Below are 288358 nucleotides of genomic sequence, written 5' to 3' on the forward strand. Positions count from 1 at the left end.
CTTTGATGGAAGAGCTGCAGGACCTCTGGAAAGGTGTAAAATCATATGATGCCAATAGTCCAGACAAGTTTGATCTCCGTGCTGCAATCTTATGGTGTATTCATGATTATCTGGCACTGCACACATTGTAAGGGAGGGCCACAGCTGGTTACCAGGCATGTGTGCATTGTGACAAAGAGAATTGCTCCAAGAAATTAAGGAACAAAATCTGCTTTATTGGGCACCGCCGTTGGCTACCTCTGTACCATCCTTGGAGAAATAGCAAAGAATACAATGGTGCTACTGAAAGGCGTGAGAAGCCAGCGGAATTCACTCCAGAAGAGCTGAAGGAACAGCTTGATAGGGTTGGAGATGTGATACCAGGCAAGCTTCAGAAGAAAAGGAAACGTGAGGACGGTCAGTGTTGGAGCCGTAGGTCATGTTTGTGGGACTTGCCATACTGGGAAGATCTAAAGCTGAGGCATAATCTCGATGTAATGCACATCGAGAAAAACATCTGTGACAATCTGATTGGTACTTTCATGAACATACAAGGCAAGACAAAGGACACTGTGAATTCAAGGCTTGATTTGGAAGATATGGGCATAAGAGGTGACTTGCATTTGCAGCCTATTTCAGCTGACTCTTTTGAGATGCCACAGGCGTGGTATACAATGAGTAAACAAGAAAAAATTGCATTTTTTGAATTCATAAAAGCTGTGAGGTTTCCAGATGGGTACGCGTCTAACATATCCAAGTGTGTGGCTGCTGATAAGTGCAAGCTTCAAGGGCTGAAGACCCATGACTGTCATATATTGCTTCAAAGGATCTTACCGGCTGGCCTGCGAGGAACAATCCATGAAGACATATATGAAGCGGTTGTTGAGCTTGGAAATTTCTTGAGAGCTGTCTTTGCAAAACATCAAGAGAGACGTTCTGGACAGACTTGAAAAGGAAATCGTAGTTATTCTTTGCAAACTTGAGAAGATCTTCCCCCCATCTTTCTTCGACGTGATGGTGCATTTGGCCATCCATTTACCAAAAGAGGCAAGGCTTAGAGGCCCAGTGCATTACGGTTGGATGTACCCAGTCGAAAGAAGGTTGCTAACATGGAAGCGTTATGTCCGGAACAATGCCAGGCCGGAGGGATCGATTGCCAAAGCATATATTTTTGATGAGTGCCTGACATTTTGCTCGAGATACTTCGACGATGTTGAAACAAGATTCAACCGTCCAAGCAGAAATCCGGAGCGGGATGATTCACATATTGGTGATGTGTCTGTTTTCAAACACGGTGCGAAATTTATTGGAGCCTCTCAATATGTGTATGCAGGTGAGGACTATGACAACATGGTGTGGTATGTGCTCCGAAGTTGCCCTGAGGTTGATCCATACATCGAGTACGTTTCTCTTCATCCCCATATATAGATAGGTTATTGCAGCCTCTCCAAATAATAATTAGGATCTATTTTCTGTTGCCATTCCAGCCTGTGCAAACAAGAGTTGAACCAACGAGGTGGTCAGATCAATGTTGATAGATGGCTTGCCAAGAACTTTTCTAGATGGTTTCAGACTCATGTGAGATCTTTAGCTGGTTTATTTCTGAAGATTGGAAAAGTTCATGATATAATTGTGCTGTGTGTGTTACTCACCCCCTGGTTGATTTTTTGCAGATTGGAAAAAATGCGAAATGATGTCTGTCCTGATCTCTATGCTTTGGCATGCAAACCAGATTTTAGAGTGAGACTATATTCGGCATGTGTTGTTGACAGTGTTCGGTACCATACTGTTGACCGCGAGAAGAACAGAAAGACACAAAATAGTGGAATCGTTTGTGAGGAAGATCATGATGGCAACATCATTGACTTCTTTGGTCAGCTCAAATCCATCATCAGATTGCAATACAACTCCAGCGGTGGCGTCCATCGGTCAGTTGTCCTCTTCCGGTGTGACTGGTTTGACCTTGGTGGTAGGAAACCCGGGCTCGACGATGATGGACACTTCAAAAGTGTTAACACAGAAAAGTTTTGGTATAAAAATGATCCTTTCCTTCTGACATCACAAGCAACCAAGGTCTTTTATGTGCCAGACACCAAGTAGAAAGGAAAATGGCAAGTTGTGCAGAAATTTCACCATAGACATCTATGGAGTGTAAAAGAAAATGAACAGGGACCCGGTGTTGCTGTACTATCATATCAAGATGAAGATTCCAGTCAAGTTCCTGTGCAAGAAAAAGAAGGCACTGCACGGAGTAGGACGAGAAGTGACCAGGAACGTGTGCTACTTGAAAAAGTCATTGTGGACAAACTGAAGAAACAGAGCAAAGAGGTTGTGCCCAAAGAAATCGAGGAGGTTGATCAGACAATGTACCAATATTACAGCGATGATGATGATGATGGAGGAAATAGGACTAGGAATCGTCCAGTTTCTGAAGAAGATGAATAGCAGTTTGAATCTGTAGTTTGTGTAATGGATGAATAGTAGTTTGAATCTATAGTTTGTGTAATGTCAGTTTGAATCTGTAGGACTACGAATCGTCCAGTTTGAATCTGTAGGACTAGGAACCGTCCAGTTTCCCAGAATTTATGTTGAATATGTCAGCTTTTTGTTCCCAGAATTTGTGCCCAATTTTTTGGGGACTCCATGCCCAATTTTTAGGGGAATCCATGCCCAATTTTTTCAATACATGGCTGACGCCGGCGACCATATATGGGCGGCGCCGCCGTGCAAAAGGAGTTGCTACACATTTTCAACAGAACTCATTTTCAACTGAACAGAATTGCACACATACATAGACATGGTTCAAATTCAGGAACTAAACATTGTGGCATGAACAGACAAATGGTTGGAATTACAACACAATAACTCTAGCATATACTCTAGCTTCTTCTCCTCCTGACCAACAGATCACTGAATTCACCCTAATTTCAGTTCCTACACATCACCCAGGTACAACAGATGACAAAAGCTACAGATAACACCCAAACCATGAAGCCTCTCATTTTCTTTGGTTCAGGGTTGCTCTGTTTCCTTGCAGCAAGCAGAAACTTTTCTTCCTGGAGCCTCTCAATTTCTACCTGGAGCCTCTCAATTTCTTCATCTCGATCCCAAACAGCATCACGCAGATCACGAACTAATTCTTTGTGATGTTCATCCAGCGGATCATCAATCCACGTAAACACTCTACACCCTATTCCACCAGCAATCTGACAGATGAAGAACAAAAGAGGATAAATAAGCCATAGTAGAAAAGAAAATTCATAAGACGGCGGGCTCCAGGAAATTCAGAATGGGGGGGGGGTGCTCGAAGACTAACCGAGCGAATTTTGCAGTTCCGGTATCTTCTCCCAGGATTTGGATCACTCCAAGAAATCCATTGCGGCATCTTCTTGCCACAGTCACAGACGTCGGCGGGCTCATAATCGAATGGCCGCTGCCGATACGGGATGGGCGTGCCCGGCCGCCGGCGGCGACGCGACGATGCTCCTGACCTAGAAGAACTGCCCGAGCAGGCTGGGAACCCTAGATGCGCCGCCATGCGAGCTGTCGGAGGAGGAACCTGGTCGGAGGGATTTTGGTCGAGGAGGAGCGGATTGACCGCACCTGTTTTGAAGAAAACTGATTAGTCTATCATGTCTATATACATGGACAACCATACTTGTGTCAACAACACTATTGTAGCAAAGCGGTAGGGAGTGGTAGTGTTGCAGCGCCAGGTCGAGGGTTCAAGTCCTCGCAAGCGCAATTTTTTGCCAGTTATTTCCATCGGGAGTGCAATTTTTGGCAGTTATTTAGGGACCAAATAGTCAATTATAAGAAATTTATAGATACGGAGAATCAGAGACAAAAAACTTAAAATATCGCTGAATACTAAGAAGAAAGAAACAGAGAGACCCTCCTCCTTTATCCGGGCTTGGGACCGGCTACCGAGAATATGGTAGGCGGAGTTACCCCCCCCCCCCCCCCAAAACCCAAATCAAAAAAATATCAGAAATATAGTCTGCATAATAGATATTGCGACATATATAGTCAAACAAGCGGCCAGGGTAGCAAAAATGACATAAACACACAATGGACACACACAAATTGTAGACTAAAACAATTATATCATATGATAAAGATTATATCATATGATATCAACTCAAACTTCAATACCACCACGACCGCCCTGGTTGAAAAGAAGGAGAACAACATTCCCAGATTCAAAGTTATACTCCTTAGCAAACTCCGACCAGCGGGAATCGAACTTCAGCCTTCCATCAGTAGTAGTGTAGTATGCACCCTTAGGGTGGTAGCCATAGTCATCAACAAAAAAACATGCCTCGCCGCTTTCAGAGATATTCAAGGACCTAACAACTTCCATCGGTATACGCTGAATAATAAAAATTAAATTATATATGGAAAGGATATATATAAAGGATAACTAAGATCACATAAAGAAAAGCAGAATTATACCAGTCCATTGCCCTTCAAATCAGTATTCATCAAGGTGTGCACAAAAACAACACCAAGACCAAGACCACGCTCACGGAGAAGTTATTCCTTCTTCAATGTTTGAGCAGTAGTAAGCATAACACCTTTAGTGTGGACAACTGCAGTTGGAATTTCTGCATACAAATTAATAAAAGAATCAAAAAAAGAGGAGATATAACATCAGTTGTATTACAAAAATGGGAAACACATGGTAAAGGAGAAAACAGAATTACCATCGACACGATGCTTTTCAGTGCCATCAGGACCTTCTGCAAAAATCCCAAACAGTTCAGGAGCAGTATCAAACCCAAACATGATACAGTCGCCAACTTTTAGGTCGTAGTCACGAAGAAATTTTTGGTATCCACTTCCAAAAACACGTGTCTTCGAACTGCCTTTCTTAACATGAAACTTGTACTTCACTTCATCCGATGTAGCGACAAAAAAGATATTACCAACAAGGTTGTTGAACTGCCTCCTCACAAAACAAGGCATAGTCTGAACAAAAATGCCGAAAATAAGGATATAGTCTATAATTTGTCAACAAAAAAGATACAGACTAAAAAAGGATATATACCATGAACTCATAAAATATGCTTCCAAGATAACAACGAAATGAACTGAGAGTCTCCCGCCTCTCCTGACAATGGTTGCCCATCGAACCACAAACAAAACAGTTCATCCTGCGTATATTTAGCAATTAACAAAGCTAGAAAAAAATACAGGTAGGTAGGGCATATTCATAGAAATCTATCCATAGATCTGAAACCATACACATATATCCATAGATCTGAACAAACAAGATTATTCAGAAGACAAAAAGGATTTTGAACAAACAGAGAAAAAGGAGATGAAGTAGTGACATGTAAAAACATATTTTCCTACCTCTTAAAACAAACAAGAATCTTCAGAGAGAAAAGAGTTTTTTAGCACAAAAGAGAGAAAGAAGATGAAGGAGACTTGTTTCACCGGAGGGCAAAAGGCAAAACCAACCAGGGGCATTATAAATACAATAAGTACTAGTAACTGCCTACAACCTATTTAATGAGGCTGTTGGTAGGTGGTGGTTGCTATCCTGCAAGTTCAAAATTCAAACACAAAGTATCTCATGCAAAAAATGGACCCACTGCTATTATGTAATCTCTGTCAAGAAGTTCGCACTGAATGGGCTAGAAAAATGAATTTCTCATCCACTTTACATGGCTGACGCCGGCGACCATATATGGGCGGTGCCGCCGTGCATGGCTGACGCCGTCGACCATATATGGGCGGCGTCGCCGTGCAAAAGGAGTTGCTACACATTGTTCTATCATGTCTATATTGTCAACAACACTATTGTAGCAAAGCGGTAAGGAGTGGTAGTGCGGCAGCGCCAGGTCGAGGGTTCGAGTCCCCACAAGCGCAATTTTTGCCAGTTATTTCCAACCCCGGATGGGCCGTCGGGCCAGCAATTCAACCACCGGATGGGCCGTCGTGCCAGCAATTCAACCACCAGTAGGCCAGCAGCCTAGTAGAGGACAGCCCAAAAGAGGATGATATCACCAGCAGCCCATTAAAATGGTGGACGCAACAGAGAAAAAAATAACAAGACGCCTTGGTCCCACAGGTATCAGTTGGTCCTACATGTCAGTTAGTTCAAGCCAGTTGCTTCTAGTGACACGTGTGAGGCGCGTGGGACCCGAAAAGGGACACATAGGCAAAATGGATGACATGGCAGCCAAACACATCCCATTGTATTGAGCCAAAGGCCAATGACGTTATTGATTTGTCGCAATCGGCGGTGGAAAACATCGTAGGCCACTTAATTTTTCTAATGACGTTTTGACCTAAATTGCCAATGAAGTTTTTGCCCAATAACGTCACGATTTTCTAGGGTTTTGCCCCCCCCCCCCCCCCCGAGTGGCCAAGGACGGTCAAAGCTAGGAACGTCATAAAGCTATGACATTTTGATTTCCAGTCATAAAAAAACGTCATATTATGGCAGATTTCTTGTAGTGACCATTGTACAGGCGGCATAAAGGTACCCCTTTGTGACACTTGGTTGAAACATATGTAATGCAATGATAATCCATGGAAATCCAAGCTAATTAGGACAAGGTGCGGGCACTATTGGTATTCGATGCATGAGGCTTGCAACTTATAAGAGGTCTTATGCATAACACATATGAATTATTACTACCGTTGACAAAATTGTTTCCATGTTTTCAAAATAAAAAGCTCTAGCACATGAGTAATCCATGCTTCCCTCTGCGAAGTGCCTTTCTTTTACTTTATGTTGAGTCAGTTTACCTACTTCTTTCTATCTTAGAAGCAAACACTTGTGTCAACTGTGTGCATTGATTCTTACATATATGTTTACCTATTGCACTTGTTATACTGCTTTATGTTGACAATTATCCATGAGATATACATGTTACAAGTTGAAAGCAATTGCTGAAACTTAATCATCCTTTGTGTTGCTTCAAAACCTTCTATTAAGAATCTATTGCTTGATGAGTTAACTCTTATGCAAGACTTATTGATACTTGTCTTGAAAGTACTATTCATGAAAAGTCTTTGCTATATGATTCAGTTGTTTAGTCATTATCTTTACTATTGCTTCGAATCACTTCATTCATTTCATATGATTTACAATAGTGTTGATCAAGATTATGATCATAGCATGTCACTTCAGAAATTATCCTTGTTATCGTTTACCTACTCGAGGGCGAGTAGGAACTAAGCTTGGGGATGCTTGATAAGTCTCAAACGTATCTATAATTTTTAAATTCCATGCTAGTTATATGACAATACTCACATGTTTTATATACACTTTATATCATTTTGATGCATTTTCCGGCACTAACCTATTAACAAGATGCCGAAGCGCCAATTCCTGTTTTCTGCTGTTTTTGGTTTCAGAAATCCTACACAGGAAATATTCTCGGAATTGGACGAAACAAAAGCCCACGGTCTTATTTTGCACGGAGCTTTCCAGAACACCGAAGAGGAGACGGAGAGGGGCCAAGGTGGCCCCACACCCTAGGGCGGCGCGGCCAGGAAGGGGGGCGCGCCGGCCTATGGGGTGGGCCCCTCGGGCGCCTCCCGACTCTGCCCCTTCGCCTATAAATTCCCTCCATCGCGAAAACCCTATTACCGAGAGCCACGATACGAGAAAAGTTACTGTGACGCCGCGGCCGCCAATCCCATCTCGGGGGATTCAGGATATCGCCTCCGGCACCCTGCCGGAGAGGGGAATCATCACCGGAGGGCTCTACATCACCATGCTCGCCTCCGGACTGATGCGTGAGTAGTTCATCCTTGGACTATGGGTCCATATAAGTAGCTAGATGGTTGTCTTCTCCTCTTGTGCTATCATGTTTAGATCTTGTGAGCTGCCTATCATGATCAAGATCATCTATTTGTAATGCTACATGTTGTGTTTGTTGGGATCCGATGAATATTGAATACTATGTCAAGTTGATTATCAATCCATCATATATGTGTTGTTTATGTTCTTGCATGCTCTCCGTTGCTAGTAGAGGCTCTGGCCAAGTTGATACTTGTGACTCCAAGAGGGAGTATTTATGCTCGATAGTGGGTTCATGCCTCCATTGAATCTGGGACAGTGACAGAAAGTTCTAAGGTTGTGGATGTGTTGTTGCCACTAGGGATAAAACATCGATGCTTTGTCTAAGGATATTTGTGTTGATTACATTACGCGCAGTACTTAATGCAATTGTCTGTTGTTTGCAACTTAATACTGGAAGGGGTGCGGATGCTAACCCGAAGGTGGACTTTTTAGGCATAGATGCATGCTGGATAGCGGTCTATGTTCTTTGTCGTAATGCCCTAATTAAATCTCATAGTAGTCATCATGATATATGTATGTGCATTGTTATGACCTCTCTATTTGTCAATTGCCCAACTGTAATTTGTTCACCCAACATGCTATTTATCTTATTGGAGAGACACCACTAGTGAACTGTGGACCCCGGTCCATTCTTTTACATCTGAAATACAATCTACTTCAATCTCTGTTCTCTGTTGTTCTTCGCAAACAAACATCATTCTCCACACCATACGTTTAATCCTTTGTTTACAGCAAGCCGGTGAGATTGACAACCTCACTGTTAAGTTGGGGCAAAGTATTTTGATTGTGTTGTGCAGGTTCCACGTTGGCGCTGGAATCCCTGGTGTTGCGCCGCACTACACTCCTCCACCAACAACCTTCACGTGGCCTTCATCTCCTACTGGTTCGATAACCTTGGTTTCTTACTGAGGGAAAACTTGCTGCTGTACGCACCACACCTTCCTCTTGGGGTTCCCAACAGACGTGTGCTTCACGCGCCATAATAGCACAAGAGGAGAAGACAACCATCTAGCTACTGCTATGGACCCATAGTCCAAGGATGAACTACTCACGCATCAGTCCGGAGGCGGGCATGGTGATGTAGAGCCCTCCGGTGATGATTCCCCTCTCCGGCAGGGTGCCGGAGGCGTTCTTCAGAATCCCCTGAGATGGGATTGATGGCGGCGGCATCTCAGTAACTTTTCTCGTATCGTGGCTCTCGGTACTAGGGTTTTCGCAACGGAAGGAATAAATAGGCGAAGGGGCAGAGTCGGGGGGCGCCCAAGGGGCCCACTCCATAGGCCGGCGCGGCCAGGGGCCCCATCGCGCCGCCTTGTGGGGTGGCCGCCTCGTGGCCCCTCTTCGTCTCCTCTTCGGTGTTCTGGAAGGCTCCGTGGAAAATAAGACCGTGGGCTTTTGTTTCGTCCAATTCCGAGAATATTTCCTATGTAGGATTTCTAAAACCAAAAACAGCAGAAAACAGGAACTGGCGCTTCGGCATCTTGTTAATAGGTTAGTGCCGGAAAATGCATCAAAATGATGTAAAGCGTATATAAAACATGTGAGTATTGTCATAAAACTAGCATGGAACATAAGAAATTATTGATACGTTTGAGACGTATCAAGCATCCCCAAGCTTAGTTCCTACTCGCCCTCGAGTAGGTAAACGATAACAAGGATAATTTCTGAAGTGACATGCTACTATCATAATCTTGATCAATACTATTGTAAAGCATATGAGATGAATGAAGTGATTCGAAGCAATGGTCTATAATTTGTTAACAAATAGATAATGACTAAACAACTGAATCATATAGCAAAGACTTTTCATGAATAGTACTTTCAAGACAAGCATCAATAAGTCTTGCATAAGAGTTAACTCATAAAGCAATAGATTCTTAATAGAAGGTTTTGAAGCAACACAAAGGATGATTAAAGTTTCAGCAATTACTTTCAACTTGTAACATGTATATCTCATGGATAGTTGTCAACATAAAGTAATATAACAAGTGCAATAAGTAAACATGTAAGAATCAATGCACACAGTTGACACAAGTGTTTGCTTCTAAGATAGAAAGAAGTAGGTAAACTGACTCAACATAAAGTAAAAGAAAGGCCCTTCGCAGAGGGAAGCATGGATTACTCATGTGCTAGAGCTTTTTATTTTGAAAACATGGAAACAATTTTGTCAACGGTAGTAATAATTCATATGTGTTATGCATAAAACCTCCTATAAGTTGCAAGCCTCATGCATCGAATACCAATAGTGCCCGCACCTTGTCCTAATTAGCTCGGACTTCCATGGATTATCATTGCATTACATATGTTTCAACCAAGTGTCACAAAGGGGTACCTCTATGCCACCTGTACAAAGGTCCAAGGAGATAGATCGCATTTGATTTCTCAATTTTGATAGATCTCAACTTGAGGACATCCATACCGGGACAACATAGAAAACAGATAATGGACTCCTCTTTTATGCTTTAAGCATTCAACAACAGATAATGTTCTCATAAGAGATTTGAGGATTAATGTCCAAGCTGAAACTTCCACCATGATACATGGCTTTGGTTGGCGGCCCAATGTTCTTCTCTAACAATATGCATACTCAAACCATTTAATCATGAGAAATCTCTCTTACTTCAGACAAGACGAACATGCATAGCAACTCACATGATATTCAACAAAGGTGTAACAGGTTGATGGCGTCCCCAGAAACATGGTTACCGCTCAACAAGCAACTTATAAGAACTAAGATACATAAGCGACATATTCATTACCACAATATTTTTAGGCCACTTTCCCATGAGCTATGTATTGCAAAGACAAGGAATGAAATTTTTAAAGGTAGCACGCAAGCAATTTACTTTGGAATGGCAGAAAAATACCACATAGTAGGTAGTTATGGTGGACACAAATGGCATAAGTTTTGGCTCAAGGTTTTGGATGCACGAGAAGCATTCCCTCTTAGTACAAGGCTTAGGCTAGCAAGGTTGTTTGAACCAAACACAAGTATAAACCGGTACAGCAAAACTTACATAAGAACATATTGCAAGCATTATAAGACTCTACACTGTCTTCCTTGTTGTTCAAACACTTTTACCAGAAAATATCTAGACTTTAGAGAGACCAATCATGCAAACCAAATTTAAACAAGCTCTACGGTAGTTCTCCACTAATAGGTTTAAACTACATGATGCAAAAGCTTAAACATGATCTACTTGAGAGCTCAAAACAATTGCCAAGTATCAAATTATTCAAGACAATATACTATTTACCACATGAAGCAGTTTTTGTTTCCAACCAAATAGCAATAAATGAAGCGACTCTCAGCTTTCTCCATGAACATTAAAAACGAAGAACACAAGTGTTCAAATGAAAGAGCAAAGCGTGTCCTTCTCCAACACAATGAATGCTAGGATCCGATTTTATTCAAACATAAACGAAAATAAAAACAAACAGACGCTCCAAGTAATGAACATAAGATGTGACGGAATAAAAATATAGTTTCACTAGAGGTGACCTGCTAAGTTGTTGATGAAGAAGGGGATGCCTTGGGCATCCCCAAGCTTAGATGCTTGAGTCTTCTTCAAATATGCAGGGATGAACCATGGGGGTATCCCCAAGCTTATACTTTTCACTCTTCTTGATCATATCATATCATCCTCCTCTCTTGATCCTTGAAAACTTCCTTCACACCAAACTCAAAACAATCTCATTAGAGGGTTAGTGCATAATCAAAAATTCACATGTTTAGCAAGGACACAATCATTCTTAACACTTCTGGACATTACCCAAGGCTACTGAAAGTTAATGGAACAAAGAAATCCACTCAACACAGGAAAAGAGGCAATGCGAAATAAAAGGCAGAATCTGTCAAAACAGAACAGTCCGTAAAGACGAATTTTTTCGAGGCACTTAACAGGCTCATATGAAAATGCTCAAATTGAATGAAAGTTGCGTACATATCTGAGGATCACGCATGAATTTTTTCATCATTCTATGAGTTTCCTAAAGAGAGATCTACTCAAATTCGTGACAGGTAAAAATCTGTTTCTGCGCAGGAATCCAAATCTAGTATCAATTTTACTATCAAAGACTTTACTTGGCACAACAATCAAATAAACATGATAAGGAGAGGTTGCTAGAGTAGTAACAACTTCCAAGACACAACAAAACAGTAGCAAAATAAAAAAAAAACATGGGTTATCTCCCAAGAAGTGCTTTTCTTTAACGCCTTTCAGCTAGGCGCAGAAAGTGCAAATCAAGTAATATCAAGAGAAGAAGCATCAACATCATCTTTGTTCTAATAATAGAATCAAAAGGCAACTTCATTCTCTTTCTAGGGAAGTGTTCCATACCTTTCTTAAGAGGGAATTGATATTTAATATTTCCTTCTTTCATATCAATAATAGCACCAACAGTTCGAAGAAAGGGACTTCCCAAAATAATAGGACAAGATGCATTGCATTCAATATCCAAGACAACAAAATCAACGGGGACAAGGTTATTTTTAACCGTAATGTGAACATTGTCAATCCTCCCCAAAGGTTTCTTTATTGAATTATCAGCAAGATTAACATCCAAATAACAATATTTCAATGGTGGCAAGTCAAGCATATCATAGAGTTTCTTAGGCATAACAGAAATACTTGCACCAAGATCACATAAAGCATTACAATCAAAATCATTGACCTTCATTTTAATGATGGGCTCCCAACCATCTTCTAACTTCTTAGGAATAGAAGCTTCAAGTTTTAATTCCTCTTCTCTAGCTTTAATGAGAGCATTTGTAATATGTTTTGTAAAGGCCAAGTTTATAGCACTAGCATTAGGACTTCTAGAAAGTTTTTGCAAAAACTTAATAACTTTAGAGATATGGCAATTATCAAAATCAAAACCATTATGATCTAAAGCAATGGGATCATTGTCCCCAATACTCTGAAAAATTTCAGCACTTTTATCACAAACAGTTTCAGCAGTTTCAGGCAATTTTGCATGCTTTGTATTAGGAGTAGAAACATTGCCAACACCAATTATTCTACCATTGATAGTGGGAGGTTTAGCAACATGTGAAGCATCAAAATTACTAGTGGTGGTAATAGTCCAAACTTTAGCTACCTTATTCTCTTTAGCAAGTTTTTCTTCTCTTTCCCACCTAGCATGCAATTCAGCCATCATTCTAATATTGTCATTAATTCGAACTTGGATAGCGTTTGCTGTAGCAAATGACTTAATATCTTTATCTTCATTAGGCATAACTTTCAATTTTAGAAGATCAACATCAGCAGCAAGACTATCAACCTTAGAAGCAAGAACATCAATTTTACCAAGCTTTTCTTCAACAGATTTATTAAAAGCAGTTTGTGTACTAATAAATTCTTTAAGCACGACTTCAAGACCAGAGGGTGTACTCCTACTATTGTTGTAAGAATTACCATAAGAATTACCATAACCATTACCATTATTAGAAGGATATGGCCTATAGTTATTACCAAAAATTTTCCTATAAGCATTGTTGTTGAAATTATTACTTTTAATGAAGTTCACATCAACATGCTCTTCTTGAGCAACCAATGAAGCTAAAGGAACATTATTAGGATCAACATTAGATCTACCATTTACAAGCATAGACATAATAACATCAATCTTATCACTCAAGGAGGAGGTTTCTTCAACAGAATTTACCTTCTTACCTTGAGGAGTCCTTTCAGTATGCCATTCAGAGTAGTTGATCATCATATCATCAAGAAGCTTTGTTGCAGCACCCAAAGTGATGGACATAAAAGTACCTCCAGCAGCTGAATCCAATAGGTTCCTTGAAGAAAAATTTAATCCTGCATAGAAGGTTTGGATGATCATCCAAGTAGTTAGTCCATGGGTAGGGCAATTCTTTACCAAAGATTTCATTCTTTCCCATGCTTGGGCAACATGTTCATTATCCAATTGCTTAAAATTCATAATGCTACTTCTCAAAGATATAATTTTAGCAGGAGGATAATATCTTCCACTGAAAGCATCTTTACATTTAGTCCATGAATCAATACTATTCTTAGGCAAAGATAGCAACCAATCTTTAGCTCATCCTCTTAAGGAGAAAGGAAACAATTTCAGTTTTATAATATCCCCATCTACATCCTTATACTTTTGCATTTCACAAAGTTCAACAAAATTATTAAGATGGGCAACATCAGCATCAGTACTAACACCAGAAAATTGCTCTCCCATAACAAGATTTAGTAAAGCAGGTTTAATTTCATAAAATTCTACTGTAGTGGCAGGTGGAGCAATAGGAGTGCATATGAAATCATTATTATTGGTGCTAGTGAAATCACACAACTTAGTGTTCTCAGGAGTATTCATTTTAACAATAATAAAACAAACCGAATTAAATAGAGTAAAACAAGTAACTAATTTTTGTGTGTTTTTGATATAAAGAAAGCAAACAAGACAGAAAATAAAATAAAGCAAGACAATAAACAAAGTAAAGAGATTGGATGTGAGAGACTCCCCTTGCAGCGTGTCTTGATCTCCCCGGCAACGGCGCCAGAAAATATGCTTGATAACGCGTGAAGCACACATCCGTTGGGAACCCCAAGAGGAAGGTGTGATGCGTACAACAGCAAGTTTTCCCTCAGTAAGAAACCAAGGTTATCGAACCAGTAGGAGATGAAGGCCACGTGAAGGTTGTTGGTGAAGGAGTGTAGTGCGGCGCAACACCAGGGATTCCGGCGCCAACGTGGAACCTGCACAACACAATCAAAATACTTTGCCCCAACTTAACAGTGAGGTTGTCAATCTCACCGGCTTGTTGTAAACAAAGGATTAAACGTATGGTGTGGAGAATTATGTTTGTTTGCAAAGAACAACAGAGAACAATGATTGCAGTAGATTGTATTTCAGATGTAAAAGAATGGACCGGGGTCCACAGTTCACTAGTGGTGTCTCTCCAATAAGATAAATAGCATGTTGGGTGAACAAATTACAGTTGGGCAATTGACAAATAGAGAGGACATAACAATTCACATACATATCATGATGACTACTATGAGATTTACTTAGGGCATTACGACAAAGAACATAGTCCGCTATCCAGCATGCATCTATGCCTAAAAAGTCCACCTTCGGGTTAGCATCCACACCCCTTCCAGTATTAAGTTGCAAACAACAGACAATTGCATTAAGTACTGTGCGTAATGTAATCAATACAAATATCCTTAGACAAAGCATTGATGTTTTATCCCTAGTGGCAACAGCATATCCACAACCTTAGAACTTTCTGTCACTGTCCCAGATTCAATGGAGGCATGAACCCACTATCGAGCATAAATACTCCCTCTTGGAGTCACAAGTATTAACTTGGCCAGAGCCTCTACTAGCAACAGAGAGCATGCAAGAACATAAATAACATATATGATAGATCGATAATCAACTTGACATAGTATTCCATATCCATCGGATCCCAACAAACGCAACATGTAGCATTACAAATAGATGATCTTGATCATGATAGGCAGCACACAAGATCTAAACATGATAGCACAAGAGGAGAAGACAACCATCTAGCTACTTCTATGGACCCATAGTCCAAGGATGAACTACACACGCATCAGTCCGGAGGCGGGCATGGAGATGTAGAGCCCTCCGGTGATGATTCCCCTCTCCGGCAGGGTGCCGGAGGCGATCTTCAGAATCCCCCGAGATGGGATTGACGGCGGCGGCGTCTCAGTAACTTTTCTCGTATCGTGGCTCTCGGTACTAGGGTTTTCACGACGGAAGGAATAAATAGGCGAAGGGGCAGCGTCGGGGGCGCCCGAGGGGCCCACCCCATAGGCCGGCGTGGCCAGGGGCCCCACCGCGCCGCCTTGTGGGGTGGCCGCCTCGTGGCCCCTCTTTGTCTCCTCTTCGGTGTTCTGGAAGGCTCCATGGAAAATAAGACCGTGGGATTTTGTTTCGTCCAATTCCGAGAATATTTCCTGTGTAGGATTTCTGAAACCAAAAACAGCAGAAAACAGGAACTGGCGCTTCGGCATCTTGTTAATAGGTTAGTGCCGGAAAATGCATCAAAATGATGTAAAACTAGCATGTAACATAAGAAATTATAGATACGTTTGAGATGTATCAGTCGTCATCTTCGTTGCTGCCCTCTTCGTCCTCGTCCTCGTCGTCCTCCACCCCTCCCCTCCCCCTCCTCCTCCTCCTCAGCATCGGCGCCCTCAAATTCGAGCGGGCCCCTAATGACCCACAAGTATAGGGGTGTATCATAGTACTTTCGATAAATAATAGTGTCGAACCCAACGAGCAGCAGAAGGTGTTGACAAGCAGTTTCGATGAAGGATTCACTGTAAATGCTCACAGACAAGTTTTCAGGGGGTTTTGATATAGCAGATAAGTAAAATACAAGTAAGTAAAATGCGTGAATAATATTGCAGCAAGTGGCCCAATCCTTTTTAGCACAAAGGACAAGCCGGTTTGTTTACTTATGATGACCAAACGTTCTTGAGGACACACGGGAATTTAGTCTAGTGCTTTCGCTTCATATAGTAGATTAATCTTCATTGTTTTGATAAGTGTTGTGTGGGTGAACCTATGCTAATGCACCGCCCTTCCTAGGACTAATACATACTTGTGATTAAACCCCTTGCAAGCATCCGCAAATACAAGAAAGTAATTAAGATAAATCTAACCACAACCTTAAAATCTAAGATCCTGCTATCCCTCATGCATCGATATACCAACGGGGGTTCAGGTTGCTGTCACTCCGGCAACCCCACAATTAGCAAACGAATACAAGATGCATTCCCCTAGGCCCATAAAGGTGAAGTATCATGTAGTCGATGTTCACATGACACCACTAGAAGAATAACACCACAACTTAAATACCAAACCATTAAATATTACTCAACATAGTTCACTACTAACATTTAGACTTCACCCATGTCCTCAAGAACTAAACGAACTACTCACAAGACATCATATGGAACATGATCAGAGGTGATATGATGATGAATAACAATCTGAACATAAACCTTGGTTCAATGGTTTCACTCAATAGCATCAATAACAAGGAGTAATCAACACCGGGAGAGTTTCCCCTATGAAATAATCAAGATTCAACCCTAGATGTTACAGCGGAGACGAGGTGCAGCGGTGGAGATGATGGTGTCAGCGGTGGAGATGATGATGATGATGATCCCAATGAAGTCCAGCTCGATGACGGTGATGATGGCGACGATTTCCCCCTCCGGGAGGGAATTTCCCCGGCAGATTTTAGCCTGCCGGAGAGCTCTTTTCTCTCTGGTGTTTTTCCGCCCCGCAGAGGCGGCTGTGTCTCTCCTCGATGTTCCCCCGCACCTTAGGGTTTTCTGGAGATGAAGTACGTGAAAGGGAGATGGCCGAGGGGGGTCATGGGCCCCCTCCCCACATGGCGGCGCGCCAGGCCTGGTGGCCGCGCCGGCCTATGGGGGGGCCCATGGTGGCCCTCCTCGGCCTCCCCTTCTGGCTGGCTCCGTCATTTGGAAAAATAGGAGCTTTGGTATATTTTCCGTCAATTGTTGATCTTCAGAAATATTGTATCCTGACGGTGCTTTTTCCAGCAAAATCCTGACTCCGGTGAGTGATTCTCCAATAATCATGAAACATGCAAAATAGGTGAAATAACATAAGTATCATTTCTAAATATGAAATATATCAATGAATAACAGTAAATTATGATATAAAATAGTGATGCAAAATGGACGTATCAACTCCCCCAAGCTTCGACCTCGCTTGTCCCCAAGCGAAACTGAACTCAGTAAACAAGTCCACATGTTTATGGAGTGAAGAGTCGATAAATGAAATAGGGACAAGAAGCATCACATTTATTAACTCACACAAGACATTCTAGTAAACAACTTCATCATATAACTCAACTTGAGACAAGTAAAGGAAAATCACAAATAAAGGTACATAGGAAATCATAATTGGTGATGGCAAACTTCGTTCTTGGTCAAAGAACAATTAACAGATTGTACTTATTTTTCGAGCATAGATAACCTTCAAAGTCATATTCATTCAGATAAAATTTGTACTAAACAAGGAAGAATAAAAGACATGATTAAATAGATCACAATATAAATGGTTGGATCACAACAACTCAATTGCTTGCTTGAGATAGAGGGAAATAGGTTTACTGACTCAACATAAAAGTAAAAGATAGGCCCTTCGCAGAGGCAAGCAGGGATTAAATCACGTGCTAGAGCTTTTCAAGTTTTGAAATCATATAGAGAGCATAAAAGTAGAGTTTTGAGAGGTGTTTGTTGTTGTCAACGAATGGTAGTGGGCGCTCTAACCCCCTTGCCAAACAGACTTCAAAGAGCGGCTCCCATGAAGGACGTTATCTCTACCAGCAAGGTAGATCATCCCTCTTCTCCTTTGTTTACACATGTACTTTAGTTTTATTTATGGACGACACTCCTCCCAACCTTTGCTCTCATAAACCATGGCTAACCGAATCCTCGGGTGCCTTCCAACATTTCACATACCATGGAGGAGTGTCTATTTTTAAAATTAAGTTGCTTACTGATGAATCAGGGCAAAACATGTGAAGTGAATTATTAATGAAAGTTAATTAATTGAGGCTGGGAACCCCGTTGCCAGCTCTTTTTGCAAAATCATTGGATAAGCGGATGTGCCACTAGTCCATTGGTGAAAGTCTGCCCAACAAGATTGAAAGATAAAACACCACATACTTCCTCATGAGCTATAAAACATTGACACAAATAAGAAGTAATAACTTTTGATTTATTTAAAGGTAGCACATGAAATATTTACTTGGAGTGGCGCTAAATACCACATAATAGGTAGTTATGGTGGACACAAATGGCAGGGGTTTGGTTTAAGGCTTTGGATGCACGAGAAGCATTCCCTCTCAAGATCTGTGTCTTTGGCTAGCAAGGTTGGTTAGCAAGCATAAGAGTTGAGGGAAACAAACAAATATACATGTGATAGAAACAATCATGCATCTTCCTTGTAAGCACAAACAATTTTAACTTCAGAATACTAAGCTCATTAGCTAACAAGAAAGATAGATAATGAAATAATATATCTACATGTACTTCCCTCTTTTCTACTTAAGTCTCAAAGTAATGTTGTTGTTGACCAATGCTAAGTTTGCCAAAACCAAATAGATTTACTTGATGCTCCCAAAGTGATGCCAATACTAACAACAAGATCAATCATATAACAGAAATTGCAAACTAAAATAAGGTGTGCAAAATGTAAATGATAAAACTTCTCATTAATATTCCATAACGATAACTCACACCAAGGGATACATAGATAACCAACTAAAAGAGAGATACTTCCACTCTGCAACCATCTTTTATGATAACTTCCCTACTCATGATATGACACTACTTGACAGTAAAAAGGTAAAGATAGTGATGATGTGATACCGCGGCACTCCCCCCAAGCTTGGAACAAACCAAGGGGGTGCCAATACCAGTGATGAATTACTCCTTCGGTGGTGATGGTGGAACGACCCTGATGGGAGTGAGGAACCGCTCTAGCATTCTGCGAAGTCGGTTATTCTCCTCCTGAAGTATCTCCACTTCCCTTCTTAGAACACGGTATTGATCACAAAACTCATCGGTAACACGTAAAGCTTCCTCCACAGCAGGGAAAGAGTCGAGGCTAGGGGCAGGTGGTAAGGGTCCCTGCAGGTTATGAGAAAAAGAACGTCGAGTGTTAACCGATCCCACCAAGATTGGCTTACTCCCAACAGCTTGTCGCTCTCTTTTTATCGATGACATCTTCTTCACTTCTTCCTTGACACTCTCATCCCTCTCTTTCCACTCGGGATCTTAAATATCTTCCTCCAAAAGCCCCTTGCCCTTGTTGTTGGAGACCATGGTGCTTCTAGATCAAAACAGATCCTGGCAGAAAACAGCTCGAAACAAAACACGACGAGAAAACGATATATGGACCTCGGGGGATCCGGGGGATTATATAGCAAAAAAATTCATGACAAAAGGAAAGCACCAGGTCGAACCCGAGTGGGAGAGGGACTCCGAGGAGCCGTCCCCATATGGCGGCGTGGCCAGGGTGGGGCCCGTGCCACCACGTGGGGACGCGCCCTCGTGCGTCTCCCCCGCTCCGATTCGATCTCGTAATTTTTCATATTTTCTAAAAATAGCAAAAACATTGTTCGGAAAGTTAAACGCGGACTTTTTACTACCAAAACTGTTACCTATTCAAAGTCGAACTCTGCAGAACTATCAATTTGATCTTTGATGAAAGTCTCCGGAGTCACCACTCGAATAACATCAACATCTTCATTATAAGAATCTCCAGAAATATAATGCTAGCTTGAGTCTTTGTCCATTTGCCACTTGTGTGGCATCACCTTTCAGCGAAGCAATTTTTATTGCCCCTGAACGATACACCTCCACAATGACATATGGTCCTTCCCATTTTGAGAGTAATTTCCCTGTAAAAAATCTGAGACGAGACCGATACAATAGGACTTTATCTCCAACATTAAATTCTCTTTTAATAATTCTTCTATCATGCCATTTCTTAACTTTCTCCTTAAAAAGTTTAGCATTTTCATAAGCTTCACTTCTCCACTCATCTAAAGAACTCAATTGTAGCAACCTTTTCTTACCGACAAGTTTAAAATCTTTATTAAGTTCTCTTACAGCCCAATAAGCTTTGTGCTCTAGTTCTAAAGGTAGATGACAAGCTTTTCCATAAACCATTTTATAAGGAGACATACCCATAGGATTTTTATAAGCAGTTCTATAAGCCCACAACGCTTCCTTCAACTTACTAGCCCAATTTTTCCTAGATTTATTAACAGTCTTTTGCAAGATAGATTTAATTTCTCTATTTGATAATTCTACTTGCCCACTAGTTTGAGGATGATAAGCGGAAGCAATCCTATGATTAATACCATATTTAGCAAGAGTTTTTCTAAAACCACCATGAATAAAATGAGAACCTCCATCAGTCATAAGATATCTAGGTACTCCAAACCTAGGAAAAAGAACATCTAAAAGCATTCTTAAAGAGGTCTCACCATCAACACTTTTTGTGGGTATGGCTTCCACCCATTTAGTAACATAATCAACAGCAACAAGTATATGAGTATTACCTTCTGAAGAAGGGAAAGGACCCATGAAGTCAAATCCCCAACAATCAAATGGTTCAATAACAAGAGTATAATTCATAGGCATTTCATTGCGCCTAGAGATATTACCAACTCTTTGACATTCATCACAAGATAAAATAAACTTCCTTGCATCTTTAAAGAGAGTTGGCCAATAAAAACCTGACTGTAGAACCTTTTGTGCAGTTCTATCTCCGGCGTGATGTCGTCCATAAACACTAACATGACACTTACTCAATATCTCCTTTTATTCATATTCGGGGACACATCTTCGCATAATACCATCCACTCCTTCTTTATATAAGTATGGGTCATCCCAAAAATACTGCCTCAAATCATAAAAGAATCTCCTCCTTTGCTGAGCTGAAAAGGTTGGAGGCAAGTACTTCGAAATGATAAAGTTAGCATAATCAGCATACCAAGGACTATCTCCCGAGCTCACCTTTATTGCAGCCAATTGTTCATTTGGAAAACTATCATTAACAGGAACAGGATCATAAGCAATATTTTCCAATCTAGATAAATTGTCAGCAACAGGATTATCAGCACCTTTCCTATCTACAATATGTAAATCAAATTCTTGCAAAAGAAGCACCCATCTAATAAGCCTTGGCTTAGCATCTTTCTTTTCCATAAGATACCTAATTGCAGCATGATCAGTATGAATTGTGACTTTTGAATCAAAAATATAAGGTCTAAATTTATCACAAGCAAAAACTACAGCTAATAATTCTTTTTCAGTTGTAGCATAATTTTCTTTGAGCAGCATCAAGAGTCTTACTAGCATAATGAATAACATTCAATTTTTTATCTACTCGCTGTCCAAGAACAGCACCTACAGCAAAATCACTAGCATCACACATAATTTCAAAAGGTAAATTCCAATCAGGAGGTTCAACTACAGGAGCTGTTGTTAAGGCTTTCTTTAGAGTTTCAAAAGCTTCCTTACAATCATCATCAAAAACAAAAGGTACATCTTTTTGAAGAAGATTAGTAAGAGGCTTTGAAATTTTGGAGAAATCTTTAATAAATCTCCTATAAAAACCGGCATGACCAAGAACACTACGAATACCTTTAACATCCCTAGGATAGGGCATCTTCCCAATTGCTTCAACTTTAGCTCTATCAACTTCAATACCTCTCTCAGAAATTTTATGTCCCAATACAATTCCTTCATTAACCATAAAGTGGCATTTCTCCCAATTAAGAACAAGGTTAGTTTCTTCACATCTCTGCAAAACTTTATCAAGATTTCGCAAACAATTATCAAAAGAATTCCCATAGACAGAAAAATCGTCCATGAATACCTCTACAATCTTTTCACAAAAGCCATGAAAAATAGCAGACATGCATCTTTGAAAAGTAGCAGGAGCATTACATAAACCAAAAGGCATACGCATATAAGCATAAGTTCCATAGGGACAAGTGAAAGTGCTTTTCTCTTGATCTTTAGTTCTAACAACAATTTGTGAAAACCCAGAATAACCATCAAGAAAGCAGAAATGAGTATTTTTAGATAACCTTTCTAGCATTTGATCAATAAAAGGTAAAGGGTAATGATCTTTCTTAGTAACTTTATTAACTTTTCAAAAATCAATGCACATTCTATACCCTACAACTACTCTTTGAGGGATGAGCTCATCATTATCATTAGGTACAACAGTTATTCCTCCTTTCTTAGGAACACAATGCACATGACTAACCCATCTACTATCAGCAATAGGATATATAATACCAGCTTCAAGAAGTTTCAACACCTCATTCCTTACCACATCCTTCATCTTAGGAATTAGACGATGCTGATGTTCAACAACAGGCTTTGCATCATCTTCCATGTTGATGGCATGTTGGCAAATAGAGGGAGAAATCCCTTTCAAATCATCAAGAGTGTAGCCAATAGCTCCTCGGTGTTTCTTCAATATCTCCAATAATCTTTCTTCGTCAAAATCTGAAAGCTTAGCACTAATAATAACAGGATATGTTTTCTTATCATCAATATAAGCATACTGAAGATTATCAGGCAATGGTTTCAAATCAAAAAAAGGATCTTCCTTTGGCGGTGGTGTTGTACCTAGATCTTCAACCGGTAAGTCATGTTTAAGAATAGGTTGACGAAGGAAAATTTCATCAAGCTCATTCCTTTCTTCCCTAAAGACTTCACTCTCATGATCCTCCAAATGTTGCTGCAAAGGATTATTAGGAGCAAGAGCAATAGATGCAAGCTGCTCAACTCCAAAATCATCATTAGGCAATTCAGCTTCATAAGGAACCTTGGCAAATTCAGAGAAATTAAACTCATAAGATTCACCAGCAAATTTAGTCACAATTTTATCTTTCTTGCAATCTATAATAGCTCCAAAAGTATTTAGAAAAGGTCTACCAAAAATGATAGGACAAGTCTTACTAGCAGCAGAACCAAGTATCAAAAAGTCAGCAGGATATTTAATTTTACCACATAGAACTTCCACATCTCGAACAATACCAATAGGAGAGATAGTTTCTCTATTAGCTAGCCGAATAACCACATCAATATCTTCAAGTTCACAAGAACCAATTTCATGCATGATTTCCTTGTAAAGCTCATAAGGAATGGCACTAGTACTTGCACCAATATCGCATAAACCATAATAACAATGTTCACCAATTCTAACAGAGAGCATAGGAACACTGGCTTTCCTAGACTTACTAGGATGTGAAACAATATTAGAAGCATCCTCACAGAAAATGATGTGACCATCTTCTACATTTTCAGTCACAAGGTCTTTAACTATTGCAACAGCGGGTTCAACATTTATTTGCTCCTTAGGTTCTACAGGTTTCTTTGCACTTTTGTTAACCACACTAGTTATAACAGAATACTCCTTCATTTTTGCAGGAAAAGGAATTTTTTCAATATAAGCTTCAGGAAGAATGTGATCAATAGTTTTAACTTCAATACATTTACCTATAGGTGAATCAGTTTTATCTTTGTAAGGTTCATGATACTTATCAAAATTCTTCCTAGGCAATTCAAAATGAGAGTCAAAAGCTTTATAAAAATTTGCAACAACTTGAGAGTCAAGACCATAAGTAGCACTCATATTACGAAATTTATCAGTATCCATAAAAGTTTCAATGCATTCATAATCATAATTTATACTTGACTCTATACCTTTGTCGTTCTCCCATCCTTCAGTATTCTCCTGAATCCGATCAAGAAGGTCCCATTTAAACTCTTCTTTGTTGCGTGTGAATGATCCAGAACAAGTAGTATCCAGCAAGGTTTTATCTTGAAAAGAAAGTCTTGCATAGAAATTATCAATGATGATATTACCAGGAAGCTCATGAATGGGGCATTTGAGCATTAAAGACTTCAACCTCCCCCATGCTTGGGCAATACTCTCTCCATCATGAGGCCAGAAATTATATATGCGGTTTCGGTCTTTGTGAATTTCACTTGGAGGATAAAACTTAGAATAAAATAGAGGCACAATATCCTTCCAATCAAGGGAATTCCCATTCTTCAGTAATTTATACCAATGCACCGCTTTACCAGACAGTGATATAGAGAATAGTTTCTTCCTAACTTCGTCCATAGAAATACCTGCACACTTGAATAACCCGCATAATTCATGTAAAAACAGTAAATGATCTCCAGGATGGACAGTTCCATCCCCTTCATAGCGGTTATCCACAACACGTTCAATAATTTTCATAGGTATTTTATATGAAATCTCTTTCTCACCTGGCGCCTCATCCACTATCTTTGCATTAGTAGTAGATTTTCCAAATAGGAATTCAAGAGAAGATCTCTCCATAATGAATTATAGCAGCAGGCAGAAAATAAAAATAGCACGTACAGTAAAACATTTCCTTACCAATTCCACTTACCAATAGCGCTTCACTCCCCGGCAACGGCGCCAGAAAATAGTCTTGATGACCCACAAGTATAGGGGGTGTATCGTAGTACTTTCGATAAATAAGAGTGTTGAACCCAACGAGGAGCAGAAGGTGTTGACAAGCAGTTTCGATGAAGGATTAACTGTAAATGCTCACAAACAAGTTTTCAGGGGGTTTTGATATAGCAGATAAGTAAAATACAAGTAAGTAAAATGCGGGAATAATAATTGCAGCAAGTGGCCCAATCCTTTTTAGCACAAAGGACAAGCCGGTTTGTTTACTTATGATGACCAAACGTTCTTGAGGACACACGGGAATTTAGTCTAGTGCTTTCACTTCATATAGTTGATTAATCTTCATTGTTTTGATAAGTGTTGTGTGGGTGAACCTATGCTAATGCACCGCCCTTCCTAGGACTAATACATACTTGTGATTAAACCCCTTGCAAGCATCCGCAGATACAAGAATGTAATTAAGATAAATCTAACCACAGCCTTAAACTCTGAGATCCTGCTATCCCTCATGCATCGATATACCAATGGGGGTTCAGGTTGCTGTCACTCCGGCAACCCCACAATTAGCAAACGAATACAAGATGCATTCCCCTAGGCCCATAAAGGTGAAGTATCATGTAGTCGACGTTCACATGACACCACTAGAAGAATAACACCACAACTTAAATATCAAACCATTAAATATTACTCAACATAGTTCACTACTAACATTTAGACTTCACCCATGTCCTCAAGAACTAAACGAACTACTCACAAGACATCATATGGAACATGATCAGATGTGATATGATTATGAATAACAATCTGAACATAAACCTTGGTTCAATGGTTTCACTCAATAGCATCAATAACAAGGAGTAATCAACACCGGGAGAGTTTCCCCTATGAAATAATCAAGATTCAACCCTAGATGTTACAACGGAGACGAGGTGCAGCGGTGGAGATGATGATGATGATGATGATGATGATCCCAATGAAGTCCAGCTCGATGACGGTGACGATGGCGACGATTTCCCCCTCCGGGAGGGAATTTCCCCGGCAGATTTCAGCCTGCCGGAGAGCTCTTTTCTCTCTGGTGTTTTTCCGCCCCGCAGAGGCGGCTATGTCTCTCCTCGATGTTCCCCCGCACCTTAGGGTTTTCTGGAGATGAAGTACGCGAAAGGGAGATGGCCGAGGGGGGTCGTGGGCCCCCTCCCCACATGGCGGCGCGCCAGGCCTGGTGGCCGCGCCGGCCTATGGGGGGGCCATGGTGGCCCTCCTCGGCCTCCCCTTCTGGCTGGCTCCGTCATTTGGAAAAATAGGAGCTTCGGTATATTTTCCGTCAATTTTTGATCTTCAGAAATATTGTATCCTGACGGTGCTTTTTCCAGCAGAATCCTGACTCCGGTGAGTGATTCTCCAATAATCATGAAACATGCAAAATAGGTGAAAAACATAAGTATCATCTCTAAATATGAAATATATCAATGAATAACAGTAAATTATGATATAAAATAGTGATGCAAAATGGACGTATCAGCCCCTACGGCCAGTGAACGGGGCGCCGTCCGCACCGGGTCTTGGCTAGCGCTGGGGCGCTTGCTCGTACGCCGGGGAGTAGAAGATGGCGTTGGGGTTGAAGCCTCCATGCGGCAGCGTATCCTGGTCGTGCGGCAACAAGTTTGGCGTGACGCACCCGGGAGTGGCGGAGGGGCTGTCGTTGTAGAACCCGAATTTCGATGAAGACACCACTCCCGGAATGTATACCGGCGCCGACGTACTCCATGGGCTCGTGTTGGTGGCAGCGTTACACCCGGCCAGCGCGTGCTGGTGCGCGTGCGCCGCCAACGCCTTCTTCTCCAGCTGTGCCACCCTTCGTCCCTTCCGCTCCGCCGTCGACCTCTTCCGGCGTAGACAATCTTGATGCCACTGATCTTCAGTCAAGCCTTCTGGCTTCTTCTTCGGAGCCGGCGACTTCCGCAGCTTCGCGAAGGGCGCCTTCGCCCCTTTCGTCTCATTGCCCGGCGGCTTCTTGGCCGCTTTCTTGGCCATTTTTTGGGGCTTTCGGCGGCGCCATGGATGGGGAGAGGGTAGCTGTAACAGACCAACTTTGCAAAGTTAATAATCTTGGTTTGTTCATGTGCATGGCATGCATTTGCATTTAATTTGAGAAAATTTTACACTAAAATGTGTTGAAACAAATGTTGCAAAAATTTATAGTTTTGCTCTACTAAAATTTTTGGTGCAAAAGTCCCTCAAAGTTTGGGTCAAAATACCCAAAAACTATCAAAATCCCTTCTGTTTTAAAGTTTTCAGAAAAATCCCCGAAACCCAGGGGGGTATGGGCAAAAACGCCCTTGTCTTCTTCCCCAGGCAGGCAGGGCCAGAGCTGCCTGGCGCCCGCGCTGCCGTCGATGGCGCCGGCGGCCTGGATCCTCCTCGCCGCCCCCGAGCGCCTATAAAGGCCGCCGCCGACCAGGGGAGAACCCCCATTTTGCCTCCCCCGCCTTCTTCCCCCTTTTCTCTGCGAGCCCGAGCCAAACCCTCACCACGGCCGCTCGCCGTCGCCGCCGCTACGCTTCGCCCCGAGCTCCGCCGACGAGCCAGGGAGCTCCACCTCGACTCCCTCGACCTTCTCCACTAAGCGGCTGCCGCCGGGGAGCCCCCTACCGCGCCAATCGGGCGACCTCTGCCGCGCCGGCCACCGCCTCCCGTCGGCGACTCCGACCTCCCCTCGCCTCGCCGTCAAGCCTCCCGTGCTCGCGGTGAGCTCCTGAGCCGTGTGGTGCTCTCCTCCTCCCCGATTCCTTCCTCCTCCAGCCCCGCACCGTGAGCCTGCCCCGGCCTCCGCCGCTCGTCGCCGGTGGCCTAGCTCCGGCGACCAATCGCGGGCGGCGCCGCCACCCAACGGTTCCTCGCGTCGCCCCGCTTCTTTTCCCCCCCTCGCTCGCCCTCAATCGCGGCCAGAACGGCCGATTGAGCTCAGCCCGAGCTCAATTTTGAGCTCATGGCGCCGCTGACGTCAGCATGACGTCAGCGTGATGTCATTAATAGCTTTTCCTATTTTCTGTTTTATTTTCTGTATTTCTTAAATAGAAAATAATATGAAAGGTGGACCCCATCTGTCAGATTTTTAATAATTTTATAAATATTTGGAAAATAATAATATTATGACATGTGGGTCCAACTTTATTATTATTTATATAATTTTTAGAAAATGATTTAAAATGATTAAATCTTGTGAAATTCATAAGTAATTCATTTTAAATCAGAAAAATATGTATAATATATCAAAATTCTCAGAAAAATGAGATCTACAATTTGGTAGCAAAATCATGCATTGTTAAACAACTTTGAACCCTAGTTGTTTTAGAAGAACCTAATCAACCCTCTGAGGTTTCCGGAACTGCTAACCCTAGTTCGCCGAAACCCAATTAAATTGATGATGTCTTAGGGTTATTTCAATACCTAATTAACATGTCATATCATCATACTTGTATGCGCATTGCATCAATGCCATGTGTTGATTGTTATTCCTCTCTTTATAGTATTTGCTTCTTCGCGATCGATAGAGCACGTGCCCGAGACGATGAAGATCAACAACGACGCAGATCAATAATTGTCCGTCGGCGAACAAGTCAAGTATGGAATCCTCGAAGATCCATATTGGTTTGTCAGGGACAAAGGCAAGCCCTAGCCTGGTTCATATATGTTTTTGAAATGCTATTACTTCTGGTTCCTACATATTGCACACGATTCAACTGTCTTTTATCGATAGGTAGAGTTATCCTATCTATTGCATGTTCCACCCTTGTAGCCTCAAATACCCTGATCCACTGCTCCTAGCATAACTAGGTTTGGCATGTGTGCATCGCTAGAGCCTTTATATCTTTATGCTTAGCCATGCTTAGTTTGTTACGCTGCAACTCCGGTCTTCGGACTGGAGCCTTACAATGAAATGAAACTAGCATGATAGGTTGACGTGGTAAGTATGGAGATGATGATAAACATGATTAAAGGCTCAGACGAGAGGCCACATTGGGATGTGGTGGGTTGTTTCGTTTCTGCCGACCCTAGGAACCGAGTTCTCGCCTCTTGAACCAAGACTGAGCGTACAACCACACGAGGCCCTATTATGGTACCCTCTCGACTCACTAACTTGCCTAGTAGATTCCATGAGTCACATAGTTTGCGCGTTATCTGGACATATGCATTGCATTCTGCTTTGGGGGAAAAGGTACATAACAGGTAGGTAAGCGTGGCCGTGGTGGCTGGGGGTTGCGGCCCCTGGGGAAACCCACCTCGCCTCACATCGTTAAGGACCGACTTCGGGACTTGACCCGTTACGGCGGAACAATCCTTAGCGCGTGACTCATGGTCTCGGCGACAGCAAGGTAAAGGTCGTGGTCAACCACTCTCTGCCGGCTTTCCAAGGAAGAGAGCTAATGTTCTGGCACTAAGAATCGGTTGGCACGTGTGGGTAAAGTTGTGCACCCCTGCAGGGTTAAATCTTTTCGAAAAGCCGTGTCCACGGTTACGGACGACTTGGGAACGGACGTGGAGATCATAGAGAACTTTAACCTAATCGTAAAATTTGGCAATCAATGTGTGCTTACGGACACCTTCTTCGGGTGTTGAGGGGGTGATCCGAGGATAGTGGTTCGAGATGATGAAGTTTGGTGGATACAAGATGATGATCAATAGAGATAGAGTTGTCGCTCTCTTATCCCCTTTCAAAGGTTCTGAGTAGTCGAGCTTCTCTTCTCTCTTGTCTTACAAAGGAAAATTGGCTTTACGCAAAAGAAGATCTACCAGAAAGCCCGCATACCCGCTTTGCTAAAAGGTTGTACTAAGTCTTGCTGAGTCCCTGTACTCAGCTTTGCATGCTTTTGTTTCAGAAGAAGTCGCTCCAACAGATGGTGGTTTCTAGTCGACATCGACGAGTAGCTTGGGGTTCCCAGGTGGCAGCCTGGAATCTATGGGCTGGGACGTCGCCGTTATGCCCCTGGCCTCTTAGGCCTTTTGCTATCTTGCTATGTCTAATAGCATAACTTTGCTTCCGTTGATTGATGAATGACAGGTCAGTGACCTCTGCTTGTAATACTTTGGTTCTTCGCTCAGTTATGAGCTTGTATTACCTCTTTGAGTCGTAGAGTCACTGTTGTGTTACCGATTCTCTCACTGTAGTCTCTCGAGCTCTAGGTTAGGCTTATGTCAGACGAAGATCTGGTATTTGTCAAACCCTGATCCCGGGGGTGCCACAGGTTTTGGTATCAGAGCAGGACTGCCTGTAGGAAACCCTTTCTACTGGTCGATGTTGAGTCTAGTGTTTGTGAAAACTATTTGAAAGCTAAAAGTATTTGCGAAAATCTGAATAGGCTTCTTTTTACTCCTTATCTGGTATCGCTCTAATTCTAAGGTGCCTTACCTTGTGTTAATTTGAAAGTTTTTCTGTCTCTTCTGGTCTTTCAAACTTAGGTCCCTCAAGGGCAAGTCGTTTCTAAACAAGTTGACCTAGTGTAGAGTTCTCTAGAGTTGTGTGTGTTCTTTGCTTCCTCTTTGTTTTGTTTTGTTTTAATAGAGAGATCTCCTTCCATCATGATCTTTCTAGTTTGTGGGTTCCACAAAATTCTGTTCTAGGCCTCGAGGTTTCCTTTCGCCTTGTATGCCTCCTTCTTATTTTCTTGGGTACTTCGGAAGCTAATTATGGCTTCTAGATGCTACATCGTGATTACTAAATCGCAGTGTCCTTTGTGTCACTCATCTAGTAGTTACTCCTTTCTCGGGTTTTAACCCTTGGACTTGAACCGAAGGTCCCCGATTGTGCTGGATTCTATATGAATCTTAGTTCATGAAGCTGGCCTTTAACCCAAGATCCATGCCATTGAACACTGGTGTTAATGTTCAAACTTTACATCGAGATTGCTAAATCCAAATCAAGCTAGCCTTCAAGATTGTGGTTATTGTCGTGTTGAACTGCGGCAATAAAGATCTTTCCCTTCCACTAGCTATCGCAGAAGTTCTTTCATCGAATCAAATGGATCACAACAAGAGTGCTCTTTGTGAGTCTCTCATCTATGTCCGTAACTCTACCATACCTCATTTTGCCATGATTTTCCCAAGAGTGTTACCTTGTGCATCTACATCTCAGGAATTTTGATCCTGATCGTGTTCTTCTTCTTTAGTTGCTTTCCGACCCTGTCTGCTAGTTAGCAGCCCAGTTGTAAATGTGCATTGGTGTTCTCCAGTGTATATTACTCTTGTGGTTCGTCAACACATTCCACTTCAGTATGTCAGGAGAAACAAACTCCAGTACTTCGTCCGTTGCTAAGACTTGGTCAAAGTGTTCAATCCGCAGATTAAGAAGTCTCGTTAGCTTTTGTTCTGTTCTACCTTAGAGTATCACCCTCTTCTATATCATGTGGTCGTGTTGTGTATCATGGCCTTATTGATGAAGTGATTCTCTTGCACATCTTTACTCGCCCTTCCTCCGAGCTGTCTGTGCTTGGGAATGTTGGGGTTTGCGCATTGATGTGGCCATCTGAGATTCTTAGCAATTCTCATTGCTTCGAAATCCAAGGACATTTGTGTCATTCTTAGCATGATTGGTTCCCCAACTATTAAGCGAAGTTTGATTGTGTTGCCAAGTCCATTCGTTCAGGCGCACATCTTCGGTCAAAGAGTTAGGTTTATGCTGAAGCTCTCAAGACCATATCGTTTGCTTTGTAAAGCAAGTTCCCCTCTTGAATTCAGTGATATACCGGTGGTTCGTGATATTCTGGATGTCTTTCTAGGAGTATCACCATGTTGTTACATGACCGTGTTGTCGATTTCATGAGTACGTTGGTTCGTTCAACTACTCCTTCTCCAAGAACCGTGCTGGATAACCCTGGACTAGTTGGTTGAGCTTAATCAACAACTTGGAGAGTTGAAAGACAAAAGGTCTATCCAACTTTGTTCCTTCATAAAGGGATGTCTAGTGTTGTCTGTGTTGAAGTCGGAAAGTATCTCCTCGATGGATATGCTATCTTCCCCATATTTGATTTGAGTTTGGGCTACCGTCAAATCAAACTCAGTTCCAAGTACTATTTTGATGATGTTTATACTCATGGTGTCTCGTCTGAGTATACCTTCATATCCTTTGGTCTGATCAATATTTCTGCCGAGTCTATATAGAATATGAGTCCGTCATTGGAGTATCTTGATAAGTTTGTTATTGAGCCCATCAATGACATTCTTATTTCCTCCAAGTTTAAAAGATTCATAATGGACAAGTGACAGTAATGTTGAAAAGTTTTGAGAACCATCTTTGTGTTATCACGAAGTATGTGTTCTGGATGCTGGAAGTAACCGTCTCTGGTTCACGTGCATTTGCTGAAAGATGTCGCTGTGGATCCGAGTTGAGTTTCCTTTGTTTTCCTCGGGAATCATCACAAGTCGATCATGCCTGTGCGGAATATTCTTGAGATGGAAGGTTGTCACCTCCATTGGCTCGAAAATTTCCTCTATGCACACTAAGCCACTGACTGGTTTGTTCAAGAAAGACAAGAAGCTTAAGAACTTCAAAATCTTCTTTTATGTCCCCAGGACTCACTTGTGTTACATTGCAAGTTCATGTGCACGCAATTGCCTTTGCAGTCGCAACCACATGTATTACACAATCTAGCTCAATCCTTTGGAGCTTGACATTGTGGTCCATGTCTTGAGAATCTAGCAACTTTACCTTGGTGGTAACTGTTGCAAATCTTACATCCAAACATTCTGAGTCCGAAAGTATCTTTACACCTAACCTAAGCTGAATCTCAAGCGGCAATGATGGTTGGTGTTTCTCAAGGATTTTTGGGATAGGTCTCTTTGTAACTCCGACAAGATTGATGTCGTGGTTAAAACAATTAGTCGGAAGGCCTAATGTCATAATCTCTTGAATCATCAAGAATAACCACTCTCCATAAGGATCTTGTGCGACTTATTCTAGGAGTTGCCCTTATGATGTCTTTTCAATTCCGAAGTTTGACCTCCGCTTGACGACCTATTGAAGTCTAGTCAATAGCATAATATTGGTGTCTAGAACATCAAGGAAAACATTGCAAACTGAATTGGTAAATGTCCCTTGGTCAATCCCTCGAAATCATTTCTCCGGTGAAAACAACTTCGTTCGGAGAAATTTCACTCACCGCTGATCCTTGGCACCACCCTAGACAGTACCCTTCTCTTTCCTTTGGTTAGTACCTGAAGTTCCAATCAATTTGCACGTTGTGTGAATTCGTCAGTCATCTAGGCCCCAGCCTTTTGAGTAAACAACAATCGTTTCATGTACCCATACCAGAAAAGTTACTATGATTCTTAAATCCAAAGTTGCTATGGTTGGATAATCATTTGTGTTTCCATGAGTCACCCTCTCTAAGAGTGCCTCGCCATGGTATCAAAGGCAGTTTAACTCCTCGCTACCTTATCCTTCGTGTTCTTATCAAGCGTGGAGCAATTGTCTACCAAAATTTGAAACTTCTTTCGTCTCCTCCGTTACCTTGACGTGTTTCATGTTTGTCCGCTCATGAGTGGTTTCGGAACACTCCTTCCATGAGTTGACCATGAGATACTCGATCTTCGTGAAGATCCATCATTCCAGAGTTATTCCCTCTTTCCTTTAGGTGCAGGAGCAACAACCTCAAGGGAAGAAAATGAAGCGCTTCATTTTGGTGTTGTGGGTCCACTTCATTCATGATGTCATGGATCAACTTCTTCGACAAAGAAGATCAGCGTGGAATCGACAAGCTCGTTGAAGACCGTTATAGCCCTTGTTCCCTTCTCTTTTCCTACCTTAGGAATCTCGGGGACGAGATTCTTGTAAGGGGGGTAGAGTTGTAACAGACCAACTTTGCAAAGTTAATAATCTTGGTTTGTTCATGTGCATGGCATGCATTTGCATTTAATTTGAGAAAATTTTACACTAAAATGTGTTGAAACAAATGTTGCAAAAATTTATAGTTTTGCTCTACTAAAATTTTTGGTGCAAAAGTCCCTCAAAGTTTGGGTCAAAATACCCAAAAACTATCAAAATCCCTTCTGTTTTAAAGTTTTCAGAAAAATCCCCGAAACCCAGGGGGTATGGGCAAAAACGCCCTTGTCTTCTTCCCCAGGCAGGCAGGGCCAGAGCTGCCTGGCGCCCGCGCTGCCGTCGATGGCGCCGGCGGCCTGGATCCTCCTCGCCGCCCCCGAGCGCCTATAAAGGCCGCCGCCGACCAGGGGAGAACCCCCATTTTGCCTCCCCCGCCTTCTTCCCCCTTTTCTCTGCGAGCCCGAGCCAAACCCTCACCACGGCCGCTCGCCGTCGCCGCCGCTACGCTTCGCCCCGAGCTCCGCCGACGAGCCAGGGAGCTCCACCTCGACTCCCTCGACCTTCTCCACTAAGCGGCTGCCGCCGGGGAGCCCCCTACCGCGCCAATCGGGCGACCTCTGCCGCGCCGGCCACCGCGTCCCGTCGGCGACTCCGACCTCCCCTCGCCTCGCCGTCAAGCCTCCCGTGCTCGCGGTGAGCTCCTGAGCCGTGTGGTGCTCTCCTCCTCCCCGATTCCTTCCTCCTCCAGCCCCGCACCGTGAGCCTGCCCCGGCCTCCGCCGCTCGTCGCCGGTGGCCTAGCTCCGGCGACCAATCGCGGCGCGCGCCGCCACCCAACGGTTCCTCGCGTCGCCCCGCTTCTTTTCCCCCCCTCGCTCGCCCTCAATCGCGGCCAGAACGGCCGATTGAGCTCAGCCCGAGCTCAATTTTGAGCTCATGGCGCCGCTGACGTCAGCATGACGTCAGCGTGATGTCATTAATAGCTTTTCCTATTTTCTGTTTTATTTTCTGTATTTCTTAAATAGAAAATAATATGAAAGGTGGACCCCATCTGTCAGATTTTTAATAATTTCATAAATATTTGGAAAATAATAATATTATGACATGTGGGTCCAACTTTATTATTATTTATATAATTTTTAGAAAATGATTTAAAATGATTAAATCTTGTGAAATTCATAAGTAATTCATTTTAAATCAGAAAAATATGTATAATATATCAAAATTCTCAGAAAAATGAGATCTACAATTTGGTAGCAAAATCATGCATTGTTAAACAACTTTGAACCCTAGTTGTTTTAGAAGAACCTAATCAACCCTCTGAGGTTTAGAATCGCTAACCCTAGTTCGCCGAAACCCAATTAAATTGATGATGTCTTAGGGTTATTTCAATACCTAATTAACATGTCATATCATCATACTTGTATGCGCATTGCATCGATGCCATGTGTTGATTGTTATTCCTCTCTTTATAGTATTTGCTTCTTCGCGATCGATAGAGCACGTGCCCGAGACGATGAAGATCAACAACGACGCAGATCAATAATTGTCCGTCGGCGAACAAGTCAAGTATGGAATCCTCGAAGATCCATATTGGTTTGTCAGGGACAAAGGCAAGCCCTAGCCTGGTTCATATATGTTTTTGAAATGCTATTACTTCTGGTTCCTACATATTGCACACGATTCAACTGTCTTTTATCGATAGGTAGAGTTATCCTATCTATTGCATGTTCCACCCTTGTAGCCTCAAATACCCTGATCCACTGCTCCTAGCATAACTAGGTTTGGCATGTGTGCATCGCTAGAGCCTTTATATCTTTATGCTTAGCCATGCTTAGTTTGTTACGCTGCAACTCCGGTCTTCGGACTGGAGCCTTACAATGAAATGAAACTAGCATGACAGGTTGACGTGGTAAGTATGGAGATGATGATAAACATGATTAAAGGCTCAGACGAGAGGCCACATTGGGATGTGGTGGGTTGTTTCGTTTCTGCCGACCCTAGGAACCGAGTTCTCGCCTCTTGAACCAAGACTGAGCGTACAACCACACGAGGCCCTATTATGGTACCCTCTCGACTCACTAACTTGCCTAGTAGATTCCATGAGTCACATAGTTTGCGCGTTATCTGGACATATGCATTGCATTCTGCTTTGGGGGAAAAGGTACATAACAGGTAGGTAAGCGTGGCCGTGGTGGCTGGGGGTTGCGGCCCCTGGGGAAACCCACCTCGCCTCACATCGTTAAGGACCGACTTCGGGACTTGACCCGTTACGGCGGAACAATCCTTAGCGCGTGACTCATGGTCTCGGCGACAAAGAAGGTAAAGGTCGTGGTCAACCACTCTGCCGGCTTTCCAAGGAAGAGAGCTAATGTTCTGGCACTAAGAATCGGTTGGCACGTGTGGGTAAAGTTGTGCACCCCTGCAGGGTTAAATCTTTTCGAAAAGCCGTGTCCACGGTTACGGACGACTTGGGAACGGACGTGGAGATCATAGAGAACTTTAACCTAGTCGTAAAACTTGGCAATCAATGTGTGCTTACGGACACCTTCTTCGGGTGTTGAGGGGGTGATCCGAGGATAGTGGTTCGAGATGATGAAGTTTGGTGGATACAAGATGATGATCAATAGAGATAGAGTTGTCGCTCTCTTATCCCCTTTCAAAGGTTCTGAGTAGTCGAGCTTCTCTTCTCTCTTGTCTTACAAAGGAAAATTGGCTTTACGCAAAAGAAGATCTACCAGAAAGCCCGCATACCCGCTTTGCTAAAAGGTTGTACTAAGTCTTGCTGAGTCCCTGTACTCAGCTTTGCATGCTTTTGTTTCAGAAGAAGTCGCTCCAACAGATGGTGGTTTCTAGTCGACATCGACGAGTAGCTTGGGGTTCCCAGGTGGCAGCCTGGAATCTATGGGCTGGGACGTCGCCGTTATGCCCCTGGCCTCTTAGGCCTTTTGCTATCTTGCTATGTCTAATAGCATAACTTTGCTTCCGTTGATTGATGAATGACAGGTCAGTGACCTCTGCTTGTAATACTTTGGTTCTTCGCTCAGTTATGAGCTTGTATTACCTCTTTGAGTCGTAGAGTCACTGTTGTGTTACCGATTCTCTCACTGTAGTCTCTCGAGCTCTAGGTTAGGCTTATGTCAGACGAAGATCTGGTATTTGTCAAACCCTGATCCCGGGGGTGCCACAGTAGCGGCGGCGGGAGGAACATAGTAGTGACGGCGGGAAGGAGAAAGGAATCAATGGGATAGGAGGTAAAATGTGTTGGGAGGACAGAAATGCGCGGCGGGAGAGGCGCGATGTGGCGGGAGAGGCGCGATTTGGCGGGAGAGGGGGACGAATTTTTCCTGTGCCACTGACATGTCGGTCCCGCGTCTCCTTGCCTCGCTTTTCATTGTGTCCGGCGTGCCCGGAGTGTCCCCTGTGTAGCGGGGACGGGCTCGGGGCACCAGACACCGTATTGGGCCGCGCCGGACAAAAAGAGGCTTTGGGGCACGCGACTGGGAAGGTTTTTTTTCCGGCACGTCCCAAATCTCTTTGGGTGACGCTTTGGGGGACGCGGCTGGAGATGCTCTAAGAGCTAGCATTCCCCAAAACCACAAACCCCAAATCGGTGTATCCAGGCCACCTCAAACGTGTTTTAGGGACCGAAAAAACGGCTCACAACCTAGACACCGCAAATAGAGCCCCAAAACAATATATTCCATTCAGACACATAGTCAGATTTGTTTTCCTCCTTTCTTCCCGAAACTCTTCCTCAACCTATGCCCATCTCAATCTGCTGAGCCCGCCCGCCCCCACCTGCCGCCGGCCGCGCCCAAGCCTCGCTGCCCCGCTCCAAGCCACGCCCGTGCCCGCCCAAGCGTCGCCTCCCCGCGCCCAGGCCACGCCCGCGCCCCGCTCGCTCTAGGCCGCGCACGCACCGGCCCCAGGCTCGCTCTACCCGGCCCAGGCCGTGCCCGCCCCAGCCTTGCCTGCGGCCGCGCCACCTGTTCCCATGCGCTACCGGCCGGCCGACCGCCCCCGCGCCCAACATCACTACGCCAAGCAACACCAAGCCCGCCCACTCCCGCCGGCCTCCCGCTCCGGATTCCAGCGAATTTTAGCCCGACTCTAGCGAATTTTGGTAGACTCCAGCGTCGTACGGGCTGAAATTTCCTTGGCGCCAACATGAGAATTGGGATGGGGTTCGCTCTCGGAAGGCCTTGCGGACGCGGGGGAACGGAAGCGGCGGTGAGATTGCTCGTCGGCGGGAGCGGATGCGGTGGAGAGATGGATGGGGTTCGACCCCCATCCGCGGCTGCCGAATGCGATATTTAGCGGCCAGCAACGGTTTTGGCCTGCTGCCTTGAAAAATTATCCATGCCAGACCACCTATGCGTTGTCTGGCTTGGCCAAAAAAAAACGGTTGAAAACCCCATATTGGGTACACTAACTAAAGACCAACCTTTGCAAAGGGAAAAATCATCCCACGCAACACACCAGCGATCGCCACTTGTCACGAGCGTGTTGCTCCCGCGCGCGAGCGAACGAGCACGCCTTTGTTTCTCGGCTCCGGGCGCGTACGCGTACAGATTCCTTTGTTGGCTCCGCGCACGTACGCATCATCGTCCCGCGCGAGTACATCTGCCGCACCGCAGCATGCACCCATAGGCCATAGCTAGCTACCTACCTGCTTTAGCACTTGCATGCAATGGAATCAATTGGCACTATGATTTTTTACAGTACATATAAAAACCGACTACTCGAAATACGAGTACAGTTACATATAACACAGGGGTACAAATACGTGCAACGTACTAGTACAGTTACGTGTAACACACGAGTACAATCACGCACATGAACGAGTGCAGGTACAGTCGCGCACACGAGACAGGTACAGTCGCGCACACGAGACAGGTACAGTCGCGCACACGAACGAGTACAGGTACAGTCGCTCACACGAGATATGTACAGTCGCGCACACGAGTAAGTACAGTCGCCTACACGAGCGAGTAAAAGTATAGTCGTTCACATAAGACAGGTACAGTCACGCACACGAACGAGTACAGGTACAGTCGCTCACACGAGTAAGTACAGTCGCCTACACGAGCGAGTACAGGTACAGTCGTCCACATAAGACAGGTACAGTCGCGCACACGAATGAGTACAGGTACAGTTGCTCACACGAGTAAAGGAAAAATGCACTAAATACCTTCAAAACAGAAGTGCTAATCAGTTCATGCACGAGTACGGTTAGATACACAACACGAGTACAACCATAGTAGTATAGGAAGTACGAAAAAAAAGTATCTCGAAACTTATCAACATGGGATCTACTTTTGAAGATCTCGACGAGAGGATCTCAAAAGTGAAAATGGTTCGTCATTTGGACTTACGGTTCTCAAGATATTTCATTTAAAAAAACGAATCTATGGAAAAAAGGGAAAAACTGTCACAACCCAGCTTTTCTCTCTCCTTGCTCATCCCCACCTTGCTTCCCCTTGCGACACGTGACGAGCAGGGAGTCTACTTCCCAGGGATTTTCTGGTACCACAGCGCGCCACTTGTCGCATGCGGAGCGAGTTGTTTTCCCTTCGCAAAGATCGGCCTTTTTTTAACGATTTTGCCCTATATTAGCTTAACTTATTATATACAGGCTAATATAGGGTATCGTGTAGAGATGCTCTAAGCGGCCCGGGCCGATATGGGGATCTGGTAGAGATGCTCTAAGCGGCCTTGCCGCTATTGCCTGAGACCACGCGCGGAAGCAAAAGAAAAAGAGGCCCACCAAACTATTACTCGGGCTGAGAGGCCCATTGCAATTTTTCTTTGGTGATTTACACAGAAATAACCCTTTTCTGAAACTATAGCACAGACTGACCCTCCGGCCGAACTATTTCACCCATCTAACCCTTTTGTGTGGCGCCCCTCACATCGGCGCCACGCCTCACTGCGTGGCGCCCGTGCCGGCGGCGCCACTCTCCAGCCGACGCGGCGTCCTCGACGCTGAGCTATGCGCCGATCCGACGTGGCAGGATGTGTGGCGCCGCTCCCATCGGTGCCACACATGCACTTATAATTGTCCAGAACCTACTGTAAGACAATTCTCCTGGGACTTAGCCGTTTTGGCGAGGCTGTTTGTGTGGCACCGATGCCACGGGCGCCACACAAACAGTGTGGCGCCGATGCCACCGGCGCCACACAAACAGCCTCGCCAAAACGGCTAAGGACCAAGCGTCCGGAGCCCCTGGATGTTTTCGACATATAATCAACATGTGTGGCGCCAACGCCATGGGCGTCACACAGTGAGGTGTGGCGCCGGCGTGAGGGGTGCCACACGTTGACTTGTGTTAAAAAACATGAAAAATCTTGCCTTATTTAAACAGTTTTCAACACAACAATAGCAATTTCATACATATAGAACATACACATAGCACACATCATAGATCACATCGTAGCACATAGATTCAAACAACACGTAGCAATAGAGACATGGTTCGAAATGACATAGGGTTCAGAACACGATACTTATGATGATAGAGTTCACAACACTAGCAAATGCATCTATCCTCTGCGACGTCCCCTCCTCACGGGCTGCTTCCGGTCGACCAACCTTTTCGTCCGCTGCCGTGGCTCTTGTTGCTGTTGCTCCTCCTGCTCCTGCTGCTCCTCCTCCTCTGAAGATAACGGCTCATCGTTCCTCATCCTCTTCAAAGATGATCTCCGCGGCGGCGCCTCATCCTCCTCAATGACAACCTTATTTCCTCGGTTGACATAATCGTCCGGAGTGTATCGTTTTGGAGCCTTACCCCTTGGCTTCAACTGGTAAGCAGACCGTGTGGCTTGCTTCTTGCCTCGACTAATGCTTTGACAAACATGAACGCATGAGATTACAAAAGTTGAAATTAGTAAGCACATGTTTGACAACAACAAAATAGTCCATACCTCCGCCTCTTCAGAAGAGGATGTAGCAATTTCGCCGTCGCGGCAACCTAGCAAGTTGGCTAACCGAAGCATCTTTTGTGCAGTGTTCTGCGTCATGGAAGTCATGGTTACAAAGCCACCCAAACATAATAGCTCACATTCAAAGTTGGTGATCGTACCTTAATGAAATGCCGCAACGGTCCGATAGGCTTTTCATCTCTATGGCTCTGATCCCAAATAACCTCGCACTCCTCAGCTGTTTTTTGGATCTCGGGCCGCTGTGACAAACATATTATACACAATTTAAGCGAGCACATGCCAATGTAGATGATGTACTAGCTAATGAGAGAATACATTACCACGAAGTTCATCTCGGAAGCAATAGAAGTCGATCTCCCTTTGCGAGCATAGATATCGTGCTGGCTTTGCGCAACCTCATCGAACTCGATGGGGTCGTCCAAGATGTCGTCATCATACGCGGGGTTCACTAACTCGATACACGTGCTTTGATGAAACCATTGGAGATAGTTTTTGAAAGCGGCCAAGTCGTGAGGGACAATCTCCACATGGCCAGCATTCCGTATCGCTTCCAAACAGTGTTGGAACGCTGTGACGTGGCCTCTATGATGGATAGGCCAATTTGTGATCTTCCTCTGCCGCTGCCTATCGAGCCTGCAAGAATCAAGAAGTTAGATTCTATCTCTTCAATCAACAAGCTTCCATCGCATGATTCAAGAAATTTACCTATGAAGCGCGTGGTGCGTGTCTTGCCACTGAGGTGGGCACTCCTGATACAGCCCAAACTGTCTCATCACTCTGTGCGGCTGGTGGTATTATTCAACAAGCCACATACATATGAGTGGGCAGCGCATACGCCAGAAACGCGCCTCCTCAAGGCACTTGGGGTTGAGGTCAGCCATCCCCGCGCCAATATGGTAGTAGGTACCATATGGCTCCCAATCCACCTGCAGCATACAAATATTTCAGAATTTACAACATGCCAGTAGAATTTATGAACTCGGATTGCAAATGAGTGATCGATTAAAATTGGTTACCTGCTCAGGGGTAAGAGTGTCCAACTCCTCAATGTAGTGCCTGTACATGATCTTTGGATCCCTCGTCATCTCCGAGACATTGTCCCAAAGGTATGCCCAAGTGGGCTCCCGATCAGGGTTGTTCCGGTGATGAGGCCATGGCCTCTCGTTGAGTATCTGATGACCCACAAGTATAGGGGATCGCAACAGTCTTCGAGGGAAGTAAAACCCAATTTATTGATTCGACACAAGGGGAGACAAAGAATATTTGTAAGTCTTAACAGCGGAGTTGTCAATTCAGCTGCACCTGGAAATAGACTTGCTCGCAAGAGTTTATCAGTAGCAACAGTTTTATAGCAGTAGCAGTAGTGAAATATCAGCAGCAGTGTAACAAAGACAGCAGTAGTGATTATAGTAAACAACAGGATTAAAATACGGTAGGCACAGGGATGGATGAACGGGCGCTGCATGGATAAGACAACTCATGTAACAATCAAGGTAGGGCATTGGCAGATAGTAATAAAACAGTATCCAAGTACTAAACAACCATAGGCATGTGTTCCATATATAGTCGTACGTGCTCGCAATGAGAAACTTGCACAACATCTTTTGTCCTACCAGCCGGTGACAGCCGGGCCTCTAGGGAATCTACTTGTAATTAAGGTACTCCTTTTAATAGAGCACCGGAGCAAAGCATTAACACTCTGTGAACACATGTGATCCTCATATCACCGCCTTCCCCTCCGGTTATCCCAATTTCTGTCACTTTGGGGCCTCGGGTTCCGGACAGCAACATGTGTATACAACTTGCAGGTATGATCATAAAACAATGAATATCATCATGAAACAATAACATGTTCATATCTGAAATCATGGCACTCGGGCCCTAGTGACAAGCATTAAGCATAACAAGTTGCAACAATATCATAAAAGTACCAATTACGGATACTAGGCACTATGCCCTAACAATCTTATGCTATTACATGACCAATCTCATCCAATCCCTACCATCCCCTTCAGCCTACAGCGGGGGAATTACTCACACATGGATGGGGGGAAGCATGGCTGGTTGATGGAGAGGCGTCGGTGGTGATGATGGCGATGATCTCCTCCAATTCCCCGTCCCGGCGGAGTGCCAGAACGGAGTTTCTGGCCCTGAGATGGAGTTTCGCGATGGCGGCGGAGTTCTGGATGTCTTCTGGCAATTTCGTCTAACCCCCGTGCGTTTTTAGGTCGAAACCCTTAAGTAGTCGAAAGGGGGGCGTCGGAGGCTGGCCGAGGCGCCGCCACCATAGGCCGGCGTGGCCCAGGGGCCCACCGTACCGCCTTGTGGGGTGGGCGCCTCGTGGCCCCCCTCCTTCTAGTCTTCTGGCTCCGTCCATCTTCTGTGAAAATAGGCCCGTTGGAATTAATCCCGGGGATTTTCCTTAAAGTTGAGTTTCTGCACAAAAACAAGACACCAGGGCAATTCTGCTGAAAACAGCGTTAGTCTGTGTTAGTTGTATCCAAAATACACAAATTAGAGGCAAAACAATAGCAAAAGTGTTTGGGAAAGTAGATACGTTTTGGACGTATCAACTCCCCCCAAGCTTAGCTTATTGCTTGTCCTCAAGCAATTCAGTTAACAACTAAGTGCGATAAAAGAACTTTCACGAACACATTTGTGCATATGATGTAAATATTCTCATGATATGGACAAGTACTTAGGCAATTCATAATAAGATACATGCAAATAAAGTCATCTAATAGTTATGTCAATCATGAAAAAGGTACCAACAAATTAATAATAAGCATCATGAATCATGTCTATCAGCAAGACTGCAATGTTCATAAAAGGATATGATAAAGTGGTATCTCGCTTGCCTGTATTTGTACAGCCAAACATAAATGCCCAGGCACCTCTGAATTTCATAGAAAGACTAGAATTAAAGATTATCAGAGATAAAAGCATCAAAGTTATACCACAGCTGATCATATTTTGGGACAAGCATATTATACTAAGAATGACAGTTGTGCTCTCAAGAAAGTACTCAAAGAAAGGATGGTGACTTAGCATAAAAGTAAAATATTGACCCTTCGCAGAGGGAAGCAGGGATTAACATGTGCTAGAGCTTTTCACTTTTAAAACAGAAGTAAAATTGTTTTGAGAGGTGTTTGTTGTTGTCAACGAATGATAGTGGGTACTCTAACTACCTCGTCAACCAGACTTTCAAGAGCGGCTCCCATGAAGGACGTTATCTCTACCAGCAAGGCAGATCATCCCTCTTCTCTTTTGTTTACACATGTATTTTAGTTTCATTATGGATGACACTCCCCCCAACCTTTGCTTACACAAGCCATGGCTAATCGAATCCTCGGGTGCCTTCCAACATTCACATACCATGGAGGAGTGTCTATTTGCAAATTAAGTTGCTTACTGATAACTCAGGGCAAAACATGTGAAGAGAATTATTGATGAAAGTTAATTAATTGGGGCTGGGAACCCCGTTTCCAGCTCTTTTTGCAAAATTATTGGATAAGCGGATGTGCCACTAGTCCATTGGTGAAAGTCTGTCAGGAGTAAATGACAAGGTTGAAAGATAAAACACCACATACTTCCTCATGAGCTATAAAACATTAACACAAATTGAGAAGTACTTTGAAGGTTTAAAGGTAGCACATGAGAATTTACTTGGAATGGTTTGAAATGCCATGCATAGGTATTTATGATGGACACTTTGGAATAACTTGGTTTTCAGGGGTTTTGAAGCACAAGCAGCGTTCCCGCTCAGTACAAGTGAAGGCTAGCAATAGACTGGGAAGCGACAATCAAGAGAGCAATAACTGTCATAATCATGCTTGCGACAAAATAAAATTAACGGAGGCATAAGAGTGATACAAGAACTCTGAAGCAAAGTAAATCGTCGAGGCTTAATTGACTTTTTGTTTAGTCATATGCATGTGTGAGCATGTGCCAAGTCAATTCAAACGAGTTATCCAGAGGAGGATACCACAATGTCATACCTATCTATGAATAAAACAATGCAAGCAAATATTTATGACATGCTACTCATATTAATAAATTGGAGCTAAACATGAGAGATCATGAACTACTAGACTTTCATTAAATGACATATACCTCACATGAACCAACTAAGCATGCTCACATGGATGAGTATATGTAAAAAATGAAAACAAATAGAGTTCATACCAGCCTCTCACCACAGTCGAGTTGTCGTACATCGTCATTCTTGCCTTTCACTAGTGTAGCTTGAATAATATGAAGTGAAAACCAAGCTCCAACCACCGGAGACCGCTGAACTCCATAATAAACTTTACAAAACCGAAGAAGAACAACAAATATTTTTGGTGTTTTCGAATTGGTAACAAGAACAAAAGGAAACAAGCAAACAAAGCAAAATCTTTTTGGGTTTTCTCATAGCAAACCAACGATAGCAAATAAAGCAAAATAGGAACAAGAAACCAAAATAAACAAATGGTAAAGAGAAACAACAGAAATATTTTTGGTCTTTTTGTGTTTTAGGAAAGAAACAAAGCAAAAACAAGAAAATGAAAACTAAAAGAGTCACATAAACACAAAGTAGCAGAAATTCATCAAACTTGACAGCAGTACAGTAATCTATTTTTACGAAAATCTTCCGCTGCTCAACTCGAAAAGTGCTCAACTAATGAAAGTTAGATAATAACCTGGGAAACATGCACAAAAATTGGCTTCGCAAAATAACGTTCTGGCTGTTTTTGGGATTTTTTTTGGTATCAGTCCAGAATCTGTTTTCAAACAGCACTTCCCCAAATATCATCTCCCTCTTATTAGAAACCACCTTAAGAAGCTAAACAAGTATGTACAAGTATCTGGCAATTGTAATATGCAATGAATGAGTGATGCCGGTATACCTCCCCCCAAGCTTAGGCTTTTGGCCTAAGTGGAGATCAACCCCAGCGAGGGTCAGGGTTCCACGCCGGTGGATCGTACATGGTGTGGTCATAATAAGGTCCCTGTGCAGAAGAAAAGGGTGAAGGCTCCACATGACCAAAATGTTGATGTGAAGAGCTCGCTGCATCGGATGACAAGTCGAGGCGTTCCTCGACCTCCTCCGTGCCATCCCCTGCATGATGGCCATCCCCCTCTATGTATGCATTTAGTTCATCTTCCGTGACCGACCAATTTTTCCTGGAATCAAGGTTAAACAAAGCAGGTGCAGGCAATCCTACTAGCCTTTCAGTTTTTTTAGTTGTTCTCCAATTTTTCTTGTAAAGTGTTATCTTATAAGACAGGTTACTCAAATTAGACCAATCAGAAACAAAGTCATGTTTTATCATGGAAACAATATCAAGTTTCTCTATGGAGAGCTGAACATCAAGAGGGTGAGGTTCTACACCATGCATAGCTAGCAAACGAGAAGCAATGAGACCTCCACAAATTCCTCCTTTATCACGGTTAGTAGCAAGTCTAAATGCAATCAAAGCACCCAAATTATAAGTTCTATCAATTTGCAATGCAGCAGCTAAGAAAACCAAGGCATGGATAGATAACTTACTTGCATTCTTTCTAGCAAGAACACACTTGGTGATAAAGTAAGAAAAATAGCGAATAGATGGGAGTTGAATACTACGAATTTTACCACTCTCATCTGAGAAACTTCTCCCTTGATAGATCGTCTCGTAAAGTTTCAAGAGTTGCGATGGAAACCCCCTAATCTTCTCACATGATCCCCATTGTGGCACTTTAATAGCTGTACAAAAATCATCAAAGGGCAAGTTGATAGTTTTATTGTAGATTTTATATTGAACCATGGGGTTAGCTATGTTGGGACCAATGGAATTCAAAATCCTGCACCACTGACATGGTTACTTTTGCATATTGGTAAGGTTCACCAACAACAAAATCTTCTAACCCTGCATTGGAAATTAGATTTTGAACATCCTGAAAAATTCCTGCGCTTCTCATGAAATCGGTGCAGGCGTAGTAGGAGGGGAATACCCCTCTTCACGGTGAACTCTCATAACTTCATGCACCTCCAATTCAGGTTGGTTGAGTTGGTGTCTATTCTACTCCATTTTCTGAAATTTTTCAACAATCATTATAAAAATTGATTTTGAGACATATAATTGAGGGAAACTACTATAGGAACTTGATGGAGTACTAAACATGCATCAGAACTATTTTTTACAACTTAGAACAAGCATGCAAGCTCACTTAACATGTTACCTACAGCAGCAAAATACTCAAGATATACTCAACCATACAAAATTCTATTTGGATAATCGGAGGAGTCACATACCAGAGAGCAAATGTGCCAAATTTCAGATAGAAATCTGGGCTGAGGAAAGAGATCGAAGAATCCTGAGCTCTTGAGCAAAAACACGAGTGAGAGAAAGTTGGTACGAGTTTTTTCGGGAGAGAGAGTAGAATGGGAGGAAGAGATGACTTAGTGGGGCAAGGAGGGGCCCACACCACAGGGTGGCGCGCCCCTCCTCCTTGGCCGCGTCGGCTCATGGGGGGCAGCCCTGGGGTGCCCCACTGGTCAGCCCCAGGCACTCCCAGGTTGCTCTTCGAAAAATAAGACCAACGGTATAATTTTTGTAAATTTTTGAAAACTTTGAAAAACGCACATTTTTGGGTGTTAAAATTATTATTACACGGCAGAAAAAGATTTTTCAAACCTCTAAACAACTAAAGCATCTTGCAAAACAAGTAGTGCTACAGCAAGTAAAACAAGTAGAGAAAGAAAGAAATGTTGTTTAGCTCTTCTATGCATATAAAATGTACTTGTTAACAAAGTTGACCAAGTCTTGCCACCAAATAATTTTTACATGACATAAGAAGAAATAAACCTCAAATCAATCATGTTACCTTATATTGTATTGCTATGGATCCAATCAAAAGAGTTTGATATTCTTCTTTAGGCTCATATATTGGACAATCAATATCTCCCACTTTGATAGATCTCAAATTAGAAATTGTATTAACTCCATATACTTTATCAATCCTCTTGGGAAAATAAACAGTATGTTCCTTGTCATCAACATTGAAAGTAACTTTTTCTTTATTGCAATCAATAACAGCCCTTGCAGTGTTAAGAAAAGGTCTTCCAAGAATAATAGACATATTATCATCTTCAGGCATTTCCAACACAACAAAATCAGTTAATATTAAGCAATTTTGAGTAACTTGAACATGAACATCCTCACATACACCAACAGGAACAGCAGTAGATTTATCAGCCATTTGCAAAGATATATCAGTTGGTATCAATTTATCTAAATCAAGTCTCTTGTAAAGAGAAAAAGGCATAACACTAACTCCTGCTCCCAAATCACATAGAGCAGTTCTAACATAATTATTCTTGATGGAACAAGGAATAGTCGGTATACCTGGGTCACCCAGCTTCTTTGGAACTTTGCCATTGAAAGAGTAATTAGCAAGCATAGTGGAAATCTCCTCATTAGGAATTTTCCTTTTGTTAGAGACAATATCTTTCATATACTTTGAATAAGGAGGCAATTTAATAGCATCAGTCAAAGGGATTTGCAAGAACAAAGGTTTCATCCAATCACAAAATTTGTTAAAGTGTTCTTCTTCCTTTGATTTTAGTTTCTTAGCAGGAAAAGGCATTTGCTTTTGAACCCAAGGTTCTCTTTCATTACCATGTTTCTTAGCAATAAAATCTTCTTTAGTATACTTTTTATTTTTAGCATGCTTTTCAGTTTCATCTTCAACCTCTTCTTTATCAGAAGCATCATTCTTATCATTATCTTTATCATGTTCATTACCACTTTTAGTTTCAGCATCAGAAATAGAAATACTATTAGGATCATTAACATGCTCAGAGGATTCTACAACAGTTTTTCTTAGAAGGAGCACTAATTTCTTTAGTTCGTTGAGAATCTTGTTCAACTCTCTTGGGATGCCCCTCAGGATATAGAGGATCCTGAGTAGAAACACCACCTCTAGTTGTTACTTCATAAGCATGTTTTTCTTTAGAACTATTTTTTAACAAGTAATTTTGCACTTTAGTGAGTTGATCAATTTGAGTTTGAACCATGTGAAAATGTTTAACAAGCATCTTAACATCATTGGAGGTTCTCTCCACAATATCATGCAATTCACTAATAGCTCGAGAATTTTCCATTAAATCACTACTAGGAAAAGGCCTAGCCGTAAGACTGCCATCAGTGGCGCACCATGGCTGCCGTGCGCCACTACTACTTAGCAGTGGCGCACCACAAAATGGTGGGCCACTGTTACAAAAGTAGTAGTGGCGCACCTTGATTCTGGTGCGCCATAAGTAAGTGGTGACAGGAGGCCAGCTCCTCCCCCAACCTAGTAGTGGCGCACGTCTACGGGGTGCGCCACTGCTACATTTCTTACCTATGGCGCACGTTGGTGAGGTGCGCCACTGCTAGGAGGTGTCCAGAGCCCGTTTAGAGATGATAGGCTTAGCAATGGCGCACTGCTGTGGTGCGCCACTGCTACATAGGTTACCTATGGCGCATGTCATTAGGTGCGCCACTGCTAGGGGTTGGCCAGAGCCCCTTTAGAGATGAGAGACGTAGCAGTGGCGCACCATTTAGTAGTGCGCCATTGCTATGTTACCCTAGCAGTGGCGCACGGCTATGTGGTGCGCCACTGCTAACCTGGGACCATTTCCTGCTTTTCACCCTCCACTCACATGTGCCACCCACTTTCCCCAAACACTCTTGCACCACCACCTCCCACCAAATCTGGATCTGGTCGTGTTGCCCCTCCTTCCCACCTCATTTTCACCTCTTCATTCACCAAAATTAAGTTGGTAAACTTAATTTTCTTCATAGGTAAGTAATGGTGAAGCTTTCTTAGCTCAATACCTACTCAATCTCAACTTTTTACCTCATCCAACACTCTAGGTCTCGCCGTATCGGTAACTTTGTTGGTTTTATGCTTTGTGTGTGACCGGTTCCGATCGTCTTGCACACACACGTGTGTGTGCACATATGTTATGCGAAGCTCATGTGTTGTGCGCATGCGCGAAAAGCTTGTCGCGATCACGTGCATGTGTGTTGTTGTATGCGAAGCCTCCACATGTGTTGTATATGCAAAGCCTCCGATCCACACATGTGTTGCATGTGTTTGTTTGCAGGGATTTGAAATGCGATGGAGTTGCCAATATTTTGCCGAAACGTTGATTCATTTCCGTTTCGGCGAATAGTGGGCATACTCGCATATACATATGTCCTATTTTTAGGGAAGGTCATGCCAAAATTTTCTTTTGGTATGCTAAGATATCCATTTTCTCTATACCCGCAGCGACCATGGTCCGCATGATGAGCGAAGGCGTTGTGGCTAGGTTTTGAAAGCCGCGACAGCCGAGATGATTAGAAATAACCAAAAGGAGATAAGATGTCCGTGTCGAAGATGCAAGCTGACGAGCCTTATGGACCCTAAAGCCGATATGGTGCGGGACCACCTTCTCATGCGTGGTTTCATGGATGGCTATCGGTGGGAAGGCGACGAAGATGATTATGAATTTGTCCATGGGATTTCAACAAGAAATAAGGAAGGAGGTGATCAGGATGTAGAAGATCTCGGGCATGATCAGGATGTAGAAGATCCCGGAGATGATCATGATCACAATGTGGGAGATCCTGGACCTGATGATGAGGAAGATCAAGATGGAGGTCATCATGACGATCATGAAGATGAAGACGATGGACCATCGTCGATGGACTGGGTGCAGGACCCTTATCTTCAAGAGCTGCTTCTCAAGCTGCACGAGTAACGCAAGAGCTGCCGCCCGAGAGAAAGCCAAGATGGATCAACCGGAGGTAGACGCGGTTACTCCATTGTATGAAGGATGCAGGCCGGAGGATACCCGCCTTGAAAGTAACGCTCATGGCACTGGAGATGAAGGTAAAGCACAAAATGACCGACAAATCCTTCAACGACAACATGTCATTACGGCAGGAACGTCTTCCCAAAGGTAACACGTGTCCGACTAGTATCGAGGAGGCCAAGAAACTCGTGTGTCCTCTGGATTTACCGCATGTGAAATATCATGTGTGCTTGAACGATTGCATCATTTATCGGAACGAGCACGCGGCGTGTACCATATGTCCGGTGTGCGGCGTCAGTCGGTACAAGAAGGGGAAGAAAGCTCCTCGGAAGGTGGTGTGGTACTTTCCGATCACTCCTCGTCTGCAGCGGTATTTCGCGGATCCTAAGCAAGCAAAGCTAATGCGCTGGCACGCGAAGATGAGGAAGGTAGAAGATGACGCAGATGATCCGGACAAAAAGGAAAAGGACAGGATGTTGAGACACCCTTCGGATGCTAGCCAGTGGAATGCGTTGAACCTCGAGTACCCAGAATTTGGGGACGATCCTAGGAACATAAGGCTGGGCGCGAGCACCGATGGAGTCAATCAGTTTGGCAGCGAGCAGCACGCATAGCACCTGGCCCGTGTTTGTGTGGATGTACAACCTCCCCCCTGGTTGTGCATGAAGAGGAAGTACATTCAAATGAGTATGCTAATTGAAGGGCCGAAACAACCAGGGAACGACATCAATCTGTATATGGGGCTTCTGAAAGAGGAGCTAGCCACGCTATGGGACACGCCTGCCAATACGTGGGACGCCGCCGCGGAAGAATATTTCCCTATGAGAGCCGCACTGCTCACGACGGTGCACGACTTTCTCAGTTACGGATATGTCGCGGGGCAGGTGGTCCACGGATTCAATGCATGCGTCGTGTGCATGGACGACACAACGTACCGCCAGCTAGATAGAGATCCCGGGTCCTCGAAACGGTGTTCATGGGACATCGAAGGTGGCTTCGCGAGGACGACGCATGGAGGAAACGCAAGGATCTGTTCGATGTTGAAGACGAACCACGATCTTGGCGAGTTACGAGAAGCGTCGAGCAAATAGACTTGCTATTGAAAAATTGGAAAGAGTGCCCACCGCCGGAACGAAGCGAAAGGCGCCAGAGCCGCTGCTTAAGGTATGGAAGACGAGGTCTGTTTTCTGGGACTTGCCGTACTGGAAGATCCTCCGTGTGCCGCACAGCCTTGATGTCATGCACATCACGAAGAACGTGTGCGAGAGTCTGCTTGGTACCCTCCTCAACATGCCAGAGAAGACCAAAGATGGGCCGAAAGCAAGGTACGACTTGCAATCAATTGGGATCAGGGAGGAGCTTCACGCGGGATGCCCTAATGATGATGATGATGATGACGATGACGATGATGAGGCGGAGGACACGCAAAGTCGTCGCAAGGGCAAAAATGCCAAAAAGATTGAATATTACTGCCCCCCGCGTGCTTCACTCTAAGTCAGAAGGAGATCGAGCAGTTTTTCGACTGTCTCCTAGGAGTAAAACTTCCCTACGGTTACGCGGGGAAGATAAGCAGGTACCTAGACACAACGAAGCAGAGGTTCAGCGGGATGAAGTCTCACGACCGTCACGTGGCCGATGACGCAGATACTTCCGGTTGCAATCCGTGGGATCATGGACGCGCACGTCCGTGAAATGCTTTTTGGCCTATGCAACTTTTTCGACGTCATCTCTCGGAAGTCTGTTGGCGTGAGGCAACTTAGAAGGCTACAGGAAGAGATCGTGGTGATACTGTGCGAGCTTGAGATGTACTTCCCGCCCGCTTTCTTCGACGTTATGGTGCATCTGCTGGTACATATCGTGGAGGATATCATCCAACTGGGGCCGATGTTCCTGCACAGCATGATGCCATTCGAAAGGATGAATGGTGTCATCAAAGGGTACGTTCGCAACAGGTCACGTCCAGACGGAAGCATAGCCAAGGGCTTTCTGACCGAAGAGTGCATCTCCTTCTGCACGAGTTATCTAGAAATCGAGAACCCCGTTGGCCTGCCCGTAAACAGGCATCTCGGGAAGCTCGCTGGATGGGGTCACCGCGACGGTAGCCGCGAAATGCATGTCGACTTCAAGGGTCGAATCGCCGACTTTGAAAGAGCAAACCTAGTCGCGCTACAACACATAGACGTGGTCGATCCTTGGGTGGTAGAGCACAAAACCTTCATCGCAAAGACGTACAGTGATCAGGGCCAACAGAGGACAGACGAAGATATAATCAAAGAGCACAACTCAACCTTCACGCGGTGGTTCAAGGACAAGATGCTGACGTACCCTATAGACGAGGATTCTTCTGCGGAAGAAAAACTCATATTCGCCTTGTCACAGGGCGCCGAACACAACCTGATGACATTTCAGGCGTACGATATCAACGGCTACACATTCTACACCGAGGAAAAGGACATGAAGAGCGATTATCAGAACTCCGGGTAACGATGGAGTCCTACACCGGTGACGTCAAGCAGAGATACTACGGAAAGATCGAGGAGATCTGGGAGCTGAGCTACGCCGGAGAGAATGTGCCGATGTTCCGTGTCGTGGGCCAAGAACGTCATAAAAGAAGACCGGCATTTCACCACCATGGTTATACCCGAAGCCAAATCCAAGACAGCGGGCGCAAAGGTCACCGCAAAATATGAGCCATGGGTACTAGCTTCCCAAGTGGACCAATGCTTCTTCATTACCGACCCGCAAAAGCCCAGCCGTGTTGTCGTGAGGAGAGGCAAAAGGAGCATCATCGGAATGGATGGAGCCGCCAACGAGCTAGACTTTGACCAAGACGGCGATCCGAAGATGGAAGATGACGACGACGATGATGAAGAACCATACACAACAAGAAGAAGCAGGACCACCCTACCTAAAGGCCGTCCATTCAAGAGAAGAAGTCTAGGAGTTCCGGGGCTAAATTATTCAACCGCGAGAAAGAAGGGCAAGAAGATTGTGAAAAGATAATTATGTATCATTTTTTTTTGAGATCAATTATGTATCATTTTCTTGTATGAATAATGGATGTCATATTGTTAATCTACACATTGTACCGATCAAAATAGACATATAATTTATATTTTTGGATATTCTACATAATTATAATTATTTATGCCTTTTATGTTGGTGTATTATGCTATTTATTATAGTATTAAATCAATTTAAAAAAAGGGAAAAAAAATTGGGGCCGCCAGGGTTCGAACCTGGCCGGCCAGGGTTAACCAAACAGGGGATGAGATAGCTAGCCATCATGCGGTACGGTGCGGATCTTGTCAACACTACGAGCCATATTCTTTTTGACCCTATCCTAAAGTCGTAGTGGCGCACCCGTAGTGGTGCGCCATTACTAAGCATCACTGTGGCGCACCCCTAGCAGTGCGCCATTGCTTAGGGGGGGGTCGGGGACTTAGCCATCCCGACCATCTCTTCTTCTCCCCATCCCCATTCCCCATTCCCCAATCCATCCTCCCCGACCCCCCGACGACGGCGGCCTCCTCTCCGACGCCACCTCCCTGGCGACACGAGCGACGCCCTCCTCGCCATGAGCGACGGCGACACGAGCGACGGCGGCCTCCTCTCCTCGCCACCCCGGCCCGACCAGATCCCACCCCTCCCGACCGCAGTCATCGGGCGACGGAGAGGCTCCCCTCCCGGCGGCGACAGGTACCTCCTCCCTCTTCCCTGCATCTCCCTCCGCCCGCCGTCTTCTTTTTCGGGGAGGTACACCCCTTCCCCCTGGCCGCCCCTTCCCTGCCATGACCCAACCCTAACCCTAGAAAAATTAGGCTTAGTGGAATGATGGAGTTAGGATTAGGACTGTAGGTGTTGAATGAAATGTAAAAACGAATAGCAAAACACTGTTAACAGTGTTAGCATCAGCAGTAGGTGTTCATTTTGATGCTAACAGTGTTCATTTTGACTGTAGGCTTAGTGGAATTTAGTTCTAACTGCTGATGCTAACAGTGTTCATTTTGATGGTTTTAGTAAGTACAAGTTAGGCATTTTGACAGTGCTCTTGTTTAATTGTTTGTCTCTTCCAGATTGGATCACGGTTAAATTTTGTGAAAAAACTAACATACTTTTTTGTTTTGAAACTACTATGAATTACTGTGTGTTATTTATGTACATTGGGTATGATGTATGTAGAGAGTGAGAGAGAGTTATTGTAACAAGTGTAAAAAAAATCAGTAATCATGATGCATATGTGTTTGCTAGCTTGCTACTGCTAGTTGCTATGTGCCCATTGGCAAACCTTCAAAATGCCAAGTGGTTTGTGATCATGATGAATGTATCATGATGCATATGTGTTTGCTAGCTTGCTACTGCTAGTTGCTATGTGCTTGCTACTTGCTAGTTGCTAGGTTGTTAGTTGCTAGGTACCTCCTCTGCTGCTGCTCGGTGCTCCCCCTCGAGCCGGTGCTACTCCTGTTGCTGCTTGCTGCTTGGTGGTGCTGCTTGGTGGTGCTGCTGCTTGATGCTGCTGTTAGGTGCTGCTGCTGTTAGGTGCTGCTGCTGATAGGCTGTTAGGTGCTGAACTGAAATTCATATTAGGCTGTTAGTTGATCTGTCTACGAAAAAAAATGTTCCTTGTTAGCATGGTGAGGTGCTGCTAGGTGAGGTGCTGCTAGGTGCATTGGCTTAATTTGAAGGAAAAACATATAGATAAATGGCTATGTGCACCGACCAGTGAGCATTTCCTTCATAAAAAAATAAAGAGCTACCCTTTTAGAGTGAAATAGGCCAAATCTAAACTAACTTGTTAGCAGTTTCATTTAGTTTAGGTGGCAGTAGCAAATTTAGGTTTAGGAAATTTAGGTTTAGGTGGCAGTAGCAAATTTAGGTTTAGGAAATTTAGGTTTAGGTGGCAGTAGCTTAGGTTCATCCACTGCTGCTGCTACCTAGTTGCTCCTCAGTAGCTTAGGTTCATCCACTGTGCTATGTGCTTGCTTGTTGCTGCTCCTATGTGCTTGCTTGTTGCTGCTGCTATTTTGGGAAGTCTATGGTTTTCCCTTACAACATACTACTGCTGATTTAACTGCAAAAGAATTAGTAATGAAGAAGAAGCATGGCACTATATTGATGCTCACAATGTTCATTTTGATGTTTACAGCACTAGTTGTTGCACGCCGCGCCGCCCTGACCTCCACGCGCACCTTGGAGCAGCAGCTGGAGAAGCACGCCGCGCCGCCTCGACCGCCGACGCCTTGCAGAGGACCGCCGCCGCAGTTGCAGACAGGTAGCTTGTTGTTGATGCATGCTGCTAGCTAGTTGCTGCTGCTAGCTGTTGATGCATGCTGCTAGCTGCTGCTGCTACTAGCTGCTGCTAGCTTGCTGCTGCTTGCTGTTGATGCATGCTGCTAGCTGCTGCTGCTACTAGCTGCTACTAGCTGTTGTTGCTGCTGCTGCTAGCTGCTGCTACTTGCTGTTGATGCTGCTGGTGTATATGGTGTCATATTCTTGTGCATGTGCCATGGTGCTCAGCTGGTGTATATGAGGAACAATTGTGCATGTGTCATGGTGCTGAGCTGGTGTATATGGTGACATATTCTTGTGCAGGGATCGACAGAGTTGCCCATTATCGCCGAAATGTTGATTCATTTCCGTTTCGGCGAAAATGGGGCACTCATATGTACATAAATTAGCATAGGTCATGCCCAATTTTGTTAGTGGAATGGATCGTAATATGGTTCAAAAATGTAAACATGTAGGATGGCCGGTCCCGGTGGCCGGCGAGGCGGTCGAGGCCGCGGTCCTGGGCGCCCCCGGGGCCGGGGAAGGGGCCGCCGCGGTGGAGCAGCAAGGGCCCCACGGTCACCGTCACCTGCATCCTCCTCGTCTTCGGATGAGGAACGCTGCTTCGAGTTCCTCCTCCGCATCAACGACGACCCACTCGGCATCAAGAGGCTACCGGACAAGTTCGCCGAGTTCGTCGACGGCATCGAGCCGGCGCACTTGCAGCTATGGGAGGCAGGCTGCAACTTCTGCCGCTGGTCCGTGGAGGTCATGTTCGACGGGCAGGGCAAGATGTACCTGCACACGGGGTGGGACAAGTTCGCCCGTGACCTCCACCTCGAGCCCGGCTGCCAGCTCACCTTCCTGTACGAGGGGGACGGCGAGATGATCGTCAAGGTGTTCGACGACACCGCCTGCCGTGTGCACTACCCCCACACCGGCGAATCCGGCTCGGACACCGATAGTTAGAACTTAGTGTTGTCAACTCTATCTTCGTTGCTTCGTGTTGTTTGAATTCTATATTAAATTGTATGAAGCTACGATGTTAGGTATGATGATGTTATGTCCAAATATCAATCTCTTGTGCATCCTACCTTGCCATTCCATTTGCTTTGGTATCTCAAAATGCCGATGATTAGAATGTTTGGTCAACTGTACACTCCGGGGTGACGCCAGTGAGCCTGGTGTGATGGCACAAATATCAATCTCTTGTGCATCCTACCTGGCCTCACTGACGCCATCCCGGGATGTTCATATTTGTTTCGACCAACAATGTATGAGGCATTCCATTTAGTTCATACTAGCTACTTCTTAATTGCATTGGCCTTTCTTCCATTGTAGTGCTGATGATTAAATTGTTTGGTCACTTGTACACTCCGGCGTGGGGCCAGTGAGCCTGGTGCGATGGCACAAATATCAATCTCTTGTGCATCCTACCTGGCCTCACTGACCCCATCCCGGAATGTTAATATTTCTTTCGACCAACAAAGTATGAGGCATATGATATCTAGTTGAGATACCACTTGGCTCTTTCTTCCATTTTAGTGCCGATGATTAGAATGTTTGGTCACCTATACGCCGCAATATACTTTGTAGACGGGCCCCCCTTTCCCCAGCCGCCGTTCCGTGAACGAGTCCTTGACGAGACAACAACGCCGACCTGCCTCTCCGGTGCAGAACCACGCCAGTCCAAGCCGCCTCCCTTGTGGCCGCAAGGGAGGCGGCTGGGACTGCCGTGGTTCTGCGCCGGAGAGGCAGATCGGCGTTGTTGTGTCGTCAAGGACCCGTTCATGGAACGGCGTCGAAAGGGCGCCCTTCTCGCAAAGTATACTCATGTGTATACTGCAACTATGTTTTCTGACCATAGTATTTGTGTTGACCAATAATGTATGAGGCACTTATTCCATTTTGTCATTCCATTTGCTTTGGTATTTTCAAAATGCCGATGATTAAAATGTTTGGTCACCGTACACTTGGGGGTGGCGTAAGTGAGCCTGGTAAGATAGCACAAATATCAATCTCTTGTGCATCGGACTTGGTCTCACTTACGCCATCCCTGAATGTTAAAATTTGTTTTGACCAACAATGTATGAGGCCCTCGTCATTCCATTTGCTTTGGTTTTTTAGAATGCCGATGATTAGAATGTTCGGTCAACTGTACACCCCGGGGTGACGCAAGTGAGCCTGGTGTGATGGCACAAATATCAATCTCTTGTGCATCCTACCTGGCCTCACTTACGCCATCCCGGGATGTTCATATTTGTTTGGACCAACAATGTATGAGGCCATCGTCATTCCATTTGCTTTGGTTTTTCAGAATGCCGATGATTAGAATGTTTGGTCACCTATACACTTGGAGGAGGGGCCAGTGAACCTGGTGCGATGACACAAATATCAATCTCTTGTGCATCCTACTTGGTTTCACTGACGCCTTCTCTAAATGTTCATATTTGTTCCGACCAACAAAATATGAGGCATTCCATTTAATTCATACTAGCTACTTGTCTCTTATTTGAGTTTGCACTTCTTAATTGCATTGGCCGATGATTAAATTTTGTGGTCACTACACTTGGGGGAGGCGCTAGTGAGCCTGGTGCGATGACACAAGTATCAATCTCTTGTGCATCCTACCTGGCCTCACTAACGCCTTCCCTAAATGTTAATATTTGTTTGGACCAACAATGTATGAGGCATTCCATTTAGTTCATACTAGCTACTTGTCTCTTATTTGAGTTTGCACTTCTTAGTTTCTTTGGCTTGTTCATATATGTGCAGATATGACGTGGTATGTCATGTACAAGGGCAAGGTTCCCGGAGTCTACAACGACTGGGAGGAGTGTCGGAGACAGGTTCACCGTTTTAGCGGTAACAGCTACAAAGGGTACACCACTAGAGCGGAGGCCGAAGACAGATACGCACGCTATCTGGCGGGAGAGAGGACGGAGCGGAGGAGGAACCGGATGAAGACCACTATTATCGGGATGGTGCTAGTAGTGACTCTAGCTCTCTTCTATGTGATTGTACTTTAGATGACCGATCTTGTGTAACCAGTAGCTCATTTGCGACTTTGTAACCCCGTAACTTGCATTGTAACCTCGTAACTTCTCTAATGTGAAATCTTGTGAATCATGTGGGGCTAATGTGAAGAATTATGTATGGATAAGTTGTGCTGTTATTTATATGTGTTATGTATCCTGTATTGTGCTATTGTACTGTGATATACAACCTGTATAAATACCTGCCAGGATACAAAAAAAAAATCGAAATTCGTAGCAGTGGCGCACTAGTGGCCCATCAGTGGCGCACGTCCACTAAGTAGCAGTGGCGCACTGCGCTGGATCCAGTGGCGCACTGCCCTGTGATCCCCTCCGAGACTAGCAGTGGCGCACCAGGAACCTCAGCAGTGGCGCACGTCCGGAGACAGCAGTGGCGCACGTCCACACGCAGCGGTGGCGCACCACCTCGCTGAAAGCAGTGGTGCACGCAAAACGGTAGCAGTGGCGCACCTCGTCTCAGACGGTGGTGGCGCATCGCCATTGACCAACGATGGCGCACCACTTTGGAGTAATAGTGGCGCACTCTTTGGACATGTCAATGGCGCACCACGCAGTGCGCCACTGGTATCCAGGCTAGTAGTGGCGCACCCCTAGTGCGCCACTACTAGGAGTTAGCAGTGGCGTGATAGCAGTGGCGCACCACTAGTGCGCCACTGAAGGCTATATGTGGTGCGCCACTGATTGCCTTTTTCCTAGTAGTGAATGATTCTCTACTCTCATATTAAAGTTATCTTGCTTAACAATATAATTATCAAACTCATCTAAACATTGATCAGGAGGTTTTGAGTAAGGAATGTCTTCCCTACTAAAGCGTTGAACAGAATGTACCTCAATCATGGATGAAGGGGGAGTTATCTTACATAAATCTTCTATGGGAGGTAAATTCTTCACATCTTCAGATTTAATACCTTTCTCTTTAAGAGATTTCTTGGCTTCCCTCATATCTTCATCATTTAATTTAATCATACCCCTTTTCTTCAATATTGGCGTTGGAGTTGGTTCAGGTGTAGTCCAATCATCATGATTTCGGCTTATTCTAGCCAATAATTCTTCAGCTTCGTCTGGAGTTCTTTTCCTGAAAACACAACCAGCACAACTATCCAGGTATGCCCTCGACTCAATGGTCAGTCCACTATAAAATATATCAAGTAAATCATGCTATTCCAGATCATGTCCAGGCCGAGCTCTGATAAGAGAGCAAAACCTTGCCCAAGCTTCAGACAATTTCTCTCCATCTTCCTGGTCAAAACTACAAATTTTCTGCAAAGCAATATGTTGAGCACTAGCAGGAAAGTATTTCCGAAAGAAAACATCAAGCAAACCACTTGGACTATCAATAGAATCAGGAGGCAAACTATTATACCAAGTTTTTGCATCATCCTTTAATGAGAAAGGAAAAAATTTAGCAACAAAATAAGTACGCTTCTTGGTATCATCAGAAAACAAGCTACTCAGAGTAGACAGCTCAATCATGTGTTCTACATCACTTTATTTTTCAGTACCACAAAAAGGTGTCTTCTCAACAATAGATATATGAGATAAATCAAGAGAAAAATCATAATCCTTATCCTTAATGTTTATAGGAGATGTGGCAAATTTAGGATCAGGAGACAGTTTATATCTAACAGCAAGTTGCGCAAGAAGCTTTTTAATATTACTTGCATCAGTAGTAGCATTGCATTTATTAATAAAATCATCATCAAGTTCCACATAATCTTCATCAAGATCATCACTAGAGTATTCAACAGACTCAGGTGAATTAACAGGTGTAACAATATTTTCATTAGGAATTTCAGTATTTTCAATTTGTCTAGACCTAGCAATTGTAGCATCTAGAAAAGGACCTAATGAACCATTATCATCAAGCACGTTAGAAGCATCATCAAAATTACCAGAGGAATTTTCAGATTCAGCAGAAGTACCAACACGTGAAGCTTGTGGTGGTGAAACAAGTTGATTTATCACAGATGGTGAATCAAGAGCAGCAGAGGTACTCAGAGTTGTACCTTTTCTTGTAGTGGATGGTAATATGGCGACTTTAGTATCGTGAGGTTTACCCATGATGGAGGATTTGCAGCGAACAATATCAATCTAGGTGAACTTGCAAATAAAGCTATGCTCCCCGGCAACGGCGCCAGAAAATAGTCTTGATGACCCACAAGTATAGGGGATCGCAACAGTCTTCGAGGGAAGTAAAACCCAATTTATTGATTCGACACAAGGGGAGCCAAAGAATATTTGTAAGCCTTAACAGCAGAGTTGTCAATTCAGCTGCACCCGGAAACAGACTTGCTCGCAAGAGTTTATCAGTAGCAATAGTTTTATAGCAGTAGCAGTAGTGAAATATCAGCAGCAGTGTAACAAAGACAGCTGTAGTGATTATAGTAAACAACAGGATTAAAATAATGTAGGCACAGGGATGGATGAACGGGCGCTGCATGGATAAGAGAACTCATGTAACAATCAAGGTAGGGCATTTGCAGATAGTAATAAAACAGTATCCAAGTACTAAACAACCATAGGCTTGTGTTCCATATATAGTCGTACATGCTCGCAATGAGAAACTTGCACAACATCTTTTGTCCTACCAGCCGGTGACAATCGGGCCTCTAGGAAATCTACTGGTAATTAAGGTACTCCTTTTAATAGAGCACCGGAGCAAAGCATTAACACTCCGTGAACACATGTGATCCTCATATCACCGCCTTCCCCTCCGGTTGTCCCAATTCCTGTCACTTTGGGGCCTCGGGTTCCGGACAGCAACATGTGTATACAACTTGCAGGTATGATCATAAAACAATGAATTGAAGGAGATATGTCCTAGAGGCAATAATAAAGTGGTTATTATTTATATCTTTATGTTTATGATAAATGTTTATATATCATGCTATAATTGTATTAACCGAAACATTAGTACATGTGTGATATGTAGACAACAAGAAGTCCCTAGTATGCCTCTTAAACTAGCTTGTTGATTAATGGATGATTAGTTTCATAATCATGAACATTGGATGTTATTAATAACAAGGTTATATCATTATATGAATGATGTAATGGACACACCCAATTAAGCGTAGCATAAGATCTCGTCATTAAGTTATTTGCTATAAGCTTTCGATACATAGTTACCTAGTCCTTATGACCATGAGATCATGTAAATCACTTATACCGGAAAGGTACTTTGATTACACCAAACACCACTGCGTAAATGGGTGGCTATAAAGGTGGGATTAAGTATCCGGAAAGTATGAGTTGAGGCATATGGATCAACAGTGGGATTTGTCCATCCCGATGACGGATAGATATACTCTGGGCCCTCTCGGTGGAATGTCGTCTAATGTCTTGCAAGCATATGAATGAGTTCATAAGAGACCACATACCACGGTACGAGTAAAGAGTACTTGTCAGGAGACGAGGTTGAACAAGGTATAGAGTGATACCGAAGATCAAACCTCGGACAAGTAAAATATCGCGTGACAAAGGGAATTGGTATTGTATGTGAATGGTTCATTCGATCACTAAAAGTCATCGTTGAATATGTGGGAGCCATTATGGATCTCTAGATCCCGCTATTGGTTATTGGTCGGAGTGAGTACTCAACCATGTCCGCATAGTTCACGAACCGTAGGGTGACACACTTAAAGTTGGATGTTGAAATGGTAGAATTTGAATATGGAATGGAGTTCAAATATTTGTTCGGAGTCCCGGATAAGATCCCGGACATCACGAGGAGTTCCGGAATGGTCCGGAGAATAAGATTCATATATAGGATGTCATTTTATGTGAATTAAAATGTCGCGGAAGGTTCTATGGAAGGTTCTAGAAGGTTCTAGAAAAGTCCGGAAGAAACCACCAAGGAAGGTGGAGTCCACATGGGACTCCACCTCCATGGCCGGCCAACCCTAGTGGGGGAGGAGTCCCAAGTGGACTCCCCCTTAGGGGGCCGGCCACCCCCCATATGGGAGGTGGAACTCCCACCTCTAGTGGGAGTCCTAGCTTGGCTAGGTTTCCCCTCCATATGGAAGGTTTTTGGTTCGGGTCTTATTCGAAGACTTGGAGACCAACTCTTGGGGATCCACCTATATAATGAGGGGCCAAGGGAGGGGGCCGGCCACCCCAAGACCACAAGCTGGCCGCCCCCCTTGAAGTGGCCGGCCACCCCCTCCCAAACCCTAGCCGCCCCCTCTCCTCCATATCTCCCGTGTAGCTTTAGCGAAGCTCCGCCGGAGTTCTCCACCGCCACCGACACCACGCCGTCGTGCTGTCGGATTCAAGAGGAGCTACTACTTTCGCTGCCCACTGGAACGGGAGGTGGACGTCATCTTCATCAACAACCGAACGTGTGACCGAGTACGGAGGTGCTGCCCGTTCGTGGCGCCGGAACCGATCGTGATCAAGATCTTCTACGCGCTTTTGCAAGCGGCAAGTGAACGTCTACCGCAGCAACAAGAGCCTCCTCTTGTAGGCTTTGGAATCTCTTCAAGGGTGAGACTCGATACCCCCTCGTTGCTACCGTCTTCTAGATTGCATCTTGGCTTGGATTGCGTGTTCGCGGTAGGAAATTTTTTGTTTTCTATGCAATGTTATCCTACAGTGGTATCAGAGCCGTGTCTATGCATAGATGGTTGCACGAGTAGAACACAATGGTTTTGTGGGTGTTGATGCTCTTGTTATCTTTAGTTTGAGTACTTTGCATCTTTGTGGCATAATGGGATGATGCGGCTCGGACTAACTTTACATGACCGCGTTCATGAGACTTGTTCCTCGTTCGACATGCAACTTGTATTGCATAAGAGGCTTTGCGGGTGTCTGTCTCTCCTACTATAGTGAAGATTCAATTTACTCTTCTATTGAAAACATTAGTATCAACGTTGTGGTTCATGTTCGTAGGTAGATTAGATCTCTCTCGAAAACCCTAAACCACGTAAAATATGCAAACCAAATTAGAGACGTCTAACTTGTTTTTGCAGGGTTTGGTGATGTGATATGGCCATAATGTGATGATGAATATGTATGAGATGATCATTATTGTATTGTGGCAACCGGCAGGAGCCTTATGGTTGTCTTTAAAATTCATGTTGAGTAGTATTTCAAAGTAGTTGTAATAGTTGCTACATGGAGGACAATCATGAAGACGGCGCCATTGACCTTGACGCTACGCCGACGATGATGGAGATCATGCCCGAAGATGATGGAGATCATGTTCGTGCTTTGGAGATGAAGATCAAAGGCGCAAAGACAAAAGGGCCATATCATATCACATATGAACTGCATGTGATGTTAATCCCTTTATGCATCTTATTTTGCTTAGATCGCGACGGTAGCATTATAAGATGATCCCTCACTAAAATCTCAAGATAATAAAGTGTTCATCCTTAGTAGCACCGTTACCAAGTCTTGTCGTTTCGAAGCATCTCGTGATGATCGGGTGTGATAGATTCAATAAGTACATACAACGGGTGCAAGATAGTTTTGCACATGTGGATACTAAGGTGGCCTTGACGAGCCTAGCATGTACAGACATGGTCTCGGAACACGTGATACCGAAAGGTAGAGCATGAATCATATGGTTGATATGATGAACACTTTGAGTGTTCACCATTGAAATCACACCTTTTCTCGTGATGATCGGGTTTAGGTGCGGTGGATTTGGTTCGTGTGATCACTAAGACAATGCGAGGGATATTGTTTTGAGTGGGAGTTCACTTAGATTTTTAATTATGTTGAATTAAAATTTGAACTCAATTTGTCATAAACTTAGTCTAAACTTTTGCAAATATATGTTGTAGAGATGGCGTCCCCAATCAATTTTAATCAGTTCCTAGAGAAAGAGAAACTTAAGAGCAACGGTAGCAACTTCACCGACTGGTTCCGTCATGTGAGGATCTTCCTCTCTGGCGGAAATCTGCAATATGTGCTTGATGCACCGCTAGGTGACCCTCCTGCAGAAACTGAAACCGATGAAGTAAAAGCTGTTTACGAGACTCGGAAAATACGGTACTCTCAAGTTCAGTGTGCCATCCTATGCAGTCTGGAATCTGATCTTCAAAAACGTTTTGAGCACCACGATCCTCATGAGTTGATGAAAGAGCTGAAAGCTATTTTTGAGACTCATGCGGCCGTGGAATGCTATGAAGCATCGAAACAATTCTTCAGCTGCATGATGGAAGAAGGCACCTCCGTTAGTGAGCACATGCTCGCCATGACCGGGCATGCGAAGAAACTCAGTGACTTGGGAATAGTGATTCCTAACAGACTGGGGATTAATCGTGTCCTTCAATCACTGCCACCAAGTTACAAGAACTTCGTGATGAACTACAATATGCAGAACATGAACAAGGAGTTACCTGAACTCTTTGGCATGCTAAAAGCTGCTGAGATTGAGATCAAGAAAGAGCACCAAGTGTTGATGGTCAACAAGACCACCAGTTTCAAGAAACAGGGCAAGTCTAAGGGAAAATTCAAGAAGGGTGGCAAGAAAGCTGCCACATCTCCTGTGAAACCTAAGAACGGCCCTAAGCCTGATGCTGAGTGCTATTACTGCAAGGAGAAGGGACACTGGAAGCGTAATTGCTCCAAGTATCTGGCTGATCTGAAGAGCGGCCTTGTCAAGAAGAAGAAAGAAGGTATATCTGATATACATGTTATAGATGTTCATTTCACTGGTTCATGTTCTAGTACCTGGGTATTTGATACTGGTTCGGTTGCTCATATTTGTAACTCGAAACAGGAACTAAAGAATAAACGACAACTGCTGAAAGATGAAGTGACGATGCGCGTTGGAAACGGATCCAAGGTCAATGTGATCGCAGTCGGCACACTTCCTCTACATCTACCTTCGGGATTAGTTTTAAGCCTAAATAATTGTTATTATGTACCTGCGTTGAGCATGAACATTATATCTGGATCTTGTTTAATGCAAGACGGTTATTCATTCAAGTCTGAGAATAATGGTTGTTCTATTTTTATGAATAATATCTTTTATGGTCGAGCACCACAGAAGAATGGCTTATTTCTGTTAGATCTCGATAGTAGTGATACGCATATACATAACATTGATGCTAAGCGAATTAAATTGAATGATAATTCTACTTATATGTGGCACTGTCGTCTTGGTCATATTGGAGTGAAACGCATGAAGAAACTCCATACTGATGGATTACTTGAATCACTTGACTTTGAGTCACTTGATAGATGCGAAGCATGTCTAATGGGAAAAATGACAAAGACTCCATTTTCTGGTATGATGGAGCGAGCCATCGACTTATTGGAAATCATACATACCGATGTATGTGGACCAATGAGCGTAGCATCGCGCGGTGGTTATCGTTATGTTCTAACCTTCACAGATGATCTGAGTAGATATGGGTATATCTATTTCATGAAACATAAATCCGAAACTTTCGAGAAGTTTAAGGAATTCCAAAGTGAAGTAGAAAATCAACGTAACAAGAAGATCAAATTTCTACGATCTGATCATGGAGGTGAATATCTGAGTTATGAGTTTGGCATGCATTTAAAGAAATGCGGAATACTTTCACAATTGACACCGCCGGGAACACCACAACGAAACGGTGTGTCCGAACGTCGTAATCGAACTCTCTTAGATATGGTTCGTTCTATGATGTCTCTTACTGATTTGCCATTATCATTTTGGAGTTATGCATTAGAGACAGCCGCATTCACTTTAAATAGAGCACCATCAAAATCCGTAGAAACGACACCATATGAATTATGGTTTAATAAGAAACCTAAGCTGTCATTCCTGAAAGTTTGGGGTTGCGAAGCCTATGTAAAGAAGTTACAACCGGACAAGCTAGAACCCAAAGCGGAGAAATGCGTCTTCATAGGATACCCTAAGGAAACTATAGGGTATACTTTCTATCACAAATCCGAAGGCAAAATCTTTGTTGCTAAGAACGGAACCTTTCTTGAGAAAGAATTTCTCACTAAAGAAGTGACTGGAAGAAAAGTAGAACTCGATGAGATTGATGAATCTATACTCGTTGATCAGAGTAGCGCGATCACGGAAGTTGTACCAGTACCGCCTACACCGGCAACAGAGGAAGCTAATGATAATGATCATGAAACTTCGAACGAGGAAACTACTGAACCTCGCAGATCGACAAGGGAACGTACCACTCCTGATTGGTATGATCCTTGTCTAAATGTCATGATTGTGGATAACAATGATGAGGACCCTGCGACGTATGAAGAAGCGATGATGAGCCCAGATTCCAACAAATGGCAAGAAGCCATGAAATCCGAAATGGGATCCATGTATGATAACAAAGTATGGACTTTGGTAGACTTACCTGATAGCCGAAAGGCTGTCGAAAATAAATGGATCTTCATGAGAAAAACAGATGATGATGGTAATATTACTGTCTATAAAGCTCGACTTGTCGCAAAGGGTTTCCGACAAATTCAAGGAGTTGACTATGATGAGACTTTCTCACCTGTAGCGAAGCTAAAATCTGTGAGGATTTTGTTAGCAATAGCTGCATTTTTCGATTATGAGATTTGGCAGATGGATGTCAAAACGGCGTTCCTTAATGGAGACATTGAGGAAGAGTTGTATATGGTACAACCCAAAGGTTTTGTCGATCCTAAAAATGCTGACAAAGTATGCAAACTTCAGCGTTCAATCTATGGACTGAAGCAAGCATCGAGAAGTTGGAACCGACGCTTTGATAAGGTGATCAAAGACTTCGGGTTTATACAGTGTCATGGAGAGGCCTGTATTTACAAGAAAGTGAGTGGGAGCTCTGTAGCATTCCTGATATTATATGTAGATGACATATTATTAATCGGGAATGATATAGAACTATTAAGCAGTGTTAAAGGTTATTTGAATAATAGTTTTTCAATGAAAGACCTTGGTGAAGCATCATATATATTAGGCATCAAGATCTATAGAGATAGATCAAGACGCCTAATAGGGCTATCACAGAGTACATATCTGGACAAGATTCTAAAGAAGTTTAGAATGGACGAAAGTAAGAAAGGGTTCTTACCTATGTTACCAGGCAAAGTCTTGAGTAAGACTCAAGGACCGGCTACGGCAGAAGAAAGAGAAAGGATGAATAAAATCCCCTATGCCTCGGCAGTAGGATCTATCATGTATGCCATGCTATGTACTAGACCGGATATAGCACATGCTGTTAGTTTGACTAGCAGATATCAAAGTGATCCAGGAATGGAACACTGGACAGCGGTCAAGAATATCCTGAAGTACTTGAAAAGAACTAAGGATATGTTTCTTTGTTATGGAGGTGACCAAGAGCTCGTTGTAAATGGTTACACCGATGCAAGTTGGAACACTGATCCTGATGACTCTAAGTCACAATCTGGGTACGTGTTTATATTGAATGGTGCTGCAGTAAGCTGGGCAAGCTCGAAGCAGTGCACGGTAGCGAAGTCTTCAACAAAATCAGAGTACATAGCCGCTTCAGAGGCTTCTTCAGAAGCGGTATGGATGAAGAGGTTCATTGTAGAGCTCGGTGTGGTTCCTAGTGCATTGGACCCATTAATCATTTACTGTGATAACATGGGTGCCATCGCCAATGCACAAGAGCCAAGGTCACACAAGAGGCTGAAGCATATCAAGCTGCGTTACCACTCGATTCGCGAGTACATCGAAGATGGAGAAGTAAAGATTTGCAAAGTACACACTGATCTGAATGTAGCAGATCCGTTGACTAAAGCTCTCCCTAGGGCAAAGCATGACCAACACCAGAATGCCATGGGTGTTAGGTATATTACAATGTAATCTAGATTATTGACTCTAGTGCAAGTGGGAGACTGAAGGAAATATGCCCTAGAGGCAATAATAAAGTGGTTATTATTTATATCTTTATGTTTATGATAAATGTTTATATATCATGCTATAATTGTATTAACCGAAACATTAGTACATGTGTGATATGTAGACAACAAGAAGTCCCTAGTATGCCTCTTAAACTAGCTTGTTGATTAATGGATGATTAGTTTCATAATCATGAACATTGGATGTTATTAATAACAAGGTTATATCATTATATGAATGATGTAATGGACACACCCAATTAAGCGTAGCATAAGATCTCGTCATTAAGTTATTTGCTATAAGCTTTCGATACATAGTTACCTAGTCCTTATGACCATGAGATCATGTAAATCACTTATACCGGAAAGGTACTTTGATTACACCAAACACCACTGCGTAAATGGGTGGCTATAAAGGTGGGATTAAGTATCCGGAAAGTATGAGTTGAGGCATATGGATCAACAGTGGGATTTGTCCATCCTGATGACGGATAGATATACTCTGGGCCCTCTCGGTGGAATGTCGTCTAATGTCTTGCAAGCATATGAATGAGTTCATAAGAGATCACATACCACGGTACGAGTAAAGAGTACTTGTCAGGAGACGAGGTTGAACAAGGTATAGAGTGATACCGAAGATCAAACCTCGGACAAGTAAAATATCGCGTGACAAAGGGAATTGGTATTGTATGTGAATGGTTCATTCGATCACTAAAAGTCATCGTTGAATATGTGGGAGCCATTATGGATCTCCAGATCCCGCTATTGGTTATTGGTCGGAGTGAGTACTCAACCATGTCCGCATAGTTCACGAACCGTAGGGTGACACACTTAAAGTTGGATGTTGAAATGGTGGAATTTGAATATGGAATGGAGTTCGAATATTTGTTCGGAGTCCCAGATAAGATCCCGGACATCACGAGGAGTTCCGGAATGGTCCGGAGAATAAGATTCATATATAGGATGTCATTTTATGTGAATTAAAATGTCGCGGAAGGTTCTATGGAAGGTTCTAGAAGGTTCTAGAAAAGTCCGGAAGAAACCACCAAGGAAGGTGGAGTCCACATGAGACTCCACCTCCATGGCCGGCCAACCCTAGTGGGGGAGGAGTCCCAAGTGGACTCCCCCTTAGGGGGCCGGCCACCCCCCATATGGGAGGTGGAACTCCCACCTCTAGTGGGAGTCCTAGCTTGGCTAGGTTTCCCCTCCATATGGAAGGTTTTTGGTTCGGGTCTTATTCGAAAACTTGGAGACCAACTCTTGGGGATCCACCTATATAATGAGGGGCCAAGGGAGGGGGCCGGCCACCCCAAGACCACAAGCTGGCCTCCCCCCTTGAAGTGGCCGGCCACCCCCTCCCAAACCCTAGCCGCCCCCTCTCCTCCATATCTCCCGTGTAGCTTTAGCGAAGCTCCGCCGGAGTTCTCCACCGCCACCGACACCACGCCGTCGTGCTGTCGGATTCAAGAGGAGCTACTACTTCCGCTGCCCGCTGGAACAGGAGGTGGACGTCGTCTTCATCAACAACCGAACGTGTGACCGAGTACGGAGGTGCTGCCCGTTCGTGGCGCCGGAACCGATCGTGATCAAGATCTTCTACGCGCTTTTGCAAGCGGCAAGTGAACGTCTACCGCAGCAACAAGAGCCTCCTCTTGTAGGCTTTGGAATCTCTTCAAGGGTGAGACTCGATACCCCCTCGTTGCTACTGTCTTCTAGATTGCATCTTGGCTTGGATTGCGTGTTCGCGGTAGGAAATTTTTTGTTTTCTATGCAACGTTATCCTACATGAATATCATCATGAAACAATAACATGTTCAGATATGAAATCATGGCACTCGGGCCCTAGTGACAAGCATTAAGCATAACAAGTTGCAACAATATCATAAAAGTACCAATTACGGATACTAGGCACTATGCCCTAACAATCTTATGCTATTACATGACCAATCTCATCCAATCCCTACCATCCCCTTCAGCCTACAGCGGGGGAATTACTCACACATGGATGGGGGAAGCATGGCTGGTTGATGGAGAGGCGTCGGTGGTGATGATGGCGATGATCTCCTCCAATTCCCCGTCCCGGCGGAGTGCCAGAACGGAGTTTCTGGTCCCGAGATGGAGTTTCGCGATGGCGGCGGAGTTCTGGATGTCTTCTGGCAATTTCGTCTAACCCCCGTGCGTTTTTAGGTCGAAACCCTTAAGTAGTCGAAAGGGGGGCGTCGGAGGCTGACCGAGGCGCCGCCACCATAGGCAGGCGCGGCCCAGGGGCCCACCGCGCCGCCTTGTGGGGTGGGCGCCTCGTGGCCCCCCTCCTTCTGGTCTTCTGGCTCCGTCCATCTTCTCTGAAAATAGGCCCATTGGAATTAATCCCGGGGATTTTCCTGAAAGTTGAGTTTCTGCACAAAAACAAGACACCAGGGCAATTCTGCTGAAAACAGCGTTAGTCCGTGTTAGTTGTATCCAAAATACACAAATTAAAGGCAAAACAATAGCAAAAGTGTTCGGGAAAGTAGATACGTTTTGGACGTATCAGTATCCTGGGCCGCCCAACTGATAGGCGGTCCCAGCTCCATACAGAAAGTAGGAGCAAGCATCCACCAATACCGCCCTTTCCAGTCCCGCGACAAGTTTCGTCCAACTGCGAAAATAAGACATTTGGTTAGTACTTTGTCTAGAACACTACTATAGAAGAATAGTACATACAACAAATCATCACCTGCCGGTAGAGGTAGGCAAGTGCCGTTGTTCCCCAACTCCACCGATGCTCCAACACCGTAAGCGCCTTGAGCCAACACCAATGGGCCAGCTTCCCACCACTGTCAGCAAAGAGAGTCCTCGACAACATGTACCACAAGTACACATGGGTGTACGTCCTGATACTGTCGTCGTTGGCCCCTTGCGGGCATTCTCCAAAGTGAGTCCTTATCCAAAGGAAAGGTGCGCCGGCGGGAGTTCTCTCCTTTGGATCTTCTGGCGGCGGAGGAGCCATGCCAATAAGGTCCTCCATCTGTCCGCGCCACCCATCAGAAGCTGTGTTCATACATAGTGGGTCACCCTGAATAGGAAGTCCAACTATCATGGAAACATCCTGAAGAGTAGGGGTCATCTCGCCGGCCCTCAAGTGGAAGGTGTGCGTCTCCGGCCTCCACCGGTCGACAAGGGCGGTGAGTGCCGCGGCGTTCATGTTCGCCCCCCCTCCCCGGCTTACAAGCGAGATGAACGGGAGAAGATCGGTAGGCTGGATGAACTCCGTGTACCTCTCGTCATACGTCATATCTACTGTGCCATGGTAACGAATCTTCAAAGGGTGAAGAACCGTTCTCTTCTCCGTCATATGAAAAGCCCGGTGATCCTTGTCATACTCAATATCTATGAGACACACCATCCTACATGTTTACATAAAACACCATATTATGAGCCATTCCTAACAAATATGAGTTATTCCATCGCAAATACTAGGCATATGTAACAAATTTGAATGCATTTCCTAAGCAAAAAATTAGTCATTTCAACATACATAGCCATTTCAACACATACATACATACATACATGTAAAATTTCACATCTATGGTTCCAACAAATCTATGGTTCAAACACATGCATACAATGAGGCTATCAATTTCAACACATACACGTCAATATAGATTCCAACAACCAACATTTCCAATCTAGGTTCCATGTCTAAATCGAATTAAATCGGAGTAAATCTTGGATGAATCGAAGGGCAACGAAGGGGAATACCTTGAGGATTGTATGGGGATGGATTTGGCTGGCCAGATCTGTCCAATCCGTGGAGGATTTAGTGGGGGCGGAGGAGAGGCGGCCGGCGGCGGCGGTTCCGGGCGAGCAGAGAAAATAGAAGAGGGGAGAAAGAAGAGGCTCGGGCTGGGGCGGGCGCGGGCGCCACACATAAGTGGATGTGCGGCGCCCATCCGAGCGGCGCCACAGTTTCACAGTGTGGCGCCGATATGCTGCCACGTCGGATCGGCGCACAGCTCAGTGTCGAGGACGCCACGTCGGCTGGGAGAGTGGCGCCGCCGGCACGGGCGCCACACAGTGAGGTGTGGCGCCGATGTGAGGGGCGCCACACAAAAGGGTTAGATGGGTGAAATAGTTTGGCCGGAGGGTTAGTCTGTGCTATAGTTTCAGAAAAGGGTTATTTCTGTGTAAATCGCCTTTTCTTTGCTTGTTCTACTGCCTTTTCAAGAGTGCATCATCTTCATCATCAGTATCCTCATCACCTCCTGATCCCCCAATGCTATCAGCGGTAGGAAATTTTTTTTTTTTGAATCTATCGGCAGTAGGGAAAGCTTTGTGACACACTTAAATTAGCAAAATATTTGGTATGAAGATCAATACATTGTATGTTACTTTTAAGGAACTGATTTCATGGGACACATCATCGCCACCTTCAATTTATCGTTCTGATGTTGAAACATCATCATCGTAGACTGAGCTGGAATTGTGTTCTTCAGCATTCTCAGCGACGAATTGTAATCGGATGAAAGACGGAGAATACCATATTCTATATCGTACATGTAATCAAACCTTACATGGTGACGATGTTTGCATTCTAGTCTTCTTTTAACTGCCAAACAGAGTCTCACAAGCAACCAACCAATACAGGATATAACCAATGTATTATTTACCATTTTTTCTCATGTTTACAGGAAGCACAGACAGCAGCAGTAACAAGTTCATAAAATACAAAGAAAAAAGGAAGAGGGCTGACGAGGGAGTTACAATTTTGCTTTGCCGTTTTCTTTTCCTCTCCAATGTACCTCGGTTTAGAGTATGGACTTTGGACAGAGTTGTGCCCTTGTGTGTTGGTGTACTAGAGGCAATTCACAGTTGCAAACTGAGCGTTCACTACATCTCAAAACTCGGCGAATACTCAGGTAATGTAAAAAAAAAAGACCAGTGTTTATGTGAAAACTGCATCTGTGTATCGCACATTCGCGAACTAGTTACATGTACGATATGCACAATTTGTAAGAAGCCTCCCGCTTCGGCACCATGATTTTTATAACAAAGATTCGCAACAATATAACTACCAGAGTTCACTGCATGTCCAGAATTTCAAAAGGAACTGCAGTGTTCAGTGTACTGAAACTAAAATGGAAAAGGTTGCATAAACTGAGAACAACCTTCATGGCAGAATTATTTTCCGGATTTTGGATAATATTTTCGAATTCAGAATTTTGCACCCTAGTACTCATCAGAGAATTAAACTGGGCCAACACAAAATGGTAAGTCTAGGTTGCTGCTATTACACATAACCAACAAACAAGAATAGAAAGAAAGGGCGATGCCTTTGGTTGGAGTGAAATTCATACCACTACAATCAGATGCTTCATCCAAGATAAATGCAGCTAACAGAAATGAAGTTTTTGCCAGAATAAGAACATGGCCATTAAAGACCAACGTCACTGCATTATTATTCAATCAGGTTCTGAACTTTTAGAACCGCGTGGTCAAAGCAATGTCACTAGAACAGATGAGTTTCGCCAGAAACACAAGAGCCACAGAGGTTTTCTCAACCTATATCTCTATGCAAAAAAATTAAGATTTCTCCATGTCACAGTGTCCGAGGCAGCGACACTTCTGAAGAGGTTAACTGGAAGGCAAGGAGACCTGCTCTGGACTTTCTCTACTCTGCATCGAAATCTGGGTGTCGTGGCCCCCCGTTTTCTGTATTAGCAAAATAATGAAGCAGTATTAGCAGAAATCAGTGAAAAAGTTAGGCATCATGCCACATGAACTGCAACCGTTGCAACAGATCAATAGCTCCATATTGCCAAAACAAGTCAACAGCAAGATCAAGAAGACAGCTGATGTATAAACCCTGGAAATAATTTAATGTGCGGAAACTAGCTTTCGTGCAGTGCTGCATTGAATTGATGGTCAAATTCGTTCAAAAAAGTTACAATAGGCCAAATCATATAAGTGTAAATCAGTATCTTCTTTGTGAAGCTGAAACTAGATGAGTGGACTGATTTGGGTTTTCAGGTTCCAATGTTTTTCACTAGCACCAAATGGCAATACGTTGAGAACTGAATCATCTGAACCTACTACTACAGTTATTTCAGAACCAATAATTTCCATATCAAGGTTGAGTTGAGTATGAACAAGTGACTGGTGAAATAATTTCCCCCAGCAACCAACTAGCTTTAAACAACTTTCTAGCATACACAGACTGATAAATCCAACAGGAACACTGTAAATACTTATTGTTTAGGTTCAGCTACCTTTACTTTTCGACTACCCATACCTACAAGACTACAGCAGTTCATACAGTTTCCTAGTCCTAACTGACTACAATTCACAAGTTCTAATGACTACAATAGTTTCTTGACACTACCATTTAGAATAATCTGATCCGAACTATAACGGTTTCAGTATAAGCTTCCCAAGCACAGGCAGATTTTGTAGATAAAAAGCACAGGCAGATTAGCACTCCACTAATACAAACACCAAAAGATCATGGCCATGCAGCAAATAGTATCTGTCAGTTCCACATATATCAGGGTCTCTCACCTGGCATATCGCCCGTGATTAGAGGATCTCTGTGCTGTGGGATAGGTTGGCGACGAGTGGGGTATTGCGCCCGTATCTGCCCGCTCGGACGTACATGACGAGGTTGTTGGAGACGTTCCCTGGGATGCCCAGCCGTCTGGCCAGCTCGTTCCTCAGGTGGTACACGAACCTTCCCCTGAAATTGAAATTAACGGCGGCAGCGTAGCACCATTCGCCGTTCCCCGTGAACACCACCATCCGCGACCGCGACGACAGCAGGACAGAGAGGTGGAGCTGCGTTCAGTTGCGATTTGCAGAGAAGCATGATTATATTCAGGCAGGGAGATGAAAGAAGCAGGGTACTGCGCTGAATTTTATGATCGAAAACACAAATACGGAGGCGCAGGAAATCAAGAAACAGAGGCGGCAACCCAAGAACTGCTCCCAAGCCCCAACAGTCAGAACCAAGGATTGCTCCCAGGCGAATGAATTTAACAGAACTGCTCCCAAGCCCCAACAGTCAGAACCAAGGATTGCTCCCCGCGGTTAAATTCCGACGCAGATTAACAAAATTCTAGAACCAAATTCGCTGAATCGAACCGCCCCCCAAATCCCGAAAGCAAATCGAGAAGAATCCAGAAGCGGGCATGGCGAACTCACCCTAGACGGACGTGGAAGGCGGGGGATGCGCTCGCTGCTGGGGACGAGCTCCACCACCCACTGCATCATGGTGCTGATGTTGTTGACATCGTGGACGCTGACGATGCTGTCCTTCCAGGGGAGGTACTTCCCGTTGGCGCGGAGGTAGCCGTGGCGGTCGCCCTGGGCGACGTGGCGGCAGAGCAGGATCTCGTCCCCAGGCTGGACCCTGATGGGCTACCACCTGATGGCCTCATCCTCAAGCTCGTCGTAGTTACGCAGCGCGACGCGGAAGCCGGGGCAGTCACGCGGCGCCGGGGCTTCGGTGGCGGAGAGGTAGCGGCCGTAGGCGGCGCTGTGGAGGAGCACGTGCTGGTCGTCCCCGAAGTAGCGGTGCACCACCCACGCCACCTTCATGGACTTCCGACGACGGCTGAGTGAGACGCCATGCCCGTCCTTGTCGGCGCGGAGGTAGGTGCCGTGCACGGCGCTCCGCAGCCGCACGGGGTACCCGTCGGGGGGGAACTGGTCCATCGGTCGCTGTCGGCGCTGCTGGACAGCCGAAGAGCAGAGGCGGTGGCCGCTGCGAGGTGGAGGGAGAGGTGGGGGCCGGTGATGGGTTTGGGCTCTTGGCGCTCCGGCGAGGGGATGAAGAAGAGAGGCGAGGCGAGCGATGTTTTTTTTTGACAATCAATACCATATATATTCATAATAACAAATAGTACATGGTAGAGATACACGAGCTGTCTCCAGCGATTACAAAATAAAGTCTAAAAGATACTAGCAAATCTTCGAGGTCTTCAAACTCTTTCTTCTTCCAAGACATAATCTTGTACTTTTCTGAAGGCAGCCAAAGATAGATAACAAACCATAGACCTGTAAATACCAATGAAGGTTCTCCCATAATTTTAATTTGAGCCGCAATGCCAAGGCTGCGTGCACGCGCGCAACCATTAAAGTAGTCAATCAACATCGGCAAGAATACCAACACCAGTATGCCAGGGAATAAAAACCGATCTGCCTTGTCGACGTTGATGGAGAGCCGAGAATACGAATCACCATTGTCGAGGACGTAGCAACCGGGACAAGAACTGCGAGGATAATCCTCCTCGCGGCAACCATGAGAAAGGATCCAAGATCGATCTGGCGAAATAAGATCTGAACACCCATACCTAGATAATTGTAATCTTTCAGCACCACCATTGACGTCGGGAAGGAGATCTCGTCGTCGAACGAAAGGTCGAAGATCACTTATTGCAGACGATGCCATCTCCATTGCGGGGAAACCAACAAGAAAACGGCGACCAAAAACCTAACATAGACTACTGAAAAGACTACTTTTATTGAAAACTCCACTCATAGATCGGGTTCCCCACTCCTCCTAGGAGGGGGAACCGATCTATGGAGGAGGCTGAGTAGGGGCGGCTAGAGCTTTTCCAAAGAGGCGGCGGCTACAGGGACAAACGGCGGGGGCGAGGCGAGCGATGTTTGTTGAGAGTTGAGGCGGTTACCTTCGGGCGCCAAGAGGCGAGTATTTCAAGGTGCCAGCCTGACACGCCATCGCCTTACCGGGCTTTGGGCACTACCTGGGCTTGCGGGCTCTTTTCTCGGCCCGGCCCGCCAGGCCCAAACCCTCACGAGCGCGGGTCTCTCCACGACCCTCTTCTGTTCCTGCGCCGGCGGCGTCGGCCAGGGCCGGCTGCGCCGTTCCACCCGTCCCTTCCCTTCTCCGGAGGAAGAGCCTCTCCCGCCGCGCCGGCGCGACGACGAAACGGCCGGTGGCACTGCTCCCTCTCCTTGCCCTGCTGCCCCGCGCGGCCGGTGCACGGACGCCAACGCGCCCGCCCGGCACCAGCGAAGCGACTAAGCGAGGCAGCGCGACGACGGCGAGGAGCGAGCGAATCACCATGAGATCCAGCCCGGCGAGTCGGTAGTGCCATGCGTGCGTGCTCTCCCTCCTTCCCGTTGCTCGCTAATCGCTAGTACGTCGCTTCTCGCAGGATGTCCGTGAGAGTAAAACTATGAGGGCATCTCCAACCACGCGACCCAAACGGACGCGCTCCGTTCGTTTTGGGCCGTTCGGGTCGACACGCGGACAGCGGCCCGCGTCCGCGTGTACGTTTGGGTCGCACGCGGCGCCCAACGCGGCGATCCAAAGAGACGCCACATGGTTCGTCTTCCTTGCGCGGCGCTGTGCCATGGCAGGCCTCGACGGGACAGCCATGGTGGGCGGTGGAACGCGCGGGAAAGTTCCCGCGCGCACCAAGGTTCCCGCGCGCACCAAAACGCCGTTGGCGCGCGCGAGCGCCCAAGTTTCCAGCCAGGCCGCCGGCTATAAAAGACGGCGGCGGTCTCACACAGACCGCAACACCATCCTCTCCCCTCCACCTTTCTCCGCCGCCATGCCGCGCACCCTGCAGGCCACATGGGCCAAGCTCTCCCTCGCCGCCCGGGCCAGGTTCCCGCGGACGGTGGAGGAGGAGCGCGCGGACTCGCGTTGGGTCGCCGACGATGAGGCGCTCCGCGTCGCTGCCGAGGCGGCGGCAAAGAAGGCCGGTGACGCGGAGATGGTGGAGGCGGCCGCGGAGGGCTGGCACGAGACCGCGGACGGCTGGTACGAGGCCGCGGAGGAGGGGGCGGCCGCCGCGGAGGAGCCCGTCGACGAGGAGGACCTCGCGCTGGCGAACATCAACGCCGCCATCGAGGAGCGTCTCGCCGACCTCACGCGCGTGACGAAGGAGCACGAGGGCATCTGGCGGGCCGGCCGCCGCCGCTTAGGCGACCTCCTCGGCCAGAAGAACGAGCTGCTCGCTATGCGAGCAGCCCGTCACCTCATCCAGATGCCGTCGCCCGAGCGGCGTGCCCGGGAGGATGCTGAGTCGGCGGAGCGCGGCCGGCAAGAGCGCATGCGCCGGTGGCAGGAGAACCACGAGGCCCAGGCCCCCGCCCGCGTCCGCCTGGAGGCGCGCACCGCTGTGGAACGCGCCGCTCTGCAGGAGGTGGAGCTATGCGGGAAGCGGATGATTCCGCCGCAGGAGGCGGAGCGCGAGCGCGCCCGAGGTGCGCGGACGGAAAGGAGGAGGATGGTGGCCTCCGTCCCGCGCCGCCACCGACGCGCCACCCAGCCCGTAAGCTGGAGTGGAATCCTCACGCGTACAGGCCGCCCGCGTCGAGTGAAATCCACGGCCCCGACGGCGAGCCGGCGAGGAGTCACCGGCGAGCCCGCCGGCTCCGTACGTATTAGGATAGAAGTAGTAGCTACAAAAAAATGTAATGAGTTCTTTTTAATGAAAAATATTGGTCATGTCTATGACACGCGGGCCAGGGGCGGACAAGGGGCGGACGCGAGCGACCAGCCTTTCGCGTCCGCGGCCACGCAAACCCGGCCAAGATTTGGGCCGGGTTTGCGTCGATCCGGACGCCGCGGGCATCCGTTTTAGGAATGGGTCCGCGCGCTGGGCCGGGTTTTTGTCCGGCTGGACCCATCCGGACGCGCGGGTGATGACCCACAAGTATAGGGGGTGTATCGTAGTATTTTCGATAAGTAAGAATGTCGATCCCAACGAGGAGCAGAAGGTGTTGACAAGCAGTTTCGATGAAGGATTCACTGTAAATGCTCACAGACAAGTATTCAGGGGGTTTTGATGTAACAATTGAATAAAGTATGAGTAAGTAAAGTGCGAGAGTAACAATTTCAGCGAGTGGCCCAATCCTTTTTAGCACAAAGGACAAGCCGGTTTGTTTACTTATAATGACCAAACGTTCTCGAGGACACACGGGATTTTAGTCTAGTGCTTTCGCTACATACGGCTAAATAATCATCATTGTTATGATAAGTGTTGTGTGGGTGAACCTATGCTAATGTACCGCCCTTCCTAGGACTAATACATACTTGTGATTATACCCCTTGCAAGCATCCGCAACTACAAGAAAGTAATTAAGAATAAATCTAACCACAGCCTTAAACTCTGAGATCCTGCGATCCCTCCTGCATCGATATACCAACGGGGGTTTAGGTTTCTGTCACTCCGGCAACCCCGCAATTGGCAAACGAATACAAGATGCATTCCCCTAGGCCCATAAATGGTGAAGTGTCATGTAGTCGACGTTCACATGACACCACTAGAAGAATAACACCACAACTTAAATATCATACCATTGAATATTACTCAACCATAGTTCACTACTAACATTTAGACTTCACCCATGTCCTCAAGAACTAAACGAACTACTCACAAGACATCATATGGAACATGATCAGAGGTGATATGATGATGAATAACAATCTGAACATAAACTTGGTTCAATGGTTTCACTCAATAGCATCAACAACAAGTAGGAATAGATACCGGGAGAGTTTCCCCTATCAAACAATCAAGATCAAACCCAAATTGCTACGGCGGTGACGGTGTCCAGCGGTGGAGACGGCGGTGATGATGGTGGAGATGATGATGATGGTGATGGAGATGATGTCCAGCTCGATGACGGTGACGATGGCGTCGATTTCCCCCTCCCGGAGGGAATTTCCTCGGCGGATTCCTGCCCGCCGGAGAGCTCTTTTCTCTCTGGTGTTCTCCGCCCCGCAGAGGCGGCTGTAACTCTTCGCGAGGTACCCTCTGTGGCTTAGGTTTTCGGGACGAAGGATTTCGCGAAGAAAAGGAGGCGAAAGGGGCTGTGGGGCCCCCACACCACAAGGTGGCGCGGCCAGGCCATGGGCCGCGCCGCCCTATGGTCTGGGCCCCCCTGGGTCCAGCTGGCTCCTCCTTCTGGCTTCCTTCGTCATCTTGAAAAATAGGATTTTTGGTATAATTTCCTTCCACAGTTGATCTTCCGAAATATTGCGTTCTGACGGTGCTTTTTCCAGCAGAATCCTGGCTCCGGTGCTTGATCCTCCAATAATGATGAAACATGCAAAATAGATGAAATAACATAAGTATTGTGTCCCAATATGAAATATATCAATGAATAACAGCAAATTATGATATAAAATAGTGATGCAAATTGGACGTATCAACTCCCCCCAAGCTTAGACTTCGCTTGTCCCCAAGCGAAACTGAGCTCGGTAAACAGGACCACATGTTTATGGAGTGAAGAGTCGATAAATAAAATACGGACAAGAAGCATCATATTCATTCACACAAGACATTATAGTAAACAACTTCCTCATACAACTCAACTTGAAGCAAGTATAAGGTAATCACAAATAAAGGTGCATAAGAAATCATAATTGGTGATGGCAAACTTCGTTCTTGGTCAGAGAACAATTAACAGATTATATTTATCTCATTGAGCAGCGCTCTTATGTTAAAGTTTATATTGCACAACTTGCATACTCAATCATAATGGTCTCTTCATGATCATTGATAACTTGCAAAGCTATATTCATTTAGATAAAACTTGTACTAAACAAGGAAGAATAAAAACATGATGAAGTGAATCACAATATAATGGTTTGATCACAACAACTCAAATGCTTGCTCAAGATGGAGGGAAATAGGTTTACTGACTCAACATAAAGTAAGTGACAGGCCCTTCGCAGAGGGAAGCAGGGATTAAATCATGTGCTAGAGCTTTTTCAGTTTTAAAATCATATAAAGAGAATAAAAGTAACATTTTGAGAGGTGTTTGTTGTTGTCAACGACTGGTAGCGGGTACTCTAACCCCCTTGCCAAACAAACCTTCAAAGAGCGGCTCCCATATTATTTTCATTTTGTATGGCACTCCTTCCAACCTTTCTTTCACAAACCATGGCTAACCGAATCCTCGGGTGCCTGCCAACAATCTCATACCATGAAGGAGTGCCTCTTTTTTTTTATTTTAGTTTTATTATGATGATGACACTCCCCCCAACCTTTGCTTACACAAGCCATGGCTAACCGAATCCTTCGGGTGCCGTCCATCAATCACATACCATGGAGGAGTGTCTATTTAGTTTAATTAATTTGGGACTGGGAATCCCATTGCGAGCTCTTTTTGCAAAATTATTGGATAAGCGGATGAAGCCACTAGTCCATTGGTGAAAGTTGCCCAACAAGATTGAAAGATAAAACACCACATACTTCCTCATGAGCTATAAAACATTGACACAAATAAGAGATACTAAGTTTTGAATTGTTTAAAGGTAGCACATGAAGTATTTACTTGGAATGGCAGAAAATACCATGTAGTAGGTAGGTATGGTGGACACAAATGACATAGGTTTGGGCTAAGGTTTGGATGCACGAGAAGTATTCCCTCTCAGTACAGGTCTTTGGCTAGCAAGGTTAATTAGCAAGCATAAGAGTCGAGGGAAACAAACAAACATACATGTGATAGAAACAATCATGCATCTTCCTTGTAAGCACAAACAATTTTAACTTCGGAATAATAAGCTATGAGCTAACAAGAAAGAAAGACAATGAAACATCTACATGTATTTCTCTTTTCTACTTAAACCTCAAAGTGTTGTTGCTATTAACCAATGCTAAGTTTGCCGAAACCAAATAGATTTATTCAATGCTCCCAAAGTGATACCAATACTAACAACAAGGTAAATCATATGATAGAGATTGCAAACTAGAATAAGATGTGCAATATGTAAATGATAAGACTTCTCATTAATATTCCATAACGATAACTCACACCAAGGGATACATAGATAACCAACTAAAGGAGAGATACTTCCAAACTGCAACCCATCTTATATGATAACTTCCCTACTCATGATTTGACACTACTTGACAATAAAAGTAAAAGGTAGTGATAATGTGATACCGCGGCACTCCCCCAAGCTTGGAACAAACCAAGGGGATGCCAATACCGATGATGAATTACTCCTTTGGCGATGGTGGTGATGAATTCCTGATAAGCTTCTCAACGAGCTCCTTTAGCTTCAGTTTCTTAGCTTGGCAATTCTGCACTAAAACTCGAAGATATTCATTGTTATCTGAAGTTGGCGATGATGACCTTGTGATGTGAATCGAATGGTATTCCAGTATTCTTCGGAGACGGCAATTCTCCTCCTGGAGTATCTCCACTTCTCTTCTTAGAGCCCGATATTGATCACAAAACTCATCGGTAGTCCGTAGAGCTTCTTCCAACACAGGGAAGGAGTCGAGGCTAAGAGCGGGTGGTAAAGGTCCCTGCAAGTTATGAGAAAAAGAACGTCGAGTGTCAACAGATCCCACCAAGATTTGCTTGCTCCCAATGGCTTGATGCTCTTGTCTTGATGGCACCCTCTTCACTTCTTCCTCCGAAAGCCCCTTGCCCTTGTTGTTGGAGGCCATGGTGCTTCTAGAACGAAAACAGGTCCTGGCAGAAACAGCTCGAAACAAAACACGTCGAGAAAACGATATACGGACCTCCAGGGGTCCGGGGGATTATATAGCAAAAAATTTCTCGACAAACGGAAAGTACCAGATCGAACCAGAGTCGGAAAGGGGCGACGAGGCGGCCAAACCATAGGTCGGCGCGGGCCCAGGTCAGGCCGCGCCGGCCTATGGTGGCACCCCCTCGTGCGTCCTTTCCACTCCGTTTCGAACTCATAGTTTTTCATATTTTCCAAAAACAGCAAAAATATTGTTCGGAAAGTAAATTGCATACTTTTCATTACCAGTACTGTTACCTATTCAAAGTCGAGTTCTGGCGGACTGCCAATTTGCCCTTTGATGAAAGCCTCCGGTGTTTCCACTTGAATAATATCAACATCAACATTATAAGAATCACCTGAGATATAATGCTTGAGTCTTTGTCCATTCACCACTTGCGTAGCATTGCCTTGGAGAGAGCTAATTTTGATTGCTCCTGAACGATACACCTCCTCGACAACATATGGTCCTTCCCATTTCGAGAGTAATTTCCCTGCAAAGAATCTGAGACGAGACCGATACAATAGGACTTTATCCCCAATATTAAATTCTCTTTTAATAATCCTTCTATCATGCCATTTTTTAACTTTCTCTTTAAAGAGTTTAGCATTTTCATAAGCTTCACTTCTCCATTCATCTAGAGAACTTAATTGCAACAACCTCTTATCACCGGCAAGTTTAGGATCTTTATTTAACTCTCTAACTGCACAATAAGCTTTGTGCTCTAGTTCTAAAGGTAAATGACAAGCTTTCCCATAAACCATTTTATAAGGTGACATTCCCATGGGATTTTTATAAGCAGTTCTATAAGCCCATAGTGCATCCTTCAATTTACTAGCCCAATTCTTTCTAGTTTTATTAACAGTCTTTCCCAAAATAGATTTAATCTCTCTATTTGATAATTCTACTTGACCACTAGTTTGAGGATGATAAGCGGAAGCAATTCTATGATTAATACCATACTTAGCAAGAGTTTTTCTAAAACCTCCATGAATAAAATGAGAACCTCCATCAGTCATAATATATCTAGGCACTCCAAATCTAGGAAAAATAATATCTAAAAGCATTCTTAAAGAGGTCTCACCATCAGCACTTTTTGTAGGTATGGCTTCCACCCATTTAGTAACATAATCAACATCAACAAGTATATGAGTGTTACCTTCTGAAGACGGAAAAGGTCCCATGAAGTCAAATCCCCAACAATCAAATGGTTCAATAACAAGAGTATAATTCATAGGCATTTCATTACGTCTGGAGATATTACCAACCCTTTGGCATTCATCACAAGATAAAATAAACTTTCTCGCATCCTTGAAGAGAGTTGGCCAATAAAAACCTGATTGTAGAACCTTTTGCGCGGTTCTTTCTCCGGCGTGATGTCCTCCATAAGCACTACCATGACATTTACTCAATATCTCTTGTTGTTCATATTCGGGAACACATCTTCGCATAATACCATCCACTCCTTCTTTGTATAAGTGTGGGTCATCCCAGAAATAATGCCTCAAGTCATAAAATAATTTCCTCCTTTGCTGAGCTGAAAAGGTTGGAGGCAAGTACTTGGAAACAATAAAGTTAGCATAATCAGCATACCAAGGACTGTCTCGCGAGCTCACCTTTATTACAGCCAATTGTTCATTTGGAAAACTATCATTAACAGGAACAGAATCATAAGCAATATTTTCCAATCTAGACAAATTATCAGCAACAGGATTATCAGCTCCTTTCCTATCTACAATATGTAAATCAAATTCTTGCAAAAGAAGTACCCATCTAATAAGCCTTGGCTTAGCATCTTTCTTTGTCATAAGGTATCTAATTGCAGCATGATCAGTATGAATAGTAACTTTGGAATCAACAATATAAGATCTAAATTTATCGCAAGCAAAGACTACAGCTAATAATTCTTTTTCAGTTGTAGCATAATTTCTTTGAGCAGCATCAAGAGTTTTACTAGCATAATGAATAAAATTCAGTTTTTTATCTACTCGCTGTCCAAGAACAGCGCCTACAGCAAAATCACTAGCATCACACATAATTTCAAAGGGTAAGTTCCAATCAGGAGGTTGATGTCTACGTTCCCCCTCCTTTCCTGTAGACAGTGTTGGGCCTCCAAGAGCAGAGGTTTGTAGAACAGCAGCAAGTTTTCCCTTAAGTGGATCACCCAAGGTTTATCGAACTCAGGGAGGAAGAGGTCAAAGATATCCGTCTCATGCAACCCTGCAACCACAAAGCAAGAAGTCTCTTGTGTCCCCAACACACCTAATAGGTGCACTAGTTCGGCGAAGAGATAGTGAAATACAGGTGGTATGAATATATATGAGCAGTAGCAACGGTGCCAGAAAATAGCTTGCTGGCGTGTAGTTGATGGTGGTAGTATTGCAGCAGTAGTAACGCAGTAAAACAGTAAACAAGCAGCGATATCAGTATTTAGGAACAAGGCCTAGGGATTACACTTTCACTAGTGGACACTCTCAACATTGATCACATAACAGAATAGATAAATGCATACTCTACACTCTTGTTGGATGATGAACACATTGCGTAGGATTACACGAACCCTCAATGTCGGAGTTAACAAGCTCCACAATTACTGTTCATATTTTAGTAACCTTATAGTGTAAGATAGATCAAAAGACTAAACCAAGTACTAACATAGCATGCACACTGTCACCTTCATGCATATGTAGGAGGAATAGATCACATCAATACTATCATAGCAATAGTTAACTTCGCAATCTACAAGAGATCATGATCATAGCATAAACCAAGTACTAACACGGATGCACACACTGTCACCATTACATCGTGCAGGAGGAATAGAACTACTTTAATAACATTGCTAGAGTAGCACAAAGATAAATTGTGATACAAACACATTGCAATCATAAAGAGATATAAATAAGCACCTCACTATGCCATTCAATAGTGAATAAGTATTCTGTGAAATATAGCCTAAGAGACCCACACGGTGCACACACTGTCACCTTTACACACGTGGGACAAGGAGTCTCCGGAGATCACATAAGTAAAACTCACTTGACTAGCATAACGACATCTAGATTACAAGCATCATCATATGAATCTCAATCATGTAAAGCAGCTCATGAGATTATTGTATTGAAGCACATAGGAGAGAGATGAACCACATAGCTACCGGTACAGCCCCGAGCTTCGATGGAGAACTACTCCCTCCTCATGGGAGCAGCAGCGGTGATGAAGATGGCGGTGGAGATGGCAGCGGTGTCGATGGAGAAGCCTTCCGGGGGCACTTCCCCGTTCCGGCGGCGTGCCGGAACAGAGACTCCTGTCCCCCAGATCTTGGCCTCGCGATGGCGGCGGCTCTGGAAGGTTTCTGTGGTTTTCGTCGAACTTATCAGGGTTTTCGATCCAGGGGCTTTATATAGGCGAAGAAGCGGCGCAGGAGGGTCGAAGGGGCGACGACACCATAGGGCGGCGCGGCCAGGGCCTGGGCCGCGCCGGCCTATGGTCTGGGGGCCCAGTGCCCCCCCCTCTGGTCCTTCCTGGGTGTTCTGGATACTTCCGGTGAAAATAGGAACTTGGGCGTTGATTTCGTCCGATTCCGAGAATATTTCGTTACTAGGATTTCTGAAACCAAAAACAGCAGAAACAGAGAACGCACTTCGGCATCTTGTTAATAGGTTAGTTCCAGAAAATGCACGAATATGACATAAAGTGTGCATAAAACATGTAGATAACATCAATAATGTGGCATGGAACATAAGAAATTATCGATACGTCGGAGACGCATCAGCATCCCCAAGCTTAGTTACGCTCGTCAGAAGCGAGTAAAACGATAACACAGATAATTTCTGGAGTGACATGCCATCATAAACTTGATCATACTATTTGTAAGCATATGTAGTGAATGCAGCGATCAAAACAATGTATATGACATGAGTAAACAACTGAATCATAAAGCAAAGACTTTTCATGAATAGTACTTAAAGACAAGCATCAATAAGTCTTGCATAAGAGTTAACTCATAAAGCAATAATTCAAAGTAAAGGAATTGAAGCAACACAATGGAAGATTAAGTTTTAGCGGTTGCTTTCAACTTGTAACATGTATATCTCATGGATAATTGTCAACATAGAGTAATATAACAAATGCAATATGCAAGTATGTAGGAATCAATGCACAGTTCACACAAGTGTTTGCTTCTTGAGATGGAGAGAAATAGGTGAACTGACTCAACATAAAAGTAAAAGAATGGTCCTTCAAAGAGGAAAGCATCGATTGCTATATTTGTGCTAGAGCTTTTATTTTGAAAACATAAAGAGAGCATAAAAATAAAGTTTTGAGAGGTGTATGTTGTTGTCAACGAATGGTAGCGGGTACTCTAACCCCCTTGCCAGACAAACCTTCAAAGAGCGGCTCCCATTTTATTTTATTTTTGGATGGCACTCCTTCCAACCTTTCTTTCACAAACCATGGCTAACCGAATCCTCGGGTGCCTGCCAACAATCTCATACCATGAAGGAGTGCCTTTTTATTTTAGTTTTATTATGATGACACTCCTCCCAACCTTTGCTTACACAAGCCATGGCTAACCGAATCCTTCGGGTGCCGTCCAACAATCACATACCATGGAGGAGTGTTTATTTTTGTTAATTAATTTGGGACTGGGAATCCCATTGCCAGCTCTTTTTGCAAAATTATTGGATAAGCGGATGAAGCCACTAGTCCATTGGTGAAAGTTGCCCAACAAGATTGAAAGATAAACACCACATATTTCCTCATGAGCTATAAAACATTGACACAAATCAGAGGTGATAAATTTTGAATTGTTTAAAGGTAGCACTCAAGCAATTTACTTTGGAATGGCAGGAAATACCATGTAGTAGGTAGGTATGGTGGACACAAATGGCATAGTGTTGTTTGGCTCAAGGATTTGGATGCATGAGAAGTATTCCCTCTCGATACAAGGTTTAGGCTAGCAAGGTTGTTTGAAACAAACACAAGGATGAACCGGTGCAGCAAAACTCACATAAAAGACATATTGAAAACATTATAAGACTCTACACCGTCTTCCTTGTTGTTCAAACTCAATACTAGAAATTATCTAGACCTTAGAGAGACCAAATATGCAAACCAAATTTTAGCATGCTCTATGTATTTCTTCATTAATGGGTGCAAAGCATATGATGCAAGAGCTTAAACATGAGCACAACAATTGCCAAGTATCACATTACCCAAGACATTTATAGCAATTACTACATGTATCATTTTCCAATTCCAACCATATAACAATTAACGAAGCAGTTTCAACCTTCGCCATGAATACTAAAAGCTAAGAACACATGTGTTCATATGCAACAGCGGAGCGTGTCTCTCTCCCACACAAGCATGATGTAATCCAATTTATTCAAACACAAACAAAAACAAAAACAAACCGACGCTCCAAGAAAAGCACATAAGATGTGATGGAATAAAAATATAGTTTCAGGGGAGGAACCTGATAATGTTGTCGATGAAGAAGGGGATGCCTTGGGCATCCCCAAGCTTAGATGCTTGAGTCTTCTTGAAATATGCAGGGATGAACCACCGGGGCATCCCCAATCTTAGACTTTTCACTCTTCTTGATCATAGTATATCATCCTCCTCTCTTGACCCTTGAAAACCTCCTTCACACCAAACTTCTCATAATCTTCATTAGAGGGGTTAGTACATAATCAAAAACTCACATGTTCAGAGGTGACACAATCATTCTTAACACTTCTGGACATTGCTCAAAGCTACTGGAAGGTAATGGAACAAAGAAATCCACCCAACACAGCGAAAGAAGCAATGCGAAATAAAAGGCAGAATCTGTCAAAACAGAACAGTCCATAAAGACGAATTTCTAATAAATACTTCCGTTGCTCAAATCAGAAAACTCAAAACTAAAGAAAGTTGCGTACATATCTGAGGAACACGCACGTAAATTGGCACATTTTTCTGATTTTTCTACAGAGAAAACAGCCCAGATTCGTGACAGATAGAAATCTGTTTCTGCGCAGAAATCCAAATCTAGTATCAACCTTCGATTAGAGGCTTCACTTGGCACAACCAAACACAAAACTAAGATAAGGAGAGGTTGCTACAGTAGTAAACAACTTCCAAGACACAAAATAAAACAAAGTACTGTAGCAAAATAACACATGGGTTATCTCCCAAGAAGTTCTTTTCTTTATAGCCATTAAGATGGGCTCAGCAGTTTTAATGATGCACTCGCAAGAAATAGTAGTTGAAGAAAAGAGAGCATCAAGAGGCAAATTCAAAACACATTTAAGTCTAACATGCTTCCTATGCAAAGGAATCTTGTAAATAAACAAGTTCATGAAGAGCAAAGTAACAAGCATAGGAAGATAAAACAAGTGTAGCTTCAAAAATTTCAGCACATAGAGAGGCAGTTTAGTAACATGAAGATTTATACAACCATATTTTCCTCTCTCATAATAACTTTCAGTAGCATCATGAGCAAACTCAACAATATAACTATCACATAAAGCAATCTTATCATGAGTCTCATGCATAAAATTATTACTCTCCACATAGGCATAATCAATTTTATTAGTAATAGTGGGAGCAAATTCAACAAAGTAGCTATCATTATTATTCTCATCATCAAATATAGGAGGCATATTGTAATCATAATCAAATTCATCCTCCATAACAGGTGGTAACAAAAGACTACTATCATTATAATCATCATAAATAGGAGGCAAAGTATCATCAAAGTAAATTTTCTCCTCAATTCTTGGGGGACTAAAAAGATCATGCTCATCAAAACCAGCTTCCCCAAGCTTAGAACTTTCTATATTATTATCAACAATGGTGTTCAAAGCATTCATACTAATATTACTACCAGCATGCAAATAAGATTCCATAGGTTTTTTAATTTTCGCATCAAACAATCCATGTTTTAAATCAGGAAATAGAGTAAGAAGATCATTCTTGTCCATTATGCCAAACTAGTGTAAACAAGAAACAAAAAGATGCAATTGCAGGATCTAAAGGAAATAGCTTCGAGTACTTACGGCGCCGGAAAATAGCTTAGTAGCCGAGATCCGGAGTGTGAGTACCTTTTACCTTTCCTCCCCGGCAACGGCGCCAGAAAATAGCTTGATGTCTACGTTCCCCCTCCTTTCCTGTAGACAGTGTTGGGCCTCCAAGAGCAGAGGTTTGTAGAACAGCAGCAAGTTTTCCCTTAAGTGGATCACCCAAGGTTTATCGAACTCAGGGAGGAAGAGGTCAAAGATATCCCTCTCATGCAACCCTGCAACCACAAAGCAAGAAGTCTCTTGTGTCCCCAACACACCTAATAGGTGCACTAGTTCGGCGAAGAGATAGTGAAATACAGGTGGTATGAATATATATGAGCAGTAGCAACGGTGCCGTAAAATAGCTTATTTGGCGTGTAGTTGATGGTGGTAGTATTGCAGCAGTAGTAAATGTGAGTAAAACAGTAAACAAGCAGCGATAGTAGTATTTAGGAACAAGGCCTAGGGATTACACTTTCACTAGTGGACACTCTCAACATTGATCACATAACAGAATAGATAAATGCATACTCTACACTCTTGTTGGATGATGAACACATTGCGTAGGATTACACGAACCCTCAATGCCGGAGTTAACAAGCTCCACAATTACTGTTCATATTTTAGTAACCTTATAGTGTAAGATAGATCAAAAGACTAAACCAAGTACTAACATAGCATGCACACTGTCACCTTCATGCATATGTAGGAGGAATAGATCACATCAATACTATCATAGCAATAGTTAACTTCGCAATCTACAAGAGATCATGATCATAGCATAAACCAAGTACTAACACGGATGCACACACTGTCACCATTACATCGTGCAGGAGGAATAGAACTACTTTAATAACATTGCTAGAGTAGCACATAGATAAATTGTGATACAAACACATTGCAATCATAAAGAGATATAAATAAGCACCTCACTATGCCATTCAACAGTGAATAAGTATTCTATGAAATATAGCCTAAGAGACCCACACGGTGCACACACTGTCACCTTTACACACGTGGGACAAGGAGTCTCCGGAGATCACATAAGTAAAACTCACTTGACTAGCATAACGACATCTAGATTACAAGCATCATCATATGAATCTCAATCATGTAAAGCAGCTCATGAGATTATTGTATTGAAGCACATAGGAGAGAGATGAACCACATAGCTACCGGTACAGCCCCGAGCCTCGATGGAGAACTACTCCCTCCTCATGGGAGCGGCGGCGGTGATGAAGATGGCGGTGGAGATGGCAGCGGTGTCGATGGAGAAGCCTTCTGGGGCACTTCCCCGTTCCGGCGGCGTGCCGAACAGAGAACTCTGTCCCCAGATCTTGGCCTCGCGATGGCGGCGGCTCTGGAAGGTTTACGTGGTTTCGTCGAACTTATCGGGGTTTTCGATCCAGGGGCTTTATATAGGCGAAGAAGCGGCGCGCAGAGGGTCGAAGGGCGACGACACCATAGGGCGGCGCGGCCAGGGCCTGGGCCGCGCCAGCCTATGGTGCAGGGGCCCAGTGCCCCCTCTGGTCCTTCCTGGGTGTTACGGATGCTTCCGGTGAAAATAGGAACTTGGGCGTTGATTTCGTCCGATTAGAGAATATTTCGTTACTAGGATTTACGAAACCAAAAACAGCAGAAAACGAGAACGGCACTTCGGCATCTTGTTAATAGGTTAGTTCCAGAAAATGCACGAATATGACATAAAGTGTGCATAAAACATGTAGATAACATCAATAATGTGGCATGGAACATAAGAAATTATCGATACGTCGGAGACGTATCAGAGGTTCAACTATAGGAGCAGTTGTTAAGGCTTTCTTAAGAGTTTCAAAAGCTTCCTTATAATCATCATCAAAAACAAATGGTACATCTTTTTGAAGAAGATTAGTAAGAGGTTTTGAAATCTTGGAGAAATCTTTAATAAACCTCCTATAAAACCCAAAGATGACCAAGAACACTACGAATACCTTTAACATCCCTAGGATAGGGCATCTTCTCAATTGCTTCAACTTTAGCTCTATCAACTTCAATACCTCTCTCAGAAATTTTATGTCCCAATACAATTCCTTCATTAACCATAAAGTGGAATTTCTCCCAATTAAGAACAAGGTTAGTTTCTTCACATCTCTGCAAAACTTTATCAAGGTTTCGCAAGCAACTATCAAAAGAATTCCCGTAGACGGAAAAATCATCCATGAATACCTCTACAATACTCTCACAAAAACCATGAAAAATAGCAGACATGCATCTTTGAAAAGTAGCAGGAGCATTACATAAACCAAAAGGCATACGTCTATAAGCATAAGTTCCATAGGGACAAGTAAAAGTAGTTTTCTCTTGATCTTTAGCTTTAACATCAATTTGTGAAAACCCAGAATAACCATCAAGAAAACAAAAATGAGTATTTTTAGACAATCTTTCTAGCATTTGATCAATAAATGGTAAAGGGTAATGATCTTTCTTAGTAACTTTATTAACTTTTCGAAAATCAATGCACATTCTATACCCTACAACTACTCTTTGAGGGATGAGCTCATCATTATCATTAGGCACAACAGTCATTCCTCCTTTCTTGGGAACGCAATGCACAGGACTAACCCATCTACTATCAGCAATAGGATATATAATACCAGCTTCAAGAAGTCTTAATACCTCATTCCTTACCACTTCCTTCATCTTCGGAATTAGACGACGCTGAGGTTCAACAACAGGCTTTGCATCATCTTCCATATTAATAGCATGTTGGCAAATAGAAGGAGAAATCCCTCTCAAATCATCAAGAGTATAGCCAATAGCTCCTCGGTGTTTCTTCAATATTTCCAATAACCTTTCTTCCTCAATCTCTGAAAGCTTAGAACTAATAATAACAGGATATATTTTCTTATCATCAATATGAGCATATTTAAGATTATCAGGCAAAGGTTTTAATTCGAAAACAGGATCTTCCTTTGGTGGCGGTGTTGTACCCAAATCTTCCACCGGTAAATCATGCTTGAGAATAGGTTGGCGAAGAAAAATTTCCTCAAGCTCATCTCTTTCTTTCCTAAAAACTTCACTCTCGCTATCCTCCAAATGTTGCTGCAAAGGATTGTTAGGAACAAGAACAATAGATGCACACTGCTCCATTTTAAAATCATCACTAGGCAAATCAGCTTTATAAGGAGTTTTGGTAAATTTAGAGAAGTTAAACTCATAAGATTCACCAGCAAATTTAGTCAAAATTTTCTCTTTCTTGCAATCTATAATAGCTCCACAAGTATTTAGAAAAGGTCTACCAAAAATGATAGGACAATAATCACTAGCAGCAGAACCAAGTACCAAAAAGTCAGCAGGATATTTAATCTTACCGCATAAAACTTCCACATCTCGAACAATACCAATTGGAGAAATAGTTTCTCTATTAGCCAGCTGAATAACCACATCAATATCTTCAAGTTCATAAGAATCAATTTCGTGCATAATCTCCGTGTAAAGCTCATAAGGAATAGCACTAACACTTGCACCAATATCACATAATCCATAATAGCAATGATCACCAATTTTAACAGATAGCATAGGAACACTAGCTTGTTTGGGTTTATTAGGATGTGAAACAATATTAGAAGCATCTTCACAGAAAATAATATGACCATCCTCCACATTTTCGATCACAAGATCTTTAACTATTGCAACGGCGAGTTCAACTTTTATTTGTTCTTCAGGTTCTACAGGTTTCTTTTCACTTTTATGAACCGCACTATTTATAACAGTACTCCTTCATTTTAGCAGGGAAAGGAGTTTTTTCAATATAAGCTTCAGGAATAACATGATCAGCAGTTTCAACTACAACGCATTTATTAATAGATGAATCAATTTTATCTTTATACGGTTCATGATACTTATCAAAATTCTTCTTTGACAATTCATAATGAGAGGCAAAAGCTTTATAAAGATTTGCAGCAACTTGAGAATCAAGACCATATGTAGCACTCATATTACGAAATTTATCAGTATCCATAAAAGCTTCAATGCATTTATAATCATAAATTATACCTGATTCTCTATCCTTGTCGTTCTCCCATCCTTCAGTATTTTCTTGGATCCGATCAAGAAGGTCCCTTTTCAACTCTTCTTTGTTGCGTGTAAACGATCCAGAACAAGAAGTATCCAGCAAGGTCTTGTCTTGAAAAGAAAGTCTTGCATAGAAATTATCAATAATAACATTACCAGGAAGCTCATGAATGGGGCATTTGAGCATTAAAGACTTCAATCTCCCCCAAGCTTGGGCAATACTCTCTCCATCATGAGGCCAAAAATTATATATGCGATTCCGATCCTTGTGAATTTCACTTGGAGGATAGAACTTAGAATAAAACCGGGGCACAATATCATTCCATTCAAGAGAATCCCCATTATCCAGTAATTTATACCAATGCGCCGCTTTACCAGACAGCGATAAAGAGAATAGTTTCTTCCTCACTTCATCTATAGCAATACCTGCACACTTGAATAAACCGCATAATTCATGTAAGAACAATAAATGATCTCCAGGGTGGACAGTTCCATCCCCTTCATAGCGGTTATCCATAACACGTTCAATAATTTTCATAGGTATTTTATATGGTATCACTTCCTCACCTGGCGCCTCATCCACTACCGTTGCAGTAGTAGTAGATTTCCCAAATAAAAATTGAAGAGAAGATCTCTCCATAATAACTTATAGCAGCGAGAAATAAAATCAGCACAAACGGTAAAGGTTTTCCTTACCAATTCCACTTACCAATAGCGCTTCACTCCCCGACAACGGCGCCAGAAAATAGTCTTGATGACCCACAAGTATAGGGGGTGTATCGTAGTATTTTCGATAAGTAAGAATGTCGATCCCAACGAGGAGCAGAAGGTGTTGACAAGCAGTTTTGATGAAGGATTCACTGTAAATGCTCACAGACAAGTATTCAGGGGGTTTTGATGTAACAGTTGAATAAAGTATGAGTAAGTAAAGTGCGAGAGTAACAATTTCAGCGAGTGGCCCAATCCTTTTTAGCACAAAGGACAAGCCGGTTTGTTTACTTATAATGACCAAACGTTCTCGTGGACACACGGGATTTTAGTCTAGTGCTTTCGCTACATACGGCTAAATAATCTTCATTGTTATGATAAGTGTTGTGTGGGTGAACCTATGCTAATGTACCGCCCTTCCTAGGACTAATACATACTTGTGATTATACCCCTTGCAAGCATCCACAACTACAAGAAAGTAATTAAGAATAAATCTAACCACAGCCTTAAACTCTGAGATCCTGCGATCCCTTCTGCATCGATATACCAACGGGGGTTTAGGTTTCTGTCACTCCGGCAACCCCGCAATTGGCAAACGAATACAAGATGCATTCCCCTAGGCCCATAAATGGTGAAGTGTCATGTAGTCGACGTTCACATGACACCACTAGAAGAATAACACCACAACTTAAATATCATACCATTGAATATTACTCAACCATAGTTCACTACTAACATTTAGACTTCACCCATGTCCTCAAGAACTAAACGAACTACTCACAAGACATCATATGGAACATGATCAGAGGTGATATGATGATGAATAACAATCTGAACATAAACTTGGTTCAATGGTTTCACTCAATAGCATCAACAACAAGTAGGAATAGATACCGGGAGAGTTTCCCCTATCAAACAATCAAGATCAAACCCAAATTGCTACGGCGGTGACGGTGTCCAGCGGTGGAGACGGCGGTGATGATGGTGGAGATGATGATGATGGTGATGGAGATGATGTCCAGCTCGATGACTGTGACGATGGCGTCGATTTCCCCCTCCCGGAGGGAATTTCCCCAGCGGATTCCTGCCCGCCGGAGAGCTCTTTTCTCTCTGGTGTTCTCCGCCCCGCAGAGGCGGCTGTAACTCTTCGCGAGGTACCCTCTGTGGCTTAGGTTTTCGGGACGAAGGATTTCGCGAAGAAAAGGAGGCGAAAGGGGCTGTGGGGCCCCCACACCACAAGGTGGCGCGGCCAGGCCATGGGCCGCACCGCCCTATGGTCTGGGCCCCCCCTGGGTCCAGCTGGCTCCTCCTTCTGGCTTCCTTCGTCATCTTGAAAAATAGGATTTTTGGTATAATTTCCTTCCACAGTTGATCTTCCGAAATATTGCGTTCTGACGGTGTTTTTTCCAGCAGAATCCTGGCTCCGGTGCTTGATCCTCCAATAATGATGAAACATGCAAAATAGATGAAATAACATAAGTATTGTGTCCCAATATGAAATATATCAATGAATAACAGCAAATTATGATATAAAATAGTGATGCAAATTGGACGTATCAGCGGGATGGGTCGCCCGGTTGGAGATGCCCTGACATGGTGCGTTGCGAACTTCTCGTGGTCGGCTCGACCAGCGCAGCACGGACACGGCACACTAGTCACACTGCTGATCATCTCTCTGTAAATTTTTTTTTTGCTTGTAATAATCCACTTTATTGAATTCGAATATTAAGGATTTCAATCTGCTAGGATAGAACGGCAAGAGCTCTAAAGAAATGGGCCCGAGAAACAACGAAGGAAAGCATGGCTAAAAGCTGATATTGCATATGAAGTGATCTTCCGGTTAGATTTGGCTCCTTGTATTTTTCTGATACAAACTGACATCTTATTTTTTGTATTTGCATTTATAGAAATTAAGTTATGCATTTAGCAAGTTGAAAAATATTTTAATTATTTAACATGTTTTAAGTTGGAAGAAAGTCTATTTTTAGTCCTTGAATTCTAGTGAAAGTTCACTTTTGATACTAAAACTTTCATTTGGTTTAAAATAAACCTTGTACTCTCAGAATCGGTTGAGTCGCACGAATATCTGCCACGGGTGGCAAAAAAACTCAAGCCAACGGTGCAGAGGCGGGACGATGATGATAATCAAAGCAAGTAAGCCTTCATGGTGCGACGCTTTGTAATAACCCAAAACATAGGAACAACGAAGGGTAGATTTAGGAATGGCATGTGCATTTCATCGCAAAACGAGGGAAATTTTCGCACCTTATTGCAACTAAACCTAAGAGGGATCGAGGTTCTCTCTCATTTTGCAATTAGGGTTAGGCAAGGTGAGTTAGTAAATTTCGACATGATCTCTTTTGTATCTTATTGATTTGGGAGTTGATTCCAGTTGACAAGTAATAATACATTGATAATATTAAACAATAAACAATAATGATTATAGAAAATGAATTCACAATTTAAATACGACTTATAAATTCAAATGACTTTGAATTTCAAATTGAATTATAAATACAACAATTATTCAGAAATATAAACATTACATAAACCAAAAAGCTCATAAGCAAAACTTGAGCTTTATTGATATCACAACACAATATACATTGTCTTTAAAATATTCTTGATAGAAGAATTAAAGGAAAATAAACATAAATAAATAGAAGATTACATGATTTGATCCTACACTAAAAACCTAGACTAATGACTTGGAAGAATTCTTCTATGGTCATATTCACCTTCAAAAACCTACAAAACAAACCAAAACACTAGCCAGGGGTTAAGAGTTAGCAATTATTCAGTTTGGACAGAAGCAAGTGTCATGCACACTTGTGCATGTCCAAAACACAGGACAGCACCAGGATAAGAGCAACAGCAGACCAAACCTGAGCACACACCAGGGGCTCAAGTTTCAGCATATGAGCACACAGCTCATGTGTGCTGGGCAAGCAACAGCAAGGCCATGCAATGGCCTAGTCACCAAACCAAGCTAGGCTTGTGTGGCATGGCCAGAAGAGAAGAAGGCAGGGTATAAAAGAGCACAAACCCTAGAAACAGTGCATAGTCGACCAGATAAGGATTCACAAGGTAACCAGAAGAAAGAATAGGTAGAGTTCATCCTGTTCTTGCTCAAGAACATCACAACCCAACACATAACCCAACCAACCACCAGAAATCATGGTGACCTGAGAAGATCAACCAAGAACTGGAGGTGCAGGGCTGTGACAAACAAACCAGAAGTCTGCATCAACAAAAGATTTCATTCTAGGAGATGGAACAAGGTATACCTAGTTCCTGGAGTAGATCCAGTGGATCCAATCCATAAATTATGCATGACATATGTCATGGGCTTGAGCAGATGCTCAATGGGTAGATCATCACTTGGTTTTCACCAAGGATCACTAGCAGTTTAGAAAGCTACTAAAACTGAAACCATCTAGATACAAATCTTGTGCACACTAGCAAGAACACATGCACAGACAGCACCAGTAGATGAATTGCAAGGAATAGCATCTACCAAAGACTACACAGTAAGATCCTAAGCATAAAACCATCAGTAAAACCCTAGATATCTTCATAAGCAAGCATATTGGCATTCATATTGATTATGATTCCCAAATATGCAAACCAAGATGACGAACCAACAGATCTAGCCAATTATGTGAGCAACTAGTCAGTAGCACGGCTACTGAGGTCACAACAAACATAGAACCATCCAAAGCAAAGCCACAATAAAGCATCACTATCCAGTAATGGATTCAGACTCCATTTGCTTTCCAATTAAACATGAAAAGTCAAAACATACACAGCAAGTCATTTAATCATTAGTGCATAAGCAGTTCATCCATAAGCAACAGTAGCAAGGCCTGTATGATCATATGATCATCAGGAGGCCGTAGAGCAAGAGGAAGAAGAAACACAGTAACATGGGAGGCGCACAGACAAGGAGTTGAGAGAGTGGAGGAGCAGAAGAACCTTACCAGGGCCTGGAGGCAGGAGCTATGGCATGGCGAGGCAGTGCCCGCGCGGCCATAACAGCTGCAAAGCCAGGGAAGACGCCGACGTTACGCCGACGAACACCACGAACAGCACAGCATCCGGGGACGACGGCACAGGCGCTGCGAGCACAGCACCCGCGCCAGTTCTGTCCCAGACACGCGCTCACGACGACGACGAGGACGCCAGCTCGTCGGAGATGGTCAATCGCCGAAGGCGATTCTCCAAGAGATCCAGAGAGGTGGCGATCTGCCAAAGGAGGAAAAGAACGACGGAACCACGCAGACAGATCGATAGATCATCGCGCGGCGGTTCAGATCGTATCGGCGGCGAGGTTAGGGGAGCACGGAGGTGGCCGGAGCACGGCGGCGGCCATGGCGGCGACGCCATCGCCACGTGAGTCGCCAGAGGCTAGGGTTAGGTCACGAGAGAGAGAGAGGAGAGCATGCGAGTGAGTGAGGTGGGTCGTAACGGTTCCACCGAACCATTTTGGACAAGCCGTGATGGGCTGTCCAAATGGGCCTAGTTAGGTGGGCTGGCCCAATAGGGGCCAGAGGGGTATTTTAGTCTTTTCCATTTTGGAAAATAGCCTAGAATTTCATCAAATTTTGGTAAATAAAATATACCTCTAAAAATCCATGAAAAATTGGATTAGTAAATGAAAAATTATTCTTAACAAGAATAAAATAATAAATGGAATTTAGGAAACAAATTCAAATTTTGGAATTTTCTGAATTTAAATTAAAACTTGGAATTTTAAACTATTATTTCCTTGTATTTAAAAATCAAGGAAAAATCTCAAATGAGTTCAAATATTTGTTTTCAAATATTTCAAAATGAAATTCTATTATTCCAAGTCATTTCTATAAAATAAAGATATTTTCCAAAGGAAAATACTCTATTCTTCTTACTCCAAAAATATAGAGGTAACTCTATTATTTCAAATTATTTTGAAATAAATAATGAATCACAAAAGTAAAGTGGTATTACTATGAACCATTTTTTCTTTATGAGAACAAAGTGTTTTTACAAATAAAAGCAATTGAAAATTACTTCTAAAAGCATAAATCTTAATTCAACCCTAAATTTTAATAAATAATTGGGGTAAGGGATTCAACATAAAATAATACATCCAAGCATGCATTATTTGGATTTTATAATATTGTCCTTACCGGACAATGATGCTTCTTACAGAACCCGAGGTCCAGGTTCCATCCACTGCATTGAACTGCAATATCTCGCAGTCCACAGGCAAGTTCACCCTTGCTCATACCAATTTGAGTATTTTCTATTACTTTACTGCAAAGCTATATACTTACCATTCCTGCATGGCAAATAAAATGTTACTTTTCCAATTATGAATATGACTATGTGGCTGGCGATGGAACCATGGTTGTGTTGATATGGTGGAGGTTCCATTGCATGGGTTATATTAACCTAGGAATAATTACCAATGCCGTCTAGTGATTCTAGCGCCGTACATACCGCGTTAACCATAAGATCTATAATGGCTCTAGGGAAGCCAGCTGTATCTTTTCCCTCACCTTGCCAACGTGAATTTGGTTAGAGCTGCGGGAGTCTTTGGAGGCACTTAGTAGGTTGGGATGGCCTTTTAAATCCCCATCCGTGTGGATGACTGGCTCTACCGTCTATGATGGATTGTCCAAAGTACACCGTGGGTAAAGCCGTATGATCGGGAGACGTCTACCGGGGGTGTACGGGTGGACAAAAGGGTGGGTTTGCAGGGTCGCGGAGAAGGCGGTGTGGGCTTGGATTTTCATAACTGGCCTCACACCAAAGGAAGTGTGAACGGGGGCAAGTCCCTGCGGATGGCAAAAAGGATGGGATCTCTTATGGGAAAAGTAACGCACCTCTGCAGAGTGTATCAAATTGTGGTTGTCACTCCTTGTTCCGGAAGGAAGCTGACAACAGCGAGAAAGGAACTCCACGAAGTTCTGGTCAACCTGTGAAGACTGACGGGCATAGTTTTCATAATAAAAGCAACCTTTTGAAGAAATGTTTACAAAACATGCATTGACCTGCGATTTCCTGATCAATGGTCGTAGCTAGTGCATCAAACACCTTTTACTCTTTTGAACTTGCTGAGTACCTCTGTACTCACTTTCTTTCGACACCCTTGCTAGACTGTGATACGGAAGTGGAGGCCATCGCCGATTTGGGTAAGGTATGAGGGCATGGGTCAAGATTTGCCATTATGGCTAAGTGCCACATATGTCTCCATATCTAATTTTATTTTCTTTTTGTTTCACCAAGGACTTGGTTAGTAAGTGGTGGGTTGGTTTTGTTGATGTATTCCAAACCATCTACACAAAGTAGACATGGCCTAGTTCACCATTTGCAAAAATAGCCATAGGCTTCCCTAGGCCTTTGTTTTTAGAATAAAACCTTTTTATTTTGCTTTCTCTTGGAGGATGAAAAAGAAGGGTGAGGTTTAGGGTTTAAGAACATTTCAAAGTAGTTCACATAATTTTTTTGGCAACCACACAATTATTAAGCATAAGCACTATGCATAGCACTTGATTCAATAAAAGTTTTTGTTGGTTCTCATTTTTGGAAAAAGGGAAATCCATTTTCTCTTTGTTTTAAAATTTGGGATGTTACAGCAGGCATGCATGGCTTATCGTTGGGTTTGACCACCGGATTCACAAATGTTTGTCACCTTAGGTAGATGTCGTCGGCAAGATAATAGCCATAGTTATACTTGTTCCCATTTGCTTCAAACTCTACTTGTGGCCCTTCCCGCAATGCAGTCATGTTCATAAGTGGTGACCGTTGAACAACATTTATGTCATTGCATGATCCAGGCATTCCAAAGAATGCATGCAAATCCAAGTATCGTAGTCTGCTACGGCTTCAAGGATGATAGTGCAATCCTTTTTGTGCCCTTTGAATTGTCCATGCCAAGCCGCAAGACAATTCTTTCAACCCCAGTGCATACAATTAATAGAGCCAAGCATTCCTAGAAACCCACGAGCCTTGTTCTCCTCCAAATCCTAGCCGTGTCTTCAGCATTGGGGGCTCTCAGGTAGGTGGTGACGAACACGCGGACAACTGCAACGGCAAAGCGTTTGACACACTCGATGGCTTGACTCTCACACATTGCCAAGTGGTCATCAACTAGACCCACCGGTATACCGTATGCCACCATACACAAGGCGGCGGTCACCTTTTGGTAGGTGCTATGCCCAAGTTTCCGGTGGCATTCCTCCTTTGCCAAAAATGCGATCAAACTTGATCACCTCCGCGGCGATGCGCTTGAATAAGTTGATGCTCACCCGAAAACACCGACGGAAGTAGTGCTCGGGAAATGTCGGATTTTTGTTGAAATACATCCGCATTAACCTATTGTGGCCTTCGATTCTTTTTCTCCACAATTTTCGTCTACCAAAAACCAAGCCGCCTCGCTTTGGTTGTTTGTTGGCGCACCAAGCCAATAGCATCAACATGTTCTCTTCTTCCTCAATCTCAAGTTCATCGTCGGATGAATCCTAGGACCTCTACAAACACGTAAAAATTAAACTCACTTCATCTACCTTGGGAAAAAAACGCGGCGGAGGCGGCAACATACCTTTCGATGATTTCGCCGAGCACCTTGCATGCGCCATGTTGCGTCGTGGCTTGACGAGGACATGGTGGCCGTGGAGGTCAGCGCGGCGGCATCGAACTAGCCGACGCGCGGCGGCAGCTCGCTAGTAGCGCCCGTGAAAGAGAGGCGCGATGGCGGTAGCTCGCTCGGTTTGCCGCCGCGGCGAGCTGAATGGAAGCTTTGTGGGAGCGCGGAGGGAAGCCCCACCGGCGACGAATTAGTGTGGCGGCAGCAGAATGGTAGAGTTGAAATGGGAAGGAGGGGGCGTGGGTGAACTTTCACCGCGGCGGTTGGGTGTTCGCGTGCGAGCCAGAACGATAGCGTGTGCTCAACTGAGAACGCCAATTTTGGGGCGTCAGAGGTCGCAAAATGCCGTGCGGGGAAAAAGATTTACAGGGCGCGCAATTTTAGCGCGTCCGCTAGAGGGCGCAAACCGCCGCGCGTGCTGTACATCAGCGGTTATTTAGGCACCTCTGTTTGGAGTTGCTCTAAGAACATGAAATAACCAAGCTAATTAAGAGGCTACTAGCAAAATCCTAAGAAGTTCATAACCAAAATAGGTGACTCGGTTTTGTGGATACTTATCTGAAAAAGTTAAGTGACTTATTTTGGGATGGAGGGAGTATCAAATTAGGTCGTATTACTATTTGCTATCGGTCCTAATATTTAAGATGGCTATATTTTGTTTCTTTTGACAGATAGTTACCCCATTTACTATAACTAGATGATTCCCCGCGCGTTGCTGCGGAAATTATTGTCCAAAGTTATTGTTTTACTCAGACTAAATTAACTCCTATAATTGTTTAAAAATGTCATTAGTTCAGACTGAATAATAAGGCTTCGCCTTCATATGCTGTCTTTTAATGTTCTTACTCTTATCATCTAAAAGCTCCCTATCGTGACTAATATTATGGACTGATAAACCTGCAAAAAATAACCTAATCCACATATAAGTGCATTACATATACCAGAAATGAATCCATTGAGGTGGTGCCAAGCTCGCGAAAACAAAAACATATGTTTATCTCCAGCATATCAACATTGATAACTGTCATCGATGACATATAGTTATTTAACTCTGAAAGTTTGTTGTACTTACGTCCTAAAGTTGCAAAGTGAGCATGATGTAAGGAAGTATAGATCTTGGTAGTTTCTTGCCTACAAAATCTGCTGACTGAGATATTTTTTCTTCCTTAATTCCGAATCAAAATTATTGATGCAGCTAGCTAATGACAACTTAGTGCTAGCACTTCTAGTATACTATAAACTGAAAAGCAGTTACATGTAATTTACTTGGGTTGTGTTTATCACTCTTGGAAAAAAATGCTGGTGCACCTTAAACCTAAATTAAATTTAAAAAATTTGAAAAGTAAAAAAGAATAGGGGATGCCAACATGAAATCAATAGGAAGATAGGATCTTTGTGTTCACCGAAGACAGGAATTGCAAAGGAACTTGCACTGATATATGCAACATCTGAGTTTCGTGGAGTGTAGAATTTCATGAAACTTGGAGTCAATCTCGAAATACTTAATGTTAACAATTAACATAAAAATAATCATTTATAAATTATCTTCTAACTAACAATAAAACATTTTGATTCATAAAAAACTGTAAATGTCACCCATCGGCAGGAGTAGACTGCAACATCTCGAGGTGAAACGGAGGCCACGACCGTGAGCCAACATGTAGTTCTTTCAGCATATGCATGGTTCGAGGAGGGAAGACATGATTCTTGGGCATAATATGTTATATGATTTCATGGATACTCCTGTTGTTCAAAAAGTACAGAAAATCAGAAACAATAAAAGAGGAATTTGGGCAGCATGCCTTGTGTTGAGTATTAGCTTGTGTTCTGGCAAGGCTGCAAGGGAGAAATAGTGGAGAGAAATTTCGATTTTTTTTTTTAAGAACAACCCTTCTCTTTGGATAAAGTAGCCATATCATATTACAGAGAAACACAACTTTACAGTTTGGGAACTTACCTGGCAACGAAATAGATCTAAAAACAGATTGATTCCACTGTAAAACAACTAAATTTCATATGACACAGAGAGAAACAGCAAGAAATCTGTACCTTTCTTGTGGGGAAAGGATAGATGAGGCCCTTGGCATAGGCCTGATTTGAAGAGGCTAAATGCAACAACAACATACGATGGAGATGGAAGAGGGCATAGGAGGGAGATGTCCTAGTCCTACAAAAGAAGAGTCAGAGGCCTGGAAGAGGATGAGAAGAGGGAATAAATGGCAAGATGAATGGGAATCGAAGGGGTCCAGGGGAGATGTGTGGCTGCACTGCTGATGGTGCTTATGTGTTTGTCTCTTCAGATTCGGTGGTTACAAAATAAATACTAAATGGAAAATATTGTAAGTGTGCTGACGTGGCAAGGCTGTTTAGGTGGGAGAAAAGAAAATATGCAGGCCCACTTGATGGCTTGGACAGCTTGCATGTTAAGAGAAATCTTTTAGTGGGTTGCTCCAATTTAGTTATTATAGATATATAAGCTGGCTATATTTTATTTCTTTTGACAGATAGTTACCCCATTTACTATATATATAGTTCTTGAGCTAATGTCATCGGTACAATATATAAGCTGGCTATATTTTGTTTCTTTTGACAGATAGTTACCCCATTGTAGCCTTTACTAGTCTGACTGAGCGTATAAACTTCCTTGTTGCATATGTGTACTAGACCGCGCACGTCTTTGTCAGATTTCAGGGTCACAGCGCGTGATCAGCTCCACTATTATACTGATGGTCATTCATTATGTGGGAAAAAAAGAAGAAACTGCGAACAAGGCATTCATTATGACTGAATCTAGAAACTTAAGTGTGTAAATTCAGCATTAATTAGGCGTATGTCCAACAAAGCTTCGCCCATCGCCATAGCATGAGAGATCCACGGTAGTACATAAGTTCTGAACAATTGGCCAAAGTTCGAAGAAGCTTCGCCACTTGATGAACACGGAGTACGGGCTTTCAGAGAGCTCGTATCAATGATTGTCTTGGCCCGTACCCGGTAGACTTGCTCTCAGTGTGCATTTCTACTGGTCTCCACCAAAATCGAACGCCATCCTCCGAGATATATATTATGACGGAGTCATACACTAGACGACCAAAGGATGTCTTGCCGATGTCGCCAACCCGATATCCACGCCATGGACCATACCGGACTTGCCGCTCGCAGAGAGGCTTGTACTGGTACACACTCGATTCTTCTAAATGTCCTGGTCGTGCCCTTGCAATGTACACCTGGACAGGAAAAGACAATTTCAATCTATCGGTCTATGACTAATCCAAACCATATATATGTAGGATTTAAAATTCCCAATTAGTAGGCATGAATGGAAAGCCAAATTTGTATTTAAGGAGATTATAAAACTATCAGGATATGTACTCACTCGATCCCAAAATAAGTGACTCAATTTTGTCGATACAGAACTCCATTTACTATATAGCTCTTCTGACACATAACTAATGCAGAAATACTTGCCTATAATTATGATGTTGTACTATTAGTAATAACATAAGCAGCATATAAACATTTGGTCAAATCCTTGTTCTAACAGGAAAAATATGACTTATTTTGTCTGATATTAATTGGGTTACCACTCAAACAAACCCTTCTTGTGGATATCCCTTATCGATAGAAACACTACAATAGTTGAAACAACCCAATAAAAGGATCCTCATAAAAATCCCAGTCATTCATTATGCCCTAATATCTCTCGAAAAAATTAACTCAGTATTCTGGCCAGTAATATGTAGCAGCACTGGTACGATCCAGTCATTCATTATGCGGGGAAAAAGAAGAAATTGCGAACAAGAGGTTCACATAAGTACCTCCCGGCCGTTGATAACATGGCGTGGGCCGTCAGTGAGGACGCGGCCAGCATCATCGGGGCTAAAGAACTGGATAAAGGCGCAGCAGCGGGGCTGGCCAGTGAGGTGGTAAGTGGGAATGAATATGTCGGCCACATCCCCGTAGCGACCGAAGTAGCTGCGGAGGTCCACGTCACCAGTGCATGGGGCCATGTTATCTAAGTATAGCCTCCCGTTAATATGCAGCTTGCTCATCGCCGGTGGAATGCTGGTGTTTGGTTGGACACTGTAAACACAATCAGAAGGAACCGTTTAGAAAGTAAGGGAACAGAGCATGAACTTTAGAGACAACTAAAATTATAATACAAATCATATGAAAGTGACGTCGTGGCAACCAAATCACCAAATCAGATTGGAAGATGAGGAATGATCATATCATATGGAACACAATCTTCTTGGACGACTTGGCAAAAGCTTCGGGTCGACTAAAAAAGATGATTTTGTTGTATGTGTGTGTATGAGAGAGAGAAAGAGAGGCTTACACACTCAATTCTTGCAGACGTCTTGGTCGTGCCCTTGCAATGCACACCTGCACAGGAAAGGGCATTTTCAATCTATCACCCTATAACCGCGTCAGACCATATATATATACGGGAGTTAAAATTCCCAAGCAGGCATGAATGAAAGCCAAATTTTGTACAGAAGGAGATTAAATCCCAGTCCACTTTCTCTTGAAAAATTGACCCTGCATTCTCTCTAGTAATATGTAGCAGCACCATGGTTTTTTACATTCAGTTTCACTTGAATTGAACCAATTATTTGCAATTTTTGAAAAAAAAAACGAAAATAATTGAACTATTATGTGCTACTACTGCCGAAATATTTTTGCCGAATGTTCAATATTTCAGTGCCTACAGAAATTACTGGTGAATCTCAACGAAACCTGACTGAAAGCAAAACCATGACAGCACGGGTGCACGCAGCACAATAAGATCCAGTAATTCATTACGCGGCAAAAAGAAGAAACTGCCAACGAAGTTGACATAGGTACCTCCCGGCCATTGATGACATGGCGTGGGTCAGCGAGGGCACGCCCGGCATCACGAGGGCTAGAGAACTGGACAAAGGCGCAGCAGCGGGGTTCGCCAGTAAGGCGGCACGTGGGAATGAAAATATCAGCCACGTCCCCGTAGCGCCCGAAGTGGCGGCGAAGTTCAGCGTCGCCGGTGCATGGTGCCATGTCATGTACATACAGCCTCCCGTTAATATGCAGCCTGCTCATCGTCGGTGACATGCTGGTGCTTAGTTGGACACTGTGAACACAATCGTAAAAGGAACCTTTCAGAAAGCAACTTGAAATAGTTCTGATTTGCCTTACCGGCCGCTACTATTGGTCGGACCAGAACGTGAACACAGCCTGAACTTCAGAGACAACTAAAAATTATTGTACAAATCATATGAAAGTGGCGAGGAAAAAAACACCCTCCAAACCAGATTGGAAGAAGAAGAAATTTGATCATAGGGAACATCATCTTCTTGGAGAACTTGACAGAAGCTAGGGTTAGGGTTATATAAGGAGAATTTTTGTGTGCGAGAGAGAGAGAGAGAGAGAGAGAGAGAGAGAGAGAGGGAGGGAGAGAGGGAGAGAGAGAGAGAGAGAGAGAGAGAGAGGCGCACCTAGTCGTCGAGGATCTCGCCGGGAAAAGCTCTGATTGCTGCTCCGTGGAGACGATGAAGCCGGAACCGGCTAGCGGTGTTATATTGATTTTCGTTTTAGCTTGTTTTGGAAACGGATACGGCGGCCAATACGCGTCAGTTATTATAAGCCCATTGAGTCGTTGTTCGTCAAAACCAAAAGTCCAAAACCATGGCCGGTACAGAAACTAACCTGTCGTATAGCACAACCAGAGTCCAGAGGTCCAGAGCCAACATGTCGGCGATGCTGGCCGACATGTGGTGTACGTCGAAACCGACGCTCTGCCTCTGCTCACTACGGAAAAGAAGGACGTTGTCGTGCGACAATTTGCACGGCAAAGACTTTGTCGTGCGACGCCGCACGGTAACAATCACGGCAACGACATCTTTGCCGTGCGCATCGCAAAAGTTGCACGGCAACGTCTTTGCCGTGCGCCAAATTCTTTCACTATAAAGATTCCAGTATATATCTTTTGTTGCAATAAAATGCAATATTGCCACAAAAATCCCTTTCATGGCAATATGATCTACATATTGCCACAATTTCATTTTGCCGCGACAAGTGCCCTTTTGTTGCAATAGAAGCCACGTATTCCCATAAATTGCATCGGCGTTGTAATATGGCAGTGATATTGCGACAGCTGCATCGCGTTGCGTGAACTAGTCGTTTTGTTGCAATATAGACTAGGTATTGCAACAAATTTAATCTCTATGGTAATTTCAGGCATATATTGCAACACTTTTAGCACGTGGCATTAGGCACAAAGATTGTTGCAAAAGGTTGGGTCCATGTTGCACCAAAATATGTATTTTGTCGTAATAGGCAAAAAAAATTTTGCCTCGGTTTCATTGTGTTGTGGTAACTATCACATATTGCGACAAATTGTGTATTCATGGCAATTTGTACAACAACAACAATCCCCTACTATTTAGAAAAGTAACAAGATATCGCAACGATATTCTCTATAGTTTCCTATTCACTAAAGATATGTGATATACCATGACGAAAATTCTCATGACTGTGGTGTGTAACATCACGGAATATCATGACTAGGTGTGGACAGTTTGAAGGGAACCTACGAAGAAATATAAAATTTCGGCACTAAAAAGTACCTTGCGCAGAAGGAGAAGAAATAAAAATAGTTTGCTACTAGCGTAAGATGGTGGCGAGCTAGCAATTAAAATTAACTTGTCAAAAGTCCGTTGCTTGATGTATAATATCTAGGAGTAACAAATGTACTCGCCATGTTCCTTGATATATAAGGTCTATAGTTTTCTTGTACGGGTCCACCACGGTTACGGAAAACACGCTAGAGGCGATCGGCTGGAGATCGTGTAGGGCTAGGGTTTTTCCTATCGGGGGTGAGTTGATCAGCGGCGGCAAGGTTCTCGACGGCGAGTTCTGATCCGCGCGGCGGCGTTTGGGTGTCTCTCTGGCCTTGGAGGGTTCGGAGAAGGGAGCTGGAAGATGGTTTCTCCGTCCAAGCTGGGAGGACGTGTGGACGGTTCCTCCAGGGGGCCGATGCGATCCCCTTCTGCGGGCGACGACCGATTGGGCGGGGCTGCGAACTCTATCCACCGATCTCCACTGGGAGTAGGAGGACGAGGGAGTGGTTCCTCGCATGTGCAGTCGCGTTCGCCGGCTAAGAGCGGAGCGGTGGATCTGGCAACAGGCTTGTCGGCCAAGATGGGTGATCTTCTGCTGACAGATAAGGAGGCTTCGGGCCTGATTATCAGGAACACAGTGGCATCTCAAGTGCCTAAACCGAGTGGGCAATGGTGGGCAAGGTGTGCTCACCGCGAAGGCTGGCTTGGGGCCTCCACCGCCCCGCGCACGTCAGGGAGTTGGCGGACAACAGGTTTGTGGTTCGGTTCATGTCGTCGTGGTGAACAGACAGATGCCATAGGATGGCTTAGATTGGGGCTGAATGGACGCTAGAGGATTCGGGGGAGGGTTTGTGATCAGATGGGATGAACTTCCGGATGGTTTCCTCAAGAACTTGGCCAAGGTCAGAGGTTGAAGAAGAAAGACACAAGGAAGAACTCGCTCTAGATCACTTTCTTCATTGATTCTCACAGGTTACAGGTTTGTGCTTCGTGCCTTGCTACTTCCGTGCGTGCCCGTAAGGAGGGCTGCCCCCTCTCCTTATATAGGGGAGAGGATGGCTTACAGTGCAAGAAACCCTAATGGTATCTTTGACTAGACAAACTACTTTACAAAGCTACTTTAATCATAGATGACACCGGGGTCCTCTTTAATCAGGGAGGCTGACGTCATCCGGCTTCTTTCTCCGTCATCTTCTTCTTTATCGTCAGCCCTTCGTTTAAAGCTACTTTGCTTAGCTCATCTTTGTCTTCTAGCTCTGGAGAGGATCTTTGACCAGTCTTGCCGACATGCTCTTCTTTCCGGTGGCCCGGTACCTTTTCTATCCGGTTCCGGTATACCTCCCCTGAGGATACCGGCTTAGCCCTGCTCAGCCAAACGCCCATCTTATGCTCCGGTATGAACATTTAACCGGTATCCTGATGGCTCAAACCATCCGGTTTGGCATGCCTTTGGCATACCGGGGGTCATCCCCCCAACATTAGTCCCCGAAGCTGGTATAGTTTGGCGGATCCTATCCAACAGACCATGCCAGGTTCTCACGTCTTTGGATACCGGTTTAATCCATCCGGCGTTGGGCTCGGATCCGGCATCTTTGCCCGGGTTTTCATTATCTTTCTTTGCAAGTCATTCTCCGGTATCTTATCCTCCGGCATCTTAGCCATTAAACACCTCCTCGGCGAGGTCGAGAATATCTTGGGCCCCGCGCCTGACAGAGACATGCGCACTGTGACTGACGTGCCAGTGTCAGGGGTCACTTCCCTTCGGCTTCTGCGCCAGCATTTATGGCGGCACACCGGATCCTCGTGGCCGTTCCAGATCCGTGTGGCCTTCTTGTGACAAACTATTTTCTGCACGCGTGTCTGCGCGCCACGTGGTGGCCCGTGGAGCGAACCGTCGCGGCCCACGATCTGAACCACCGAGGCCCAGCGGTTTTCTGGCCCACGTCACCCTCTTCCTTTATAAAGCGAAACCGCTCCTTCTCCTTCCTCTCCTCGCATTCTCCACTTCTTCGTGCTCAGTGCCTTTGCCCTCTGCGCCTCCGCCTCTCCGTTCGCCGTTCAAGCTCCGCCGCCCGACGGACTTCCGCTGCCGTTCCGCCGGACGCCGCTGAACTTCACCGCGTGAGGAGCTTCTGCAGCGCACCTGTCGCGGTTGCTGCATTAGCGCTTCCTCGAGCTCTTCCTCACCTCGCCGTCGACGGACCTCTTCGCCGGCCGCAGGCTCACCGTCTCTCCGGCCAACCCCTTCTTCTGCAACTTCGCCGCCTCAGGTTAGGCCCGACACGCCTCTACCTCTTTTCTTCTTGCTTTCCAGATCTTGGGGCGGTAGAGTATTTATCCCCTCTTTATTTTGCTTTTTCTCTTACTCGTAGATCTTCGCGCGAGGGTCTTTCTGGGGAAAACTATTTTTTGGTAGATTCCGGCGTCGCCCAGATCCATATGTCTAGCGAAGGGTCTCTCCCCGCCGCCACCTCTAGTAACCAAGGCATTAGTACTTCCGACGGGCTAACTGAAGATCTCGCCCGGATGGATTTAGCATCTAGCCAAGATCAAGAGGCCGGCACATCTAGCCGGGCCTCCGGAAAGGATCTTTCCGGTAAGACACGCGGAGCCTGGAGGGGTTCCGACGTGACTCAATATGAGATCGACTGGCTTTACCGGTCCAGGAGAATTCCGGAAGGAGTCATCTCCCGGCTTCCAGGTGACGAGATCGAACCGGTGCTCGAACCCGGTGAGGCCGTTGTTTTCCTTGCTCATTTTGAGCGTGGCTTCGGCCTTCCTGCCTCCGATTTCTTCCGCCAATTCCTTGATTTCTACCGACTCCAACCTCACCACCTTCCCGGCAATGCCTTTTTTTACCTTTCTTGTTTTGTGGCCTTCATGGAGGGCTACATCGGCATCCGTCCCGCTCGCGAGACGTTTGCCCGCTTCTTCTCTCTCCGGATCAATTCGGTCCAGGGCAAGGACATTCCCAAGCCCAAACCCCCCGTTCAATGCGGGTCTTGTATCATCGGCTCCCGCCAAGGGAGCCCCTTTTTTAAGTTCAACGGCCTCGAGTCTTGCCGGTTGTGGCAGACAACGTTCTTCTATGTGAAGAACAAGAGCGCCACCGACCTCATCAACTTGCCGGCGTTCAACCCGGCGCCGCCCGCCAAGATCAACTGGAACTACAACCCTGGTACGGATCACACAGAGACGAACCGGGTGGTACGCTTCATGTTGAAGTTGATGAAGAACACCAATATTTGCTCCGATGATATCATCCGCACCTTCATCTGCCGCCGGGTGCTTCCCCTTAAGCAGCGCGCTCACAAGATTAGCGAGATGTATGGCCCCGGTGATTCCACCAAGATCACCGGCCTGCCCTTGAGCAAGGCGGATGTGGTCCTGAAGGCTAACCAAATATGCCAAACGGACATGCCGGATGACTGGGAGTGGGGCCTTTGCCCTCTCAGCTCCAGAAATCCTCCGTCCCAAGAAGTAAGAATTTATGCGGCTCGGGTCGTTTTACCGGTAATTTTCATACTTGCGACTAATCCCCTTTTTTCCTTTGTTTTCAGGCCAGGGACCGCTTCCCCCGGATTGACTTAGATCAACGAGGCCCTTGCCGGAAGAGGCCTTTGGACAAGTACGATCCGGATCCTTTCATTCACTGGCTGGACCTGAGGATGGGCCGGACTCCAGCCTCACGCCTCGGCAAGTCTCCGTCGGAACCAGCTGGTTCGTCTGATGACCTGACCTTGCTTGAGGTAGCTTTCCTGTTTGATCTCTCATATTCTTTTGTTATTGTTGTTCTGTAGACATTCCCTCAGCCAACATCAACCCACAGGTCCATGAGCATGTGGCTCCCCTGCAGGCCGAGGTTGGGGATGAGTTCCTGGACAAACTTATGGCCGAAGGCCAGAAGAATAATCCTCCAGCTGCTGGCGCCGGCCCTAGCCATGCTCCTCCTGCCAAACGCCCTCAGACAGAAGTCATTGGAGGGAAGCAGGTAAGCACGAAGCGCTACAAGCAAAAGCGGATGCCGGTTTCTTCCGGGTAAGTTCTTCATTTCTTTTTTATGTTCTCTCCATTTTCACCAAGTTCCTTTCCAGTTGCTTTTTTCCAATCCGCTCTTTTTTCTCTCTTTCAGCCCTGCACTTGAGCTTGGCTCCAAGCCGGAGGGCTCTGCCGGCTCCGCAAGGACCTCAACTCCTCCTCCTCACTCAAGTCCGGCACCATCTGGTGCCGGCAACACCTCTGCCTCCCCTTACTACAAGTTCGGGGTGCGTGGCCCCTACACCTCCTGATCACCGCGCGGAGGAGGATTTCACCTCCCCTCCTGAAGCCCAAGACACCGGCGCCAGCAACATTGGCGCCGACGAGACAGATGCCGGGCAGGCGGAACCTCTGGTTCCTCCTTCCCCGAAGAAGAAAAAGAAGAAACAGCCAAGCTCTTCCCCCACCGCGCCGGATACTTCCGCGCCGGTATCTTCTGCGCCTCAACCGGAAGCTCTTACCCTCGAGCCTACCGGGACCACGCCGACACCGTTGCCAAGCCAAGGACCTTCCGCGGCCAAGCGAATGGCGCCACTAGAGACCCCCAAGATCACCAAGTTCCTCAAGCCCGGGGCTTTTCGGGGCAAGGCCGTGGAGGGCGACGCCTCAGGCGGCTCGCGGTCCGTGGTGCTGCATGTCGGCCCTGCTGCTGCTGCTGTCCAAGAAAAACCTTCCGGCCTCTTAGGCCGGATCGTTGAGCTGAATCGCGCGGGTAAAGACCTGGGGCACCTTCTCCCCTACGCCAAAAGTGGAATGATGCGGATATCTCTGCATCTACCCGCGGCCTGGGGAAGGACCGCCTTCCAGCGCCAGACCCTGCTGGGCCTCGGTCCACTGAAGAACACTTCACGCGGCTTAAACGCGCCGTGAAGGAGTTTGACAGTGCATGGTACGATGCCACCAGCAACGTGGTGGTAAGTTTTGCCAATCCTCTTGTAATTTTTGTTGATGCCGGTTTCTTTTCTTTCCGGATCTTGTCTATCCTCCCAGTCCCCGAGTTTCGTGTTGAGAGCGTAGCTTTTAGCGCGAAACTTTAACTAGAAACGCGCGAAACCGGCATAGCCAGTCCCCGAGTTTCGGGTTAAGACCTTTGTTTCTTTCTTTCTCATAACCATCTTCCTTTGAACAGAGCACCGCGGATGCCCGGAAGCAACTCTTTGAGGAGCTTCTGTGGGAGCATCGGGACCTTGCCGAGGCCCACAGCCACTGCCAAGGTTTGTTTTCTTTCTTTTCTTCTGGCATCTTTTCACCGGAATGTTTTCTTCTTTGATATTTACGCATCTTTTTGTTTAACAGCTGTTCCGGAAGCTACCATCGAGGCCCTTAGGGCCCAGGTTGTCAAGCTTCAAGGTACCACCCTTTCTTTTCCAGTTAACCCGTTCTTTTTTCATTTCATCTATTGCCACTTGCTAACACCTTTCTTTCCGGTATTTAGGCGAGAAAGAGCAGCTCATCAAGGAGCACCACGAGGCACTGGACGCCCAGAAGACCGCCTCGAGGGAGCTGAAGGAACAGGCTATGCAAGCCGCGCTCCAGCATGAGCAAGCTCTGAAGGACGCCCGGGTTGCAGCTGAGGCCAGGGCGCGGAGGTCGTGGAGGACTCCACGAACTCCAACACGATCTTGACGGCGAGGCTGGAGGAGGAGGAAAGGAAGGCGCGGAAGGCAGCGGAGCGCCTCATTGATGTCATGACCACTGATCACAGGGAATATGATCGGTTGGTTATGCAGATTGATGCGCTGGCTTTCCGTAAGTCCCTGCCTTGTCCCTTCTTTCGCTTATAAGCTTTCTCCTTTTGAAGATGTATCCGTGTTCCTTTTTCTTCCGGCATGCTATTTTCCGGTATCTTGCGTTTATGCTTTTCCCTTCCTCCTGTAGAGCATTTCCCGGACTCCCAGGCCCACGCTGTGAAGAAGGTGATGGAGGATCGGGTAGCGCGGCAATTTCCCAACATGGAGGCGCACTGGGACGGGTACGACTATCTGGTCGCCCTCTCCGCGCGAGTCCAACATATGCGCTCCGTCGACCGGCTCCTTGGCGACCTACCGGACGCCGCCATCCAACTCTTCAAGGTGCTGTGGCCTGAAGAGGAGATGCCGGCAAACATCACGCTTACCGCCCACCGGCTCAAGGATGCCGGGCGCCGGATTCGCGAGTGGCAATGCTCCGCGGCTCGTGCCGGAGCTGACACGGCGCTGCGCTCCGCATGCTCCTGGTACCCGGATCTGGATCTGGATGCTCTCCAAGGCGTACGCCAAGATGCTCCCACCGACACGGATCCGGCGCTTACCGCAAAGCGGCAGGACCGGGCCTACCGGCTTGCTGAGTATGCCGAGGTCCGCACCTTCATCCCTGCCCCTCCTGGTGTCAATGACTACCTCAGCGATGAGGAAGAAGAAGAGGGAGATGAAGATGAGGCTGCCGAGGACGTGCCGCCGGAAGCTCCCGAGGCCAGCGCTGCTCCCCCTGAAGACACCGAGACCGGTGCTGCTCCACCTGATGCCCCCGTTGCCTCAACAATTTACCTGCTCCTGTTCGCTTTATAACAGAACTCGTTAAATTCGACCCCGGTATGCCGGGGTGTATGATGTAAAACTTTAAGTTCGCTTTTGGTTGCCACACAACATTTTATGCCGGTAAGTTATACCGGTAGTTAAGTATCTTAAGTTTGCCTTAGCATATTTGCTTCTGGTTTTGCTTTTATCTTGCACCGCAAAGATTTCTAAATTGTTTCCGCATCCAATTCGATGCATACTTGGTTCTTTTGCCTTGGCTCTGCCTGCCTTCTCTGGGCGTTCTTTGGCGTATGAGCACAAGGTTCTTTCACCAAACAAGCATTTTCTTGAACTTAGAAATAACTTCGAAATTTTGCAAAAAAACCGGTTTAACCGGGGTTAGTTAAATTTTCCGGATTGTTCTTTCCTGCTCTCCCTCTCCGCAGTTCATGTGCTTATCCCCTACCGGTTTATCTTGCTTGCCATGAAGCTGGGTTGCGGACAGCAGCAGAGTCGAAGACTCCGGTAGGGTTTAGCACACTACTAAACCGGAAAGAAAAAACGTTCAATAAGCAACCGGTAAACTGAAAAAATAAACAAGTTACATGCAACTTAAGTTGGGGTAGTCCCCGAGATTTATTCTAGGTTCCGACATCTTTTATTCATAGCATGTAAGGTACAAAAAGGAACTTCTTACACCACAACTTCAAGAGTAGAAAGGACGCAACAGAGCTACACTCCATGGACGCTTGCTCTCCTCTCCGGACCTGTCCGCCTTTCCTTTTTTCCACTCCTGTGCATCGATCAAGTAGTATGCATCATTGTGAAGCACCTTGCTTACAATGAAGGGACCTTCCCATGGTGGCAAAAGCTTATGCCGGCCTTCAGTGCGCTGCACTAGGCGTAGCACCAGATCTCCTTCCCGGAAAACTCTCGGGTTAACCTTCCGGTTATGATAGCGTACGAGGTTTCTTTGGTAAATGGCTGTTCTTGCCAAAGCCAGCTCTCTTGCTTCTTCTAGCAAGTCCACATCATTTTCTCTGGCCTCTTTGACCTCTTGCTCAGTATAGAGCTGTACCCTTGGTGAATCATGAATGATGTCAGTTGGTATGACCGCTTCTGCTCCATAAACCATGAAGAACGGAGTGTATCCGGTAGACCGGTTTGGAGTCGTTATTATGCTCCACAGTACTGATGGTAGCTCATCGAGCCAACATCCCGGTGATTTTTTCACCGCATCAATGAGTCTTGGTTTGATACCGGAAAGTACCAAAGCGTTCATTCTTTCCACTTGGCCATTGCCCTGTGGGTGTGCCACTGAGCACAAATCCAACTGGATGTTGTTGTCCTCACAGAACCTTTTGAACTCACCTTGAGCAAAGTTGGTTCCATTGTCAGTGATGATGCTGTGCGGGTATCCATACCGCAAAATGACATCTTTCAAGAACTTCACCGTTGTGCGCCCATCACATTTTGCGATAGGTTTCACTTCTAGCCATTTGGTGAATTTATCCACCATAACCAAGATGTGAGTCATGCTGCTCCTTGCAGTTTTGAATGGGCCAACCATATCGAGGCACCAAACGGCAAACGGCCATGTTAATGGTATTGTTTTTAAACCGGACGTTGGGGTATGATTTTGCTTGGCGTACCTCTGGCACCCGTTGCATTTTCTTACTAAATCCTCAGCGTTTTCCAAAGCAGTGGGCCAATAAAACCCATGCCGGAATACTTTTGCTACCAGTGCCCTTGATGAAGCATGATGCCCACATTCTCCTTGGTGAATTTCCTCAAGCATTTCTTTCCCTTCTTCCGGTTCCACGCATCTTTGAAGGACACCGGTAACGCTTCTCTTGTACACCTCACCATTGATGAATGTATATGCTTTGGACCTTCTTTGTATTCTCCTTGACTCATTTTCGTCATCCGGCAAGGTGCCGTTGATCAGGAATTCCTTAATAGGTTTAACCCACGACGGTGTCTCTCGAACCAAAAACACCGGTGCATCTATCTCCATGCTATCTACCAGCATCATTTCTTCCGGTATGGGTACAGCAGTCCCCGAGCTTACCGGAGCAGTCCCCGAGCTTGCCGGAGCAGTCCCCGAGTTTCCTTCATCGATATCCATGGGCACTACGTGTGATTCCGGTACAAAAATTGATTCTGATTCCGGGCTTGGTTTAATCGATGGTGCTCTTAAGTGAGCTAAAGCTATTCCGGGAGGAATTACTTGCCTGGATGAGTCCAGCTTGGACAAAGCATCCGCGGCTTCATTTTCTGCGCGCGGCACATGGTGAAACTCACACCCTTCGAAGAATCCGGCAATCTTCTGCACGTGAAACCGGTACGAGGCCATGTTGGCATCTTTTGCATCCCAATCCCCGAAACACTGCTGTACCACAAGATCTGAATCCCCATAGCAAACGATCCGGTGCGCACCGATTTCTTTTGCGACCTTTAATCCATGGATCAAAGCCTCATATTCAGCGACATTATTCGATGCCCTGAAATGCACTTGCAAAACATACCGGAGGTGATCCCCTTTTGGCGAGGTAAGCACCACACCAGCACCTAGGCCCTCTTTGAGTTTGGATCCATCAAAGTGCATTTTCCAGTACTCTATCCTCTGATCTGGCGGTTTGTATTGCATCTCCGCCCAATCGACGAGGAAGTCAGCCAAAGCCTGTGATTTTATGGCATCTCTTCTTTCATATACCGGCACATATGGTGATATCTGGATTGCCCACTTTGCAATCCTTCCACTAGCGTCCTTGTTGCACATGATATCGGAGATTGGTGCTTCACTCACCACCTTCATAGGATGTTCTTCGAAGTAATGCTTGAGTTTTGTAGCGGCCATGTACACGCCATAAGTCATCTTTTGGAAGTGAGGGTAGTTTTGTTTCGAGAGGGAGAGCACCTCGCTCAGGTAGTATACCGGCCTCTGGACGGTTTTTCCTTCCTCTTCTCTTTCAACCACAACCACTACGCTCACAACCCGGTTTGTTGCCGCTATGTATAATAGCATAGGCTCTCTTTCTAGAGGTGAAGCCAGTATGGGTGCTGTGGCTAGCATTGTTTTTAGCTCTTTAAATGCTGCGTCTGCCTGAGGGGTCCAGACGAACGTGTCAGATTTTTTCATGAGAGCATAGAGTGGGAGAGCTTTTTCTCCCAACCTGCTTATGAACCGGCTTAGCGATGCCAAGCTACCGGTAAATTTTTGCACATCTTTTAGTTCTCGTGGGATAGTCATTCTTTCTATTGCCCGGATTTTTACCGGATTGACTTCTATGCCCCGGCTTGACACCAGGAAACCGAGCAGCTTGCCGGCAGGGACACCGAAGGTGCATTTTGCCGGATTAAGTTTCATCCGGAACCGTCTTAGGTTATCGAATGTTTGCCGGATGTCATCGATTAAGGTGTTCTTTACCTTAGTTTTTATCACAATGTCGTCTACATAGACTTGCACATTCTTTCCGATTTGATCAAACAAGCATTTTTGCATACAGCGCTGGTACGTTGCACCAGCGTTGCGCAAACCAAAGGGCATAGTAACATAGCAATAAGCCCCATGCGGGGTAATGAACGCAGTTTTTATTTGATCTTCCTTTTTCAAGGGAATTTGATGGAAACCGGAATACGCATCCAGGAAGGACAACAACTCACACCCAGCAGTTGAATCAATCACTTGATCGATTCGTGGCAAAGGGAAAGGATCTCTTGGGCAAGCTTTGTTTAGGTTGGTGTAGTCGATGCACATGCGCCATACCTTTGGAGCTTTTGCCTCCAGGTTCTCATCTTTTTTCTTCTCGGCCATTACCGGATTGGCCAGCCACTCTGTGTGCGTGACCTCCACAATGAATCCGGCAACGAGCAGTTTTGTCACCTCCTCTCCTATGATTTTCCTTCTATCTTCAGCGAACCGGCGCAAGGGTTGTCGCACCGGCTTGGCATCCTTCCGGACGTTTAAAGAGTGCTCAGCCAGCTCCCTCGGAACACCTACCAAGTCATCAGTTGACCAGGCAAAGATATTCCGAATCTCACGGAGGAAGCTGACAAGCGCGTTTTCCTATGCTTGATCAAGTCCGGCACCGATGCGAACGGTGCGCTCTGGGTAAGCCGGATCCAGTACAATGTCCTTTGTTTCATTTGTCGGCTTGAATGCCGGTGAGCCCAGGTTTCCACTCATTGCCGCTAAGCTCAACTGTGAGGACTGAGCCAGCGCAACTGCTGTTTGCATCCTTTTCTTTTCCTCCGCGATCACCAGCGATTCCGCTAGGTTTGATCCGGCAGATGCAGTTTCCAGTGAGACTTTGTAGTTCCCCACCACAGTTAAGGGTCCACGAGGTGCCGGCATCTTCATCTTGAGGTACGCTGTATGAGTTGTGGCCATGAAAGCTGCCAATGCTGGTCTTCCCAACAACGCATGGTAAGGACTGTCTAGGTCCACCACCTCAAACTCAATATTTTCAACCCGGCAATTGTCACGTCCTCCAAACGCTACGTCCACCCGAACTTTTCCTACCGGAGCACAGGACAAGCCCGGAACGATCCCGTGGAACGTTGTGCGCGTTGGCTGAAGCATGTTTTCTGTTATGCCCAGCGTATGCATGGTATGCTTGTACATGATGTTTATGCTGCTACCGTTGTCTATCAGCACCTTGCTGAATTTTACTCGAGTTTGCGGCCCTTTCATGATTGGGTCCACAACAAGAGCATATCCACCCGGATTCGGCATGATTTTGGGGTGATCCTTAAATGACCAGGTAATTTCCTGATCTGACCACAGCATGTATTTGGGAACTGCCGGCATCACGGCGTTTACTTCCATGGAGCGACGATGCACACTTTGCCTGTCTGTTGGCTCAGTGACAAAGACAACACAGCACAGATGCGGGCCCTCGTAAACATTCCGGCCTAAAGGTGCCGGTGGAGGTGGTTGATCATCGTTTTGCTCCACCCGGTTAACTTGCTGGTACTGCTGCCTATTTGGCTGCTGCTGTACCGGTAAAGCATTTGCTCCGGTGAGTGGTGGCGGTGGTGGTAGTTGTTGCTGACGCAGCATATCTTGCGATGATGGCAACACTGTTGAGCACCCTTGTGCCTGCGCGTCCTTCACCGCTCCCTTTTGCATCAAGTACTTAGTCCAAGAACAATCCTTCGTCAGGTGGTTTGACGGGTGATCCGGGTTCGGCGTGTGCCACCGGCAAGGTTGATCCATGGCGGCTTTCATGGTGTATTTTACGGGTTCCTGCCAATTCTTTTTCTGGCCCCAGGGTTTCTTTTCGACCCACTACTTTTTTGGACCCGCCCATGGCTGCGATCCGGTCTTTTGCCTTTGGCTGCTGCCGGCATCATAATTTTCTTGTACAACAGCAACGTGTTGCGGAGCGTACCTTCGATCCGGGAAATCTTCCCTTCTCTTGTTGTTCCGGTTGTCCCGGTATTGTTCCTATCGCTGCTCCGGCTCAGCTTGTACTGCCGGTTGCAATGGGTCTCCCAATGCATAGCTATCCGCCACGCGTATCATCTCTGCCAAGGTCGCTGGCATGCTTCTCTGCAGCTTTTGCCACAGCGGTGATCCTCTCCGGCATCCTTGACTGAACCAAGCAATTGCTTGTGCCTCAATCACTCCTTCACACGTGTTTCTTGTTGAGTTCCACCGGGTGAGATAATCTCTGTCTGTCTCTCCGGCACGTTGCTGGCATAAAGCGAGCTGTTGGGGCCGGTTTGGCCTCTTGTAAGTGCTACTGAAGTTGTTCACGAAGGCTTCCTCAAAGTCCAGCCATCCGTTAATACTTTCTGCCGGCAAGTTGTTAAGCCAAATCCGTGCAGGGCCTACCAGGTAGGACGGTATGATTCTCACCGCCCAGCGCCGGTTTACTCCACCCCCAGCTACATAAACAGCTGTGACATAGTCCGCCAGCTAATCTTCCGGCTTGGTCGTCCCATCGTACGTTTTTGTGTCTCGGGGCAACTGGAAATTGCGTACCGGTGGCTCCTCTCCCATGATCCGTGGGCCAAAACATTTTGGGCCAGGAGGACCCTCAGACTCAATCATTTCGGAAAGATGTACTCTGTCCAGCCTGTGCCTCGCATCCTGGTCTGGCAAACATCTTTCCCCCAGACGATCTCCCAAGGGGTTCCGGTAGACTCTTGTTCGTTCTACTTCGGAATCTCCCTCTCCGTATCTTTCCGGTTCCGCGGCTCTTGCCTGCCGGTACCTTGGTGGTGGCATCTCCTCATACGCTGCCCTTGCAGCTCGATAATTTTGCCCGGTTTCGTATCTACCGGCATGATTGTTTCCGGCATAGCCTCCTCTGGCGTAGCCTCGTTCTGCCCCTTGGCTTTTTCTACCGGCATCGTGTTGCCCGGCTTGTTGCTTTCCGGCAAGAACCGGATCGTACACAGTCATCTGCTGTGCGTTCATTTCCTTTTCTCTTCTTCTGCCCGGATGGGGGGATGATGCCTGCCCATGGGACTTGCTTCCGGCGTTCTTTGTTGAACGCGCGGATTTTGAGGCCGCAGCCTTGTTCAGCTTAGCCAGTTGCTCAGCATTCTGCTGCTCAATAGTTTCCAGCAGCTCTCTAACACGCTCTTGCTGTTTTGCCAAAGCATCTCCGGAAAGCGACTCGCATAGCTCTACTGCAGCTTTAGCAGCTTTTATAGTTTTATCCGGGCTGCTGTATTTAGGTTTTTCCACGATGCTAACAGATGCAGAGGTACTTTTGCCGGTAAGAATTTCTTTGCGCAAATCCTGATCTAGGTTGTGAGCTTTTAGCCGGTTTTCTGGCATCCTAGTAGCATGCGCGCTAACAGAAGCAAAGCCATGGGCAGCGTTATACTCACGTAGGGTTAGGTTCAGCTCGCGCTGCGCCCGGACGATGTCCTTGCCGCTCTCGAGCACCTTCTGGCGCTGCACCTCCAGCTCCGCCTGAGCCGCTGCCGGGTCGATGTTCTGCGCGATGGGGGTGGCGAGGACGTTCATCGCCGCTTGGAGCGGTGTTTCCGGTGGCGCGGACGATGCTCCCGCTGTGCCTGCGTCGCGCTCCAGCGGCGGCTTGGCCGCACGGGTCGAAGCCGCACGACCAGCACCTTCACCCACAGCTTCTTTTCCTGCACCAACCACGCCGGTCATCATTACCTCGACGCTACCGGCTGCGCGGCCAGCACAGAGCCATCTTGGCGGGTCCGGTGCCACCAGCACCGGCGAGAGGCGCTGGCGCACAGGGACGGTGCCGAAGTAGACGCGGTGGCTGCCAAACTCGATGACGCGGCCGTTCTTGGGGAAGATGCCGCCGTTGGCGAAGCAGCCCGCGTTGTCGTTGATGAAGTCCATGGCGTAGTTGCGTTGCACGAGCGCAGACACCGTACGCTCGCCGGCGACCTCGAGGATGCCCGCCCGAATGTGAACTCCTGTAAGCGCCACTTCATGGCCCACGGTGGGCGCCAACTGTCGTCGTGGTGAACAGACAGATGCCATAGGATGGCTTAGATTGGGGCCGAATGGACGCTAGAGGATTCGGGGGAGGGTTTGTGATCAGATGGGATGAACTTCCGGATGGTTTCCTCAAGAACTTGGCCAAGGCCAGAGGTTGAAGAAGAAAGACACAAGGAAGAACTCGCTCTAGATCACTTTCTTCATTGATTCTCACAGGTTACAGGTTTGTGCTTCGTGCCTTGCTACTTCCGTGCGTGCCCGTAAGGAGGGCTGCCCCCTCTCCTTATATAGGGGAGAGGATGGCTTACAGTGCAAGAAACCCTAATGGTATCTTTGACTAGACAAACTACTTTACAAAGCTACTTTACAAAGCTACTTTAATCATAGATGACACCGGGGTCCTCTTTAATCAGGGAGGCTGACGTCCTCCAGCTTCTTTCTCCGTCATCTTCTTCTTTATCGTCAGCCCTTCGTTTAAAGCTACTTTGCTTAGCTCATCTTTGTCTTCTAGCTCTGGAGAGGATCTTTGACCAGTCTTGCCGACATGCTCTTCTTTCCGGTGGCCCGGTACCTTTTCTATCCGGTTCCGGTATACCTCCCCTGAGGATACCGGCTTAGCCCTGCTCAGCCAAACGCCCATCTTATGCTCCGGTATGAACATTTAACCGGTATCCTGATGGCTCAAACCATCCGGTTTGGCATGCCTTTGGCATACCGGGGGTCATCCCCCCAACAGTTCACCTCGGAGGGAGATTGGATGCATGTGAGGAAGAATGGTCTGTGGCAGTTCTATCTGCATGCAGTCTTGCTGAAGGATTTCGAGGGTTCTACTCGGCCATCCGATATGGTGTTTGACTCGATGGATGTATGGGCTAGGGTTCTGGACCTACCAATGGATATGATGACTAGAGTGCATGGTGAGCTGATTGACAGATGGATAGGGAAATTCATATCTGTGGGGGTGGATGAGGATGGTTTCGCATGGGGTAAAGATCTGCGTATCAGGGTTAGTGTTCGTGTTGATCAGCCCCTGATGCGTGGTGTCAATCTGAGGGTGAATGAAGAAGATGTAGAGGGTTCATGGTTTGATTTGAAGTATGAAAAGGTTCCACATTTATGTGGAGGAGAGAAGTTAGAGGTTCAACAGTGGGGCGAGTGGCTGCGTGCCTCATCGAAGAAAAATCAGAAGCCACCTCCCCCTGCTCGTCCTTCAGTGTCATTCAGCAGTTTCAGTGCGCGGTCAGCGAGTTCGGACTCGCGCGAAAATTATCAGGCCTACATTCGTGACAACCATCCATGTAGGGATCTTTCAAGGGCCTTTGAGTACTCCTCCTCGTCCCGCACTGGCGGGTATGAGACCAATAGGAGAGTGGACGAGGTGATGAGCCCCAACAATCGCCACGGGGCGCGGGGTGATACTCATAGGGAAGGAAAAGCTCATGTTTCTGATAATGTGGTGTCTAAAGGGATGAAAGGAGGAACTTTCTCGAGGAGGGAGAGAGCTGCACCTCTATCCAATCCAATTGCTCCGACCTCTCTGGCACAGGCGAATGGAAATAGGAAAAGGGGAGCTAAGCAATTCACTGGAATCTACGGAGAACCGCGCTCCGACCTACGAGGCAAGACATGGGATATACTGAGATATCTACGGAGCCAGGACAACTTTCCGTGGTTGTGTGCGGGGGATTTTAATGAGATTCTAACACACGATGAACAGCTTGGCGGTAATGAGAGAAGTGAGCCCCGGATGATGAATTTTACAGATTGTCTAGCGGACTGCCGCTTGATGGACCTTGGATACAAGGGATACCCTTTCACATGGACTAATAGAAGAGCGGGAGAAGCTAATATCCAAGCCAGGTTAGATCGTGCTACTGGCACGGCTGAGTTTCTACAGCTGTTCCCCTGCACCAGCGTTCAACACATTCCTACTGAGGAAACAGATCATCTAGCTCTTCTTATTCATGTCGCGGGAGAGTTAGACCGAAAAGGAACTAAATCAAGGGGCTTCCAGTTTGAGGAGATGTGGACGAAACACGAGAAATATGATGAGATGGTGAAGGATGCTTGGCAAGCGAACCAGGGTTCTTGTCATGATTTGCCGGGACTATGGGAGCGGCTGCGAGGAGTTTGAGCACAAATGAAACGTTGGAGATTTGAAGTATTTGGTTCAGTTCGGCAACAAATCAAGAAGCTGAGAGCATTGTTAGATGAGGCCAGAATGAATTCCCTTGCTTCCGGATCGATGGAAGAAATGCGACAGCTAGAAAAACAGCTTCATGAGGTTTATGAAAGAGAGGAAGTCATGTATAAACAAAGATCGAGACAAGAGTGGCTTAAGGAAGGAGATCGGAATACACGATATTTTCAAAATAGAGCGACTCACAGAAAGAGGAAGAACACAATCCGTTTCCTCCACCGGGAGGACGGCAGCAGATGTTCGACAGATGAAGAGATGCGTGATTGGGCGAGGTCCTTCTATGGTAACCTGTTTACTTCGGAGGGCTCTGCAAATATGAACACTATTCTGGACCGTATTGGTACATTTGTAGGATAACGTAGCATAGAAAACAAAAAATTTCCTACCGCGAACACGAAATCCAAGCCAAGATGCAATCTAGAAGACGGTAGCAACGAGGGGATTATCGAGTCTCACCCTTGAAGAGATTCCAAAGCCTACAAGATGAGGCTCTTGTTGCTGCGGTAGACGATCACTTGCCGCTTGCAAAAGCGCGTAGAAGATCTTGATCACGGCGCCACGAACGGGCAGCACCTCCGTACTCGGTCACACGTTCGGTTGTTGATGAAGACGACGTCCACCTCCCGTTCCAGCGGGCAGCGGAAGTAGTAGCTCCTCTTGAATCCGACAGCACGACGGCGTGGTGTTGGTGGCGGTGGAGAACTCCGGCGAAGCTTCGCTAAAGCACGCGGGAGCTATGGAGGAGAGGGGGCGGCTAGGGTTTGGGAGGGGGTGGCCGGCCACTTGGGGGGTGCGGCCAGGTGGTGGTCTTGAGGTGGCCGGCCCCCTCCCCTTGTCCCTCATTATATAGGTGGAAGCCCCAAGGGTTGGACTACAAGTCTCCGAATAAGACCCGAACCCAAAACCTTCCATATGATAGGAAAACCTACCCAAGCTAGGACTCCCACTAGAGGTGGGAGTTCCACCTTCCATGGAGGGGGTGGCCGGCCCCCTTTGGGGGAGTCCACTTGGGACTCCTCCCCCTCTAGGGTTGGCCGGCCATGGAGGTGGAGTCCCTCCGGGACTCCACCTTCCTTGGTGGTTTCTTCCGGATTTTTCTAGAACCTTCTAGAACCTTCCATAGAACCTTCCGCATCATTTTAAATCACATAAAATGACATCATATATATGAATCTTATTCTCCGGACCATTCCGGAACTCCTCGTGATGTCCGGGATCTCATCCGGGACTCCGAACAAATATTCGAACTCCATTCCATATTCAAGTTCTACCATTTCAACATCCAACTTTAAGTGTGTCACCCTACGGTTCGCGAACTATGCGGACATGGTTGAGTACTCACTCCGACCAATAACCAATAGCGGGATCTGGAGATCCATAATGGCTCCCACATATTCAACGATGACTTAGTGATCGAATGAACCATTCACATACGATACCAACTCCCTTTGTCACGCGATATTTTACTTGTCCGAGGTTTGATCATCGGTATCACTCTATACCTTGTTCAACCTCGTCTCCTGACAAGTACTCTTTACTAATCTTGTGGTATGTGGTCTCTTATGAACTTATTCATATGCTTGCAAGACATTAGACGACATTCCACCGAGAGGGCCCAGAGTATATCTATCCGTCATCGGGATGGACAAATCCCACTGTTGATCCATATGCCTCAACTCATACTTTCCGGATACTTAATCCCACCTTTATAACCACCCATTTACGTAGTGGCGTTTGGTGTAATCAAAGTACCTTTCCGGTATAAGTGATTTACATGATCTCATGGTCATAAGGACTAGGTAACTATGTATCGAAAGCTTATAGCAAATAACTTAATGACGAGATCTTATGCTACGCTTAATTGGGTGTGTCCATTACATCATTCATATAATGATATAACCTTGTTATTAATAACATCCAATGTTCATGATTATGAAACTAATCATCCATTAATCAACAAGCTAGTTTAAGAGGCATACTAGGGACTTCTTGTTGTCTACATATCACACATGTACTAATGTTTCGGTTAATACAATTGTAGCATGGTATATAAACATTTATCATAAACATAAAGATATATAATAACTACTTTTATTATTGCCTCTTGGGCATATCTCCAACAGTCTCCTACTTGCACTAGAGTCAATAATCTAGATTACATTGTAAGGTACCTAACACCCATGGCATTCTGGTGTTGGTCATGCTTTGCCCTAGGGAGAGCTTTAGTCAACGGATCTGCTACATTCAGATCAGTGTGTACTTTGCAAATCTTTACTTCTCCATCTTTGATGTACTCGCGAATCGAATGATAACGCAGCTTGATATGCTTCAGCCTCTTGTGTGACCTTGGTTCTTGTGCATTGGCGATGGCACCCATGTTGTCACAATAGATGACTAGTGGGTCCAATGCACTAGGAACCACACCGAGCTCTACACTGAACCTCTTCATCCATACCGCTTCTGATGAAGCCTCTGAAGCCGCTATGTACTCCGATTCTGTTGAGGATTTCGCCACTGTGCACTGCTTCGAGCTTGCCCAGCTTACTGCAGTACCATTCAATATAAACACGTACCCAGACTGTGACTTAGAGTCATCAGGATCAGTGTTCCAACTTGCATCGGTGTAACTTGTTACAACGAGCTCTTGGTCACCTCCATAACAAAGAAACATATCCTTAGTTCTTTTCAAGTACATCAGGATATTCTTGACCGCTGTCCAGTGTTCCATTCCTGGATCACTTTGATATCTGCTAGTCAAACTAACAGCATGTGCTATATCCGGTCTTGTACATAGCATGGCATACATGATAGAGCCTACTGCCGAGGCATAGGGGATCTGACTCATCCTTTCTCTTTCTTCTGCCGTAGCCGGACCTTGAGTCTTACTCAAGACCTTGCCTGGTAACATAGGTAAGAATCCTTTCTTACTTTCGTCCATTCTAAACTTCTTTAGAATCTTGTCCAGGTATGTACTCTATGATAGCCCTATTAAACGTCTTGATCTATCTCTATAAATCTTGATGCCTAATATATACGATGCTTCACCAAGGTCTTTCATTGAAAAACTATTATTCAAATAACCCTTTACACTGCTTAATAGTTCTATATCATTCCCAATCAATAATATGTCATCTACATATAATATCTGGAATGCTACAGAGCTCCCACTCACTTTCTTGTAAATACAGGCATCTCCATGACACTGTATAAACCCGAAGTCTTTGATCACCTTATCAAAACATCGGTTCCAACTTCTCGATGCTTGCTTCAGTCCATAGATTGAACGCTGAAGTTTGCATACTTTGTCAGCATTTTTAGGATCGACAAAACCTTTGGGTTGTACCATATACAACTCTTCCTCAATGTCTCCATTAAGGAACGCCATTTTGACATCCATCTGCCAAATCTCATAATCGAAAAATGCAGCTATTGCTAACAAAATCCTCACAGATTTTAGCTTCGCTACAGGTGAGAAAGTCTCATCGTAGTCAACACCTTGAATTTGTCGGAAACCCTTTGCGACAAGTCAAGCTTTATAGACAGTAATATTACCATCAGCATCTGTTTTTCTCTTGAAGATCCATTTATTCTCGACAGCCTTTCGGCTATCAGGTAAGTCTACCAAAGTCCATACTTTGTTATCATACATGGATCCCATTTCGGATTTCATGGCTTCTTGCCATTTGTTGGAATCTGGGCTCATCATCGCTTCTTCATACGTCGCAAGGTCTTCATCATTGTTATCCACAATCATGACATTTAGACAAGGATCATACCAATCTGGAGTGGCACGTTCCCTTGTCGATCTGCGAGGTTCAGTAGCTATCTCATTTGAAGTTTCATGATCATTATCATTAGCTTCCTCTGTTGCCGGTGCGGGCGATGCAGGGAACATCTTCGATGCTGCGCTACTGCGATCAACGAGCAGAGATTCTTCAATCTCATCGAGTTCTACTTTTCTTCCAGTCACTTCTTTAGTGAGAAATTCTTTCTCAAGAAAGGTTCCGTTCTTAGCAACAAAGATCTTGCCTTCGGATCTGTGATAGAAAGTGTACCCTATAGTTTCCTTAGGGTATCCTATGAAGACGCATTTCTCCGCTTTGGGTTCTAGCTTGTCCGGTTGTAACTTTTTTACATAGGCTTTGCAACCCCAAACTTTCAGGAACGACAGCTTAGGTTTCTTATTAAACCATAATTCATACGGTGTCGTTTCAACGGATTTTGATGGTGCTCTATTTAAAGTGAATGCGGCTGTCTCTAATGCATAACTCCAAAATGATAACGGCAAATCAGTAAGAGACATCATAGAACGAACCATATCTAAGAGAGTTCGATTACGACGTTCGGACACAACGTTTCGTTGTGGTGTTCCCGGCGGTGTCAATTGTGAAAGTATTCCGCATTTCTTTAAATGCATGCCAAACTCATAACTTAGATATTCACCTCCACGATCAGATCGTAGAAATTTAATCTTCTTGTTACGTTGATTTTCTACTTCACTTTGGAATTCCTTAAACTTCTCAAAAGTTTCGGATTTATGTTTCATGAAATAGATATACCCATATCTACTCAGATCATCTGTGAAGGTTAGAACATAACGATAACCACCACGCGATGCTACACTCATTGGTCCGCACACATCGGTATGTATGATTTCCAATAAGTCAGTAGCTCGCTCCATAATACCAGAGAATGGAGTCTTAGTCATTTTTCCCATTAGACATGCTTCGCATCTATCAAGTGACTCAAAGTCAAGTGATTCAAGTAATCCATCGGTATGGAGTTTCTTCATGCGTTTCACTCCAATATAACCAAGACGATAGTGCCACATATAAGTAGAATTATCATTCAATTTAATTCGCTTAGCATCAATGTTATGTATATGTGTATCACTACTATCGAGATCTAACAGAAATAAGCCATTATTTTCAGGTGCTTGACCATAAAAGATATTATTCATAAAAATAGAACAACCATTATTCTCAGACTTGAATGAATAACCGTCTTGCATTAAACAAGATCCAGATATAATGTTCATGCTCAACGCGGGTACAAAATAACAATTATTGAGGCTTAAAACTAATCCCGAAGGTAGATGTAGAGGAAGTGTGCCGACAGCGATCACATGACTTTGGATCCATTTCCAACACGCATGGTCACTTCATCTTTTAGTAGTCTTCGTTTATTCTTTAGTTCCTGTTTCGAGTTACAAATATGAGCAACCGAACCAGTATCAAATACCCAGGTACTAGTACGAGAACCAGTAAGATAAACATCTATAACATGTATATCAGATATACCTTCTTTCTTCTTCTTGACAAGGCCGCTCTTCAGATCCGCCAAATACTTGGAGCAATTACGCTTCCAGTGTCCCTTCTCCTTGCAGTAATAGCACTCAGCATCAGGCTTAGGGCCAGTCTTAGGTCTCACAGGAGGCGTGGCAGCTTTCTTGCCACTCTTCTTGTTCTTGCCTTTAGACTTGCCCTGTTTCTTGAAGCTGGTGGTCTTGTTGACCATCAACACTTGGTGCTCTTTCTTAATTTCAATCTCAGCAGATTTTAGCATGGCGAAGAGTTCAGGTAACTCTTTGTTCATGTTCTGCATATTGTAATTCATCACAAAGTTCTTGTAACTAGGTGGCAGTGATTGAAGGACACGATTAATCTCCAGTCTGTTAGGAATCACTATTCCCAAGTCACTGAGTTTCTTCGCATGCCCGGTCATGGCGAGCATGTGCTCACTAACGGAGCTGCCTTCTTCCATCATGCAGCTGAAGAAGTGTTTCGATGCTTCATAGCATTCCACGGCCGCATGAGTTTCAAAGATAGTCTTCAATTGATTAACTCATGTGGATCGTGGTGCTCAAAACGTTTTTGAAGATCGGCTTCCAGACTACATAAGATGGCACACTGAACTTGAGAGTACCGAGTTTTCCGAGTCTCGTAAGCTGCTTTTACTTCATCGGTTTCAGTTTCTGCAGGAGGGTCACCTAGCGGTGCATCAAGCACATATTGCAGATTTCCGCCATTGAGGAAAATCCTCACATGACGGAACCAGTCGGTGAAGTTGCTACCGTTGCTCTTAAGCTTTTCTTTCTCTAGGAACTGGTTAAAATTGATTGAGGACGCCATATCTACAACATATTTGCAATAGTTTAGACTAATGTTTATGACAAATAGAGTTCAAATTTTAATTCAATATAATTAAAAACTAGGTGAACTCCCACTCAAAACAATATCCCTCGCATTGTATTAGTGATCACACGAACCAAATCCACCACACCAAGTCCGATCATCACGAGACAAGATGTAACTTCAATGGCGAACACTCAAAGTGTTCATCATATCAATCATATGATTCATGCTCTACCTTTCGGTATCACGTGTTCCGAGACCATGTCTGTACATGCTAGGCTCGTCAAGGCCACCTTAGTATCCGCATGTGCAAAACTGGCTTGCACCCGTTGTATGCACTTGTTGATTCTATCGCACCCGATCATCACGAGATGCTTCGAAACGACAAATCTTGGCAACGGTGCTACTAAGGATGAACACTTTATTATCTTGATATTTTAGTGAGAGGGATTATCTTATAATGCTACCGTCGCGATCTAAGCAAAATAAGATGCATAAAAGGATTAACATCACATGTAGTTCATATGTGATATGATATGGCCCTTTTGTCTTTGCGCCTTTGATCTTCATCTCCAAAGCACGGACATGATCTCCATCATCAACGGGCATGATCTCCATCATCGTCGGTGAAGCACCAAGGTCAATGGCGCCGTCTTCATGATTGTCCTCCATGTAGCAACTATTACAACTACTTTGAAATACTACTCAACATGAAATTTAAAGACAACCATAAGGCTCCTGCCGGTTGCCACAATACAATAATGATCATCTCATACATAGTCATCATCACATTATGGCCATATCACATCACCAAACCCTGCAAAAACAAGTTAGACGTTCTCTAATTTGGTTTGCATATTTTACGTGGTTTAGGGTTTTCGAGTGAGATCCAATCTACCTACGAACATGAACCACAACGGTGATACTAGTGTTGTCAATAGAAGAGTAAATTGAATCTTTACTATAGTAGGAGAGACAGACACCCGCAAAGCCTCTTATGCAATACAAGTTGCATGTCGAACGAGGAACAAGTCTCATGAACGCGGTCATGTAAAGTTAGTCCGAGCCGCTTCATCCCACTATGCCATAAAAATGCAAAGTACTCAACTAAAGATAACAAGAGCATCAACGCCCACAAAACCATTGTGTTCTACTCGTGCAACCATCTATGCATAGACACGGCTCTGATACCACTGTAGGATAACGTAGCATAGAAAACAAAAATTTTCCTACCGCGAACACGAAATCCAAGCCAAGATGCAATCTAGAAGACGGTAGCAACGAGGGGATTATCGAGTCTCACCCTTGAAGAGATTCCAAAGCCTACAAGATGAGGCTCTTGTTGCTGCGGTAGACGATCACTTGCCGCTTGCAAAAGCGCGTAGAAGATCTTGATCACGGCGCCACGAACGGGCAGCACCTCCGTACTCGGTCACACGTTCGGTTGTTGATGAAGACGACGTCCACCTCCCGTTCCAGCGGGCAGCGGAAGTAGTAGCTCCTCTTGAATCCGACAGCACGACGGCGTGGTGTTGGTGGCGGTGGAGAACTCCGGCGAAGCTTCGCTAAAGCACGTGGGAGCTATGGAGGAGAGGGGGCGGCTAGGGTTTGGGAGGGGGTGGCCGGCCACTTGGGGGGTGCGGCCAGGTGGTGGTCTTGAGGTGGCCGGCCCCCTCCCCTTGTCCCTCATTATATAGGTGGAAGCCCCAAGGGTTGGACTACAAGTCTCCGAATAAGACCCGAACCCAAAACCTTCCATATGATAGGAAAACCTACCCAAGCTAGGACTCCCACTAGAGGTGGGAGTTCCACCTTCCATGGAGGGGGTGGCCGGCCCCCTTTGGGGGAGTCCACTTGGGACTCCTCCCCCTCTAGGGTTGGCCGGCCATGGAGGTGGAGTCCCTCCGGGACTCCACCTTCCTTGGTGGTTTCTTTCGGACTTTTCTAGAACCTTCTAGAACCTTCCATAGAACCTTCCGCATCATTTTAAATCACATAAAATGACATCCTATATATGAATCTTATTCTCCGGACCATTACGGAACTCGTCGTGATGTCCGGGATCTCATCCGGGACTCCGAACAAATATTCGAACTCCATTCCATATTCAAGTTCTACCATTTCAACATCCAACTTTAAGTGTGTCACCCTACGGTTCGCGAACTATGCGGACATGGTTGAGTACTCACTCCGACCAATAACCAATAGTGGGATCTGGAGATCCATAATGGCTCCCACATATTCAACGATGACTTAGTGATCGAATGAACCATTCACATACGATACCAATTCCCTTTGTCACGCGATATTTTACTTGTCCGAGGTTTGATCATCGGTATCACTCTATACCTTGTTCAACCTCGTCTCCTGACAAGTACTCTTTACTCGTACTGTGGTATGTGGTCTCTTATGAACTTATTTATATGCTTGCAAGACATTAGACGACATTCCACCGAGAGGGCCCAGAGTATATCTATCCGTCATCGGGATGGACAAATCCCACTGTTGATCCATATGCCTCAACTCATACTTTCCGGATACTTAATCCCACCTTTATAACCACCCATTTATGTAGTGGCGTTTGGTGTAATCAAAGTACCTTTCCGGTATAAGTGATTTACATGATCTCATGGTCATAAGGACTAGGTAACTATGTATCGAAAGCTTATAGCAAATAACTTAATGACGAGATCTTATGCTATGCTTAATTGGGTGTGTCCATTACATCATTCATATAATGATATAACCTTGTTATTAATAACATCCAATGTTCATGATTATGAAACTAATCATCCATTAATCAACAAGCTAGTTTAAGAGGCATACTAGGGACTTCTTGTTGTCTACATATCACACATGTATTAATGTTTCGGTTAATACAATTATAGCATGGTATATAAACATTTATCATAAACATAAAGATATATAATAACTACTTTTATTATTGCCTCTTGGGCATATCTCCAACAACATTTGTCTCACAGGAGATGAATGAGATGCTTTTGATGGAAATTACTGACAACGAGATTGAGGAGGCGCTCTTCCAGATGGGTCCGAGAAAATCTCCTGGACCAGATGGGCTCCCTGCACTGTTCTATCAACGCCACTGGGCGTTGATAAAATCTGATGTCTGTAGGGCGGTGAAGGATTTTCTGGCAGGACGGGATAGCCAGTCTGATTTTAATGACACTGTTTTGGTGCTTATTCCGAAGGTGAACTCTCTAGAGAATCTTACCATCAGTTTGTGTAATGTGCTGTACAAGTTGGCCTCTAAAGTGATTGCAAATAGGGTGAAACAGATTTTACCCATTCTTATTTCCGAGGAGCAAAGTGCTTTCGTCCCAGGTAGATTAATCACAGACAATGTCTTTATAGCTTATGAGTGTACCCATGCTATTATAACAAGGAAGAGGAAGACACCGCTGTGTGCCGTCAAGTTAGACATGACGAAGGCGTATGATAGAGTGGAATGGATCTTCCTGGAGCGAATGTTGATAAAAATGGGTTTTGCTCTCCCTTGGGTGCGAATGGTGATGAGATGTATCACAACGGTCAGATTTTCGGTTAAGCTCAATGGTGATGTGTCGGAGAGTTTTCTCCCCTCTCGAGGTTTAAGGCAGAGGGATCCGATCTCCCCTTACCTTTTTCTCTTTTGTGTAGAAGGATTCCCAGCTCTTCTAAGAGAAGCTCAAGAAAATAACCTTATCAGAGGTGTTCAGTTTGGAGCCCAGGGTACTCATATTACACATCTATTGTTTGCCGACAATAGCGTGATCTTTCTGGAAGCTAATGAAAGAAGTACGCAGATTCTAAAGAAAATTCTTCAAGATTATGAGGTGAGTTTAGGACAGAGAGTGAATCTGAATAAATCGGCTATCTTCTATGCCCCTGGCTGCCCCGACTCGGTGAAGGAGGATGTGAAATCTCGCACTGGCATTGCATGTGAGACGTTGTCTGAACGCTACCTAGGACTGCCTACGGTAGTGGGAAGATCTAAGGATGGTTGTTTTAAATATGTTACGGACCGATCATGGGCAAAGGTCAAGGGCTTGAAGGGGCAGGGAATGTCTAAAGAAGCTAAAAACGTGATTGTCAAATCTGTTCTCCAAGCAGTACCAGCGTATCCGATGAGCTATTTCTGATTTTCCAAAAAATTGTGCAAAAATCTCAGTTCGGTGTCTTCAAATTTCTGGTGGGGAGACACTCAAGAGCAGCGCAAGGTTCACGGGGTAGCGTGGGACTAGATGTGCAAACGGAAGGAACAAGGTGGCTTGGGATTCAGGGATTATGAGTGCTTCAACCAAGCTTTTTGGCAAAACAGGGTTGGAGGCTACTAACTGATCCAGACTCCCTATGTGCGAAGGTGTTGAAGGCAAGATACTACACATAGGGAGATTTCCTGTCAGCGCCAGGCCCGAAGAGAGCATCCTGCACATGGAGAAGCATAGTCCATGGACGCGAGCTGCTTCGAGAAGGTCTAGTGTGGTGAATTGGAGACGGTGAAACGGTGAAGGTAATGGACGATCGCTGGATCCCAAGAGCTAGTGCCCAACATCCACTGGGATGTAAAGAAGATACTTGCCCCAAATACGTCAGTGATTTTATGCTTGCAGGGGTAGGGGGTGGGATGAATCGAAGCTCAGGGAATTTTTCTATGAGGCGGATGTCCAGGACATTCTGAAAATTCATGTTGGCAGGGAGGGCGTGGAGGATTTCTGTAAAGTCGGCGTACCATTTGGCGGTTCACAGGAAGAAGATTCGGAAGGGTGGGCAGGAATCATCTCGGTCATGTGACCAGCAAAAAGGGTGGCTTGCAATGTGGGGAACAAATGTGCCAAGCAAAGTGAAGGTGCACTTCTGGCGTCTGATTGAGAATGGACTTGCGGTGGGGAAGGAGCTCAAACACAGGTGTATAAAAGACGGTATTGTCTGTCTAGTGTGCCACATAGAGGAGAGCTTGTCCCTGATGCGTGTAGTTGACACGTCCGTTGGGAACCCCAAGAGGAAGGTGTGATGCGCACAGTAGCAAGTTTCCCTCAGTAAGAAACCAAGGTTTAATCGAACCAGTAGGAGTCAAGAAGCACGTTGAAGGTTGATGGTGGCGGAATGTAGTGCGGCGCAACACCAGGGATTCCGGCGCCAACGTGGAATCTGCACAACACAACCAAAGTACTTTGCCCCAACGTAACAGTGAGGTTGTCAATCTCACCGGCTTGCTGTGAACAAAGGATTAACCATATTGTGTGGAAGATGATTGTTTGCAAAGAATAGTAAAGAACAAGTATTGCAGTAGATTGTATTTCAGATGTAAAGAATAGACCGGGGTCCACAGTTCACTAGCGGTGTCTCTCCCATAAGATAAATAGCATGTTGGGTGAACAAATTACAGTTGGGCAATTGACAAATAAAGAAGGCATAACAATGCACATACATATATCATGATGAGTACTATGAGATTTAATCAGGGCATTACGACAAAGTACATAGACCGCCATCCAGCATGCATCTATGCCTAAAAAGTCCACTTTCAGGTTATCATCCGAACCCCTTCCGGTATTAAGTTGCAAGCAACAGACAATTGCATTAAGTATGGTGCGTAATGTAATCAACACAAATATCCTTAGACATAGCATCGATGTTTTATCCCTAGTGGCAACAGCACATCCACAACCTTAGAACTTTCTGTCACTGTCCCAGATTTAATGGAGGCATGAACCCACTATCGAGCATAAATACTCCCTCTTGGAGTCACAAGTATCAACTTGGCCAGAGCCTCTACTAGCAACGGAGAGCATGCAAGAACATAAACAACATATATGATAGATTGATAATCAACTTGACATAGTATTCAATATCCATCGGATCCCAACAAACACAACATGTAGGATTACAAAGAAACGATCTTGATCATGATAGGCAGCTCACAAGATCGAGCATGATAGCACAATTAGGAGAAGACGACCATCTAGCTACTGCTATGGACCCATGGTCCAGGGGTGAACTACTCACACATCAATCCGGAGGCGATCATGGCGATGAAGAGTCCTCAGGGAGATGATTCCCCTCTCCGGCAGGGTGCCGGAGGCGATCTCTTGAATCCCCCGAGATGGGATTGGCGGCGTCTCTGGAAGGTTTTCCGTATCGTGGCTCTCGGTACTGGGGGTTTCGCGACGGAGGCTTTAAGTAGGCGGAAGGGCAGGTCAGGGGGCGTCACGAGGGACCCACACAACAGGGCCGCGCGGCCAAGGCCCAGGCCGCGCCGCCCTGGCGTGTCGTCGCCTCGTGGCCCCACTTCGTTTCCTCTTCGGACTTCTGGAAGCTTCGTGGAAAAATAGGCCCCTGGGCGTTGATTTCGTCCAATTCCGAGAATATTTCCTTACTAGGATTTCTGAAACCAAAAACAGCAGAAAACAAAGAATCGGCTCTTCGGCATCTCGTCAATAGGTTAGTGCCGGAAAATGCATAATAATGACATATAATGTATATAAAACATGTGAGTATCATCATAAAAGTAGCATGGAACATAAGAAATTATAGATACGTTTGGGACGTATCAAGCATCCCCAAGCTTAGTTCCTACTCGCCCTCGAGTAGGTAAACGATAACAAAGATAATTTCTGAAGTGACATGCTATCATAATCTTGATCATACTATTGTAAAGCACATGAGATGAATGCAGCGATTCGAAGCAATGATGAAGATAATGAGTAAACAAATGAATCATATAACAAAGACTTTTCATGAATAATACTTTCAAGACAAGCATCAATAAGACTTGCATAACAGTTAACTCATAAGCAATAAATTCTTAGTAGAAAGCTTTGAAACAACACAAAGGAAGATATAAGTTTCAGCGGTTGCTTTCAACTTCAACATATATATCTCATGGATAATTGTCAACATAAAGCAATATAACAAGTGCAATAAGTAAACATGTAAGAATCAATGCACACAGTTTACACAAGTGTTTGCTTCTAAGATAGAAAGAATAGGTAAACTGACTCAACAATAAAGTAGAAGAAAGGCCCTTCGCAGAGGGAAGCATGGATTACTATTTTTGTGCTAGAGCTTTTATTTTGAAAAGAAGAAACAATTTTGTCAACGGTAGTAATAAAGCATATGAGTTATGTATAAGACATCTTATAAGTTGCAAGCAGCCTCATGCATAGTATACTAATAGTGCTCGCACCTTGTCCTAATTAGCTTGGATTAACATGGATTATCATTGCATAACATATGTTTCAACCAAGTGTCACAAAGGGGTACCTCTATGCCGCCTGTACAAGGGTCTAAGGAGAAGGTTCGCATTGGATTTCTCGCTTTTGATCATTCTCAACTTAGACACCCTACCGGGACAACATAGACAACAGATAATGGACTCCTCTTTTAATGCTTAAGCATTAAACAACAGTTAATATTCTCATAAGAGATTGAGGTTTTATGTCCAAACTGAAACTTCCACCTTGATTCATGGCTTTAGTTAGCGGCCCAATGTTCTTCTCTAACAGTATGCATACTCAAACCATTTGATTGTGAAAACCGCCCTTACTTCAGACAAGACGAACATGCATAGCAACTCACATGATATTCAACAAAGGTAAAAGAGTTGATGGCGTCCCCAGAAACATGGTTACCGCTCAACAAGCAACTTATTAAAAAATAAGACACATAAGTACATATTCTTTACCACAATAGTTTTGAAGGCTATTTTGTCTCATGAGCTATATATTGCAAAGGTAAAGAATAGAAATTTTAAAGGTAGCACTCAAGTAATGTACTTTGGAATGGCGGAGAAATACCATGTGGTAGGTAGGTATGGTGGACACAAATGGCATGGATTTTGGCTCAAGGATTTGGATGCACGAGAAGAATCCCTCTCAATACAAGGCTAGGCTAGCAAGGTTGTTTGAAGCAAACTCAAGTATGAAACGGTGCAGCAAGACTCACATATAAACATATTGTAAGCATTATAAGACTTTACATCGTCTCCTTGTTGTTCAAACACCTCAACCAGAAAATATCTAGACTTAGAGAGACCAATCATGCAAACCAAATTTTCACAAGCTCTATGTAGTTATTCATTAATAGGTGCAAGGTACATGATGCAAGAGCTTAAACAAGATCTATATGAGCACAACAATTGCCAAGTATCACATTATTCAAGACACTATACCATTTACCACATGCGGCATTTTCCGTTTCCAACCATATATCAATGAATGAGGTAGTTCAACTTTCGCAATGAACATTAAAGATAAAGCTAAGAACATATGTGTTCATACGAAACAGCGGAGCGTAATATCTCCAATATAAAGGATTGTGGGATCCGACTTTATTCAAACAAAACAAAAACTAAAACAAACAGACGCTCCAAGTAAAGCACATAAGATGTGACTGAATAAAAATATAGTTTCATTAGAGGAACCTGATAATGTTGTCGATGAAGAAGGGGATGCCTTGGGCATCCCCAAGCTTAGATGCTTGAGTCTTCTTGAAATATGCAGGGATGAACCACGGGGGCATCCCCAAGCTTAGACTTTTCACTCTTCTTGATCATATTGTATCATACTCCTCTCTTGACCCTTGAAAACTTCCTCCACACCAAACTCGAAACAAACTCGTTAGTGATGAGGACATCCCTACCTCACTACTACCTCCATCATTACCAACTGAAGATGAACCTGCTGTGAAGCTCAAGTCCAATGAAGTCAGGATTGGACCAATGACACGAGCTCGTGCGAAGCTACTTAAACAACAGGTGAACTTGTTCCTAAACGATACCTTGATTGATGAGAACTTTATACTACCTAAGTCCTATTACTTATGTATCATCAGGTATGAAGAGGAGACAAGCATCGCACGAGGAGGAGAGGAGCAGCTGGACGTGAAGATGGACGTGAAGCTGGACAAGGAGCTGGACATGAAGATATCTCATGGACGCGCGAGGGAGGAGCGGGAGGAATGCGCGAGAGGAGAAGAAGAAGTCCAGACCGGTCCATCGCCTGGTCAGACCGGCCCCCGCGCCGGGCCGCCCGGTCCCTGGTCCGGTCGACCGGTCGCCAACCGGCCGCCAACCGGAGGGAGTGCATCGTACCGGGCAGAAACCGGAAACTTCGCAGTTTTCCGGTTGCCGACCGGTTGACCGGACCACAGACCGGATCGCCCGGTCCACAGCCCGGTTGACCGGATTCCAGACCGGACCAGTCCGAGTCTGTCTCGACCAGATCTATTCTGGGTCGGTTTTACTTGTATTTTTCGACCAGAACTCGTCCCGGACGCCTATATAAGTGCCTTGGACGACCCCCTAGCTGCTTTAGACCACGTTTAAGATAAACCCTAGTTCTTAGTTGTTTGCTCTGCAAAACTATTGAATTCCCTACACCATATTGCTTGGATATTGTGTAGACCCTGTTTAAGTCTTGTGTGATCTGCTGTTCCATTGGGAATTAGACGGTTGCAACTTACCGCTTCGTGGTCGGCGGCTACGTGCGCAAGTGTGTGGAGTTGCGAATATCTTGCAGGGTTGAGAGCTGTTGCATCTGGCGACAGGGACCAATCGAGAGATCTCGTTGCGTCATACAAGTTATCATCCACTACATCGTCGTGTTTCTCCGCTGCCATCACCCCGTGATCAACATCACCACCGTTGCTTACTGAGAAGATCGGGCCACCCCTTATCATCTTGGTATCAGATTTCCAGTTTTTCTCGGTAAGCCATCCACAATCCACCCCATAGTTGAGTTGTGAGTGTTTCCTATCCAGAAAAAGCCATAAAAAAATTAGGGTTAGGGTTTGCCATAGCCTTAGATTGCACTAATTTCAAGTTTTAGTTGCTTTTCGTAGTTGTTTTGCGTATCTTTATCTTTCTTCTAGTAGAATTGTTAGGGTTTGTGTTTTCTCTATCATCTAGTTTATCATAGTGTGTCAGTTTTTGTTACTCCGAGTCCACATAGCGTACAGTGTGCTTGTTCCCAACCATAGACACAGCTTATCGATATACGTGACTAGGAACTTCCCCAGAAGAGACTAGTTTTACCGCTCGACAGGCTGCTCATTAGGGTTTTGGTGCTTTGCATATCTTGTTGGCTGTGTTATCAAGGAGTTGAGTCATAAAATCAAAAAAAAGAGAAAATTGAAAAGAAGCAAAAAGAGCTACATAGCTGCGTGTGTTACAAAACAAAAAGGAAAATACAAAAAGAAAAGTGAAGTGCTAGTCGACTCAAGTGAAAGGCCTAAGTTTTCTTTACTGCACTCGTAGTTGAGCAATCTTGTGCCTGTATCGTTGAGCTTTGCTAGCATCTCTCTAGTGCATTGCAACCTTTCCTCCATATAGTTGCATTGCCCCATTATATCGCCTTGTGTGAGTATCTTTGGTTGTCTACGGTCAGCGCTAGAGCTTGTTATTGGTGCAAATAGGTAGCCTACCTACAGCCCCACATATACCCTGCTTTGTCATGTGATTGTTCTTATACCCTTGATATTCGCTTCGCTACATCCGTGCACTAGTTGTTACTACAAGTGGTAAGCAATACTAATTTACTTTGGAACGGTAAGATTTCCTTTTCTTATCAGTTTTGAGTGAGTTGTGAGAGTACCACCATATATTTTTGATTTAGTGCACTAACCTACTAATCATGTCTGCTAGTGATAATAAGATTGTTAACCAGGAAAACAAGAATTCGGCAGATATCATCACATGGAGGGAGTATGAAGCTCTTCGTAATGAGATGCGACGTGAATTCCGCACTAAGGATGATGAGCTTAAGGGTACAGTTGAAGAGATCAAACAAACGCTGGATGCTACTAATGTTACCGTCACTGGATTGGCTGATCAAATGACGGATATCCAGCGCAATATTGCCGATATGCGCCTCGCTATTGAGAATTTGACTGCACAACAACAACAGCAAGACGATGATGAAGATCCTGAGCTTGAAGATGACGCACACAATGCTCGTGGTGCGCCTCGTGGTCATCGTCCTCGTGGCTGGGTTCCACTTGGCCGCAATGTTCGTGGACAAGATGAAGAAGATGGATTGGGTAAGCCCAAGTTTTCCATACCCAAGTTTGAAGGAGGAGCTGATGTTGAAGAATATCTCACTTGGGAGCTCAAGATTGAGAAGTTATGGAGCTTACATCCCAACTATTCTGAAGATAAGAAGATCAAGCTTGCTTCTTCTGAATTTGATGGTTATGCATTGCGTTGGTGGGATTCTTTGGTTCGTAACCGCGATGAAGATGGTGCACAACCTATCCGTACATGGCGTGCTATGAAGGAGGTTATGACTTCTCGTTTTGTGCCTACAAATTACATGCGGAATATATTTGATAAGCTAACACTCTTGAGACAAGGTGTGAAGACTGTTGATGAGTGCTACATCGAGATGGAGATGCTTATGCAGCGTGGTCGTGTCCGTGAGTCTCTAGAGATGACAATGCAGCGTTTTGTCAATGGATTGAAGTATGATGTTAAAGACATTGTTCGTCATTACACCTACACCAATATGAATCAATTGTTACATCATGCAAGAGAAGCTGAATCACAGTTGGCTGAAGAAGCAAAGGTTAAGGGACATGCTACGGGAGGTGGGCGTTTTACACCCCGTGCGCCTTCTACAGCGCCGGCGCCTTCGACGCGCTCTGCTCCTTACTCTACTCCGCCTAGCAAACCGGTCTCCAATGTAGCTAATGCAAAGAAGTTCGAATCTGCTGCAAGTACGAGTGGTTCTAGCATGTCTACAGCGCGCAACCGCGATATGCTTTGCCATACATGTGGTGGCAAGGGTCACTTCAAGAGAGATTGTCCTATCCGCAAAGTCATGATTATCAATGAGGACAATGAGTATGAGACTGGAGATGATGTTGATCCAAATGCTCCAGACGATGATGACTATGACACTGATGGTGAAGATGCATATCCTTCTGATGCTCGTACCATTGTTGTGTCGCAGCGTGCTCTTAATGTGTTGCCTAGTGCATCTACTCAGCGCTGCAATTTGTTCCAAACCAAAGCTTTAGTTGGTCCTCACAAGGCTTGCAAGGTCATTATTCATGGCGGGAGTTGCCCCAATTTAGCAAGTAAGGAGTTATGTACCAAGCTGAAGTTGAAGTACCTACCGCACCCGCATCCATATTATATTCAGTGGTTGAGCGACACTGGTGAGATGAAGGTAAACCACATGGTGCGTGTTGAGTTTGAGATTGGACCGTATAAGGATTGCATTGATTTTGATGTGGTTCCTATGACGGTTTGTCACCTCTTATTGGGTCGGCCTTGGCTATATGACCGTTCTGTGCAACACAATGGCCGAGCCAATACATATCACTTGGAGTACAAGGGCAAGAAAATTAACTTACAGTCTATGTCACCACAACAAATTGTCAATGAGTCTCGTCAGAAGATTGAAGTGAATTTGGAGGATGCACCTCTAGATAGGCGAGCGAATTGTAATGTCGTGAGTGATATAACGAAAAGTGAGAGAGTGAATTCCTTAGTTTCATTAGCCACCAAAGAAGACATGAGAGAATTTAGTGAGGATCCTACGGCCATGCCTCTTGTGCTTTTGTACAGGGGTACGGTCTTGGTTACTAATGACATGACCCCTCTTCCTCTTGGTGTTTCTAATGTTTTGCAGGAATTTGGCGACGTGTTTCCGGAGGAGGTACCCGCAGGACTACCACCATTGCGAGGTATTGAGCATCAAATTGACTTGATTCCCGGAGCTTCGCTGCCCAATAGGGCGCCATATCGCACTAATCCCGAAGAGACGAAGGAGATACAGAAGCAAGTACAAGCGCTACTTGACAAAGGTTATATCCGCATAAGCCTTAGTCCTTGTGATGTTCCTGTTATTCTAGTTCCTAAGAAAGATGGTACTTGGCGTATGTGCGTAGATTGTAGAGCTATAAATAACATTACTATTCGATATCGTCACCCTATTCCCCATTTAGAGGATATGCTAGATGAATTGAGTGGTGCTGCTGTGTTCTCTAAAATTGATTTGCGTAGTGGTTATCATCAAATTAGGATGAAAGAAGGGGATGAGTGGAAAACAGCCTTTAAAACAAAATTTGGTTTATATGAGTGGTTAGTAATGCCTTTTGGGTTAACTAATGCACCTAGCACTTTCATGAGATTAATGAACCATGTTTTGCGTGAATTTATTGGCAAATTTGTGGTTGTGTACTTTGATGACATATTAATCTACAGCCGCAATGAATCTGATCATACTATACATATTCGACATGTTTTGCAAGTGTTGCGTGATAATCAACTCTATGGTAATCTTGAGAAGTGCACATTTTGCAAAGATAAGGTCATATTTCTGGGTTATGTTGTCTCTAAGCATGGAGTAGAAGTAGATGTGTCTAAAATTGAAGCTATTCAAAATTGGCCTACTCCCATGAATGTGAGTCAAGTAAGAAGTTTCCATGGTCTAGCTGGGTTTTATCGCAGATTTGTGCCCAACTTTATTACTATTGCTGCACCGTTGAATGATTTGACTAAAAAGGGTGTTGTTTTTGAGTGGGGCGCAGCCCAAGATCATGCTTTTGATGAACTTAAGAGATTGTTAACTTCTGCACCGTTGCTTGCACTTCCTGATTTCAATAAGCAATTTGAGATTGAATGTGATGCTAGTGGTATTGGAATTCGTGGTGTGTTGATGCAAGAGGGTCGCCCGATTGCATATTTTTCTGAGAAACTTTCTGGTGCTAAGTTGAACTATCCTATATATGATAAAGAATTGTATGCTTTAATTAGAGTTCTTGAGGTTTGGCAACATTATTTGTGGCCAAAAGAATTTATCATACATTCTGATCATGAAGCTTTAAAATACCTAAAAGCCCAATCTACTTTGCATAAGCGTCTAGCTAAGTGGGTTGAGTTCATTGAGTCTTTTCCATACATTATTAAACATAAGAAGGGAAAAGATAATATTGTTGCTGATGCTCTATCTAGGAAGAATATGTTATTAACTCAACTTGATGTTAAAATTCCTGGTTTAGAGATACTATGTGATTTGTATGCTACTGATCATGATTTTGCTGAACCATATCGCTTATGTGCTCTTGGTAAAGCATGGGAAAAATATCACATACATGATGGGTTCTTGTTTAGAGCTAACAAACTATGTGTTCCGAGAATCGTACGTGCGTTTGCTCTTATTGCAGGAATCACATGCTGGAGGTTTGATGGGTCACTTTGGGCGTGAGAAGACGCTACTCATGCTAGCTGACCACTTTTATTGGCCAAAGATGAGGCGGGACGTGGATAGATATGTGAGGAGATGCATTACTTGCAACAAATCCAAGTCCAAGCTGAAGCCTCACGGTTTGTATACTCCTTTACCGGCACCTACTACACCATGGGAGGATATTAGTATGGATTTTGTGTTGGGTTTGCCGCGTACTAAGAGAGGCCATGATTCTATATTTGTGGTAGTGGATAGATTTTCTAAGATGTCCCACTTTATTGCCTGCCACAAGAGCGACGATGCGTCGCATATTGCTAACCTGTTTTTCAGGGAGATTGTACGTCTACATGGAGTCCCGAAGATTATTGTTTCTGATCGTGACGTGAAGTTTATGAGCTACTTCTGGAAGACGCTTTGGAGAAAGCTGGGGACGAAGCTGCTGTTCAGCACTACTTGTCATCCCCAAACTGATGGTCAAACTGAAGTGGTGAATAGAACATTGTCACAATTGTTGAGATCCATGATCAAGAAGAACCTGAAGGAGTGGGAAGAGTGTTTGCCGCATGTGGAGTTTGCTTACAACAGGGCGGTACATTCTACCACGGAGCTATGTCCTTTTGAGGTGGTGTATGGTTTCAAACCCATTACTCCACTTGACTTGTTGCCTTTGCCCATACATGAGAGAGTTAATATGGAGGCATCAAAGAGGGCAGATTTTGTGAAGAAGATTCATGTGAAGACTAAAGAGTTGATTGAGAAGAAAGGCAAGAGCAATGCTGCAAGAATGAATAAGAAGCGCAAGGAGATGTTGTTCAAGCCTGGTGATTTGGTCTGGGTACATTTTCGCAAGGATAGGTTTCCGAAGCTGAGAAAGTCTAAGTTGAAGCCTCGTGGTGCTGGTCCTTACAAAGTGCTTTCCAAGATCAATGATAATGCACACTCGATAGATCTTCCAGAGGATGAGTTTGGTGTCAGTAATTCTTTCAATGTTGCTGATTTGACACCATATGACGGAGAAGACCTTGGAGTGTCGGGGTCGACGCCTTTTGAAGGGGGGGGAGATGATGAGGACATCCCTACCTCACTACTACCTCCGTCATTACCAAGCGAAGATGAACCTGTTTGTGAAGCTCAAGTCCAATGAAGTCAGGATTGGACCAATGACACGAGCTCGTGTGAAGCTACTTAAACAACAGGTGAACTTGTTCCTAAACGATACCTTGATTGATGAGAACTTTATACTACCTAAGTCCTATTACTTATGTATCATCAGGTATGAAGAGGAGACAAGCATCGCACGAGGAGGAGAGGAGCAGCTGGACGTGAAGATGGACGTGAAGCTGGACAAGGAGCTGGACATGAAGATATCTCATGGACGCGCGAGGGAGGAGCGGGAGGAATGCGCGAGAGGAGAAGAAGAAGTCCAGGCCGGTCCATCGCCCAGTCAGACCGGCCCCCGCGCCGGCCGCCGGTCCACAGTCGGTCGACCGGTCGCCAACCGGCCGCCAACCGGAGGGAGTGCATCGTACCGGGCAGAAACCGGAAACTTTGCAGTTTTCCGGTTGCCGACCGGTTGACCGGACCATAGACCGGATCACCCGGTCCACAGCCCAATTGACCGGATTCCAGACCGGACCAGTCCGAGTCTGTCTCGACCAGATCTATTCTGGGTCGGTTTTACTTGTATTTTTCGACCAGAACTCGTCCCGGACGCCTATATAAGTGCCTTGGATGACCCCCTAGCTGCTTTAGACCACGTTTAAGATAAACCCTAGTTCTTAGTTGTTTGCTCTGCAAAACTATTGAATTCCCTACACCATATTGCTTGGATATTGTGTAGACCCTGTTTAAGTCTTGTGTGATCTGCTGTTCCATTGGGAATTAGACGGTTGCAACTTACCGCTTCGTGGTCGGCGGCTACGTGCGCAAGTGTGTGGAGTTGCGAATATCTTGCAGGGTTGAGAGCTGTTGCATCTGGCGACAGGGACCAATCGAGAGATCTCGTTGCGTCATACAAGTTATCATCCACTACATCGTCGTGTTTCTCCGCTGCCATCACCCCGTGATCAACATCACCACCGTTGCTTACTGAGAAGATCGGGCCACCCCTTATCAGTTAGAGGGTCAGTGCATAATTCATATATTCAGAGGTAAAATAATCATTCTTAATACTTCTGGACATTGCACAAAGATACTGAAAGTTAATGGAACAAAGAAATCCATCAAACATAGCAAAACAGGCAATGCGAAATAAAAGGCAGAATCTATCAAAACAGAACAGTCCGTAAAGACGAATTTTAAAATGGCACCAGACTTGCTCAGATGAAAATGCTCAAATTGAATGAAAGTTGCGTACATATCTGAGGATCACGCACGTAAATTGGCAGATTTTTCTGAGTTACCTACAGAGAATTCTGCCCAGATTCGTGACAGCAAGAAATCTGTTTCTGCGCAGTAATCCAAATCTAGTATTGACTTTACTATCAAAGACTTTACTTGGCACAACAATGCAATAAAATAAAGATAAGGAGAGGTTGATACAGTAGTAAACAACTTCCAAGACTCAAATATAAAACAAAGTACTGTAGTAAAAAACATGGGTTGTCTCCCATAAGCGCTTTTCTTTAACGCCTTTCAGCTAGGCGCAGAAAGTGTGAATCAAGTGTTATCAAGAGATGAAGCATCGACATCATAATTTGTTCTAATAATAGAATCATAAGGTAACTTCATTCTTTTTCTAGGGAAGTGTTCCATACCTTTCTTGAGAGGAAATTGATATTTAATATTACCTTCCTGCATATCAATAGCAGCACCAACAGTTCGAAGAAAAGGTCTTCCCAATATAATGGGACAAGATGCATTGCATTCAATATCCAACACAGCAAAATCAACGGGGAAAAGGTTATTGTTAACCATAATACGAACATTATCAACTCTCCCCAAAGGTTTCTTCATAGTATTATCAGTAAGATTAACATCCAAATAACAATTTTTCAATGGTGGCAAGTCAAGCATATCATAGAGTTTCTTAGGCATAACAGAAATACTTGCACCAAGATCACATAAAGCATTACAATCAAAATCATTGACCCTCATCTTAATGATGGGCTCCCAACCATCTTCTAACTTCCTAGGAATAGAAGTTTCAAGTTTTAGTTTATCTTCTCTAGCTTTTATGAGAGCATTCGTAATATGTTTTGTAAAGGCCAAATTTATAGCACTAGCATTGGGACTTCTAGCAAGTTTTTGTAAGAACTTTATAACTTCAGAGATGTTACAATCATCAAAATCTAAACCATTATGAGCTACAGCAATGGGATCATTGTCCCCAATGTTGGAAAAAATTTCAGCAGTTTTATCACAAGCAGTTTCAGCAGTTTTAGCAATTTCAGGTAATTTTGCACGCTTTGCACTAGGAGTAGAAACATTGCCAACACCAATTATTTCACCATTGATGGTAGGAGGTGTAGCAACATGTGAATCATTATCATTACTAGTGGTGGTAATAGTCCAACTTTAGCTACATTATTCTCTTTAGCTAGTTTTTCATTTTCTTCTCTATCCCACCTAGCACGCAATTCAGCCATTAATCTTATATTCTCATTAATTCTAACTTGGATGGCATTTGCTGTAGTAACAATCTTATTATCAATGTACTTATTAGGCATAACTTTCAATTTTAAAAGATCAACATCAGAGGCAAATCTATCAACCTTAGAAGCAAGAATATCAATTTTATCGAGGTTTTCCTCAACAGATTTGTTAAACGCAGTTTGTGTACTAATAAATTCTTTAAGCATGGCTTCAAGACCAGGGGGTACACTCCTATTATTGTTGTAAGAATTCCCATAAGAATTACCATAACCATTACCATTAGCAGAAGGATATGGCCTATAGTTGTTACCAGAATTATTCCTATAAGCATTGTTGTTGAAATTATTATTTTTAATGAAGTTCACATCAACATTTTCTTCTTGAGCAACCAATGAAGCTAAAGGAACATTATTAGGATAAACATTAGATCTACCATTCACAAGCATAGACATAATCACATCAATCTTATCACTCAAGGAGGAGGTTTCTTCAAGAGAATTTACCTTCTTACCTTGTGGAGCTCTTTCTGTGTGCCATTCAGAGTAATTTATCATCATATCATCAAGAAGCTTTGTCGCCGCCCCCAAAGTAATGGACATAAAGGTACCTCCAGCAGCTGAATCCAATAGGTTCCGCGAAGAAAAATTCAGTCCTGCATAGAAAGTTTGGATGATCATCCAAGTAGTCAGTCCATGGGTTGGGCAATTCTTTACCAAAGATTTCATTCTTTCCCATGCTTGAGCAACATGTTCATTATCCAATTTCTTGAAATTCATTATGCTACTTCTCAAAGATATAATTTTAGCGGGAGGATAATATCTACCAATAAAAGCATCCTTACATTTAGTCCATGAATCAATACTATTTCTAGGCAAAGATAGCAACCAATCTTTAGCTCTTCCTCTTAAGGAGAAAGGAAACAATTTTAATTTTATAATATCACCATCTACATCCTTATACTTTTGCATTTCACATAGTTCAGCAAAATTATTAAGATGGGCAGTGATACGTCTCCGACGTATCGATAATTTCTTATGTTCCATGCCACGTTATTGATGATATCTACATGTTTTATGCATACTTTATGTCATATTTATGCATTTTCCGGCACTAACCTATTAACGAGATGCCGAAGAGCCAGTTGTTGTTTTCTGCTGTTTTTGGTTTCAGAAATCCTACAAAGGAAATATTCTCGGAATTGGACGAAATCAACGCCCAGGGGCCTATTTTGCCACAAAGCTTCCAGAAGACCGAAAGGGAAACGAAGTGAGGCGACGAGGCGGCGACACGCCAGGGCGGCGCGGCCCACCTCCTGGCCGCGGGGCCCTGTTGTGTGGGCCCCTCGCGTCGCCTCCTGACCTGCCCTTCCGCCTACTTAAAGCCTCCGTCGCGAAACCCCCAGTACCGAGAGCCACGATACGGAAAACCTTACTGAGACGCCGCCGCCGCCAATCCCATCTCGGGGGATTCAGGAGATCGCCTCCGGCACCCTGCCGGAGAGGGGAATCATCTCCCGGAGGACTCTTCACCGCCATGGTCGCCTCCGGAGTGATGAGTGAGTAGTTCACCCCTGGACTATGGGTCCATAGCAGTAGCTAGATGGTCGTCTTCTCCTTATGTGCTTCATTGTTGGATCTTGTGAGCTGCCTAACATGATCAAGATCATCTATCTGTAATACTATATGTTGTGTTTGTCGGGATCCGATGGATAGAGAATACTATGTTATGTTAATTATCAATCTATTACCTATGTGTTGTTTATGATCTTGCATGCTCTCCATTATTAGTAGAGGCTCTGGCCAAGTTTTTGCTCTTAACTCCAAGAGGGAGTATTTATGCTCGATAGTGGGTTCATGCCTCCATTAAATGCAGGACGGTGACGAGAAAGTTCTAAGGTTGTGGATGTGTTGTTGCCACTAGGGATAAAACATTGATGCTATGTCCGAGGATGTAGTTATTGATTACATTACGCACCATACTTAATGCAATTGTCTCGTTGTTTGCAACTTAATACTGGAAGGGGTTCGGATGATAACCTGAAGGTGGACTTTTTAGGCATAGATGCATGCTGGATAGCGGTCTATGTACTTTGTCGTAATGCCCAATTAAATCTCACTATACTTATCATATCATGTATGTGCATTGTCATGCCCTCTCTATTTGTCAATTGCCCGACTGTAATTTGTTCACCCAACATGCTATTTATCTTATGGGAGAGACACCTCTAGTGAACTGTGGACCCCGGTCCATTCTTTTACATTAAATACAATCTACTACAATACTTGTTCTACTGTTTTCTGCAAAAAAATCATCATCCACACTATACATCTAATCCTTTGTTACAGCAAGCCGGTGAGATTGACAACCTCACTGTTTCGTTGGGGCAAAGTACTTTGGTTGTGTTGTGCAGGTTCCACGTTGGCGCCGGAATCCCTGGTGTTGCGCCGCACTACATCCCGCCGCCATCAACCTTCGACATGCTTCTTGACTCCTACTGGTTCGATAAACCTTGGTTTCTTACTGAGGGAAACTTGCTGTTGTACGCATCATGATGTCTACGGGTGCTTCTATTCTTGTAGACAGTGTTGGGCCTCCAAGAGCAGAGGTTTGTAGAACAGCAGCAAGTTTCCCTTAAGTGGATCACCCAAGGTTTATCGAACTCAGGGAGGAAGAGGTCAAAGATATCCCTCTCATGCAACCCTGCAACCACAAAGCAAAAAGTCTCTTGTGTCCCCAACACACCTAATAGGTGCACTAGTTCGGCGAAGAGATAGTGAAATACAAGTGGTATGAATGAAAATGAGCAGTAGTACGGCGCCAGAAAAGTGCTTGCTGGCGTGCAGTTGATGGTAGTAATATTGCAGGAAGTAAACATGCAGTAGAACAGTAAACAAGCGGCGATAGCAGTATTTAGGAACAAGGCCTAGGGATCATACTTTCACTAGTGGACACTCTCAACATTGATCACATAACAAAATAAATAGATAGATGCTAGACTCTACACCCTCTTGTTGGATGATGAACACCACTAACTGTGTAGGATTACACGAACCCTCAATGCCGGAGTTAACAAGCTCCACAATATTCAATGTTCATATTTAAATAACCTTAGAGTGCATGACAGATCAATATAACCAAACCAAGTACTAACATAGCATGCACACTGTCACCTTCACACTACGAAAGGAGGAATAGATCACATCAATACTATCATAGCAATAGTTAACTTCATAATCTACAAGAGATCACAATCATAGCCTACGCCAAGTACTACACGATGCACACACTGTCACCATTACACCGTGCAGGAGGAATAAACTACTTTAATAACATCACTAGAGTAGCACACAGATAAATTGTGATACAAAACACATTGCAATCATAAAGAGATATAAATAAGCACTTCACTATGCCATTCATAACAGTGAATAAGTATTCTGTGAAATATAGCCTAAGAGACCCACACGGTGCACACACTGTCACCTTTACACACGTGGGACAAGGAGTCTCCGGAGATCACATAAGTAAAATCCACTTGACTAGCACAATGACATCTCGATTACAAGCATCATCATATGAATCTCAATCATGTAAGGCAGCTCATGAGATTATTGTATTGAAGTACACAGGAGAGAGATGAACCACATAGCTACCGGTACAGCCCCGAGCCTCGATGGAGAACTACTCCCTCCTCATGGGAGACAGCAGCGTTGATGAAGATGGCGGTGGTGTCGATGGAGAAGCCTTCTGGGGGCACTTCCCCGTCCCGGCGGCGTGCCGGAACAGAGACTCCTGTCCCCCAGATCTTGGCTTCGCGATGGTGGCGGCTCTGGAAGGTTTCTCGTACCGTGGCTTTTCCGTCTCGAGGTTTTAGGTCGAGGAGGCTTAAATAGGCGAAGAGGCGGAGTCGGAAGGCTGACGGGGCGATGACACAACAGGGGGGCGCGGCCAAGGCCTGGGCCGCGCCACCCTGTCGTCTGGGGCCCACAGGGCCCTCCTCTGGCGGCTCTCGGGTGTTCTGGAAGCTTCGTCCAAAAATAGGATGCTGGGCATTGATTTCGTCCGATTCCGAGAATATTTCCTTACTAGGATTTCTGGAACCAAAAACAGCAGAAACAGAGGCGGCCCTTCGGCATCTCGTCAATAGGTTAGTTCCGGAAAACGCATAATAATGACATATAATGTGCATAAAACATGTAGATATCATCAATAATGTGGCATGGACCATAAGAAATTATCGATACGTCGGAGACGTATCACATCACACCTTCCACTTGGGGTTCCCAACGAGCGTGTGCTTTACGCATCATCAAGCTAAATTTCTGGCGCCGTTGCCGGGGACCTAAAGAAAAGTTACACCACAAAGATTTCTATCTCCCACGTCAACTGCTCGCCAGCAGTAAATTTCTGGCGCCGTTGCCGGGGAGATCAAGACACACTGCAAGGGGAGTCTCCACAATCCAATCTCTTTACTTTGTTTTTGTCTTGCTTTATTTTATTTACTACTTTGTTTGCTGCATTAAAACAAAACACAAAAAAATTAGTTGCTAGCTTTACTTTATTTACTGTCTTGCACTCTATATCAAAAACACACAAAAAAATTAGTTACTTGCATTTTACTTTTGCTACCATGTCTAGTTCTGCACTGGTTACTTCTTCACCTGAGGAATTAGTCTTCACTTTTAAACAAGGGGATGAGGAGAGTTTTAAAGATGCTTGGTCCAGAATTTTTACTTCTTATCGTAAAGCTGAACCTCAAATGACTCTAAGTTTGCTCCTTAGTAATTTTTATTTTGGTCTTATGATTCGCTATAGATATGCCTTGGATGCTGTAGTGGGAGGAGATTTCCTTCATTGCAATGGGGATCAAGCTTTTAATGCCATAAAGAAGTTGGTTGCATCACATGATTCAGCTAATAACTTTGATTCAGCCCTTATTAGCATTTATAATAGATTAAACACTCTTGAGACAAGTGCATCTCGCTTGAATGAAAATTATAGATATGTTCGTAACCGTCTTGATCAAGTTTTAGTGAACTCTGAACCTTCATTATGGGATCCTACTATTAAAATTGTTATCGGTGACCAAACTCTTCATGCCAATTGTGATATTATGTCTGAATTTTGCTTAATGCCTAAGAGTATTCATGAATCTTTGAAACTGTGGGGATTCGTTGAAGGGGGAGAAGGAATAACTCTTATTGATAACTCTGTTATAATTCCTAAAGGAATAGCTGCGGGTGTGCATACAACCGTTCTTGGGAGAACAATATCCATTGATTATCTTGTTATTGAATGTGCAGGAACAGGACAAATCACACTCGAAAGATCCCTGCTGAAACTATTGGGAGCCGTCATAGATATGGGAGAAGGCACCCTAAAATTCACCTCTACACCCGGGGGTAAACATATATTCCCTAAATCAAAGAGTAAGAAAAAGAACAAGAAAGGTAAGGGTAAAGCCCAAGGTAATGTTGATACTGCATCTCTTGATAACACTTGATACACACTTTCTGCGCCTAGCTGAAAGGCGTTAAAGAAAAGCGCTTATGGGAGACAACCCATGTTTTTACTACAGTACTTTTATTTTATATTTGAGTCTTGGAAGTTGTTTACTACTGTAGCAACCTCTCCTTATCTTAGTTTTGTGCATTGTTGTGCCAAGTAAAGTCGTTGATAGTAAGGTTCATACTAGATTTGGATTACTGCGCAGAAACAGATTTCTTTGCTGTCACGAATCTGGGCCTAATTCTCTGTAGGTAACTCAGAAAATTATGCCAATTTACGTGAGTGATCCTCAGATATGTACGCAACTTTCATTCAATTTGTGCATTTTCATTTGAGCAAGTCTGGTGCCACGTTAAAATTCGTCTTTACGAACTGTTCTGTTTTGACAGATTCTGCCTTTTATTTCGCATTGCCTCTTTTGCTATGTTGGATGAATTTCTTTGATCCATTAATGTCCAGTAGCTTTGTGCAATGTCCAGAAGTGTTAAGAATGATTATGTCACCTCTGAACATGTAAATTTTTATTGTGCACTAACCCTCTAATGAGTTGTTTCGAGTTTGGTGTGGAGGAAGTTTTCAAGGATCAAGAGAGGGAAATGATGCAATATGATCAAGGAGAGTGAAAGCTCTAAGCTTGGGGATGCCCCGGTGGTTCACCCCTGCATATTTTAAGAAGACTCAAGCGTCTAAGCTTGGGGATGCCCAAGGCATCCCCTTCTTCATCGACAACATTATCAGGTTCCTCCCCTGAAACTATATTTTTATTCCATCACATCTTATGTGCTTTGCTTGGAGCGTCGGTTTGTTTTTGTTTTTGTTTGAATAAAATGGATCCTAGCATTAATTGTGTGGGAGAGAGACACGCTCCGCTGTTTCATATGGACAATATGTCCTTAGGCTTTACTCATAGTATTCATGGCGAAGGTTGAATCTTCTTCGTTAAATTGTTATATGGTTGGAATCGGGAAATGCTACATGTAGTAATTCTAAAATGTCTTGAATAATTTGATACTTGGCAATTGTTGTGCTCATGTTTAAGCTCTTGCATCATATACTTTGCACCCATTAATGAAGAAATACATAGAGCTTGCTAAAATTTGGTTTGCATATTTGGTCTCTCTAAAGTCTAGATAATTTCTAGTAAAGAGTTTGAACAACAAGGAAGACGGTGTAGAGTCTTATAATGTTTACAATATGTCTTTTATGTGAGTTTTTCTGCACCGGTTCATCCTTGTGTTTGTTTCAAATAACCTTGCTAGCCTAAACCTTGTATCGAGAGGGAATACTTCTCATGCATCCAAATTCCTTGAGCCAACCACTATGCCATTTGTGTCCACCATACCTACCTACTACATGGTATTTCTCCGCCATTCCAAAGTAAATTGCTTGAGTGATACCTTTAAATTTCCATCATTCGCCTTTGCAATATATAGCTCATGGGACAAAATAGCCTTAAAAACTATTGTGGTATTGAATATGTACTTATGCACTTTATCTCTTATTAAGTTGCTTGTTGTGCGATAACCATGCTCCTGGGGACGCCATCAACTCTCTGTTGAATATCATGTGAGTTGCTATGCATGTTCGTCTTGTCTGAAGTAAGGGAGATTTACCACTCATTAAATGGTTAGAGCATGCATAATGTTAGAGAAGAACATTGGGCCGCTAACTAAAGCCATGAATCATGGTTGAAGTTTCAGTTTTGGACATATATCCTCAATCTCATATGAGAACATTAATTGTTGCTACATGCTTATGCATTAAAGAGGAGTCCATTATCTGTTGTCTATGTTGTCCCGGTATGGATGTCTAAGTTGAGAATAATCAAAAGCGAGAAATCCAAATGCGAGCTTTCTCCTTAGACCTTTGTACAGGCGGCATAGAGGTACCCCTTTGTGACACTTGGTTAAAACATGTGTATTGCGATGATAATCCTGGTAATCCGAGCTAATTAGGACAAGGTGCGGGCACTACTAGTATACTATGCATGAGGCTTGCAACTTGTAAGATATAATTTACATGATACATATGCTTTATTACTACCGTTGACAAAATTGTTTCATGTTTTCAAAACCAAAGCTCTAGCACAAATATAGCAATCAATGCTTCCCTCTGCGAAGGGCCTTTCTTTTACTTTTATGTTGAGTCAGTTCACCTATTTCTCTCCACCTCAAGAAGCAAACACTTGTGTGAACTGTGCATTGATTCCTACATACTTGCATATTGCACTTGTTATATTACTTTACATTGACAATATCCATGAGATATACATGTTATAAGTTGAAAGCAACCGCTGAAACTTAATCTTCCTTTGTGTTGATTCAATACCTTTACTTTGAGTTATTGCTTTATGAGTTAACTCTTATGCAAGACTTATTGATGCTTGTCTTGAAGTACTATTCATGAAAAGTCTTTGCTTTATGATTCATTTGTTTACTCATGTCATTACCATTGTTTTGATCGCTGCATTCATTACATATGCTTACAATAGTATGATCAAGGTTATGATGGCATGTCACTCCAGAAATTATCTTTGTTATCGTTTACCTGCTCGGGACGAGCAGGAACTAAGCTTGGGGATGCTGATACGTCTCCGACGTATCGATAATTTCTTATGTTCCATGCCACATTATTGACGATATCTACATGTTTTATGCATACTTTATGTCATATTTATGCATTTTCCGGCACTAACCTATTAACGAGATGCCGAAGAGCCAGTTGTTGTTTTCTGCTGTTTTTGGTTTCAGAAATCCTACAAAGGAAATATTCTCGGAATTGGACGAAATCAACGCCCAGGGGCCTATTTTGCCACGAAGCTTCCAGAAGACCGAAAGGGAAACGAAGTGAGGCGACGAGGCGGCGACACGCCAGGGCGGCACGGCCCACCTCCTGGCCGCGCGGCCCTATTGTGTGGGCCCCTCGCGTCGCCTCCTGACCTGCCCTTCCGCCTACTTAAAGCCTCCGTCGCGAAACCCCCAGTACCGAGAGCCACGATACGGAAAACCTTACTGAGACGCCGCCGCCGCCAATCCCATCTCGGGGGATTCAGGAGATCGCCTCCGGCACCCTGCCGGAGAGGGGAATCATCTCCCGGAGGACTCTTCACCGCCATGGTCGCCTCCGGAGTGATGAGTGAGTAGTTCACCCCTGGACTATGGGTCCATAGCAGTAGCTAGATGGTCGTCTTCTCCTTATGTGCTTCATTGTTGGATCTTGTGAGCTGCCTAACATGATCAAGATCATCTATCTGTAATACTATATGTTGTGTTTGTCGGGATCCGATGGATAGAGAATACTATGTTATGTTGATTATCAATCTATTACCTATGTGTTGTTTATGATCTTGCATGCTCTCCGTTATTAGTAGAGGTTCTGGCCAAGTTTTTGCTCTTAACTCCAAGAGGGAGTATTTATGCTCGATAGTGGGTTCATGCCTCCATTAAATGCAGGACGGTGACGAGAAAGTTCTAAGGTTGTGGGTGTGCTGTTGCCACTAGGGATAAAACATTGATGCTATGTCCGAGGATGTAGTTATTGATTACATTACGCACCATACTTAATGCAATTGTCTGTTGTTTGCAACTTAATACTGGAAGGGGTTCGGATGATGACCTGAAGGTGGACTTTTTAGGCATAGATGCATGCTGGATAGCGGTCTATGTACTTTGTCGTAATGCCCAATTAAATCTCACTATACTTATCATATCATGTATGTGCATTGTCATGCCCTCTCTATTTGTCAATTGCCCGACTGTAATTTGTTCACCCAACATGCTATTTATTTTATGGGAGAGACACCTCTAGTGAACTGTGGACCCCGGTCCATTCTTTTACATTAAATACAATCTACTGCAATACTTGTTCTACTGTTTTCTGCAAACAATCATCATCCACACTATACATCTAATCCTTTGTTACAGCAAGCCGGTGAGATTGACAACCTCACTGTTTCGTTGGGGAAAAGTACTTTGGTTGTGTTGTGAAGGTTCCACGTTGGCGCCGGAATCCCTGGTGTTGCGCCGCACTACATCCCGCCGCCATCAACCTTCGACGTGCTTCTTGACTCCTACTGGTTCGATAAACCTTGGTTTCTTACTGAGGGAAACTTGCTGCTGTACGCATCACACCTTCCACTTGGGGTTCCCAATGAGCGTGTGCTTTACGCGTCATCAGGCAGCAGCATCATCAGAACTAATACCAGAAAATTGCTCTCTCATAACAAGATTCAGTAAAGCAGGTTTAATTTCAAAGAATTCTGCTGTAGTAGCAGGTGGAGCAATAGGTGTGCATAGGAAATCATTATTATTAGTGTTTGTGAAGTCACACAAATTAGTGTTTTCAGGGGTATTCATTTTTTAGCAGTAGTAAATAAAGCAAACTAGATAAAGTAAATGCAAGTAACTAATTTTTTGTGTGTTTTTGATATAGAGAGCAAGACAGTAAATAAAGTAAAACTAGCAACTAATTTTTTTGTGTTTTGTTTAAGTGCAGCAAACAAAGTAGTAAATAAAATAAAGCAAGACAAAAACAAAGTAAAGAGATTGGAAGTGGAGACTCCCCTTGCAGCGTGTCTTGATCTCCCCGGCAACGGCGCCAGAAATTTGCTTGATGCGTGTAGTTGACACGTCCGTTGGGAACCCCAAGAGGAAGGTGTGATGCGCACGTAGCAAGTTTCCTCGATAAGAAACCAAGGTTTAATCGAACCGGTAGGAGTCAAGAAGCACGTTGAAGGTTGATGGTGGCGGAATGTAGTGCGGCGCAACACCAGGGATTCCGGCGCCAACGTGGAACCTGCACAACACAACCAAAGTACTTTGCCCCAACGTAACAGTGAGGTTGTCAATCTCACCGGCTTGCTGTGAACAAAGGATTAACCGTATTGTGTGGAAGATGATTGTTTGCAAAGAACAGTAAAGAACAAGTATTGCAGTAGATTGTATTTCAGATGTAAAGAATAGACCGGGGTCCACAGTTCACTAGCGGTGTCTCTCCCATAAGATAAATAGCATGTTGGGTGAACAAATTACAGTTGGGCAATTGACAAATAAAGAAGGCATAACAATTCACATACATATATCATGATGAGTACTATGAGATTTAATCAGGGCATTACGACAAAGTACATAGACCGCCATCCAGCATGCATCTATGCCTAAAAAGTCCACTTTCAGGTTATCATCCGAACCCCTTCCGGTATTAAGTTGCAAGCAACAGACAATTGCATTAAGTATGGTGCGTAATGTAATCAACACAAATATCCTTAGACATAGCATCGATGTTTTATCCCTAGTGGCAACAGCACATCCACAACCTTAGAACTTTCTGTCACTGTCCCAGATTTAATGGAGGCATGAACCCACTATCGAGCATAAATACTCCCTCTTGGAGTCACAAGTATCAACTTGGCCAGAGCCTCTACTAGCAACGGAGAGCATGCAAAAACATAAACAACATATATGATAGATTGATAATCAACTTGACATAGTATTCAATATCCATCGGATCCCAACAAACACAACATGTAGGATTACAAAGAAACGATCTTGATCATGATAGGCAGCTCACAAGATCGAGCATGATAGCACAATTAGGAGAAGACGACCATCTAGCTACTGCTATGGACCCATGGTACAGGGGTGAACTACTCACACATCAATCCGGAGGCGATCATGGCGATGAAGAGTCCCCCGGGAGATGATTCCCCTCTCCGGCAGGGTGCCGGAGGCGATCTCCTGAATCCCCCGAGATGGGATTGGCGGCGGCTGCGTCTCTGGAAGGTTTTCCGTATCGTGGCTCTCGGTACTGGGGGTTTCGCGACGGAGGCTTTAAGTAGGCGGAAGGGCAGGTCAGGGGCGTCACGAGGGACCCACACAACAGGGCCGCGCGGCCAAGGCCCAGGCCACGCCGCCCTGGCGTGTCGTCGCCTCGTGGCCCCACTTCGTTTCCTCTTCGGACTTCTGGAAGCTTCGTGGAAAAATAGGCCCCTGGGCGTTGATTTCGTCCAATTCCGAGAATATTTCCTTACTAGGATTTCTGAAACCAAAAACAGCAGAACAAGAATCGGCTCTTCGGCATCTCGTCAATAGGTTAGTGCCGGAAAATGCATAATAATGACATATAATGTATATAAAACATGTGAGTATCATCATAAAAGTAGCATGGAACATAAGAAATTATAGATACGTTTGGGACGTATCAGTCCCACAGATTCTGGTCCTGCCCTCATTCGGCCATGTCCTGGCAGCTTCTTGAAGAGACGATGGAGGTGGAGATGGAAAACCCCCCGACCCGCCTGGTTTGCCACTCTCAACTCAAAGGTTGGCTCCTAGACTGGATCGGTAAGATGAATGGACGGGGGGCCGCTACAGCGATGATGCTTATCTATAATTTGTGGCAAGCTCGGAATGATGCGCGGGATTCCAAGCGGATTGAGGACCCGAGGACTTTAGTCAAGAAGATTCTGGATATGGTGGAGGAGTGGTTTAATACCCACTGTAATTCTACCCCAGCCTCTACGAGGATGAAGGAACGTTGGATTCCCCCGAGCGATGGGTGGCATAAGGTAAACGTCGACGGCGCTTTTCACTCGGCTGAAGGTGTTGGAGGGGGCGGTGTGGTCGTCTGCGATCATCATGGTAGCTTCGTGGCGGGAGCATGCCATTTTTTCCCGCACCTGCCGGATGCGGAGGGGGCTGATACGTCTCAAACGTATCCATAATTTCTTATGTTCCATACTACTTTTATGATGATACTCACATGTTTTATACACACTTTATGTCATTATTATGCATTTTCCGGCACTAACCTATTGACGAGATGCCGAAGAGCCAGTTGTTGTTTTCTGCTGTTTTTGGTTTCAGAAATCCTACAAAAGAAATATTCTCGGAATTGGACGAAATCAACGCCCAGGGTCTTATATTTCCACGAAGCTTCCAGAAGACCGAAAGGGTTACGAAGTGGGGCGACGAGGTGCCGCCACCATAGGGCCGCGCGGCCTAAGGGGGGCCCGCGCCGCCCTATGGGGTGGGCCCCTCGTCAACCCTCCGACTCTGCCCTTCCGCCTACTTATAACCTTCGTCGCGAAACCCTCTGGACCGAGAGTCACGATACGGAAAACCTTCCAGAGACGCAGCCGCCGCCAATCCCATCTCGGGGGATTCAGGAGATCGCCTCCGGCACCCTGCCGGAGAGGGGAATCATCTCCCGGAGGGCTCTTCATCGCCATGATCGCCTCCGGATCGATGTGTGAGTAGTTCACCCCTGGACTATGGGTCCATAGCAGTAGCTAGATGGTTGTCTTCTCCTCATTGTGCTATCATGTTAGATCTTGTGAGCTGCCTATCATGATCAAGATCATCTATTTGTAATGCTACATGTTGTGTTTGTTGGGATCCGATGAATATGGAATACTATGTCAAGTTGATTATCAATCTATCATATATGTTGTTTATGTTCTTGCATGCTCTCCGTTGCTAGTAGAGGCTCTGGCCAAGTTGATACTTGTAACTCCAAGAGGGAGTATTTATGCTCGATAGTGGGTTCATGCCTCCATTGAATCTGGGACAGTGACAGAAAGTTCTAAGGTTGTGGATGTGCTGTTGCCACTAGGGATAAAACATCAATGCTTTGTCTAAGGATATTTGTGTTGATTACATTACGCACCATACTTAATGCAATTGTCTGTTGTTTGCAACTTAATACTGGAAGGGGTTCGGATGATAACCTGAAAGTGGACTTTTTAGGCATAGATGCATGCTGGATAGCGGTCTATGTACTTTGTCGTAATGCCCTGATTAAATCTCATAGTACTCATCGTGATATATGTATGTGCATTGTTATGCCTTCTTTATTTGTCAATTGCCCAACTGTAATTTGTTCACCCAACATGCTATTTATCTTATGGGAGAGACACCACTAGTGAACTATGGACCCCGCTCCATTATTTACATCTGAAATACAATCTACTGCAATACTTGTTCTTTGCAAACAAACATCATCTTCCACACTATACGGTTAATCCTTTGTTTTCAGCAAGCCGGTGAGATTGACAACCTCACTGTTACGTTGGGGCAAAGTACTTTGATTGTGTTGTGCAGGTTCCACGTTGGCGCCGGAATCCCTGGTGTTGCGCCGCACTACACTCCGTCACCAACAACCTTCACGTGTTCCTTGACTCCTACTGGTTCGATAACCTTGATTTCTTACTGAGGGAAAACTTGCTACTGTACGCATCACACCTTCCTCTTGGGGTTTCCAACGGACGTGTGTTAACTGCACGCATCAGGGGCTGAGCTGTTGGCGTGTCAGAGGGGCCTTCTGGTGGCGAGATAGGCTGGGAGTCAGCGAGTTATCTTGGAGACGGACATCGTCGAGGTAGCAGCGAAGCTTCGAAGGGATGGGCAGGATCGTTATGTTCATGGCCCATTAGTGTCAGAAATAAAATCTCTTCTTCAAGGTTTTGATGAGTCCTCGGTGCGAGCGGTGAGGAGGTCAGCAAATGAAGCTGCTCATAGTATGGCGAAAAAAGGCTGCGTGAATAAATTGTGTAAGGTGTGGTCTAGGATTATACCTGATTGCATTGTGAACTGTATTGTATCAGACAGGGTTTTTTTTTTTGAACTGGAACACACGATTCCATTAAGTACTAGGCACAGCAAATACGCTGGCCACAGAGACAAGTACATCGTTCGGTAGCGATTCCGGCCACAAAGTTAAAATGTCTTGCCGGCTCGCACCGTAAGCAGCTAGCTCATGAGCTATTTTATTACAAGTACGTGGTGCGAATGTAAACTCAAAAGAGTTGAAAGAAAGCTGCATATAGAGGCGAAGATCTCTGTAGATAATTCCTTCAGGTGCTCTGTCAAATTCAGTACTCTGCATTGCCCTTACCAGATTCTGGGAGTCTGATTCAATAAGAACATGTGTCATTCCCCACTCAGAAGCTGCGTGTGCTGCCTCTTCGCATGCTCGAGCCTCTGCTTGTGCTGCGCTCGCGATGCAGGAAAGTTTGCCAGCTCCTGATCCGCGTACTTGGCCATGGTTATCCCTGACAACAAAACCCCATCCTCCTTCTTTTGTCTCAGGTCTGTAGGCTCCATCAATGTTGATTTTCAAGACATTTTCTCTGGGAGGCCGCCACACTGATGTTGCATTTTCTGTTGGTGCTGCTTTTTGTACTCTGGAACAGTATAGTTTTGATTCTCCCGCCCAAGAATGTACCTTTGATACAAGGTTGATTTTATCCCCAGCAAATTCCTTGGAGTTTATTTTATTCCTCCTGTTCCACCAATGCCAGAGCAGACATGCAATGAGGGAACTCACTTCTTCTTTTAGGCTAAGGATGTGATGCACCACAGCTTTGGCATCAGGGCATGTACACAGTATCAGTCTTTCATCTTCTAGTTTCAGCTCTCTCCAAACATACTTCACTTCTTTGCACTTAAGGAAAAGATGTGCACCGTCCTCATCAAGCCTCATGCAGCACACGCACTTTGTGTCACACTTCATTCCTCTCCTTTTAATGTTCATCCTTAAAGGAAGGCTATTGTGAGCAAATCTCCACATGAACTGCTTTATTTTTGGAGGGCATGCAAGCTTCCAGATCTTTTCCCACTCTAATGTTTCAACGCCTTGGTTTGATGAAGATTGTTGTGAACCATCTCTCCCTTGCACGTATAGTTTATATGCCGATTTGACTGAAAACAAACCCCTGGAATCATAATGCCATGCAAAGAAGTCCTCAAAATCATCTCGAATTGGAGTGGCTAGTATAGCATCAGCATCAATCTCCATGAAATTGTCACGGACCAACTGTTCATCCCATTGTCCTGTGAGGGGATTAATCAGCTCATTTACCATTGTGTATACACACTGTCCTCGTGGTGTGATAGTTTTTAGTGCATCATCTCGAGCTAGCCACGGATCAGACCAAATGTTAACACTTGTCCCGTCACCAATGCGCCAAATTAAACCCTCTTTTAAAAGGCGAACTCCCTTCAAAATACTCCTGAAGGTATATGACATCCCATTCATCGCTTCTGCTTCTAGTATGGAGGAATTTGGGTAATATTTGGCCTTCAAGACTTGTGCGCACAAAGAGTCAGGAGCAATCAGCATTCGCCATGCTTGTTTCGCTAGCATAGCCAAATTGAAACCATAAAGGTCTCTAAACCCCAAACCACCATCTCTCTTTGATCTAGTCATTTTCTCCCAGCTCAGCCAATGCACTTTATTCTCTTTATCATTTTGCGCCCACCAAAATCCGCAGATCATGGCACTCATCTCATCACACAAGGTTTTTGTGAGATCAAAGCAAGACATTGCAAAAGTGGGAATAGCCTGTGCACATGCTTTTATAAGTATGTCCTTCCCAGCCTTAGAAAGGAACCTCTCCTTCCAACCTTGTATCTTATTCCAAATTCGCTCTTTCAAATACTCAAAAGTCTGTGTTCTGGACCTACTCACATACACCGGAAGGCCTAGATATTTTTCCGTTTTAGCTTCAGCTTTAATATGCAATTCATCAAGAACACCTTTCTTGCACCACTCTTTCGTGTTAGCACTGAACATGACTGAAGACTTATCGTAGTTGACAGTCTGTCCCGAACAACATTCATAAAGTTGTAGCAACTGTTGCAGAGATCTGGCACTTTGGCGTGACGCTTTCATAAGCACCAATGATTCGTCTGCAAACAAAATATGGTTGATACTTGGGGCAGCATGACAAATACGAATTCCTGGCAGTACTCCATCCACCTCTGCCTTGTTCAGTAGTACAGAGAATCCCTCAGCACACACAAGAAATAGGTATGGGGAGAGAGGGTCTCCCTGGCGTAGCCCTCGCTGCGGAGTGATCAGATCGGTACATTCTCCATTCACCTTGAACTGATATGTAACTGAGGTAACACAAAGCATAATTCTGTCGATCCACCGTTGGTCAAAGCCAAGTCGTCTCATTATATTTTCTAGGAACGCCCACTCCACTCGGTCGTACGCCTTACTCATATCCAATTTGACAGCAGCAAAACCCTCCTTTCCATTCCTTTTGTTCTTCATATAATGAGTACATTCATAGGCGAGTAAGATATTATCTGTAATTAATCTCCCCGGGACGAAAGCACTCTGGTTTGGAGATATGATCTCAGGTAGAATTTTTTTCAGCCTATTTGCGAGGAGCTTTGAAACCAGTTTGTACACCACGTTGCATAGACTGATAGGTCTCAGATCCTTCATACATTCTGGGTTCTTCGTCTTTGGTATGAGCACAACACATGTATCATTCCATCCCTCTGGGCCTCTGGCATAGGTCCACCGTTCAGTACATTAAGTACTTCGGCTGTAACTTTCTCTCCCACTAGTTCCCAACTTTTCTTATAAAAGATTGAGGGCATACCATCAATTCCCGGAGCCTTAAGATCACCAATACTATCCAAGGCCTCCTTGACCTCCTGTGCATTGAACTCCTTGCATAGCAACTCGTTCATAGCCGGTGTCACCCGTGGATCAATGTGATCCAAGAGTTCATCCACTCGTGTACCTGCATTGGAGGAAAAAAGATTTACAAAATAATTAGTCACCACATCTTTCATGGCCCCCTCATCCTCCACCACACTTCCATCTTCCCTTCTCAGTTTTTTTATCCTATTAATTTTCCTCCTCTCTGAAGCAGCCGAGTGAAAATACTTTGTATTTCTGTCTCCATTCTTCATCCACTGAACATGGGCCCTTTGTTTCCAATACAGCTCCTTTTGCTCTTCCAACCTGCTCAACTTAAAACGAAGAATTTCTTCTCTTCTTACTTGTTCTGGCCCGATACCCTTCTTTCTCCAAACCTCTAGCTCCTTTTTTATTTTGCTTATTCTCTTCTCCAGGTCTCCCAACTTATTTCGGTTCCAGTCCACAAGTTCTCCCAGGATCCCCTTCACCGCTCCCATCACACCTTTCTGATGCCCATACACCTCCATATCCCATGCATTTTCAACAATAGTAGCATATTCCTCCTCCGCTAACCACTTGGCTTCAAACCTCGGCACCATTCCCCTAGCTGGGCTCCGTCGTGCTTTCTCCACCCCATGTGTATTTATAATGATGGGACGGTGGTCAGAATGTCTTGGATCACCATTCACAACTTTATACCCAGGGAAACGGTCACGCCATGATTGTGTTGCCACCGCACGATCGAGCCTTTCCCTTATGTACTTATTTGCATCATGGTTATTGTTCCTCCATGTGAAGGCATCTCCTACAAATCGCAAATCATCCAACTCACACAACTCCAAAGTCTCCTTGAACCGGTCCATACATGCTTGTGGTCTTGGCACTCCCCCCTCCTTCTCCCACGGATGAAGGATCTCATTGAAATCCCCTCCGCAAAGCCATGGTTTATTATTCTGGTGCCTCAAAGTGCGCATCAATCTCCATGTATTCTCCTTTCCATCCGTGCGTGGGTCACCGTATATTCCAGTGAAACGCCAAACAAAGCCATCTGGCTCAGTGATCTCCGTGTCGATATGATATCTCGACATGAAACCTATCACTTTCAGATTCACCTCTCTCTTCCAAAAAAGCACCAAACCTCCACTTCTCCCCTCACAATTCTTAACCATCATATGTGGCATCTCAAGCTTCCAACGGAACCACTCCAACTTATCTTGCTCCATTTTTGTCTCAGACACAAACAAAACATCAGGGTCCTCCCTCTTCCGGAGATCCAGAAGACCATTAACAGCCGGGCCGTTCCCCAACCCCCGGCCGTTCCAAATTGCTATGATCATTTCTGCTCGCGGAGCTGTTCCGATAGCCCCGCTTTTTCATTTTTGTTTGAAATGATCTCCTGCTGCTGCACCGCGTGAAGGCCCTCTTTTGGTTTTTTCGCCTTATTCAGCTCATCTAGGTCCATGTCATCTCCTTCTCTCTTCTGTCCCACTAACACCATCTCCCTCGCGGCTCCATTGGTGTCCTTTCGCTCTTGCCTTCTAAAGGTTTTGCTCGCTGGACGTTTTCCCTCTTGCTTCTTTCCACCACCTTCCTCCCTGCCTCCAAAATGGTTCTCCACCACCCCCCTTTCACCACCCTTTACATTACTTAGTTCTAGGTTTCCCGTAGATGAAATGTTTTTGTTTTTATCTATCACCATCACCTCAGTGCCCGCCTCTCCTTCCTTCTTTGATGCTACATCTCCGGCTCCCTTTCCCCCTTCAGCTTCTTTTTCTATAATGTCCATATCAGATTGTTTAGCCATTGTCTCCTCATTCTTCCCGCTCCCCTCTGTCAGCTTGAGTGGATTATCCCTTGTATGGTTGATGTCCTTCCGCCATGATGGGCCATCACTGCCCAGGCTACCAGATTTGCTACCACCACTTGACCATCCGATTGTCCTCCGGCCCCCTCCGTCATTCCAACCTCTTCTAGTATCCACGGATGGAAATTTCTTTGGTGGTAACCATCTCAACCATCTGCCAAACTGTGGTTCCTCCCCCTTTTTTAGTTTTATTGTACACTCCCTATCCCGGTGTCCAATGATACCACACACATAGCAGAAATCTGGAATAAATTCGTATTGGAAAGGACACCATCTGGTTCTTCCACTCTCGTCCACATCGACCATGGTACCTCTCATTATAGGCTTTGTGATTGACATACGCACTTTAACTCGTAGGTACTTTCCCATCGCTAAGCCATTTTCCACTCCATCTACCTCCATCCATTCTCCAATTTCTTCACCAATAATTTCTCCCGTTTCTCTACTCATCATACCCAAAGGAAGCTTGAAAATTCTGACCCATATCGGAATCTTATTGAAATCATACTCATCCAGATTTTTGCTAGCCTGAAAATCCTCTACTACCAACAGCGAGTTATCGAACTTCCAGGGCCCCCCATCAACTGCCTTATTCTTTCCCGACGCCTGATTGAAGGTAATCAAAAAGGTATTATCTCCCATATGCTTGCATTCTATACCTTTCATCGGGCACCAAATCGGTCCCAGCGCAGCCTCCATTGCCTCGGCAATTGCAGGTTTCTCGGACATCAGTTTCGCTATCGCTTGGACCTCCACCACGCCTACCTTCCCTCCTCCTTTCCATCCGATCTTGACGCCCTTCCTCTCCGCCTCCGAGAGTCTGAGACCCTTCATCATCCCCTCCACACCCTCCATCCTCCTCCGCTTCTTCTTCACCCGGGACTGCCGAAACAAAACTAGGGAATTTGTGTATTACGACCGGATGCCCTAGCAACAAACGGAAGGCTTTTGGTGGGGAGAGACGGGAGTTCTGTGGGTTTTAAACGTGGGCAGCACTGATCGTAGCTTGATAGGATTGTAGACAAGAGTCTGGATTGGGTGAGAAACCAGGTGGACTACGGCAGGAGATCGCCGGAGACTACGACCTGAAACGAAGAAGAAAACTTCGGGATCGCCGATCTGATCGCCCGTCAAACACGGAAACCGCCACGTACCGGGCGGACCTGGGCTTAATATTACGCAGCTCTTTATCTCCAAAAAAAAAAACTTGCACGAATATTAAGGCACAAGTTGACAAAGGTAATTTTGTTGTTGCCGGACATTTGTGTACCCCTAGTGATCAAAGTCCTTGTTCAAAAAAAAAAGATCAAAGTCCCACGCCTCGTCGCCGCCGTGCACAACTCCTCCTCCCCGTCCCGTCCCCTTTCTCTTCCTCGCCGCCGTCCTAGTCGCCCCCTTCTCCACATTCCCACAGCGCTCCGCATCCCACCAATCCCCTCAGCTCCACCTCCCTCCACTCCCCTCAAGATGCCTCAGCCAGATCCGTGAAAGGGTTGACTTTTTACCTTTTCGGCCAGATCGGCGTCGCCGACGTCGTCGTCTCCACGCGGACTAACCAACGACGCCGCTGCCACCAACGCCGCGCGTGTGGCCACCGGGTGGCACAACGTCTCCAGAACCCTAGTCCCCGTGTGTGTGTGCACGTCGGTGTCGCTCTCCACGAGCGCCTCCGCCCCGGCGCCTCGTCCTACAGGCTGACGCCACCTTTACCCCAGGTCATGGAGAAGCTGTAGTTATGCTTGAGCTGGAGTCGCTGGACCAAACAAACAGCTCTCCGGTTAATTTTATGGTCATGGATCTGAAGTCACAAAGAGATATTGATTGTTTGTTCAGTAGAACCACAGCAGTCACAGTGATCAAGCAGGCTGTTGCAACAATGAGTGTCCTTTACTTTATTTTCAAGCTTCACTTGGTATTTGTTATCCTGGCCTGTTTTTCCTAACTGTTTCTACAGGGGCATGATCTTATAATTGGCAACCTGGGAGATTCTAGAGCTATCTTCTCCACTAGAAATTAGGATAATCAGCTTGTTGCTTTTCAGTTGATAGTGGATCTCAAACCAAGCATCCCAAGTGCCCCCTCTGTTCCAGTCCTTCCAACAAGCATGCCATCTATCCATTTGCCCTCTGTCTGTTCAAGTATTATCTCAGAAGGATGCCCACTTATTTGACTCAATATCCTCTGGTTTGTTTGTAGGGTGCTTAGAGAAGTTATAACTGTGAAAGTTCATGACAGCGACCCGATGACCCATGGTCCGTGGATACCCGTTCAGTTTGTGTGAGGGGGTTGAATGCATGCTCTCATGTGGGATGTGGACTACGACCCGATGACCCATGTCGTGAAGCGGAACCAACACGGATGCTGTGATGACACTTTCACTTGGCGCGATGTTGCCTGTGACTGGTCAAACAAACTTTTACATTCAGTTCTGCTTAATTCAGTTATGTGCTTCCTTTAGATTTAAGAACTTGCTCACATATTCTGCTTGTCTTAATCACTGTTTTTAATTCTGTTTGGTCCTCGTTCCCAGAGATCATTGATATGATTTGCTGTGGTTAATGTGTCACTGCATGATCAATAAACTGTTAATGCAGTCCACTGAAATTATTCAGTGGTTAATGTGTCCAGTTTTACTCGGATCTCTGCGAGTGAGGATAAGTACATGTATAAGGATCAATGCTTATGAGGGTACAGTTTTTATCCCATTGTAGTTATAGCTTAAGGGTGTAAAATTTGATATTGATATCTGCTATGTAATTGTATGCCTGAATAAAAAAATTGCTCTAGTGTTGTCTATACATAAATGTGTATGCCATTACTTAGTTTTACAGAAGCACTGTCCTGTTATACAAATGCCCTGTTATGCAAATGCCAGTGTGAACCCTGCTAGTTCTTGAAATGAGCATCTGGTGTACATGAAAGAAAACAACTTTTAAGATGGCTGTGTTCCTTGAATTAAAATGGTTATTGCTCCTTATGTCTTGCCCAAATCTTCACACCTGATGCTGTTAATTTTGTGGCCACTGCACAATCATGACATTCTCGCCTAAGATGTTTTAACATGAGCTGGTCTAATTTGGCAGGTAGCATCACCACAAAATAGCTAGGAACTGTGATGCGTTTACTTGGCCAGAACCCTACCAAGGCGGAGCTGCAGCACATGATCAACAAGGATGATGTAGATGGCAACAGCACGATTGACTTCCCAGAGTTCCTGAACCTGATGGCCCACAAGATGAAATACACCGACTCTGACTCTGAGGAGGAGCTGAAGGAGGAGTTCCGTGTTTTTGACAAGGACCATAATGGTTTCCTCTCTGCAACTGACCTTCGCCATGTGATGACCAACCTAAGGAACAAGTTGTGCATTGGTTGTGTTAAATGCTCTAGAAACATATGTTAATCAGACCAGAATAATGTTCTTGTGGTGCAGCAGGCTGGACGGAGGGCCGCGGTCGATCGGCGGGGTGGGAGAGGTTGGAGCCGGAGGAGGAAGAAGCTTGAGCGCGTCGTCGAGCTGCGGTCGATCGATGGGCTCGGAGAGGCTGGAGGCTTGCACCGAGTCGGGCGGCGGCGACGGGGGAGTTACGGAGGCGGGGACAGAATTCGAGAGGGGTCACCGGCTAGAAGGAGCTTGTGCAGGGCGTGGGATCCCCGGCGAGCTGGAGCTCGTGCAGGGCGCGGTATCGCCGACGGGCAGCAGCTCGTGCAGATCGCGGGATCGCCGGCGAGCAGCAGCTCGTGCAGACCGCTGGTGAGCAAGAGAGGGTGCAGGACGCTAATCGCGGGACCGCCGGCGTCGATTATGGGCAGATCGCTGATCGCAGGCAGGCGCGCAGCCGCGCTGATTACGGGAGTATGCTGGCCCTTCGCGTGCAGGTGCCGCTGCGCTGATCACGGGCGGATCGGCCTCGCCTCCTGCCTCTGATGGACGCGGCTTGCCTGTGCCAAGCTAGTCAGCGCCAAGCTGCAATCGTCGGTGCCGCAAGAAAGCTGCCCAGGCAACATCTCGGGGACTTAGCAGGCCTGGACACAGGTAAAATTATATTTCTTCGTGTGTTGATCTTGCGGACACACAGTCTGGATAGTTGGTGAATGCGTGTCATTATCCACTTCTGCAAAATTTTCTATGTTTAAGGAGTAGAAAAAGTATGATGAATAAAAATGTTCCGTGAAGATGAGAAGTGGTTGTGGGCACATATATACACTGAACTTCTTACGAACATACCCTGGATTGAGGTAGCACACGTGGTTTTAACTATTCTTGACATACAAAACACTCTTCTCTCACTGAAGCAAGTTCTAGTAGTGCACAGTTCATGTTCTAAGAAAATTCACTTCAGCTTGGAAGTTACATGAGATAAAACTGTGAAAACAAATTATGTTGGCTTTGGTTGATTTAAGAATTCTTGATTTTGTTTTGTCATCAAACTAGAGGTAGAAGTCCCAATGGTCCCTTGCAGCAAGGGATCCAGAGCATAGTTCTGCAGTTGTAAATAGCTGTACATCTGATTTGTCGGATGGTCCTGAACAAAAAAGTAGGCAAGTTCAATTTCATTGAAGTTTAAAAATTAGAGAACTTGAAAGTGTGAACTGCTCATACCACTAGTGAACCATATGGTTGGAATCCTGCTAGTTGTTGGGTATGTGGTGACATTGGGATGCCATTTCCAATATGACTATATGGTTGGAAACTGCCTAGTTCTTGAGTATGTGCTGGCATTGTGATACTATTACCGATTGGACCATTAGGTTGGAATCGCGCCAGTTCTTGACTATGTGCTGACATTGGGATGCTATTACCAATTGATGGTGGTCTTGAAGCATTTAGTATATTGTTGTACTGCAATTGATATGCAGCCATTTGATTTCTCAAAAACTCTAAATGATCCTGCAAAAATTATATAGAAAGGTCAATACAATTAAATGTATTATAGGAAAATAAGCTATACCGTTGAGGTGCCTTGTGGCTGCACTTGCACATTATTATCCATGTTCTTTTTCTTCTTTCGAGTTGCTTTCTCCAAATGACCCTAAAAAATGATATATAAAGACCAATACAATTAAAGATTTTATAGTAAACACGCTACCGATTTTATACCGTTGCGACGCCCTCTGGCTGCACATGTATAGTATTATCCATGTTTTTTTTCTTCTTTCCGGTTGCTTTCTCAAAGCCCCCAATTGGTCTGCTTGCTCCTTTGGTGGTCTTCTCCTTCACCTTGATACCTTTTGGTTTCGCAAGCCCCTCACCGTGTTTTGAAATTCTACTACAGTCGATGTGTAGTCCTGGCACAACAATATTAAACTTAAGTTTAACTTTGGAACTAGCCTACAGAAGTATAAGTATAAGATGTACCTTCTGTAGTAGTAGTAGTAGTAGTAGTGGAGTTGTTCACTTCTGGATCAGCTCTAATTTTCAAGCATTTCTCCACCCTTTGTGCTAATTGCTCTGCGGAGTTAGCAGCCTCGTCATATGATTCATCAGATTCAGCGGCACGAGCAGCTATTTTCATATACATTTTGCACAAATCCTTGTACCGATTAGCCATTCTTACTTTTGGATCATCATGTTGGTTACGTTTGCTTGTTATATCTAGAACTTTTGCATCAATTGTCCACCTTTTCAAGATATATTCTTCAGGGATGTGCTTGATATTATTAATACCAGGAACCTTTAAGCAATGAGAGCAAAGTATTCCAGCAAATTCAAACCTCTTGCAACTGCAGCTGACCTTTTCTTCTTTTTGAATAAATCTAACAATATGGTCACGTTGCGTGCCATGAAATTTTACTGTGTAAACCTTCTCCTCCGCCTCAATTTCACTACAAAGAAATGTGTCATAGTTCAGGGTCCGAAGCACTTGCTCTTGAAACAACTTGAATATTGCTGGACTATATGTGGATACGGCTTGTCTTAACATATAGCTAGCTTCTACCTTTAGTTAAGGACTACTCTGTGTTGCTTTGAAGTCACACCTCACCTCTTCAAATCTTTTATCTGAAACTAGCCGCTCGAAATGATGGAAAAAAGTAAGCATGTCATATTTAACACTGATGTACCTCTTTAGTTCATTGTTCATGCTTTCACTTCTTTGGGTAGTAGTCATTTGGGCACAGAACGTATTTCTGCCATACACTAGTGCCCAATGCTCTTTTTTCTCGAACCACCTTTTAAGCCACTCATTTTCATGTAGTCCATACTTGTCAAGCATTCCACCCCATGCACTTATAAATTCATCTTCCTCCTCTATATCATAGATACAATGCTGAAAATCAATATTGAACTTCTTATAATCTTTGACAACTCCACCAAGGTGCTTGCAAGCATTTTGATTCATATGCCACACACACAGTCTATGTATACTATAAATTAGGATTTCACTGATCGCCTTTGCCATTGCTGCATCTTCATCGGTCAGAATTGTCCGTGGATGTTTTCCTGACATAACTTTCAAAAAAGTTCTAAAAAGCCAAGCAAAACTTTCAGCGGTTTCATCATACAGAAGTGCAGCACCGAAGACAACAGTTTTCTTGTGATTATTTACACCAACAATCAAACCAAATGGACGTCCATCATCTAGTTTCCTGTATGTGGTGTCAAAGCATATAACATCACCAAACATCGCATAGTCCGAGACCATTTTGGAGTCAGCCCAAAAAATGTTGGTTATCAAATCATCCTCATCCACTTGAATTGAATAGAAGAAATTGACATCTTCCGATACCTTCTTCTCCATGTATTCTAACACTCCTCCGGTGTCACCTTCCTTTGCTTGTATCGTTCTCTTTGAGTACAACCGATTTTTTATATCTTCACGTGTACAACCAAGGTTTTCAATTCCACCTGCTTGTTTAGCCATCAGATCGATTGCAGCTTTATTTGAAATACCTACAGACTTCGCAACCTCTGCATTTGCTATTTGCGCTTCTGTTACTTTTCTCTGGGATCTCAAAAAGTGAGTCATGGTTCCAGGAGCAAGAATGTGGTTATGTGAAGCCTCAAATTCATACACATCATAAAATCCACTTCTAAGGCTTATCTTCATACGGGCGGTACATCCACATCGTGTTTCAGGCCTGCTATAACTGAATGTATCCTCTCTTTTATCATCCCCGCGATAGCCTATAAATTGAAGTAATTTTATTAGTGCATCAACATATGATTGCAATCATAAAATATGCATATAGCACATACCTTGGCGAGAGCATGTAAACGTCCGTTGTTGCATTGTAGAGGAGTTCTTCATTTTATGGCCACTGCTTTTCTGTACTATTTAAAAAAGAGGAACAGGTTCCGTCGTCAGGCGGTACGTTGTTCGCTTCATCGATGGTTTCTTCCGCTCCCGATACGTCGTCGTTTCATCCCACTTCCCCTCACTGGGCCAAGCCCAACGAAACCCACGTGGCCGGTTGTCACTCTGGCTTGGCTTCCCACAGGAGAATCCCCAAACCGTATCTTCCCCTCTCCCCATCTCCACCGCCGCCCCAACACCACCACCTTCACTGCCCGAGCTGCGGCCGAGAGCGAGGCATGGGAGCTGGGGCACGGGAAATCAAACAGAAATCTGGAGATCGCCGGCGTTGGCGCCAGGTCGCCGCCAGCTAGGGTTTCGGCGCCACCGCTCCATCCTTCCCCGACGCAGCATCCATCCTTCTGCCCTCCCCAAGTTCCCCGGCGCCAGGCTCTGGTTAGTACCAGGCCTACGGGATGTTGCGCCTGTAGCTCGACCAGCGCAGCTATGAGTTGTTGCGCAAGGGCCTCGACCAACTACGGTACCGTGCTATCCATCGAGAGATTCAACCACAACGGACGTGGTTCCGGCGTCTCGCCCCGCCAGAAGATCCACACCAACGGCGCATCCTACCTGACGGTCTTCCATGGTACGCTCCTTCTCCAACCCGTTCTCTTTATCTCCCCCGCCTACAACAATCTAACCCACAACCTCCCTGGAGCAAACACCGTGTGGTGGGCTTCAGGTTAATTTCCCCGTTGCTTAAGTTTATATACATTGGCATATGGTCTTGCTAACTTCTGTTTGACGAGTTATCTGTTTATGTATGTTTCAAATTTACTAGGCTATACCTGAAATAGATTGTTCATTAGAATGTTATTGTCTTCCAATGGATTTTGGATGGCCTCTGTAAATCTTGTCATGCTTATTCTCAGGAGTTTCAGCAGTGTGGAAAGTAAATTGCTGAGGCATGTAACATAGAGCGCTAACCTATCCAAGATATTGCTCTTTGTCCCGACTGTTGTAGAATTTGTGTAGTAATTTGTAGCTATCTGCTGCGACCTGCATGGAGGGTCTCTTACTGACTGCATTGGTTCCTTCGTAGGTTGACAGTAACTTTAGTTCCATTTACTGGTGTAGCTTCTGTGTTGGTGAACGACGGAGCAAGCTTTTTAGTTGCATTGTAGATGTACATGCTCTATTGCTTACTCGGTCATTCTGTACTGCCCATGCTCGCCGGGCCGCATGACTCCACCACTGTGCCGCCTGCCGTACCTCTACCGCCATACCAGCTATTTATAATGAAGCATCTCGAGGACCCTGGCATGTGTAGTAAAAGAATATTTAAATTTATTCACAATTTGAGTATAGAGGCTTCAAGGTTCCTTATAATGTTTCATTTTTTCCCTCAGATGCGACATGTTGCCACCACTAGGCGACAACCCTGGGTTCCGACAGGCTGCTGCAACCAGGTCGTCAACCTCCCACTCCCTCAACAATGTGTATTTGTCCTACGGAACCCAGGTAATTAGTTTATAATATTGATCAAAGCAACCAATTAAAGACTGCTATCATGCTTTTATTTGAACCGAAAACCATTAATACAAAGCAGTTTTTTCGTGGGTTGGTAAACTTATGTTCCTGCTGTTTGAAATTCACAACTGCTTTATGTGAATGTGCATAGTGTAAATGTTTGAAATGAATTATTTTAGTGTATCCTATGGTAGATTCCATTTTCAAACAAAATCAGTTGAACAAGTTCTGTATAGAAAATTAGACATTACAGCTACTAATTGAATCTGTACTGTCACTTCATTGGAGAAAATAAAGTTGGATTTCTATCAACTGATGCCTTTTATTCTTTAGGTTTTGCCAAGGATAATAAACCAAAATAAGATGGTGAATCTAAAGACACGAAAGAGTATGTTGAAGACTTGGATGATGACCATGAGGTGAGTCACAATCCTTCAGATTCTTTGAACGGTTATCTTCTTATTTAAGGCGAGTTTTGTGATTTTAGTAACATGGTTTAACCAGGTATACTGAACTCTACTTACTGGCTTGATATGATTGCTGAACAATAACCTCGCTGGCACTTTTGTGGTAAATGATATTACATCTGCTCTAGCATCAAGCGTTCTGTTGAACTTTATGCAAATGACGCTTCTTGCAGAGATTCTGCTATGGGGAGAAGCAATGGTTTTGATATGGCTGGGTTTCAGCAGAGTAAACCAGTAGTCACAATGAGTAATAGCAATGGGATCAGTACCATGTATGAGTTAGCTGACGCACAATACTGGATCGGTTGATGGTGATACTGAAACTCTTAGTGCTCATCTACCTTCATCAGCTGCTAAAAATACCCATAGCAAATCAAACGATACAATGGCACATGTTTCAGTAGAATAGCCAACTACCGAATAACCTCACAGGAGCATCTAAAAGCTTGCAGCTGGAGTTGGTTCTTTTGGTAAAGCTAGAGGTTGGCAATAGTCAAAGTTTAAGTAAGCATTGTTCTTATTTGTTCTGTGTGGTCAGAGAACAAGGAAAAGAATTCCAATACAGCAAGTTTTTGTATGAAGTGATACAAGAGCGGTAAAAAAATCTCGAGGTGAAAATGGAATCGCCTCTGGATCGATAAGGCTATCTTTCAGAGTTCCATGTTTGGAAGTTGGTTGTGCGTACACATGTATAGTCCCATGTCTTTATTGAAAAAAATGTATAGTCCCATGTATAGTTCTGTACAATCTGTCACGGTGCCTGATGTTCTTATAGGCAGTAGTACTTTATATGAGTGCCTCATTATTACCCCTTCTCTGTATGAGTTGAAGGGTATTGAAGCTTTGTAATTTTTGCATGTAATACAGACAAACAACAGAAGTCCCCATATAATTTTCTGTCTGGTTCTTGATTGACTTTACTGGTTATTAAGTTTTGTTGCTAAAGAGTAATGGGTCATTGTTTAATTCCATATAAAAACTGAGGAGGCAAGAGTAAGTAAATTATGTTCATGGTCTTGCAGAAGGAAAGCACTATACCTTCTACCCCTTATGTTCATGGCTGAGGTGAACATGGGGATGTCAAATTATTTAAGGCCGTGGCACATATTGATTATTGTGGGGAGACGAAACACAAGAATTGGGTGGAAAATGCAATGACATAAACGAGCTATGCTCTCGCTCAAGTTTATCAAGTGCACCGGTTGAGTTTTTGTGTTTCTTTTGTCTCGTTACATCTGATTTAGTTGATCTAACATACATTGTTGAACTCATTTGACTTCTTTCTTTTAGTTAATTTTGAAAACTAACAACAAACTTGTGTACGACACACCATTCTTTATAAAATGGATGGTAATGTCAAAGCTGAGATGCTTGTCGGGTTTCAATATGTCACCAAACTAAAATTAGGATGAGGATTTGTGAAAGTTGAAAAAAAATATAATGACATATTGAATAGAAGGAGAAGTTAGAAGCCGATGATGAAGCACAGGGTCTCGATGGTTGTTTGAAAATTGTAATTCTTTCGATATACGTGCTCAAAAATATAAGATTTTTTTAATAATTGTGCCTATGCATATTTCTCCTGTTTTATAGTGATTTCATGTGAGTGTGTGTGTGCATAAGAGGGGGAGAGACCCTACGAAATAAGGTGACAACATTTTTGGAGTGCGGTGACTATAAAACAGAATGACACACTAGGTGAAAAAGGTGAACAATACATGCATCCTTGTCAGGCCTTTGGAGAATATAAATGTGCATTGTATTTAGCATTGCTATTCAATTTTAAAAAAAAAATCCCGTAGCAACGCACGGGCATTTAACTAGTTCTAATACTAAAACCTATAGTTTCAGCATACTTGTTATAGAAGGAATATGCTTCCTCTTCTGATAAAAATTGCATGCCTAATTTTGGTACCCTGCCATCATTGTGATCTGCTGCATTTTGCTCCACATCCTATATCAATTAATATTCAGTTTACTTCCGTTTCAAAAAAAATCAGTTTAGTTCATACAAATATGTGGCTATCCCAAGGATCTCCTAGTTGTCCGTTCCTACTTATTCCCTCTTACATGGTTTGCTCCTGACATTGGGATGATATTACCAACTGTTGACGGTATTGAAGCATTTAGGATTGTACTGTAATTGATATGCAGCCATTTAATTTGATTGTTAGATCTTGATTCTGGGCATAGGATTTCCTAAAGTAGTAATTATCATGTGATCTTGAATGCAGAAATTTTCCAAGGACTTCTTTCTACGTGTAGGCGATGGCATTCCTGATGAAGGAAGGCAAAGGGGGTGGCAGGATTGGATCGGTTCAAAAAACTTGGAACTTTCGACTATGATTCATCATGAAAAAGAGTATGGAAAGATCTCTTACTGTCCGTTCATCGTCATCATGCCCATGATTGCTTGAAGAATCCATCAGCGACTACTGCTGATTGTTTCGCTGGTCAATGGAGTCTGTTAGAAGTAAACTGTGGATGTGGAATTTGCCTGTGTTGATTGTTGCGTCTTCACCTCTTGTTTCTGTTTGATTAGTGGGGGATCGGAGGATCGAATTTTGGCGCTTAGCTAGATGTTTTCCCGCGCGATGTGATAACTTATGGCATATTCCGTGTTTATATTTTAATGCTTTGCGTGTATTACGGATGGGTATCAATACATGGCAGAAGGAATAGGTCCACCCGGTAAAGATACGGCCGGTGCGTATTTTGCTTTCCTCTTTTTTTTTAGCAAAAAAGCTGGATCGGGCTGTGCGGGAGGCAAACCACTCGATGCCGTCCGTGCTTGCAGCCGCACGGATGGTCGCACGCCGCGTCCGCCTCGGATCGCAGGATGGGGGAGCTCGCGATCGAGTCGCCAGGAATCGCGGACGGTGATGGCGAAGTTTGGATTTTGAATCCAGCCTATTTTGTAGTGGTTGAAATCCGTGTGGGTTTTTTTTTGTAAAATTAAATTTTATACAGCCCCCACAGCTTATTTCGGTACGTAGGCAGTACCTCGGTTTGGAGTTTGGAATTTGGACAGAGTTGTGTCATTGTGTGTTGGTGTACTAGAGGCAGTTCTCTGTTGCCAATGAGCGTTCTCTACAGCTCCAAACTCGGAATACTAATGTAATGCAAAAATAACCAGTTTTCATGTGAAAACGGTATCACTGCTAACTAGTTGCAACTTGCAAGGATGATGTGTGCAATTTGTGCAATTTTCTAACGGTATCATTGCTACGATTTCAGAACAAAGATTTGCAACAGACATTTGCTAATTAGTTGCAAGGATGATGTGCACAATTTTTTATCCTAACTAGCAGAGTTCATGTCCAGAATTTCAAAAGAAAACTGCAGTGTTCAGTGTACTGAAACTGGAATGGAGAAGGATGCATAAACTGAGAACAACCTTCATGGCAGAATTATTATCCGGATTTGAGATAACCTTTTCGACTTCAGAATTTTGCACCCTAGTACTCATCAGAGAATTAAACTGGGCCAATGCAAAATGGTAAGCCTAGGTTGCTGCTGTTAAACATAACCAACAAACAAGAATAGAAAGAAATGAAGTTTTTTAACAGAATAAGAACTGAAACTTCATACAGCACTGGTAAACTCAATTTCTCAACTCACTGCAAGAACCACTAGAATCAGATGCTTCATCCAAGATAAATGCAGCTAACAGAAATGAAGTTTTCGCCAGAATAAGAACGCGGCCATTACAACGTCACTGCATTATTATTCAAACAGGTTCTGAACTTTTAGAACCACGAGGTCAAAGCAATGTCACTAGAACAGACAAGTTTCGCCAGAAACACAAGAGCCGCAGGGTTTTTCTCAACCTATATCTCTATGCCAGAAATTAAGATTTCTCATGTCGCAGTGTCCGAGACTCCGAGGCAGCGACACTTCTGAAGAGGTGAACTGTAAGGCAAGGAAACCTGATCTGGTCTTTCTCTACTCTGCACTGAAATCCGGGTGTCGCGGCCCGCCATTTGCTGAATTAGCAGAAATAGTGAAGCAGTATTAGCAGAAATCAGTGAAAAAGTTAGGCATCATGCCACATGGACTGCAACCGTTGCAACAGATCAATGATCTCATATTGCTAAAACAAGTCAACAGCAAGATCAAGAATACAGCTGATGTACAAAACCTGGAAATAATTTTATGTGCAGAAACTAGCTTCCAGATAGTGCTGCATTCAATTTTGCTCACATCATTCAAAACAATTACAATATGCCAAATCATATATAAATCAGCATCTTATTTGTGAAGCTGAACTGAGATGAGCAGGCTGATTTGGGTTTTCAGGTTCCCATGTTTTTCACTAGCAGCAAATGGTATTAAATTGAAGAACTGAATCATTTGAACCCAGGACAGTTGTTTCAGAACCAATAATTTCATTATCAAGGGTGAGTATGAACATGTGACTGGTGAAATGATTTTCCCCAGCAACCAATTAGCTTTAGGAAACTTTCTAGCATACAAATACTCATAAATCCAACAGGCACAATGTAAATACCCATTGTCTAGGTTGAGCTACCTTTACTACTCATATCTACAGGACTACAACATTTCATACCAGGGTCCTAACTGAAGAAACTCAGTGACAGTTTCAGTACATTGTTGTCAGAATGTGATTCCCGAGTTCTAATGACTAAAATAGTTTCTTAAAACTACCATTTAGAATAATCTGATCCGAACTCCAACGGTTTCAGTATAAGCTTTCCAAGCACAGGTAGATTAGCAATCAACTAAAGCAAACACCAAAAGATCATGGCCACGCAGAAAATTCCAGTACATATCAGCCTCTCTCACTTGGCGTAACGGCCGTGATTACCAGGGTCTGTCTGCCGTATATAAAACAGGTAAATAATTTAATGTGCAGAAACTAGCTTTCATGTAGTGTTGCATTAAATTTTGGTCACTTTCATTCAAAACAATTACCAATAGGTCAAACCATATAAAAGCATCTTCTTTGTGAAGCTGAACTGAGATGAGTGGGCTGATTTGTGTTTTCAGGTTCCACTGTTTTTCACTAGCAGCAAATGGTATTAAATTGAAGAACTGAATCATTTGAACCTATGACAGTTGTTTCAAAACCAATAATTTCAATATCAAGGTTGAGTATGACTAAGTGACTGGTGAAATGATTTTTCACTGCAACCAGTTGTTCCAGAACCAATAATTTCAGCAGCAAGATCAAGAAGACAACAATTAGTCTTACTATTCTAGTGGAGGAAGTGACACTGCTTCACGGGAGAGTGCTGATAGGGGCACTCGGGGCCAAAGCGGCATCTCCTAGTCCCGAACTTGTTGGGCAAAGGGGCGTGCAGACTCTCACTCTCCATGGGCAAACCAGCATTGGTTGCCGAATGGGCAGATCCCTGACTGCGTCCAGTGTTTGCAGAGCTGTGTCTTGGGGTCTCCTTGCTTCACAGAAGCGTTGGGGGATGTCGGAGGTGGCAGAGGGAATGCCGGCCGATGTTGCAGAGGGTGCCTGAAGTACCGCGCCACCTGTTCCATGTAATCTCCATCAGGCCTTGTTCGGCAGAGAGGGTTTGAAGAGTTTTGCTGTGACTAATCCCGGTCTAGTTTAAATCCACGCGAAACCAAGATCGGCTTGTTCGGTAGGAGTGTTTTGGACGGGCTAAACCCAGTTAACCCCCCGATACACGACGAGTAGACGTGGAACTGGGCCGCTTCTCCCCCCTCGCGTTTCTGGCTGTTTGAGGTGAGGAAGGGGATTGGGTGGAGGGGATAATTTCACCCAAAACCGGTGGGTTAATACACAGGAAAACTATTTTAAACCCCTTGAGCCGAACATGGCCTCACGTGGTACAGTGAAAGGCTTGTCGATCCTTGGGCTGAGGTGGCGGTGAAGCTTCCTCCCTAGGTCGCTGAAGACATGGAGGTCCACTGGTGCGGCCATGCGCTCGCCAGCATTCGGCGGCGCCGCGGAACCGAACAGCGCGTGCACCGGAATGCCTGGAGCCGTGCTGAAGCTGAAGTAGGAGCTTGATGATGCATCGGCCGTGTCGTCATAGGAGTATGGAGTGAGCGGGGCGGAGTAGGAGTGTGGAGCGCCATGGTAGAGCGGCCTCCCGAAGTAGGAGTGTGGAGCGCCATGGTAGAGCGGCCGCCCGAAGTACGGCTATGAGTAAGGGTGGACACGAGCCAGCTCGGGCTGGGCTCGGTCCGAGCCTGCTTTTAGCTCGCTCTAAATGGGCTCGGCTCGGGCTGGCTCGTTTGCTCCACGAGCTCGAAAAATGGGCTCGGCTCGAGCTTGACGGAAACTCGGGCTGGCTCGGGCTGGCTCGCGAGCTGGACTCCTACAGTCACTGCCATGTGGGCCCCACGCTGGAGGACCATGGGTAGCAGTGGAGGAGACGAGCGAGTTGACTTCGATCCGCCGCCAACCAGCGCGAAACTTACCTCCGGCGACGCAGGGAAAAGCTCCATTGCCGCTGCTACCTCCGCTCGACCCCGCCGCCGCGCGCACCACGGCAGTCCCCGAGCTCGTCCTTCACGGCCGTCCCCGAGCTCGTCCTCCATGACCGTCCCCGAGCTCGTCCTCCACGGCCGTCACGCGCCGGCGCCAAAGACGTTCCTAGAGTCAGTCGACGGTGCCCTCGCCGCGCACTCCACCCCAGCCGTCCTCAACCTCGAAATCTACGTACCCTTCATGGGCGGCGGCGGCACAGCGCCTGTGCGGCGGCGGCGCAGCGCCTGTGCTGTGCGTGAGGCAGACTCAACCATCCACGTTTCGTGTTTTGGGCCAGAAACCACTCAAACCAGGCCCAGATAATGTCCTCCTGTTAATTCGAAAAAAATAATCACGAGCTAACGGGCTGGCTCGGGCCGAGCCGGGCGAGCTTTTAGCCCGCTACGGGCCAGAAAATTAGGCTCGACTCGGGCTGCTTTTAACACGGGCCGAGCCCAAAACGAGCCGAGCCAGGAAAAGCTCGGGCCGAGCCAAAAGCTCGGCCCGAACGTCCAGCCTTAGCTATGAGGACGGAGCGGCAGCGGGGTAGAACAAGGGCGTGTGGAGGCGCTGTCCCTAGCCATCCGCTCCTGCGGTCATGCGGCCGCCAGCGATCCTCGCCGCGGAACCTTGCGTCGTGGGATCGCCAGGCGCTCGATGATGCGGGTGCCGATGATGACAGAGCAGGGTCGTTAGCGATGTTGTAGGAGGCGCCCTGGACGGCAGCAGGGGCGGTGCGCTCGACGGCGCCGGAGCTCGTGGTGTCGATCTCGGAGTACGGGGCGGTGGGAGAAAGATGGACGGGTACCTGGTCCATGAAGATGGGGGAGGCGGTGCGCTCGACGGCGGCGGAGCTCGTGATGCCCATGGCGTAGCCCGAGGAGGTGGGCGAGCTGTGGTCGGGGACCTGATCCATGGCGACAGGGGAGGCGGTGCGGTCGACGACGTCGAAGCTCGTGGTGCCGATGTCGGAGTACGGGGCGGTGGGATAGCGATGGTCGGAGAGTTGGTCCATGGCGACGGAGGAGTCGGTGCGCTGTACGATGATGGAGCTCATGGTGTCGATGTCGGAGTACGGGGCGGTGGACGAGCGGTGGTCTGAGAGCCGGTCCATGCGGACGGGGGAGGCGGTGCGCTCGTGACGGAGCCAGGAATGAAGTATAAGGGGGACAATCTTAGTATGAGGGGGGCAGAACTAGTTAAAATCACATAAATAAGGAGTTGTCATGGCTTATGTTCAAAGAAAAATCATGAGCATATAGGGGGGCGCAGCCCCCCCCCCCCCAAGCTCGGGGCGGTGTGAGAGAGATGGACGGGTACCTGGTCCATGAAGACGGGGGAGGCGGTGCGCTCGACGGCGGCGGAGCTCGTGATGCCCATGGCGTAGCCCGAGGAGGTGGGCGAGCCGTGGTCGGGGACCTGATCCATGGCGACAGGGGAGGCGGTGCGGTCGACGGCGTCGAAGCTCGTGGTGCCGATGTCGGAGTACGGGGCGGTGGGAGAGCGATGGTCGGAGAGCTGGTCCATGGCGATGGAGGAGTCGGTGCGCTGTACGATGATGGAGCTCATGGTGTCGATGTCGGAGTACGGGGCGGTGGACGAGCGGTGGTCTGAGAGCCGGTCCATGCGGACGGGGGAGGCGGTGCGCTCGTGACGGAGCCAGGAATGAAGTATAAGGGGGACAATCTTAGTATGAGGGGGGCAGAACTAGTTAAAATCACATAAATAAGGAGTTGTCATGGCTTATGTTCAAAGAAAAATCATGAGCATATAGGGGGGCGCACCCCCCCCCCCCCCCCAAGCTCGGGGTGGTGTGAGAGAGATGGACGGGTACCTGGTCCATGAAGACGGGGGAGGCGGTGCGCTCGACGGCGGCGGAGCTTGTGATGCCCATGGCGTAGCCCGAGGAGGTGGGCGAGCCGTGGTCGGGGACCTGATCCATGGTGACAGAGGAGGCGGTGCGGTCGACGGCGTCGAAGCTCGTGGTGCCGATGTCGGAGTACGGGGCGGTGGGAGAGCGATGGTCGGAGAGCTGGTCCATGGCGACGGAGGAGTCGGTGCGCTGTACGATGATGGAGCTCATGGTGTCGATGTCGGAGTACGGGGCGGTGGACGAGCGGTGGTCTGAGAGCCGGTCCATGCGGACGGGGGAGGCGGTGCGCTCGTGACGGAGCCAGGAATGAAGTATAAGGGGGACAATCTTAGTATGAGGGGGGCAGAACCAGTTAAAATCACATAAATAAGGAGTTGTCATGGCTTATGTTCAAAGAAAAATCATGAGCATATAGGGGGGCGCAGCCCCGCCCCCCCCCCCCCCATGCTCGGGGCGGTGTGAGAGAGATGGACGGGTACCTGGTCCATGAAGACGGGGGAGGCGGTGCGCTCGACGGCGGCGGAGCTCGTGATGCCCATGGCGTAGCCCGAGGAGGTGGGCGAGCCGTGGTCGGGGACCTGATCCATGGCGACAGGGGATGCGGTGCGGTCGACGGCGTCGAAGCTCGTGGTGCCGATGTCGGAGTACGGGGCGGTGGGAGAGCGATGGTCGGAGAGCTGGTCCATGGCGACGGAGGAGTCGGTGTGCTCTACGGCGACGGAGCTCATGGTGTCGATGTCGAAGTACGGGGCAGTGGACGAGCGGTGGTCGGAGAGCCGGTCCATGCGGACGGGGGAGGCAGCGCGCTCGTGACGGAGCCAGGAATGAAGTATAAGGGGGACAATCTTAGTATGAGGGGAGCAGAACTAGTTAAAATCACATAAATAAGGAGTTGTCATGGCTTATGTTCAAAGAAAAATCATGAGCATCTAGAGGGGCGCAGCCCCCCCAATTTCCGGAAAAGACTGATAAACACACAAGTTGCCAGGCCAAGGCCTCGTGGCGGCCGAGCATGTCGATGACACGGGCATGCATGCAAAGTGGTCGAGGCCGGGGGCGTGCACCCCCGCCATTGCGTCGTAATGCTGCAGGCCGTACTCGACAAAGCCAGCGTGGCAGCGCCCGGAGAGCTCGCCGAGGATGGTCACTTTGTTTGGTGTCACGCCGGCTAGTCGCACGTCGGCGAAGAGAGGCAGCGCGTCCCTCCCCGAGATCATGGACGTGTAGGTGTACACGTCCCGCATTTGGCGTACATGTCGAGCAGAGCGTTGCCAGCAACGCCGTCGGCAGCGGCACCATTCCATCCGGTACTCCTGCGCACGTAGTGGGCATGCGCTCAGATGCCGGCATCGAGCGCGCCGAGCCGAGCCGCGCGCACGCGCCGAGGACGGCGGCGAACTTGGCGTCGCCCGGACGCGCGCTCTGATGTGCTGCTGCAGCATCTCCCGGAACAGCGGCAGCGCCTCCCTGGTCGAGGGCCACCCCAGAGACAAGGACGCTCCGGTGCACCTCCCTAGCAAGCGTAAGGTCCCCGTCTCCCCGGCGCCAGCACAGGCCGCCGCAGCGGCCACAGCGTCGACGACGACCGTGCCGTCGCCAGCCATGTCCAGGAACAACGCTTCCGCGTGTGGCAAGTCACCATGGCCGTCTGGACATTACTACGTCCGGCGAAGAGGATGCGTGCGGCGCAGCGCCGCGCCGGCCGCACGCGAGGTAGAATGCGACGAGAGCGTGGCGGGGGCCGCGCTGCTGGCGGTCGAGGCCGTGCTTCGCGGCGTGGGCCTCGTCGGGCGGCGCCGGGGAGGTGGTGGCCAGGCGCTTTAGAACTACCCGGAGCCCGCCGGCATCGCGTGAGGCGCGCCACCGTATACGGCACCAGGCTTGGAGGCACGGTCAGTGGAGCGGAGCGGGGTAGCCGTGGGATTAGTCCGCCAAAATCCAGGGGGACTAAACATTATTACAAAAAAATCCTTTCACTACACCGATGTTGATTATTAGGGGCTCAAAAGAATGCCTTTAATAATACCCAAAACTGACTCCAAAAATCTGTGAAGGAATTTAAAAAAAAGTAATCTAAGGGTAGGAAAAAATCATTTAAGGCACTGTTGAAAAGTGCATTTAGAAATATATTTTTTGAGGCACTTTTGTTAGATAAGTACCTTTAAAAATAGTTTTTGGGGTACTATGAAAATTGCCTCAGATTATAATTTGAGGTGTTTACTAAGCGACAATTACCGAAAGCAATGTCTCATATGTATTAACACACTTAAGGCTTAACCATATACATCGGGCTAAGCACATCTAGTAGATCTCAATATGGAACAAGCACTAATGTAAGATAAGAAACAAGAATCACGCACATCGCAACCGAGAAGGTTGCCACCGCAGCATCACCATGGTTGTTTTTGCGGTCGCCCATGGTGTTGTCGAAGTCGCCGAATCTGCAGAGGTCGGCAAGGAAGAAATAAGCCGGCAACGAAGAGCCCGAACAAAGTCAAGCAAGTCGCGCTCCCTAAAAATCTTATCGCTCGTCTCCCGGTACAAGATCTCAACAGACGGGGTTTCGTGAACACCTCTTCTCTAAATTTGACAATTGGGGTGAAATTCTTGGGTCGCATTGTAACGAATGCTCCGAAAGCTCCGCAAGAAATTGCAAACTTTGTCTCCGGTGCTTTGTGGTGTACAAACCATCGAGACCCACCATTGGCTATTATCAACAGATCTTTTTTTTTTTTGAGGGGATACTATCAACAGATATGTTCCTTCCCATTTTTCTCGAGGCTTCTAACTCGATCGTGTGCTTTCAGATTCTCCCGCGCACTCTCCTTCATTTGAACCGTTTGCATTTGGTTGTTTGGCCCACCAAATATTGATTGGAGCGGCTCAACTGAACCTCCACCGAGGCTGGGCTGAGTCCAATTCGCGGTCCATGGCAGTCGGGTGAGAGGCCACAGAGTTTTGGGCATCAGAGTTTGATGAAATGCTCCCGCACAAAAAAATAAAAATGAAAGCTGCCTCGTTCATCTCCAGCTGCCCACGTGTAGGTCCACCACTGGGATTTGCTCATCCATGCTATCTGTCGCTTTGAAGAAGCCGACAGATTGACCTGAACGGAACTATGCTCCGTCTGTGTTTGAAGACGAGGTTCTGCTCGGGTGGTACCCCAGTGACGTCAGCGGCTCGAGTAAACCAATGTTCGTGCCAACTTTTTGTTGTGTTTACTTTCTCGAGCCAGTGGAAATTAGTAGTAGCTGCTGACGTCATAGATCGGTTATGACACAGAAATAAAATAGTAAACTTGTTTTGCTCTAAGATTTGACACAAACACTTGCAAGAAATAAAAAGTGTGTCATCTATTGCATGCCGTGGCAAATGGTTAATCTGCACGTTTTTAATACTCCAGCCTTTTCTATGGGTGTCGCTGAAAATTATATTCTATTCTTAAAATTATTCTTACATGTTTGCTCCAGCTGCGCATTCGGTTCATATGCTTTATTTTGTTCGGTTTATACAGTTTTCTAGTTAATATAGCTTTTCAGTAAATACGGGTTCGTACAAAAATATGTCTCAGTTTCTGTAATAACCAATCAACTTTGATTCAGTTTCGGTAATAACCAAAGTTAACGCGATTGTTGAATGCCACCTAACTTTTATGGTTGTATATAACGCAGTTTTGTATACCAAACAGAGAGTTAAGGGTAGTGGCGGAGCTTTTATGGTTCCGACCTGCCCCATGGCCCACCCAAGATTTCGCCCATCATTCATTTTTCTTGCTGGGTTGGCTTGGCAAAGCTCCTATTTCTGTGAAAAACTACACTACTATATGTTGGCCGCCTAGCAATTCTTCTCAAGCTCCACCAGTGTTTAAGTGAGTCTTCTTCCCTAAAGTTTCCCATCCCTTACAGCTCACCCCCCCCCCCCCTCTCTCAATTGTTGACCTTCTTTGAGCGTGATGTCTCTCTCTCTCCCTTCATTAAATCTTGCATTTGGTTGAGAGAAAATATAGAGGAGATCCAGATCTACACTTCCACCAATCAACATCCCCTCTTAGTGAGGAAATCCATTTGGATCTTTGGACCAAAAGCAAGCAAGAGGTGGAATACCACAAAGAGAAAGTGTACCCCATAAAAAAGTTGTTCTTGTAATTGGAATGTATTTTCTTAAACCGCCCATGAGAACCATATTCTGACTTTTTTCTGGTGAATATCCAACAAGAGGTTCCATTGAATGAATAATGGATCCAGATCCCAAGAACAATAAAGCTTTTGAATAAGCATGAGCCGAAATTATTAATACTTGGCAAATGAAGAACTTGGTGTTCTCTTCTTTGTTCTTTCCCTCTTAATGCTCATAAGCTTTTGTAACTTTGGTGGAATTGGGAGGGAAGGACTTGCCATTGCATTTGGTGCACCGTTTTGAGTTATCCACGGTGATACGTGGAGGTGAAAATTCGTGAGATATTCCTTTGAGTGCTTGTATCCAGAGCTTTTTTCCTCTTGGGTCTTTAGACCCCTGACGGCTTAGTGATCTTAGTGGTGTTCTTGGGGCCTACGATTAAATTATAGAGATTTCTCAAGTGTGAGGCATTAGGGGTGATTTCTTGGTAATTGCCAAAGAGGGCGCTATGTCAAAGAGGTGAATACCATTTTTCGGTGATGTTTTTTCAGCGTAATTGTGTATGTACCTTTGCTCTGCTCTACTCATTCCTAAAGACCGCTAGACTATCTCGCCCACCAAGCCATTTCCAAGGACGCATGATTGGTGTCAACACCCGGATTTTTAAGTCCAGATGCCTATTATGCCATTCATCGCAATCCCAGGAATATTGTTTTTGCGAGACATAATAGATTAATATCACAACACATCATTCATTACAACGCATAATTGTCTTACAACAAGGGATCACATGATCCAGTCTCATTACAATAGTAGATGATCTATTGATCAATTACAAAACACATAGCGGAAGCGAAGTAGCGTAGTAGTAGTCCATCTATTCCACGAGCAATCGTTGACGTCAGGAGTGATCCTAGTTGTCGTAGACGTCCTGCTGTCCTTCTTCCGGGTTCTGGTACTCCTCTTCATAGTCTGGCCATTTGAATAGCCAGGGACAAAGCCATGAGTACTTTAAAGTACTCGCAAACTAATACTAAAGTAAGTGCTATCAACTATGGAAGGGGATGCTAAGCTCTAGTTTCATTTGCATAAAGCCAGTTTTATTTCATAAGCACTTTAGTAAACCAAGACCTTTCATTTGCTTAACTTAACTCAGGTGGGAACATTAGTGTCATTCCCACAACTCAGTTGTGATTCAAAGTCAAAGTCACCTTTCAAACTCAAGTCACAAGTCACCATTCATATTTTTGGAAAAGTTCTGATGACGGAACAGTATGGCCTTTCCAACTGTCCATGACCGCGGACGCGGCTATTCGAATAGGTTTACACTCTGCAGAGGTCGTACACTTGTGCCACAACATTTGCAATAATCCGTCAGGGTTAACTGGCCCTGATTTACCACACTCCGTGTGCGGACTACCAACCATAACCTTTCACTTACATATCCTAGTATAGGCATCTCTCCCCATGAGCTTGGCCTCCCAGTGAAGACAAACTGTCAGCCTGGGAACTGCACAGGGCTTGGGCCGGACATTCACCTCATTTCACGTCATATCACATCATTTCAGATCTCGTTGGAGGCAGCCCTTGGCATAACCCCGATGACGCTTGTTTAGAGGGAACCCATACTAAGATACATAAACTTCTAGTTAAGCCCTACCCATATCAGGTATTGTGGGGGTACTTGTAAAATTGGAATGGTATCGCATCCGAACCCAACCATCAGTTTTGGTAAAATTCACCAAGTCATTCACCAGTCATATTCACCTTCAAAATCTTTCAATAGAATGACTCACCATTCCAAGGTTTTCAAAGTCATTTCATTTCACAAGTTCCCAACTAGAGTAGTCATTTTCAATTTAGCACTAGCATCTAAGGATGAGGGGTGCTAAGTAATTTGCTTTGCTTCTAGGCTAACTTTGATACTCTTGTACTAATCTAATACTAACCAAGTGAATCATAAATCAAAAGGTACTTTGATAAAACAAAAGTAAATAAAGCTTGTAAAGTAAAACTGGGAAAATAGGATCATAAGCATAAAGTAAATGGGTAATGCCTTGCTCATGGTGAGCTTTGCACTTTGCAAGAGTATTATCTTGCAAGAATATTAGCTTGCAATGGTGTTAGCTTGCATTGGTAATAGCTTGCCTTGGTTGAGGTGATCAAAGTGGTCTTCTTCTCCTTGAAAGTAGACTTCCTCCTCCTCTTGATACTCCTCGGTACTAGCGTCTAAAATACGAATACGAAGATACAATCACCAAACCATTTATTGGCTATTCCAAACATCCCATATATTCACACAAACTATTCTATTCACACAATTAATACAATTTGGTGCATTGGTGGTCTTGCTTTGAGGAAGAATAATTTCCTCTCATTTTATATGTAAAAGATAGTTTCCATATAGTTCTTGAGGAATAATTTCCTCTCATTGAATCTTCTTTATGATTTAATTTCTCAAACCATCACACATGAATCTATGTTGACCTAAGTCAACCATTCATCATCATCATTTGAGAAAATGATTTAAATGAGGTAGGGATACCTCATACCATTTAATAATGCCAATTATGACTTAAAATCTCCAAGTATTCCATGTGAGAGTATTTGACCAGGGGTTCAAACTTCATAAGAAAGTACTTGGGACAAGATTTAAATGAAGTGAGACACCTCATATAATTTACACAAGTAAACTAGCATCACTCATTACTATTAAGTGGGTAAATGTGTTGTTTTCTTATTTAGGAAAAATAATTTCCTCTCATACTAATTAAGGTGTTACTTTTAATTACTTAGAGAAATAAATTCCTCTCATTATCTTATTAAGATTTAATTTCTCTTATGAACAATATATGACCTAGGTTGACCAAAGTCAACCTCTTCATACTTATCATTTGAGAAAATGATTTAAATGAGGTGAACACCTCATACCTTTTAATCCTAACATGGTAAAGATTTAATATCATCAACTATTCATATGAGACCTAAATGACCAGAGTCTCTATCTCATTTTGAATTGTTCATGACAAGATTTAAATGAGAGAAACACTCCCATGAGATTTAATAAATTGTTGGAACAATTTAAAAAGCTACTATGGCAAACCTTTAATACTCTTAAGTGAGCAATTATGAGACCAAGCAACCAGGGTTATCACACTACTTCATACAACTTGAGAAGAGGATTTAAATGAGGTGCTATTCCTCATAGATTTGAAATCTTAAATTTGGAAAATAATTTAAATGGGCTAGTAATGGCTACATAGCCATTATTTGATTCTAACCCATGATCATATACAGTACCCATATCATATTTTTACATAAACAATTAGAGTATTTGAAAAGTGAATTATGAGAGTTGGAATCAACTCAAAATTCAAAAGGGTTGATTTTTAATAATTTTTCTAAGGCAGAAAAGTCTCTGTTTTGTTTATTTTACCACTTTAATTCTATAACAGATCTAGGTTTGAATCCAGTGGCATTGGATAGATAATTTCACAGGCTTTCCAACCATATAAAGTTTGTCAAATTTGGTGTGGTAGATTTTCCCCTATTGATTTTTGAAGTTGTCATCAGATTGCAATTTGACTGAAAAGGTTTAAATCGAAAATATACAGATGGGCCAGCACGGGAAAATTACTGGGCCGAAAGATTTGAAACAGAGGAAACCAGCCCAGTATCTCTACAGGCTGCTGACAGCATGGGGCCCAGTGGTCAGCGAGTCACTCACCCGAAGCGGTACGCAGGGCTTAAGGCCGTTGGATCAGACGACGATCGAACGGAGGGGCGTCGTCGTCGTCGTCCGCGAGAAGCAGCAGCGGGCACGGCGGAGGAAGGGGGTCGGCGGCGCTTCCGGGCTCCGGTGATCGACGGAGATGGGCAGCGGCGACGTTGTCGTGGACGGGGAAGCTGATGGAGCAGATGGTGGCTCGGATGGTGGCCGAAATCGACGGCTCGCTTGGTGGCGGTGCTGCGGGTCTTCAGCTCGCAATTGGGCGGCTGCCGGCGACGACGTGGTTGGGAGAGGGGCGGTGGAGGACCAGAGAGGGGAGAGGAGTAGATTGGCGTGAGAAAATAGTCGCGGAGGGGTCTCCTTTTATAGGTTCAAGGGGTGGCCGTGGCGCTCGGGGTAGGTCGACGGTGAGATCGCCGTTCCAGGGTGATGAAGAGGCGAGGAGTGGGCGCGTCGTGTTCTTGATGTCACAGTGATGCTGACGCGCGTCGTGGCGCGGCCAGAGGAGGAAAGGTCGCGTCGTCTTCGTCCTCGCGTTCCTGTGCCCGTGGCAGATGGTCGTCGTCCATGGCGACGGTGATGTGGCTCGGCAAGCCAATGGAGGTGTCTGGCAGGTTCCTGGCGTCATGGCGACTCTCCTGGCGGACGCTGATGGCGAGGCGATGGCTGGGTCAATGGGGCACCGTGGCGCTCTGTCGCGTCCAGGGACGTCCTGGCGCGCGTCCATGCCGATCCTGGCATGTGCTGGGCGCGACTGGGCGCGCTGGTCCTGGCCAATGTGGACTTCGTATTGGTCAAGGGCAGGCATGGTCGTGATCAGCAGGGTCATGTCATGCTCAGAGACATGGTGGTGCAGGGTGGATGTGAGAGGAGAGGGGAAGAGCATGGGGAGTGACATGAGGCCGGCATGGTTGGGTTCTGGTCAAAAATGGTCCAATGCCAGGGCAGGCAAGTGGTGGCACTAGTGTTGAAAGGTGAGAGGAGGTGCCAGAGCATCTGAGGAGGGCCAGGGTTGGACCAAGTCCATGCCAAAAATCAGTATGGGCTTCAACATTCACTCTGCCCACAAGGTGTTTGTAAAAATGGCCGAAAGAGAAAAGTTTTCAAAATTTTGAAATTCCTTTGGTGGATCTCATTCCTATAATATTTGAATTGGATTGGTGGTGGTGGTGGTGGTGCTCATTTTGGTGAAGGTTTGCAAGAATTCAAAAAGTTGGCCATCTTCTCTTTGTTTCAAAGTCATCACTTGTCTCCTCTATTCTGGTCAACCTAGTCAACATGAGGTATGGTGGTCAACATGAAAGTTGTTGACCTTGACATGGTCTTGGATGACATGGAGAGAGTTGGTCAAGTTTGGTTTAGGAAAAGTCCAAACCAGGGGTGCAAAGTGGGGAAGAAAATATAAAAGTGACATATGACCATTATCATATGTGAATTGAATTTGAGATTTCCTTTGATTGGATTCTTGTTTCTTTGATGCAATTGTGTTTGTTTATCATATATAAGAGTTTTACCAACAATAGATCAAGCCATGGTGGCCTTGCTTGTAGATTTGCAAAAATGGCCATAACACATAAGAGGTGATGTGTTAAGTTTTATTATTTTTGAAAAGGGTTCACCTTGCTTTACTTGGACATGGGTTAGGGTCACTTTAGGGTTATAATAGGTTGAGAGATGGTTTCCCATCATTTGGTCAAGGTTTAAAGCCCTAGGTCAAAGTTTGGTGAAATGGCTATGTGTCTCATATGCCTCTATGCATATGTTGCATTTGATTTTTGATTTGAGTGTTCTTGGCCCATTTGATGTTGTTGAGTGTTGAAATGGTATATGGAAGTGATCCATCCATTCACAACAAGTCCTAGGGTCAATCTTCTCAAATTCACAAATTTGCACTTTTCTCACATATGCCTCTATGGCATTTTTAGCTTCTTTTTATTTTCTTTGGAAACCACTTGGAAATGGTTTGGTAGGTACTAGGTAAGGTGTATGAAGGTTTTCCAAACCTCTAAGCAAAGTAGAAAGGCTTAGGGTAAAGTTTTATAAAAATAGCCATAGGCACATATACCTTTTTCTTATTTAATTTCTTTTTATTTTATTTTAGCTAGGGTGGTGAAAAGAGGGGTGAGGTTTAGGGTTTAGTGGGGTTCACAATTGTTCACCACCATTTAGCATATAAAATAAAGGTAGGGTTCAAGATTTACCTATTAGGGTTATATGCCCCTATATGTCTTCTACTTTATTTTGGTTTCTCAAAATAGATCCAAAAATGATTTTTGGAGAAGATTAGGGTTTAAGGTTGTTCTTATTTGATTTCTTTCTCTTTTATTTTATTGGGTTGGTGACCTTCACTTGATCACTTTAGGGTTTTAGGGTTTAGCACATAAGCATAATAACACTCATCATGGTAAAACACAAGATTTGAACAAGATCTATATGTATAAATCTCATTTTAATAAAAGTTTTTGTTGGTTCCAAAATTTGGAACTAGGGAAATTCATTTTGTTTGTTTTGAAATTTTTGGGTTGTTACAAACCCTTCCCCCTTAAACAAATCTCGTCCCGAGATTTTAAGAAAAGTTAGGTTCCTAAGAGAGATTGAGCATTTTATTAACAGGAGGACATACTTGGCATGGTCTGGGGTGCTTCCTGAGCTTCAGTGGCAGTCATGTGGTAGAGACGGCCGTTGTTGTTGTTCTGATTCTTTCTTCCGGCAAAGCGGCGCTGTTGCTGAGCAGGTGCGGTGGTATTGGCGGCCATCCTGGCAAGCTTCTTGGGGCACTCATTGGAGAAGTGACCCACAACTCCACATTCGTAGCAGTTGACGGTGGACTTGTCTTTGGGGTTGACGGGAACAGCGTTGCTTCCAGTCCTTGGGGCAGTATTGGGGTTGTTGTTGTTTCCATTGTTGTTGTTGTTGTTGGGGCGGTTGTTGTTGTTGTTGTTGTTGTTGTTCCCTCCGGGCTTCGGGGGTCCTCCGTTGTTGTTGGTGTAGTTGGGGCGATAATTCTGGGCAGGGGGCTTGTTGTATCTTGGGGTGAATCCTCCAGAGGAGTTATTGCGATACTTCTGATTATGGTGGGGTCCATTCTGGTTCATCATCCGGCGTTTGCGGTTCTCATTGGCTTGATGTAGCTTTCCTTCCATCTGTATGGCTGAGTCTACAAGGGCTTCTAAGTCAGCGAACGGAATGTTCACTAACACAGTCTGCATTTCGTCATGCAGTCCGTTCAGAAATCTTTCCTTTCTCTTCTCGTTGGTGTCGGTCTCATCCGGGGCGTACCTTGACAAAGTGAGAAACCTGTCGCGGTATTCCACCACGGACATCCTTCCTTGCTTGAGTTCACGGAACTCGTCTCTCATCTTCTTGATCAGTCCTTGGGGCACATGATATTTGCTAAACTTCAGCTTGAAGTCTTCCCAGGTCATCATTTGTCCGTCATTCATTGCGCGGGCGCTTGTCCACCAAGCTCTGGCTGGTCCTGCTAAGTAGTGCGTGGCAAACAGCACTTTCTCTGCGGCTTCAACTCCCGCAACTTCGAGGTTGTTCTCCATGGTCTGGAGCCAGTCATCAGCATCAAGGGGCTCTTCAGTCTTGTTGAAAATAGGTGGGTTGGTGTTCTGAAAGTTCTTTAGCTTTGATCCTGGGTGATCATGATGGCCTGGATTGTTGTTGGCAAGCTGTTGAAGGGCTGCAATGTTGGCTTGTCTTTCAGCTCTCTCGGCTTCCCGGTCTGCCATCATCGTCTGCAGCAGTTGCATCATGGCATCCTGGGTGGTGTTGCGGGTTGGTGGGGCCATCTGAACATTGAGGTAGATGATAAGATAAGAGGGAAATTTCTATGGTTTGTTTTGTTAAATTTTTAAAAGTTCACAAATTGAAAATTTTGAGTAGTGTTGCGGGGGTAAAAACCAACAACACTTTTTCATTCATACCAAGCATCATACATTACAAAGCTAACACACCGTTGGTTTGAAGAACCATTCATCGTTCTACGATACAAGGGGGATCCTGATACAACTCACACCTACTTAAGTGCTTAAATGATACTACTCTTCAGGGGGGGGATTTCTTCGTCTTCACGGGTGAGGTGCTTGGCGAGAGGCGAGGGCGTTGTCCAAATCTCTGCGGGTTTTGTACTGCCTGAAGTCCTGAGGTGCTTCATAGGGGTTCATCTTTGGTTGTGGTGGGGGCATGGTCATCGGTCTTCCCATGGAGTCATGTCTTGGGTAGTAGATGAAACGAGTGTTCTTGATCTTGTCCTCATTTTGTCCACACAGACGGGAAATTGCTTCTTGCATAGCTTTGTCTAGTCCTTCCTTCCAAGTGTTTCCCGTTACAGAAAACCATATGGTTTCCCATACCGGGGCATCAAGCTTCCTTCGTAGATCAGTAGAAACGTCCCACCGAGGTGGTTCTCCTAACTGAGCTTTGAGGGGTATTCCGAAGAACTCGGGATACGGGTGTCCCAGATAGTCCACTAGTTGCTTCAACTCCTTTTCGAACCTTAGGTCGCCTCCGGAACCAAGCTGATAGGACTCCCATTGGTACTTCATCTGTGAGCAATTAGGATAAGTAAGTTAAGAAGTAGTCAAGTGTGCAAAATTTTATGTAGGCTTGCAAAGAAAGTAGAGTATGGATTTCTCATTTTGAAAAAAGATTTCAAGGTTAAGGGTGAGAATAAGTTTTTCACAAATATTCACTTCTTGGGTTTTGAAACTAAGTTTTACAGACGTCCATTCTAACTAGGGTCTCCTAAGGTCAACAATGGCTCTGATACCAACTTGTCAACACCCGGATTTTTAAGTCCAGATGCCTATTATGCCATTCATCGCAATCCCAGGAATATTGTTTTTGCGAGACATAATAGATTAATATCACAACACATCATTCATTACAACGCATAATTTTCTTACAACAAGGGATCACATGATCCAGTCTCATTACAATAGTAGATGATCTATTGATCAATTACAAAACACATAGCGGAAGCGAAGTAGCGTAGTAGTAGTCCATCTATTCCACAGCAATCGTTGACGTCGGAGTGATCCTAGTTGTCGTAGACGTCCTGCTGTCCTTCTTCCGGGTTCTGGTACTCCTCTTCATAGTCTGGCCATTTGAATAGCCAGGGACAAAGCCATGAGTACTTTAAAGTACTCGCAAACTAATACTAAGGTAAGTGCTATCAACTATGGAAGGGGATGCTAAGCTCTAGTTTCATTTGCATAAAGCCAGTTTTATTTCATAAGCACTTTAGTAAACCAAGACCTTTCATTTGCTTAACTTAACTCAGGTGGGAACATTAGTGTCATTCCCACAACTCAGTTGTGATTCAAAGTCAAAGTCACCTTTCAAACTCAAGTCACAAGTCACCATTCATATTTTTGGAAAAGTTCTGATGACGGAACAGTATGGCCTTTCCAACTGTCCATGACCGCGGACGCGGCTATTCGAATAGGTTTACACTCTGCAGAGGTCGTACACTTGTGCCACAACATTTGCAATAATCCGTCAGGGTTAACTGGCCCTGATTTACCACACTCCGTGTGCGGACTACCAACCATAACCTTTCACTTACATATCCTAGTATAGGCATCTCTCCCCATGAGCTTGGCCTCCCAGTGAAGACAAACTGTCAGCCTGGGAACTGCACAGGGCTTGGGCCGGACATTCACCTCATTTCACGTCATATCACATCATTTCAGATCTCGTTGGAGGCAGCCCTTGGCATAACCCCGATGACGCTTGTTTAGAGGGAACCCATACTAAGATACATAAACTTCTAGTTAAGCCCTACCCATATCAGGTATTGTGGGGGTACTTGTAAAATTGGAATGGTATCGCATCCGAACCCAACCATCAGTTTTGGTAAAATTCACCAAGTCATTCACCAGTCATATTCACCTTCAAAATCTTTCAATAGAATGACTCACCATTCCAAGGTTTTCAAAGTCATTTCATTTCACAAGTTCCCAACTAGAGTAGTCATTTTCAATTTAGCACTAGCATCTAAGGATGAGGGGTGCTAAGTAATTTGCTTTGCTTCTAGGCTAACTTTGATACTCTTGTACTAATCTAATACTAACCAAGTGAATCATAAATCAAAAGGTACTTTGATAAAACAAAAGTAAATAAAGCTTGTAAAGTAAAACTGGGAAAATAGGATCATAAGCATAAAGTAAATGGGTAATGCCTTGCTCATGGTGAGCTTTGCACTTTGCAAGAGTATTATCTTGCAAGAATATTAGCTTGCAATGGTGTTAGCTTGCATTGGTAATAGCTTGCCTTGGTTGAGGTGATCAAAGTGGTCTTCTTCTCCTTGAAAGTAGACTTCCTCCTCCTCTTGATACTCCTCGGTACTAGCGTCTAAAATACGAATACGAAGATACAATCACCAAACCATTTATTGGCTATTCCAAACATCCCATATATTCACACAAACTATTCTATTCACACAATTAATACAATTTGGTGCATTGGTGGTCTTGCTTTGAGGAAGAATAATTTCCTCTCATTTTATATGTAAAAGATAGTTTCCATATAGTTCTTGAGGAATAATTTCCTCTCATTGAATCTTCTTTATGATTTAATTTCTCAAACCATCACACATGAATCTATGTTGACCTAAGTCAACCATTCATCATCATCATTTGAGAAAATGATTTAAATGAGGTAGGGATACCTCATACCATTTAATAATGCCAATTATGACTTAAAATCTCCAAGTATTTCATGTGAGAGTATTTGACCAGGGGTTCAAACTTCATAAGAAAGTACTTGGGACAAGATTTAAATGAAGTGAGACACCTCATATAATTTACACAAGTAAACTAGCATCACTCATTACTATTAAGTGGGTAAATGTGTTGTTTTCTTATTTAGGAAAAATAATTTCCTCTCATACTAATTAAGGTGTTACTTTTAATTACTTAGAGAAATAAATTCCTCTCATTATCTTATTAAGATTTAATTTCTCTTATGAACAATATATGACCTAGGTTGACCAAAGTCAACCTCTTCATACTTATCATTTGAGAAAATGATTTAAATGAGGTGAACACCTCATACCTTTTAATCCTAACATGGTAAAGATTTAATATCATCAACTATTCATATGAGACCTAAATGACCAGAGTCTCTATCTCATTTTGAATTGTTCATGACAAGATTTAAATGAGAGAAACACTCCCATGAGATTTAATAAATTGTTGGAACAATTTAAAAAGCTACTATGGCAAACCTTTAATACTCTTAAGTGAGCAATTATGAGACCAAGCAACCAGGGTTATCACACTACTTCATACAACTTGAGAAGAGGATTTAAATGAGGTGCTATTCCTCATAGATTTGAAATCTTAAATTTGGAAAATAATTTAAATGGGCTAGTAATGGCTACATAGCCATTATTTGATTCTAACCCATGATCATATACAGTACCCATATCATATTTTTACATAAACAATTAGAGTATTTGAAAATTGAATTATGAGAGTTGGAATCAACTCAAAATTCAAAAGGGTTGATTTTTAATAATTTTTCTAAGGCAGAAAAGTCTCTGTTTTGTTTATTTTACCACTTTAATTCTATAACAGATCTAGGTTTGAATCCAGTGGCATTGGATAGATAATTTCACAGGCTTTCCAACCATATAAAGTTTGTCAAATTTGGTGTGGTAGATTTTCCCCTATTGATTTTTTAAGTTGTCATCAGATTGCAATTTGACTGAAAAGGTTTAAATCGAAAATATACAGATGGGCCAGCGCGGGAAAATTACTGGGCCGAAAGATTTGAAACAGAGGAAACCAGCCCAGTATCTCTACAGGCTGCTGACAGCATGGGGCCCAGTGGTCAGCGAGTCACTCACCCGAAGCGGTACGCAGGGCTTAAGGCCGTTGGATCAGACGACGATCGAACGGAGGGGCGTCGTCGTCGTCGTCCGCGAGAAGCAGCGGCGGGCACGGCGGAGGAAGGGGGTCGGCGGCGCTTCCGGGCTCCGGTGATCGACGGAGATGGGCAGCGGCGACGTTGTCGTGGACGGGGAAGCTGATGGAGCAGACGGTGGCTCGGATGGTGGCCGAAATCGACGGCTCGCTTGGTGGCGGTGCTGCGGGTCTTCAGCTCGCAATTGGGCGGCTGCCGGCGACGACGTGGTTGGGAGAGGGGCGGTGGAGGACCAGAGAGGGGAGAGGAGTAGATTGGCGTGAGAAAATAGTCGCGGAGGGGTCTCCTTTTATAGGTTCAAGGGGTGGCCGTGGCGCTCGGGGTAGGTCGACGGTGAGATCGCCGTTCCAGGGTGATGAAGAGGCGAGGAGTGGGCGCGTCGTGTTCTTGATGTCACGGTGATGCTGACGCGCGTCGTGGCGCGGCCAGAGGAGGAAAGGTCGCGTCGTCTTCGTCCTCGCGTTCCTGTGCCCGTGGCGGATGGTCGTCGTCCATGGCGATGGTGACAGGGCTCTGGCAAGCCAATGGAGGTGTCTGGCAGGTTCCTGGCGTCATGGCGACTCTCCTGGCGGACGCTGATGGCGAGGCGATGGCTGGGTCAATGGGGCACCGTGGCGCTCTGTCGCGTCCAGGGACGTCCTGGCGCGCGTCCATGCCGATCCTGGCATGTGCTGGGCGCGACTGGGCGCGCTGGTCCTGGCCAATGTGGACTTCGTATTGGTCAAGGGCAGGCATGGTCGTGATCAGCAGGGTCATGTCATGCTCAGAGACATGGTGGTGCAGGGTGGATGTGAGAGGAGAGGGGAAGAGCATGGGGAGTGACATGAGGCCGGCATGGTTGGGTTCTGGTCAAAAATGGTCCAATGCCAGGGCAGGCAAGTGGTGGCACTAGTGTTGAAAGGTGAGAGGAGGTGCCAGAGCATCTGAGGAGGGCCAGGGTTGGACCAAGTCCATGCCAAAAATCAGTATGGGCTTCAACATTCACTCTGCCCACAAGGTGTTTGTAAAAATGGCCGAAAGAGAAAAGTTTTCAAAATTTTGAAATTCCTTTGGTGGATCTCATTCCTATAATATTTGAATTGGATTGGTGGTGGTGGTGCTCATTTTGGTGAAGGTTTGCAAGAATTCAAAAAGTTGGCCATCTTCTCTTTGTTTCAAAGTCATCACTTGTCTCCTCTATTCTGGTCAACCTAGTCAACATGAGGTATGGTGGTCAACATGAAAGTTGTTGACCTTGACATGGTCTTGGATGACATGGAGAGAGTTGGTCAAGTTTGGTTTAGGAAAAGTCCAAACCAGGGGTGCAAAGTGGGGAAGAAAATATAAAAGTGACATATGACCATTATCATATGTGAATTGAATTTGAGATTTCCTTTGATTGGATTCTTGTTTCTTTGATGCAATTGTGTTTGTTTATCATATATAAGAGTTTTACCAACAATAGATCAAGCCATGGTGGCCTTGCTTGTAGATTTGCAAAAATGGCCATAACACATAAGAGGTGATGTGTTAAGTTTTATTATTTTTGAAAAGGGTTCACCTTGCTTTACTTGGACATGGGTTAGGGTCACTTTAGGGTTATAATAGGTTGAGAGATGGTTTCCCATCATTTGGTCAAGGTTTAAAGCCCTAGGTCAAAGTTTGGTGAAATGGCTATGTGTCTCATATGCCTCTATGCATATGTTGCATTTGATTTTTGATTTGAGTGTTCTTGGCCCATTTGATGTTGTTGAGTGTTGAAATGGTATATGGAAGTGATCCATCCATTCACAACAAGTCCTAGGGTCAATCTTCTCAAATTCACAAATTTGCACTTTTCTCACATATGCCTCTATGGCATTTTTAGCTTCTTTTTATTTTCTTTGGAAACCACTTGGAAATGGTTTGGTAGGTACTAGGTAAGGTGTATGAAGGTTTTCCAAACCTCTAAGCAAAGTAGAAAGGCTTAGGGTAAAGTTTTATAAAAATAGCCATAGGCACATATACCTTTTTCTTATTTAATTTCTTTTTATTTTATTTTAGCTAGGGTGGTGAAAAGAGGGGTGAGGTTTAGGGTTTAGTGGGGTTCACAATTGTTCACCACCATTTAGCATATAAAATAAAGGTAGGGTTCAAGATTTACCTATTAGGGTTATATGCCCCTATATGTCTTCTACTTTATTTTGGTTTCTCAAAATAGATCCAAAAATGATTTTTGGAGAAGATTAGGGTTTAAGGTTGTTCTTATTTGATTTCTTTCTCTTTTATTTTATTGGGTTGGTGACCTTCACTTGATCACTTTAGGGTTTTAGGGTTTAGCACATAAGCATAATAACACTCATCATGGTAAAACACAAGATTTGAACAAGATCTATATGTATAAATCTCATTTTAATAAAAGTTTTTGTTGGTTCCAAAATTTGGAACTAGGGAAATTCATTTTGTTTGTTTTGAAATTTTTGGGTTGTTACAATTGGTGGTCGTCTGATGTAGTGAAATTGTCATGTTTTGACCCCACCAGAATTTAGCACCGTTTGATTCACCTTGATTCTTGCTCACCTACTCGCTGGCTAAAACTTGTACGATGGGTGGTCCGTCCTCTTTGTGAGGCCGGGCATTTCAGGCAACAAAAGCTCCTCGTTTGCTTCACTCGTTTTCATTGGGAGCAAAGTAGGCTAATTTCTAGATTCTCTCGTGGTGAAAATATTAGGGCCACCTCCCGCTCCTGCACTTGGGCCCTCGACTCCATCTCTACCGCCGCCGACCTCCCCCCATAGCCCCGCAGTGCCTAAAACCCGCACGTGATGGGTGGATGATGGTGGTCTTGGCGGAATGAGCACAATTCCATGGAGGACGAGAAGTGAAGGTTGAAGAGTTGAAGTTGAAGGCGGATGAGCATAGTCTTGCACTTGAGGAGGAAAGGTTTGCAAAAAAGACAGGAATGTCGAAATGTGTTCTATCATGTTCATGGACCCAAACACGATGGGTGCCAAGGCATGGAGGTATCGGGAGCTAACTTGTGAAGACATCATAGAACAAATGGAGGTATCTTGTGATGGTAGTGGTGGCGGCCATGGAGGTGGTGACGGTGGTGGACATGCAAGTGATGATGGTGTTGGACATGGGAGTGGTCATGGCTTCCTTGGAGGTGATGAGCACCGAAGTGCTCGAGTTCATTTAGGGAGATAGTGGTAGATGTGATGGCTTTTGGAGGTGCTCCACGACATAATATATGCTATCTTGTTGGTTTTTTATTGAATCAAACTTTATCGATGTGATTACTTTTGGATGAACTTGCTTGATGTGGTGGCTTTTGGATGAACCTTATGCGGGTTTTATTTTGAATTATTCGATTGATGAACTATATGTATGTTTATTATTTATTTGTTGTGTATGTTAATTTGAAATATCGTGCAATTGTTTGAAATAGATGTGTCGAATGCTACAAGAATTGGCAATTTTTTTATGGGAGCACCTGGAGCTCAGGTGTCTGAGATCTAACAAATCTCAGTCACTGACATCATTAGATTTTTTTTAAATAAACTGACATCATTAGATTATCACACCATCGTGCATATCCGGTTGGGGAGGGCGCGGTTGTCGCCAGGCGCGGCGCTGCTCGGCTGCCCGGTGGCTGCCTAGTGCGCCGCCGGCGCTAGCGCGGGGGGGGGGGGGGGGGCTCAGTGGGCTGCTCAGATGGCCCCCTGCGGGTTCAGTTGGGCCCATGTGGGCTTAGATGGGCGCCTCCAGCTCCGTTTTCGGGGTGATGGGCTGGTGGCCTGGTTCTCGTCGGGTCGTGTCCAGCTCCACGCCCTGCTGTTTGGCCCGACGGCAGAGAGGAAGCCGGGCGAAAGCTTTGCACTGTGTCTGGCCGGTGCCGATGGCGGCGGCGCCTCTGGGTGTCGTTCCCCTTCTTGAAGACGTCATCGTGGGCAGAATCTCCTGCCGTTGTGTGTGTCTACTGGTCTCCGGGTGAAAACCCGAGCTCCTTCGGAGCGGCGACGACGACAGTTCTGCCGCTACCTTCTTGAAGGCGCCGCCTTTGGAGTCCTCAACACTGTAGCGTGTTTGGGTGTGTGTTAGATAGGCTTGTTTCCCCTTTCCGGTTTTTCTCACCCGATTTTCCTCATAAACTCTGTTGCTCTGTATGGTTTTTGGGCCCGGTTTCCCTGATTAAGTGAGCAAAATTCTCAAAAAAAAAGATCATATTGGTCCAGCTCGTGAGCGTACGCTCACGTATTGTTTCCCAACGACAAAAAGAAAGGCTTGTATAAATAACCAGTGGTCCCTCACTCCCTCCCCCATGTGGCCCTTTATCTCTCGCTGAGATTACATAGTGGCGGCAGATACCTGAGAGTCTGACACAATGCAGCGGAAAATGCCAAGCAGAGGCTGCCACGGGTAGGAGCTGTTAATCATCGGTGTGAAGTAGCCGCCGCCGGCACTCCGGCCTGCGGGGTCACCCCGAGTCAGAATGAGCAGCAGCATGGCCTGCGAGTTCTACCGAGATTTTTTGCTCGCGCCTGGCAGTCCGTCCGCGTACAGGTCCGGCCATCCGGGTGCTCAAGAAGAAGCAGGCGCCACTGTGACCAGGCCCTGTCGTGCGCGCGTCCGCAGGGAGAAGCTGCTGTTTGATCCCCGACTCCCCGTCCAAGACGGTCAGCATCGCGTTCGTCATCGATCAGGCCGTGCTAGTCACCTTCCTGAGCTCGTGGTGGTCCTAGGAGAGGATCAGGACGCGTACAGCGCCGGCGGCAGGGTGCACGTGCACCAGCCCAGCCACAAGGGGCGGCGGAAGTGGGGCGACAAGACGCACGGCGGGAGGGCGCTGGGCGAGATGTACCTGCTCAGCACCTGCGACGTAGTCGTCACCACCGGCTTCTCCACCTTCGGCTACGTGGCGCATTGGCTCGGCGGGGTACGACCCTGGATCATGCCCGCCACGTCCATGGATGGGGGACGCAGTGCTTCATAGGTGTTGCGGAGGCGCCGAAAGATGGTCAACGGCGGTAGCAGGGTGCTGGAGATAGCACCGCCGTTTTGCAGGCGTATGCAGCAGATCAGCGCGGTCGACGGCGGGACGTGTGGTGCGGTAATGCATGTCCTGGTGCCTACACAACGCGCAGTGACCGGCAGCGACCTTCTCTGCTACGACAACCCAGTTCGCGCTCAACACTGTCGACTCCTGACACATCTCAGTGGCGACGACACGACCGGCGGCTGACACAACACAGCGATGGCGACACCCCGGCTACTGACACAGAGCAGCGGCGCGCGGCGACATGACTGGCCACTGAAACCTCGCAGCGGCGGCGACACTATTGAAAGCGAGACTGGGCAGGCGATTTCCTTGAGCGAGAGGAGAGGAGAAGCGGCGCACCGCCGCCACAGTGGCTCTAGATGTTCTTGGTCAGATAACGGCGGCTAGTGCACGGACAAGGGTGGCTAGGTCGACGCCGAGAAGCTCGCTGCCGTTGCCTGTTGTGCGCGCGCCGGCGTGGTGCGGGCGGGCAGCAGAGCGCGCTCTAGAAATTCCTCCCCGCCGTTCCTCGATAGGGATGGCGCCATTGCCGGCGTCACAGTGGGCAGTGATGGAGGCCTCCTGGGATGTGATGCGAATGGGAACGACGCGGGGCGGGGTGGGGACGGCGGCGCCGTCGAGGCGATGAAGGCGTGCTGACGAAGGCTGGTAGTCCATGGCGGTGGGGACTGAAGGGAGAACGCGGACGGCTGGCTTTCGTGCTTTGGTGAGCTCATGCTACCACGGAACGTCTGGCCTGCGCTGACGACAGCGGCACCGTCGTGAGGAATCCTTCGCAGCGATTTCTCTCTGTGATTCGGTGATTCCCATGAGATAGCATTAATTGTGTGTCCGCACAAGGTTTTCGTTCGTCCCAATTTTGTAGTATTAGAATAGCCTTGTTTCTCTCGTAGGTCCACAAACTACACACCAATAGGAGGCCGACTTCCGCCCGGAGCAAATGCCCGCCGGTTCATCAACATATTTTCCCTCCCTTTGATCCATAATAATTGACTAATGGCCCATCAATATGGATCGGAGGGAGTATGACAATAGAAATTCCTTAGTTTCAACGTCGGTGCAACTGGAAAAGGCTTAGTTGCATCTAACATGTAACTGGAAATATTAGTTGCAACATAAATGGAATTGAAAAAATCTCAGTTATAACCCACATGAAACTGGAAAATCCTCAGTTACAACCCCGTGCAACTAGAAAAAAATATCATCCATGTGCAACTAGAAAATCTCAATTGTAACCCGCGTGCAACTGGCACAACCTCAATTAAGACCCACATGAAACTGGGAAAATCTTAGTTATAATCCACACGCAATAGGAAATATCCTATTTGCGACTCATATCCAACTAGCAAAATCTCAGTTACAATTCACATGTAACAGAAAAAAATTCACTCAGTTACAACCAATGGGTAACTCCACATGCTAGCACGAATATAAATGCACGACCAAAGAACTTTTTTTAGTTGCAACCATGTATTGCAATTTTTCTGCAAAGGATAACAGAGAAGCAGACAAAAAAACAACAAACACCAAAAATATTGCAAAAGGCCACATGTTACAAAGGCATGACAAGAAGCAAAGCAAGCAGCCCGCCACAAAGCAGCGGACACAATAGCCCATGATAAAGCAATAGCCAGCTGCCAGCCCACAACCAAAGAAAATTTACCATGTAGTGTGCATTCCGGTGGAAAGGTGGTAGCCTACGCGACAAAACAGGCACTAAATTGGACAAATATTAAAAGAGTAATATAATGGTTAATCAGGTGACTGGGATTTATTAAATCTCAGACGCGTGAGAACTAGCAATTTTGTTTTTTTATAAAGAGTTAAATATATTGGCTAGTGGGGGCCACCTGTTAGCTTCTCAAATTATAAGAAGTTAAACAAAATACTCAGTCGTTCACTCCTCTAAAATTTGAGGGATTTGGTAGGAAATGAGGTCTTGTTGCATTTAAAAGATTTAAAAAAAGTTATAGGATTCATACTCATATGATTTGTTTACTATAAACAACAGTTGATTTAAAGGATTGAACCTTCTAAAATACCTATGGATTGCTTTTCTATAGAGTTTTAGCACTCCTTTCGATCCAAATTAGTTGCCTCAATTTTATATAGATAGAGATATATCTAGACGTGTTTGTTAACTAGATACATTTATATCTACACAATGTTGAGTTAATTAATGTGAACCGGAGAAAGTAGGAGGCTAGATATTTTGGAAATTTTCTTATATGTCTATGATAATTATGACATGTACTCAATTTCTACTGAAACTACTTGCATTTTCCTTGCGGTTCAACCAAATTCTGCAGCTAATTTCTACTCCCTCCTCTTGGATTTAATCGACCCGGAGTGAGGCATGTGCATGCATGATTTTGGCAGGCGGGTGCGTCAATTTTTTAAGTTTAGAGGTAGTACAATTTTTTTGTCCTTTTAAAAGTTCACATGCCATGACATATAGTTCCTGGGTTTTTCGTATTCCCATGCTTATAATATCGTTTGAATCAAATTATGAAACATGACATAAATATCGGAACTGAGAGAGCTTAGGCGAGAGCGAGCAATTCATTTTTTTTTCAAGTATCTTCCGTCTTCGGGGCTACCCTTTCGGTCGTCCTGGTTCCGAAACCTGCCGTTATTTGGGCCAGTCTTAAATATCCTTAAGGGCTTGTTTGGTATTAGAGTTTTAGTGGGGATTAGCGGGGATAATCCGCTCCAAACTTCAAATCCTCACTTATCCCCAATACATGTTTGGTGCTAGAGTATAAGCAACTTTGATCCCCACTTATCTCCACTTTTCGCCAAATTTGGTGTAATTTTTTCAATCCCCAATACTCTACCCCTACCTAGTGGACTGGGGGTGTGGTTATGTGGGGATTGGGTGACAGCAGAGATTCACTCAATACTCTAGAGTATTATCCCCACTAATTTCCACTAAAATACTAGTACCAAACAAGGCCTAATACAGCCGCCGCAGCCACCGAGCCCTCTTCCCTTACTCCCCCCCCCGGCGGATGCTTGGGCCGTAACTTCTTCTCCTCTTTACTATCCATCCTGCCCTCTCCGCTCCGTTGCGGCTGCTCCACGCTAGGGCTCGCGCCTAGAATTATCCAACGGCAGCCAGGGATTCCTCCTACCTGTGTATGTCTATTATGTACTATGTGCCATGCAATGAAGGTATGAAAGTAAGCTGTGGAAAATGAATTGTTGCCTGTTGGTAGGGGGTCAGGAGTGGATATATCGAGCCAAGATATGGAGCATCGTTCAAGCTTTCACAAATTTCTGCAGTTTGATATGATATCAGATTACTTGGTTTAGTACTAATTTTGTTACCAAGCTAACGAGCTGGGTCGGATGTTAATCGTGTTAAGCAAAATGAGTAAGTGAATCACTTTAATTTTGAGTCAACCTCTAGCTTAATCCAATCAATTTTGAACCAAGCCAATGCCTGTTCAAGTTCAAGTTCTGACTTATTCTAGAAGCAATCTCACTGATGAAAAAAATAAGAATACATGAATTTCCTCCTCCTATCTATGGACGGAAGCAGCACTAACTAATGCCACATACTTTTTGAAAACTCTTTGCACTTTGTACACCAATATGTGCCCCAGCTCCCGACGACACTCGCAGAGCTAGAGCTGCTACATGATGCTAGGACGCTACCAAATTCCTTTCTGGCCTGACCTTAGAAGTTCTCCTTGTGGAAATGGAACCGCGTTGTTGTTGTGTGGCTGAATTCTACTGCAAGGTCCTTGAGTGTTTTTGTGAGTGTTGGAGATCCACAGTAGAAAACACCTGCGGATTTATGCAAAACCTTAGTATCTCTGCGCTGTTAAAGTGTAAAGCATGATCCAACACTTGAATTTTGATCTGATGTGACTCACCTATACAAGCGTTCTTGTGGGTATTGGCCAAATCAGAGTACACCTTTCTCCAGTTGGGCCTTGCGAAATGTGTCCGGATCTGCGAAAATAGCGGTCAGAAAAAGGTTTAAAAAATGACGTGTCTGAATTTATTTGCAGGTTAAGAGCATCTCCAACAGACGTTGTAAAAGGAGCACGCGGCAAAAAAAAAACGCCTGTTTGTCGCGCGCGGGCGCCCGCGCGAAGCTCCAGCACACGCGGGAAAAGGGCGCGCGGTAAAAAAATTGCCGCGCCCGCGCGTTTGCGCCATCCCATGCGGGAAAGTTGCCGCGCGCGCTATAAACGCGACACGCGCGAACTGCCTGAAACTTCCGCGTGTCGCTCCGCCTCGCTCTCTCTCCCCTAGTGCTCTGCCTCCGCGCCGACGGTCCGCCTCCGTCTCTGGTCCGCCTCCGCCTCCGGCTACCGCGGCGTCCGCGCGCGGCCGAGCGGCCACTTCGACGCGGAGATCCGCTCCAGCGAGGAGCGGATCCGACTCGGAACCTTCGACACCGCGCATGAGGCAGCGCGAGCCTACGACACCGTCGAGTGGCGCCTCGGCCGTCCCCACCGGCACATGAACTTCGACGACGTTTGGACGCGCGAGCAGGCGGAGATGCTCGCGCCGCCGTCGCCGATCGTCACGACCGAACAGCGGCGCCGCGCCCGCGAGCTCGAGCAACGTCTGCACGTGGCGGAGCAGGACGAGCGCGTGCGCCTCGAGTGGGCGCGCGCGTTCCCGGAGGACATCGCTGCCACGGAGGCATTTTATGCGCAGAAGAAAGAGGCCAAGGCGAAGGCGGCCACGATGAAGAAGGCCGACCGCGACAGGCGCCGCGCTGAGTCGGCGGCGAGGAAGGCGGAGAGGGCGGAGAAGGCGGCGCGGAGGGCGAAGAGGGCGGAGGAAAAGAAGAGAGGCGCCGGACCGTCGACGAACATGCCGACCTTCTCCTCCTCCTTTGAGTGGACGACCACTCCGGTGTCCGACACGACTCCGACTAGCGGATCGTCGGACTTCGATTGGGAGGACTCCGAGTAGTTTAGTTTAGTTTAGTTTAAATAAAATGTCGGTATTTGTCGAACTTTTAATATATTTCGTAATTTCAGTTAAATTTTCGTAATTTTATTTGATTTGTTTGATCCGTTTCAAACGATATACAAAAAACTAGCCGTTCGCGTGGCGGCGCGCGATATATTTTAGAGCGTCCGAAGGAGGCCCAATTTTACCGCCCGCGCAGGCGCTGCATTTTGGCGCGTCCGGCGGGGCAAAGTGCGGCAAAGCGTGCGGCAAACGTTTACAGCACGTCGAAAGGAAGGTATAGCGCGCCGAAATTTACAGCGTCTGTTGGAGATGCTCTAACAGGGGCTGTGGGAAGGGGAAAACCTTTCTGCCGGATACGATGTCCACACCGTCTTTTGCGTGTTGGAGGGATTGAACCATGGCAATCAGAGCTGACCTTGCATCGCCTTCCTCGTACACACTGGTCAGGTAGTTGTGCATCTCTATGGCATTCTGTAGAGTGAGAGATTAAGTTACTTTCTTGTAATTGAAATGACAGCGAGAATGTGAAGTTGCTGTTTACTGAAGCAGTTAGGCTAGCCATAGTTGTATCATGTACATTGATCCCACAAAAATACTGATGTGGCAGCTAATTAAAGAGGAGAGAGGAGATTAGAGTAACATAGGTAGATATTGTATCATAGCGCGCATCACGAGAAAAGTTAATGCCAAACAAATCTTGTGCACAAATTTGCATTGAGATTCTAAAAAGTAATAAATATAGCATGACTATGATACTACTATAGAGATAGTATCATACACAAGCATCATATGCATAATACTAGCAGAAACCACTATAGAGATAGTATCATACACAAGCATCATATGCACAACTAGATGATTCCCCGCGCGTTGTTGCGGACATATATGAGAACAAAAAGGCATAAACTAAAACACTTTATTCATAAGAAGCATAGGTTGAAAAAATATTTATGGATCGATATGCTTTTATTCATAAGAAGCATAGGTTGAAAAAATATTTATATTTTTCAAAATATACATACATGCGTATTACTTGGTAGATTTATGGGCATGTTTATCCACAACAATGTATTTCCCACTTGCATATGAAAACAAATTTGTTAAACAAATTTCCTATTATTGCCGGTTATGCAAATAATCGTGGCAAAACCTGTACTCTTTGTTTCATGTTCCCGGACATGTAGAAGAAACACTTTGCATATTGAGTTTACCACCTAGGATGCAAAATGAATCTTAAAAAATAGTAGAACACATGTTTGTCCAGTATAAATCTGAAGCATGATGATGTGAATATCATCAAATCAATATTTCATATGGATAACACATTATTGTCATATAGAGTACGATCTAAATTTAACACTAAAATAAGCATGGCAAAACAACATTATTCAAAAGAAAAGGTAGACAACAACATGGGTCTACCTATATATATCCACGATCGAGTATTTCAGCCTGCCAAAATATATAAGTTTTGTATCCAAGACAGCAATAAATAACATCTACTTGAGATAATAATACACATATCAAGCAAAAATACATATGGTCCTGTAATTCATACCTGAAGAATATGTGCAGTGTAATGGAGTTAATTTGCTCGTATATGGACAAATTGAGCAAAGATGTACCAAAATTTTGTAGGACAACAGTTTATATTTCCATTACCAACAACTCATCTAGGTAGTTCAGGCAGGAATATCTTATCCTGAATCTCAAAAGGCCCCCAATTAAACAACGTGTTAACCAATTCTTTCATATAGCATGCATCCTCAACCATAGAAATAGCAGATATCAGAGCAAAGCCGAAGTGATTGAGTGTGTCTAAGGAGAATAACAAATAGGCTTTCAGAATGTGGGAATACATGATATATAGCCTTGAGGTGTAAGACAAATACATGCTGACATTTGAAGTTCTGAACTTGATAATTCGCCTTCATCTATTGATATATAACAATCAAATAATAGCCCTGCAGAATCCGTTTTGAATTGCTTCAAAGATTCTATTAACATGAGCCGTGCGACACCTCATAAATGACAGGTAGTGATCCTAGAAGGAGGAAAAAGATCAGTAGTACCTAAGCTGCCGAAACCAGTACAAAGTAGCATCACATTGTTTTAAGACGATGCACTGAGACTGGGAGAATTAGCTAACCAAAATCCAAATGATCTGCATAAATCATATGAAATAGCTCAGTTACAACATCTTATGGGAACTGCAAATCTCAGTTTCGCACATACAGAATAAAATAACCAGGAATCCAGTAATATGCAGACGGACGGCCGGAGACCTAGAGGACAGAGATATATGAACCTGTGAATAAGCAAACCATCTTTGAGACTTTGAGAGTAAATGATTCAGACCCAGTAATCTCTATATGAGGGGAGTGGAAGACATGATGCAGGTAGACAAAAGAGATGTACTCAATCAGGGATGGTGGCGTTGCTACCAGGACTGCCCGCATCCATGAGTCACTATGTACTCGATCCTAGATCCCTTGAAACCAATCAGGGCTGGTGGCGTCCTGGAGACGACGGCTTCTTCCTGACTAACGCATCTGTTGTGTGCCGCCCGACCTATGCGAAACGACAAACGGACTGGTGTTGGGCGCGGCATGGCCTGATTTTTATGATGGTGGTGGCGACGGATGAGTTCCATGGAGCAGTTTCCGATGGTAATTGCTGGGATTTATGAGGCGTTTCCATCGGGATTTAGGTCATGGATGGAATTTTCGTGGGGAGGAGAAAGGAAGGTCGCGGCCGGTCACTTGCGGAAGAGGAACAGCGGTTCTATTTTTTTTTTCACACTGCAAGCCCACGAGGATGGGTGCCGAGCAATCCTGCAAGCGAGGTTGCGAGCCCACGAACTGCCAGCGAGTCAACATCGGTCCAGCCCATCTAAGAAGAATCTTGGGGCGACGCAAGAAGAGCCAGATGTGACGATGCTCTCGGGCCATCTATTAAGAAAGAGAAGATACTACTACATGATACTTACCACTATGATCAGCCTTAGGGTTGAGTAATACTTCATGATACTAACCACTATAGAGATAGTATCATACACAAGCATCATATGCATAATACTACTACATGATACTTACCACTATGATCAGTCTTAGGGTTGAGTAGTACATCGCGATCGCTTTCAGCAACTTCATTCATGACACCTTTGAACCATTCAAAGGAGCCCTGTTCCCTAGTAACCCAGTAGAAGTAAGCTCGGCTTGGACCATTGCTCTTAAAGGTGCTGCCTGACTCCTCGTCCTGCATGCTTTGCATCTCCTGTTGAATCCAACTCATTCTATTAATTCTACATTTGTGCTCATGTATGAGAAAGAATTTCCAGTAACAGCTGGAGAAGTTTACTTGACTGGACTTCAGGTTGTGCAGGAGATCCTTCAGTATGCTGATGAAAGGAGTTGCACCGATTCCAAGCCCGATAAGCAAAAGAATGTCGTATTTCTTGTAATTTTGAGCTGGTGCACCGAAAGGGCCATCTATAAAGACGGAGAATACCATATTTTATATCAACATGTAATCAAACCTTACATGGTGACGATGTTTGCATTCTAGTCTTCTTTTTTAACTGCCAAACAGAGTCTCACAAGCAACCAACCAATACAGGATATAACCAATATATTATTTAGCAATTTTTCTCATGTTTACAGGAAGCACAGACAGCAGCAGTAACAAGTTCATAAAATACAAAGAAAAAGGAAGAGGGCTGACGAGGGAGTTACAATTTTGCTTTGCCGTTTTCTTTTCCTCTCCAATGTACCTCGGTTTGGAGTTTGGACTTTGGACAGAGTTGTGCCCTTGTGTGTTGGTGTACCAGAGGCAATTCACAGTTGCAAAATGAGCGTTCACTACATCTCAAAACTCGGCGAATACTCATGTAATTCAAAAAAAAAAAAAACCAGTGTTTATGTGAAAACTGCATCTGTGTATCGCACATTCACGAACTAGTTACAAGTACGATATGCACAATTTGTAAGAAGCCTCCCGCTTCGGCACCGTAATTTTAATAACAAAGATTCGCAACAATATAACTACCAGAGTTCACTGCATGTCCAGAATTTCAAAAGGAACTGCAGTGTTCAGTGTACTGAAACTAAAATGGAAAAGGTTGCATAAACTGAGAACAACCTTCATGGGCTCATGGCAGAATTATTTTCCGGATTTCAGATAATATTTTCGACTTCAGAATTTTGCACCCTAGTACTCATCAGAGAATTAAACTGGGCCAACACAAAATGGAAAGAAAGAGTGATGCCTTTGGTTGGAGTGAAATTCATACCACTACAATCAGATGCTTCATCCAAGATAAATGCAGCTAACAGAAATGAAGTTTTTGCCAGAATAAGAACGTGGCCATTAAAGACCAAGGTCACTGCATTATTATTCAATCAGGTTCTGAACTTTTCGAACCGCGTGGTCAAAGCAATGTCACTAGAACAGATAAGTTTTGCCAGAAACACAAGAGCCACAGAGGTTTTCTCAACCTATATCTCTATGCAAAAAAATTAAGATTTCTCCATGTCACAGTTTCCGAGGCAGCAACACTTTTGAAGAGGTTGACTGGAAGGCAAAGATCTGCTCTGGACTTTCTCTACTCTGCATCGAAATCTGGGTGTCGTGGCCCCCCGTTTGCTGAATTAGCAAAAATAATGAAGCAGTATTAGCAGAAATCAGTGAAAAAGTTAGGCATCATGACACATGAACTGCAACCGTTGCAACAGATCAATAGCTCCATATTGCTAAAACAAGTCAACAGCAAGGTCAAGAAGACAGCTGATGTATAAACCCTGGAAATAATTTAATGTGCGGAAACTAGCTTTCCTGCAGTGCTGCATTGAATTATGGTCACATTCGTTCAAAAAAATTACAACAGGCCAAATCATATAAGTGTAAATCAGTATCTTCTTTGTGAAGCTGAAACTAGATGAGTGGACTGATTTGGGTTTTCAGGTTCCAATGTTTTTCACTAGCACCAAATGGCAATACGTTGAGAACTAAATCCTCTGAACCTACTACTACAGTTATTTCAGAACCAATAATTTCCATAGCAAGGTTGAGTTGAGTATGAACAAGTGACTGGTGAAATAATTTTCCCCAGCAACCAACTAGCTTTAAACAACTTTCTAGCATACACAGACTGATAAATCCAACAGGAACACTGTAAATACCTATTGTTTAGGTTCAGCTACCTTTACTTTTCGACTACTCATACCTACAAGACTACAGCAGTTCATACAGTTACCTAGTCCTAACTGACTACAATTCACAAGTTCTAATGACTACAATAGTTTCTTGACACTACCATTTAGAATAATCTGATCCGAACTATAACGGTTTCAGTATAAGCTTCCCAAGCACAGGCAGATTTTGTAGATAAAAAGCACAGGCAGATTAGCACTCCACTAATACAAACACCAAAAGATCATGGCCATGCAGCAAATAGTATCTGCCAGTTCCACATATATCAGGGTCTCTCACCTGGCATATCGCCCGTGATTACGAGGATCTCTGTGCTGTGGGATAGGTTGGCGACGAGTGGGGTAATGCGCCCGTATCTGCCCGCTCGGACGTACATGACGAGGTTGTTGGAGACGTTCCCTGGGATGCCCAGCCGTGTGGCCAGCTCGTTCCTCAGGTGGTACACGAACCTTCCCCTGAAACTGAAATTAACGGCGGCAGCGTAGCACCATTCGCCGTTCACCGTGAACACCACCATCCGCGACCGCGACGACAGCAGGACAGAGAGGTGGAGCTGCGTTGAGTTGCGATTTGCAGAGAAGCATGATTATATTCAGGCAGGGAGATGAAAGAAGCAGGGTACTGCGCTGAATTTCATGATCGAAAACACAAATACGGAGGCGCAGGAAATCAAGAAACAGAGGCGGCAACCCAAGAACTGCTCCAACAGAACCAAGGATTGCTCCCAGGCGAATGAATTTAACACAACTTGCGATCCCCGCGGTTAAATTCCGACGCAGATTAACGACATTCTAGAACCAGATTCGCTGAATCGAACCGCCCCCCAAATCCCGAAAGCAACTCGATCGAGAAGAATCCAGAAGCGGGCATGGCGAACTCACCCTAGACGGACGTGGAAGGCGGGGGATGCGCTCGCTGCTGGGGACGAGCTCCACCACCCACCGCATCATGGTGCTGATGTTGTCGACATCGTGGACGCTGACGATGCTACCGTTCCAGGGGAGGTACTTGCCGTTGGCGCGGAGGTAGCCGTGGCGGTCGCCCTGGGCGACGTGGCGGCAGAGCAGGATCTCGGCCCCGGGCTGGACCCTGAAGGGCTGCCACCTGATGGCCTCATCCTCAAGCTCGTCGTAGTTACGCAGCGCGACGCGGAAGCCGGGGCAGTCACGCGGCGCCGAGGCTTGGGTGGCGGAGAGGTAGCGGCCGTAGGCGGCGCTGTGGAGGAGCACGTGCTGGTCGTCCCCGAAGTAGCGGTGCACCACCCACGCCACCTTCATGGACGCCCGACGACGGCTGAGTGAGACGCCATGCCCGTCCTTGTCGGCGTGGAGGTAGGTGCCGTGCACGGCGCTCCGCAGCCGCACGGGGTACCCGTCGGGGGGGAACTGGTCCATCGGTCGCTGTCGGCGCTGCTGGACCGCCGAAGAGCAGAGGCGGTGGCCGCTGCGAGGTGGAGGGAGAGGTGGGCTCCGGCGAGGGGGTGAAGAGGAGGAGAGGAGAGGCGAGATGAGCGATGTTTGTTGAGAGTTGAGACGGTTACCTTCGGGCGCCAAGTATTTCAAGGTGCCAGCCTGACACGCCATCGCCTTACCGGGCTTTGGGCACTAGCTGGGCTTGCGGGCTCTTTTCTCGGCCCGGCCCGCCAGGCCCAAACCCTCACGAGCGCGGGTCTCTCCACGACCCTCTTCTGTTCCTGCGCCGGCGGCGTCGGCCAGGGCCGGCTGCGCCGTACCACCCTTCCTTCCCCTTCCCCGGAAGAGCCTCTCCCGCCGCGCCGGCGCGACGACGAAACGGCCGGTGGCACTGCTCCCTCTCCTTGCCAACGCGGCCGCCCGGCACCAGCGAAGCGAGGCAGCGCGACGACGGCGAGGAGCGAGCGAATCACCATGAGATCCAGCCCGGCGAATCGGTAGTGCCGTGCGTGCGTGCTCTCTGCTCTCCCTCCTTCCCGTTGCTCGCTAAACGAGGATGCAGAGCTTGGTTCGTGAGAGTAAAACTATGACATGGTGCGTTGCGAACTTCTCGTGGTCGGCTCGACCAGCGCAGCACGGACACGGCACACTAGTCACACTGCTGATCATCTCTCTGTATTTTTTTTTCTTGTAATAATTCACTTTATTTTTTTCGAAATGGGGAATAAAACCCCGGCTTCTGCATCGTGATAATGAACACGATCTTTTATTAAAAAATTACGATTACAAAGTTTAAGAACCACTCAAGCATCGTTCAGGATTGATACAAGAATCAACCAGCGAAAGAAAGAAATCAGCAAAAGACTACACATCACTGTAGTCGCCTAGTGTGTCACCAACCAGCCTGGCACAAGATATCTTGAGCGACCATCTGGAGCCGTGTGCAGCCAGTAGCCATAGCATCCCGTTGCCCCTCTGGTGACAACAGAGCCCACACCTGAATTCAATGTGCCACCATATGGATAACCTGCAAAAAGTGAAAAGATTGTTTTTTATTAAAAATAATATCATTCCTCGCCCTCCAAATAGACCAACATAAGGCAGACACCTCAATACGAATGAATGCCTTAGACTGTCTATCGACTCCTCCTAACCAATTACCAAACATATTCGTAATATTGGTTGGAGGTGGAAGATCAAATGTGCCACAGTAATTTAGCTAAAGGACAATTTATGAAGTGGTGTTCAAAAGTCTCCTGCTCTCCGCAAAAAACATATTTCATACACCCATTCCATCGATGTTTAGCTAAATTATTTTTAGTAAGCAAAACCTTATTATTAAGAAACCACATAAAAAATATCTTCAGTGGGACTTTTACTTTCCATAGGTATTTTCTCAAGAAATGGGTGTGATCATTCATAAGATCTTCATACATAGATTTGACGTAAACAAACCACTAGTTGTAAGAGTCCATTCAAAATCTATCGTTTTCTTCATTCAGATTAACCATCATAAATTTTTGGCATAATTGTAACCACAACATTTGTTACCCACCAACAACCTTCGGAAACTAATATTCAGAGGTGTTTGAGCTAACACATGGGCTACCGTTACATTCTTGTGATGCACAATATTGTATAAAGATGGATATTGTTGTGCTAGCGGTATTTTTCCTAACCAAGTATCTTCCCAAAAACGAGTATTTGCTCCATTGCCAATTTTGAAGAAACCTCTACTAAAGAAATCATCCTTAACCCACATCAATCCCTTCCAAAAAGGAGAGTCAGTAGGCTTAGATGTGACCTGAGATAAGATTCTTTGTCTTAGGTATTTATTCTCTAGCAGTTCTTGCCACACTCCATCCTCATAAAGTAGTTTATAAAGCCACTTACTTAATAAACATCTATTTTTGAGTTCGAGGACCTCAAACCCTAATCCCCCCTGATCTTTGGATCGGCAGACAACATTCCATTTAGTAAGTCTATATTTTCTCTTATTCTCATCGGACTGCCAAAAGAATCTCGACCTATAAAAGTCCATTATTTTTCTTACCCCAACAGGCATCTCTAGAAAATACATCATAAACATAGGTAAACTTGTTAAAACTGAATTGATAAGAACAAGTCTATCCCCATAGGACAGTAATTTTCCTTTCCAGCATCCCAATTTGCTTTCAAATCGAGTCTACACTGGATACCAATCAGAATTTCTAAGTTTTCTGTAGTGAATAGGAATACCTAAGTACCGAAAAGGTAAGGAACCATCATCACATCCAAAAATTTGCTTATACTGATCTACCTCCTCTTTTGCCTTACCAAAACAGAAAATCTCACTTTTATGGAAATTTATTTTAAGTCCCGAGAGCTCTTCAAACAGACATAATATTAGTTTCATATTAACAGCTTTCAAGAGGCCGTGCTCCAAAAAAAGGATAGTGTCATCAGCATATTGTAATATAGAGATGCCACCCTCAACCAGATGAGGAATGAGCCCCCCAACTTGACCATCATTCTTCGCTCATTCGATTATGATGGCAAGCATATCAACTACAATATTAAAGAGCATTGGAGACAAGGGATCTCCTTGTCTTAAACCTTTTTTTGTCTGAAAGTAATGACCAATATCATCATTTACCTTTACGCCTACACTCCCCCCGTGAACAAACTGTTTAACCATTGTGCACCATTCTGTAGGAAATCCCTTCATTCTTAAAGTTTGTTGTAAGAAGGGCCATTTAATTTTATCATACGCCTTTTCGAAATCAATCTTAAATAAAACCCCATCCATTTTCTTATTATGTAACTCATGAATAGTTTCATGCAGAATGACCACCCCTTCTAATATATTCCTCCCTGACATAAAAGCCGATTGGGTTGGTTTTATAACCCTTGGGCAATCCCCGTTATGTGATTTGTACCCGCTTTAGTAAATATTTTAAAACACACATTTAATAAACAAATTGGTCCATATTGATGTACCTGAACTGCATCCTCTTTCTTGGGTAATAATGCGATTACGCCAAAATTCGGTTTATAAAGAGGCAAGTCCCCAATACTGAACTGATTAAAAAGCGCCATCAATTCATCCTTTATTACCACCCAAATTTTTTGATAAAACTCCGCCGGGAAACCATCAAGCCCAGGAGCTTTATTATGTTCCATCTGTGAGATCGCCTCATAAACCTTTTCCTCAGAAAAAGGAGTAGTCAGAATGTCATTCTCAACATCAGAGATCTGAGGTATGTCATGCACCTCCTCTTCAATTAATGAAATATTATTTGACGCCGGTGCCCCAAACAATTTCTTATAGAATTCAGTAATATAGACCTTGAGATTATCTTCACCAACAATGGTGCCTTCTTGTTGTTCTAACTGAATTTTTTCCTTTTTTCGATGCTTTCCATTTGCAATCAAATGGATGTATCTCGTATTATTACCCCCTTCTTGAACATGTTTAACCTTCTCTCTTTGAGCCCACTTAGACTCCTCTTCTCTTCTTAATTTATTTAGCTCATCATTTGCTTTTTTAGAACTTATCTTTCCGACACATTCAAGTTATTTGTTTCAGCTTTCACATGTAAATGATCAATAACACCCAGTAGTCTCTCCTTCTCTTTCTTATATTTTCCACTTTGATTTTTGCCCATCCTTTTAGAAACTTTCTTATATGTCTTAGCTTATTCAACCAAACATCCATTGGATTCAATCATACCATCACCGAATTTCACTCCTTTTCAATCATCTCAAAAAAATCCTTCTTGTCGCAACCAATGCAACTCAAAGGAAAATTTAGGCTTATTACCCAAGTGTGTTTTCACCCCTGAATCAATAAGAATCAGTGTATGATCAGAATCCTCGCTTGTCAATGCACGAACAATGACTAAGGGGATTTTTTGTTCCCAAGAAATGGAGGCTAGAACTCTATCTAGATTCTAATTAGTTGGTTCCGCTCGACGACTCGCCCATGTAAACTGTCTCCCTGATAGAGTAATTTCACGCAGATTCAAATGCTCAGTAATTGCATTAAATACAAAAGGCCAACAAGCCTTAAAGTTATCATTGTTTTTTTCTTCACGCTTTCGAATAATATTGAAATCACCACCTACCAACATAGGTAATGTTTCAGTCTCACACGTTCGCACTAATTCTGCTAAAAATTCAGCTTTATGTGCATCTTGGGCAGCCCCATAGACTGGCACTAAAATCCATTTGAAACCATCTCTTTTGCATTTAATATGTAGTTTAACACAAAAATCTCCTGTACACACCTTTAAAACCTCAATAGTGTCCGAATTTATTCCTACTAAAATGCCTCCAGATCGACCATGAGGTGGTAAACAGAACCATGAGTAATTGTATCCCGCAGCAAGTTGATTCAAAAAAGGAATAGAGAAATTAGATCTTCCAGTCTCCAACAAGGCTACAAAATCTAATTTATGTTCTCTAATTGCCTCTTTGATAAAAAGATGCTTAGCAGTATCACCAAAACCACCAGGATTCCAATTCATTCCTTTTATATTCTGCATTATGAAAACTGTTTTTTAATTCTTCTCCTAGTACTTTTACGAATATTAGTAGTATCGTAAATTTTTCTGGCCCTAATTTTATTTACCTTAACTACCGGCTCTAGATGTTCCAAATGATCATCTAAGTCCAGTGGGATGCCCTCATCCTCAACCAAATCCTCACATAGAGTAGAAACTTTAGACATTACAAGAGTTGAAGGACCTTCATCCTTATTCACATTCTCATCTACATTCTTTTGCAAAACCGTTAAAATTTGTTCCTCTTCTAATAACTTGATCCCTTTAATTGATTTTAACACCTCCCCTTTGGATTGTCCTAACGATATTCCCAAACAATCCACCTTAAGAATAATATCCGAATCAGGTATGTTAACAATTGAGTACTTTGGAGTTAAAGGCTTACCTGCAGCAGAAGGAACATCTCTCGACTGTGCATTCATCATTGCCTTCTCCAACTGGGGCATATCCACTCCAGGCTGGCCACCCAACCTCTTACTAGTCCTCAAATCCAATGAGGGCTTAAGGATTCCCCAAAAGCAATAACCTCCTCCAAAGTAGGTCGAGGTGGCATAATTTTAGGTGAGCATTCAATTAAGGAGAATGAAGAAGTAGAACTTGTATTGATTGATGAGGCCATCAGCAAAACTGGAGCCTTACCATCAGGTCTTGGATATGAGGCAATCCCCATTGAGTCATGAAGTCCTATGTCAGTAAGCTCCTCTCTTGTATTCTTCAACCCCTCATCAGCTTTGCCCTCCTTAGTTTGTGTAAGGGTATATTGCCCCTATGTGTGGTTTTGGTAATTAATGACAACCCCTATGGACTAATGTTTTCATTGAGTTTATATGAAGGAATATTCCATAGGTACTGATACGTCTCAAACGTATCTATAATTTCTTATGTTCCATGCTAGTTTTATGACAATACTCACATGTTTTATATACACTTTATATCATTTTTATGCATTTTCCGGCACTAACCTATTAACAAGATGCCGAAGCGCCAGTTCCTGTTTTCTGCTGTTTTTGGTTTCATACACTTTATATTATTTTTATGCATTTTCCGGCACTAACCTATTAATAAGATGCCGAAGCGTTAGTTCCTGTTTTCTGCTGTTTTTAGTTTCAGAAATCCTACACAGGAAATATTCTCGGAATTGGACGAAACAAAAGCCCACGGTCTTATTTTCCACGGAGTCTTCCAGATTACCGAAGAGGAGACGAAGAGGGGCCACGAGGCGGCCACACCATAGGGGGAGCGGCCCCACCCCTAGCCGCGCCGCCATATGGGGTGGGCCCCTCGGGCGTCCCCCGACTCTGCCCCTTCGCCTATATAATCCTTCCATCGCGAAAACCCTAGTACCGAGAGCCATGATACGAGAAAAGTTACCGAGACACCGCCGCTGTCAACCCCATCTTGGGGGTTCTAAAGATCACCTCTGGCACCCTGCCGGAGAGGGGAATCATCACCGGAGGGCTCTACATCACCATGCCCGCCTCCGGACTGATGCGTGAGTAGTTCATCCTTGGACTATGGGTCCATAGCAGTAGCTAGATGGTTGTCTTCTCCTCTTGTGCTATCATGTTTAGATCTTGTGAGCTGCCTATCATGATCAAGATCATCTATTTGTAATGCTACATGTTGTGTTTGTTGGGATCCGATGAATATGGAATACTATGTCAAGTTGATTATCGATCTATCATATATGTGTTGTTTATGATCTTGCATGCTCTCCGTTGCTAGTAGAGGCTCTGGCCAAGTTGATACTTGTAACTCCAAAAGGGAGTATTTATGCTCGATAGTGGGTTCATGTCTCCACTGAATCTGGGGGAGTGACAGCAACCCCTAAGGTTGTGGATGTGTTGTTGCCGCTAGGGATAAAACATCAATGCTTTGTCTAAGGATATTTGTATTGTTTACATTACGCACAGTACTTAATGCAATTGTCTGTTGTTTGCAACTTAATACTGGAAGGGGTGCGGATGCTAACCCGAAGGTGGACTTTTTAGGCATAGATGCATGCTGGATAGCGGTCCATGTTCTTTGTCGTAATGCCCTAAGTAAATCTCATAGTAGTCATCATGATATGTATGTGCATTGTTATGCCCTCTCTATTTGTCAATTGCCCAACTGTAATTTGTTCACCCAACATGTTATTTATCTTATTGGAGAGACACCACTAGTGAACTGTGGACCCCGGTCCATTCTTTTACATCTGAAATACAACCTACTGCAATCATTATTCTCTGTTGTTCTTTGCAAGCAAACATCATTCTCCACACCATACGTTTAATCATTTGTTTACAGCAAGCCCGTAAGATTGACAACCTCACTGTTAAGTTGGGGCAAAGTATTTTGATTGTGTTGTGCAGGTTCCACGTTGGCGCCGAAATCCCTGGTGTTGCGCCGCACTACACTCCTTCACCAGCAACCTTCATGTGGCCTTCATCTCCTACTGGTTCGATAACCTTGGTTTCTTACTGAGGGAAAACTTGTTGTTGTACGCATCACACCTTCCTCTTGGGGTTCCCAACGGACGTGTGCTTCACGCGTCAGCAAGCTATTTTTCTGGTGCCGTTGCCGGGGAGATCAAGACACGCTGCAAGGGGAGTCTCTCACATCCAATCTCTTTACTTTGTTTATTGTCTTTCTTTATTTTATTTTCTGTCTTGTTTGCTTTCTTTATATCAAAAACACACAAAAATTAGTTACTTGTTTTACTTTACTTAATTTGGTTTTGCTTGATTTATTTTTATTATTGTTAAAATGAGTACTCCTCAGAACACTAAGTTGTGTGACTTCACTAGCACCAATAATAATGATTTCATATGCACTCATATTGCTCCACCTGCTGCTACAGCAGAATTTTATGAAATTAAACCTGCTTTACTAAATCTTGTTATGAGAGAGCAATTTCTGGTGTTAATACTGATGATGCCGCTGCCCATCTTAATAATTTTGTTGAACTTTGTGAAATGCAAAAGTATAAGGATGTAGATGGGGACATTATAAAACTGAAATTGTTTCCTTTCTCCTTAAGAGGAAGAGCTAAAGATTGGTTGCTATCTTTGCCTAAGAATAGTTTTGATTCATGGACTAAATGTAAAGATGCTTTCATTGGAAGATATTATCCTCCTGCTAAAATTATATCTTTGAGAAGTAGCATTATGAATTTTAAGCAATTGGATAATGAACATGTTGCCCAAGCATGGGAAAGAATGAAATCTTTGGTAAAGAATTGCCCTATCCATGGACTAACTACTTAGATGATCATCCAAACCCCCGGGATTAAATTTTTCTTCAAGGAATCTATTGGATTCAACTGCTGGAGGTACTTTTATGTCCATCACTTTGGGTGCTGCAACAAAGCTTCTTGATGATATGATGATCAACTACTCTGAATGGCACACTGAAAGGACTCCTCAAGGTAAGAAGGTAAATTATGTTGAAGAAACCTCCTCCTTGAGTGATAATGTTGGGGGGATAACCCCCGGTATGCCAAAGGCATGCCAAACCAGATGGTTTGAGCCATCAAGATACATTTAAAGGTTGTTCCGGGCTAAGCACTTAAACGTAAGAAGGTACCGGATTACCGCTACAGGCTACACTGTAGCACGTCGGCAAGACTGGTCAAAGATGCTCTCAAGAGCTAGAAGACAAAGATGAGCGAAGCACTTCAGCTTTAATCGAAGCCCTGGGGCCAAAGCAGATGATGACGTAAAAGACACCGGAGGATGTCACCGTTCCTGATTAAAGGCTTACCGGTGTCATCCGGGCCAAAGTGGCTTTGTAAAGTAGTTTGTCTAGTCAAAGATACCATTAGGGTTTCCTAGGGTTTCTTCCCCTGTAAGCCACCCTCTCCCCTATATAAGGAGAGGGAGCACCTCCTTGTGCGGGGAGGTAGAGAGACAGACCGACGGACGACGAGAGATAGAGTTGTACTACCTTGGCAACTGTTAGAGAGCACGTGTACTGTACATCTTCAACCTCTGGCCAAGGTCAAGTTCATCAATAAAGATTCCGGAATCCATCCGGAATTCACCCCATCCTTATCAAAAACCCTCCCCCGAATCCTCTAGCGCACATTCGGCCCCAACTTAAGCCATCCCATGGCATCTGTCTGTTCACCATGACGACAGTTGGCGCCCACCGTGGGGCCAGCTGCTCGCTTGCTGGAGTACATATTTGGGCAGGCCTCCTCACCATCGCCGGCGAGCGTGTCGTCACCGCGCTCGTCGACCGCGTCCTCAACATGGACTTCATCAACGACAACACGGGCTGCTTCGCCAACGGAGGTAAGTTCCCCAAGAACGGCCGCGTCATCGAGTTTGGGAGCTTCCGCGTCTACTACGGCACCGTCCCCGAGCGCTAGTGCCTCTCGCCGGTGCTGGTGGCTCCGGACCCGCCAAGGTCTACGCTTTGCAGCGGCCACACCGCCGACAGCGTCGAAGTGCTGGTGGTTGGCACGGCTGACGCCGGCAAGGGAGATGCGGCGGATGGCGCAGGACCAACGAAGTCCACGCGCACGGCCAAGCCGCCGACCGAGCGCAACCAGGAAGTTGCGGGTGCATCTACAGCGCCACCGGAGACTCCTCTCCAAGCGGCCATGAGCGTGCTGGCAACTCCCATCGCGCAGAACATCGATCCGGCAGCGGCTCAGGCGGAGCTGGAGGCACAACGCCAAAAGTTGCTTTCTGGAGGCGCAGACATCATCCGGGCGCAGCGCGAGCTGAACCTAACCCTACGTGAGTATAACGCTGCCCATCGCTTTGCTTCTGTTAGCACTCAGGCTGCAAGGATACCGGAGAACAGGCTTAGGGCTCGCAATCTAGATCAAGATCTGCGTAAAGAAATTCTTGCCGGAAAAAGTACTTCTGCATCGTTGAGCATTGTAGAGAAATCTAAGTACAGTAGCCCGGATAAAACCATAAAAGCTGCTAGGGCTGCAGTAGAGCTGTGTGAATCGCTTATCGGAGATGCTTTAGCAAAACAACAAGATCGTGTTAGGGAGTTGCTTGACATGATTGAGCAACAAAATGTTGAGCAGCTTGCGAAAGTAAACAAAGCTGCGGCTTCGAAGTCTGTGCGTTCTACAAAGAATGCAGGAAGTAAGTCCCAGGGGCAGGCGTCGTCCCCCCATCCGGACAAGAGCAAAGAAAAAGAGATGAATGGGCAGCAAATGACTGTGTACGATCTGGTGCTGGCCGGAAAACAACAAGCCGGGCGACACGAGGCCGGTAGAAAAAACCAAGGGGCAGTACGCGGTTACGCCGGAAAGGGCTACGCCGGAAATGACTATGCCGGTAGAGAAGAAAGCGGGCAAAACTATCGCGCCGCAAGAGCAGCGTATATGGAGAAGGAAATGCCTCCGCCAAGGTACCGGCAGGCAAGGGCCGCGGTACCGGAACATTATGATGAAGCATATTCATGAACTGAAAGAGTTGCAACCTACCGGAACCCTTTGGGGGAACAGTTAGGAGAAAGATGCCTACCAGACCGGGATGCGAGGCACAGGCTGGATAGGGTGTACCTGTCTGGAATGATCGAGGCAGAAGGTCCTCCGGGTCCAAAATGCTTTGGTCCACGGATCATGAAAGAGGAACCACTGGTTCGCAACTTCCTATTGCCCCGTGACACAAAAACATACGATGGCACCACTAAGCCGGAAGATTGGCTTGCGGACTACGTGACAGCAGTTTATGTTGCTGGTGGCGGAGGTGCCGTAACAGGCGGGGGAAACCGGCGCTGGGAAGTAAGAATCATACCATCTTTCCTGGTAGGACCGGCGCGCATTTGGCTTAACAACTTGCCGGCAGGAAGCATAAATGGCTGGCTGGATTTTGAGGAAGCTTTCATGAGTAACTTCAGCAGTACGTACCAGAGACCGAACAGGCCGCAGCAGCTCGCTTTGTGCGTGCAGCGCTCCAATGAAACAGACCGGGATTACCTGACCCGGTGGAACTCCACAAGGAACTCCTGTGAGGGATAATCGAGGCGCAGGCCATAGCTTGGTTTTGCAATGGGTGCAGAAGAGGTTCACCGCTACAGAGAAACATGTCGACAACTTTGGCAGAAATGATACGTGTGGCAGATAGCTACGCGTTGGGGGACCCAATGCAACCAGCAGTATAGGCTGATCCGGCGCAAACAAGCCAACCACGCCAAGATCAATACCGGGATAACCGGCACAACAAAAGAAGGGAAGATTTTCCGGATCGGAGGTACGGTGCGCAGCAAGTAGCCGCAGTGCAGGATAACTCCGGCGCCAGCGGAAGCCAGAGGCAAAAAACCGGATCGCAGCCATGGGCGGGTCCTAAAAAGCAATGGGTTGAAAAGAAACCGTGGGGAGAGAAAAAGAATTGGCAAGAACATGCGAGATACACCATGGAATCGGCTATGGAACAACTATGCCGGTGGCACACTCCAAATCCGGCAAACCCGGCAAACCATCTGACAAAAGATTGTTCTTGGACCAAGTACCTGATGTTGAAAGGTGCAGTAAAAGATGCGCAAGCTCAAGGCTGTACTACAATATTTCCACCATCGCAAGACCTCTTGAGGCAACAGTTACCACCACCGCCGCCGCTTACCGGAGCAAACGCTCTACTGGTACAGCCACAGCCAAACCGGCAACAACACCAGCAAGTTCATCAGGTGGGGAATGGCAATGACCAACCGCCGCTGGCACCTTTGGGCCGGAATGTTTACTAGGATCCGGACATGTGTTGTGTTGTGTTTGTTACTGAACCAACAGACAGGCAAAGCATGCATCGTCGTTCCATGGAAGTGAACGCAGTGATGCCGACAGTTCCAAAATACATGCTCTGGTCAGATCAGGAAATCACCTGGTCGTTCAAAGATCACCCGAAAATAATGCCTAATCCGGGCGGCTATGCTCTTGTTGTGGAACCTATCATGCATGGACCAACGACTCGAGTGCGGTTCAGCAAGGTGCTGATAAACAATGGAAGCAGCATAAACATCATGTACCGGCACACCATGCATACGCTGGGAATAACTGAAAACATGCTACAGCCAACCCACACTACGTTCCACGGAATCGTGCCGGGCTTATCCTGCTCTCCTATGGGAAAAGTCCGGGTGGATGTGTCGTTTGGAGGACGCGACAATTGTCGGGTGGAAAACATTCTATTCGATGTGGTGGATTTGGATAGTCCTTACCATGCACTACTGGGGAGACTGGCATTGGCGGCATTTATGGCCTCAACTCATACGGCGTACCTCAAGATGAATATGCCGGCACCTTGTGGACCCTTAACTGTGGTGGGAAACTATAAGATCTCACTGGAAACCGCTTCCGCCGGATCAAACCTGGCTGAATCACTGGTAATTGCAGAAGAAAAGAGAAGAATACAAACAACAGTTGCGCTGACTCAGTCCTCATAGTTGAGCTTAGCGGCAATGAGTGGCAACTTGGGCACACCGGCGTTCAAGCCAACCAAGGAGACAAAAGACATTGTGCTGGACCCGGCTTACCCTGAGCGTACCGTTCGTATCGGTGCCGGTCTCAATGAAGCATAGGAAAGCGCGCTTGTAAACTTCCTCCGTGAGAATCGGAATATCTTTGCCTGGTCTACTGATGACTTGGTAGGTTTTCCGAGGGAGTTGGCTCAGCACTCTTTGAACGTCCGGAAGGATGCAAAGCCGGTGAGGCAGCCGTTGCGCCGGTTCGCTGAAGACAGGAGGAAAATCATTGGAGAAGAAGTGACAAAGTTACTGGTTGCCGGTTTCATCGTGGAAGTATTGCATACCGAATGGCTAGCCAATCCGGTGCTGGTTGAGAAGAAAAAAGAGGAGGAACCCAAAGCTCCAAAGGTGTGGCGCATGTGCATCGACCACACCAACCTGAACAAGGCTTGCCCAAAAGATCCTTTCCCTTTACCCCGGATCGATCAAGTGATTGATTCTACTGCGGGCTGTGAGTTGTTGTCTTTTCTGGATGCTTATTCCGGTTTCCACCAGATTCCCCTGAAAAAGGAAGATCAAATAAAAACTGCATTCATTACCCCGCACGGGGCTTATTGCTATGTTACTATGCCTTTCGGTTTGCGCAACGCTGGTGCAACATACCAGCGCTGCATGCAAAAGTGTTTGTTTGATCAAATTGGAAAAAATGTGCAAGTCTATGTGGACGATGTCGTGATAAAAACTAAGGTAAAAGAAACCTTGATCGACGATCTGAGGCAAACGTTTGACAACTTGAGGAGGTTCCAGATGAAACTTAATCCGGCAAAATGCACCTTTGGTGTTCCTGCCGGCAAATTGCTTGGTTTTCTCGTATCAAGCCGGGGCATAGAGGTCAATCCGGTAAAGATCCGGGCCATTGAAAGAATGACCATACCACGAGATCTCAAAGATGTGCAAAAGTTTACCGGAAGCTTGGCATCGCTAAGCCGGTTCATAAGCAGGTTGGGGAAAAGGCCCTGCCACTCTATGCTTTGATGAAAAAATCTGATACTTTCGTCTGGACCTCGCAGGCAGACGCAGCGTTTAAAGAGCTGAAGACAATGTTAGCCACTGCGTCGATATTGGCATCGCCTCTAGAAAGGGAGCCTATGCTGTTGTATATAGCAGCAACGAACCGGGTTGTGAGTGTTGTGGTTGTGGTAGAAAGAGAAGAGGAAGGAAAAACCGTGCAGAGACCGGTATACTACCTGAGCGAGGTGCTCTCCATCTCAAAAGAAAATTACCCTCACTTCCAGAAAATGACCTACGGCGTGTTCATGGCCGCCACAAAGCTCAAGCATTACTTTGAGGAACACCCTATGAAAGTGGTGATAGAGGCACCCATTTCGGATATCATGTGTAACAAGGACGCTAGCGGCAGGATTACCAAATGGGCAATTCAGCTATCACCGTACATACCGGTGTACAAAAGAAGAGATGCCATAAAATCGCAAGCCTTGGCTGATTTTCTAGTTGATTGGGCGGAGATGCAATACAAACCGCCAGAACAAAAAATACAGTACTGGAAGATGCACTTTGATGGATCCAAGCTCAAAGAGGGTCTAGGTGCCGGTGTGGTCCTCACTTCACCTAAAGGAGATCATCTCCGGTATGTTTTGCAAGTGCACTTCAGGGTATCGAACAATGTTGCTGAGTATGAGGCTTTGATACATGGGCTCAAGGTTGCGAAAGAAATCGGGGCACACCGGATCATTTGCTATGGCAATTCAGATCTTGTGGTACAAAAATGTTCCGAAGATTGGGACGCAAAAGATGCCAACATGGCCTCATACCGGTTTCATGTGCAAAAGATTGCCGGCTTCTTTGAGGGGTGTGAGTTTCACCATATGCCACGTGCAGAAAATGAAGCCGCTGATACGCTCTCTAAGCTAGGCTCCTCCAGGCAAGAAATTTCTCCCGGAGTAGCTTTGGCACACCTGAGAATACATTCGATCAAACCGAGTCCGGAATCGGAGTCAATTTTCGTACCAGAGTCACATGTTGTGCCAATGGACATTGATGAGGGAAACTCGGGGACTGCTCCGGTAAACCCGGGGACTGCAAGACCTAAGCCGGAAGAGGCTATGCTGGTGGACAGTATGGAGATAGACGTACCGGTATTTCTGGTTCGGGAAGCACCAACTTGGGTTGAACCTATTAAGGAATTCCTGATCAACGGCACCTTGCCGGTTGACAAAAATGAGTCAAGGAGGATCCAAAGAAGGTCCAAGGCCTACACTATCATCAATGGTGAGGTATACAAAAGAAGCATTACCAGTGTCCTCCAAAGGTGTGTGGAACCGTAAGAGGGAAAAGAAATGCTGCTGGAAATTCACCAAGGAGAGTGCGGACACCATGCTTCATCAAGGGCACTGGTGGCAAAAGTGTTTCGGCATGGGTTCTACTAGCCCACGGCACTGGAAAACGCTGAGGATTTGGTACGAACATGCAACGGGTGCCAGAGGTACGCTAAGCAAAATCATACCCCAGCATCCGGACTCAAAACTATACCATTAACTTGGTCGTTCGCGGTTTGGTGCCTTGACATGGTTGGTCCATTCAAAACCGCAAGGGGCAACATGACCCACATCCTGGTAATGGTGGATAAGTTCACCAAGTGACTGGAAGTGAAACCTAGCGCAAAGTGTGATGAACATACGGCGGTGAAGTTCTTAAAAGATGTAATCTTGCGGTATGGATACCCGCATAGCATCATTACTGATAATGGAACAAACTTTGCCCAAGGAGAATTTAAACGATTCTGTGAGGATAACAATATCCGGTTGGATTTGTGTTCCGTAGCACACCCACAAGGCAACGGCCAAGTTGAAAGAACTAACGCTCTGGTGCTTTCCGGTATCAAGCCAAGGCTGATCGAACCGCTTGAAAGGTCACTGGGATGTTGGCTCGACGAGCTACCATCCGTGCTGTGGAGCATACGAACAACACCAAACCGGTCTACCGGATACACTCCTTTCTTCATGGTTTATGGGTGACATAGGCATCCCCAATGGGCCTGCCGGAGATAGTACCCGGTGTTTACTGAAGGCCCACGACTCGAAGAATAAGAAGATTCGGAAGCCCAAGTCGATATTAAGGAAAGTTAGAATTGTATTAGGAGATGATGTTTGTAATCTTGCGGGATGAGTTGGAAACCCTCTCGGACTCTGTAACTTGTACAATACAAATCCCTCGGCTCCACCTCCTATATAAGGGGGAGTCGAGGGACAAAGAAAGCATCGAATCATTGTCTCTCAAACCCTAGTTTTCATAATCGTCGAGTACTTTTCGGCTGAAACATTCGAGATCTACTTGCCCTCTACTTCCAACTAAACCCTAGTCTACAACCCGTAGGCATTGACAAGTTAATCCCTTGTCAATTGGCGCCGTCTGTGGGAATTAGAGGCGTCAAGGATCTGATCTCGATGGCACGTTCAAGATCGTCGACTTCATCAACAGCAAGCAACGCGATGGATCGAGGTAAACAGATTGCAACTGGTCCTGTCGATTTTGTTCCTCACCCGCCCTCCCGTTTGGATGCATATGCGTATATGGAGGAGCCTATGGAGATGACGTTCGGAAGGTTCCACTTTCGCGTCGAGAAAGAGGGAGCGTATCGTCTCGAAATTCCGATCTCGTCGGGATTATCAGCGGTCGGTTCCGATTTTTCGAACTCAACATCGTCAATCGAGTCAGGCGAAGAGGAGACTTCATCGCCACGCTTCATCAGCACCAGGGCAAGCGAAAAGCTCGCCAAGATCTTCAGCGACATGTCATTTGAGTCATCCGCGGACTCCTATATAAGCGATGACTCGAGCAGTGTCGACAGCTTCAACTTCATCGACAAATCCACTACAGTGGGCAAGGTCTTCACCAATCTTTATGATGGTATCACCAAACCAGTACAGATCTGAATACAAAGTATCATCAGATTTATGTCATCGGAGAGCCAAGCCGTGATCAGGAGGAAACATCTGAGGCTTTCGACGATTTGGGAAATCCATACGTCGATCCCTCTGATTTGCGACGAGGTCTAGGCAACAAATATATCGGATCTGAGCCTCGAGATAGAGTTCAACTTCCGCAAGCAGCATGGGATAGAACCGCAAGAGCTATGGATGGCTCAGAACCAATGGCCACAACAGCCACACCAGAAGAGTTGCAAGCATATCAATATAGGCTCGCACGAGCTGCAAGGGAATTGGAAAAACAGACAGCTGCTCTAAACAGAAGAAAGGAGGCAGCCTCTGCATCAAGCAGGCGAAGGGCAGAGCTGAGTCGACAATCTGGAACTTCGGGAGATAGCCACAGGGAAGCTCGGAACAGAGCAAGATCAAGGTTGCAAAACATACCTGAAGGAGAAAGAGAGCACTTAGTTCAAAACCTCGATATGTCTTTTATGTCGATAGACACGAGAGGGAACATCATCCCCAAGACACCAGAAGCTGGATATATGGCGATGATGACCCACAAGTATAGGGGGTGTATCGTAGTATCTTCGATAAGTAAGAATGTCGATCCCAACGAGGAGCAGAAGGTGTTGATAAGCAGTTTCGATGAAGGATTCACTGTAAATGCTCACAGACAAGTATTCAGGGGGGTTTGATGTAACAGTTGAATAAAGTACGAGTATGTAAAGTGCGAGAGTAACAATTGCAGCGAGTGGCCCAATCCTTTTTAGCACAAAGGACAAGCCGGTTTGTTTACTTATAATGACCAAACGTTCTCGAGGACACACGGGATTTTAGTCTAGTGCTTTCGCTACATACGGCTAAATAATCTTCATTGTTGTGATAAGTGTTGTGTGGGTGAACCTATGCTAATGTACCGCCCTTCCTAGGACTAATACATACTTGTGATTATACCCCTTGCAAGCATCCGCAACTACAAGAAAGTAATTAAGAAATAAATCTAACCACAGCCTTAAACTACGAGATCTGCGATCCCTCCTGCATCGATATACCAACGGGGGTTTAGGTTTCTGTCACTCCGGCAACCCCGCAATTGGCAAACGAATACAAGATGCATTCCCCTAGGCCCATAAATGGTGAAGTGTCATGTAGTCGACGTTCACATGACACCACTAGAAGAATAACACCACAACTTAAATATCACACCATTGAATATTACTCATCCATAGTTCACTACTAACATTTAGACTTCACCCATGTCCTCAAGAACTAAACGAACTACTCACGAGACATCATACGGAACATGATCAGAGGTGATATGATGATGAATAACAATCTGAACATAAACTTGGTTCAATGGTTTCACTCAATAGCATCAACAACAAGTAGAAATCGATACCGGGAGAGTTTCCCCTATCAAACAATCAAGATCAAACCCAAATTGCTATGGCGGTGACGGTGTCCAGCGGTGATGACGGCGGTGATGATGGTGGAGATGATGATGATGGTGATGGCGATGATGTCCAGCTCGATGACGGTGACGATGGCGTCGATTTCCCCCTCCCGGAGGGAATTTCCCCAGTTCCTGCCCGCCGGAGAGCTCTTTTCTCTCTGGTGTTCTCCGCCCCGCGAGGCGGTCTGTAACTCTTTGCGAGGTACCCTACGTGGCTTAGGTCTTCGGGACGAAGGGTTTGGCGAAGAAAAGGAGGCGACAGGGGGCGTGGGCGCTCCACACCCCCGCCCGGCGCGGCCAGGGCCTGGGCCGCACCGCCCTCGGGTGTGGGCCCACCCGGGCGGCGCCTGGCTCCTCCTTCGGCTTCCTTCGTCATCTTGAAAAATAGGATTTTTGGTATAATTTCCTTCGAGTTGATCTTCCAAAATATTGCGTTACGACGGTGCTTTTTCCAGCGAGAATCCACGGCTCCGGTGTTCGATCCTCCAATAATGATGAAACATGCAAAATAGATGAAATAACATAAGTAATGTGTCCCAATATGAAATGTATCAATGAATAACAGCAAATTATGATATAAAATAGTGATGCAAATTGGACGTATCAACTCCCCCCAAGCTTAGACTTCGCTTGTCCCCAAGCGAAACTGAGCTCGATAGACATGACCACATGTTTATGGAGTGAAGAGTCGATAAATAAAATACGGACAAGAAGCATCATATTCATTCACACAGGACATTATAGTAGACAACCTCTTATAACTCATATTGAAACAAGTATAGGGTAATCACAAGTAAAGGTGCATGAGAAATCATGATTGGTGATGGCAAACTTCGTTCTTGGTCAGAGAACAACTAACAGATTATATTTATCTTATTGAGCAGCGCTCTCATTTATAAGGCACAACTTGCATACTCAATCATAATGGTCTTCTCATGGTCATTGATAACTTGCAAAGCTATATTCATTCAGATAAAACTTGTACTAAACAAGGAAGAATAAAAGACATGATGTAGCAAATCACAATATTATGGTTTGATCACAACTACTCAAATGCTTGCTTGAGATGGAGGGAAATAGGTTTACTGACTCAACATAAAGTAAAAGACAGGCCCTTCGCAGAGGGAAGCAGGGATTAAATCATGTGCTAGAGCTTTTTCAGTTTTGCAATCATATAAAGAGAATAAAAGTAACATTTTGAGAAGTGTTTGTTGTTGTCAGCATTTGGTAGCGGGTACTCTAACCCCTTGCCGGACAACCTCCTAAGAGCGGCTCCCATATTATTTTCATTTTGTGTGGCACTCCTTCCAACCTTTCTTTCACAAACCATGGCTAACAGAATCCTCGGGTGCACCTGCCAACAATCTCATACCATGAAGGAGTGCCTTTTTATTTTAGTTTTATTATGATGATGACACTCCCCCCAACCTTTGCTTACACAAGCCATGGCTAACCGAATCCTTCGGGTGCCGTCCATCAATCACATACCATGGAGGAGTGTCTATTTAATTTAATTAATTTGGGACTGGGAATCCCATTGCCAGCTCTTTTTGCAGAATTATTGGATAAGCGGATGAAACCACTAGTCCATTGGTGAAAGTTGCCCAACAAGATTGAAAGATAAAACACCACATACTTCCTCATGAGCTATGAAACATTAACACAAATAAGAGATACTAAGTTTTGAATTGTTTAAAGGTAGCACATGAAGTATTTACTTGGAATGGCAGAAAATACCATATAGTAGGTAGGTATGGTGGACACAAATGGCATAGGTTTGGGTTAAGGTTTGGATGCACGAGAAGTATTCCCTCTCAGTACAGGTCTTTGGCTAGCAAGGTTAATTAGCAAGCATAAGAGCCGAGGGAACAAACAAATATACATGTGGTAGAAACAATCATGCATCTTCCTTGTAAGCACAAACAATTTTAACTTCAGAATAATAAGCTATGAGCTAACAAGAAAGACAATGAAACATCTACATGTATTTCTCTTTTCTATTTAAACCTTAAAGTGTTGTTGCTATTGACCAATGCTAAGTTTGCCAAAACCAAATAGATTTATTCAATGCTCCCAAAGTGATACCAATACTAACAACAAGGTGAATCATATAGTAAAGATTGCAAACTAAAATAAGATGTGCAATATGTAAATGATAAGACTTCTCATTAATATTCCATAACGATAACTCACACCAAGGGATACATAGACAACCAACTAAAGGAGAGATACTTCCAAACGCAACCCATCTTATATGATAACTTCCCTACTCATGATATGACACTACTTGACAATAAAAGTAAAAGGTAGTGATAATGTGATACCGCGGCACTCCCCCAAGCTTGGAACAAACCAAGGGGATGCCAATACCGATGATGAATTACTCTGCGGCGATGGTGGTGATGAACTCCCGTCATCAAACTTCCAAGGAAGAGGCTCTCCATCAAGAAACGACGTCTTGGTCTCGGGGATCCTGAAACTAGCAGCACGGCTTATGTATTTAAACCTGTTTTCATACTCACAGTTCTGATTCTGAAAATCATAGAGTTGTGCTTGGAGCTTGTTGGTGGTGTCGTGAAGCGAGAGGATGTCGCTCCAAAGCTTTGCAGTTTCCTTCTCATGTTCAGCAATGAGTTCAGACACAATCCTGTGGAAGATATCCACCTCACGCTCAGCCATCTTCTTGTACTTGAAAACCTCTTGTTCTAACTTCTCCATCCTGTCTTCCAGGCTTCCTTCTCCTTTAGGACCCTGGACATCCTTGACCTGCAGTTCTCCTTCAACGAGCAGCAACTCCTTGGGGTGCATCTTCAGCTCCTCCATGTACAAGTTGCCAACATCCTTGCTGGAGCCGTCCTTCGGAGTTTCCGACGAAGACATGATGACTCTAGATCCGAAACAAATCCTGGCAGAAACAGCTCGAAACAAAACACGTCGAAAACACGATATACGGACCTCCAGGGGTCCGGGAGATTATATAGCAAATATTTTCGCGAAATAAGGAAAATACCAGATCGAACCAGTCGGAAAGGAGCGACGGGCGGCCAAACCATAGGCCGGCGCGGGCCCAGGTCGAGGCCGCGCCGCCTATGGTGGCACCCCTCGTGCGTCCTTTCCACTCCGTTTCGAACTCGTAATTTCGCATATTTTCCAAAAACAGCAGAAATATAGTTCGGAAGGTAAATTGCGTACTTTTCATTACGATCTTGTTACCTATTCAAAGTCGAGTTACGTGGATTTGTCAATTTGCCCTTTGATGAAATCTTCCGGTGTCTCCACTTGAATAATATCGACATCAACATTATAGGAATCACCTGAGATATAATGCTTGAGTCTTTGTCCATTCACCACTTGCGTAGCATTGCCTTGGAGAGAGCTAATTTTGATTGCTCCTGAACGATACACCTCCTCGACAACATATGGTCCTTCCCATTTCGAGAGTAATTTCCCTGCAAAGAATCTGAGACGAGACCGATACAATAGGACTTTATCCCCAATATTAAATTCTCTTTTGATAATCCTCCTATCATGCCATTTTTTAACTTTCTCTTTAAAGAGTTTAGCATTTTCATAAGCTTCACTTCTCCATTCATCTAGGGAACTCAATTGCAACAATCTCTTATCACCGGTAAGTTTAGGATCTTTATTTAATTCTCTAACAGCCCAATAAGCTTTGTGCTCTAGTTCTAAAGGTAAATGACAAGCTTTCCCATAAACCATTTTATAAGGTGACATTCCCATGGGATTTTTATAAGCAGTTCTATAAGCCCAAAGTGCATCCTTCAATTTACTAGCCCAATTCTTTCTAGTTTTATTAACAGTCTTTTGCAAGATAGATTTAATCTCTCTATTTGATAATTCTACTTGACCACTAGTTTGAGGATGATAAGCAGAAGCAATTCTATGATTAATACCATACCTAGCAAGAGTTTTTCTAAAACCTCCATGAATAAAATGAGAACCTCCATCAGTCATAATATATCTAGGTACTCCAAATCTAGGAAAAATAATATCTAAGAGCATTCTTAAAGAGGTCTCACCATCAGCACTTTTTGTAGGTATAGCCTCCACCCATTTAGTAACATAATCAACAGCAACAAGTATATGAGTATTGATGCGATCTATTCCTCCTTTCATGGTGTGAAGGTTACGGTGTGCATGCTATGTTAGTACTTGGTTTAGTCGTATTGGTCTTTCATGCACTCTAAGGTTATTTAAATATGAACATTGAATTGTGGAGCTTGTTAACTCCGGCATTGAGGGTTCGTGTAATCCTACGCAATGGTGTTCCCATGAAGTCAAATCCCCAACAATCAAACGGTTCAATAACAAGAGTATAATTCATAGGCATTTCATTGCGTCTGGAGATATTACCAACCCTTTGGCATTCATCACAAGATAAAATAAACTTTCTCGCATCTTTGAAGAGAGTTGGCCAATAAAAACCTGATTGTAGAACCTTTTGCGCGGTTCTTTCTCCGGCGTGATGTCCTCCATAAGCACTACCATGACATTTACTCAATATCTCCTGTTGTTCATATTCGGGAACACATCTTCGCATAATACCATCCACTCCTTCTTTATATAAGTGTGGGTCATCCCAGAAATAATGCCTCAAATCATAAAAGAATTTCCTCCTTTGCTGAACTGAAAAGGTTGGAGGCAAGTACTTGGAAACAATAAAGTTAGCATAATCAGCATACCAAGGACTGTCTCGCGAGCTCACCTTTATTACAGCCAATTGTTCATTTGGAAAACTATCATTAACAGGAACAGGATCATAAGCAATATTTTCCAATCTAGACAAATTATCAGCAACAGGATTATCAGCACCTTTCCTATCTACAATATGTAAATCAAATTCTTGCAAAAGAAGTACCCATCTAATAAGCCTTGGCTTAGCATCTTTCTTTGTCATTAGGTATCTAATTGCAGCATGATCAGTATGAATAGTAACTTTTGAATCAACAATATAAGATCTAAATTTATCACAAGCAAAAACTACAGCTAATAATTCCTTTTCAGTTGTAGCATAATTTCTTTGAGCAGCATCAAGAGTTTTACTAGCATAATGAATAACATTCAGTTTTTTATCTACTCGCTGTCCAAGGACAGCGCCTACAAAGAAAATCACTAGCATCACACATAATTTCAAAGGGTAAATTCCAATCAGGGGTTCAACTATAGGAGCAGTTGTTAAGGCTTTCTTAAGAGTTTCAAACGCTTCCTTACAATCATCATCAAAAACAAATGGTACATCTTTTTGAAGAAGATTAGTAATAGGATTTGAATTCTTAGAGAAATCTTTAATTAATCTCCTATTAAACAAAGCATTAAGAATAAATATACGAATACCTTTAACATCCCTCGGATAAGGCATCTTCTCGATTGCTTCAACTTTAGCTCTATCAACTTCAATACCTCTCTCAGAAATTTTATGTCCCAATACAATTCCTTCATTAACCATAAAGTGGCATTTCTCCCAATTAAGAACAAGGTTAGTTTCTTCACATCTCTGCAAAACTTTATCAAGGTTTCGCAAGCAGCTATCAAAAGAATTCCCATAGACGGAAAAATCATCCATGAATACCTCTACAATACTTTCACAAAAACCATGAAAAATAGCAGACATGCATCTTTGAAAAGTAGCAGGAGCATTACATAAACCAAAAGGCATGCGTCTATAAGCATAAGTTCCATAGGGACAGGTAAAAGTGGTTTTCTCTTGATCTTTAGCTTTAACAGCAATTTGTGAAAACCCAGAATAACCATCAAGAAAGCAAAAATGAGTATTTTTAGATAATCTTTCTAGCATTTGATCAATAAAGGGTAAAGGGTAATGATCTTTTTTAGTAACTTTATTAACTTTTCGAAAATCAATGCACATTCTATACCCTACAACTACTCTTTGAGGAATGAGCTCATCATTATCATTAGGCACAACAGTCATACCTCCTTTCTTGGGAACACAGTGCACAGGACTAACCCATCTACTATCAGCAATAGGATATATAATACCAGCTTCAAGGAGTCGTAGTACCTCATTCCTTACCACTTCTTTCATCTTTGGAATTAGACGACGCTGAGGTTCAACAACAGGCTTTGCATCATCTTCCATATTAATAGCATGTTGGCAAATAGAAGGAGAAATCCCTTTCAAATCATCAAGAGTGTAGCCAATAGCGCCTCGATGCTTCTTCAATATTTCCAATAACCTTTCTTCCTCAATCTCTGAAAGCTTAGAACTAATAATAACAGGGATATATTTTCTTATCATCAATATGAGCATATTTAAGATTATCAGGTAAAGGTTTTAAATCAAAAACAGGATCTTCCTTTGGTGGCGGTGTTGTACCCAAATCTTCCACCGGTAAATCATGCTTGAGAATAGGTTGGCGAAGAAAAATTTCCTCAAGCTCATCTCTTTCTTTCCTAAAAATTTCGCTCTCGCTATCCTCCAAATGTTGCTGCAAAGGATTATTAGGAACAAGAACAATAGATGCACATTGCTCCATTTTAATATCATTACTAGGCAAATCAGCTTTATAAGGAGTTTTAGTAAATTTAGAGAAGTTAAACTCATAAGATTCACCAGCAAATTTAGTCAAAATTTTCTCTTTCTTGCAATCTATAATAGCTCCACAAGTATTTAGAAAAGGTCTACCAAAGATAATAGGACAATAATCACTAGCAGCAGAACCAAGTACCAAAAAGTCAGCAGGATATTTAATCTTACCGCATAAAACTTCCACATCTCGAACAATACCAATTGGAGAAATAGTTTCTCTATTAGCCAGCTGAATAACCACATCAATATCTTCAAGTTCACAAGAATCAATTTCGTGCATAATCTCCGTGTAAAGCTCATACGGAATAGCACTAACACTTGCACCAATATCACATAATCCATAATAGCAATGATCACCAATTCTAACAGATAGCATAGGAACACTAGCTTGTTTGGGTTTATTAGGATGTGAAACAATATGAGAAGCATCTTCACAGAAAATAATATGACCATCCTCCACATTTTCAGTCACAAGATCTTTAACTATTGCAACAGCAGTTCAACTTTTATTTGTTCTTCAGGTTCTACAGGTTTCTTTTCACTTTTATGAACCGCACTATTTATAACAGAGTACTCCTTCATTTTAGCAGGGAAAGGAGTTTTTTCAATATAAGCTTCAGGAATAACATGATCAGCAGTTTCAACTACAACACATTTATTAATAGATGAATCAATTTTATCTTTATACGGTTCATGATACTTATCAAAATTCTTCTTTGGCAATTCATAATGAGAAGCAAAAGCTTTATAAAGATTTGCAGCAACTTGAGAATCAAGACCATATGTAGCACTCATATTACGAAATTTATCAGTATCCATAAAAGCTTCAATGCATTTATAATCATAAATTATACCTGATTCTCGATCTTTGTCGTTCTCCCATCCTTCAGTATTTTCTTGGATTCGATCAAGAAGGTCCCTTTTAAACTCTTCTTTGTTGCGTGTAAATGATCCAGAACAAGAAGTATCCAGCAAGGTCTTGTCTTGAAAAGAAAGTCTTGCATAGAAATTATCAATAATAACATTACCAGGAAGCTCATGAATGGGGCATTTGAGCATTAAAGACTTCAATCTCCCCCAAGCTTGGGCAATACTCTCTCCATCATGAGGCCAAAAATTATATATGCGATTCCGATCCTTATGAATTTCACTTGGAGGATAGAACTTAGAATAAAACCGGGGCACAATATCATTCCATTCAAGAGAATCCCCATTATCCAATAATTTATACCAATGCGCCGCTTTACCAGACAGCGATAAAGAGAATAGTTTCTTCCTCACTTCATCCATAGCAATACCTGCACACTTGAATAAACCGCATAATTCATGTAAGAACAATAAATGATCTCCAGGGTGGACAGTTCCATCCCCTTCATAGCGGTTATCCATTACACGTTCAATAATTTTCATAGGTATTTTATATGGTATTACTTCCTCACCTGGCGCTTCATCCACTACCGTTGCAGTAGTAGTAGATTTCCCAAATAGAAATTGAAGAGAAGATCTCTCCATAATGACTTATAGCAGCAGGCAGAAATAAAATCAGCACAACAAGAAGGTTTTCCTTACCAATTCCACTTACCAATAGCGCGTCACGCCCCGGCAACGGCGCCAGAAAATAGTCTTGATGACCCACAAGTATAGGGGGTGTATCGTAGTATCTTCGATAAGTAAGAATGTTGATCCCAACGAGGAGCAGAAGGTGTTGATAAGCAGTTTCGATGAAGGATTCACTGTAAATGCTCACAGACAAGTATTCAGGGGGGTTTGATGTAACAGTTGAATAAAGTACGAGTATGTAAAGTGCGAGAGTAACAATTGCAGCGAGTGGCCCAATCCTTTTTAGCACAAAGGACAAGCCGGTTTGTTTACTTATAATGACCAAACGTTCTCGAGGACACACGGGATTTTAGTCTAGTGCTTTCGCTACATACGGCTAAATAATCTTCATTGTTGTGATAAGTGTTGTGTGGGTGAACCTATGCTAATGTACCGCCCTTCCTAGGACTAATACATACTTGTGATTATACCCCTTGCAAGCATCCGCAACTACAAGAAAGTAATTAAGAAATAAATCTAACCACAGCCTTAAACTACGAGATCCTGCGATCCCTCCTGCATCGATATACCAACGGGGGTTTAGGTTTCTGTCACTCCGGCAACCCCGCAATTGGCAAACGAATACAAGATGCATTCCCCTAGGCCCATAAATGGTGAAGTGTCATGTAGTCGACGTTCACATGACACCACTAGAAGAATAACACCACAACTTAAATATCACACCATTGAATATTACTCATCCATAGTTCACTACTAACATTTAGACTTCACCCATGTCCTCAAGAACTAAACGAACTACTCACGAGACATCATACGGAACATGATCAGAGGTGATATGATGATGAATAACAATCTGAACATAAACTTGGTTCAATGGTTTCACTCAATAGCATCAACAACAAGTAGAAATCGATACCGGGAGAGTTTCCCCTATCAAACAATCAAGATCAAACCCAAATTGCTATGGCGGTGACGGTGTCCAGCGGTGATGACGGCGGTGATGATGGTGGAGATGATGATGATGGTGATGGCGATGATGTCCAGCTCGATGACGGTGACGATGGCGTCGATTTCCCCCTCCCGGAGGGAATTTCCTCGGCGGATTCCTGCCCGCCGGAGAGCTCTTTTCTCTCTGGTGTTCTCCGCCCCGCAGAGGCGGCTGTAACTCTTTGCGAGGTACCCTCTGTGGCTTAGGTCTTCGGGACGAAGGGTTTGGCGAAGAAAAGGAGGCGAAAGGGGTCGTGGGCCCTCCACACCACAGGCCGGCGCGGCCAGGGCCTGGGCCGCGCCGCCCTAGGGTGTGGGCCCACCCTGGCTGCTCCTGGCTCCTCCTTCTGGCTTCCTTCGTCATCTTGAAAAATAGGATTTTTGGTATAATTTCCTTCCAGAGTTGATCTTCCAAAATATTGCGTTCTGACGGTGCTTTTTCCAGCAGAATCCTGGCTCCGGTGTTCGATCCTCCAATAACGATGAAACATGCAAAATAGATGAAATAACATAAGTAATGTGTCCCAATATGAAATATATCAATGAATAACAGCAAATTATGATATAAAATAGTGATGCAAATTGGACGTATCAGGCGACACAGGCTTTTATCCTTGCATCCAGGCCACCTCCAGGAGATCCAAGGGAGGCATTGTACAACATGGCAATGGCGGGAGTTGGAGCCATGGGAACGGCGTTTGCATCTACACCCCCCGAAGGAACAGCAAGGCAAAATAGTCCACGACCTGCGGCAGCAGCAGCAGCAGCTCCCGAAGGACCAAGTGGAGCAAGAGACACAGCAGCACAAGCAAGGGTGGACAGAGCACGACAAAGTAGAAGGGAACATCGGCATTCCCCAGAATTAAACGACGAGGATATGTGCGGTTTACCATGCTTCATGAGGAGAGTCCGAAAAACTCGAGTCCCCTCGGGATTTAAGTTGCCTGATAACTTCAAGAAATTCGACGGCCTGCAAGATCCAGAGGATTGGCTAGTTGATTAGCTCGAGACGGTGAAGCTCACAGGAGGGACCAGAGCAACAACTATGCAAAGTATCCAGGTGCATTTGAGTGGAGCCGCGCGAACTTGGATAAAGAAACTTTCTCCAGGATCTATCGACGGCTGGGATTGCTTCGAGGACGTATTCGTCAAGAATTTCTGGTCCACCTGCAAAAAACCTGCATCGCTAGAGGAATTGAGGGTGTGTCGACAAAAGCCAGACGAACCAATGAGAAAATATATCCAAAGGTGGAATATCATCAAAAACTCGGCAGAGAATATATCTGACGAGAGAGCAATAGATGCGTTTGTCGCAGGAATCAGGCGAGGAGATTTTGTCGAGGATTTGGGGAGGACCAATCCAAAGACAGTATCCGCATTAATGGAGATAGCAAACAGATGGGCAGATGGAGAAGATGTTGTTCACAACAAACGGCATAGGTCACCGGAGGAAGACCACGGCCGAAATTATCAAAGTAGGCGACGATTCCCCCGGCAGTACTCGAGTTATGATGCTCCTAGGCAAATTTCGGCCGGCTTCCGAGCAAGCGCCGGAGGAAACAATAGAGATGATTACCAGAGGAGCAACGAGCAGCCATGCGACAATAGAGATGACTCTCGAAACAACAGGCAAAATACCGGATCAAGGTTTCAGAGGCCTTTCGTGTCTCCCGAGGAGATGATGAACGGGCCATGTCAGATGCATTTTTATCTGGACAATAACGGAAAAAGGCAGTCATGACACTTGCAAAAGGATTGCCAAAATTTCCAGGCAATGTTAAGGTGGGCAGGGCATGCTAATGCTCAGGCAGCACACAGAAATCCTCAAGGACCCAGGAGTGAGATTCACTTGCCACCTCCTCCCGCGATTACGGACGAAAATCGACATCAGCTCAGAATAGCGGCAGCACCTGCACCACCGCCTTATGTTGATCCCAACTCTAACGGAGCGGTCTCGATGATTCAGAAAGGCAGGCCATCCAATAGAGCTCAGAAAGTAATCTCGCGACAGGTGTTCATGGCAGAAAAGATGCCCCCCCCCCCCAACAGTTGAGTATCTTAACTGGTCAGGGCAAGATATTGGCTTCACAATAGCGGATCATCCACAGCAAGTTCCTCGACCAGGGCAGTCAGCACTCATCTTACCAGCAGTTATCGCAGGATTCGATGTATCTCGCGTGTTTATAGATGGCGGCAACAGTTTAAACCTTATGTATGCAGATACATTAAGGAAGATGAACATATCCCTAGCAAACCTGAAACCAACCGATACGCGATTTCACGGTATTACACCAGAGAAGCCAAGTTATCCGCTGAGGAAGATCAATCTCGACGTTCAGTTTGGGACCCAAGAAAACTACAGAATAGAGAGGCTGGAGTTCGAAGTCGTGGATTTCCCATCACAGTATCACGCTTTGTTGGGACGACCAGCATATGCTAGGTTTATGGCGGTACCACATTACACGTACCTGTTGTGGAGGATGCCTGGACCTAAAGGACCAATCACAGTCAAAGGAAGCTTTGCGTTAGCCGATAAGTGTGATAAGGATTTTCATCGACTGTCAGAAACTTTTGGGATGCAAGCAGAGTACATGGAGTCAAGACTCACGACTGACTATGATGTGCTACCAGATGTAGGCAGGCCAAACAAAGAATCAACTCAACACTGAGAAAAATTCTAAAGAGGTGCAGATTCACCCGACAGACCCAAAAAAGACGACGTCCATCGCGACAGACATGGACCTCGCATAGGAAAGCGCGCTCGTCGAGTTCCTCCGTGAGCACTGGAAAATCTTCGCATGGTGTCCAGCTGACATGCCAGGAGTACCCAGGGAACTTGCCGAGCACCACCTAAACTTGGATCCACTAGCGAGACCAATCAAACAACCTTTGCGGCATTTTTCGGAACCAAACCGCAAGGCTATGCTGTCAGAAATCGATCGACTAAGAGAAGCTGGTTTTATCAAGGAGCTGCATACAGAGGCCACATGGGTAGCAAACCCAGTGTTGGTGCCGAAGAAAAACACTAAAGTTCTTCGCATGTGCGTCGATTTTACGTGTCTCAATAAACATTGTCCAAAGGATCACTTTCCCCTCCCGAGGATCGATCAAATTATCGACTCCACGGCAGGATGTGAACGTCTTTCCTTCCTGGATGCATATTCTGGTTATAACCAGATCAGATTGAAAGAAGAAGATGAGGTCAAAACAGCGTTCATCACACCTTACGGCGTGTTTTGCTACAGAACAATGCCCTTTGGTCTGAAAAACGCGGGAGCAACATACCAGAGGATGATGCAGAAGTGCTTGGCGACACAGATTGGGAAAAACGTACAAGTGTACATCGACGATGTCGTCCTAACATCAAAGAAGGGGATGACGCTAATCGAGGATCTGAAGGAACCTTCGACAACCTCGACAAGTTCTGCCTCAAGTTGAACCCGACGAAGTGTTCCTTTGGCGTCCCTGCAGGAGAACTTCTTGGGTTTCTTGTTTCAGCAAGAGGGATTGAAGCAAATCCTGAAAAAATCCAAGCTATCGTAATGATGAGGAAGCCAACAAAGTTGAAGGAAATACAGTAGCTAACTGGGCGAGTCACAGCTTTAAGCAGATTTGTCGCCAGGCTGGGAGAGAAAGCGTTACCGTTCTATGCTTTAATCAAGCAAGGAGAGAAATTCCAGTGGAACGAAGAGGCCGATAGAGCCTTCGAGGATTTAAAGCGCACAATTTCGACACCACCAATCTTGGTGGCACCGAAAAAGAAGAAACCTCTCCTGCTATACATCGCAGCCACACCTCAGGTGGTTAGCACGGCGCTAGTCGTTGAAAGAGAGGAAGAAGGAAAACTCCATGGAGTGCAAAGGCCGGTATATTTCATCAGTGAAGTTTTATCGCCTTCAAAACAGCAGTACCCGCAGTACCAGAAGCTAGCATATGGAGTGATTACAACAGCAAGAAAATTGCGCCATTATTTTTCGGCACACCCGATAATAGTGGTCAATGAAGCACCTCTATCAAATATACTGAACAATCCAGAAGCTACAGGGCGTGTCTCCCTTTGGGGAATAGAACTTTCCCCTCGGGACATCACGTATGAAAAAAGAAAGGCAATCAAGTCGCAAGTTTTGCCAGATTTCATTGCAGAGTGGATGGAGTTGCAAAATACAGGACCCCCAGATTTATCAAGAACTTGGACCATGAATTTCGATGGATCCAAGAGAGTAGAAGGAGCTGGCGCAGGGGTGATACTCATATCACCTGAAGGCAACAAATTGAAGTATGTCCTACGGATGACGTTCCCAAACGCATCTAACAATGAAGCGGAATATGAAGCCCTCATACACGGGATGAAGATGGCGAAAGCCTGCGGCGCAACTCGACTAAAAATCTTTGGCGAGTCACAATTGGTAGCTCAGCAGGTTATGAACCAATGTGATGCAGTCAATGACAGCATGGTGGCATATAAGGAGGTGTACAATGAGCTTGAGAAGCTGTTTGATGGATGCGAAGTAAACCACATCAGTAGGCTAAGCAATGATGAAGCCAACGTTCTCGCAAACATCGGGTCACAGTGCCTTCCAATCCCGCCAGGTGTGTTTTGGGAAGAAATAGCCGAGAGATCCACAAAGCCAAAGAAGGCGCAGAAGAAAACGAAGGAGGAGAAAACTTCGGCGTCCCTCAAAGAAGCTCTAGATGTCGAAGAGGACCAGGAGCTGGTGATGATGGTAGAAGTCCCATGGATGCAAGCATACATGTCGTATATCCTAAGGAAAGAAATACCCGACGATCCAGTTGAAGCAAGGCGAGTTATTCGACGATCCAAAGCCTTCACAGTGGTCAAAGGAGTGTTATACAAATGAAGTATTTCGGGCGTCCTGCAGAGGTGCGTTACACCCGAAGAAGGAAGGATAATCCTAAAGGACGTGCACGAGGGAATATGTGGTCACCACGCGAGCAGTCGAGCCATTGCCGCCAAGGTTTTTCGGGCAGGATTTTACTGGTTGACAGCAATAGAGGATGCAAAAGAGATAGTACGAACCTGCGACGCGTGCCAAAGATTCGCCGCAAAACCTCACTCTCCGATAGCAGAGCTGATGCCAATACCATTGTCTTGGCCCTTTGCCCAATGGGGACTCGATATGGTGGGAAAATTGCACAAGGCTTTGCCAGGAGGATATGAGTACATGTTGGTTGTTGTCGACAAATTCACCAAGTGGATAGAAGCGAAGCCGATAAACTCACCAGACGCAGCGTCGGCAATAAAATTCGTGAAGGGCATCGTTTTTCGGTTTGGAGTACCTCATAGCATCGTCACAGACAACGGCAGTAACTTTACGTCTAAGGAGTTCAAGGCATACTGCGCAGAAGTAGGCATCAAATTGCACTTCGCGTCAGTTGGGCACCCGCAAACCAACGGCCAAGTCGAGAAAGCCAATGGTATCATCTGCAATGGCATTAAAAAGCGCCTGCTAGGACCGCTTGAAAAGGCTCGACATACCTGGCCAGAAGAATTGCCAAGTGTTTTGTGGAGTATCCGAACAACACCAAATACGGCGACACAAGAAACTCCGTTTTTTCTCGTCCACGGAGCTGAGGCAGTACTACCAATCGAAATAGAGCATGACTCCCCAAGGGTGACAGAGTATGACGAGGAAACTTCAAGAAAAGCTTTGGAGGACGATGTGGACGCACTCGATGAAGCTCGAGATGAAGTACTATCACGAGTCACCAAGTACCAACAGGACCTGAAAACTACCACAGTCGACGATTGCGGCCAAGATCTTTCCAGGTCGGCGATTTGGTCCTACGGCTCAACCAGCAGAGTACTGAAAAGCTCGAGTCACCATGGCTAGGCCCTTACGTCGTTACAGAAGTAATCGAAGGTGGAGCATACAGGATCAAGGACAAGAAGACGGGGGTTCCCGAGAAAAACCCCTGGAATGTGGCGCAGCTCAGGCGGTTCTACGCTTAGAGTCGAAATATAGTCCTCCTTTGTAAAAATACAATGTACTAAAACGCCCGCGAGTTTTCAGACGCACTCTTTTCCTTTTCGGGGCACCGAGTGGGGCTGGAAAGGTTTTTAATGAGGCGGGTTCGCGGTGCTGCAATATAGTAAAAGATAGTGATGAGATACATCTTTTTTCTTCGACAGGCTTGGGGGCTCATAACCCATCGACAATAAAATATATATATTCTCGCACAAAAAAGAAAAATCTTCAAGATAACAAAATAGTATAAGCTCCAGCCAAAGGCTCGGGGGCTTCACAATATAGATTACACTTTACAATATAGACAACTTCATCAATACAAAAGAATTCGACAAAAAATAGACATAACTTTTTGCAATGTAGTACAACTCAGTCAAGACCTAATATACTATCTATGGATAAACCTTTGGTTGTCTTGTGCTCAGCATAGGTCCCCTTGACGGAGAATTCAGAATCCATCAGAAGAAGTTCATCCATCATCGCTTCGGCCACAGGAGTCACCATGTCATTGATTGCGTCAATGTTATTTTTTCGTCGCGATTTTTTGGCCAAGCAGTCAGCGACAATCTTCGTCAGGTCCAATTTGGGATGGCAAATATGTATCATAATCATGGCGAATGTTGCTCCAGCAGTCAACTGAGCTCGCACAAAGTTATGAATACGAGGGGCATCTCTGAATTTTTCCATCAATCCAAGAAGAGTTTCGGGAGCTTCATCTCGAGGGAACAGAGTCTTGTAAACAAGGGTCAAGGTTCTCGTGCAGAAGTTAAGAAATTCGCGAACCTGACAGGCGCGATCTTGGAACCTGACAATCTGTTGGGTTCGCTCGGGAGTGGCCCAGAACAGGCAGCCATGGTTAAGAGAAAGATTAACGAGGAGGTTCATTCTCACGTTCACCCTTTCATCTTCAGCAGTAGCGTCAAGAACAGAACCTATTGAGCGACAGAGCAAGAAATTAAAAAAAAAGGAGGGTACAGCAAAAAAACAGAAGCAGTGCTCGATTGAAAAGCATACCTAATTTATCCACACTAGCTTCAGTCATTAGTTCGAGCATATTATTTTCTCGAGCAGTTGCTTTTTCAGCTTCCGAAATAGCAGCGTCTTTGGCAGCTATGGCTTCTTTAGCTTGTTGAAGGGCAATTCTCTCTCTTTCGGATGCTTTTCGAGATTGCTCCATCATCGCCATAGTCTGTTTTTTCATGGATTGAAGCTATTGGCGAAGTTCTTGCAAATCTTGCGAGGAGTGCTTACTCGAAGAACTTTCGATAAGATTATCATCGACAAGCGTTTTCTTCGAGAAGGAGGAAGCATGAGAAGTATCGGCAGGATGAGGATTTGTGGAGTAGTTATCAAATATCAACTGGAAAAGAAAATTTCAATATCAATGATCACGCAAGATAGAATTCCATTGATCTTCGAGAAATTTACATGGATATTACAGAAGGAGTTTTTTGAATGGATTACTACGACAATGGTCACCAAAGCTACTGTGGCGACAACATCAAAAGAAACAGTAAAAATAAAGAAAGAAAAAGACAGGGCATTCAACTAGACCTCCGGCTTCGACGAGCTAGGAGTTGAAGATGGCTTGAATCCAAGATAAGCAAGGATCTTCTTTGTGTTGGGCTTCGCAGCCTTGATCAGCGATCGCCACTTCGTGGTCTCCATCTCTTGTGTGTCGCCCACTTTGGTCCAGTCGATGGTTTGCTGGCTGTCAGCAACCAAGGCGACAGTGCTTTCAACAGCAATCTTCATATTTTCTTGGCGCAGCTTCAGTCCAAGATCTTCTGGCGGATTAAAGTCCTTGGCAAGAGCAAGGAAAGTCGCGGGTTCCTTTTTCTTCGGAAAAAAGTAAGGGTACAGCCGCGACAATCCTGCCTGGGCCTGCTCAATGCCGTCGCGGGCTTCTGATCCGTGGAACTCAAGGAAAGAAAGCGCGTCGAGAAGAGGATCATCGTCAGGATATTCAAGTTCATATTCTTGGTTTGTTTTCCCTGTCGAGGAAAAAATGTGTTGGTCGACAAAAAAGTAAAGAAAAGCAAGTCCAAGGAAGACAAAATAGATTGGGTACTTACTGACAAAGCGACGGTTTTGCGAGTCCAAGCGCTTGAGGATCGCCTCTTCACGAGCAGCTTGTGCGGTTTTATGCTCGCTCAAGGCAGTCTCGGTGTCATGAAGCTTCTTCTGAAGTTCTTCGACACCAGCAGCTTCTGCCTTGGCCTTGTCAGCCTCTGCCCTAGCTTTGCTAGCATCAGATTCGGCCTTCTTGCGAGCCGCCTCACTTTGCTCTAATTTCTGAGCAAGCGTGTCGGCAAGTTTGTTGGCCTCCGCAAGTTTTTCTGCCAAAATAGTCAAAAATAAGTCAAAAACATGACGACAAAGGAGCAAGAAGGCATGGGCAATTGAAAGCAGGGAGTCAGTACCTTCGGCTTTGCTAGCATACTCCCGGTACCCAACGAATTGGGCACCGAAGCGGATGAACACCTTAATCACGGGCTATCAAAGAAAGATAGAGAAAGAAAGCGTCGGTATGGGAAAAAAATGCGATAGCACAAAGAAGCAAACAGGGAAAACATCGACAGTATCAGAAAGAATTTAAGGACTTACATCATCCAAAAGAGGAGTCGAGGAGCTACCCAATTGTAGGGTGGGCTCCGTGATTGTTTCAACCCTTCCCCTTTTTGGTGAAGGAACAAGGGGGCTTGCAGGAGGAGTAGGAGCGTCGGTGTTTTGTTGAGGAGGCGAAGATTCTTCTCCTTCAACTTGCACCTCAGAAACAACTAGAGTATGCGACGTACTCGTTCGAGCAGTCGCGTCAGTAGCTGGTATTTCTTCCTCGTCACCACTACGATTAAATGGCGGCAGCATAAAAAGCAAGATAGACAAAAAAAATCGAGTAGCAAAACAAGAAGAAACAAAAGGTGACTTACGAGCTGATGAGGGCTTCAAGGTACGGATCAAAAGCTGCCTTCCGACGTGAAGGAGCAGCTTCTTCGGCTTTGGAGGTGCCAAAATCTTCGACATCAGTCCTCTTCCTTTTGTTCTTTGGAGAAACAGCAGGAGGAGGAGACTGTGCCGATGTAGTAGCCTCAGAGGCAGCCTCCTTTTCAGAAGATCCCGTAGATTTTCGTGAACCTGCGGGTTCATTCTCAAAAGAAGGGGCATCTTGGTTGTCATTCGTGACAACAACCCGTTCTTCGACTTCTCCACCTTCAGGAAGGGGAGGAAGCGAGACAAGGTCTGGATGGTTCTATATAAAAACAAGGGGAGGTGTCAATAAAAGAGTTATGTAAAGGGTAACAAAACAAAAATGAGCCAGTCGACAAAGGTTACCTTGGGAAGCGCATTGGTGGCGCTATATGGTTTTACGCGACAAGAAGCAGGGATAGGATCTTTTGAAGTTAGGGAGGAGATCTTCCGGACAAGTTTTTCTAAATCCTTGACCGATAAATCCATCGACAACCGATCCACATCATTGTCGCCAGCATACTTCCAGAGAGGATTTTTGCGAGCCTGTAGAGGCTGCACTCTGATTCTAAGGAAATACGCCGTGATCTGGATACCCGATAGCTCTTTGCCGCGAGTGTTTTGCAGCTCGTGGATGCGGGTCATCAATGCCTCCGTCGCCGTCTTTTCTTCCTCGGTAGCCTCTGCATCCCAGGAGCGGCGGCGATAGATTTTCTCGGCACCGTCAAAAGGAGGGATGTTGTCTTCAGCACATCCGTGGTTCTCCTCACGGATGTACAGCCACTTCTTGCGCCACCCTTGCACTGAGTCAGGAAATTTGACATCGAAGTACTCGACATCAGGGCGAACGCAGATAACAACGCCACCTATGTTGTAGGCGACCTTGGGAGAGCCATTGCGGCGATAGAAAAAGATACGCTTCCACAACGCCCAGTTAGGCTGGACGCCGAGGAAGGACTCGCAAAGGGTAATGAAGATGGAAATGTGGAGGATAGAATTGGGCGTGAGGTGGTGAAGTTGCAGTCCATAAACGAAAAGCAACCCCCGAAGAAAAGGGTGAATGGGGGCAGAAAGGCCACGGATGAGATGATCGACGAAACTAACCCGATACTCCATTGGAGGGGTTGGGTAGCTCTCTTCGCTGGGGAAGCACAGCGCCTTGGGCTTCTTGCTGATCCCCAGTTTCTTCAGAAGGTTGATGTCTTGGGTAGAGATTTTGGATCTCTCCCACTCAGCGCTCCCCAGATCCACGGAAGCCATCGTTGATTCCGGCGTGCTGTGTCTGGTCAGTCTGCGCGGTGGCATTAACAATGGCGCAGGAGTGCAGCTTGAGAGAAGATGAGCTCAGGGAACTGTGGGGCGCAAGAGAAGTTTTTGCAGAGGAGAGCAAAGGAGCGGCGCGAGCGGAAGTGCTGGAGGAAGAAGAAGGGGACCTTAAATAGAGGTGCGGCGAAGCGGCGTACCGTTGGATGGAAAAAGTGTGCGGCAGATGATGTACACGTGGAACAGGGGTAAAAAGTAATTTCACCCTGGAGGAGTTACAGTGCGTGCGCCAGGAAAAGCGGAGGACGTGTGTCCCCCACTTGCATGACGTGTCAACATGATGCGTGATTTGGGCCCGCAAGGCAGCGAGAGAGAACTTCTCGCGATTTCAGGAACTGCAGTCGTGGCTATCGTCAGCACTGACGTCACTTTAGCAGGAGAAAAATTCGATTTAACAGCTTCATAAAAAAGGCGACAGCAAAAAGTATTGGGGAGCCTTTGATCAAATACAAGTTTTTGATCAAATGCTCGGGGGCTACTTTGGAAAAATGAAAAATTCGAGAAAGACAAAATAGAAATGGCGTGAGCCTATGATCAAATACAAATATTTGCTCATAGCCTCGGGGGCTACTCCCATCGGGAGCGCTGTTCGCGCACCCGAGAGATTTGAGAATTTCGGGAGAGAAAGAAAATATAGCGGCATGAGGCGTGGAGCCTACACCCAAGCACGAGTCCTTGGCTGTAGCCTCGGGGGCTACTCCCATCGGGAACGCTATTCGCGTGCCCGATGAAATTAAAAAAAAAAGAAGAAAGATAGAAGAACAAGAAAGTATATTTCGAGTTATAAATAACTCTACATATACTCCCATCGGGAGAGCAATATAAGTCATCCGTTGACTCAATAAAATGTGCCATTCCAACAGCCGAATAAGCACTCGACAATATATTCTCAGAACGCCAAAGTTGCGAACAATTTCTGAATGCCGCAAAACTTTGCGAAGGTAAGACCCCAGATCCGTTCTGTGTGGCGTGGCGCCGTCTCTGACGTCGGTTTGCTACTTTTATCCGTATCAACAGATACGAAGAAAAATCCTAACGGACGTGTTAGGTACCCGATAAATATGACTGGGACTCGACAGAATGGTAAGACCTTAAGCGGCACCTGTCGAAGTTTACACCAGTATCCCGAGATCATGTCCAGGGACGTGATCTTGAAGTAGGTTTTTGCGGATTGCCACTAGAGCAGTTAACTAGTACCTGATCCGTCAGATGAGCTAGCCCCAATTACCATTATCCCTGTACAATATAGAAATTCATATGAAGAAATATAGAGAAGTTTAAAGTTGTCGAGTAAAAATAAACAGTGGAGATTTTCCCTGACTCTACGATTCAAGCAAAATCTCGGGGGCTACTGACATTGGCATCCCCAATGGGCCTGCCGGAGATAGTACCCGGGGTTTACTGAAGGCCCACGACTCGAAGAATAAGAAGATTCGGAAGCCCAAGTCGATATTAAGGAAAGTTAGAATTGTATTAGGAGATGATGTTTGTAATCTTGCGGGATGAGTTGGAAACCCTCTCGGACTCTGTAACTTGTACAATACGAATCCCTCGGCTCCACCTCCTATATAAGGGGGAGTCGAGGGACAAAGAAAGCATCGAATCATTGTCTCTCAAACCCTAGTTTTCATAATCGTCGAGTACTTTTCGGCTGAAACCTTCGAGATCTACTTGCCCTCTACTTCCAACTAAACCCTAGTCTACAACCCGTAGGCATTGACAAGTTAATCCCTTGTCAATGGGGCAGAAGCCGTGATACCAACCGATATCATTCACGATTCACCAAGGGTCCAACTCTATACCGAAGAGGAGGTAAAAGAGGCCCAAGAAAATGATGTGGACTTGCTCGAAGAAGCAAGAGAGCTGGCTTCGGCAAGAACAGCCATATACCAGTAGAACGTCAGACGCTATCATATCCGGAAGGTTAATCCGAGAGTGTTCCGAGAAGGGGACCTGGTGCTACGCCTAGTGCAGCGCACTGAGGGGCGCCACAAGCTCTCACCTCCGTGGGAAGGACCTTTCATTGTGAGCAAGGCTCTACACAATGATGCCTACTACTTAATCAATGCACGGGAAGCAAAGAAGGGAAAGGCGGACAGGTCAGAAGAGGAGACTAAACACCCATGGAACATAGCCTTGCTGCGTCCTTTCTATTCCTAAAGATGTGCTATAGGAGTTCTTTTTTGTACCTTATATGCTATGAATAAAAGATGCCGGCACCTCGAATGAATCTCGGGGACTGCCTCTACCGAAGATTGCATGCAATGTGTTTATCTTTTTAGTTTACCGGTTGCTTGTTGGACCTTCTTTCCAGTTTAGTAACGTGCTAAACCTACCGGAGTCTTCGACTTTGCTGCTGTCCACAACTCGGCTTCATGGCAAGCAAGATAAACCGGAAGGAACTAAGCACGTGAAACACGAAAATAGGGAGCGAGAACGAACAATCCGGGAAAAGTTTAACTAACCCCGGGTATACCGGTTTTTTGTGAAAAATTTCGAATTATTTCTAAGTTCAAGAAAGTGCTTGCTTGGCAAAAGAACTTTGTGACTCATACGCCAAAACACCCAGAGAGGTAGGCAGAGCCAAAGCAAAAGAACCAAGTGGGCATCGGATTGGATGCCGAAACAATTCCAGAATCTTCACGGTACAAGATAAAAGTAAACAGTAAGCAAAATGCTAAGATAGCATACAAACTTAACTTGATAAGTTACCGGTATAACATACCGGCATGCGATGTTGTAGCACAACCAAGAGAATGGCAAAGTATTATCTTACATCATAAACCCCGGCATACCGGGGTAGAATTTAACGAACATTGTTTTTGAGGTAACCAGGAGCAACACAGGCAAAGAAAGAGATATTCAGGCAACAGGGGGCTGCTGGCCGGCTTCAGGAGCTTCCGGAGGGGCATCGCCTTCTACCGGAGCGGCATCGCCTTCTTCGGCTTCCTCATCCTCCTCGTCCTCGACGTCTTCTTCCTCGTCGTCAGAGAGTGCGTCCCTGACGTTGGAGGGAGGAGGGATGAAGGTGCGCGTGTGGGTGAACTCCGCAATCCGGTAGGCGCGGTCCTGGCGCTTGCACGAGCTCGGACTACAACCCCCAGCCACGCGCCGCAGCACCCAAGACGCTTTGCCGCCACCCCCCAGCCACGCTCGGGGCATCGTCGTCCATGGGGCCTCCCGCACGAGCTCGGACTACGCGCCCCAGCCACGCACCACTGCCCCCCAAGGCACGCTCCGCTGCGCTCAAGTGATAGGCTCCAACGTATCTATAATTTCTGATGTTCCATGCTTGTTTTATGACAATACCTACATGTTTTGTTCACACTTTATATCGTTTTGATGCATTTTCTGGAACTAACCTATTGACAAGATGCCGAAGTGCCAGTTCCTGTTTTTTGCTGTTTTTGGTTTCAGAATCTTACACAGGAAATATTCTCGGAATTGGACGAAATCAAGGCCCACGATCTTATATTTCCACGAAGCTTCCAGAACACCGAAGAGGCACCAGAGGGGAGGCCCAGGGCCCCCACACGTGGTGGCGGCGCGGCCAGAGGGGGGGCGCCCCTGGTGTGTGGGACCCCCAGACCCCTTCCGACTCCGTTTCTTCGCCTATATAAGTCGTCGTGACCTAAAACTTCGAGGGGAATAAGCCACGATACGAGAAAAGTTCCAGAACCGCCGCCATCGCGAAGCCAAGATTCGGGGGACAGAAGTCTCTGTTCCGGCACGCCGCCGGGACGGGGAATTGCCCCCGGAAGGCATCTCCATCGACACCACCGCCATCTTCATCGCCGCTGCTGTCTCCTATGATGAGGAGGGAGTAGTTCTCCCCCGAGGCTGAGAGCTCTACCGTAGCTATGTGGTTCATCTCTCTCTTTGTGATCTAGTTGAATATCATCTATGTGCTACTCTAGTGATGTTATTAAAGTAGTCTATTCCTCCTCCATGATGTAATGTTGACAGTGTGTGCATCATGTAGTACTTGGTATAAGCTATGATTGTGATCTCTTGTAGATTATGAAGTTAACTATTACTATGATAGTATTGATGCGATCTATTCCCCCTTTCATAGTCTGTCGGTGACGGTGTGCATGCTATGTTAGTACTCGGTATAATTGCAATGGTCTATCATGCACTCTAAGGTTACTTAAATATAAACTCCGGATGTTGTGGAGCTTGTTAACTCCGGCATTGAGGTGCTCTTGTAGCCCTACACAATGAATGGTGTTTGTTATCCAACAAAAGAGTGTAGAGTAGTTTCAGTTATGTGATCAATGTTGAGAGTGTCCACTAGTGAAAGTAGGATCCCTAGGCCTTGTTTCCAAACATCGAATCTCCGTTTATTTACTGTTTTGCTACATGTTTGATTGCTGCCATATTTTATTCAGATTGCTATTATCACTCATATTCATCCATATTACTTGTATTTCACTATCTCTTCGCCGAACTAGTGCACCTATACATCTGACAAGTGTATTAGGTGTGTTGGGGACACAAGAGACTTCTTGTATCGTGATTGCAGGGTTGCTTGAGAGGGATATCTTTGATCTCTTCCTCCCTGAGTTCGATAAACCTTGGGTGATTCACTTAAGGGAAACTTGCTGCTGTTCTACAAACCTCTGCTCTTGGAGGCCCAACACTGTCTACAGGAATAGAAGCGTGCGTAGACATCAAGCTATTTTCTAGCGCCGTTGCCGGGGAACGAAGAAAAGCTACACCACAAGAGATTCCTACCTCCCACGTCAACTGCGCGCCAGTAGTAGACAACAAGCTATTTTCTGGCGCCGTTGCCGGGGAGGTAAGGTAAAAGGTATTCACATGCTCCGACTACTAAGCTATTTCCTAGCATTGTTGCCGGTGTGTGAGTGCTCGAAGCTATTTCCTTTAGATCCTGCAATTGCATCTTTTTGTTTCTTGTTTTTCACTAGTTAGGCATAATGAAAAATAACAGTGAGCTTTTTAATCTATTTCCTGAGTTAAGACATGGATTGTTTGATGCGAAAATTAAAAAACCTATGGAACCTTATTTGCATGCTAGTAGCAATGATATTAGTATGAACGCTTCGAACACCATTGTTGCTAATGCTATGGAAAATTCTAAGCTTGGGGAAGCTGGTTTTGATGAGCATGATATTTTTAGTCCCCCAAGCATGGAGGAGAAAATTTACTTTGATGATTACTTTACCTCCTATATATGATGATTACAATGATGATTGTGATATTTTCGGTCCATCTACTATTGAGGAGAAAATTAATTACGATTACAATATGCCTCCTATATTTGATGATTATGGTGATTAGAATAATAATGATAGCTACTTTGTTGAATTTGCTCCCACTACAATTAAGAAAATTGATTCTACTTATGTGGAGAGTAATTATACTTTTATGCATGTGAATAAGAATGCTTTATGTGATAGTTATATTGTTGAGTTTGTTCATGATGCTACTGGAAATTATTATGAGAGAGGAAAATATGGTTGTAGAAGTTTTCATGTTACTAAAACACCTCTCTATATGCTGAAATTTTTGAAGTTACACTTGTTTTGTCTTCCTATGCTATTCACTTTGTTCTTCATTGACTTGTTTATTTACAAGGTTCCTTTTCATAGGAAGTGGGTTAGACTTAAAATTGTTTCTTATTTGCTTTTGATGCTCTCTTTGCTTCAATTCTCATTCTTATGCGAGCGCATCATTAAAATTACTGAGCCCATCTTAATGGCTATAAAGAAAGCACTTCTTGGGAGATAACCCACGTTTTTATTTTGCTACTATTTTGTTGTGTCTTGGAAGTTGTTACTACTGTAGCAACCTCTCCTTATCTTTATTTTATTGCATTGTTGTGCCAAGTAAAGTCTTTGATAGTAAAGTTGATACTAGATTTGGATTACTGCGCAGAAACAGATTTCTTGCTGTCACGAATTTGAGTAGTATTCTCTGTAGGTAATTCATAAAAATCTGCCAATTTACGTGCGTGATCCTCAGATATGTACGCAACTTTTATTCAATTTGAGATTTTTCATCTGAGCAAGTTAAGTGCCCCAGAAAAATTCGTCTTTACGGACTGTTCTGTTTTGACAGATTCTGCCTTTTATTTCGCATTGCCTGTTTTGCTATGTTTGATGGATTTCTTTATTCCATTAACTTCCAGTAGCTTTGTGCAATGTCCAGAAGTGTTAAGAATGATTATGTCACCTCTGAACATGTGAATTTTTGATTATGCACTAACCCTCTAATGAGATTGTTTTGAGTTTGGTGTGGAGGAAGTTTTCAAGAATCAAGAGAGGAGGATGATACAATATGATCAAGAAGAGTGAAAAGTCTAAGCTTGGGGATGCCCCCGTGGTTCATCCCTGCATATTTCAAGAAGACTCAAGCATCTAAGCTTGGGGATGCCCAAGGCATCCCCTTCTTCATCGACAACTTATCAGGTCACCTCTAGTGAAACTATATTTTTATTCCGTCACATCTTATGTGCTTTACTTGGAGCGTCTTTGTGCTTTTATTTTTGTTTTTTTATTTTCATTCTCTGAATAAATTCATGCTTGTGTGGGAGAGAGACACGCTCCGCTCGTTCATATGAACACTGGTGTTCTTAGCTTTACTTTTAATGTTCATGACGAAGGGTGAAACTGCTTCGTTCATTGTTATTTGGTTGGAAACAGAAAATGCTACATGTGGTAATTGGTATAATGTTTTGAATAATTTGATACTTGTCAATTGTTGTGCTCAAATAGATCATGTTTAAGCTCTTGCATCATGTACTTTGCACCTATTAATGAAGAACTACCATAGAGCTTGTTAAAATTTGGTTTGCATGATTGGTCTCTCTAGAGTCTAGATATTTTCTGGTGAGGTGTTTGAACAACAAGGAAGACAATGTAGAGTCTTATAATGCTTGCAATATGTTCTTATGTAAGTTTTGCTGTACCGGTTCATACTTGTGTTTGCTTCAAACAACCTTGCTAGCCTAAGCCTTGTATTGAGAGGGAATACTTCTCGTGCATCCAAAATCCTTGAGCCAAAAACTATGCCATTTGTGTCCACCATACCTACCTACTACATGGTATTTCTCTGCCATTCCAAAGTAAATTACTTGAGTGCTACCTTTAAAATTCCATTCTTTGTCTTTGCAATATATAGCTCATGGGAAAATAGCTTAAAAACTATTGTGGTATTGAATATGTACTTATGTATCTTATTTCTTATAAGTTGCTTGTTGAGCGGTAACCATGTGTCTGGGGACGCCATCAACTATTACCTTTATTGAATATCATGTGAGTTGCTATGCATGTTCGTCTTGTCTGAAGTAAGGGTGATTTATCATGATCAATGGTTTGAGTATGCATATTGTTAGAGAAGAACATTGGGCCGCTAACTAAAGCCATGAACCATGGTGGAAGTTTCAGTTTGGACAACAATCCTCAATCTCTTATGAGAATATTATTTGTTGCTGAATGCTTATGCATTAAAGAGGAGTCCATTATCTATTGTCTATGTTGTCCCGGTATGGATGTCTAAGTTGAGAATAATCAAAAGCGAGAAATCCAATGCGAACTTTCTCCTTAGACCTTTGTACAGGCGGCATAGAGGTACCCTTTTGTGACACTTGGTTGAAACATATGTTATGCAATGATAATCCATGTAAATCCAAGCTAATTAGGACAAGGTGCGAGCACTATTGGTAATCTATGCATGAGGCTTGCAACTTATAGGATGTCTTATGCATAACACATATGCTTTATTACTACCGTTGACAAAATTGTTTCTATGTTTTCAAAATAAAAGCTCTAGCACATGATTTTATCCTTGCTTCCCTCTGCGAAGGGCCATTCTTTTACTTTCATGTTGAGTCAGTTTACCTACTTCCTTCCATCTTAGAAGCAAACACTTGTGTCAACTGTGTGCATTGATTCTTACATACTTGCTTATTTACATTCATCATATTACTTTGTGTTCACAACTATCCATGAGATATACATGTTACAAGTTGAAAGCAATTGCTGAAACTTAAATATTCCTTTGTGTTGCTTCAATGCCTTTACTTTGAATCTATTGCTTTATGAGTTAACTCTTATGCAAGACTTTTGATGCTTGTCTTGAAAGTACTATTCATGAAAAGTTTTGATATATGTTATCTATTTGTTAGCAACTATAGATCATTGCCTTGAGTCACTTCATTCATCTCATATGCTTTGCAATAGTATGATCAAGATTATGTAAGTAGCATGTCACTACAGAAATTATTCTTTTTATCGTTTACCTACTCGAGGGCGAGTAGGAACTAAGCTTGGGGATGCTAATACGTCTCCAACGTATCTATAATTTCTGATGTTCCATGCTTGTTTTATGACAATACCTACATGTTTTGTTCACACTTTATATCGTTTTGATGCATTTTCCGGAACTAACCTATTGACAAGATGCCGAAGTGCCAGTTCCTGTTTTCTGCTGTTTTTGGTTTCAGAAATCTTACACAGGAAATATTCTCGGAATTGGACGAAATCAAGGCCCACGATCTTATATTTCCACGAAGCTTCCAGAACACCGAAGAGGGACCAGAGGGGAGGCCCAGGGCCCCCACACGTGGTGGCGGTGCGGCCAGAGGGGGGGCGCGCCCCCCTGGTGTGTGGGACCCCCAGACCCCTTCCGACTCCGTTTCTTCGCCTATATAAGTCATCGTGACCTAAAACTTAGAGGGGAATAAGCCACGATACGAGAAAAGTTCCAGAGCCGCCGCCATCGCGAAGCCAAGATTCGGGGGACAGAAGTCTCTGTTCCGGCACGCCGCCGGGACGGGGAATTGCCCCGGGAAGGCATCTCCATCGACACCACCGCCATCTTCATCGCCACTGCTGTCTCCTATGATGAGGAGGGAGTAGTTCTCCCCCGAGGCTGAGGGCTCTACCGTAGCTATGTGGTTCATCTCTCTCTTTGTGATCTAGTTGAATATCATCTATGTGCTACTCTAGTGATGTTATTAAAGTAGTCTATTCCTCCTCCATGATGTAATGTTGACAGTGTGTGCATCATGTAGTACTTGGTATAAGCTATGATTGTGATCTCTTGTAGACTATTAAGTTAACTATTACTATGATAGTTGACAAGGTATTGACTTGTCAATGCCTATGGATTGTAGGCTAGGGTTTAGTTAGAAGTAGAGGGCAAGTAGATCTCGAAGGTTTCAGCCGAAAAGTACTCGACGACTATGAAAACTAGGGTTTGCAGACAATGATTCGATTGATTCTTTGTCCCTCGACTCCCCCTTATATATGAGGTGGAGCCGAGGGATCCGTGCTATACAAGTTTACATAGTCCGGGACGGTTTCTAACTCATCCCGCCAGATCACAAACAACACTTCCTATTACAACTCTATCTTTCCTTAGTAAATCTTGGGCTCCCGAATCTTCTTATTCTTCGGGTATTGGGCTTCCAGTAAACCCCGGGTACCATCTTCGGCAGGCCCATTTGGGATGCCTATGTCAGTAGCCCCCGAGATTTTGCTTGAATCGTAGAGTCAGGGAAAATCTCCATTGTTTATTTTTACTCGAAAGCTTTAACCTTTTATATTTCTTCACATAAAATTCTATATTGTACAGGGATACTGGTAATTGGGGCTAGTTCATCTGACGGATCAGGTACTAGTTAACTGCTCTAGTGGCAATCCGCAAAAACCTACTTCAAAATCACGTCCCCGGACATGATCTCGGGATACGGGTGTAAACGTCGATGTGTGCCGCTTAAGGTCTTACCATTCTGTCGAGTCCCAGTCAAATTTATCGGGTACCTAACGCGTCCGTTAGGATTTTTCTTCGTATCTGTTGATACGGATAAAAGTAGCAGAGCGCAGTCTTTGGCGATGCCACGCCCAGCAGAACGGATCTGGGGTCTTACCTTCGCAAATTTTGCGGCATTCAGAAATTGATCGCAACTTCGGCGTTACTGAGAATATATTGTCGAGTGCTTTTCGGCTGTTGGAATGGCACATTTTAGCGAGTCATATATGACTTATATTGGTCTCCCGATGGGAGTATAGGTAGAGATAATTATAACTCGAAATATACTCTCTTGTATTTCTATTTTTGTGAATTTCATCGGGCACGCGAACAGCGTTCCCGATGGGAGTAGTTTCAGAGGCTACAACCAAGAACTTGTGCTTGGTTGTAGGCTCAACATTTTAGTCCACCTTGTCGCTATATTTTCATTACTTCCCAATATGATCTCTTTCTTCTTCTCTCTTTTTTTTATCTCTCGGGTGCGCGAACAGCGCTCCCGATGGGAGTAGCCCCCGAGGCTACAGCCAAGGACTTGTGCTTGGTTGTAGGCTCCAATTTCTATATTTGTCATACTCGAAAATTTACTTTTTCTGAAGTAGCCCCCGAGCATTTGGGCAAAAACTTGTATTTGATCAAAGGCTCCCGAAGTATTGAATAATTCTTTCTGTCGTCACTTTTCTTTTATTTTTCTTGTCGACATACTTCCCTTAATCAAATTTACTTCATCCTTCTCGAATAGTCGTGAGTTCTCTGCCTGTGGGTCCATTGCTTCGACCATGTTGACACGTCGTGCAAGTGGGGACACACGTCCTCCGCTTTCTGGCGCACGTACGGTAACGCCTATCTCAATAAAAATACTGTTTTGCCCTTGTGTCTAGAAGATCCATTCTCACCACACGATTTCTTCATCCAACGGCACACTGCTTCACCCGATTCTTATATAAACCCTTCTTCATCCTCCGTTCATCCCTTGCTTGCGCCGCTTACCTGTTCCTCTTCGCAAAACTTCCCTGCGCCCAACTCTCTCCAATCTTCCGTTCGCACATACATTGCTCTGCCCACTACCGTTGATGCCACCGCGCGCACGCGTCGACTCGCCACAAAGACGCCGGAATCCAAGATGGCCGCCGAGGATCTTGAGTGGGAGAGATCCAAAATCTCCAATCAAGACATCAACACGCTGAAGAGGCTCGGCCTCATGACGAAGGAGGACGCCATCCGCTTTCCTAGCGAAGAAAGCTACCCCAAGCCTCCAATGGAGTATCGGGTTAGTTTTGTTGATCACCTGATCCGCGGCCTTTCAACCCCAATCCATGATTTCCTCCGCGGCCTTCTTTTCGTTTATGGGATTCAACTGCACCAATTGACTCCCAATTCCATCCTTCACATTTCTATTTTTATCACACTTTGCGAATGCTTCCTCGGAATCCCTCCCAATTGGGCTACGTGGAAGCGCATTTTCTCGCCTCCGCCGTAATGGCTCCCACAACGTCACTTATAACATAGGTGGCGTTGTTATCTCGTGTTCGGACTGATGTCGATTATTTCGACGTCAAGTTTCCTGATTCTGTCCAAGGATGGCGCAAAAAGTGGCTCTACATCCACGAAGAAAGCGCCAATTCGTGGAGCACAACATAGTTCCTTTTGACGGAAGTGCCGGGATTCAGCGTCGCCGTTCTGGGATGCCGAAGCTTACGAAGAAGAGAAAAGGCGACAGAGGCGCTCATGGCTCGTATCCGTCATCTTCAAAACACTCGAGGCAAAGAGCTATCTGGTGTTCAAATTATCGCCTACTTCCTTAGGATTAGAGTGCAGCCTCTTCAGGCTCGCAAAAATCCCCTTTGGACGTATTACGGTGAAAATGACGCCAACAGAATCTCCGGTGATCTTTACGTAAAGGACTTGGAAAAATTGGTTCGAAGAATTTCTCGATTAGGCAAGAAGGATCCTATTCCCTCCTCTGTCGAGTGGAACCATACGGTGCTTCCAATCCTCTTCCCGAGGTATTTTCTCTTCTCGAAGTTCTATCTTGTTACGAAGCCCATTCCTCGTATCTTATTGCGGTGGTATCTCACTTATTCTCTTTTGTCACTATTTCCTTGTAGAATCATCCTACTATGGCTTCCCTTCCTCCTCTTCCTGAGGCTGGAGAGGTCGTAGAAAGAGCGGGTGTCGATGATGTCAACCGAGAGACCCCTCTTTGTGAATGAACCCGCATGATTCTCGAAAATCTGCGGGATCTACTGAGAAGGATGCCGCCTCTGAAGATACAACATCAGCGCAATCTCCTCCTCCTGCTGTTTCTCCGAAAAGCAAAAGGAAAAGGAGCAATGCCGAAGATTCCGGGACCTCGAAACCCGAAGAAAGCTGCTCTGCACCTCGAAAAGCAGCTTATGATCCATACATCGAGAGTATCATCGGCTCGTAGGTTCCTTGCTCTTTTCCTTTTTTATTTGAAGAATTTTATCTTGCCTTGCTTTTATGCTGCCGCTATTTTGTCACAAGATGATGAAGAAACACCAACTTTAGATGTGGCTGCTCGAACGAGCACGTCACATACTTTAGTTATTTTAAAAACCGGTTGAAGGGGAGGAATCGTCGCCTCCTCAACAAAATGTTGATACATCTACTCCTTCGAGCCCCCGTGCCCCTTCACCAAAAAGGGCACGGGTTGAAAAGATTGTTGATCCTGCCCCTCAGTTGGGCAGTTCGTCGCCCCCGCTCCTAGATGATGTAAGTTTGTCGACATCTATATTTTCTTTATTTTGTTTCTTCACATCTTTTTTTTTTTTTTTTTTTTTTTTTATGCCGATGTTTCTCTTAATTTTTTCACGTTTAACAGCCTATTATAAAGGATCTTCTCCGCATCGGTTCCCAATTTATTGGGTACCGTGAATATGCTAATAGAGCCGAAGGTAACGACTTTCATACTTGTCGTTTTTCCTTAATTTGTCACTCCTGTTACTTGCCGCGATTTTTTGATCTTTATTCTCTCTTTTTTCCATATCTCGACAGAGAAACTTGCAGAGGCTAACGAACGCGCCGACGCACTGGCTCAAAAACTTGAGCAAAGTGAGGCGGCTCGCAAGAAAGCCGAACTCGCTGCTAGCAAAGCCAAGGTCGAAGCTGATGAAGCTAAGGCGAAAGCTGCTGGTGTCGAGGAACTGCAGAAGAAACTTGAGGATGCGACAGCTGCCTTGGATGAGCACAAAGCTGCACAAGCTTCTCGTGACGAAGGAATCCTCAAGCGTTTGAAGTCGCAAAGTCGACGTACTCTGAGTAATATTATCAATCCCTTTTATTTTACTGCACTTCCTGTTTCTTGGTTGTTGACTGATGTCTTGTCTCGTGTGGCAGCCCAAACAAACCAGGATTTTGATCTGGATAATCCTGTCAACGATCCTCTCCTTGACGCACTTTCTCTTACGAGTTTCACGGGCGCGAAATTCGTGAAGGCGTGGCAAATGCTAATGCAGGATTGTCAGCGTTGTTCCCTTATTTCTTCCCGAAGAAAGAAGAACCCGCAACTTTCCTTAACCTCGCCAAGATGTTTAATGCTTCGGAAGACCTGGGATTGAAGATGCGTCGGGGAGAATATGAAGGTTCTTTGTCGAAATCTTGTTGCCACAGTTGCGACAGCCAACGAGACGCTTGATTGGATGAAGGTTGGCGACACCCCGGTCGATAGAGCGATCAAGATGGAGGTCGCTGATCAAGGCGGCCAAGCCCAACACGAAGAAGATCTTGGCGTATGCGGGGATCAAGCCAGCTTCAACTCCTAGCTCCTCGAGGCCGGAGGTCTAGTTGCATGCCTCTGTTTTTCTTCTGTTTCTTTTGCTTACGTCGCCAAAGTAGTCATTTGGCGACACGTACTTTCTTAACTCCTTTGTAATGCCCTTGTAATTATTCCAAGAGATTAATGAAGACTTCTATCTTTGCTTGTTATTTGATGTTGTCTTGTTTATTTTTCAGTTGATATTTGATAACTATACTCCATCTTCTGCTCCTTCCAATGTTTCGCCTTCTTCTTCCCGCGCGAGGAAAGCTTTTGGTGATACCGCTCCTGTCGACGATACCTTGTCGCAAGAACTGGATGAACCGGCAACAACTTCGGTATGCGAAGAAGCAAACACTTGTGATGATGGAGCAATCTCGTAAGTCATCTGAAGCCGAAAAAATTGCTCTTCAACAAGCTCGCGAGGCCGTAGCTGCTAAGGAAATTGCTGCTTCCGAGGCTGAAAAGGCGACTATTCGAGAAAATTTCATGCTCGAATTAATGAATGAAGCAGTCTGAGATATGTCGGGTATGCCTGTTTCATCTGCTGATATCCTTTATCTGCATACTATTGTTTCTTTGAAGGTTTCCGTTTTTTTTTTGTTTTGATAGGTGCCTTTACTGATGCTGCTGCCGAGGAAGAGAGGGTGAATGCTAGGACAACCCTCCTTGTTAATCTCTCCTTGGACCATGGTTCTTTGTTTTGGGCTACCCCGGAAAGGACCCGCCAAATTGTCAGATTTCAAGATCGCGCCTCTCAAACTCGTGATTTCCTCGACTTCTGTACCAAGACCTTGTCCATGGTTTACAACTCCATGTTTCCTCGGAACGTCCAACCAAAAACTCTTCCTGAATTGATGGAAAGGTTCAAGGATGCTCGCAGTATCCATGATTTTGTCAAAGCTCAACTAGTAGTGGCGCCCATTTGCTCTTATCATGCTCCAAATCTGCCACTCGAAGCTTGACCTTACCCAGGTTGTCGAGAAGGTTCACCAAAAAGTAAAACGTCGGAGAGTTGGTGTTGACAGGATTAACACGAAGGTTACGCCTATAGCCGAAGAAATGATTGAGGACCTACTTCGGATGGATGCCGACTTTTTTGCCGATGGCCATTATGCCGATTTTCTTGGTGCTGCTCCTGAGGAAAACAGGGTTACTCTTGATGACATATTGAATCAAAACTAGTTAGTTTCTTCTTGTAGATATTTTTCTTTGTAATCCACGACTATATTGTAAAGCAATCATTATATTTCTCTGTTTGTTTAGCCCCCGAGTGTTTCGGTGACTCTTTACTATATTTGTATACTTGCGAGGTTTTGAACCAAGGCATTTATATATTTAAGGCGAATATGAGCCCCCAAGCTTTTTATTGAGTACTATTTTGTATTTTTGTTGACTCACGAGGTATTTGAATACCAAGGCAAGTTTTTCCTTTTGTTGATGAACTATATTGAAATTCGTCGGAGCGAAGACTTTGGTCATGTCGATAAAGAAGAAAAGTTATATTGTCACTATCTTTATTATATTGCAGCACCGCGAGCCCGCCTCATTAAAAACCTTCTCCGGCCCCACTCGGTGCCCCGAAGAAGGAAAAAGAGTGCGTCTGAAAACTACGCGGGCGTTTCAGTACATTGAAGCTTTACAAAGACTATATTTTGACTCTAGGCGTAAAAACGCCTAAGTTGCGCCACGTTCCAGGGGTTTGGCTCCTCCACCCCTGTCTTCTTGTCCTTTATTCTGTATGCTCCTCCTCCAATTACTTCCGTGACAATGTAAGGGCCAAGCCATGGTGACTCGAGTTTTTCATGACTGTTGTGCGTGAGCCGAAGAACTAGGTCTCCCACCTGAAAAGATCTTGGCCGCAAACGTCGATCGTGGTAATTCTTCAAATCTGTTGATATTTGGTTACCCGAGATAATACTTCATCTCGAGCGTCATCCAGTGGGTCGACGTCGGCGGCTCGCACTCTTGTCGACGGTTCTTCAGCATATGCAGCGCCACGTGGCGAGGTGTGCTCTATCTCGATTGGTAGTCTTGCTTCTGCTCCATGAACCAGGAAAACGGAGTTTCCTGCGTTGTCGTGTTTGGTGTTGTTCGGATGCTCCACAACACGCTTGGTAGTTCTTCTGGCCATGTATGTCGAGCTTTTTCCAGTGGTCCTAATAAGCGCTTCTTGATACCATTGCAGATGATGCCATTGGCTTTCTCGACTTGCCCATTGGTTTGAGGATGTGCAACTGACGCAAAGTTCAGCTTAATACCCGCCTCTTCGCAATAATCTTTGAATTCATGGGATGTGAAGTTGCTGCCGTTGTCTGTGACGATCTTGTGGGGCACTCCAAATCTGAAGACGAGGCCTTTTACGAATTTTACTGCGGATGCTCCATCGAGTGAATTTATCGGCTTCGCTTCTATCCACTTTGTAAACTTATCGACAGCTACTAGCATGTACTCCTTTCCTCCTGGCCAGGATTTGTGTAACTTACCCACCATATCAAGTCCCCATTGAGCAAAGGGCCAAGACAATGGTATTGGTGCTAACTCTGCTGGAGAGTGAGGTTTTGCGGCGAACCTTTGACATGCGTCGCAAGTTCTTACTATGTCCTTGGCGTCCTCGATTGCTGTCAACCAGTAGAATCCTGCCCGAAAAACCTTGGCTGCGATAGCTCGACTACTTGCGTGGTGGCCACATATTCCTTCGTGTACATCCTTCAGGATTATTCTTCCTTCTTCGGGTGTAACGCACCTTTGCAAAACGCCTGAAATACTTCGCTTATACAATTCTCCCTTGACCACCGTAAAAGCTTTGGAGCGTCGAATTACTCGCCTTGCTTCAACTGGATCATCGGGTATTTCTTTCCTCATGATGTATGATATGTACGGCTACATCCACGGTATCTGTATCACCATGACCAAGTCCTGATCCTCTTCTTCGTCCTCTTGCTTTTCCTTGGCAGCCCCGAGGGTTTCTTCTCCTTCTTTTTTGACTTTGTTGGCTTAGTGGATCTCTCTGTTATCTCTTCCCAGAATACACGGCGGGATTGGAAGGCACTGTGACCCGATGTTTGCAAGAACGTCGGCTTCGTCGTTGCTCAACCTGCTAATATGATTTACTTCGCATCCATCGAATAACTTTTCAAGCTCGTTGTACACCTCCTTGTATGCCATCATGCTATCATTGATTGCATCACATTGGTTCATAACTTGCTGAGCCACCAACTGTGAGTCGCCAAAGATTTTTAATCGAGTTGCTCCGCAGGCTTTTCGCCATCTTCATCCCGTGTATGAGAGCCTCATATTCTGCTTCATTGTTAGATGCTTTAAGGATTGTAATACGGAGGATGTTCTTCAATTTGTCGCCTTCGGGTGATATGAGTACTACTCTGCGCCAGCTCCTTTCTAGTCTCTTGGACCCATCAAAGTTCATGGTCCAAGTTCTCGATAAATCTGGTGGTCTGTATTTTGCAACTCCATCCATTCTGCGATGAAGTCCGGCGTATTTGCGACTTTATTGCTTTTCTTTTTCATACGTGATGTCCCGAGGGGTCAGTGCTATTCCCCAAGGGGAGACACGACCCGTAGCTTCGGGTTATTCAAGATATTTGACAAGGGAGCTTCATTGACCACTATGATCGGGTGTGCCGAAAAATAGTGGCGCAATTTTCGTGCTGTCGTGAACACTCCATATGCTAGCTTTTGGTACTGAGGGTACCTTTGTTTTGAAGGTGACAAGACTTCGCTCACGAAGTATACTGGCCGCTGCACTCCATGGATTTTCCCTTCTTCCTCTCTTTCGACAACTAATACTGTGCTAACCACTTGGGGCGTGGCTGCAATATACAGCAGGAGAGGTTCCTTTTCCTTTGGAGCCACCAGGATTGGTGGTGTCGAGATTTTTCGCTTCAGATCCTCGAAAGCTCTGTCGGCCTCTTCGTTCCACCGGAATTTATCTCCTTGTTTTATCGGCGCATAAAATGGTAACGCTTTTTCTCCTAACACGGCGACGAACCTGCTCAAAGCTGCGACTCGCTCAGCTTAGCTGCTGTATTTCTTTCAACTTTGTTGGCTTTCTCATTGTTACTATGGCTTGTATTTTGTCGGGATTTGCTTCAATCCCTCTTGCCGAAACTAGAAACCCCGAAGTTCTCCTCCGGGGACGCCAAAAGAGCACTTCGTCGGGTTCGCTTTGAGGCAGAATTTGTCGAGGTTGTCAAAAGTTTCTTTGAGATCCTCGATCAATGTTGTCCCCTTTTTTGATGTTATGACGACATCATCGATGTATACTTGCACGTTTTTCCCGATCTGTGTTGCTAAACACTTCTGCATCATCCTCTGATATGTTGCTCCCGCATTTTTAGACCAAAGGGCATTGTTTTGTAGCAAAACACGCCGTAAGGTGTAATAAACGCTGTCTTGGCTTCATCATCTTCTTTTAATCTGATCTGGTTATAACCAGAGTATGCATCCAAGAAGGAAAGACGTTCGCAACCCGCCGTGGAGTCGATAATTTGATCGATCCTTGGGAGGGGAAAGTGATCCTTAGGACAATGTTTATTGAGACACGTAAAGTCGACGCACATGCGAAGGACTGTCGTGTTTTTCTTCTACACCATCACCGGGTTAGCTACCCATGTGGCTTCGTAGATATTTCTCCGATAAAACCAGCTTCTTCGAGTCGATTTATTTCTGAAAGCATGGCTTTGCGGTTTGGTTCCGAAAAACGCCGCAAAGGTTGTCTCGATTGGTTTCATTGTTGGATCCAAATTTAGGTGGTGCTCGGCAAGTTCCCTGGGTACTCCTGGCATGTCAGCTGGACACCATGCAAAGATTTTCCAGTTCTCACGGAGGAACTTGACGAGCGCTTTCCTATGCGATATCCATATCGTTTGCGATAGATGTCGTCTTTTTTGGATCTGTCGGGTGAATCGCACCTCCTTAGAATTTTTCTCTGTGTTGAAAGTTGATTCTTTATTTGGCCTTCCAAATACCGGGCAAGACGTCGTAATCAGTCATGCTTTTTGACGCCAAGTACTCGGCTTGCATCCCGAAAGTTTACGCCAACCCGTGAAAATCCTTGTCGCACTTATCGGCTAAGGCAAAGCTTCCCTTGACCGTGATTGGTCCTCTTGGTCCGGGCAACCTCCACAACAGGTATGTATAGTGTGGTACTGCCATAAATCTAGCATATGCTGGTCGTCCCAACAGAGCGTGGTATTGTGATGGAAAATCCACGACTTCAAATTCGAGCTTCTCGATTCTATAATTTTCTCGGGTCCCAAATTGAACATCGAGATTGATTTTTCCCAATGGATAACTTGGTTTCTCCGGTGTAATGCCGTGGAACCTTGTGTCTCGTTGGTTTCAAGTTTGCTAAGGATATGTTCATCTTCCTCAATGTATCTGCATACATGAGGTTCAAGCTGCTGCCGCCGTCTATGAACACTCGAGAGACATCAAATCCTGCGATAGCTGTGGCGAGAATAAGTCTTGTTGCCCTGGTCGAGGAACTTGCTGCGGATGATCTGCTATTGTGAAGCCGATATCTTGTCCCGACCAATTAAGGTACTCAATCGTTGGTGGAGGCATTTTCTCTGCCATAAACACCTGTCGTGAGATTACTTTTTGAGCTCTATTGGACGGCCTTCCCTTCTGAATCATCAACACCTGCTCCGTTGGAATTAGGATCAACATAGGGTGGTGGTGCAGGTGCTGCCGCTATTCTTAGCTGGTGTCGATTGTCCTCTGTAATCGCGGGAGGTGGCGGGAGATGAACCTCGCTCCTAGGCTCCCGAGGGTTTCTCTCGTGCTGCTCGAGCGTGAGCATTTTCTGCGTATCCGAACATTGCCCGAAAATTTCGACGCCTTTCTGCAGTGCCCCGACTGTCTTTTCCCGTTGTCGTCGAGGAAGAAGTGCATCCGGCACGGTCCGTTCAGCATTTCCTCGGGGACACGAAAGGTCTTGGAAACCTCGGCCCACTATTTTGCCTGTTGCGTGAATCATCCCTATTATCACCTCGCTGTTCACTGCTTCTCTGGTAATCATCTCTGTTGCCTCCTGTATTTGTCCGAAAACCTGCCGAAATTTGTCCTGGGGCGTCGTAGTTACGGTACGTCCGAGGAAATCTTCGCCTCGGTTGATAGTTTCGACCACGGTCCTCCTCTCGGCGACTGTGTCGTTTGTTGTGGACAGCGTCTTCTCCATCTGCCCATTTATTTGCTATCTCCATTAACGCGGATCTTGTCCTTGGATTGGTCCTTCCCAAATCCTCGACAAAGTCTCCACGCGACTCTGCGACAAACGCATCTATTGCTCTCTCGTCGATATGTTTTCTGCCGAGTTTTTGATGATATTCCACCTCTGGATGTACTTTCTCATTGGCTCATCGGCTTTTGTCGACACGCTCTCAACTCCTCTAACGATGCGGGTTTTTTGCACGTGGATCTGAAGTTCTTGACGAACACGTCCTCGAAACTTTCCCAGCTGTCGATGGATCCTGGAGCGAGTTTCTTTATCCATGATCGTGCGGCACCACTCAGGTGCACTGGATGCTTTGCATGGCTGTTGCCCTAGTTCCTCCCGTCAGCTTCACCGTCTCCGGATAGTCGACTAGCCAATCCTCCGGATCTTGAAGGCCGTCGAATTTCTTGAAATTATCGGGTAACTTGAATCTGAGGGGACTCGCGTTTTTCGGACTCTCCTCGTGAAGCATGGTAAGCCGCACATATCTTCGTCGTTAAGTTCCTCGGGGGATTGCCGATGATCCCTTCGCTTTGCCGCGCTACGTCGACTCTTGCTTGTCTTCTTGTGTCTCTTGCTCCACTTGGCCCTTCAGTGCTGCTGTTGTTCTGCTGCGGGTCGCGGACTATTTTGCCTTGCCACTCCTTCGGGAGGCGTTGATATAAACGCTGTCCCCATAGCTCCAACTCCTGCTACCGCCATATTGTATGATGTTTCCCTTGGGTCACCCGGAGGTGGTTTAGATGCAAGGATAAAAGCATGTGTCGCCATATACCCAGCCTCTCGGTGTCTTAGGGATGATGTTTCCTCTTGTATCTATCGACATAAAGGACATGTCGAGGTTTTGAACCAAGTGCTCTCTTTCCGCTTCGGGTATGTGTTGCAGCCTTGACCTTGCTCTGTTCCGCGCCTCCCGATGGCTATCACCCGTAGTTCTAGATTGTCGACTTAGATCTGCCCTTCTCCCGCTTGGATGCGAAGCTGCCTCCTTTCTCCTGTTCAACTCAGCTGTCTGCTTTTTCCAATTCCCTGGCAGCTCGTGCGAGCCTATATTGATATGCTTGCAATTCTTCCGGTGTGGCTGTGGTAGCCATTGGTTACGTGCCGTTCATAGCTCTCGCAGCTCTGTCCCACGCTGCTTGTGAAAGTTGAACTCTATCTCGCGGCTACGGCCCGACGTATTTGTTGCCCAAGCCTTGTCGCAGATTGGAGGGATCGACGTATGGATTTCCCAAACCGTCGAAAGCCTCGTATGTCTCTTCTTGATCTTCAATGGCGTAAATCTGATGATACTTTGTACTCAGATCTATGTTGGGTTTGGTGACATCGTCGTTGAGATTGATGAAGACCTTGCCCATTGTCAAAGATTTGTCGATGAAGTCGTAACTGTCGACATTGCTTGAACCATCGCTTATATATGAATCCGCAGATGACTCAAACGACATGTCGTTGAAGATCTTGGCGAGTTTCTCTCTTGCTCTGATGCTGACGTAGCGTGTCGCCGAGGTTTCTTCTTCTCCTGATTCGTTTGACGATGTATAGCTTGAAAAATCGGAATCGGCCACTGATGATTCCGACGAAATCGGAATCTCGACACGATACGATCCTTCCTTCTCGACGCGAAAGTGGAACCTTCCGAACGTCATCTCCATGGGCTCCGCCAGATACGCATATGCATCCAAACGGGAGGGTGGGTGAGGAACAAAATCGACAAGACCAGTAGCGATCTGTTTACCTCGATCCATTGTGTTGCTTGCGGTTGACGATGTCGAAGATCTTGAGCGTGCCATCGAGATCAGCTCCTTACGCCTCTAATTCCCACAGACGGCGCCAATTGACAAGGTATTGACTTGTCAATGCCTATGGATTGTAGGCTAGGGTTTAGTTAGAAGTAGAGGGCAAGTAGATCTCGAAGGTTTCAGCCGAAAAGTACTCGACGACTATGAAAACTAGGGTTTGCAGACAATGATTCGATTGATTCTTTGTCCCTCGACTCCCCCTTATATATGAGGTGGAGCCGAGGGATCCGTGCTATACAAGTTTACATAGTCCGGGACGGTTTCTAACTCATCCCGCCAGATCACAAACAACACTTCCTATTACAACTCTATCTTTCCTTAGTAAATCTTGGGCTCCCGAATCTTCTTATTCTTCGGGTATTGGGCTTCCAGTAAACCCCGGGTACCATCTTCGGCAGGCCCATTTGGGATGCCTATGTCAATAGTATTGATGTGATCTATTCCCCCTTTCATAGTCTGTCGGTGACGGTGTGCATGCTATGTTAGTACTCGGTATAATTGCAATGGTCTATCATGCACTCTAAGGTTACTTAAATATAAACTCCGGATGTTGTGGAGCTTGTTAACTCCGGCATTGAGGTGCTCTTGTAGCCCTACACATGAATGGTGTTTGTTATCCAACAAAAGAGTGTAGAGTAGTTTCAGTTATGTGATCAATGTTGAGAGTGTCCACTAGTGAAAGTAGGATCCCTAGGCCTTGTTTCCAAACATCGAATCTCCGTTTATTTACTGTTTTGCTACATGTTTGCTTGCTGCCATATTTTATTTAGATTGCTATTATCACTCATATTCATCCATATTACTTGTATTTCACTATCTCTTCGCCGAACTAGTGCACCTATACATCTGACAAGTGTATTAGGTGTGTTGCGGACACAAGAGACTTCTTCTATCGTGATTGCAGGGTTGCTTGAGAGGGATATCTTTGACCTCTTCCTCCCTGAGTTCGATAAACCTTGGGTGATTCACTTAAGGGAAACTTGCTGCTGTTCTACAAACCTCTGCTCTTGGAGGCCCAACACTGTCTACAGGAATAGAAGCGTGCGTAGACATCATCAACCTGCTCCGCCGCCGTCCCCGAGCCATGCTAGGGGCACCGTCGCGCCGCCAAGAGGTGCGGCCATGGCGCTGCGAGGTCCACCTCTCCCCATCGCCGGCCGTTGAGATGCGCAGTGGCAGCAAGGCGGGGGATCCGTCCTCGACCTCCTCTACCTCCCATGAGGCCGGCCAGGGAGTCTCCTGCACGAGCTCGGGCCACCGCGCCCAAGCTACTCCTGCCGCGCCCAAGCTACTCCTCCACCGCCGTGCCCCACGCCCAAGGCACGACTCTCGCGACGAAGGGCCACCGTGCCCCACGCCCAAGGCACGACTCTCGCGATGAAGGGCCGCCGCACCGCTGCTGCTTTGTGGTAGTCGGAGGTGCGGCCTACGGGCGGGCGCCTTTCCTACCTCCCGCCGGCGGACGTGCTACTACCAATGGCCATCGTTGCTACGCGCTGTGGGCATACGTGCTGCCTACTGAGGGCGCCGTTGCTGCCTCCCGTCGGTGGAGGTGCTACCTGCCGTGGGCACCCTTGCTACCGGCTGTCGATGACTCTGCTGTGTAGCCCAATTTGGGATGCTACTAGTGGATGTCACTAGTGCTACCACCCGAGGGCGTCGATGCTACATGTGGTCGCCGCCGATGCTACCAACGCCGCCTCCATCTCGCGCTCCTCTGCTTCGTTAGGAGTTTTGCTGCCTTAGGCCTGCGGCGTTGCTACCTGTGGAGGCCAGTTATGCTATTTTAAGGTTTCTGGCATTGCTACCGGTGGAGGGTGGATTTTTGCTACCATAGATATAGGGTGTTGCTACTAGCGGCTTCTGGTGTTGCTGTCCTGGAACGGAGTTGCTGTAACCTCGGACGGTGTTGTTGCCGACTACGAGGTCTTCGTTGATGTCTTAGAAGATTTGCAATATATGAATTAAAAAAATTCTACAATTTATTTGCGATTTTACTACATCTGCGTAATATGTTTGCTACGGGGTCTTCGACGAGGTCTCTGGCGAGATTCCGGCGAGTTCAGACTTTTTCTTTTATTTCATGGGTGAACCGTTTTTTTGCTACAATGTAGTAAAAGCGGGTTGTTTTTTTTGCTATCGGAAGGTGTTTTTTTGCTACATTCAAATCTGGCCATTTAAGATGGTTGATCCGATGGCCGGCAACCCGGGGCTGGGAAATCAGATCCCCGGGACGCCCAGCAGTTTCCTAAGAAAAAAAGGGTTTTCTTGAAGGCATATCCCCACATGGGCAGCGCTTGCCGGCGTTCACGTCTGGTGCTGGTCATTTCCCGTCGCCGCCGCTGCACCAACAGAGGTCAGCCGCCGAACCCTCTTCCCTTGATCCCTCCTGCCCTCCCGCCCTCCCGCCCTCTCCGCTCCGTTGCGGTTTCTCCACGATAGGGCTCGCGCCTCTCGGCGCCCAGAATTACCCGACGGCAGCTAGGGATTGCTCCTCCGTGTGTATATGTATGTACTATGTGTAATGCAAGGTGCAGGATATGAAGGTATAGCCGTGGAAAATGGGTTGGTTCCTGTTGGTAGGGTGGATATATCGAGCCAAGATGTGGAGCATCGTTCAGAATTTATGCAGTTTGATTCAGTTTATGGAGCTAAAGAGCCAAGCCGGAGGGTAATCGTGTTTCAGCAAAATGAGTAAATGAATCGCTTTAATTTTGAGCCAACTTGAAACTCGATCCAATCAATTTTGAACCGAGCCAATTGCCTGTTCAAGTTCCAAATTTTTCTAAGAAGCAATCTGACTGGTGAAACAAGAAAAATACATGAATTTCCTCCTCCTATCTATGCACGGAAGCAGCGCTAACTAATGCCACATACTTTAAACTCCATGTAGTTTGTACACCAATATGTGCCCCAGCTCCCGGCAACACTTGCAGAGCTAGAGCTGCTACACGATGTTAGGACGCTACCAAATTTCTTTCTTGCCTGACCTTAGAAGTTCTCCTTGTGGAAATGGAACCGCGTTGTTGTTGTGTGGCTGAATTCTATTGCAAGGTCCTTGAGTGTTTTTGTGAGCGTTGGAGATCCGCAGTAGAAAACACCTGTGGATTTATGCAACACTTTAGTATCTCTGTGCTGTTAAAGTGTAAAGCATGATCCTGCACTTGAATTTTGATCAGATGTGACTCACCTATACGAGCATTCTTGTGGGTATTGGCCAAATCAGAGTACACCTTTCTCCAGTTTGGCCTTGCGAAATGTGTCCGGATCTGCGAAAATAGTGATCAGAAAAGGTTAAAACCATGACGTGTCTGAATCTATCTGCAGGTTAACAGGGGCAGTGAGAAGGGGGAAACCTTGCTGCCCGATACGATGTCCACACCGTCTTTTGCGTGTTGGAGGGATTGAACCATGGCAATCAGAGCTGACCTTGCATCGCCTTCCTCATACACACTGGTCAGGTAGTTGTGCATCTCGATTGCATTCTGTATAGCGAGAGATTATGTTACTTTCTTGTTATGGAAATGATAGTGAAAAAGTGAAGTTCATCTTTACTGAAGCAGTTAGGGTTGAGTAGTACATCACGATCACTTTCAGCAACTTCATTCATGACACCTTTGAACCATTCAAAGGAGCCCTGTTCCCTAGTAACCCAGTAGAAGTAAGCTCGGCTTGGCCCATTGCTCTTAAAGGTGCCGCCTGACTCCTCGTCCTGCATGCTTTGCATCTCCTGTTGAATCCAACTCGTTCTATTAATCCTACATTTGTACTCATGTATGAGAAAGAATTTCCAGTAACAGCTGGAGAAGTTTACTTGACTGGACTTAAGGTTGTGCAGGAGATCCTTCAGTATGCTGATGAACGGAGTTGCACCGATTCCAAGCCCAATAAGAAAAAGAATGTCATATTTCTTGTAATTTTGAGCAGGTGCACCGAAAGGGCCATCTATGAAGATCTTGGGAAACCTAGATGAACAAAGCCAAGTCACCAAGGTTAGTGCAATAAACATATTCTCAAGCAATTCCTTCAAAAAAACTGAAGGCACATTCACCTAGTATCCTCTCCCCGACCTTCTGCTATGACTGTGGTTTCAAGTCTTGAAAGTGTAGCCTTCTTGGAACTAACTTCTGCTTCACAGGCCTGAATGAATTATTATACCTTTCGTCAATTAACTAATATAAATACAGTGTAAGCTCATGTTAATCTTGAACAGATTGTATTTTTCTCCCCTCCCTCACTCCCTGTCTCTCTTTTTCTACTGACCTTCCCAAATACATTCCTTAGTTCTGTTGTCCAGTCACCTAATGTTCGGATATGTACACTCAAATAATCGTCTCCAGGTGCAGAAGTGATGGAGAAGGGATGCCTGCAAAAATTGAAGAAATTCTGAAGCCAAAGCCTTTGAAAATTCATGAGCTGGAAAATGAAGATGATGAGAAAGTACCATTCAAAAGGCGACACATCTGGGCATTTTACAAAGAGGTACATCCCACTTTTGTATTTGAAACTTGCTGGCTTCTTCATGTAAAGAGAGAGCACATTTCCTGGGTATATTGCTGCCTGCAGGACACATTTTGGATCATTAATGAGCAGTTCTCCTGTGGCACTTGCAATCTAGAATGTGTACTGAAGAAAACACCTTATGCGTGGTATTCATGTATAATCTATAGCTTACCTTGATGACACTCACTCCATAATTCTTTTCGCGAATTCTTCTGGTAGCTCTCTCGGAGGCATAGAAGAGAACAGGAACTGCCAAGTACATCCATCCCTGTGTAAACACATCCAAAATTGCAATTTGAGTTTTTATGCATAAATATTAAATTCAGAAAAAAACTACTCTTGCCAAATAGATGTAGGAAAAATACCGTTCTCTTGTACCACTCCTTAGTGAGGAATATGAAGTAGGAATGCATCACCAGGAGGATATATGCAAACACCAGCAGGTGGTGGGCATACCAGAAGGCATTGAAGCCAGCAAGGTGGTGCAGCGGCGACGGCAGCTTCACGACGCTCCTCCTGAAGGAGTGTGTCGCCAGTGTGAAGGAGAATGACATTATGAGGATCAGGAGGATGCCAGTCCATCCTGGAGTGCTTGCAAACAGTGATCCCCATGTTGGCTGAACATAGTTGAAGAAGGGCCCCAGCTTCTCCTGGAACTTGTCACTTGGACACGAGACCAACCTTGGGAAGTCGCAGGTCAGGTGAGCAAGTGTATGAGTACCTGCTCCAATTGCAATTGCCAGTGCAATAACCTGGATATATCGTGATCATTAGATGCGGGGAAATGATGGTTCCATTGTCACAAGATGCAGTCCTAGAAATGGCACGGAAGCCCACTTTATATGTACCTTGTGGAAGTTTATGTTATCGTCAAATGGTATGACATTGCTGAGGGCAGTTGATCGGAGCGCTGTCAGTGTGTTTCGGCACACCGGGAGCAGTATAAGGGCCATGTTCAGCTTGGTTGTCTCAGCGGCACCCTTTGCAATGCAGACACAATAGCCCATCACGTCGAAGACCTCCCGCCTCCTGTATTGCACAAACTTGAAAATGAAGAGGGCAATGTTGACGATTCCCCACAACGCAATGACCCATATCCTCTTCCAGTTCTCATGGATGAAGTCAACAGTCTTGGTCATACGCCTCTGCATTGGGCTCCGGTAACTGGAAGGAACCATTGTCTTCGCAAGGCTTGTTGACGCCTGGTCCATCTGATCTTGTGTTCCCTCAGCCATTACCATCCCACGGAGTAGCTTCTCCAGCTGCCAAATCTGCATCGGGACATAACATGAGCATATATTTGTGTATGCGCTTGCTGCATCAGGAAGAAGAGAAGTTTTTCATTTCCTGTCACCTCAATGTAACCGCGACCATCAGGGTCCAGCTCTTCCATGATCAGCGAGGCGTAGGTCGCGGCATGTTTCTTCAGCTTAGAGAGCTTGTTTGCTGAGGCGCTGAGCACGATAATCTGTATATGGAAGTAAAGACTGAAATTTATAGAAGCACCGTGGACTGTGGAGAAGGGCGGGCAGATTCAGAGATGGTACGCTACTGACCTCTTTAACCTCATCTTCTGTGAGCTTTCCATCACCGTTCTTGTCACACCTGATTGCAAAACAATCTCATCAAGATGCCAGAAGTAAGCTTTGCCAGTGAAAAGAAGGAAGGTAGATCTTTACATGTCAAAAAATATCCGTAGCCGTGCATCGAAGTTATTGTCAGACATCTCCTCCCAAAATTCCTTGAGCTGTTCTTTCGAAAGTCCTTGGTCTGGATCGATCTTCCTTCTCCTGGCCATCGCCACGAAGACCTCGCCTGCAAATTCCTTGGAATCCGCCATGCCTGCAAGGAACAAGAGCAGTTCTGGGCTTAGAGGTTCAGTTTCTGCATTCCACGATACATTGGTATTTTCATGTCTGTTTTATAGACTGCAGCCGTAAGTATGTGCAGTGCTCTTGTTTTTGGTTTATTGTTCTTGTTGTGTAAAACAAACTAAAGACCGTCTGAGAGTTACAAGGAACCGAATAATTCATGTCGACAAGACAATCGACATGCACGAACGCCTTTGTTCAGATAAACTATTACAGTCTTGAACAACCAACGTGGCTGGTTAAATTAGAAAATATATTGGATCTCACGAATTGTACGTTGATGTGATTATTTGACACCGTTTAATGATCGATTGAAACACCATTGGAATCTGCTCTTTTCAAACGAAACTCCACGGATATGCAAAGATGCTTTACCGAACCGTCAAGCTAACCCACCATCAACGCTCGAGAAAAGGCTATCACTGTCGGTGTCGGAGCATCAAGATCGCGGAAGCAGGAAGCAACAAGGCGACAGTCGTTCGATCGTAATTCGTACGTACCGATGCATTTGGCGAAGTTCTCCTGGTGGAGGCGTCCGTCCTCGCCGCTCATGTCGTCGAAGCGCTTCTCGACGGACTTCCACCCGTCCTTCCCCGCCGACGCCTTGTCGAGGAACCGGAGGCCACGCAGCGCCGGCTGCGCGCTGGAGTGCGAGCGCTTGAGGCCCATGACGGAGTCCGGCACCCGGATCGAGGTCACCCTCGACGCCAGCCGCTTCATCCCGGACGCCAGCCGCGACGGCTGCTTCCTCATCACCGGCCCCGTCGCCGGCGGCGGCTGATGCTGCTGATGCTCCGGCTCGTTGCCGAGCGGCACGTCCACGTACCCCGCCGACGACGACTCCATCGCTTACGTGCTCCGGCGGCGATCGGCACCACGCGCGTACCGCGCACCCTAGCTAGGCGCACCACCACCGGCTGTAGCTTATTTTGCACAACGCGACGCGAGGCTGCCGGTGGGCGGGCGTAAATTTGGAAGGGATGAGACGGGAGGAGAAGAGAAATTGAGGAGAAAATATGGCGCGTACTGCGGAGAGGGGACGTGCCAATTATAGCCGTTGCGTTTGCATGCGCGCGGCACGGCCGGGCGAGCGAGCTTGGCCGCTCGGCGTGGACGAACGCCGAGTCTCTCTTCTTTCTTCTTGCTTCGTTTGAGAGGCATGTGGCCACGGACCTCACCGTGGCGCACCGGTATCCTGTGGCCGTGACGTCCAAGCGAGTCTGCCCTGCCCAGCCCTGCCCAGCTGTGATCCTGTGAGTGAACCGCTGTACGTGAGTGCCGGTGGGTGGTCGGTGGATGCCATTTGTTGCCAAGACGCCCCAAAACCGTATGTGCAACGGACATGTCAAATGATGATCATTTTACAAGACAAATCTATCTTGATGTTGTTGATCAAATTATCCAAGAGCTTAACACAAAATACATGTGCTTTATGATTTGTTGTATTTACTTGATTACTTCTGAAGTTGGTGCCGATCTTACCGGTTCCTACTGTGAGTGTTGAAAGAGTATTTTCCGCAATAAGCCAAGTGAGGATTAAATTGAGAAATAACATGGGTGATGGCCTCTTCAAATATTGCTTGGTGACATTTGTTGATCAAGCTCTATGCTTGGAAGTAAGCAAGCATGATATAGTTGGTGCTTTCATTTTTTTTTTGTTGAACGGTAGAGGGGTCTGGAAGACCCCAATGGAGCTATATTGAAACACGTGGTGGGTACAATATTACAAGGCCCTTTACATGATTACATCACTTGCCCTAATAAACCTAACATTTGAAGATAAGGCCTCTTTTTTTTGAATATCTGAGTTCATATTGAAGAGAGCTTCAAAAGAAGGCCAATGTTGAATATATTTTGATAATATTTGAAAATTGACTTTTGAAACCTAATGAAACTTTGAAAAACTTGATGACCCATGGTGAAATTTTATTGTGAAACAGTTTTTTCACTGAGATTTAAACATTACGAATTTTGTGTTTCACCATACTTTGAACTTGTGTTTCAAACTTCGATGAAATTTTGTTCTGAAATAGTTTCTTTCGTTGCGAATCATGATGGCATATAGTAGAGTGATATTTTTATACTCGTCTTATCTCTTATCTTATGTTCTAGAGGCACGAGTCGTAAAAATGGAGGGGGGGGGGGGGGGGGGGGAATTTATAACCATGGTTTGACAAGTGCATTCCAGTATACATTCGGAAAACATGGGAAACATGGGCCGGAAACAATGTTGGTGCAGCATAAAGTGGCGGGAAAAGGTTATTTTCCAAGTGTCCCCTAAGGGCATCTTCAATCCAAGGCGCTTGCAGAGGCGCTTCAGCAGAAAAAAATTATTGAATAAAGAAAATAGCTGAAGGGCCGTTGCCTCCAATGCAATCGTTAGCAGTAGACGCTTGCAACCAATCCGGCTTTACTTTTGCATGGCTTGCAACACGCATAAACTAGCCGAAGCGCCCGGCGCATTCTAGAGCGTCGAGGCAAGGTGGACGCTAGGAATAAAAGCCCGTAACTGCAATTCGGCCAGGATTTTGACCCTGGTGCTCCTCCTAAGCGCCCCCAATGTACATGCTCTAAGGCCTCATTCGGTTGCAGAGGGTTAGATACACTACGGATCTGAACCCTGTAGGGATTTGGGTGAACCCCAATCATCGCCCTAATCCCCCCTAACACCTATCTCCGTATTCCCTGTTAATACATGCTCTTGTTGTACATTCGGTTAATCCCCTCTCCCCAGAAGCAAAATCAGGAATCACATAGGGTAGGAAAAGCAAGCAGCAGTGCACAACAGAAAATCAAGCAGCAGCACGCATTAACACTGACGAAAGGGAGAGATGCCGGAGATTTGAAGTTGCCGGGTCAAGCGGCCAGGGCTTCAGTCCGAGGCTCCGAGCTCCATGGGCATCGGTGTTGAGCAAGGGCGCCGAGACTAGGGGAAGACCTCTCCTCAAGTTGGTTCCGCAGCCTCCGACCTCTGTGTCCCCGAAGGCGCCGTCGAGCTCTCTATCACCGAGGGCGCCGCCGGTGGGGGAGAAAGGCTTGCGTTTTTCTCGTACCGGCTCAGGGTAGATTCCACGGGTCGACAGACAATTGTTTTCTCCCCCGTGTAATCGACGAGTTTGGCGGGGTTTGGGCCAGGAACTCGGCGCGGGCGGGGCTAACCGAACGCACCTTAGGCCTCGGTCGGTTGCAGGTGATTTAATCCTCTAGTGTATTTATTCCAACGAGTGATTGGGTGATCACCCAAATCTCCCCGGGGACCGATTTCCATGCCTGGATTCTTTCCACGCCTGGGGACACGATTGTTTTTTCACCCGTCAAATGGCCGGGGTTGACAGGGTTTGTGCCGTGGTTTCAGCGGACTGGGATTAGTTCCCGACATGGTTTATCTCCCGAAACCCGGCCCATCCCTCCTGGGTGGGGAATAACCGAACGAAGCCTTACGGGCTGATGAAGATTACTCCTCGGCCAGTTTTATCCCGGCCTATCCACGGGGGTTGGGCCGCGAAGCCAGCGGGATAGGGACTAACCGAACGAAGCCCAAGAGAAACCAGCGGGAAAACTCTAATAGCTAAGTTAACAACGCCCTCGGGCTCAATGGAAATGAAAATTCTGTGAGCCATCATGCTTCGCATGGGTTTTCACCCTCGTTGGGTGAACTTGATTATGAGCCTGGTGTCCTCAGTCTCATTCTCAGTTCTATTTAATGGTGCACCTCTGGAGTCCTTCAAGCCTTCGAGAGGTCTCCGCCAAGGCGATCCGATATCCCCCTATCTCTTTTTGATTGCAGCAGAGGGCCTCTCAGGCCTCCTTAAACAAAGTCGTCTTTCTCCGCATCTAGAAGGAATCAAGGTGGCAGCCACAGCTCTTGCGGTAAACCACCTCCTCTTTGCGGATGATAGCCTGCTGTTTGTCAAAGCCAGTGTAGAGGGAGCTAAGGAAGTTTCTGACCTGTTGGATGCTTATTGCAATGCATCAGGACAGCGTGTGAATCTGGACAAGTCCTCGGTGTTTTTTTAGTAAAGGCTGTCCTGAAGATACGAGGCAACTCATCAAGGCTTCTCTAAATGTCCCCAATGAGACGCTGAATGAGAAATACTTGGGTATGCCTTCGGATGTTGGTAAATCAAAAATTGGGGTTTTTAAGTACCTCAAGGATCGTGTTTGGAAGAAGGTTCAAGGATATTTAGAGCAACTTATTGCTTCAGGGGGCAAGGAAGTCCTCATCAAGGCAGTGGCACAGGCAATTCCTGTTTTCTCTGTGTCCTGTTTCAAATTACCACGGGGTCTCTGCCAATCCATCAATGCTATGCTGCGAAGTTTCTGGTGGGGAAGCAAGGATGGCCGGCGCAAAACAGCTTGGGTGTCCTGGGAGACGATGTGTTCCCCGAAATTCTCTGGCGGGCTAGGCTTCCGGGATATGGAGCTATTCAACCTGGCGATGTTGGCGCGTCAAGCATGGCGCATACTACAGAATCCAATGTCTTTAAGCGCACGGATTCTGAAGGCTGTATATTTCCCGTCCTCAGACTTTCTGCATGCTACCGTTGGCTCGACGCCGTCCCAGGTGTGGCGCGCGTTAGTGGAGGGCAGGGACACGATGAAGCAAGGGTTTGATCAAAAGAATAGGCACTGGTGAATCAACCAACGCATGGAATGATAACTGGTTGCCTCGTGATTTCATGCTACGCCCAACAGCCTTTATGAAGAGAGATCCGCCTCATCTGGTATCTTCTTTTATTGACAATACATCGGCGACATGGAAGTCTGACTTGTTGGAACAACATTTCCTTCCGATGGATATTGAGGTCATACGGTATATCCCTTTGAGCACACGAAGGATGGAAGACGTGTGGGCATTGCATTATGAGAAAACGGGAGTTCTATCAGTAAGATCAGCATACAGGCTGCTAGTTCAGACGAAAAAAAGGAGAGAGGATTGGCTCGAAGAACGACCAACTGGGTCGAATGGAGTGAGGGAGGAGAAGGCCTGGCAGCGGCTGTGGAAGGTGCAGGTCCCTTCTAAAGTAAGGATTTTCTTATGGAGGCTGGCACACCAGTCTCTCCCGACAGGTGACGTTCGTAACAAGCGCTGCATGGCAGAGACGAGTGCATGTTCGTTATGTGGGGCACAAGACTCTTGGCAGCACTCTCTTATCGAGTGCAATGTGGCCAGGTGTGTCTGGGCTCTGGCAAAGGAAGAAATGCTGGAGCATATGGTGAGATCGGCTGAGCCGAGCGCTAGGTAGTGGATGTTTCTTATGTTGGAAACACTGTCAAAGGAGGAGTTCGCGATCATGGCGGTCACGCTGTGGGCCATCTGGTTCGCTCGGAGGAAGATCATCTTCGACGGTGAGTTTCAGAGCCCGCTAACGACCCATGGGTTTGTGGAAAATTACATGCGAGATTTGTCGATCGTCTACCCCTCAGCAACCAAAGGCACGCCAGGGGTCAGATTATCTCATCCTCGATGGATTGCACCGCCGGAGGGTTTTGCGAAGTTCAATGTCGACGCTGCGGTGGCGAAGAACACCGGAGGTGGAGCTCTGGGGGTGGTTTGCAGAAGTGCAGGAGGAGTATTCCTGGGTGCCTCATCCCTGGTGGTGGCGGGCATCTCTGATCCGGCCACCCTAGAGGCTTTGGCCTGTCGGGAAACGCTAGCACTGGCGGAGGACCTCAACATCCAGAAGATGGTTGTGGCGTCAGACTGCCTCCAAGTCATTAACAACATT

At 45.0% G+C, this 288358-nt stretch overlaps 5 protein-coding genes and 3 long non-coding RNA genes across 11 annotated transcripts; 3 read left to right on the plus strand and 5 right to left on the minus strand.

Moving 5' to 3' along the window:
- Positions 1 to 73923: 73923 nt before the first annotated feature.
- On the minus strand, positions 73924 to 218583 carry LOC127320848 (uncharacterized). Of its 3 annotated transcripts, XM_051349941.2 has the most exons (4): positions 218043 to 218579; positions 217384 to 217945; positions 216782 to 217055; positions 215646 to 215935 (listed from the first exon to the last, which is right to left on the minus strand). In XM_051349941.2, the coding sequence occupies exons 2-4, from the start codon at positions 217894 to 217896 to the stop codon at positions 215895 to 215897; spliced, it is 828 nt and encodes a 275-aa protein (XP_051205901.1). In that variant the 5' UTR covers positions 217897 to 217945; positions 218043 to 218579; the 3' UTR covers positions 215646 to 215894. The 3 variants fall into 3 exon arrangements, with proteins under 3 accessions (XP_071678915.1, XP_051205901.1, XP_051205895.1); XM_071822814.1 differs by lacking the exon at positions 215646 to 215935 and adding an exon at positions 73924 to 74215 and having other exon boundaries at positions 217384 to 218583; XM_051349935.2 differs by having other exon boundaries at positions 217384 to 218579.
- On the minus strand, positions 105220 to 108022 carry LOC127313810 (heterogeneous nuclear ribonucleoprotein 1). The gene is made up of 5 exons (XM_051344308.1): positions 107934 to 108022; positions 107308 to 107569; positions 106799 to 106845; positions 106278 to 106542; positions 105220 to 105686 (listed from the first exon to the last, which is right to left on the minus strand). The coding sequence occupies exons 2-5, from the start codon at positions 107548 to 107550 to the stop codon at positions 105414 to 105416; spliced, it is 828 nt and encodes a 275-aa protein (XP_051200268.1). The 5' UTR covers positions 107551 to 107569; positions 107934 to 108022; the 3' UTR covers positions 105220 to 105413.
- LOC139832860 (uncharacterized) lies at positions 169232 to 179834 on the plus strand. Its single transcript, XR_011747480.1, has 2 exons — positions 169232 to 172002; positions 179436 to 179834. It is a non-coding gene; the product is annotated as an uncharacterized lncRNA (long non-coding RNA).
- LOC127320805 (uncharacterized) lies at positions 176575 to 178116 on the plus strand. The gene is made up of 4 exons (XM_071822809.1): positions 176575 to 176582; positions 176614 to 176725; positions 177068 to 177153; positions 177375 to 178116. Exons 2-4 carry the CDS (start codon positions 176621 to 176623, stop codon positions 177508 to 177510), a joined length of 327 nt encoding a protein of 108 aa, XP_071678910.1. The 5' UTR covers positions 176575 to 176582; positions 176614 to 176620; the 3' UTR covers positions 177511 to 178116.
- Positions 209800 to 214804, minus strand: LOC127336589 (respiratory burst oxidase homolog protein C). Its single transcript, XM_071824986.1, has 4 exons — positions 214418 to 214804; positions 211634 to 211762; positions 210232 to 210310; positions 209800 to 210142 (listed from the first exon to the last, which is right to left on the minus strand). The coding sequence occupies exons 1-4, from the start codon at positions 214802 to 214804 to the stop codon at positions 210033 to 210035; spliced, it is 705 nt and encodes a 234-aa protein (XP_071681087.1). The 3' UTR covers positions 209800 to 210032.
- On the minus strand, positions 213443 to 214192 carry LOC127320869 (uncharacterized). The gene is made up of 2 exons (XR_011747491.1): positions 213710 to 214192; positions 213443 to 213599 (listed from the first exon to the last, which is right to left on the minus strand). It is a non-coding gene; the product is annotated as an uncharacterized lncRNA (long non-coding RNA).
- Positions 218584 to 278474: 59891 nt separating the features above from the next.
- On the plus strand, positions 278475 to 280875 carry LOC127320863 (uncharacterized). The gene is made up of 4 exons (XR_007863593.2): positions 278475 to 278611; positions 279583 to 279716; positions 280094 to 280247; positions 280596 to 280875. It is a non-coding gene; the product is annotated as an uncharacterized lncRNA (long non-coding RNA).
- On the minus strand, positions 278936 to 283597 carry LOC127320826 (putative respiratory burst oxidase homolog protein H). 2 transcript variants are annotated; one of them, XM_051349924.2, is made up of 15 exons: positions 283130 to 283596; positions 282438 to 282600; positions 282315 to 282363; positions 282113 to 282226; positions 281607 to 282029; positions 281124 to 281510; positions 280931 to 281026; positions 280700 to 280815; positions 280519 to 280621; positions 280307 to 280395; positions 280070 to 280220; positions 279836 to 279985; positions 279612 to 279740; positions 279446 to 279524; positions 278936 to 279356 (listed from the first exon to the last, which is right to left on the minus strand). In XM_051349924.2, exons 1-15 carry the CDS (start codon positions 283473 to 283475, stop codon positions 279247 to 279249), a joined length of 2505 nt encoding a protein of 834 aa, XP_051205884.1. In that variant the 5' UTR covers positions 283476 to 283596; the 3' UTR covers positions 278936 to 279246. The 2 variants fall into 2 exon arrangements, with proteins under 2 accessions (XP_051205884.1, XP_051205875.1); XM_051349915.2 differs by having other exon boundaries at positions 280519 to 280815; positions 283130 to 283597.
- Positions 283598 to 288358: the final 4761 nt, after the last annotated feature.

The sequence above is a fragment of the Lolium perenne genome, chromosome 1, assembly GCF_019359855.2.
Source record: "Lolium perenne isolate Kyuss_39 chromosome 1, Kyuss_2.0, whole genome shotgun sequence".
Lineage (NCBI taxonomy): Eukaryota > Viridiplantae > Streptophyta > Magnoliopsida > Poales > Poaceae > Lolium > Lolium perenne.

Coding starts and splice junctions, on each gene's coding strand:
- LOC127313810 (XM_051344308.1), bottom strand. CDS start 107,550: ATGTCACCGACGATGAGCAGGCTGCATATTAACGGGAGGCTGTATGTA. Junction 106,543..106,798: donor CGTCTGCAAGAATTGAGTGT/GTAAGCCTCTCT, acceptor TTGTGTTTACAG/TGTCCAACCAAACACCAGCA. Junction 105,687..106,277: donor ATGTTATCAACGGCCGGGAG/GTACTTATGTGA, acceptor TTTCCTGTCCAG/GTGTACATTGCAAGGGCACG.
- LOC127320805 (XM_071822809.1), top strand. CDS start 176,621: ATGTTGCCACCACTAGGCGACAACCCTGGGTTCCGACAGGCTGCTGCA. Junction 176,726..177,067: donor ATTTGTCCTACGGAACCCAG/GTAATTAGTTTA, acceptor TTTATTCTTTAG/GTTTTGCCAAGGATAATAAA. Junction 177,154..177,374: donor ACTTGGATGATGACCATGAG/GTGAGTCACAAT, acceptor CGCTTCTTGCAG/AGATTCTGCTATGGGGAGAA.
- LOC127336589 (XM_071824986.1), bottom strand. CDS start 214,804: ATGGTATTCTCCGTCTTTATAGATGGCCCTTTCGGTGCACCAGCTCAA. Junction 210,311..211,633: donor ACATCGTATCCGGCAGAAAG/GTTTTCCCCTTC, acceptor CTATTTTCGCAG/ATCCGGACACATTTCGCAAG. Junction 210,143..210,231: donor CCACAAGAACGCTTGTATAG/GTGAGTCACATC, acceptor ATAAATCCGCAG/GTGTTTTCTACTGTGGATCT.
- LOC127320848 (XM_071822814.1), bottom strand. CDS start 218,085: ATGGCGTGTCAGGCTGGCACCTTGAAATACTTGGCGCCCGAAGGTAAC. Junction 217,056..217,383: donor GCCTTCCACGTCCGTCTAGG/GTGAGTTCGCCA, acceptor AACTCAACGCAG/CTCCACCTCTCTGTCCTGCT. Junction 74,216..216,781: donor AATCACGGGCGATATGCCAG/GTGAGAGACCCT, acceptor TTGCTAATACAG/AAAACGGGGGGCCACGACAC.
- LOC127320826 (XM_051349915.2), bottom strand. CDS start 283,475: ATGGAGTCGTCGTCGGCGGGGTACGTGGACGTGCCGCTCGGCAACGAG. Junction 282,030..282,112: donor ATGGTCGCGGTTACATTGAG/GTGACAGGAAAT, acceptor GTCCCGATGCAG/ATTTGGCAGCTGGAGAAGCT. Junction 279,986..280,069: donor ACAACCTTAAGTCCAGTCAA/GTAAACTTCTCC, acceptor TGGATTCAACAG/GAGATGCAAAGCATGCAGGA.